The sequence below is a fragment of the Heptranchias perlo genome, chromosome 1, assembly GCF_035084215.1.
Source record: "Heptranchias perlo isolate sHepPer1 chromosome 1, sHepPer1.hap1, whole genome shotgun sequence".
NCBI classification, from domain to species: Eukaryota; Metazoa; Chordata; class Chondrichthyes; order Hexanchiformes; family Hexanchidae; genus Heptranchias; species Heptranchias perlo.
In genome coordinates, this window is record NC_090325.1 from 56,740,521 (window position 1) to 56,976,860 (window position 236,340).

General features: G+C 42.7%; 1 protein-coding gene across 1 annotated transcript; it reads left to right on the forward strand.

Moving 5' to 3' along the window:
- The first annotated feature begins 34,188 nt into the window (after nt 1-34,188).
- On the forward strand, nt 34,189-216,264 carry epg5 (ectopic P-granules autophagy protein 5 homolog (C. elegans)). The gene is made up of 44 exons (XM_067985336.1): nt 34,189-34,270; nt 37,493-38,581; nt 48,300-48,540; nt 51,257-51,393; nt 54,958-55,065; nt 56,752-56,825; nt 58,028-58,142; nt 60,631-60,745; nt 62,001-62,151; nt 68,914-69,075; nt 71,536-71,693; nt 73,100-73,254; nt 76,941-77,081; nt 78,615-78,779; nt 83,790-83,912; nt 89,300-89,559; nt 96,453-96,593; nt 100,943-101,087; nt 102,642-102,839; nt 103,283-103,393; nt 104,506-104,628; nt 110,424-110,590; nt 118,147-118,386; nt 119,175-119,298; nt 119,443-119,587; nt 126,356-126,527; nt 127,196-127,361; nt 131,200-131,342; nt 146,392-146,548; nt 149,653-149,847; nt 154,004-154,217; nt 154,995-155,140; nt 170,430-170,637; nt 173,303-173,378; nt 180,636-180,739; nt 181,143-181,318; nt 191,018-191,203; nt 192,292-192,495; nt 193,220-193,364; nt 194,377-194,619; nt 195,311-195,530; nt 196,806-197,021; nt 198,688-198,802; nt 213,503-216,264. The coding sequence occupies exons 1-44, from the start codon at nt 34,220-34,222 to the stop codon at nt 213,683-213,685; spliced, it is 7,908 nt and encodes a 2,635-aa protein (XP_067841437.1). The 5' UTR covers nt 34,189-34,219; the 3' UTR covers nt 213,686-216,264.
- The last annotated feature ends 20,076 nt before the right edge of the window (nt 216,265-236,340 follow it).

Consider the following 236,340-nt stretch of genomic DNA (forward strand, 5'->3'; position numbering starts at 1 on the left):
ATTGATGAGGGTAGTGCAGTAAATGTTGTCTACATGGATTTTAGTAAGGCATTTGACAAGGTCCCACATGGCAGACTGGTCAGAAAGGTAAAAGCCCATGGGATACAGGGAAATGTGGCAAATTGGATCCAAAATTGGCTCAGTAACAGGAAACAAAGAGTAAAAGTTGATGGATGTCTTTGCGAATGGAAATCTGTTTCCAGTGGTGTGCCACAGGGCTCAGTGTTGGGACCCTTGCCATCTGTGGTATATATTAATGATTTGGACTTGAATGTAGGGGGCATGATTGGCAAATTTGCAGATGACACAAAAATTGGCTGTGTGTAGTTGATAGTGAAGAGGATAGCTGTAGACTCCAAGAAGATATCAATAGGTTGGTGGAGTGGGCAGAAAAGTGGCAAATGGAGTTCAACCCGGAGAAGTGTAAGGTAATGCAATTAGGGAGGGCAAACAGTAAAAGGGAATACGCAGTAAACGGGAATATATTGAGAGGGACAGAGGAAGTGAGAGACCTTGGAGTGCATGTGCACAGGTCCCTGAAGGTGGCAGTACAAGTAGATAAGGTTGTGAAGAAGGCATACGAATGCTCTCCATTATTAGCCAAGGTATAGAATACAAAAGCAGGGATGTAATGATGGAGCTGTATAAAACGCTGGTAAAGCCACAGCTGGAGTATTGTGTGCAGTTCTGGTCACCACATTACAGGAAGGACATAATTGCTCTGGAGAGAGTGCAGAGAAGATTTACAAGAATGTTGCCAGGGCTTGAAAATTGCAGCTATGAGGGGAGATTGGATAGGCTGGGGTTGTTTTCGTTGGAGCCGAGGAGGCTGAGGGGAGACTTGATCGAGGTGTACAGAATTATGAGGGGCCCAGATAGATTAGAGGGAAGTATGTGTTTACCCTAGTGGAGTGTTCAAGAACTAGAGGACATAGATTTAAGCTGATTGGCAGAAGGATTAGAGGGGACATGAGGAAAAACTCTTTTACCCAGAGGGTGGTGGGTGTATGGAATTCGCTGCCCGAATTGTTGGTAGAGGCAGGAACCCTCAACTCTTTTAAAAAGTACCTGGACCTGCACCTAAAGTGCTGTAAGCTGCAGGGCTATGGACTGGTTGCTGGAAGGTGGGATTAGAATGGGCACCTGGTTGTTCTTCGAGCTGGCACAGACACGATGGGCCGAATGGCCCCCTTCTGTGCTGTATCTTTTCTATGGTTCTATAGAGCCGGCACAGGCACGATGCACCGAATGGCCTCACATGCTGTATGATTCTATAACTACTTTCCTCCTACGGCCTTCCAGCCAGTTCTCATCCAGCTCAATATATTCACCTTAGGCCTCGATCTTGTAGAGAAGCCTCTTGTGCGGTACCTCATCGAAAGCTTTTTGGAAGTCTAAGTAGTCAATGTCTACTGGGCTTCCTTCATCCACCAGGTCTCTCTGTTCCTGCACCCCCTTTAAAATTGTACCATTTTGTTTATATTGCCTCTCCTCATTCTTCCTACCAAAATGCATCACTTCACACTTCTCTGCATTAAATTTCATCTGCCATGTGTCTTCCCATTTCACCAGTCTGTCTATGTCCTCCTGAAGTCTGCTACTATCCTCTACATTGTTTTCTACATTTCCGAGTTTCATGTCATCTGCAAACTTTGAAATTACACCCTCTATACCCAAGTACAGGTCATTAATATATATGACCTTACTGCTCACACCCTGGCCATCAGGGGCAAGGGGAGAGTCATGACTGGCAACGCTGGAGAAGACTTTATGCAGGGTTTCTTCACACTTTATCTTCTACTTTCCTTCTTATTTCTATCTCACCCTACAAGCTCTGTATGGCAAACTGCTTTCACCAGTCACATTTCTCTCTGCCTTCCCTCGACACTAAAAGCTAACCCTTGTCCCTCTCTTTCATTTCAGGTGCTGAAGATGTGGATATACCTCTGCCACTTCAGGAAGATGAGTCCAGCCTTCCCAAAGATGCAGCATCACTCAATCTGACCCTCACAAGCACCAGCTCGGAGAATGGCACCACATGTACTTTCAAGGCTAGGCTAGAGGACAGGTCTTCGCACGATGAACCAACAGGCTGGAGCTAGGGCAGGATAGAATGTCATGGTGAAAACAGCTCACTGGAGGGTAAGATCACATACTAGTTCTGCTGCAGTGGACTCAGTTGCTGACTTTGAGGGCCCAAGCTACTGAAGATGACCCATGGGCATCCACCGGGAAATGCTAGATGCGCTGGACAGCCTGCCAGAGAGCTTGCGCGCAATGTCGCAGAGCATGGAGAAGTCTAGCTCCAACTTGTTTCAAGGCTTCGCGCAGATCATGCAAACTATTCTGTCCAAGCAGTCAGCTCCAACAACACGATAGTGGTGCCCACTGTCATAGAGCCTCTCCTGCCTGCTCTCATAGCTGCCGTGCATCTGAGACAGCTGCCATCTTGGCTTTGGGGGCCACTGTTGACAGGGGCTTCCAGAGCGTCACATGACTCCTGCACTCTGTTCTCATGCAGAGCTGTAGGTGTGCTGAGGAGCAGTCCCAGGAGAGCGGCCTTGGCTCCATGGGAGAGATGCCCACTGTCCTTTCTCAGGATGACAGTATGCCTGCTCTCCCGCCACTCACTCCATCAGTCCCCCTGCTAGTGCCACACAGCCAGCTGGGTCAGACTGCCCCAGCCCACGCCGAGATGCTGCAGTCTGCAGCTGGACCTTCAAGGCCCAGAGCTGCTCGAGGTCGCCCACCACGGCCATCTGAAGTGTCCTCAATGGAAGCTCAGCAGCCTTCCATCTCTCAAACTGTAGCCACTGAAGAAACACTTCGTAGGAGCATTAAGATAGATAAAAGAGGGCAGATGACAGGCACTAAGGGTTTGCACAAGGGTGATTCATAATTATTTCTGTTAACTGTTAGATATAGATGGAATTGAGTATTTGATAAATTTGTTTTTTGTTCTGGATTTGGTGTTGGTCTTTATATTTGAAGTGAAGTGGGGTCAAGTCTCATAAGGCTGGACTGAAGGAAGGCAATCAGATGGTGCTAGTAAAGATGGTGGCGATGAGGATTGCGAGACTGTTGGTGTATTGGGGATGGGAGAGGTGGTTCAAGTGAAGCACTCTTCGATAAGTTGCTCTGAGAGCTCTAGCAGCCGGGGCACTGATGGTCAATGCAGCACCTGCTCTTCCTCCTTTTCATGCTGCTCCTCCTCCTGCTCCACTCGTTGCTGCCCAGGCGGTGGTAAGGGCTTGTCCCTCATGATGTCTGCAGCAGGCAAGAACTAATCTGGATAGCCACTCAGGGCTGTACTGCAAAGCTTTTCCTGAGCGGTTCGGACAGCAGAAGCGTTTCTTGAGCTCGCCGACTGTTTGCTCGATCACGTTTCTGGTGACAGCATAGCTCTTGTTGTAGGCCAGCTGTGCCAGTGTTCCTGACGGCAATCATGAGCCATGTCTGGAGGAGATACCCCTTGTCGCCCAGTAGCCAGTCAGTGGCCTGACGGCCTGGCTGGAATAAAGGTGGCATAGGGAGCACGCAAGGCAATGTGGGTGCAGTCTATGGTACCTTGCACCTTGGGGAAGCCTGCCATGCAGGCAAAGCCCAGTGTTCTTTCATCTTGCTTCACTCTGTCCATGGGGAAAGTAATGTAGCTATTCCACTTGGTGTAGATAGCCTCGGTGACCTACATGATACCACAGTGGATTGCAAACTATGAGATATCGCTCATGTCACCTATTGAAGCCTGAAAGAAGCCAGTGGCATAAACGTTAAGGGCCATGATGACTTTGACAGCTGCAGGCAGTGATGTCCATCCTCTGGTGGGAGGCTCAAGTTGTGGTTACAGCAGGTGACTTAGCTCGGTGACAGCCCCCTTGGTGAAGCAAAGGCAACTCATACATTGCTCCTCGGAAAGGTTGAGGTAGGAGAAATGCTTCCTGAATACCCACTGCGTTCTTTGCAGTGCCCTCCTTCTCCCTCTTGTCGCAGCTACTCCTGCTCTCTCCTGTCTTCCTTGCTGCTACCCCTCATCGTCCAGCTCCAAATTCAGCTCTACCACACCACCCATGACTACAGACAATGTTTATGAGGCAGCCAAAAACAGTGCAGCACCAGCAAATTCTTCTTAGCAGTCAAAATTAAGCTTCCAGAAAACAGGCCAAAAACACCCAGAAGTTCACCAGCAGCCTCAAATGACAAACCAGCAACTAACCTACATTTAGTGGATGAGCCATTTAAATAGCGCCGCTGAAGGGTCCTTCCTGCTTGTTGGCGCCATGAGTTGCTGTGCGAGTTTATCACGTGGCGAGACAGACGCTGGGGCAGACCAATATTAAAGAGGTTCTACGCTTATTTAAATATTTTAATTCACTATTGTAATAGTTCCGGCGTGCATCCTACGGAGAAGCCTGATCCAATACGGCGGGCAGCGCACTTCCAGCTTGTAACAAGTGTGTGCACCCTGCCCGCCGTATTGGATGCTTAGGCCCAGGTTTTGCCCCTGAATTTCCAGGCCTGCATTTCATTGTGAAAGGGAAGATATTCAATTATCCCATGATGCCTCAGTTACCATTGAAAAAAAGTAGAAAGACTGCAGTTTCTGTTGATCCACACTGAAGCTTATCTGGGTGCATGGTGATACAGGGCTAAAGTTACTTCTTTAATGGTGCAGTATATGGCAAAGAACTGTTGGTATCTGTAAGGACCCTATGACATAAAATCTGAGGGCAACAATCATCTTCCTGTCACCGGCAATTCAGGCAGCTAGTGGACTATTGATACAGGTCTCCTTCAAACATTGATATACCGATTCTCATGGGTAGTGCCTCTTGCAAGTTATATACGCCTCATGTTCTCTGTGCTCCCTCTTCTCCTGCTGCTACACTTGAAATACTCAGTTAAAGCCACTATACACATGCTTTGGGGCGGAAAACTCCTCTGTACTATTTGCTCTTGTGTTGACATTTCAAAATAGCTTTCATTAAAATCATTAACTCCATGTCTGACTTGGAATTAAATACTCCTTTTTTGATTACATCCTATTCTGTGTAATTCTGCATTAGTTTCTCATAAATAACAAATAAAAATCTGCTTCTATCATTTCTCATTAATTTTTTGTAAATAAGTATTAAACATGGGTCGGTAGTTCTATTGCTCTTTCTACTGGTCATGCACTACTATTTAAGCATGCCTACTTTTTCACTAAAATTAGCAAACAAAAATATGACCCGAAGTTCTTCCACATAACTATGTGTTAACAAATTCTGGCAAGCCCAGCAAATTTCTACACAAATATCGGCTACTTTCAAACATATATCTTAAATGTATGGTATCAGTGTAGCACAAAGTATGTATTAATTGTCATTTAGGAGTCATGCAACTCTCATAGGCATCTTGCAGGCCTTTTAACGGAAGTAACCCAATACTAATGTGCCTACCTGTAACCATTTACAGCTTTCACATCAAAACACACAACCAAGTTCTAAAAATAGGTAAACAAATATAAGAGGAACATAAACAAACCTATTGAATAATGAAACATAAAATTATCCATTTTTTTTTATTTCCTATCTTTTTGTTTTCTTCTTATATTGTGATAGGAACTTTCATGAGCCTCTGGTTAAGAAACACAAACTGGAGACACATCGGGCCCAATATTAGGAGGGAGGCGGGTTGGAAGTGGGGGGTCGACTGGGCGCGTGAGTAACGCGCCCAGTGAATTCGGGTGCTCCGCACGCGATCGCAGCCTAATTGAAGGTACTTACACATGCTTCCGGGTTTCCAGTTCCAGATCTGCGCAGGGGGCGCACTGTGCACCCGCATCACAGGCTGTCAGCAGGAGGAGCCCTATTTAAAGGGGCAGTCCTCTAATGCTCCTCCTGCAGCAAAGAAACAATTTGGAGTATGGAGCAGGCCAGAGGCAAGGCTGCTCCAAGGATCTCTGACTCCTCACTCCAGGTGCTGCTCGATGGGGTGAGGAGGAGGAGGGAAATTTTTTCTTGGCCACCAAGAAGGTCTGGCTGAAGGTGGCAGAGAAGGTCAGCAGCAGCGGCAATGTGTGCAGAACCTGGATCCAGTGCAGGAAGCGATTTAATGACCTAACCAGGGCAGCCAAAGTGAGTATACTTACACATTCTCCCACACTCCGTCTTCCACATCACCTCCACCACCACAGAACTCCTTCTGCACTGCCACCACAACGCTCTTGCATCACTCCTCACATCCACTCAACCATCATCCTCACCTTGCCTGCACTTACTCACCGCCCCAGTTCCCATTCAAACACTACCACGCAAACTAATCCTCATACAATCTCATGGCTATGTCTCACACGCACCCTCCCATGCATCTCCCTCACGCTCACCCCCACCCACACCAATGCATGCAGCGGGTCACCATGCAACCATCACTCAATCACGCCTCTGTGTTTTGCCTTGATAGGAGAAGAGATGCCAGAATGCTCGGGAGAGGGCAAAGTCCGGAGGGGGCCCGCCACACCAGGTGGTCTTAACAGACGCAGAGCAGCAGGCACTAGAAATAAGCCGGACACTGGAGTGCCTGTCCGTGGCGGATGCCGAGACTGGGAGTGCACAAGCGGCTGGTGACAGAAATCTAACACTCAGCACTCATGATAGCGAATGATCTTAGCATCACTTGGCATCTGCAGCACCTCAACATCTGTCCACATGCTTAATATTGCTTTCTGTTCTCTTGCAGGGCCATCTGTGAGCTCCATGACTGCGGAGGGCGATTCCTCAGAGGACCTGCCGGCCTCTGAGGGTGCATTGTCACATCTGAGCCAGCCAGCCATCCATCAGCGCAGATACACACACCTCGGTGGGTCCCCGTCCTCACTTAGTTGGGCTTGCACATGGTGAGTCATCATGCACATGTAAGCACGAGCAGACCCTGGTGACAGGGGCTGCCGTGGAGAGTCCACGTTGGTGGGAGCACTCTTCTCCAGGCTCTGCTCAGCTAGACCAGATGCTGAACCCTGGGGGCCAGTCATGAAAAGGAGAGTCATCGAGGGCCAGCAGCATATTGCCGAGGTACTGGAACAGGTGCAACGTGCATTCCCCACAATCGCGCAGAGGATGGAGAAGTCCAACTTCTGCATGAGTGGAATGATGGCACAGGTACAGGAGGGTATCTCCGCGATACCGTCACAGAGACACGAAGGCATCTCTGAGATAGTGTCGCGGGTAGGTGCAGGAATGTCTGCGATGGAGGAAAGGCTAGCCTCCATCGAGCTTCAAGCACGGCTCAACAACGAGTCCATTCAGGCCCTGACAACGGCCGTTCGGATTCAGGGTGAGCAACATTCTGCCACCTTAAACAGGCTGACAGATACCTTACAACTGGCCTTCCAAGGCTTCACACAAGTCCTCCAAACTGTCGTCCAGCAGGGTGGAAGGAGTGATGTGGGCCTGGGCCAGGAGAGGGATGATGGTGAAAGGGGACATGGAAGTGGGGACGCCACTCAAAGCGCTCCCACGTCTCACCCGTTGCCCCCTCTCAACCAGTACCCGCAATGCTGCCCCCTCTCCAGGTGGCCGAGTCTGCCCCTGCCCCTCACGTGCTCATCAAATTTTGCCATGAAACCTGAAATTTAAAAAAGACTCTTTAATGTTGGTTTACAATTGTTTTCCAATAGGAAAGATCACGAACACTAAAGAAACATATTTTTTCATTTAAAACTAAAATAATAAATTAAAAGTGTAATAATAAAGTAAAAGTGAATTAAATAATCAATAAAATTAACATTAACTACTATCCTTTATACAAAAAAAAATCAACTTCAGTCAAAAAAAATCTAGAAATAATTGGTTTCATTCCAAGTTCACTGACCAGCGTCACTATAAATACACCTTTTCCCAAAAGAAATCCCTAGGGGTGTGGTTAAATGGCACCAGTCAGACAGATGCACAACAAATTAACTGGATCCGTACCTGAATTGCATCTCAGAGGATCCGCAACAAACAACAAAAGATGTCAAACAAAGCAACATCATTTTATCTTCAAGGAGCATGGCAATTCAGAAAGGAATATTGTACTGGGTGCAATCTATTGCCAGCATGGTGATTACGGTTGCAGCACTTTGTACAGGTTTGGACTTAAATGCTTTTGTGTTTGTATTTCTTTTCATTGCTTCAACCTGAAAATGATTTAAAAACAAAACAGAAAGTGTTATGCTCATCAAATCATCAAATAAAAAACTACGTTGATTGTGAACAATCTCTTCTGGAGACGTTTTCTGCCCAAGATCTCACTGTACAGGTGTCAGATCTGTATATAGTATAAATAGCCTAACAAAGCGTTTGAAAAAGTAGCTTTTATCCAGATATAACCCTAAAATAGTGTCGTTCACCAGGGAAATAACCAGATGTCTCATATGTACCATGAGGGAAAATATTGTAGAGACCGTTGACGATATTTTGTCCAATATATGAAGATTGAGTTTCATTTAACTTTATCTCATATGTGTAGTTTGCACATATGGGAGGGTGCGTGTGAGACATAGCCATGAGATTGTATGAGGATTAGTTTGTGCTTAACTGACTACAGACATTTACGCAAAGTAACTGGTCGATTATATGGACTGTTCTTATACCTTTGTACCAGTTTATTTTCATTTATATGTGTGTGGTAGGGTTTGTATTTGATGCAAGACTCATAATAACATCAAATGTAAAGTACAATATTCGAACTTTGCACTGTGTGAATCATTTTAAGGGTGCAGCTAAAATATTACATCTTGTACACTAGTTGCCTCCCTGTTGTTGCTCTCCTCCCCCTCCCTTCTACAGGGGCTACACACACTAATATTATGTGTACCCAACTGGAAAAGTTTAAAGCATATGGAATTAGGGGAAAGGTAGGAAAATGGATGAAAACTGGTTAGAAGGGAGGAAACAAAGAGTAGGAGTTAAGTGTTTCTCAGTGTAGTTGGAGGTGGGTAGCAGAATCCCACAGGGTTCTATTCTGGGACCGTTTCTGTTCACTGTATATCATTGCTTTGTATATAGAGCTAGTGCAAGTGCTGTCTGAATTTGCAGACACTACTAAAATAGGAGGCATAGTGAATAATTCTGAGGGCAACAGGAAGCTGCAAGGGGCTGTTGATAACATGGTGGAATGGGCAATAAAGTGGCAGAAGGATCTGGCAGTTCAAGTTCACAAGACATTAAAAGCAGCCTGAACCTACATCTAAGGCTAGTTTTTCTCCTACCTCCCCTAATGCCCTCTCCAAGCTCCTCTTGTCCATGGGAGCTCGTCCTGCTCCCTTCACTCCATTGCCACTAACCTGCTGACTACCCAATTTCTCTGCTTGGCCCCCACATGATAGCTGACATTGTAACTGGTTCCCTCTCAAGTGCTGTCCTCCTCCCTTTAAAAATATCTGTCATCACCCTCTCCTCAAAAAAACCATCCTTCTGTCCTTATAAACTACTGCCCCATATCTATTTCCTTGATCATGTTGTCTACTCTCGAATCCATCCCCATCTTTCTCGCAACTCCACGTTTAAATCTCGCCAATCAGGTTTCTACCCCTGCCACAGCACCGAGGCAGATCTAACCAGAGTCACAAATGACATCCCCTGTGACTGTGGCTGTGAAGCATTATCCCTCCTCATCCTCCTTGACCTCATTATCCCTCCTCATCCTCCTTGACCTCATTATCCCTCCTCATCCTCCTTGACCTCATTATCCCTCCTCATCCTCCTTGACCTCATTATCCCTCCTCATCCTCCTTGACCTCATTATCCCTCCTCATCCTCCTTGACCTCATTATCCCTCCTCATCCTCCTTGACCTCATTATCCCTCCTCATCCTCCGAGACCTCATTATCCCTCCTCATCCTCCTTGACCTCATTATCCCTCCTCATCCTCCTTGACCTCATTATCCCTCCTCATCCTCCTTGACCTCATTATCCCTCCTCATCCTCCGAGACCTCATTATCCCTCCTCATCCTCCTTGACCTCATTATCCCTCCTCATCCTCCGAGGCCTCTCTGCAGTCTTTGACACGGTCAACCAGTTGGTTGATGAGGAATTTTGGAACCCACACTCAGAATCTTAGAAAATTTACGGCACAGAAAGAGGCCATTCAGCCCATCGTGACCGTGCCGGCTGAGAAACGAGCCACCCACCTAATCCCACTTTACCGCAGGTCACGGCTCTTCAGGTGCCCATCCAAGTATTTTTAAAATGAGTTGAGGGTTTCTGCCTCTACCACCCTCTCAGGCAGTGAGTTCCAGACCCCCACCACCCTCTGGGTGAAAAATCTTTTCCTAGTTTCCGCTCTAATCCTTCTGCCAATCACTTTAAATCTATGCCCCATGGTTATTGACCCCTCCGCTAAGGGAAATAGGTCCTTCCTAGCCACTCTATCTAGGCTCTACATAACTTTGTACACCTCAGTCAAACCACAGCCTCTTCTGTTCCAAGCAAAACAACCCCAGCCTATCTAATCTGTCAGCATAGCTAAAATTCTCCAGTCCTGGCAACGGAACACCACTATAATTCTATATTTTCTCCATCACAAAGATCGACTCCTTTCACCTACGTAACATATTCACCTCCACCCCTACATCAGCTGCTAAAACATTCATCAATGTCTTTTTCGACTCCAAACTCAACTATTCCAATATCTCATGCCCAGCCTCCCATCCTCCACTCTCCATAAACTTCAGCTCATCCAAAACTCTGCTGCCCACATCCTATTCTGCATCATGACCCGCTCACCCATCCCTCGTCCTCAATGACCTGTGTAGGCTCCCAGTTCATCAAAGCCTCAATTTAAAATTCTCATCCTTATGTTCAAGCACTTCATTAATCTCATCCCTCCCTATCTCTGTAACCACCTCTAGCCCTACCACTCCTCCAAACTCTCCAGTCCTATGACTCTCACCTCTTGTGCATTTTCTTCCCTGTGCCCGACCATTGGCAGCCGTGCCTTCAGCCTTCTAGGACTTACGTTCTGGAATTCTATCTCTAAACCTTTCCACTTCTGCACCTCCCTCTCTTCCTTTAAGACACTTGCAGATGACGTTGCCAAGGGGCAGCATATAGACAAAGAAGACAAAGGGCCAAATGATAGATCCATGGGGGCTCTGGAGATAATGGTGCAGGGGGAGGAAGAGAAGCTATTGCTGGAGAGGCTCTGGCCACGATTGGATAAAATCCACCTCTATTCAAATTTAGATCACCCCTCCTAATATCTCCTTTGGCTCGGCATCCATTTTTTCTGATTATAACTGCAAAGTGCCTTGGGACATTTTTTTATGTTAAAGTCGCTGCACAAATGCGAGTTGTTGTTGTAACAGTGTCCTCGCCCTCATTATGCTGAAATACCTCCTCCAACAGCGACTCCATGTGTTGTCCCCACCGCAGAGCCGAGTTATGAAGCATACAGAGAACCACAATCATACAGGACGCTCCTTCTGGGCTGTGTGGTAAAAGTCACCAGACCTGTCCAGGCATCTGAATCATTGTTTGAGGACTCCCAATGGGCTCTAATTGACCCATGGTTCTGATTGTAGAGGAGTTCCATAGCTGAGCATGGGTTCCTAAAAACACCCATATGCCAAGTTTGCAAGGGATAGCCCTTATCTCCAGGCAGCCAGCCAGCTCAGCATTGGAAGTGATTGCAGTACAGGTGGTTGCAAGGGTGGGCGGGTTGGGAACACTGGCTATATCTTCACTCTGTCGTTTTATTTGCAAGAAAACAGAAGAGAATAAAATATTAAAATGCTTTCTCAGTTAACCACTTTTAATCAATACTTTCACTGCTTGATATTCTCTACGCAACCAGCACTCAATTGAACACTGGTAGATGACATGGACATAAAGGCACTTACCATGAGCTTATTGTAAGCATTTAGCTTCACCATCCCTCACTCTCTGAATGGTCTCCCAAACAATTATGTCAAGAATAGCCTCCTCCAATGGCTCTTTTGAACTGTTCGGAATCCCATTAGTACTGTGCTGCTCTTGCTGATTATGGGCCATCTTATTCCGTGGTCCGAAGAATAGTTGAGATATTTCAAGTACATAGAGTATTGACAATGTTATGCGTCTAACTAGCTTCATGACTCTGGATTATTAGTCCAGGCCTCTGGATTACTAGTCCAGTAACATAACCACTATGCAACCGTACCCTGCTGATTACCACCTACACAGTCCTCGTGGAGATGAAGTCCCGTCTTCGCACTGAGGGCACCATCCAACGTGTTGTGTGGAACTACCACCGTGCTAAATGGGATAGATTCAGAACAGATCTAGCAGCTCAAAACTGGGCATCCATGAGGTGGTGTGGGCCATCAGCAGCAGCAGAATTGTATTCCAGCACAATCTGTAACCTCGTGGCCTGGCATATTCCTCACTCTACCATTACTAACAAGCCAGGGGATCAATCCTGGTTCAATGAGGAGCATGCCAGGAGCAGCACCAGGCGTACCTAAAAATGAGGTGCCACCCTGGCGAAGCTACAACACAGGACTACATGCATTCTAAACAGCAGAAGCAACATGCTATAGACAGAGCTAAGCGATTCCACAACCAACGGATCAGATCAAAGCTCTGCAGTCCCGCCACATCCAGTCGTAAATGGTGGTGGACAATTAAACAACTAACGGGAGGAGGAGGCTCTGTAAACATCCCCATCCTCAATGATGGCAGAGTCCAGCACGTAAGTGCAAAAGACAAGGCTGAAGCGTTTGCAACTATCTTCAGCCAGAAGTGCTGAGTGGATGATCCATCTCGACCTCCTCCTGATATCCCCACCATCACAGAAGCCAGTCTTCAGCCAATTCGATTCACTCACGTGATATCAAGAAACGGCTGAGTGCACCGGATACAGCAAAGGCTATGGGCTCCGACAACATCCCGGCTGTAGTGCTGAAGACTTGTGCTCCAGAACTAGCTGCGCCTTTAGCCAAGCTGTTCCAGTACAGCTACAACACTGGCATTTACCCGACAATGTGGAAAATTGCCCAGGTATGTCCTGTCCACAAAAAGCAGGAAAAATCCAACCCGGCCAACTACCGCCCCATCAGCCTACTCTCAATTGTCAGCAAAGTGATGGAAGGTGTCATCGACAGTGCTATCAAGCGGCACTTACTCACCAATAACCTGCTCACTGATGCTCAGTTTGGGTTCCACCAGGACCACTCGGCTCCAGACCTCATTACAGCCTCGATCCAAACATGGACAGAGGTGAGGTAAGAGTGACTGCCCTTGACATCAAGGCAGCATTTGACCGAGTGTGGCACCAAGGAGCCCTAGTAAAATTGAAGTCAATGGGAATCAGGGGGAAAACTCTCCAGTAGCTGGAGTCATACCTAGCACAAAGGAAGATGGTAGTGGTTGTTGGAGGCCAATCTTCTCAGCCCCAGGACATTGCTGCAGGAGTTCCTCAAAGCAGTGTCCTAGGCCCAACCATCTTCAGCTGCTTCATCAATGACCTTCCCTCCATCATAAGGTCAGAAATTGGGATGTTTACTGATGATTGCACAGTGTTCAGTTCCATTCGCAACCCCTCAAATAATGAAGCAGTCTGAGCCCGCATGGACAACATCCAGGCTTGGGCTCATAAGTGGCAAGTAACATTCGCGCCAGACAAGTGCCAGGCAATGACCATCTCCAACAAGAGAGAGTCTAACCACCTCCCTTTGACATTCAACTGCATTACCATTGCTGAACCCCCCACCATCGACATCCTGGGGATCACCATTGACCAGAAACTTAACTGGACCAGCCATATAAATATTGTGGCTGCAAGAGCAGGTCAGAGGCTGGGTATTCTGCAGCGAGTGATTCACCTCCTGACTTCCCAAAGCCTTTCCACCATCTACAAGGCACAAGTCAGGAGTATGATGGAATACTCTCCACTTGCCTGGATGAGTGCAGCTCCAACAACACTCAAAAAGCTCGACACCATCCAGGACAAAACAGCCCGCTTGATTGGCACCCCATCCACCACCCTAAACATTCACTCTCTTCACCACCGGCGCACAGTGGCTGCAGTGTGCACCATCCACAGGATGCACTGCAGAACTCGTCAAGGCTTCTTTGATAGCACCTCCCAAACCTCTACCACTTAGAAGGACAACAGCAGCAGGCACATGGGAACAACACCACCTCCACGTTCCCCTCCAAGTCACACACCATTCCGACTTGGAAATATATCGCCATTCCTTCATCATTGCTGGGTCAAGATCCTGGAACGCCCTTCCTAACAGCATTGTGGGAGAACCTTCATCACACGGACTGCAGCGGTTCAAGAAGGCGTCTCACCACCACCTTCTCAAGGGCAATTAGGGATGGGCAATAAATGCTGGCCTTGCCAGCGATGCCCACATCCCATGAACGAATTTTTAAAAATGTATGCTATAAATTGGTCAGCAACATCCTGTTCGGTTGATTATGCAGATGAAATCTGGAAGGTTTGCTTCTATGAACTCTCTTTAAAATTGTCATATACAGCTGCTTATTATAACTTTCCTATACAGAAGTATCCCCATTCACATTAAGCTCAGTGCGCTAGGAGCACGAATTTTTTGTTCAGAATAATTGATACCACCTCTCAGTGCTTCCAGAACGAACCTTCCCTTTCAGTGCTCCCCATCCCCATCTCCCTCTGAGTGCTTCTTGCTCCTCTCTCAGTGCATCCACAATCCAGTCCTCCTCTGGTCCACCTATCACCAATACATCCACACGCAGTCCACCCCAATCGTCCCAAACCTCAGCTGTCCCCACTGGTCCCACATTCCGTCCATTCCTTCAATGCTCCGAATCCCTCTGACCTCCACATTACTGACCCCCAAGTGCTCCCTAACCCTTCTCTGATTATCCAAAGACACCATAGTATGTACATAGTAGGTACAGTACCGGAGGAGGCCATTCGACCCATCGTGCCGGTGCCGGCTCCTTTGAAAGAGCTATTCATTTAGTTCAACTCCCCTGCTCTTTCTCCGTAGCCCTGTACATTTTTTACCTTCAAGTATTTATCCAATTCCCTTTTGAAAGTTACTAATGAATCTGCTTCCACCACCCTATCAGGCTGTGCATTCCAGATCATTACAACTCACTGCGTAAAAAAATGTTTCCTCATGCCGCCTCTGGCTCTTTTGCCAATCAACTTAAATCTTTGTCCTCTGGTTACCGACCCTTCTATCACTGGAAACAGTTTCTCCTTATTTACTCTGTTAAAACCATTCATGATTTTGAACACCTCTATCAAATCTCCCGATAACCTCCTCTGTTCTAAGGAGAACAACCCCAGCTTCTCCAGTCTCTCCACATAACTGAAGTCCCTCATCCCTGGCACCATTCTAGTAAACCTCTTCTGCACCCTCTCTAAGGCCTTGACATCCTTCCTAAAGTATGATCCCCATAATTGAACATAATACTCCAGCTGAGGCCGAACCAGTGTTTTATAAAGGTTCAGCATAACTTCCTTGCTTTTGTACTGTATGCCTCTATTAATAAAGCCCAGGATCCCATATACTTTTTTTAACAGCCTTCTCAACTTGTCCTGCCACCTTCAAAGATTTGTGTATGTGCACTCCCAGGTCTCTCTGTTCCTGCACCCCCTTTAAAATTGTACCATTTAGTTTATATTGCCTCTCCTCATTCTTCCTACCAAAATGCATCACTTCACACTTCTCTGAGTTACATTTCATCTGCCACATGTCTACCCATTTCACCAGTCTGTCTATGTCCTCCTGAAGTCTATTACCATCCTCCACATTGTTTACTGCATTTCCATGTTTCGTGTCATTTGCAAACTTTGAAATTATACCCTGTATACCCAAGTCCAGGTCATTAATATATACCAAAAAGAGCATTGGTCCTAATACTGACCCCTGGGGAATACTACTGTATACTTCCCTCCAGTTTCCCATTTGTCACTGACCTCAACTTCCCGAGTCCTGCCAGTCTTCAGACATCCTCTTGCATGCTCCACCTCAGGCACTAACCCCTAACCCGAGTCTAGCCAGAGACTAGTCGCCTCTTAAATTCTCAGTCCACCGTGCACGACGGCTGGGAGCAGTATAGGTTGGGGTGGATAATGCAGCACTAGCAGCTCTCTAAAAGGTTGCTAATTATCCTGAAAGCTGTCCTGAAACTGAGGGAAAATGGTTGAAACAGACAAGGGACAGGAAATGTACAAATCAGTGGTTTTGTATCTGTCTTCACAATAGAAGACACTGACAACATGCCAATAATAGTAGATAATCAAGGGGCAAAGGGGAGCGAGGAACTAAAAACAATCACCATCACTAGAGAAAAAGTACTAGGTAAACTAATGGGTCTAAAGGCTGACAAGTCCCCTGGACCTGATGGCTTGCATCCGAGGGTCTTAAAGGAAGTGGCTACAGAGATAGTGGATGCATTGGTTGTAATCTTCCAGAATTCACTAGAATCTGGAAAGGTCCCAGCGGATTGGAAAACCGCAAATGTAACACCCCTATTCAAGAAGGGAGTGAGACAGAAAGCAGGTAAATATAGACCAGTTAGCCTAACATCTGTCATTGGGAAAAAGCTAGATTGCTAGAAAATGAAGCTGGGGCCTCAACTATTTACAATATATATCAATGACTTGGATGAAGGAACAGAGTGTATTGTGGCCAAATTTGCTGATGATACAAAGATAGGTGGAAAAGCAAGTTGCGAGGAGGACACAAAGTGTCTGCAAAGGGATATTGACAGGTTAAGTGAATGGGCAAAAATGTGGCAGATGGAATTTAATGTGTGAAGATGTGAAATCATCCACTTTGGGAGGAAAAATAAAAAGCAAAAAATTATTTGAATGGAGAAATAGTACAAAATGCTGCGGTCCAGAGGGATCTGGGTGTCCTCGTACACGAAACACAAAAAGTCAACATACAGGTGCAGCAGGTAATCCGAAGGCAAATGAAATATTGGCGTTTATTTCTAGGGGGATGGAGTGTAAAAGGGAGGTCATGCTACAATTGTACAGGGTGCTGGTGAGACCACACCTGGAGTACTGCGTACAGTTCTGGTGCCCTTATTTAAGGAAGGATATACTTGCATTGGAGGCAGTTCAGAGAAGGTTCACTAGATTGATTCTGGGTATGGAAGGGTTAGAACCATAGAACCTTAAAAAAGATACAGCACACAAGGGGGCCATTCGGCCCATCATGTCCGCGCCAGCTCGAAGAACAACCAGGTGCCCATTCTAATCCCACCTTCCAGCACCCGGTCCGTAGCCCTGCAGCTTACGGCACTTTAGGTGCAGGTCCAGGTACTTTTTAAAAGAGTTGAGGGTCCCTGCCTCTACCACCAATTCGGGCAGCGAATTCCATACACCCACCACACTCTGGATAAAAAAGCTTTTCCTCATGTCCCCTCTAATCCTTCCGCCAATCAGCTTAAATCTATGTCCTCTAGTTCTTCAACTCTCCGCTAGGGGAAACAGGTACTTCCTGTCTACTCTGTCTGGGCCCCTCATAATTTTGTACACCTCAATCAAGTCACCCCCCAGCCTCCTCTGCCCCAAAGAAAACAACCCCAGCCTATCCAATCTCTCCTCGTAGCTGCAATTTTCAACATTCTTGTAAATCTTCTCTGCACTCTTTCCAGAGCAATTACGTCCTTCCTATAAGGTGGTGACCAGAACTGCGCACAATACTCCAGCTGTGGCCTTACCAGTGTTTTATACAGTTCCATCATTACATCCCTGCTTTGGTATTCTATACCTCGGCTAATAATAGAAAGCATTCCGTATGCCTTCTTCACAACCTTATCTACTTGTACTGTAACCTTCAGGGACCTGTGCACATGCACTCCAAGGTCTCTCACTTCCTCTACCCCTCTCAATATATTCCCGTTTACTGCGTATTCCCTTTTACTGTTTTCCCTCCCTAAGTGCATTACCTCACATTTCTCTGGGTTGAACTCCATTTGCCACTTTTCCGCCCACTCCACCAACCTATTGATATCTTCTTGGAGTCTACAGCTATCCTCTTCACTATCAACTACACGGCCAATTTTTGTGTCGTCTGCAAATTTGCCAATCATGCCCCCTACATTCAAGTCCAAATCATTAATATATACCAAAAACAGCAAGGGACCCAACACTGAGCCCTGTGACACACCACTGGAAATGGATTTCCATTCGCAAAGACATCCATCGACTTTTACCCTTTGTTTCCTGTTACTGAGCCTACTTTGGATCCAATTCGCCACATTTCCCTGTATCCCTTGGGCTTTTACCTTTCTGACCAGTCTGCCATGTGGGACCTTGTTAAATGCCTTACTAAAATCCATGTACACAACATCCACTGCACTACCCTCATCAATCCTCCTAGTCACTTGCTCAAAGAATTTAATCAGATTTGTAAGGCATGATCTTCCCTGAACAAATCCATGCTGACTATCCCTGATTAAACCATGCCTTTCCAAGTGACAGTTTATCCTATTTCTCAGTATTGATTCTAATAGTTTGCCCACCACTGAGGTAACACTGACCGGCCTATAATTGTTCGGCCTTTCCCTCGTACCCTTTTTAAACAATGGTATTACGTTTGCAGTCTTCCAGTCCTCCGGTACCTCCCCTGTATCTAGTGAGGATTGGAAAATGATCCTCAGAGCATCTGCTATTTCCTCCCTGGCTTCCTTCAATAGCCTAGGAAACAATCCATCCGGCCCTGGTGACTTATCAACTTTCAAGGATTCCACTCCCTCTAGTACTTCCTCTCTCATTATGTTTACCTTATCCAATATTTCACAGCTCTCCTCTTTAACTACTATGTCGGGATCATCCCTTTTCTTTGTGAATACGGAGACAAAATATTCATTTAAAACCCTACCCACATCCTCTGCTTCTATACACAAGTTACCCTTATCATCCCTGATAGGCACCACCTTTTCTTTAGATTTGCTCTTGTTCTTAATGTACTGATAGAACATCTTTGGGTCTTCTTTAATCTTACTAGCTGATATTTTTTTCTTATGAGGAAAATTGAACAGGTTGGGTCCAATCTCATTGGAGTTTAGCAGAATGAGAAGAGATCTTATTAAAACATATAAGATTCTGAGGGGACTCGATAAGGTAGATGCTGAGAGGATGTTACCTTTCATGGGGGAATCTAAAATTAGGGGGCATAGTCTCAGAATAAGGGGTTGCCTGTTTAAGACGGAAATGCGGAAGAATTTCTTCTCCCAGAGGTAGCGAATCTTTGGAATTCATTACCCCAAAAAGCTGTGGAGGCTGAGTCATTGAATACATTCAAGGCCGAGTTAGACAAATGTTTGATCAGCAGGGGAGTCAAAGGATATGCGGAAAAGGCGGAAATAGCTGAGCAGGCTCCAAGGGCCAAATGGCCTACTCCTGCTCCTCTCTCTTCTGGTCTTATGGTTCTGCTGCAGGAGATGCTGCAGAGCAGTGCGGCTCTTTTTGAAGTCATGAGTCACCCTGCAATAAAGATGCAGATCAGCTTGAGGAATCCAGAGAGATGCTGAAAAGTTGGGAATTTGACAGCAATCTCCAGTTACTGTTCAGATGGACACAATGCTGTACAAGGTGAAGGTATGATGGCCTAAGGGCAAGATTTAACTGAACGCCTAAAGTCCAAATGAACATATCTGGCATGGCCCTTCTGAAGTCCTCGTGTTCTTCCAAAACCTGCAAATATAGATTAATATTATATGGTATAATCCTCCTGTCATTGCAAAAGATTGGCCAGAAATTTCCTTAGAGCTGCTCCCGCTCTATTGCTGTAATTTTGCCGTAAGTGCAGCAGAAACCCCATTTACACATGTAAAGTTCACTTTGTCTGCACAGAGGGATTTTGTTGCTCTTGCACTATGATAGCTCTTTGCCTCACAAATGGCCTGGCTGCAGACATGGGTGGTCTCATTGGGCTACCTTTGGGGCGGGAGGACAAGTGGGAGCAGCAAAGAAGGCACACAGAAGCTGCCAGAGGGAGGAACAGGAGGGCAATTATCAGGAGGCTATATCCACAGAGGGTCTTCAGGGACCACTTCTCCTATGTCAACTTTACTGAGGAGCAATGTCTCAGGTGCCTTTTCTTCACCAAGGAGCCTGTCACCGAGTTATGTCGCCTGCTGCAGCCACAACTCCAGCATCTAACCAGAGCATGGACAACACTGCCCGTGGCTGTCAGGTTAACCATGCCGCTAAACTTTTATGCCACGGGCTCCTTTCAGGCTATAACAGGTAACATCAACAACATCTCACAGTTTGCAGCACACCGACGCATCAGGGAGGTCTCTGAGACTCTATACCTGGAGAAATACCTACATCTCCTTCCCTATTAACAGAGTGAAGCAGGACGAGAGGGCTCTAGATTTTGCACAACTGGCAGGCTTCTCCAGGGTGCAAGGTGCAACTGACTGCACACACATTGCCTCGCATGCTCCCTATCAGCAACCTGGCATCTTTATTAATTGAAAGGGATTCCACTCCCTCAACATACAGCTGGTCTGTGACCACAGGCAGCGCATCATGCAGGTATGTGCTCTCGATCCTGGCAGCAGTCATGATTCTTCCATCCTACGACAGTCCTCTGTGCTGCCATTGTTACAATCAAGATGCCAAGTTACAGGTTGGCTATTGGGCGACAAGGTTATCCCCTCCAGACATGGCTCATGACTCCAGTCAAGAACCTGCGCACAGCTGCAGAACACGCCAACAATGAGAGCCATGCTGCCTCAAGGATCACCATCGAGCAAACAATCGGCATGCTCAAGTAATGCTTCCGCTGCCTGAATCGTTCTGGAGGAGCTTTGCAATACAGCCCTGAGTGGGTGTCCAGATTTGTCGTTGTCTGCTGCATGCTCCACAACTTTGCCATCATGAGGGACCCTTACCACCACTGGACAGCAACAAGTACAAAAGGAGGACGAGGAGGAGGGGGAGTGGGGGGGACGCAGAGGAGGGGGAGTGGGGGGGACGCAGAGGAGGGGGAGTGGGGGGGACGCAGAGGAGGGGGAGTGGGGGGGACGCAGAGGAGGGGGAGTGGGGGGGGACGCAGAGGAGGGGGAGTGGGGGGGACGCAGAGGAGGGGGAGTGGGGGGGACGCAGAGGAGGGGGAGTGGGGGGGACGCAGAGGAGGGGGAGTGGGGGGGACGCAGAGGAGGGGGAGTGGGGGGGACGCAGAGGAGGGGGAGTGGGGGGGACGCAGAGGAGGGGGAGTGGGGGGGACGCAGAGGAGGGGGAGTGGGGGGGACGCAGAGGAGGGGGAGTGGGGGGGACGCAGAGGAGGGGGAGTGGGGGGGACGCAGAGGAGGGGGAGTGGGGGGGGACGCAGAGGAGGGGGAGTGGGGGGGACGCAGAGGAGGGGGAGTGGGGGGGACGCAGAGGAGGGGGAGTGGGGGGGACGCAGAGGAGGGGGAGTGGGGGGGACGCAGAGGAGGGGGAGTGGGGGGGACGCAGAGGAGGGGGAGTGGGGGGGACGCAGAGGAGGGGGAGTGGGGGGGACGCAGAGGAGGGGGAGTGGGGGGGACGCAGAGGAGGGGGAGTGGGGGGGACGCAGAGGAGGGGGAGTGGGGGGGACGCAGAGGAGGGGGAGTGGGGGGGACGCAGAGGAGGGGGAGTGGGGGGGACGCAGAGGAGGGGGAGTGGGGGGGACGCAGAGGAGGGGGAGTGGGGGGGGACGCAGAGGAGGGGGAGTGGGGGGGGGACGCAGAGGAGGGGGAGTGGGGGGGACGCAGAGGAGGGGGAGTGGGGGGGACGCAGAGGAGGGGGAGTGGGGGGGACGCAGAGGAGGGGGAGTGGGGGGGACGCAGAGGAGGGGGAGTGGGGGGGACGCAGAGGAGGGGGAGTGGGGGGGACGCAGAGGAGGGGGAGTGGGGGGGACGCAGAGGAGGGGGAGTGGGGGGGACGCAGAGGAGGGGGAGTGGGGGGGGACGCAGAGGAGGGGGAGTGGGGGGGGACGCAGAGGAGGGGGAGTGGGGGGGGACGCAGAGGAGGGGGAGTGGGGGGGGACGCAGAGGAGGGGGAGTGGGGGGGGACGCAGAGGAGGGGGAGTGGGGGGGGACGCAGAGGAGGGGGAGTGGGGGGGGACGCAGAGGAGGGGAGTGGGGGGGGACGCAGAGGAGGGGAGTGGGGGGGGACGCAGAGGAGGGGAGTGGGGGGGGACGCAGAGGAGGGGGAGTGGGGGGGGACGCAGAGGAGGGGGAGTGGGGGGGACGCAGAGGAGGGGGAGTGGGGGGGACGCAGAGGAGGGGGAGTGGGGGGGACAAAGAGGAGGGGGAGGGAACAAAGAGGGGGAGGGGACGAAGAGGAGGGGGAGGACGAAGAGGAGGGGGAGGACGAAGAGGAGGGGGAGGACGAAGAGGAGGGGGAGGACGAAGAGGAGGGGGAGGACGAAGAGGAGGGGGAGGACGAAGAGGAGGGGGAGGACGAAGAGGAGGGGGAGGACGAAGAGGAGGGGGAGGACGAAGAGGAGGGGGAGGACGAAGAGGAGGGGGAGGACGAAGAGGAGGGGGAGGACGAAGAGGAGGGGGAGGACGAAGAGGAGGGGGAGGACGAAGAGGAGGGGGAGGACGAAGAGGAGGGGGAGGACGAAGAGGAGGGGGAGGACGAAGAGGAGGGGGAGGACGAAGAGGAGGGGGAGGACGAAGAGGAGGGGGAGGACGAAGAGGAGGGGGAGGACGAAGAGGAGGGGGAGGACGAAGAGGAGGGGGAGGACGAAGAGGAGGAGGAGGTGAACGAGGAGGAGGAGTGGGGAGGACGGAAAGGAGGTGGAGGAGGAATATGAAGAGGAGAAGGACGATGTGGAAGAGCGGAGCGGAGCGGGGCAGCAACTTTTGCTAATTCACATTTAATCGCAGATCTGCTCTTCCCCTGAAGTTGTTGCACCATTTACGAATAAATAACAATGACACAATTGCCTCACCGTTATTTTGACAGCAAATTCTAGCCCATAGAGTCGCCACTATATTACAAATGCAAGGTCGGTGTTTTAAATCAATGAGTTTGCTTTACTTTAGTAGTATATGTGTCTACTGTATACTTCAATGAAGGACTGATTGTGCTAAAGGTCGTAAGTGTTCTAGTCTCAGGCCAGTGTCAGCACTCAAAGGGTCCACAGCATAACACTGCCAATAAATGGTCGCTGTGTGGCATTAAACTGGTAATCTGAATCAATAAAACAAAGCAAAATACTGCGGATGCTGGAAATCTGAAATAAAAACAGAAAATGCTGGAAATACTCAGGTCAGGCAGCATAATTGGAGAGAGAAACAGAGCTAGTTTCTCTCTCCATGGATGCTGCTGTCCTGCTGAGCATTTCCAGCATTTTCTGTTTTTAAATCTGAATCAATAGATGGTGTGGGAAATGGAAAAAGGAAAAAAAATCACATTGGTGCACTAGCAGGTGCTTTTCTGATGTTGACATTAAGGCACTTAGTGAGGAAGAGAAGTGGATTACTCTGCATCTGGCCTATGCTGTATCTAATTTGGAAATGTTCAATGTTTTTGTAAGTTATTTGCAGCTTTTGGGAGAAGCAGTAAATGTTTGTGTTATCAGAGGGATGCTTCTACTCGAATTGGAACACTTGAACTCTTTCGCAAAAAGAGGGAAAGTGTTCCATTTCCAGTACACGCACCCCCCTGCTGATACAAAAATGTACTCCTTCTCCCAAAAACTGTAAAAATAATTTAACCTCAGTTTTATATCCACTTGCTTCTTTCTACTTTTATGACTGAAAGTTTTGCTTTCTCTGGACATTGAAATGGATGTTTATAAAAAGCATGGGTCATACAATGTCATGCTGAACCCACAAGGAATTAATTTTCTTTTATTTAGATCTTTTGATGAAGAATCAATGATATTTTAAACAATGTTCTGTGCATATACAAGATAATTATTATTCTGGATGAACTGTAATAATCAGTTTAAACATTTTTTATTTACGATTTCTACAATGTAACATACTTTTATTAAAGTAAGGTCTTAGCTTGTATGATAATACATTTTTCTCAAAGATAGTACTTCTGTGAATTGACGTACTATCTTTATTAAAAGCTTTTTGTCTGGAATACTATAGATTGTCGAATGCTCCAACATTGCCAATTGGTCCATGCTTACCACATGATCATATCATCCATGTGGTCAGCACAGACCAATCAGGTTGGGGGAAAAAAATTAACTCGTCTTCAGTCACCATTATAGTTTCATTCTCTTCACTCCCCTAACCCCATTAATTCTCCAGTCCAGTCATTTTACTGACACTACTGCTGTTCCCTCCTGGACCCAATCCCAGTACCTTTGTTGCATTCCTGGGAGTGGTCTTAGCCTCTGCTCTGCTCACTCCCAGTCCCACCATAATAACGGGATTATAGTTTTAAGCAGGCGCACAGATTCCCTCAACTTCAAAACTGGCAGATCAGTAGATTTTCTGAGTGCTGTTCCTGCTGCTTCTAGAAATTGAAAATGGAGAAGCAGGATCAGCCCTCTGCATCAGTACTGCCTGTCATGATACCAAGCCTATTCATTCTCTTAAAACATGATTCCCTGGTCAGCAGAAATACCTTATTATGTCCCCAACTCAGATGAGGGAAATACTCCTTAGTCTCCAAATACAAAGAGGCCAGCATCACAACGCCCCCCCACCCCCACTCCACTGCCCTTCCAGCTTTTATCCCTCGGCTGCTGCATTTCTTTCCACATCTGGACTCCACTGAATTCCCTCCACATTCCAGTTTCAGACTCTGCCTCCCTCCCTCAGTCTCGTGCCCCTTCCTCCTAAACCTCTAATCCCAGTCTCCCCACATGAGGTCCAACCCTCTCCAATCCCACCCAAACCAATCTACACCACTTTCTTTCTTACCTGTGCATTCTGTAATGATTCCCTGGCACAGCAGTACCAGTCAAGGCTGCAGCTCTAAATCCATCGTGACATCCGCTTTTGCATTAACAGGAAGACCATTTGGCCTAGCCTTAAGGTTGCAGCTCTAAATTCACCAGACCTTCCCAAAGCAAACCTAGCCTTTCTGCAGACTCTGCACCTTGCTCTCTCCCAGCCCAACGTGCAACAGCCTTTTCCCATTTGGCCCAACCATCACTTCCAACCAAGTAAATGTTGGCTACCATTTTGCAGTCTACCCTATCCTTTAAAAAAGGTAAAAGATACAAGTTTAATGGATCAATATGTATGAGAGATCTGTAGAGAACAGTGGGAGACATATAGACGAGGGGGGTCAAAGGAAAGGACAGACATACAAAAAGAGCAAGACTAAATGAGCAACAAAAAGACTCAGACAGAAATGTGCAGTGACGGCAATGAAAGTGTGAAAGCCAGACAAAGAAGGGGAAATATTGGAAGACAAACAGAAACACAGAGAAGGACTCAAAAAGAATTAGAAAGTGGGAGAGCATTGAGACAGTTATAGGAAGAAACACAATTTTTTTTTGAACACAAGCAATTCCATAGGCTATCAACTGTTTTCCATTAAAATTCTGAAGTGCGTTACATAAGTATTTACCAAAGCAACAAACCTTTCTGCTGTTTACAAGAATGTGTAAAACAAAACTCTTATTCATTAGTTGATCTCCTGTGGTGTTATTCACAGGTAGTCTGGGACCTGCAGTGCATTTGTAATCTGATGGTGCTAACTTGGCCTGTTCCCTGAAGATCAGTGCTCAGCGTTCCCAATGGGGAACTGGGTTCCGAGGCCAATTTGAGGCTAATTATTGTAGTTGGCAGTTTCTCTGGATTGCCAGCTGTTTGACTTCTCTACTTGTTAAACAATCATTGTATCATAGCAGGTACAACACAGTGGAAAGGTCAGAAAGGTAAAAGCCCATGGGATAGAAGGAAATGTGGCGAATTGGATCCAAAATTGGCTCAGTAACAGGAAACAAAGGGTAAAAGTCGATGGATGTCTTTGCGAATGGAAATCCGTTTCCAGTGGTGTGTCACAGGGCTCAGTGTTGGGTCCCTTGCTGTTTTTGGTGTATATTAATGATTTGGACTTGAATGTAGGGGGCATGATTGGGAAATTTGCAGATGACACAAAAATTGGCCGTGTAGTTGATAGTGAAGAGGATAGCTGTAGACTCCAAGAAGATATCAATGGGTTGGTGGAGTGGGCGGAAAAGTGGCAAATGGAGTTCAACCCCGGTGAAATGTGAGGTAATACACTTCAGGAGGGCAAACAGTAAAAGGGAATACGCAGTAAACAGGAATATATTGAGAGGGGCAGAGGAAGTGAGAGACCTTGGAGTGCATGTGCACAGGTCCCTGAAGGTGGCAGTACAGGTAGATAAGGTTGTGAAGAAGGCATATGGAATGCTCTCCGTTATTAGCTGAGGTATAGAATACAAAAGCAGGGATGTAATGATGGAACTGTATAAAACGCTGGTAAGGCCACAGCTGGAGTATTATGCGCAGTTCTGGTCACCACATTACAGGAAGGACGTAATTGCTCTGGAGAGAGTGCAGAGAAAATTTACAAGAATGTTGCCAGGGCTTGAAAATTCCAGCTACGAGAAGAGATTGGATAGGCAGGGATTATTTTCCTTGGAGCAGAGGAGGCTGAGGGGAGACTTGATTGAGGTGTACAAAATTATGAGGGGCCCAGATAGAATAGGCAGGAAATACCTGTTTCCCCTAGCAGAGAGTTGAAGAACTAGAGGACATAGATTTAAGCTGATTGGCAGATGGATTAGAGGGGACATGAGGAAAAGCTTTTTTACCTAGAGGGTGGTGGGTGTATGGAATTCGCTGCCCGAATTGGTGGTAGAGGCAGGGACCCTCAACTCTTTTAAAAAGTATCTGGACCTGCACCTAATGTGCTGTAAGCTGCAGGGCTACGGACCGGGTGCTGGAAGGTGGAATTAGAATGGGTACCTGGTTGTTCTTCGAGCCAGCGCAGACATGATGGGCCGAATGGCCCCCTTGTGTGCTGTATCTTTTCTATGGTTCTATAGTAGGCCATTCGGACCATCATGCCTGTGCCAGCTTTTTGAAAGGGCTATTTTAGTCCCATTCCCCTGCTCTTTCCCCATAGCCCTGTACTTTTTTTCCCTTCAAGTATTTATCCAATTCCCCGTACAAAGTTATTATTGAAGCTGCTTCCACCACCCTATCAGGCAGTGCATTCCACATCATTATAACTCGCTGCGTAAAAAAATGTTTCATGATGTCGCCTCTGGCTCTTATGCTGATCACCTTAAATCTGTTTCACCTGAAGTCTGTTAGAACATAAGAACATAAGAAATAAGACATACGGTCCCTTGAGCCTGCTCCGTCACTCAATCAGATCATGGCTGATCTTCCACCTCAATTCCACTTTCCCTGCCCGATCCCCATATCCCTTGATTCCCCTAGAGTCCAAAAATCTATCCATCTCAGCCTTGAATGTATTCAATGATGCAGCATCCACAGCCCTCTGGGGTAGAGAATTCCAAAAATTCACAACCCTCTGCATTAAGAAATTCCTCCTCATCTCAGTCTTAAATGGCCAACCCCTTATCCTGCAACTATGCCCCCAAGTTCCAGACTCTCTAGCCAGGGGAAACAATCTCTCAGCATCTACCCGGTCAAGCCCCCTCATAATCTTCTTTGTTTCAATGAGATCACCTCTCAGTCTTCTAAACTTCAGAGAGTATAGGCCAATTCTACTCAACCTCTCTTCATAGGACAACCCTCTCATCCCAGGAATTAATCTAGTGAACCTTCCTATGCAGTACTCCATGTGAGGTCTCGGTAAAGCCCTGTACAACTGTAATAAGACTTCCCTACTTTTGTACTCCAACCCCCTTGCAATAAAGGCCAACATGCCATTTGCTTTCCAAATTGCCTGCTGTAACTGCATACTAACTTTTTGTGTTTCTTGTACGAGGACATCGAAGTCTCTGAAAACCAATATTTAATAGTTTCTCACCATTCAATAAATATTCTGTTTTTCTATTCTTCCTACCAAAGTGAGTAAACTCACATTTTCCCGCAATGTACTCCACCTTCTTGCCCACTCATTTTATCTGTCTATATCACTTTGCAGACTGCTCGTGTCCTCCTCACAGCTTACTTTCCCACCTAGCTTTGTATTGTCAGCAAACTTGGATACATCACACTCGATTCCTTCATCTAAGTCATTAATATAGATTGTAAATAGCTGAGGCCCAAGCACCGATCCTTGCGGCACCCCACTAGTTACAGCCTGCCAACCTGAGAATGACCCATTTATCCCTACTCTCTGTTTTCTGTCCTTTAACCAATCCTTTATCCATGCTAATATATTATCCCCAACCCCATGAGCACTTACCTTGTGTAACAACCTTTTATGTGGCACCTTATCAAATGCCTTTTAAAAATCCAAATATACTACATCCATTGATTCCCCTTTATCTACCCTGCTAGTAACATCCTCAAAAAACTCTAATAAATTTGTCAAACACAATTTCTCTTTCATAAAACCATGTTGGCTCTGTCTAATCATATTATGATTTTTTAAGTGCCCTGTTATCACTTCCTTAATAATGGATTCCAGCATTTTCCCAACTACTGACGTCAGGCTAACTGGCCTGTAGTTCCCTGTTTTCTCTCTCCCTCCCTTCTTGAATAGCGGGATAACATTTGCTACCTTCCAGTCCACACTGGGACCATTCCAGAATCTAGAGAATTTTGGAAGATCATAACCAATGCATCCACCATCTCTGCAGCCACCTCTTTTAGAACCCCCAGATCCAGAGTTTTTTCCAGCATTTAGTCCCATTAGTTTGTCCAGTACTTTTTCTCTAATGATATTAATTGTTTTAAGTTCCTCTCTCATTTACCCCTTGGTTCCCCACTACTTTTGGTATGTTTTTTGTGTCATCTACTGTGAAGACAGATACAAAATATTTGTTTAACGCATCTGCCATTTCCTGATTCCCCATTATAATTTATCCTGTCTCAGCCTCTAAGGGACCAATCTTTTCTTTTGCTACTCTCTTCCTTTTTACATACTTGTAGAAGCTCTTACAATCTGTTTTTTTTTGCTAGTTTATTTTCACATTCTATTTTCTCCCTTTTTATCAATGTTTTGGTCGTCCTTTGTTGGTTTCTAAAACTCTCCCAATCCCCAGGCTTATTACTCTTCTTGGCAACATTATAGGCCTCTTCTTTCAATCTAGTACTCTCCTTAACTTCTTTAGTTAGCCACGGGTGGATCATTTTTCCCGTGGAGTTTTTATTTCTCAATGGAATGTATACTTGTTGAGAATATTGAAATATTTCTTTAAATGTTTGCCATTGCTTTTCAACTGTCAAATCCTTTAATCTAATTTCCCAATCTACCCTTGACAACTTGCCCCTCATGCCTATGTAATTGGCTTTATTTAAGGTAAGACTCCAGTTTCTGACTTAAGTACGTTACTTTCAAACTGTGAAATTCTATCATATTATGATCACTTTTCCCCAGAGGTTCTTTTACTGTGAGATTACTAATTAATCCTATCTCATTACATAATACAAGATCTAAAACAGTCTGTTCCCTGGTTGGTACCATGACATATTGCTCTAGGAAACTGTCTCGAATACATTCCATGAACTCGTCCTCCAAACTACTGTTGCCAATTTGATTTGCCCAGTCTATGTTACGATTAAAGTCCCCCATGATGACTGCATTTCCTTTGTTACAAGCTCCTATTATTTCATGATTAATACTCTGTCCAACAGTATTGCTACTATTAGGGGGCCTATAAACTACTCCCACCAGTGTTTTCTGCTCCTTGTTATTTCTAATTTCCACCCACATTGATTCTATCCTCCACATTGTTTACTACATTTCCGAGTTTCGTGTCATCTGCAAACTTTGAAATTGTACCCTGTATACCCATGTCCAGAACATTAATATATCTCAAAAGTTGTCCTAATACTGACCCCTGGGGAACACCACTGTATACTTCCCTCCAGTCTGAAAAACCATTCACCACTACTCTGCTTTATGTCCCCATGCCAATTTTGTATCTATGCTGCCATTGTCCCTCTAACCCCATGGGCTTTAATTTTGCTAAGAAGTCTAATATGTGGTACTTTATCAAATGCCTTTTGAAAGTACATACACACATCAACTGCACTACCCCCATCAACCCTCTTCGTTACTTCATCAAAGAACTCAATCAAGTGTGTCAAACATGATTTTCCTTCAACAAATCCAAGTTATTTCAAAATCTGAAAAAAAGAGAAATAACTAGAGCCGGGAATTTCCTCGGGGCTTCTCCCACTCCACTGCTGTAACTTCACCGGAAATGCGGTTGAAACCCTGTGGATGCTGCAGTCATCCCCCATTTCCTGCAACTCATACTTTCATCGAGCCTCCAACCCCATCAGCATCGCTGACATCATGTATTTCAAAACTTAAGTTTTTAAATGTCGCTATGAGAAAAATGAATTGAAGGGTTTTTTTGTGGCTTATTTGAAGGAATTTCTGACACCAGCTTAGAAGGATCGGACCTGTTGCTGCTGCTGGCCACCCTCCATTCCCACTTCCTCCCTGATCCCGCAATTGGTCTGCGCCTCTCCCATGAACTTTATAAAACTTGTTTTTCATATTTAACTTTCACAAATATAAATTAAATACAGTTTTAGCTTATTCTTAGGAGGAATTTCTCAGTCAAGGATTGGATTGGGCATCCATCATTCTCCCTTCCACTAATGGCACCTCTGGCACCATCAACATTGCTCCCAGCCTCTATCTTGTTCCTCCTTCCCCCATTACTTTTTACCTCTACCTCACCTAATTATGCTCTACCTACCCCCTCTAGATTTTCTAACCTCAAAATCACCACAGCCCTCCCTCAGCCCTACTCCAAATAACCTCACCACCTCTGCACTACACTTCATAGAATCATAGAAGTTACAACATGGAAACAGGCCCTTCGGCCCAACATGTCCATGTCGCCCAGTTTATACTACTAAGCTAGTCCCAATTTCCTGCACTTGGCCCATATCCCTCTATACTCATATTACCCATGTAACTGTCCAAATGCTTTTTAAAAGACAAAATTGTACCCGCCTCTACTACTGCCTCTGGCAGCTCGTTCCAGACACTCACCACCCTTTGAGTGAAAAAATTGCCCCTCTGGACCCTTTTGTATCTCTCCCCTCTCACCTTAAATCTATGCCCCCTCGTTATAGACTCCCCTACCTTTGGGAAAAGATTTTGACTATCTACCTTATCTATGCCCCTCACTATTTTATAGACTTCTATAAGATCACCCCTTAACCTCCTACTCTCCAGGGAAAAAAGTCCCAGTCTGTCTAACCTCTCCCTATAATATCAAACCATCAAGTCCCGGTAGCATCCTAGTAAATCTTTTCTGCACTCTTTCTAGTTTAATAATATCCTTTCTATAATAGGGTGACCAGAACTGTACACAGTATTCCAAGTGTGGCCTCACCAATGCCCTGTACAACTTTGTGTTGGCTCCCCACGTGTAATGCTCTAAGATTGAGCAGTAGTTAAGAAACATTAACCACCAGAACTTTCTGATTTAATAATATAAAAATACACCCAGATACAGTCAAAAACAATCTGGTTTGTGCTGACCACATGATTGCTATTACACCACTTAGCACCGACCAATCAGTAATGCTGGAGCACTCTACAATATTATCAATACTATAACAGATAAAACTTTTGTTATTCAGATTTAACTATATATATGCATAACAATTTACTTTATTCAGCTTTAATAAACGATTTACTCTGTTATTGCTAATTCTATTTACAGAATTAAACAAAAAGGCACGATTAAAAATTAACAGACATAGTTTTTTTATTTTATAACATTAAAAACTTTTGATTATCAATAAACTATTTCAATCTACAATTACTAGCATTGGTTTGGTTAGTTTATATGTTCCAGCGTCAACAGCAGCTGCAGAGCAATATCTGGATTTGCCCTGTGATTTCCCACAAGGTCATTTCCTGATCTCGTTCATGACATTGAGCAAGTGGTCAAGTGGAGGCTAGCCATTCCTTCAAAGGGAGAGAGGGAAAACTGGAAGGCAAAACACCTGGGCCACTGTCATAAAATTTCCAGCAGTAGTTAGAGTACATGCTAAGATCTGGGAGCAGGTAGTTCATCAGTCCTTTTGGTTGGGAATAAATGAAAAGGATTTTTTTCCTATAGATTTATAGTTTCTCTTTTTTATTTCATTTGTAGTCCCATATATATTTCTGATGTAGGGACTCCAGAAACCTCATTATTAAAATGTTCTCTCCAGTGGTCATTTACTGCAAAAATATTTGGAAAACTACACCTTAGCATTCTTAATGTAGTTAGGAACATAGGAATTATTGGATGAAAAAAGACCACGGTCCATCTAGATTGCTTTCTACCATCCTGGTTAGTTACATGATACAACAATATACTTTATTTCATAGCATTTAAAGGTACACACAGTCCAAAGTAAATATCACAATTCCAAACCAGTACATTTCAAACCAAGAACACTACAGATCGTACACAAAGCTTTCTCATTATTACAATTCAAACACTGACTCATGGTGTACACTACAAGGTGGGGTGGCCTTTCCCCATAGAGCCTTTGCATAGGTCACACCTCGCCTCAGTGCGTCCCTCAGCACGTACTCCTGGACCTTGGAGTGTGCTACTCGGCAACACTCTGTCGTGGACAGCTCCTTCAGCTGAAAGACCAGCAAGTTTCAGGTGGACCAAAGGGCCTCCTTCACTGAGTTGATGGTCTTCCAGCCGCAGGTGATATCTGTCTCAGTGTGCATCCCAGGCAACAGTCCATTGAGCACAGCATCCTGTGTTACCGACCTGTTCAGGATGAACCGGGACAAATACCAACGCATCTCTTGCCACACCCTCTGCGCAAAGGGGCAGGCCAGCAGGAGGTGGAAGACGGTCTCCTCCCCGCCACAGCCTCAAGGACAGCTCGCAGTGGCACTGAGGTTCCGTGCATGTTGGAAGGACCTCACTGGATGGGCCTTTCTCACCACCATCCAGGCTACATCCTGACTAGTTAAGATCTTAAGGCTGTGATCCCAGCCCCATCCACCAACTGCAAAAGTACTAAGGAATACAAGTACGTTTTTGCCCCACATACGCAGGATGAAATAGGGAGGTTTATCTATACCTACCTGATTCCACATCTGTAATAGAATATTATTAAAGGCTGTAAATTATGGAAACGCACCATTACAAAAACTTCACTTTTGTGTTGTTTAGTTCCCTCTCCCCACCACCTATAATATAACTGATGGAATATTGGGTATATAGTCACGATAAGATCATGTTCCACTGCATTCCCAATGTAATCAGTCCTTTTTGCATGTTGTAAATGAGGACAATGAATTTCAGCTTTCACAAAAAACAAACTGAATTTCAAAATGTGATCCTAAAACACTAATATAAATTCTGAAATCCAATGTAATAAAAAGGAATGTAACTTATTTAGTGGCCTTCGTCATAGGCTTTTATTTAGGGCCATTTTTCAGTTGGATGTTGTTTTTTGAGTTGTCAGCTTTTCCTAATTTTCTACATTGAAAAAACACCCATACATGTCAATGTACAAAAATAACAACTGTAAAGTCAGCACTAGCTTGAGCTAGACTTAAGGACACTGGACACAGAGCAGAGACCATTGAAGAACTCACTGCTCCACCCAATTCGTTCCCTCTAAAAAAGAACTTGCATCTATTTAGCGCCTTTCACAACCTCAGGACGTCCCAAAGAACTTCACAGCCAATGAAGTCCTTTTGAAGTGTAGTCACTGTTGTAATGCAGGAAATGCATCAGCCAATTCGCACAGCAAGCTCCCACAAACAGCAATGGGACAATGACTTTAACATCTCATCCAACAGACCACAGCTCCATCAGCGCAGCGCTCCCTCAATACAGCCTAGAGTTTGCGCTCAAGTCTCTGTCTGGAGTGGAACTTGAACCCACAACCTTCTGACTCAAAGGAGGTGCTACCACTGAGGCTTTGTTGTTAACAAAAATGTTGCAATCCTACAAAAGGCGACAGTATGATTCAGCTAAACATAAAAATGCTCCATTGAATCCGAAATGGGAAAAGAAATATAAGACCTGGTTGTTCAGGAGGAGGAGGCGGCCGCTCCGCTAGCGCGAGCTAAGACTGAGTTTGAAACCACGCGAGCCACCGTCCGTCACGGAGAACGGTTACGTAACACGTGATCTCTGGTCGCGTGACTTCACAACAACTGGGGCGCTCGAGCTCGAGCTCGGGGCAGAGGCTGAGGATGGCGGAAGTGGCGCGTCCGAAAAAACCTAGGCAGGCAGTAAAACCGCAGGTAAAATAAAGAGAGAACTGCGAGGCCCAGGTCGGCCCCTGCTCTGTGTGTCATGAGCGTCTCTTACAAAAGCCATCATTTGTGGCAGTTATTAAGAACACAACCCTCGCCCCGAGGTAGATGGAAGGCCGCGGAGAGGCTGGAAGGAATCAAGAGAGGAGAGGAGAGAAGGAGGAGGAGGAGGGGGAACCACACCACACCACAGCATACCATGTCTGCATTAGCAGTTTTGTATCTGATAAGGTGTTAGGATTGCATAAATGCGTAGCTGTTATTTTCCTGAAAAAAAATACCGCTCTGTCGCATTTTTTTCCCTAGGAGGCTCATTGATCTCCTTTTAGCTATTAGTATCAGGTGTGATAAAGATGTTTCTAATGTACTCCTCCTGTTACAAAAATCTGTATACTTAGAAAAAAAGCTGCCCAGGGTTTTAAAAAAACTGTTTAATAATACAATGATCTAGTTTTACAATGGGTACCTGTTGCCAACACATCAATTCCATTAACATCTGCAAAGAAATATGAAATTCTCTATTTCTCTTGAAATGCACGGCACCTTTCTCTTAGATGAAGGCATGATGGAAACTTGTGACTACAGAACTTAAACATAAGGGCTCAATGTTATGAGATGTTGAATGAATAAAGATTCATGGGGAAATAATCCTGTCATATTAAACAACTCCAGTGGTACTTTTTATTCATTCAGCATTAACAATACAAATTTATGCATCAACACACTTATTTTCTTCTGCACCAGTAAGTCAGTCCCAATTCTGTGAAAAGCATCCAGTCTGTAAAGACCACTCAAACACTCACCTGAAGCACAATCAAACCATGCAGCCGTAAGGAGAAGCCTGACCACATGCTACAGCTGAAAGGGAAGATCACTCAAATAGGATGGAGTGGGATGATGGAGAAATTTGATGACTAGTAAAAAGACATTGAAATTGATTGGCTGGATTCCAAGGACAGGGACTTTGATGACCAGAAGAGGACATATACTGCAGAGCTCTGGTTAGGTTGAACTTTGTGATGGATAAAGTGAGGTGGGAAGATGAGGGATGTAGGAAGGACATGTGGCAGCTGTTCAGATTGGCCTTGAATTTAAACATGAAGTCTATAGGTTTCTTACATTTAGTGTCAAAAGTGAGGATAAAAGGTGCTACAGAGGAGGCATATGGCAATAAACAAGAGGAGTTTGAAGTTGCTGTCACTTCCAGGATGATCCTGGAATAATTACCTCGGAGGAACAGTGTGGTAGTGATCTGAGAGTGTACTGGATAATGTTATTCTATAATAATTTTTCATCAAGCAGCTTTCAGGAAGTTAAAAGTTTTTTTTGGTTCTACTCAGTTGATCTCACTTTGTCCAAACTTTTAATTGTGATAGATCTAATTAATTCTGTACCTAAGAATAATTGAAACCAATGTTTCTACATAATGTTTTAGCTTTTTAGGTTGTTTATTGCATGAATTCTTTAATGGATTTAGCAATGAAGTAACTTGTCCATCAAATGTACAGTTTAGAATACTTTAACCTGGTATTATAAGAACATTATGGATGATGTTAGCTTCTTGTCTTGTATGTTTTTGTAATATTGCTGTGTATTAATCATCCCCCCCTGCCTCTTTGCCTACCCCTCTTCCAAGATCTTAAAACCCATCTCTTTGACCAAGGTTTGGGTCATCCTTCCTAATATCTCATTCTTTGGCCTGACATTTGTTTTTCCTTACACCTCTTTGAAATGCCATTTGTTTTTGTTAAATGCAAGTTGTGTTGTAATGCCTGTCCTGTGATCACATCATATCAGTGCTGCTTTATATATATAACTTCTGTTTAGTCCTCTTCCCAAATAGTTATGTAAAATAAGTAATATTACATATAAGGTAATGAACTATTATGATATTTTGATATCTGAACCTCATTGAATTTATGCCTTGAAATCTAATCAACGGCATATATTCTTGTATATGTTACTATCCTTTTTGATTTAAGCAATCAACAACAACAATTTGCATTTGTAAGGCGGTCTTGCTGCAATTATATAGGGCCCTAGTGATACCACACCTGGAGTACTGTGTACAGTTTTGGTCTCCTTACCTAAGGAAGGATATATTTGCCTTAGAAGGGGTGCAGTGAAGGTTCACTAGATTGATTCCTGGGTGAGAAGGTTGTCCTATGAGGAGAGATTGAGTAGAATGGGCCTATATTTTCTGGAGTTTAGAAGAATGAGTGGTAATCTCATTGAAACGTATAAAATTCTTAGAGGGCTTGACAGGGTAGATGCTGAGAGGCTGTTTCCCCTGGCTGGAGATTCTAGAACCGAGATCATAGTCGCAAGATAAGGGGTCGGCCATTTAGAACCGAGATGAAGAAAAATTTCTTCACTCAGAGGGCTGTGAATATTTGGAATTATCTACCCCAGAGAGCTGAGGATGCTCAGTCGTTGAGTATATTCAAGACTGAGATCAATAGATTTTTGAACACTAACGGAATCAATGGATATGGGGATAGGACGGGAAAGTGGAGTTGAGGTAGAAGATCAGCCGTGATCTTATTGAATGGCGGAACAGGCTCAATGGGGCCATATAACCTACTCCTGCTCCTATTATGTTCTTATTTTTATAGCGCCTTTAATGTTTTAAAACGTCCCAAGGCGCTTCATAGGAGCGATATCAAGCAAAGTTTGACACCGAGCCATATAAGGAGATATTAGAACAGGTCAAAGAGGTAGAGAGAGAGGTTTAGGGAGGGAATTCCAGAGCTTAGGGTCTCGGCAGCTGAAGGCACAGCTGCCAGTGGTGGAGCGATTAAAATTGGGGATGCGTAAGAGGCAAGAATTGGAGAAGCGCGGCAATCTCGGAGGGTTGTAGGATTTGAGAAGGTTACAGAGCAAGGGAGGAGCAAGGCCATGGAGAGATTTGAAAACAAGGATGAGAATTTCAAATCCATTGTTATTTGCCTCCATTTTATAATAATGGAGTAGATGAAAATTTTAAAAATATATTTCACTGTTCAATAATTCTGTGCTCAGCGAGGAACAGCTGTAGAAAAAAGTGTTGCGATTTGATAGTTTTGAAATACAATATTAATTTTTAAATGAATTATAAGAGCCATATTTACTGTTTTTTTATCATTCTTGGTATGTATCAAACAAAGTGAAACTGATGCATGTGAAACCATATTGAGGGGGGCTAATCTGTAACGTGTTTTGAATTTTCAGGACAAAAAGAAAAAAGCAACCACAGAAGCCAAGATAAAAGAAAGTTCTAAACCTGAATCAGACCAAGAATCAGTTTCTACTACAACAAAAAAAATAGGACTTTCTTCATCTTTTACTACAGTTGATAAGATTCAGAAAGAAGAAATTATTTCAAAACCTAATGAGGACAGGCAAACCGAGGATCACCGATCGCTTCCAGGTTTGCTGGTAGCTGATGTGACTGTGAAAAATATTGAAGAATCTGAATTGTGTGTAGAAGCTGTGTCCATTGCAGTTGTTGAATCTGAAGGTGTTGATTCAAAACAACATGTAGACAGTAAAGATCAACAGATTCAAGTCGATCAGACAAAAAAATTAAACTCACACCACGGCCCTTACCATAATAACGTGCCCCAAGAGGTGCCTGAGAGCATTAATATTCCAGAAGCTAATGAACTGCCTTGCTCCAGTAAGACTGTTATTGATGAAAAACATGAAAACTTGCAAAATGTTAGTGATGTTGAACTTGCTGTTGGTGGTGCTCCATTGGACCAAATTATATTGCACTCTAGAAGTATTTCTTCTCAGAAGTTGACAGTTGATTTGAAGGAAAAGGAGGTAACGAGGAAGAAGGACATTAAAAAAGCTGCTATTTTAATACTGGATGATAGCAAGAGTGAGATGGTTGATGTGGAGCTGCATAACATCACGACAGATCTTCCTGTACAGTTGGCCTTTGAAAGACTGTACCCTGATTTGCCATTGGAGGTCAAGAGAGACCCTGGATCTGCACTCGTAGAGCAGGTTTCACCCCATTCCAGGACACTGTATCCAGAGATTCCACATGAACCAGAAATGGTACCATTTTCAAAAGAAGAGCTGAAAATGTTTGCATCAGGTTCATGGCTGGAAAATGTTGATACATATACTGAAGATTTTCTTTCTGTGGCCAATCAGGATAAAAATGATCTTTTTGAACTCCTTATGAACTATGGGAGATGTAGAAAACAACTACTCCTGGCTGAAGCAGAACTGCAGACAATGATGTGTGATTATAAGAGTATCAATAAAAGGTTGTGGACATTCAAGGAAGAGCAACTGACTATTCAGGTGAGTTTCTGTTTATACTTTTGCTCAGTTGATCCTACTCCAAACTTTTGGTCACAGTAGACATCACTAATTAATGAATTCTGTATCTAAGAATCAAGATCGTTGTTTTTGATTCAGTTTTTTTGGTGTACTACTGCAAAATTGGAGACCAGAACTGGATATTGAGTTCTTTGTTTGGTCTGTCGAACGCATTATAGATACAATTGCCTGTCAGGGTGGTATAATCATTCGTTTCTTGCTGGTATCAATACATGGAAATGTAATAAAGAAATCTGAAGTTTCTTCATTTGCTTGGACTGCAGCTGATGAGACTCAGAAGAAACTTTCAAAACTAATGACAGAGGGCGCACTCAATTAAAGCTACATCCATAGCAACTATTGAATCTGATTTTTTTTAAAGCCACCTGGGTAATCAATAAAGATGAACATCTTAAAGTGTTTTTGTGTGTGTTTTTAATTTTCTGTTATTGATGTTCCATGCCACACTCTTGCTGTTGCCCCTCTTACCAATGATGGAGGCTGGGATTGTTATCCAGTATGTATTTATATCTAATTTCTTGATTCCATTTATTTAGTAATTTTGCTCCTAATTCTTATCTTCAACCATTGTTGTATTCCAGTTTTGTTCTTTTATTTTTTTTCCTTTTCTCAGGTTGCCAAAGCCCCTAGTTAGGTGATGAGTGATTATTTTGGGCCAAATGTCCATGTGCTCTACCACTTTATATGCATTAACTTGTGAATTGTGTTAATAGTACAGTTAGTTCCATGTAGGAACCAACGACATAGGTAGAACTAGGAATGGGGTTCTGCTGAGGGAGTTTGAAGAGCTAGGGTCCAAATTAAAAAGCAGAACCTCAAAGGGAATAATCTCTGGATTACTACCTGAGCCACACGCAAATTGGTATAGGGACAAACAGATTAGATGGTTAAATACGTGGCTGAAAGAATGATGTGGGAAGCGGGTTTCAATTCATGAGGTACTGGAACCAGTACTGGGGAAAGAGGGAGCTGTTCCGTTGGGACGGGCTCCACTTAAACTGGGCTGGAACCAGTGCCCTGGCAAATCAAATAATTAGGGCAGTAGATAGGGCTTTAAACTAAGAAGAAGAGGGGAGGGTAAAGGTAAGGGTAAATTCATAAGTCTAAAGAGAAAAGTCAAGGCTGTACAGCAGAGCAACGATTTGGTTAAAAACAAGCAGATTGTTTCCAGGAAGTGACAGTGTTTAACAAAGGTAATAGGGCATTAGTGACTAAGTTCACATCAATAAAAAAAGTTAAAATTAAAGGCGCTATATCTGAATGCACAAAGCATTCGTAACAAGATAGATGAATTAATGGCACAAATAGAGATAAATGGGTTTGACCTAGTAGCCGTCACTGAGACGTGGTTCCAGGATGACCAAGGTTGGGAACTAAATATTCCAGGGTGCTTGACTTTTAGAAAAGATAGGCAAAATGGAAAAGAGGGGGGGGGTAGCCCTGATAAAGGCAGTAGTGAGAAAGGATCTTACCTCAGAAAATCAGGATGTAGAATCAGTATGGGAGCTAAGAAATAACAAGAGCAGAAAACTCTGGTGGGGGTAGTTTATAGGTCCCATAACAGTAGTTATAGTTTTGGACAGAGTATAAATTAGGAAATTAGAGGAGCATGTAAGAAGGATAATGCAATAATTGTGGGGGACTTTAATCTTCATATACACTGGGCAAACCAAATTGGCAAAAGTAGTTTGGAGGACGAGTGCGTGGAACGCATTCGAGACAGCTTTCTAGAACAATATGTCGAGGAACCAACTAGGGAATAGGCTATTTTAGATCTAGTATTATGTAATGAGACAGGGTTAATTAGTAATCTTATAGTTAAGGATCTTCTGGGGAGAGAGTGATCATAATATGATGGATTACATATTGAGTTTGAGAGTGAAGTAGCTAAGTCTGAAACTAGGGTCTTAAATTTAAACAGAGCCAATTACGTATGTTTGAGGGGAGAGTTGCCAAAGGTAGATTGGGAAATTAGATTAAAAGATATGACGGTAGATAAGCAATGGCAAACATTTAAAGAAATAATTCACAATTCTCAACGAATATGCATTCCCTTGAAGAATAAAAACTCCACGGCAAAAGTGATCCAACCATGGCTAACTAGAGAAGTTAAGGATAGTATTTGATTAAAAGAAGAGGCTTTCAATGTTGCCAAAAAGAGTAGTAAGCCTGAGGATTCGGAGGGTTTTAGAAATCAGCAAAGGATGACCAAGAAATTGATACAGGGAGAAAATTGAATATGAGAGTAAACTAGCAAGAAATATAAAAACAGATTGTAAGGGCTTCTACAAGTATGTAAAAAGCAAGAGATTAGCGAAAGTAAACATGGATTCCTTAGAGGCAGAGACAGGAGGAATTATAATGGAGAATAAGGAAATGGTAGAGACGTTAAACAAATATTTTGTATCTATCTTTACAGTAGAATACATTCCGGAAATAGTGGGGAACCAAGAGTCTTATGAGAGTAAGGAACTTAAAGTAATTAATATTAGTAAAGAAAAATTACTGGAGAAATTAATGGGACTAAAAGCTGACAAATCTCGTAGACCTGATGGCCTACATCCTAGATAGTGGATGCATTGGTTTTGATCTTCCTGAATTCCCTAGATTCTAGAACTAACCTGGGGATTGTAAGGTGTTGTAACAATTTAACAGTTCAAAATTAGAGAAATAGAGTCTGTTTACAGAAGTTAATGTTTAGTTTGTAGAAGCTAGGAGATATGGGAAACAGACGTGTCAAGCCTTCCATCCGATGAACAAACCACATTATAAGATTATCTGATGTAATACAATGGCAAGATAGGCTTGGCAAGCAATTCTTGAGAGGAAGAGTGTATATTCTGATAAAAGATCACATGTGGGGAGACTGGTGGTGCGCCAATGTGGAATGAACCTGTTTTGTGCAAGGCGAGTGAAATACCGAGATATGTCTGACTAATGTGATTACGTGCTTGAAGTTGGGGGGTTGGTGGGGGGCATGGAGTTAGTATCATGCAGCCAGCACGGCACGCGCTGGAACATTCTGGGGTAAAAACACAGCATCTCATGAGAGGACCAGATTGTGAGCTCCTGTAATCAGGAACTGCCCTCGGCATTTAGAGACAGGAAACAAAGATGTATAAATGTTGTAACTTGTTAAGAAGAAGCAGAGTTCTCCCCTTGGGTAACCAAGAGGAACCTCTCCTTGCTTACGCTCGAACAAACGATCGATTTTGCCTTACCGATGTATCTGAGTAGTCGATGATCGAAAATCACAGCTACAGAAGGTAGCAAATGTAATCCCACTATTCAAGAAAGGAGGGAGAGAGAAAACAGAGAACTATAGGCCAGTTAGCCTGACATCAGTAGTAGGGAAAATGCTAGAATCTGTTATTGAGGACGTAGTAACAGGGCACTTAGAAAATCATAATATGATTAGGCAGAGTTGACACTGTTTTACGGAAGGGAAATCGTGTTTGACAAATCCATTAGAATTTTTTGTGTGTGTAACTAGCAGGCTATATAAGAGGGAATCAATGGGTGTGGTATATTTGGATTTTCAAAAAGCATTCAATAAGGTGCCACACATAAGGTTAGAGCTCATGGGATTGGGGGTAATATCTTAGCATGGATTGAGGATTTGTTAACAAACAGAAAACAGAATAGGAATAAACGGGTAATTTTCGGGTTGGCAGGTTGTAACTAGTGGGGTGCCACAAGGATCAGTGTTTGGGCCTCAGCTGGAGTACTGTGTACAGTTTTGGTCTCCTTACCTAAGGAAGGATATACTTGCCTTAGAGGGGGTGCAACAAAGGTTCACTAGATTGATTGCTGGGTGAGAGGGTTGAGAGATTGAGTAGAATGGGCATATGTTCTCTGGAGTTTAGAAGAATGAGAGGTGACCTCATTGAAACGTATAAAATTCTCAGAGGGCTTGTCAGGATAGATGCTAAAGGCTGTTTCCCCTGTCTGGAGAGTGTAGAACTAGGGGTCATATTCTCAAGATAAGGGGGTGGCCATTTAGGACCAAGATGAGGAAAAATTTCTTCACTGAGGGCAGCAGAGTTTTGGATAACCTGAAGTTTATGGATGGTGGAGGATCGGAGACTGGTCAGTAGAGCATTGGAATGGTTGAGCCTGGAGGTGACAAAGGCATTGATGAGGGTTTCAGCAGCATGTGGACTGAGGAAGGGGCAGAGGCAGGCAATAATAGGGAGGTGAAGGTGGATTGGACAAGCAGTCTGACAGCACAGAGGTAGAGCTGGGAGTCATCAGCGTAAATGTGGAAGCCTTCTCCATGTCTGCGGTGCTCTTGGAGGGGCAGAAACCTGATTGGAGAGATTCAACAAAGAGTAGCAGGAGAGATGGAAATGAATCTGAGAGGCAACAATACGTTCAAGGACTTTGAAGAAGAAAGACAAGTTTGAGATGGGGTGGTATTTTGTACTTGTCGGTAAGAGCTAAGGGTGGAGGGGGAGGGGAGAGAGGTTTAAGGAGGCATTTGGGAGTGGCGAAGATAAATCTGTGCACTTAGATGTCACACATGTTCACCCTCCATAAACTTCAGCTTATCCAACACTCTGCTGCCCATTTCCCATCACGTACCAAGTCCCATTTGCCTATTCCCCCTGTCCTCGCTGATTCAACTTGGTTCCCAGCCTCTCAACACAACAAATTTAAAATTCTAATCCACATTTAAATCCCTACATGGCCTTGCCAGTCCCTATCTCTGTGACCTACTTCAGCATTACATCAACCCACCCCCAACCCAAATTCTCCATTCCCTTGATTCCAGCTTCTTGTGTATGTCTTCTTCCCTTTACCCCACCATTGGCAGCCATGCTGTCTAGGCCTTCTGCTCTGGAATTCCCTTCTCCCTCTCCACCTCCCTCTCCTTCTTTAAGATCCTCCTTAAAACCTGCATCTTTGACGAAGCTTGTGGTCACCCCTTCTGATAGCTGTTCCTTTGGCTTGGCATCCATTTTGTTTTGCTTGTGCCTCTGTGAAATGTCTTGGGATGTTTCTTGCATAATGCAAGTTGCTGCTTCAAAATAAGTAAACACACAAGATAGTAGGGCACAGATTAACAATTTAAAATGAGCAGCAGTGGGGGGTGGTGGAGAAGTGATTTTTTTCCCCCCTGGAGGTAGGGCAATGCTGGCAAGGCTGCATTTACTGCCCTTTGCTAGTTGCCCTGAGAAGATGATGGTGGGACTTCTCCTTGAAGTGCTGCAGTCCTTGTGGTGAGTATGCTTCCAGGATGGTGTTAAGTTGGGAATTCCAGGATGTTGACCTTACAACGGTGAAGGAATGGTGACACATATCCAAATCAGGTTAGGATGTGACTTGGAGGTGAGGGCGTTTCCATAACATTGTTGCTCTTGTCCTTCTCAATGATAGAGGTCACGGGGAGGATGATGCTGTCAAAATAACCTTGCTGCAATGCATCCTGTAGATAATACATACCACAGCCACAATGCAATAGTGACTGATGGGATGGATGTTGAGTTCAGTGACAGGAGGGCCGATCAAGCGAGCTGCTCTGTTCTGGATGGTGTTGAGTTTCTTGAGTGTTGCTGCGGCTGCACTCATCCAAATGAGCTGTGAGTACTCCATCGTCCTCCTGACTTGAGCCTTGTAAATGGTGGAAAGGCTTTGACAGATCAGGAGGTGAGCTACTCGTCAGAGTATCCAGCTGCTGCCCTGCTTTTGTAGCCACAGTATTGATATGCTGTTTCAGTTAAGCTTCTGGTCAGTTGTGACCCTCAAGATGGTGATAGTGGTATAGTTGCGGTCAGAGAGATAGCTGGGCTTTCTCTTGTTTGAAATGGTCATTACCTGGCACCGGATGTTGTCCAATTGCTGCTGGCATTGGCTGCTTCGTTATTAGAGTAGTTGTGAATGGAGCTGCACTGTTGGATGGACAGGAATACCCCACTCCTGACTTTATAATAGAAGAAAACTCATTGATGAAGCAGCTGAAGATAGTTGGGCTAAGGATGTTTCCTTGAAGAACTCCAGCAGTGATATCCTGGGGCCGTGATAGTTGTCTTCTGATAACCAAAACCATCTCGTGTCTGGTATGACTCCAGCCACTGGAGAGTTTTCTGTTTGACCCCCATTGAAATCAGTTTTGCTAGAGCTACTTAGTGTTTAACATGGTCGAATGCAGCTTGATATCTAGGGCAGTTGCTCTCACTTTTCCTCTGGAATTCAGCTCTTGCATCCACATCTAGATCACTGCTTTGATGAGGTACAGAGCCAGTGGATCTGCTGGAAATGGATACCTGGCAAGTAGATATCACTTGATGGCATTGCTGATGGCTTTTTCCATACTTCACTTCTGATTGGGAGTAGGCTTATTTATTTAGCATTTGCAGGCTCGGGATATAATTCCAGCCATCATAGAGCATTGTATCAACATATATAGCGTGTAGGCCACCAGCTAGTTAGTGGGAACAGGTTGATGGGGTGTAATTGGCCAGATTAGGTTCATCCTGTTTTTTTGGATGTAAGGCATACCAGAATAATTTTCTTTATTGTTGGGTGGATTCCATTGTCAAAGCTATCTTGGAACAGCTTGGCTAGGGGAGCGGCTAGCTCTGATGCATAGGTCCTGAGCTCCATCTGGCATGTTGTCAGGATCCATAGTCTTTGCTGTGTCCAGAACACTTCGCTGCTTCTTAATGTTATGTGGAAAGGTCCATAGCGTGTTAAATAAAGCTGAGGCATGGAGGGGAGGGGAGGGGTCTGTGTGCAAATCAGTAAGCACTAACTACTGCAAGAAGGACAAAGTACTTGCCCAAGACTTGAGTATTCCATTTACCTATTTGGAATTTTCAGTATTTCTAAAGTTAATTGGATCGACACCCAAATTCTGTTTTTAAGCCACTGGCATAAAGTATTTACTAGTATGTTAAATTTATATTGGAATTTGCAAGCTGGCATTAAGACTGCACAAGGTACTCCTAACCCCAGAATGCCAGTTCTTACACGGAGGTAAATCGATGTAATTGGGATATTGCCTTCTATTTCCAAATCTAATATGCAAGTCTCCACAAAATTGGTTCCAAATTCTTTCACCCTTATCCCGCAAGATATTGTAACATGACCTGAGAAAGTTAGTTGCTCTGTTAATTGGTTGAATTTGAATTAAGCAGCAAATTTCACCAGTTAGGATCCACTGTGTCGCGAATTCGAATTAACTAATATTTCAAGTTAAGAGGTACTTAAGCAACAAATTTTCAAAGGGAGGTTTTTTGCATTATTTCATTTGAATTTACAGGCAATTCAAACAAAGCAACTTTAAATTAGGAGTAGACTGTATTGCATGCAGTTCTGGGTGCGTCATGGAAAGGATCCAGCAAAGATTCACCAGAATGATACCAGGAATAAGAAGTTATAGTTAGATTTGATTTTTTTTTTAACAGTGGAACAGGGAAGATTAAAGAAGGATCTAATAGAGGTTTTCAAAATTGTAAAAGGTTTTGAGGCACTAAATAATAGAAGATTGTTTCCACACTTTAATGAATCAGTACTATCAGCGCTGAAAGAGGCAAGTTAGAAGAATTTTTTCCGCTTAGAACAAAGTGCTTTACTAAAAGTGGCTGTTAAGGCAGAGACTAACATTATTTAAAAAGGGTTTTGGATAAAATTGTACAAAGGACAGGGAACTCCTGTTAGGAAGCTGCCATTGAAGAGCTACTATTGGCACAAGCAAAATGAGCTGAATGGCATGTGATATTATTTCTATGATTATTAAGGTGAAGAACTTTGAACTGAAAGTGTAATTTCCTCCTGGATACCTCTGATGTGGAGTTAGGGATTTACAAGCAACTACAAACTTCTCTCAGCAACATTATGTAGCCACTAATTGACCTCAATTATGTCTGTTAACAGCAATTAGACATTGTGGTCTTAAAGAGATGGGCTGGATTAAACGCAGCTCCATTCTTGCAGAATAATACAGTTGTTTAATCTGCAGTTTAATGCTTCTGTTGTTCTAAAGTGATGTATCATCCAATTCACCATAAAGAATGCCATGGGAGAATACAATAAACAATTTTTAAAACCTAAATTGTTCAGGCATCAAAAGTTTTAGCAATTTTAATTTTGACTAGCTCCTGTAAATGTAATTGCCTTGTCTGCACCTGCAGTTGGTATAGAGCTACCTAGTTGACAGTGAGCAGGTCTTCTGGGATTCAGTTGTCTTCCTTCTCTGAGTGGCTCGCTGATAAACCCGTATCTGATGTCAGCTGAGTGGTCCTTTTTGTGCTTTCAGAGGCAATAGGCCTCTGGGCTCTTAAGATGAAGTTAAATTTAAAATTTCTCCTTTCAGGCAATGTGGTGAGTGCTGCCATGAAGTGTTTAGAGGAAGGCTGAGGCCCAACTAGTCCCAAACACAGCTATGTTGGTATGGGAAACTCCTGATCTTCACTTGGTGCTTTTGTATTGGGAGAGAGTGAAAATCTGAAAGAATTATCACTGTCACTGTCATGTACCTCATCATTTATATTGGAGCAAGTAAACAAAAAGTTGTGCTTTGGAAAATGAAGCACTCTTAGAAGCTTTGATCAGGAAAGAGACTTGGGGGGGTTACATTGGATAAATCTATGAAATTGTAAGACCATTGCACGGTTGCACTAAAAATAGGCACCCGCTGGGGTTGCATCGATAAACCACAAATCAAAAGAGATTGTATTGTTGCTGTGATTAAACAAATGACCATACTGTCCTCGAGATAGTACAGAGGCAGGCAACCAAGATGATTCTGAGACTCTTGAATGTATTGTGAAAGAAAAGTTAAGGAAGTTGTAATCACCTTTGAAACAGAGATTTGAAGATTATGAATAAAATGGACAAAATTGATCTTTGCAATTTTTGTTTTAGAATTTGTTTGAATTCACTCTGCAAAATATTTTAGATACATATGGGATCCAACAGTTAAGCTGTTCTGGTGATTATCTTCTAGAGAGATTATCAGGAATATTTCCTGTTAGTTAGCTATCCCAATAAAATTTATGCTGGCTGATAGGATATTTGTCTCTCACGGGTGATTAATGTAGTTGTTGATTGTAAGGGCAGTATAGCAAAATCAGCAACAGGAAGTGAAGTGATATTTGGCAGTTTAGTCACAGGCAGTTGTTATGCCAGCAATGGTACTTCTGTTTTGTATGAAACTGGGAGCACCATTGTAGATACGTGGGCACCTGAGTCTGTGTATTTCCATTCCCAGCTTAAGACAAAATGGTGTGTATTCAATACAGTTGTTCTGGCCTCTTGCCTATCCGCTTCATTCACAGCACAATCCTATTAGTGCATTGAATAATGGCTGATAAGGTAAGATTGACCAAAATCCATTCAAGTTGGCACAATGTGAATTCATATTCAGATCTCAAGTTGCTGGAGGGTATTCTTAGAAATGGCTTGACATACAAAATAATAAGTGTGAATGTGGCAGTGGTTTGCTGGTATAAAGGAGGAGAGCCCATGGACAGTGCACATGATCTTTGGAATGAATATGCTCAAGGATCAAATGGCATTTTTCCTTACTATTTTTATGTTCAAATGTATTTGATTTAAAAGAAAACACACTTTTGTGCTGGGTATTGTATAATTGCATTGTTTCTGTGTGGAAATCTTCCTCTTTCTTCTGCCTTCCTCCACTGTTAACATTACCATGTATTTTTTTAATTTACAGGGAATTTGTGTTGATCAGTCAAAAGTTACAGGCTATCATCGATTTCAGACTGTGGAGATGAACAAATTGGTTCTTGGAGAGCTGCAGCGGGTGTTGGATATTAAGGCTGATCACTTGCATCAAACACTGGCTTTACATGCCTATACCTCAGTGCTTTCTCGCCTGCAGGTAGAATCTTACATATACAGGTTATTGAACAGCTCACCAGCATTTAGAGCATTGGCAGTTCTGCAAAAACAAGGTTAGTATGCCATGAATAGATAGGTTAGTATTTTCAGTGTAGACCTTTCTTCAGTTCGGACAAAGGCTCTACACCGAAACATTAACCTGTCCTTTCATTCAAAACAGATGCTGGTGGACCTCCTGTGTATTTCCAGTATTTCTTTATTTTTCCAGATTTCCATTTTTTTATTAATATGGCGACAAAATGTACCAATTTATTTTTAAAACAAATAGAAGAATAAAGGCTAAAGTAATAAGCAGGTGCACACTTCTAGTCGATTTTAACCCACTAGGAACTTTTCATTCATCATTAAATCTTAAAAGTGCACCTTCACTAATTGCTACTTGTGTATGCCAGGTATTTTTTGACATTGATTCATTGTGTTGACATCAAGACAACCGTTCTTTGAAGAAGAATAAAATCCTGGAAATGTGAAATAAAACTGACAATGCTGGAAATGTATAGGAGGTGAAGCAACACCTGAAAGAGAAAGACAATTAGATTTGGGGTTGGATCCTTAACCAAAATTAGAATGGTCAGGCTGAAGAAGCACCTTTTATAGGACTAATCGAAGGGAGAACAACAGGTAAGGGTCAGGAATGTAGATCTGTTAACATAGAGGCAGCTAGCTAATGGGTTCAATAGCCTGTGAATCAATTTTAATGTACTGGAAAGAAAGTGCTTTATACTATACTCAGGTCATCACAGCCATAAGAACAGACAGAGGAATGAGTGAGACCTAACTGAAAATAGAGATGAAAACAGTGGAAACATAGGAATCATTCACCCCTCGAACCTGTTCTGCCATTCAATTAGATCATGGCTGATCTGTACCTCACCATTTACCCGCCTTTGTTCCATACCCCTTGATACCCTTGCGTAGACTGCCTGTTTGATATCCAGTTTCAGGTGAGCCATAGTTTCTTCCAGTTAAACATTGGGAAGACCGAAGCCATTGTCTTCGGCCCTCACCACAAACTCCATACCCTTGCTACTGATTCCATTCCTCGCCCTGGCCACAATCTCCGGTTGAACCAGACTGTTCGCAACCACTGCATCGTATTCTGTTCTGAGCTGAGCCCATATCCTCTCCGTCACAAAGACCACCTACTGGTGCCTCCATAACATTGCTCGCCTTCACCCCTGTCACAGACCATGTGATGCTGAAACTCGTATTCATGCCTTTGTTACCTCCATACCCGATTATTCCAGTGCTCTCCCATCCTCATGCTCTGTAAATTTCAGTTCGTCCAAAACGTTGCTGCCTGTATCCTGTCCAACTCACCCATCACCCCTGTTCATGCTGACCTACATTGGCTTTCGGTCCTCCAATGCTGCCAATTTAAAATTCTCACCCTTGTGTTTAAATCCCTTCATGGCCTCACCCCTCCCTATCTCTAAACTCCTCCAGCTCTGTAATCCCTCTATGACTGTTACTGGCCTTTTGTGCATCCCCCCTCCCTTCAACCCACCATTGACAGCCTTTACCTTCAGCCCTCTACCTCTTTTCCTTCCTCTCTTCCTTTAAGACCCTCCTTAAAACCCATTGCTTTGACCTGCTTTAGTCACCCCCCTAATATCCCCCTCTTTGGCTTGGCACCATTTTTGTCTGATTATCCTTCTGTGAAGCACCTTGGAACTTTTTTCCAAGTTAAAAGCACTATATAAATACAAGTTGTTGTTGAAGATAAGTTAGACTCTTGGCAGTTAATATTGGATTTATTTAATGCAATGTTATATGTTCACCTTACTGTGCAATAAAGCAGCTTATTGAATCATATCCAGCTTCATCTCACCAAGTATTTGTTCAGTCCACCTTTTAGAGAGATTGAAACACTTCAAGTGTAAGACATAATTATCCAGCACAGATCACAAGACAATGGTAAAAGCTTATCGAAGCAATTGACTGGACTCAAAAAGGTATCTTCAACAGATCTGAGTTTGTAATATGAAGTTACCAGAGTTTTGTGCAGACTCTTATCTATCTGATGAAACCAAGCCTGAAACTTTCTCCAGGTTAAAGAACAGTTACCTCAACTGGACCTTATTAAATAAAAATAGAAAACGCTGCAAACACTCAGTAGGTCAGGCGGCATCTGTGGACTTTACTAAACATCTACAGCTATTGACCTTATTAAACATCTTTTCAGCATTCAATGATACGTATTATCAGAGTAGTGTAATGGCATGTTTTTAAATTTCATTAAGGTGCCAGAGAAGTAACAGATTTCACAAATCCCATCTGATAACTTTATATAAGGAATCACTGAATCAATTCCATATGCCAATACTGTTGGTATTTTGCACTCAGAATTTAACAAGATGGGTCTGTAGCTACTGCAGTGGGTGGGGTTCTTCCCTTCTTTTGCCAGTAATGACATTAATGCATCATTGATTAGTGGCAGTTTGGTGTCCTGCTTTTAAAGGCTTTTAGCAACACTAGTTCTAATTTGGGCAGGATTTTCTTTTGTAGAATTCTATTGTGTACCCATCTGAGATGGGTTACTTTAATGTTTTGCCTGTCTCTAATTGTACCCATACTCATGGAAACGGTAAATTTAGAGAATACAAAGTAAAACCCATTGCTAGTTTGTATGATGGAATTTCCCTTTTTCTTAATTATCTTGATTTTAAAATTCAAATAATATATTTAACATGGTGAAAATGCAATTTTGTGCTATAGTACTTTTTTTTAAATTATAACTAATAGAGTTTTCTTGTGATTTATATATAGATGATCAAGAAATAGATTGTAGCCATTCAGATCTACAAATTTTAAAAGAAAGCATCAGTGTATTCTTCAGTTTTACCCGAAGAATAATTGAAGATGGTCAGTTCCACAGTGACATTCTTCACTGGCTACAGAAATTGGTATGAGATTATAATATCGCACGCTGTTATAAAGTGTCTGTTAGATAATTATACTGTCTTGATGTGGGTGGATCTAGGTCAGTTTCAGTTTCCTCCTGGCTCCAACCTCATACACCACTGCTAGATATTAGTAATACTAATTATATCCAGTGGTTCAAGTTCCAACATTTAACATCCCAGTCATTGACCTCTGCCTGTCTCACATAATTTAATTGTTAAATACCCTTCACCATTCTGTTCATATTGGTGTCACCAGACTGCAATTTTCTGGACATGTTATGCGGAGGAAAGCCAACCAAAAGCGGAGGAAATAATTTTCCATTGAAACCACATCAGTGGAAAAATTCCTATCTCCACTGCATCAAAGCTTCTGAAGGCAGAGCACGTGTGCAATTATTCTAGTTTTCAGAATGGATGAAGCCCGCAGATCCCAAAAACCTGATGCAATATCTGATCATAATATTACGTAGAATTCCACTGAGTCACAATTCTAAGTAGATTTAACCGCTAATTTAAGTTTTGTGAGCTGTATACTTAATAAGCCATAAAGAGTTGACCAATAATTTTGTTTAATCATTTAATGGCCTTGGCACTGTGACTCAAAACAAGAGGAGAAAGTAAATTAACCCTATTTTTAAACAAGTTAGGAACATAATGTTATAGCATAAATCATCTAAAAAATGATTAACGACCACAGATCAATTTGAAGTATACTCTGTCATTGGAGCGCATGTGGCGGGGTGGGGTGTGGGCTCAGTTATGCATTCCAGAATTAAATCTTCGATCTTAAAATTTAGATACTTAGCCTCATTATAAATTGATTCTTAGAAATCATTCTTAGGGAGAATTTTTTCTTTGCTTTATGTGATCAAGATGATATATATGCACTAGATCTGCTGTGTTGTCATGGACCAAAATTTAAAACACACATTATCTCTTTAACTGTCTCCCATTCTTTGTTTTTGTTTCTCTCTACCTGTCTTACTCGCTCATTCTTTTTCTGTACGTATCTCCTTTCTTATGTCTCCCACTTTCTGTATGCCTCTCACATCCTCTTTCTCTCTCTATGTATGACTTCTTGTTTGTTTTCCTCTCTCTCCCTTAATGTTCTTATAATAAAGCTCAGCACAATGTTAAGGTTTTTTTTACAAATAGTAGTGGATCTCCCATGGCATTGCTCATGGTCAGTCAAAAGCTACATGTTTTAAAATGACAGGAGTGTTTGATAAATTAATCAACAGTGGACTACTATTGGACCCCTAGTCGAGTTGCTGTCAGGAAGTCCGACGAAGTTGTGTTTTATAAGGAAGTGGATAAGGAGTGGTGGTGGTAAAAGGATTAATTAATTATGTGGATAACCTGTTGCCACTGAAATCTGATTGCATGCATGTAGAGCAGATTTATTTCTTTAGTGAATTGGTGGCTGGTTGTTCCCGCTGAAACCACGTTACATTTATTCAGGCCAGATTTATTTATTTGCATACTTCCTAGCTGACCTGCTCCAGGAGCATGTTGATATATTGAATGTGGATATATTTACTTAATTACCAGCTGTTCTGTTACACTTGAAGACTGATAATGCATTTTGACCAAATTTTTCGTGCAACTATTGTATAACTGGCGTTGCACATAGGTAGTCAAGACCAAATGTAGTATTCAGGTCATAGAGGGTGGGAGCTAATTGAATTGGACCAAGAAGGGGGAGGGAGGAAGAAGGCACATGGAAGGACATGGGGAGGGGAGAAAAGTGGGGAGGTAGAGAGAGAGGAAGGGAACTAGGTAAAAGGGAGATAAGGAGGAGGAGGATGGGGAGGTTGCCTCCACTCATATGAACATAGAAACAGGAGTAAAACATTCAGTGCCTCGAGTCTGTTCCACCATTCAGTTAGATTATGGCTGATCTGTACTTCAACTCCATTTAGCCACCTTTGTTTACCCACCTGCACATACAGGTGCATCAGGTAATCCGGAAGGCAAACTGAATATTGGCCTTTATTTCTAGGGGGATGAAGTATAAAAGCAGGGAAGTCATGCTACAACTGTACAGGATGCTGGTGAGACCACACCTGGAGTACTGCGCACAGTTCTGGTGCCCTTATTTAAGGAAGGACATACATGCATTAGAGGCAGTTCAGAGAAGGTTCACTAGATTGATTCCGGGTATGGAAGGGTGGTCTTATGAGGAAAGATTGAACAGGTTGGGTCTATACTCATTGGAGTTTAGAAGAATGAGAGGAGATCTTATTGAAACATACAAGATTTGGAGGGGACTCGATAGGGTAGATGCTGAGAAGATGTTACCCCTCATAGGGGAATCTAAAACTAGGGGGCATAGTCTCAGAATAAGGGGTCGCCCGTTTAAGACGGAAATGAGGAGGAATTTCTTCTCCCAGAGGGTCGTGAATCTTGGGAATTCTTTACCCCAAAAAGCTGTGGAGGCTGAGTCATTGAATACATTCAAGGCTGAGTTAGACAAATTTTTGATCAGCAAGGGAGTCAAAGGATATGGGGAAAGGGCGGGAAAGTGGAGTTGAGGTAAAAATCAGATCAGCCATGATCTCATTAAATGGCGGAGCAGGCTCGAGGGGCCGAATGGCCTACACCTGCTCCTATCTCTTATGGTCTTATGTTCCATATTCCTTGATACCTTTTACCTAACAAAAATCTATCCATCTCAGTCTTGAAAGTTTCAATTGACCCAGCATCCACAGCTTTTTAAGGAAGGGAGTTCTAGATTTCCACTACCCTCTGTGTGGAAAAAGTGCGTCCTGATTTCACCATTAAATGGCCTAGCTCTAATTTTAAGATTATGCCACCTTGATCTGGATTCCACTACCAGAGGAAATAATTTCTCAGTATCTACCCTATCGAATCCCTTTATCATTTTCTAGATTAGATCATCCCCTCATCCTTCTAAATTCAATGGAATACAAGCCAAATTTATGCAACCTGCCCTCATAATTGGACCCTTTAAGCCCTGGTATCAATCTGGTGAATCTTTACTGTACCCCTTCCAAGGCCGTTATATCTTGATGGTGCCCAAAACTGAATGCAGTACTCCTAATGGGGTCTGACCAAAGCCCTGAATATCTTCACTTGCGATAAAGGACAATATTCCGTTAACCTTTTTAATTAATTTTTGTACCTGTGTACTAGCTTTTAATAATCCATGCACACAAACAACTAAATGCCGTTGCTCCTCCACAGCTTATTGAACGCCATAGTTTTGCCCATTCGCTTAGTTTGTCCATATCCCTTTGTAACTTACTCCTCCCACCCATACAACTTACTGTTCCTCCTAACTTAGTGTCATCTGTAAACTTGGATATACAATTCTCAATTCCTTCATCCAAGTCAATAATATATACGGTGGAAAGCTGAGGCCCCAGAACAGATCCTGGAGAACAGTTAGAATCTGTTTCACAGGTGTAAGCAATTATAAAAATTACCTTTTTATGACATATTTGAACCTTAGCATTAAGACAAAGTGATAATTATAGAAACCACCTTACAATGTTTACTATAAATGTGTTCTTCACAGTTATTAACAATGAATCCTTTTAGGTCGCAGTGTTACACGGAGTTGGCTCCGCTGCTGACCACCTCTTTCTTCTGAATCATATCGTTAGATGCCCAGCAGGTGTGAGCAAATGGGCAGCCCCTTTTGTAAAGGTATGTTTTTACTAGCTGCATGAAACTAATGCAACCTTGCTTTGGTTTTTAATTTAATACTATTCATACAGAAAATTATGTATTTTCATGAGTTGTTGTAATGTTCTATTCTGATTTGTGATAAAATAATACAAGAAATATCTGGCAGTGGCTGGTTTTCTTTTTGAAAGCCTAGCAGTGCTGAAGCTTATCGTGGTAGTTCTATTGCAAACACTGCTGAGATCAGCTAATTTAACAGATTAAGAATCAAACCTGAGACTGTCTAGTCTGTATAACTTGATACCATGCACTACCATACTGCTCAATGCATATGTATACTTAAAAAGTTGCATCCATCCTGGGTGTCCAATCGCCAAGCATGAAATGTAGCCTAAAAAGCTTAGAGTCACGGTCCAGTGCACACAGTAATAGAACAGAACCACAACGAAGGTACAGTGTACCTTGTTCCATAGCAGAAGCTGCTGCTGTCAAAAGTGCACTTTTTTTTGTTAACTTGTATACAAACAAAGCTAAGGCTCCCCTGGCATGTAAACTGATTAGTAAATTCTTAAAATTCATAATTCAAATAGCTTCATTTGCAGGCTTTTATTCATTCTACTCCACATACCAACAGTCAGTAAATCTTATGTACGTTTAAGAAAATTTGGTGCAGGTAATATCACCTCACCAAGACGTTTCTATCTCTAACGATACATTTTGATGTAAAAGGGCAAGAAAAATTTCTCAGTACAACCCCACGTCTGGTTTAAATCTTTTGAAAGTATATTCAGTTTTATATTGAGACCTAACTAGAATATTTGTCAGCAATCTAAAGCTTGTGCCTTTTCATAAATGTGAGATGAGAGTGACTGCCCTTAACATCAAGGCAGCATTTGATTGAGTGTGGCACCAAGGAGCCCTGGTAAAACTGAAGTCATTGGGTATCGAGGAAAATTCTCCAGTAGCTGGAGTCATACCTAGCACAAAGGAAGATGGTTGTGGTAGTTTGAGGCCAATTATCTCAGCCCCAGGGCAACACTGCAAGAGTTCCTCAGGGCAGCATCCTCGGACTAACTACCTGCAGCTGCTTCATCAATGACCTTCACTTCATCATAAGGTCAGAAGTAGGGCTGTTCGTTGGTGATTGCATCAGCTCCATTCATAATTCCTCAAATAATGAAGCTGTGTCAAAATCTTGGAACTCTCTACCTAACAGCATTGTGGGAGAACCTTTGCCACATGGAGGGCAGCGGTTCAAGAAGGCGGCCCATCACCTTTGGGCAACAGGATGGGCATAAATGCCTGCATTGCCAGCAAAGCCCACATCCCGAGAATGAATTTTTTTAAAGTAGCTTTAAAAAGTTATAGATCTTGAAATTACTTTGTGGGATTATAAGACTGAAATCTTAATACGTTTGTTTGAAATTCCAGTCTCTAATCTTTGAGTAGAGTTCTTAACACCTCTGCTTAAAAACAAAAGCAGCAAGAGGCATTTCATACGAGAAGTTAAGCGTTCACACCGATTACCCCACAACAATTTCAGGGCCATGGTACTATGTGATGTTTGTCTGAACATGTATTTCAGCATGTAAAAACTGTTACAAAATGGAACTATGATGTGTTGTACCTGGTACTTGCAGACCAATACTTTTTTACCCAGCAATGAAATATGCAAGACAGCTTATTCAGCATTTTTCTTAATTTCAGATTAAAGTGCTCAGTAATCCTTCGGGTGTCTTTCTCTTTATGCAAGCCCTAGCTGTACTTCTGTCGCCGATCAAGTAAGAATTACTGTCTTTGTGAGTGGCTAAGATTGCTCCTGTTTTTTTTTAAAAAAATTTCCTTGCCCCTCCCCATGCACTGATTGCCTGTCTGCCTGTGTCAATACCATTGATGAGCCATTCATTAGACAATCCATGATCTTGGTACAGTCATTGAATTACCTACCCTATGGAGAAGTGTCTAGCTCTGTACTTCCCACCAAATGCAATGCAGAGATTAAGTACTCACTGCTTGGGGAATCATGTTATTGAGTATGTGAACATATAACATGGGTACGGTGGTTAAGGTTCTGGATTAGCAACCCAGAGGTCATGAGTTCAAATCCCACCATTGTGAAATTGAACTCAATAACTCTGGTCATTTGTGGATGAGAGCCACAAAATAACTATGAAGGCTATCAGATTGACGTAAAAACCCTACTGGATCACCCCTGGCCTACATGTGACATCTGTCTAGGCAACTAGGGATGGGCAATAAATACTGCCTTGCCACTGTCACTCACAACAATTTTTTTTTTAAACTGTATTAGGCCTTCTGGAAACTACATACTAGCTTTTAGTATCAGAGCATTGAGTATTCAACTCTCACTCAGTGTTATCCTCATTTGGCAAATTTTACCAGTTCCCACTGAAGCTTCTCCTTGAAACAGGTGCTAATTCTAGCAATTAAATTGAAGAATATGTAATTTTCTTTTGGGGTGGGGTGAGGGAAGCTATGTTTAGCTTCCACAAAGTTTGCCTTTATTGTTGCACATAGCCTTTAGTTGGAAGGAAGACCTAAATTCCATCCTCAATCATGCCCCTCCTTCTTTGCTGATGGGAAGTATGCTCTGCTATTGGGATAGGTACTTTTTATGTCTCCCCACCATCTATTCAAATGTTTTCATTTCTTGAGTATCTCCATTTTGTGGCCAGATCATAAACCTGAGCGATTCTGACTGATAAAATAATTCAGTGTTGGTATTCAGTCTTGTGTCGCAACACTAGTTGGTGCTATTTCCTGTTACCCACGCCAAGCCTTAACTTGTTCGAACACTGAATGTCTTTAACACAAAAAGTTCTTAGAAAGATTTTTTTAGTCTTAATTAACTTCATAATTACCATGTAACATTTGATATCTGCAATTGTATTTAAAACGTAGACTGTAATTAATTGTGTGATCTTTTGCACAGTAATTTAAAATTATGTCCAAACAATCTTAGGCATCGATCCGAGCTTCTGATGAACATAAAACCCAGTGACGTAAAGCCACTGTCAGCTATGCCAGCAGGAAAAGACATACAGAACTGGACCTTGGTAGATGAAGCAGGGGAAGAGGTATTTACCAGTTTTTTAAAAAAACCTGGAAGTCATAAATGTAGATTGTTGCAAAACAAAAAACTTTTCTAATGAGCTCACAATATCAAAAAATACTTTTAAGAAATAGAAAACTTACGCATATACATTACTGAATAAATTTCACTAAAAAATTACTGGGAGTAAATTGTGGGAACTATGACCCCCTTCTGTCATTTATCAAGATAGTGAAAAATTTACTTTGCAGGTATCATAGTAGGTACAGCACAGGAGGAGGCCATTCGGTTCATCGTGCCTGTGTCAACTCTTTGAAAGAGCTATCCAATTAGTCCCATTCCCCTGCTGTTTCTCCATGGCCCTGTACATTTTTTCCCTTCCAGTATTTATTCAATTCCCTTTTGAAAGTTACTATTGAATTTGCTTCTACCACCCTTTCAGGCAGTGCATTCCAGATCATTACAACTCGCTGCGTAAAAAAATGTTTCCTCTTGTCGCCTCTGGCTCTTTTGCCGATCACGTTAAATCTGTGTCCTTTGGTTGCTGACCCTTCTGTCACTGGAAACAATTTCTCCTTATTTACTCTGTTAAAACCGCTCATGATTTTGAACACTTCTATCAAATCTCCCCATAACCTTCTCTGTGCTAAGGAGAACAACCCCAGCTTCTCCAGTCTTTCCACATGACTGAAGTCCCTCATCCCTGGCACCATTCTAGTAAATCTCTTCTGCACCCTCTCTAGGGCCTTGACATCCTTCCTAAAGTGCGATGTCCAGAATGGAACACAGTACTCCAGCTGAGGCCTAACCAGTGTTTTATAAAAGTTCAGCATAACTTCCTTGCTTTTGTACTCTATGCCTCTATTAATAAAGCCCAGGGTCCCATTTGCTTTTTTAACAGCCTTCTCAACTTGTCCTGCCACCTTCAAAGATTTGTGTATGTGCACCCCCAGGTCTCTCTGTTCCTGCACCCCCTTTAAAATTGTACCATTTAGTTTACATTGCTTCTCCTCATTCTTCCTACATTTCCGAGTTTCGTGTCATCTGCAAACTTTGAAATTATAACCTCTATCCACAAGTCCAGGTCATTAATATATATCAAAGAGAGCAGTGGTCCAATTCCAACTCCTGGGGAACACCACTGTATACTTCCCTCCAGACTGAAAAACAACCATTCAAAACCTCTCTGCATTCTGTCCCCTAACCATTTTGTATCCACGCTGCCACTGTCCCTTTTAATCCCATGGGCTTTAATTTTACTAACAAATCTATTATGTAGTACTTTACCAAATGCCTTTTGTAAGTCCGTATACACAACATCAACCACACTACCCTGATCAACCCTCTCCGTTTTGAACTCAAATTACTAGTATTAGAATTTATTCGATTAATGCACATTTCAGCTTAAGTCATGAGCATGACATGTTTTAGCGGTGCAGAATTCCTGTTTATCTGCATAAGGATTAACAGCGACACACCACTTATATTTTAATTTTATGGACCCTAACTATGTAATTACGAGAAAAGTCTGGTAGCAACTGAATAATTTATCTGAACTGGAACCAGTGGCTTGAAATGTTATGATAGATCAGGTAGGATTTTTTAAAATTGTGTTAATCCTTGAAAATTAAATAAACTACATAAAATTAAGCAATAGGATTTAGTCAAAAAATACCTTCTGTACAAAGGAATTAACTATTTTCTATCCATCTAAAGAAAGAAACTATAGTGCTTTATATCACAACCCTTCACATTTGATCATTTTCTAATTGTAGTCATTGTTGAGTAAACGAATGTGCAGCCAATTTTGCACACAGCAGGTTCTCACAAATAGCAAATGAGATGAATGACCAGATAATCGTTTTTTGGTGATTGAGAAAGGAATGAAGTGTCAGTCTAGATTATGTGATCAAATCTCTGGAGTGAGGTTTGAACCCATGTCCTTCTGACTCAAGTGGGTGCTATCAGTGAGCCAAAATTGACACCTAAGAAAAGAAGGGAGTTCTTGTAATCTGGCCAACATTGCTCTCATAACCAACACCACCAAAAGCAGATTAACTGGCCATTCCTTTACTGTTTGTTGGACCATACTGTATGCAAATTGGCTGCCAACATAACCAGCGAGTACAATTCAAAAGTAATCGATTGGCTGTGAAACATTTTTGACATCCTGAGGAAGTGAAAGGTGCTTTTAATGCCAGTTCTTTCTTTGTACACTTTGATTGTCTATTGGCTTATTCTTATGCTTAAAATCTGATATAAAAATAAGATGTTCTAAAACTGCCTTAAACTTCAGTTATCTATAGCTGTGCATGTATTGTGCTGAGCATAGGAGGATAATAGAAGTGAGTTACTGGGCAATTACATAATTTAAGGACTGGGTGATGTATACAACAAGAGTGAAACTTAAGGAATTCAAACACATCAAATGAACATTGAGACATTTGTCTTTTTAAACTAGTGGATTAGTATATAGTTAATTTATGTCAATTTTGCATTAATTCCTAAACTAGGATGAAGATCCTGACACCAGCTGGCTACTGCTGTCAGAAGATGACTTGGTTACCCTTTTGTCACAGTTTCCTTTTGATGAACTGTTTAAGCAATTACTTGGAATAACTGTCAAAGGTAGTACTTTCTTTTCTAGACAGCAGATTTCCTATAACAATGGTTTTATAATTACACGAGCACTGTGCCATGTAAAGCACAATATTTTATTCTGTTACTAAGGGGGAGGTGAAAGTGCGAATGCTGGTAGATAAAGCCATTAAAAAGACCATCAGCATTTTTCGATTAATAAATGGGCATAGAGGAAAAGAGTGAACAGCCAATGATAAATTTATACAAAACATTGGTCAGAGTACTGTGTCGAGTTCTGGGTGCTCCATTATAGAAAGGACATTAAAGCCATATAGCACATACAGCGTAGATTCACAAAGATGAGTCCAGGGATGGGAAACTGTAGTTACGAGGGAAGACTTATGATATGTGGGATATTTCCACTAGAGCAGAGAATGTTAATTTAATAGAGGTTTTTAAAATTATGAAGGGTTTTGATGGTGACTAGCAAAAGATTACTTCCTCTAGTTGGGGAATCAGTGATGAGGCGGTCATCAATTTAAAATTGTCACTAAGGATAAGACAAGGGTAATGAGAAATGTCATTACATGATTGTTGGAGCATGACGTACTTTGACACAGGGTTGAGGCAGGCATTTCATCTTTTACGGGAAAAGTGGATCAATATTTGAAGCAGAGGAAGGAATGGGGAAATGAGGAGAGAATAGGGTAGTGGGATTAGTTTTGGATTGCTCTAGCAAAAAGTCAGTACAGACACAGTGGGCCAAAAGACTTCCTTCTATGTTGTAAGTTTCTGTGACTCTGTTATAAGACAATTTTGGCAGTGTTTTGCATCTGCTTCTATGTTCCTTTTACAGTTCTTTCTCCTCCCTTTAAAAACATTTTGTTACTGGATTCTTAAATAATTCAGCATTTCTTGTAGGAGCCTCTGAGTCACTATTTACATAGGGAAAATCAGTTAGCATGAATGTCACTGGAGGACCATACAATTGTAAAGTTTGTAAATTTACATCAAATGTCATGAGATTTTAATAGACCTATAACTTCAGTGAGTTCATTCAGATAAAAGAAAGTATGATGCACCATCTCATTTTTGGCACTATTGTGTAATAAACTTCATAAAAAGATTTAATCACACCCTAAGTAGTGACTGTAGAATGAGCTTGAAAAGTTTTTCTAAATAACATGTATAATAATTATTACTTCTATATAATGCGAATGTTGAATAAAGTAAAATTTTAAAATTGATTTTTTTATGTTTGGCAGAAACGTTTTCACTTCACTTGCTTTCATATGTTGACTAGGTGAATACAACCCAGAAAAAAACACACATCATCAGATGATGAAGATTATTGGATTTGCATCGTCATTGGTAGAGCTTCTAGCTGTGGGATTGGAAACTTTTAATAGAGCACGTTACAGGCAGTTTGTGAAAAGGATTGGTCAGATGATCAGGTGAGATAAAAGTGAAGCTGTTGTACCCAATCAAACATGATTTTTTGACTTTGCATTCGTAAAATAAAAGCAGTGTGTTTATTTAGTGCCTTTTAACATAGCAAAATATCCTGAGGAGTAAGGAAAAAATGGTCGCCAAACTGAAGGAGAAATTAGGAAGGGTTTGGTCAGAGGTGGGTTTTACAAAGAACATAGGATTTGGAGAGGCAAAGCAATATATGGAGGCAATTGCAGAGCCTGGGATCCAAGCAGCTGAAAGCACAGCTGCTAGTGGAAGGGATGCCCAAGAGACTGGGGTCAGAGGAATGGAAAGTTTGTGGATTGTAGCATGGGAGGAGGTTACAGAGATAGGGAGGAGTGAGGCCATGGAGGCTTTACAACTCGATGAGAATTTTAAATTGGAGGCATTGGGGAACTGGGAACTAATGTAGGTTAGCGAGGACAGGGTGATTGGTTAGTTGAACAGTGCGGGATAGCATACTGGTAGCAGAGTTTTGAATAGTGCAATTCTATGTAATTTCATTCTCCATTTCCAGTTTCCCACTCAAGTTGGGGGCTCATGCAATATTCATGGAAAATAAAATGCAGTATCCAAGGATAATAAAATGCTATTCAGCCCATCAAACCCCCTCATTCCACAGACCATGTACAATTTTCCCTATCCTGATTATACCACTTCAGCTTAATTTTCCACGGTAATGTTTTGCATAAACATTTTCTAATTCCCAAATCTCAAACTGCGAGAGGCTAGTTGAGTGTGGAGTTCAGACACGGCGGGAGTGATTGGGACTTGTATTGAATAAGTATTGAAATTTTCATTTATATATTTTACTGTATTTTGAGTTTGAACTGAAGTTTAATTTAGCCACTCAATATTAGGAAAAGTTTAAACTTGTTCTATTAGCACCTGGACTATGGGCTGATTTAAGCAGTAATAGGTTAATTAATTAGGTAAATAGGGGGTGTTCCCCAGCTGTGTTTTCCTGTGACAGTTGGGCTAGTCTGTGAGTTAAAAAAGTATAAATTTGAGCTACATAACAGGAGATTGATTTCTAACTGTGAGAATTGTAAACAATTTTACAACACCAAGTTATAGTCCAGCAATTTTATTTTAAATTCACAAGCTTTCGGAGGCTTCCTCCTTCCTCAGGTGAACGAAGCTTTCGGAGGCTTCCTCCTTCCTCAGGTGAACGGAGGCTTCCTCCTTCCTCAGGTGAACGGAGGCTTCCTCCTTCCTCGTTCACCTGAGGAAGGAGGAAGCCTCCGAAAGCTTGTGAATTTAAAATAAAATTGCTGGACTATAACTTGGTGTTGTAAAATTGTTTACAATTGTCAACCCCAGTCCATCACCGGCATCTCCACATCATAACTGTGAGAAGCCAGTGGAGAGTGAACGGCCAGAAAAGTTTGAGGTTTCGTCTCAGTACGAGTTCAACATTAAGGTGCAGTTGGACAAGGGATTTTTCTGTACTTGTGTGAAGTTTGTAAGCAGAGTTTGATTCTTGTAAGAGAATGGTGCCAATGGTCTTACACAATCTACATTTTTTAAGTTGGATACAAAGAGATGGTAGTACAGGGCTTTTGTGCTGTGTGTGGAGTGCGATATGTGGATCATCATTGATCCTCAGTTCGCACTAAATGTTGAAAATTGAGTCCTTGGTAGAAAGAGAAAAGTGGATGACTATCCAAAGTGAAAGCAGAGGGAGACAGGACTCACAGGTGTCGGAAGCCTCCAGGTTAATGGAACTAATACGGTTGTACAGTGACAATTACCCAGAGGAGTGCGGTTCAGAGCAAAATTGTGGCACAGAGGAACAAGGGCTACCCAGGGGGGTGAGAGATAGTTGGACTGTAGGAATAGGAGAGTGGTAGCAGTGGAGATTCTGTAGTCAGAAGTATAGACAACTTTTTTGCAGTTGAGACCCCCGTGACCTGAATAGTATGTTGTTTCCCAAGTGTCAGGGACATCCTTTCTCACAGAATGGGTGGAAAAAAACTTCTAGAAAGGGATATATAAAACAGTGGAGGAAGATTTAAACTAAAATGGCAGAGGGATGGGGGAAAATCTAGGTTTGAGACTAGAGAGGGAGAGCAGGTTTGATAAAGTTGTTGGAATAGAAGCAGAAGGCTCAGCTGAAATAAATAGTGAGAAAATATCAGGAAATAAAGAGGGTATGAGGTTGTGAGAGATTAAAAATACTGTTGTAGAAGAGGCAAGGGCTATCAAAATTAAGAGAGAAAACTAGGAAAAAGAATAAGTGCCAACAGTAGAAAAAATTAGAATCAGGATTGAATGGTACAAAACATTCAAAATAATGATATAGCAGCTTTAATGGAGATGTGGCTTAGGTTTGGACAGGACTGAGAACTGGTTATAACATTTCCAGAAGACATAGAGAGGGGGGAAAAGGGATGTGGGGTGGCAGTGTTAGTAAAGAATGTACGCTTGGCCTAGGAGTTGCATTAAGAGAGAATTGATAGTTAAGAAATGAGAAGGCAAATGGTACAATTCTCAGTGTGCATTACAGATCACCAAACAGCAGAGATGAGAGGGGCGATACAGATTAGAATCATGTGCAAAAACAACAGGGTAATAATATTGGGTGATTTTAGCTATCCCAAGATAGACGGAAATAAAGATAATGAGCGTGTTCAAAGTGGGGAATACTTTTCTAGACTGCACCAGGACTGCTTCCTAGATCAGTATCTTTCTAGTCCAACAAGGAAAGAAACATGGCTTGATTTTTTTCTGGGAAATGAAGTCGTGCCAATAACTGATGAGAGTAGGAGAACAATTGGGAAATAGGAACCAAAACATAGTTAAGTTCAATACAAGGCCAGAACAGGATAATGAACAAACATTAGAGTGCTTGACTGGAAAAAGTCAAAGTTCAGCAAGATAAGAAGGGATCTCGCCCAAATTAACTGGGCAGAAAAGTTAACAAACAGTTTGATCAGCGGTGTGAAATCTTCAAATATGAGGTGGATAGAGTACAAAATAAATATATTCCTGTAAGTCAAAAATAGATTAAATCTAAACTAAAACTTAAAAAGGAGGCTTATGATAAAATTAGGGCTAACAATACTGAAGATAATCATGAGAAATATAGAAAGTGTAGTGCGGAGCTGAAAAGAGATATTAGAAGGGAATATGAAAAAAGTCTACCAAATAATATAAAAGGAATTAGTAAGGGCGTTATAAGCACATAATAAGTAAAAGAATTGTTAGAGAGAGAGTAGAATTGCTCAGGGGTGAAGGAGGGGGTCTAATTGTGGAGGATGAAGGTATGACGCAACTCCTAAATACTTTACATTGGTGGAAATGAGAATATAGGACTACTAAGACATGGAACAATTGTTATCAATAACCATAGGAAAGGAATTGGTTCTGAAAAAATTAAGAGCCCAGGGTGGATAAGTCACCTGTCCCTGATTGCATGGACCTTAGACAGTTGAAAGAAGCCAGAGAAAAGATAGCAGAGGCTCCAACCACAATTTTCCAATGCTCCTTAAATATGCAAATTTGGCTGTTGTACTGAAGAGTTGTAGCAGCTTTGTTCAAGAAGGAAGAAAAGGATAAACCAAGTAACTATAAACCAATTATTTAACATCTGTTGTGGGTAAACTCTTAGAATCCAGAATTCAAGATAAAATTAATAGAATATTTAGAAATTCATGGTTTAATTGAGGACATCCAGTGGAGATTCGCTAAAAGCAAATTTAATACAGTTTTTTGAAGTAGTGGCACATAGCATAAATGAAGGGAGTGTAGTTAATGTAGATCAAAAAAAGATAGAACAGGGTACTTTCTAAATGGTCAAAAGTTAAAAACAGTGGATGTCCAAAGGGACTTAGGGGTTCAGGTACATAGATCATTGAAGTGTCATGAACAGGTGCAGAAAATAATCAATAAGGCTAATGGAATGCTGGCCTTTATATCTAGAGGACTAGAGTACAAGGGGGCAGAAGTTATGCTGCTGCTATACAAAACCCTGGTTAGACCGCACCTGGAGTACTGTGAGCAGTTCTGGGCACCGCACCATCGGAAGGACATATTGGCCTTGGAGGGAGTGCAGCGTAGATTTGCTGGAATGATACCCGGACTTCAAGGGTTAAGTTACGAGGAGAGATTACACAAATTGGGGTTGTATTCTCTAGAGTTTCGAAGGTTAAGGGGTGATCTGATCGAAGTTTATAAGATATTAAGGGGAACGGATAGGGTGGATAGAGAGAAACTATTTCTGCTGGTTGGGGATTCTAGGAGTAGGGGGCACAGTCTAAAAATTAGAGCCAGACCTTTCAGGAGTGAAATTTGAAAACATTTCTACACACAAAGGGTGGTAGAAGTTTGGAACTCTCTTCCGCAAACGGCAATTGATACTAGCTCAATTGCTAAATTTAAGTGTGAGATAGATAACCTTTTGGCAACCAAAGGTATTAAGAGATATGGGCCAAAGGCAGGTATATGGAGTTAGATCACAGATCAGCCATGATCTTATCAAATGGCGGAGCAGGCACGAGGGGCTGAATGGCCTACTCATGTTCCTATGTATACAGATTTTCAGAAGGCATTTGATAACATAAGAACATAAGAAATAGGAGCAGGAGTAGGCCAATCGGCCCCTCAAGCCTGCTCCGCCATTCAATAAGATCATGGCTGATCTGATCCTAACCTCAAATCTAAATTCATGTCCAATTTCCTGCCCGCTCCCCGTAACCCCTAATTCCCTTTACTTCTAGGAAACTGTCGATTTCTGTTTTAAATTTATTTAATGATGTAGCTTCCACAGCTTCCTGGGGCAGCAAATTCCACAGACCTCTGAGTGAAGAAGTTTCTCCTCATCTCAGTTTTGAAAGAGCAGCCCCTTATTCTAAGATTATGCCCCCTCGTTCTAGTTTCACCCATCCTTGGGAACATCCTTACCGCATCCACCCATCAAGCCCCTTCACAATCTTATATGTTTCAATAAGATCGCCTCTCATTCTTCTGAACTCCAATGAGTAGAGTCCCAATCTACTCAACCTCTCCTCATATGTCCACCCCCTCATCCCCGGGATTAACCGAGTGAACCTTCTTTGTACTGCCTCGAGAGCAAGTATGTCTTTTCTTAAGTATGGACACCAAAACTGTATGCAGTATTCCAGGTGCGGTCTCACCAATACCTTATATAACTGCAGCAATACCTCCCTGTTTTTATATTCTATCCCCCTAGCAATAAAAGCCAACATTCCGTTAGCCTTCTTGATCACCTGCTGCACCTGCAAACTTGCCTTACGAGAAAATTCAGGCATATGGTATAAGGGTAAGTGTAACACAGATAGAAGGTTTGTTGACTGACAGGAAACCGAGTTCGTGTAAATAGGTGTCGCTTGGATTGGAGAAGGATTATAAGTGATGTAGCTCAGCAGTCAATGTTGAGTTCATGTTTATTCACTGTATGATTTAAACTTGGATACAAGGAACACAATCTCAACATTTGCTGATGACACAAAGTATTTTCACTGGATTCAAGAAGACTAAGAGAAGATTTTAAAGTTTTTAAATTATGAAAGGTTTTGATTGAATAAAGAAATAATATTTTCTTTCGTTGGGATCATGAATTTAAAATCCTCAGAGGTTTGGAGCAATTTTTTAGCAGAGGTTGATGGAGCATGAAATTTTTGCCACAGGATGTAGTTGATGCAGAAACCATTGTAACATTTAAGGGAAATTTGGCTGGAATTGGGACATTGTAATGATTCATCTGGAGGACTGCAGCAGTTACACAGTTGACAGTCAATTCAGAAGCTTTGAACCAGTTTGGAAAATGTGAAATAGACAAACCAGTCACATTCCTTTGAATAGTATCCTTTACAGAACTAACCACACAAAAGCTTGACACACCTCTCAGTAAATTAGTAGCCACCTACTCCCTTCTAGTTACAGTCTTTCTCAGAGTTATGTAGGTGTCCCTGACTGTAATTTGCATCTTATTTTAGTGGCTGTTGCAGTTAGGTCAAAACCATAACTAACTGGTATATTAAAGTGTCCAATCCTTACACACCAAAAACCCTTTGAAATAAGTCTTGTCTTTAAGAAGCCAATCTGCAAGATCGAGGTACTTTCCTTGCACAGTGAGCAGTCAGCTGCACAACATATAGGCATGTCAGTGGTCACCTGGGGTGGGCGGGGTCTATCCTGATCAAATTGTGACATTCTTTAATAGAAATGTATTTTACTTGTTTCTAGCACCTGGACGATTGTTTTTGCTCAGGCATTTACTTCTGTTGATAATCAACAGTTCTAGGTTGACTTTTTTCTTTCTAATACACTTCAAGCAAAGCCAAAAGAATATGAGACAATTTTCCATCGCATAGTTGCAGAAGCCATTTTGAGGGTGGTATCTTTTTTAAACAGACTTGTTTTTAAGCTGAAAAATGCACTATAAAGAGAGGACTTGAAAACTATGAAATCCTCAATTTTTGTCACAAGAATATGCATGGTGTGAAAGAGAGAGCAGGTGTATGTAAATAAGAGAGACTGAGGTGATGCAGCATTATGGTTTATATTGAAACTACAGCACAGAAACAGGCCATTCAGCCCAACTGGTCTATGCCAGTGTTTATGCTCCATGCATGCCTCCTCCCTCCCTACTTCATCTAACCCTATCAGGATGCTCTTTTATTCCTTTCTCCCCCATGTGCTTATCTAGCTTCCCCTTAAATTTATTGAACTTTTCTCACTTTTTGAAAGATTTGTTCTATTTTCAAATTAATTACTAGGAGAGCAATTTGTTACGTAAGTGACCACTGGGCTCAATATGTCACTTTCCACAAAGAACATGGAACCAAGATGCATCACCAGTCGTACACTCTAGAAAAGCTGCAAATGGAGTTTGATGAGCTGTTTCTTAGAGCAGTACTTCATGTCTTGAAAGCCAAAAGGTATGTTGATGCCAAAATGGATGTATATGCAGATAAACAGTTTGAGTTTTACCCTGTTATTGTGTTAGAAGTATCAAGAAATTATTTTTAATGTCTTTTTTAAATGTGTCTTTGGTGTCCCTTTATAAAGGAGATATCTTGGTTAGGTATTCGCTTGTGTTTGTGTGCGCATATATATCATATACACCACCTCTCACTCACTCATACAGAAGAACATACAGAAGTGTCAGACAAGAAAAGACCAATTGGTCCACCCAGCCTGTCCCATGCAGTCTTGGTGCCTTGTGCATCATGATAAAGGCACTCCCTACTCACTAGGAGCCATGTAATCTATTGCAAGCAAGGCTAAAAAACAGATATGTATCATTAAAAATCTTATGTCTGCGCAGACTTCCTATCTTCAAAACAATACTTCCTGTTGTCATTTCTTATCACATTTTGTGAACTTTTCCATCATAAATTTCCATGTCCACATTTATAATGGAAACTGCCTATGTAAACTTCATCACCCTGTAATTGTGCAATTTGGCCATCAGATAACATTATTATTATTTCTCAATAAATTGCTCAAAATTCTTTATGAAATTGTTTTTCATCAGTCACTTTTTTCTCAGTAACTGAAATTTTTAATATCCAAAATAAAGTTTTAAACAAAAATTCAAAATAATTATGTATTTCACAATAACATGATTTACCCTTTGAATTGTCCTGTGTCTTTTAATTCATTATTTAAAGTTTTTACTTGAAGGCCTCAGCCTCTCCCAGAAGTCTAGGCTGGGCCAGAATGTGCTGGCAAAATAATGGCGAGTTAAAGGTGCACACCATTTTTAGTGTGCAAAAAATCTAGCAATTTATGGCGAGGAAGAGGTATGGCCTCAAATCAGCCAGCTGTCCAGTCAGTTCTCATCACATTTTAGGAGCTTATCTTCCTTCTGAAGTATGAGCTGTCTTAGCTAGAGACAAATAGAATATGATATTTTTAGACCATCTGTTTCAGACCATCCTGGCAAAATCTAATTGTCCCTAGTTCACTGTCCTTGAAAGACTAGTATTAGCCCTATGAGGGGATTTATCTGGAAGAACAGCTTGTCATTGAGTACCCTGAAAGATGAGTCATATATGACTGGCGCATTTCTTTGCCAAAGCTGCTCACAAGAGGTTCTAGGTCAAGCAGCTGTTCACCGGTAAGCCTGGATACATAGCTCTAGATTTTGACATCTAGAAAATCAATTTGGCTGGCAAGTTGCCCTACATAGGTCCGTCCCATCATGTTAAAGGCAGATGTTTGTCATATAGCTGTTGAGAAACTCCTTCAGATTAGGGACAACAGCTCTTAGATGCTAGATACGTAAAAATGCTGTCATGCATCCAGACTTTGGTACCTGCCATGATTGGATTGCAGAGTGGCAAACAGATGCAGCTGAAGCTCCAACTCCAACTAGTGGAATTGCCAATTGATAAAGTATAATGTTTGTCCATGCAGTGGTCATGTTTGTCCATGTTGTTGTCAGGATTATGGTACCAATGGACATATACATTTTATGGTGAATTGTGTTGTTCTCCATGCCAGTCATGAAGAGCTCTTCATACCTGCTGTATGCCTATTTGTCGAATGACCAACTATTGATTCTCTTACTTGATGGGAGGGGGAAAGGTAAACAAAGCCTCTTTGTAGTCCAGTTGACTGCAAGATGATAAGCCTCGCGATGGAGGTTCAGAATCAAGTTGACCTTCTGTGGCAGACTCAATAATCCAATACCTGTTAGGTCCACAATATGCCAGGATACTGTTGATGATTGAACCACACTGGAACCTGGAGAGATACACCTGTTGCTGAGGCTGGAATTTTTCTCACTTGGCTTCAGACAACCTTGTAAGCTATTATTGTAACGGGTAGGGTAGGTCTAGCTGGACAAGCAGCAATAAACTTACTAGTGCTCTGTACTGGTAAACTGCGTTGTTTTAGCTGGTATCCCTCCACATAACTATGGTCAATAAGCTTGGACTTATATCCCTACAGGTGGAGAGTGTGCACTTCATATTGGGCAAATGTGGGTGATTTATGGGGGTGATTTTAAACCCCAGGGGCGGGTGGGAGTTGAAAATAGTTTTTTTTTGGGTCGCAACTGCTAAATTTTCGGACTTTGCATTCCCAATGGGAGCCTGTTCTTTTATGCGCCCAAGTTAAAGCCGGAAATAAAACCGGGTTGCGGTCGCAACCCAAAAAACAACTATTTTCAACTCCCACCCGCCCCCAACCCACCTGTTCTTGGGGGTTAAAATCACTTCCTATGTGTCTAGATTTCTAAGTAGCTTGGTTTGTAGAATCTTAAACATGATGATGGAGGTCAGTGCATGTCAGACAGATAGCTGACCCAAAAAAATATATAATAATCAAAATATTGTGAGATATATTTTAATTCTTTTAATAAAAAAATTAATTGTCCTTTGTTGTAACAGGTTGGGAATTTGGCTTTTCATGTCTGAGATGCCGTTTGAAACCTTATCAAACCGTATGATATGGAAACTCTTCTACATTCTGCATTGTGCAGAATGTGAAAATATTGAGGGATTGTGTGCTAGTCTAAGTTCTGATGAGTGCAAGGACAAGCTTAAAGGTACTGGAAAGGCAATTTTCCCCTGCATTTATGCATATGCACATCATTTTTCTAAGCAGTAACATTGGTTTGCGAGAATTAGATATTATTTCTTACAGGATTAAATTTAACATGGGTAGGGAATTGGTTAGGAGGTAGGAGACAGCTTTTCTGGGAAAAGAACTGTTGACATTTCAGGCTCAGCCTTTCATCAGAGCTGTCTCAGTATATTGCTTACACACCTATATTTGATTCCTTTTCATCTTTCCGATGTTCCCACCTATAATTATCAGTGTCTGTTTATACAAAAGCTATTTTTAGAAATCAGCAGTAAATATTTCTCCCACATACACATTGAGATATATCTTTTTATAAGTTTTAGATCAACATGTTGAAGTTAATATAAAAATAAGAGCTTGCGACTTCTACAAAATTTACTCCGGAAGTTCTCAGACCAAATAGATTTTCGTTACTAAATAACAATAATTCAGTCCAAGCTATTTTGTAATCTCAATTACTCAAGAATATCGAAATACTTAAGATATCTACCTGTCATATTTATAGATTGGAAAGTTGACAGTGTGCTGGAAAGCTAAAGCTGTGCTAGCATAAAATCTGTAATACTCTGTGTTTCCCAGTACACAATACTTTTAATTAAATAAGCCAGGTAATGGCTTTGACCTGTCAGTTTTATAGGACAGCCATTAGAGTATTAAAAAACATAATAGGCATGGTAGCCTAGTGGTTATGATATTGGACTAGCAGCCCAGAGGTTTATGAGTTCAAATCCTACCATGACACTTTGTGAAATTAAATTCAATAAATCTGGTCATTTGTAGTCTAGCACAAGAATAAATGAACATGAAAACTGCTGATTTTTGTAAAAACCCAACGTTAACTAATGTCCTTCACGGAAGGGGTCCTGCTATCCCTATCTGATCTGGCCTGCAAATGAATCAAGTCCCAGTCTCCTAATGATCTCAGGCCATATCGATTGACAGTATCACACATATCCCAAGAACAAATAAAAATTATGTAACATTTTGGAATATAGAAGATAAAGCTCTTGAATAGATTTGCGTGAACCTTTCCTGGAGTATTCATTTAAGAAATAAAGAAAGCATAAAGCATCCTAGCCCTTCCAGAAAGACTGGGGTCCTTTGTAGTTTCTTTGTTTCAGGGAAGTAGTATAGATTTAATTTTTATTTAAATTTCTTAGTAGTTTGGTTACAAGAGAAATTGCAATTAAAAACCTGGTGTCTGTGGTCAAAGCCATTAATTTTTCACAACTACAGACACTTTACTATTCCCAGTGCAATTTTAAAGTGCACTGCTCCCATTTTCTGACAGTGCATGAGTTAAAAGCTTTTACTTTCTGAAAATCATTGATACACATTAAATTATTTTGTGTCTCTATTTTAATGCAGACCCAGAACATAAACAAATGTTTGAACAGTGTCTGTCCAACATTACCAACTCAGAAGGGATATGTCTTCTCACTACTTTTGCACACATGACCCAACCAAAACAAGAAAATGTGGATCAAGAGTTTGTGAAGACAGTTGCTTTAGAAATATATGAGGTATGTACATCATCTAGAAATTGAAATAATATAAGTTTTTTAAACCAATAGTCTATGCTCTGAAATGTAAAGGGTAATGACTAGAGCTTACATAAGAGTTCAGCACTGTAGTACTAAAAATAGACTTAATAAACATAAAAATGTAATACTTAATATAGTTCATGCAACTGTTTAATGTTAATTGTGAGTTGAAGGATAATCGGAGTGATTATTGTTAAAAGTATTTAGGTTTATGACCCTAAGTTGGTGCATATCCTGATGTACTGTCTATAAATACATAAAATGCCTGAGTGCATTTCTCACATTCAATTATCTTTATTGAATATGAACAGTCGGTGTCAAAGTGTATGAACTGCCATAGACTGTATTTAATAGTTTAAAAATGCCTTGCTTTCTCTGTTGTTCCAGTGGACAAATGTCCCATGTGCTGTAATACTGTGCCATACAGAGTTAAGATTCCAGGTTTGATTCTGAACCTATGTTGAAACTATCTCAGTCTGGATAGCAGTGGAATGCTATAAGCGGACCTTAGTGTCCTCAAGATAGGGAAGGAGAAAAATCAATCGTGGTCCCCATCCCTCATTGCTGTTCAGTGAACCTGGTGAAGTGTATCTGCTGCGTTAATTGATCCAAAACAAAAAGTCCAGATCGTACGATCTTTAAAAATTACTCATTCATTTTTTAGATATACGATATGGTGTATGGTTCATTTTAAATAAATTAACCAATTTTAGTTGATGTATTAAGATGTAAGAGCTGAAGTTACATTATATTGTGTGGATGGTTTCAAGCAGGATATTGGGAGATTTGTGTTGAGTAAATTTTAGCTAATCCTCTAATACTCATTGCACTTTTTTTTTTAAAAGATCATTGAGATGCATAATTGCTCCCAACATCCCTGATCTGGGTAGTGAAAAACACCAGAGTTCCTGCTTGTTGCCCATTGACTGCTGCTGGAAACTGTACATGTGACAATAGGATCTTGTGTGGCTGTGATAGCCCCTTTAAATTCCTGGTCCTTCTCTATTATTAAACCTCATTAAGCACTGTGTTTCTTTCTTGTTTCCTGTCTTTTTTACAAAACCCCATTGCTCACTTTTTCCTTCCTACTGCCTCTTTTTTTTCCCTGCAAAGAGCTGTTTTTCACCATTCTTTTTTCGGCTCTCCTTGTTTTTTCCCCCCAATACCATGTTTTCCACTGTTCTTTTTTGGAGGCTTCCCCACTTGCATCTTTTTGTTTGAAAATTTTCTTCCCACTATCTTTTTCTCAGTCCTGTTGGCAACTCTTCTTCTGAACACCGTTATCCACAATCTAACTATCTCACTTTGAATATCCGTACTCCTCAGTGCTCCAATCTCCCTAAGTAATCAATACTAGTTCCTCCATACCTCAATTCACTACCCATCTATCATTACAGTACCCTAATTATTAACTACCCTCCAACATCCTCAATTTTTTTAACAATACTTATGACCACGTAGTTCCTCACTTTCCCAACCCACTTAATTACTCCTATACCCCTCCCAAATCCATGCAAATGAAATGCCATCTGCACAAAATGCAGTCTTGTGTACCTCCACAAACGCCACAACACAGCAACTTCCTTAGCGACACCATGTCCTCTGAATTAATATAGACAATGTTTCAGGAGATTTCAGAACTACTTGCATTTGTATAGCACCTTTAATGTATAAAGACATCCCAAGCTGTTTAACAGAAGCATAATCAAAAAAAAGGATGTCAAGGCAAGGTAGGAGATATTGGGAGGGGCAACCAAAAGCTTGGTCAAAGAGATGGGTTATAAGGAGGGTCTTAAAGGAGGAGAAGAACATAGAGAGGTGGAGAGTTTAGGGAGGGAATTCTAGAGCATGGGTCCTAATGGCCATCATTGGTGGGGTGAAGAGAAGGGGGTGCACAAGAGGCCACAGACAGCAAAACAGAGAGTTTGGGGGGAGCGGTTGCAGGGCTGGAAGAAATTACCAAGATAAAGATGTGCAAAGCCATGAAGGATTTTTAAGCACTAAGATTTAAAAAAATTAAATTTGAGGCACTGAGGAACCAGGAGCTAATGTAGGTCAGCCAGGACCAGGGTGATGGGTGAGTGAGACTTTGTGGGATTTGATACAGGCAATAGCATTTTGGATGAGCTGACATTTACAGAGGGTGGAGGATGGAGGATGGGAGGCCAGCCAAGAAAGCTATTGGAAAGTTGAGTATGGAGGTGTCAATGGCATGGATGAGAAAATCAGCATCAGATGGGCTGAGGTAGGCACAGAGGTGGGTGATGTTACGGAGGTGGAAGTAGGCAGCCTTTGTGATAGAGAGAATATGGAGTTAGAAGCTCAGCTCGGAGCAAAATAGAACTCCGAGGTTGCAAACAGTCGGTCAGCCTGAGACAGTGACTGGGGAAGGGGATGGAATTGGTGGCAGAGTTTTGGAGTTTGTGGTGGGGGCCGAAGTCTTCCCAATGTTTAACTGGAGGAATTTGTGACTCATTCATGAGTGGTGTCAGATAAGCAGTCTGACAATACCGAGGTAGTGTGGTGGTCAAGAGTAGCAGTGGACAGGTAGAGAGGGTGCAGAAAAGATTTACTAGAATGGTTCCAGGGATGAAGGGACCTCAGTTACTTGGATAGACTGGAGAAGCTGGAGTTGTTCTCCTTAGAGCAGAGAAGGTTGAGAGGAGATTTGATAGAAGTGTTCAAAATCATGAAGGGTCTAGATAAAGTAAATAAAGAGAAAGTATTCCAATTGGCGGAAGTGTCGAGAACCAGAGGACACAGATTTAAGGTGATCAGCAAAAGAACCAAAGGCGACATGAGGAAAAACTTTTTTACATAGCGAGTAGTTATGATCTGGAATGCACTGCCTGAAATTATGATGTGGAGAAGTGTTACTTGTTCTTTGCTAAAGTAGTCTTAGAACTGATTCGAGTAGATTCAAGTGCAGCTGAATATTTTAAGCATATTTCACCATAAAATGCATTGGAATGGGGCTTGAGGGACATAATGATTATACATTCTGTTTTCATTTCTGAAATTTGGGCTCATATCTGGCTCATACCCGTGAAAGTTTCCTCTGCTAGCAATTAGGGTCCCACATGAAATGACTGAGCAGTCTGATCTCAATTCCCAGTTGCATGAGTTCATAGCTGGAGATTGGCAGATCTCATACAGGCCACATGGCTTTCAAAAATGAATTGGGTAAATACTTGAAGGGAAAAATTTGCAGAGCCATGGGGAAATAGCAGGGGAATAGGACTAACTGGATTGCTCTTACAAAGAGCCGGCATGGGCTCAATGGCCTCCTTCTGTGCTGCAACCATTCTCTGATTCTCTGATACATGTGAAAGCTGACCCTATGTCTGGATGATGACGCCAAGGGGCAGCATGTAGATGAAGATGCATAAGGGGTCAAGGATAGATCCTTGGGGCACTTCAGAGGTAATGGAGTGGGTTTGAGAAGAGAAGCCATTGCTGGAGATTCTCTGGTTACGACTGTACAGGTAAGAATGGAACCAAGTGAGACACATCCACTGAGTTAGACAATGGTGGAGTGGCATTGGAGGAGGATGGTGTGGCCAACTTTGTCAGAGGCTGCAGAGTGGTCGGGAAGGATGAGGGCAGATAATTCACTAGGATAATGTGTGTATATAAAATATGCCATGTGTTTTGTTCCCACATAGGTAGCTTATGTAAGTCTTTGCACCAGAGAAACCTTTTCCAAAGTTGGCCGGGAGCTTTTGGCCACAATTTCAACTGCTTATCCTCATATAATCTCTATACTTCTGAATCGTGTCCAAGAAACCATTGAGAAAGTTGGAATGGTATGTTCTGTTTTAACTTTGAACAAACTGCTAAAGTTTGTTCATAAACTAGTTGATCCATTTTGGTTGAAGAAATTGAACTTATGTCTCATTAATAGTGTGAACTACTAATATCTGGATGAATACAATTTAGATTTTTTTTATTATGATGCGGAAAAGTGTTACCTGTTCTTTGCTAAAGTAGAGCCTTAGAACTGATTCAAATAGATTCAAGTGCAGCTGAATATTTTAAGCATATTTCACCATAAAATGCATTGGAATGGGGCTTAAGTAATGATTATACATTCTGTTTTCATTTCTGAAATTTTGGCTCATATCTGGCTGAGATCAGTGAAAGTCCCCTCTGCTAGCAATTAGGGTCTCACATGAAATGACTGAGTAGTCTAATCTCAATTCCCAGTTGCATGAGTTCATAGCTGGAGATTGGCAGATCTCATACAGGTCACAAGAAAGCCTGATGTGGGAAGTAAACAAAAATTACACTGTCCCCCTTCAGTGCTGCTTGTTTAAGGTACAGTTACAGTACTTTATGGTGTCAGAATTGATGGAGCTTTTATTCTGTATTTCTACTGACCTGATAGTGTATCAAAAACAAAACCCACGAATGTAAGGAATCTGAAATAAAATCAGAAAATTCTGAAAATGCATAGCAGGCCCATCAGCATCTGAAAGCGAAATGACAACACATAAATGCATTTATATTGTTTGTGCTTCATAATGAGATAAATGATGAGCAAAAGATGGAAAATTAGAAGTTCTTTGCCCTTACTTGTCTTCCATATTTTCTACTTTCAATTCTAATATTTAGACTGCAGGTTATCACTAAAATATTTATCAAATGCTTTCCATGAATATCTTTAATATTCTACCAAAATAAATTACCAGCACTTGAAAAAATATGGCTGCTGAAAGTTATTGCTATAGTTACATTTGTGTTTCAAAATATATTGCTATAATTTTTATTTTAAAAAGCTATTTCTTTTCACAAAGACAGAACCCAACTTACAAGTCCTGTAACACTGTTTCTGCTGTTAATGGCATGATATGTGTATTTCTGCTTTGGAAATGTTATTATTGCCACTACTATTGCTGTCGTGAGTCATTTGTATTGGGAACAGGTTGTTACAGCTTTCAGTAGTGAGAGATAAATCCCAAAGTGGAATAAGAAGTCAAAATTCTACAGGGCAGCATGATATTGTCACTTTAAAAAGCCTATAAGATTACAATAGCAATTTAAGACAGTTAAGCAGTGAAACATTCAGAGTGAGATTATGAGTGTAGGACACGTATAACATTAGATTTTATGATTTGCACATCATGAATGGCTTTGTGCAACATGGGCACGAATCGGGCATTCGGACAGGGAAGTGCCCAAATTCCTGATAGGTACTTCCAGTGCACAGAGCTCTGCGCTGGGTGCCTGAATTAATAAAATCTACACTCTTAATACCTAGCTTGTAAAAGCTATTTACATTTTAAAATTGTAATTTTCTTTTGAGGAATAAAAAAAATTAAGAAAAGTTTTTGTTGTAGGTTTCTCTGTACCTATTTAAAGAACTTCCCCTGCACCTATGGAAAATCACCTCAACTGAAATGGGTATAATTCGTGATTGGCTTCTGAACTACAATTTATCTGCTGTGGAGAACAAGCTGGCTTGCATCATACTTGAAGGACTAAACTGGGGGCTTGACGAGCAGGTACGTTACAGGAATTCCAAGAGGGAATTTCATTAAAGGTTTACCAAAGCTTTATCATTAAACTCTGTGAGCCATCAGGGGAACCAATCAATTAGGTGTTGTGCTGTTTTTTAATGATAGGAATATCATACCACGTAATGCAGAATGTATACTGTTGCAAAGGTAGAATTGTGATTAAGCTGGCCTATACCCCTAAAACCAGAAAGTCTAATTGCTATAACTAAACACAGACTGAAGTCACTGGGTTCAATTGTTGTTTGGTCTGGTAATTTTGCATATTAGAACATGCTCGTCAGGTTCAGGTTTTAGCTTGGATATATCCAGCACTTTATAAACACTTTACATGTGTAACAGAGTTTACATTTGAGGTGTCATATTTGGGCACACTACCAATGTTTTTAATATTACTACTGGATTTTCCTGTGGTGTTGTGAATGGTAAGTCAGATGATATACTATTTTATAAGGACAGGAGCATTATAGTATATAATTTGCAATGTATTATTCTGTTGCTGAGGTGAGTCTGTATCCTTTTAAGGGCACAACATCTAGTTGTTAAGTAAAAACTGGGTTAGGTCAGAAATTAACTGCTTTTCAGGATGCAAGTCTGGCTTTTTTTGAAACTGTAATTAGGAACATAAGAACAGGAGTAGGCCATTTAGCCCCTCGAGCCTGTTCCACCATTCATTAAGATCATGGCTTATCTGTGACCTTACTCCATATACCCACCGTAGCCCCATATTCCTTAATACCTTTGGTTAATAAAAATCTATTCATCTCAGATTTAAAATTAACAATTGAGCTAGCATCAGCTGCCATTTGCGGAAGAGAGTTCCAAACTTCTACCACCCTTTGCGTGTAAAAGTGTTTCCTAAGTTCACACCTGAAAGTCCTGGCTCTAATTTTTAGGCTATGTCCCCTAGTCCCAGTCTCCCCAACCAGCAGAAATAGTTTCTCTCTATCTACCCTATCAGTTCCCCTCAAAAGCTTGAAAACTTTGATCAAATCACCCCTAAATCTTCTAAATTCCATGGAGTGCAACCCTAGTATGTAATTTCTCCTCGTAATTTAACCCTTGGAGTCCAGGTATCATTCTAGTAAATCTACGCTGTACTCCCTCCAAGGCCAATATATCCTTCCTGTGGTGCAGTGCCCAGAACTGAACACAGTATTCCAGGTGTGGACCAACCAGGGCTTTTGAAGAGCTGTAACATAACTTCTACTCCCTTGTATTCTAGTCCTCCAGATATAAAGGCCAGCATTCCATTAGTCTTTTTGATTATTTTCTGTACCTGTCCATGACATTTTAATGATCTATGTACATGGATCCCTAAGTCTCCACTGTTTCGAGCTTTTCACCATTCAGAAAGTACTCTGATGTATCCTTTTTAGGTCCAAAGTGGGTGACCTCACACTTGCCTACATTGAAATCCATTTGCCACAGTTTTGCCCATTCATATAATCTATTAATATCCCTCTAATTTTATGCTTCCATCTACACTGCTTATATTGCTGCCTATCTTTGTGTCATCGGCAAACTTGGATATGCGGCTCTCTATCCCGTTATCTAAGTCATTAATAAATACAATGAGTAGTTGAGGCCCCAACACAGATCCCTGTGGGACATCACTAGTCACATCCTGCCAATTTGAATACCTGCCCATTATCCCTACTCTCTGTCTCCTGCAGCTCAGCCAATTTCCTAATCAGGTCAGTAATTTGCCCTCAATTCCATGAGCTTCAACTTTAGCTAACAATCTCTTATGAGGGACTTTATCGAATGGCTTCTGGAAGTCCTTATAAACAACATCCATAGACATTCTCCTGTCCACTACTTTAGTCACCTTTCAAAAAAAATGCAATCAGGTTGGTCAGGCCTTTACAAATCCATGCTGGCTATTTCTGATCAGCTGAAAATATTCAAGGTGTTCAGTCACTCTGGCCTTAATTATAGACTCTAGTAATTTCCCGACAATAAATGTTAGGCTAACTGGCCTATAATTCCCTGGTTTCCCTCTCTCATCTTAGCTAAGGCCAACCAGAGGTTACAGACATTCAGGCTCATGTGTAAATGTACTTTCAATTGCTGGGGGACTTTGTACATTTCAAATGACTGCCCATTTTTTTTGCAAGTGTGGAAAGAAAATGTAGTGTTATTATACTACTAGCAAATCTCTTGTGGCATTGCTCACGGTCAGGTTACACAGCTGCAAGGGAGGGTACTGCATGTGGAAGTGACAGAATGGTGTACATCTCCAGTGAAAGAATGTAGTAAGAAGTTTCTCAGGACTTCTGCCCAGTGACAGTGACACAAGTGTTTCTTGGTGATATTTATAAATATCTCAGAATTCTCAGTATGAACAAAATAAAATGCCACGTTTGTTTGTTTTTTCTTTCTCTCTCGCGCTCTCATTAAAATTTGATTTTCTTGGAAAACCGTACTTGAAAAATAGTTCTAAAATTCAATTCTTATACACAGCTCTTATTTTGAAATTGTAAGAAAATCCAGAGTGTAAAAAGGTCATGCAGCTTATCAAGGCCGTTCCATCTAGAGACGATGTAGAATTACTCTATTGTGGACTTCTCTCCCTCAGCATGTACCGATCCCCCTTTTTTAGGGGACACTGATTTCTTTCTCTGAACTCCACTTGGGTGAAAAAAAATCAGTCAGTACTGTTAAATGGATCCGTAACATTCAGTCATGCTTCTCAATATATATGGGTCGAAATAGGTCTTTTTCTGGAAATTCGTTCCATATATTCACAACTCTGGAGGGTGAAGGTTTTTCTAATCGCTAACCTTGATCAATGCTTGTGAATTTTGTAGTTGAGTCTTCTAGGTCTGTGCTTCTTTCCAAGATTAATAGCTTGTTTACTTTCATTATTTTGAAGATCTATATCACACTTCTGCTCCGTTTTCTCCAGTAAAAGTAAGTTAGAGCCTTTCTTCATAACTTAGTTCTCTAAGGCATAGGGTTATTCTAGTCACTCTCCTTTGACTCCTTTCTATTGCACCTATACATATTTACATAACCATACTCCAGAATTCACTATTCATTTACACATTGTCAATGAGCAATTTCAAAATTTGCAAATGACACCAAACTGGGGAATATAGCTAAAACTGAAAGATCTACAACAAAATATAAGACGACATTAATAAACTTGCAGAATGGGCGTGTAATTGGCAAATAAATTTCAATATAGATAAGTGTGAAGTGGTGCATTTTGGTAGGAGGAATAAGGAAGCCACATACCGCTTGGGAAATAAGCATCTAAATGGGGTAGAGGAGCAAAGGGATCTAGGGGTACAGACCTCCACAAATCATTAAATGTATCAACGTGGGTTAACAAGGCCATAAAAATGCAAACAAAGCACTGGGGTTCATTTCTAGAGGAATAGGATTGAAAAGCAGAGAGGTTATGTTAAATTTGTTGGGAACTTTGGTTAGACCACACTTAGAGTACTGTGTACATTTCTGGTCTCCATATTACAAAAATGATATAGAGGCACTGGAGAAGGTGCAAAAAAAGATCTACAAGGATGATACCAGAACTGAGAGGTTATAACTATCAGGAAAGACTAAACAGGCTTGGGCTCCTTTCTATAGAAAAGAGAGGGCTGAGGGGTGACCTAATAGAGGTCTTCAAAATTATGATGGTGGGTAGATGTAGGGAAGATGTTTTCACTTATGGAAGAGTCCAAAACTAGAACACACAATATAGTCACCAATAAATCCAGTAGGGAACTTAGGAGAAACTTCTTTACCCAGAGAGTGGTTAGAATGTGGAACTCGCTACCACATGGAGCAATTGAGGCGAATAGCATAGATTCATTTAAGGGGAAACTAGATAAGTGCATGAGGGAAAAAGGAATAGAAGGATATGCTGATAGGGTTAGATGAAGCAGGGTGAGAGGAGTCTCGGGTGAAGCATAAATTCCGGCATAGACCATTTGGACCGGATGGCTTGTTTCTGTGCTGTAAATTCTATATAATCAGTTCCAAGTCCTTTCCCTTTTTGACTTCTGTCAGTGGCAACCTATTCATGTCATACTCGTATTTACTCTTTCTACATACATTATCCTGCATGTATCTACATTCAAATCTATCTGCTGTGTTTCAGTATATCTACATAATTGATCCAAGTCTCTCTCGAGATTGGCTCCTTTTTACTTGTCATCTACCTGCAGAACATTTGTCATCAGCAAATTTAATAACACTACTGCAGACGTCCTAGTTCATGTCCTTCACAAATACTGAAAATAGCACGGGTTCCAGAACAGATTCCTGTGGAACTCTACTGGTTATTTTTGCCCAGGTAGAGCATTCTCATTTATCACCACCCTCTGTCTTCTCTTGCCAAATCAGTTCTCTATCTAAACAGGATTGTGCAGAAATTACAATATGGAAGCAGGCCATTTGACTCAACCAGTCCATGTTGGTGTTTATCCTCTGTATCAGCAGTAGTCCCAATCCCATGTACTCGCTCTATTCCCATATCCCTTTATTCCCCTTTCCTTCAACCAGCTATCTAACCTACCCTTAAATATCTTGATAATTTTGTCACCTATTCCATGAGCCTTATGCTTCCTTACCAGCTTCACACGAGGTACTTCATTAAATACCTTGAAAATCCAAACATCTACTGGCTTACTCTTATCTACGTGCATAGTTCTTTGTAGCCAAAAGAAAAAGACAGTTCCAGGTGACACTCCTTTTCAACTGAGAAAAGATAAAAGAAGTTCAAGGTCTACAGTACATTTTTAAAAAGGCAGTTATAGGGGACCTCTTCAGACATATAAAATACTATATTAGTTCAAATGAAACCAAGAAAGTAGCACATGAGGATATACAATCAGATTAGTGAAAAGTAAATTTAATTGGACATGAGGGACTTTAGAGTTTGCTGTAATCTGCTGGGCAGGAAATGAGGTACCTTGTACATATTATAACAGTATCTGTATATATTATAACAGTATCTCCGAGTTAATACTTTTATTTATTTTTCAGCAATCAACTCTCGCTCTTGACCCTTCTCTTCATACCGAAGTAGCATTGATGGTTCTAGAAGCATATCAGAAGTACCTCACTGACAAGCCTTATAGTGGATTCATCTCAGAAAGCATAAAGCAGGTAACATATGTAGAAATCCAGCTAGTTGGATAATCTTATAAAATATATATGTAAATTCTCCATTTTTCCCTTTGCAGATTTTAATTTGCAAAAATATTTAGACAAAATTCCTTGACTTTAGACATTTCCATAAGAAATGACGCCTACACTGCATTTGCTCACTGCAAAGCCTGTCAAATATAAGGAATGTACTTTTATCAATTTTGTAAGTGATTTCAAAATATGTTTATGGATGTCAACATTAAAGATTTGGACAAATTAATGCTTGGGAGTATAGGGGTGTACCATATGAATATTTTACGAGTTTTTATTCTCCTGACTTTTAGCGCTGTGTTAAGGTCAAGTGGGGAAAAAAATCAGTTTCAGTTTTGTTCAAACTGCATTAGACTTCAGACTTTTTTGGGGGGTGGTAGTAAAGTTCATAGTTGACTTTTTATTAAACTTTGTGTTAAAGACATGATGTGCAAAGAAATATCTCTCCATTTGTGAATATTGACTTGGCATAATTTGAATTTTTTTTGCCAATTTATAGTAAACTGTTTCCTCAACTATACTGCCAACTATTCAAACACATAAAACATTGACATAGTAGTTCACACAATGCTAAGTAAGCCTTTAATAAGAATATGTATTTTGCTTAAATTCATTAAGGTGCGGAGAACTGTGCATCAGTCTGCAACTGTAAACACTGATTTATCCCCTCAGAAAGCTTAGAAAATGGAAATTTGAAGTGCAATTTTGTCACATTAGACTCTTAACAATCTTCTATTTTTCAAAAGAAATTAATTACCCCAATAGCTCTGAAAATTGAGAATTTCACCAGGCTTCATATATTTTTAAAAATATATCCCTTTTAGCAACTTTATTATTCAGTTTGATTGTGATACATCTGTTTTATTTAAGCTGTCTTGCTTCTATTCATGGTGTGGCTTTCTGCTATCTATGATTATCTTCTCCTTTTCTCCCAGTACTTTTGATGTCCTTGACTACCCCATCACTGCTTTTGTTATGTTTTTAATTTGTGGAAGGTTCTTCGCTGCTGCCAATCCAATAAAATTATAAAATTAAGTATATAGAATCACAGTATGAGGCTGAGTTATCACTGTTTGCTATGATTTGGCCCCAATGCCGACAGCAAACAAAGAGCGACTTTGATTTTATAGTAATGCGGTAGGTCCGCTCATTGTTCAAACACCATTGTTGAGTGATATCCTGTCTGTCTTGCTGTTGTAGAAAACTGCAATGCAGTTTTCTCCATTATATGTGAGCTTTCTTGTATCTCCAGTATTTTCTTACGCCATGTGTTTTGCCCTTTGAAAAAGGAACTGAAGTTTTATCCCAAAGTTACTGAGATGTTTCTGGTATCTTTGTATATAACAAAGGCTACAACTGGCATTCACGTCACTTCTTTTTGGTGCTTTCCCATCAGCTATTATTTTATCTGTGTGAATTCTGTTACTGATTCAAAATAACAGTGAAATAACAGGCTGTCCATCTAAATCAGATCATTCCAGCTCAGATTGCAAAACTGAAGCAGTAAGATACAAAGCATGGGTGTTAACCTTTCTCCTACAGCCACTTCCCTTTGTGAAATGCTTCAGAAGGGCATGTCATGCTTGACCAACCGTATAAAATTATTTGAAGAAATTAGAGGATAGATAAAGAAAATGCAGTGGATTTCATTCATGCGGATTTTCAAAAATATAATGGCACATTGAATAAGAAGGATTTGATTACACAAGTAAAGAGCTGGTTGGAGGGCAGTAAGCAAGGATAAGGGTAAAAAGAAGTTTATTGGACTGGAGAGATTTAGTGAGTTGGGGCCATTTTATTTTCTGTATGCTTAAATGATCTTGGCTTAGGAATCAAGGGAACAATATCGAAATTTGTTGATACCAAATTGCAGGGCGTGACAAATAGTGACGCGAACTATGAAAGACTGCAGGAGAACAATAGATAGAATAACAGATGGGCAATAGATGGTTGGTGCAGTTCAATGTCAAAGAAATGTCAAATAATACATTGAACATTTTACCATTTAAGGAAATGCATCTGCTCTTTTGTCTGTATAAATCTACTCTTCTGTCCATATAAACAGACAGATGTTGGTGCAAGTACCAACTGGTGTTGGTACTTTTTATTAAACACAAAGTATTGCTGCAAGAAGTACATATGCATAGAAATACATGAGAATTACAACATGGAAACAGCCATTCGACCCACATTCAGTGTTTACCCTCCAAACAAGCAAATAGTCCTAATCCCATTTACACACCCTGTTTCCATATCCTTTTATCCCCTTTTCCTCCATCCACCTATTCAATCTAATGTTGAGCGATGACATAAGTTCTGCCTCAACCACAGATTGCTGAAAGACTAGTGTAATACAATGATGCATGTATATACATGTGTACACATGTGCAAGAATAATTTCTGAATTTGGATGGTACAAACTCAGAAGCAGCTGCAAATTATTCTCTGCTATTTTCACAAAATGTGCAACTTTAATTTTATCTGTGTTGATCTTCATTTGCCACATATGTCTGTTCACTCCCTTAATCTGTCTATATCCTCCTGCAATTTCCTGTACTTGCAGTTAACCATGCCTCCCAATTTAGTATCGTCTGAAAATTTTAATACTGTTCCCTGTATGACCACAACAACGTGCATTTATATAGCGCCTTTAATGTAGTTAAATGTCCCAAGACTACCACACCCATATCATTTTTCAGCCAGTTTTGTGAAAGGGAAATCGTGTTTGACTAATTTATTAGAATTCTTTGAGGAAGTGACAAGCAACGTCGATAAAGGGGATCCTGTGGATGTGGTGTACTTGGATTTCCAGAATGCTTTTGACAAGGTGCCACATCAAAAGCTACTACACAAAATAAGAGCTCATGGTGTAAGGGGTAACATATTAGCATGGATAAAGGATTGGTTAGCTAACAGGAAACAGAGAATAGGCATAAATGGATCATTTTCAGGTTGGCAAGATGTAACGAGTGGAGTGCCACAGGGATCAGTGCCTCAACTATTTACAATCTATATCAATGACTTGGATGAAGGGTCTGAATGTATGGTTGCTAAATTTGCTGATGACACAAAGGTAGGTAGGAAAGTAAGTTGTGAAGAGGACATAAGGCGTCTGTAAAGGAATATAGATAGGTTAAGTGAGTGGGCAAAAATTTGGCAGATGGAGTATAATGTGGGAAAATGTGAACTTGTCCAGTTTAGCAGGAGGAATAGAAAAGCAGTATATTATTTAAATGGAGAGAGATTGCAAAACTCTGAGGTACAGAGGGATCTGGGTGTCCTAGTACACGAATCACAAAAAGTTAGTATGCAGGTACAGCAAGTGATTAGGAAGGCAAATGGAATGTTGTCATTTATTGCAAGGGGAATGGAATATAAAAGTAGAGATGTTTTGCCACAGTTGTACAGGGCATTGGTGAGACCACATTGAGAATACTGTGTACAGTTTTGGTCTCCTTATTTAAGAAAGGACATAATTGCTTTGGAGGCAGATCAGAGAAGATTCACTCGACTGATTCCTGGGATGAGGGGGTTATCTTATGAGGAAAGGTTGGACAAGTTGGGCTGGTATACATTGGGGTTTAGAAGATTGAGAGGTGATCTTATTGAAACATGTAAGATCCTGAGGGGACTTGAAGGGGTAGATGCTGAAAGGATGTTTCCCCTTGTGTTGTGGGAGAGACTAGAAGTAGGGGCCACAGTTTAAAAATAAGGGGTCTCCCATTTAAGACAGAGATGAGGAGAAATGTTTTCTCTGAGGGTTGTGAGTCTGTGGAACTCCCTTCCCCAGAGAGTGGTGGAGGCAGGGTCATTGAATATTTTTAAGGTTAAGTTAGTTAGATTCCTGATTAACAAGGGAGTCAAAGGTTATAGTAGGTAGACGGGAAAGTGGGGTTGAGGTCACAATCAGATCAGCCATGATCTTATCAAATGGCAGAGCAAGCTCGAGGGGCCGAATGGCCTACTCCTGCTCTTAATTCATATACACACACACACACACACACACACACACACACAAACGTGTGTGTGTGTGTGTGTGTGTGACCTGCTCTTGTAGCTACAGTATTTATATGGCTGGTCCAGTTAAGTTTCTGGTCAGTGGTGAGCCCTAGGATATTGACGGTGGGGGATTCGGAGATGTTAATGCCATTGAATGTCAAGGGGAGGTGGTTATTGCCTGGCACTGACCTGGCACGAATGTTACTTGCCACTTATCAGCCCAAGCCTGGATGTTGTCCAGGTCTTGCTGCATGCGGGCACGGACTGCTTCATTACCCACTCCTAGCATCTGTTGTGAACCCTCTAAAGGACACAGTTTAACCATTTTTTTTATATAGCAGCAGATCTTTGAAATAAAAATTCGTACTAATCATACCAGCTTTCTGCCTGAGAAGGAGGATGCATCAAAAACAACAATTTCTGATTGTTAAATGCACTCCAGTTTTTTATATAAATCTGCTGCTTTCAACAAATTGTTTCTTTTGGAAAAGTAGAAACCTAAACTTGAGTGTACAGATTAATTGGAGTTTAAGTTGTAATGCAAAGGTAGTGTTGTACTTTTATCAACTGGACTGGTAGCGGGGACCACACTTCAACTGCTCCTAGTACTCAAGTTTTGATTTTTTGAAATCTTAAAAAGAGCAATTTAACAAATTTGTTAATAGCAGAATTTTTAGTTTATATTCCCATTAGTCATTATTCTAGCTTTCCCCGAAAGCAGAACTGTATTTCAATAGTAATCTGCAATTCTTGCATTCAGCACAATTTCTCAGTATTATCTGCAACTGTTTTATGATTTTATACTAAATTTCTCATGATTAATCACTAGCCTTGATTACAACATCAAACTGCATTTTGAATGTATCTACTATTTTGCCTAGTAGATTATTCCAATTGCTCTCTGCTTCCTTTTTTTTTAATCAACTTTTTATCCAGCCCCACGTTCTACCTTGGAATTGTTACAGCTTTTAGTTTAGTTAGAAATTTTTCATGTGGAACTTTGTTGAAAAGTTTCCTGAAAGTCCACATAAACTATATCATAGAGAAATTCTTCTTTCCACTTAATTTGTAACCGAAAGGCCAGTTCTAACGCATTGCACCATTTAGTCACTCTCAGGTCAAATTTCAAGATGATTCTTCAAAAAAGACCTTGAAGTATATTATTTCTTCCCAGATGTGACAATAACATCTAACCTTTTTTATTTATATTCATATATGTATTACAGCAATTCTATTTAACGCAGTAAACTAAACTTCTATTTGTGTTAAAAGGATTTGTGATTATTAAACTCTCAATGTCTTATGCTAATCAGTATTCATATTAAACTTTTTGATTTTCTTTTGTTTAATTTTAGGTTTCATACTTGGCTAATGTTGTTCGTCTGGGTCAGACTCCTGAGGCCTTATTTAATCACTGGGCATGGGAATTGGTTGTCAGATTGAAGCTACGCAATAATGATCCATGCAATGACCAGGGTTGGTCACCTATTAACAACTCCCTTACTGCACCTGAAATTAATGAGTCACTCGCCCTCCATCCTCTCGCTAAAGCTGTAAAAGCTGGCATTCCTATTGGTTGTTATCTTGCACTGTCAATAACATCAATAGGTCACAGGTATGATGCGCACGGTGTATGTCATATTAGAGTGCATTACTAACCAAACCTCTTAAAATAAAATAGTTACTACAAAGAACTATCATTGTTCTTCATTCATTAATCTTCCAGTCAATAGAGCTGCTATGTAATCCAACATGAGAGGTCAAGAAACGTGATCCCTTTTAATATTTCCATGTGATCTCTCCTCTTCCTCCTCCTCTGAGATGTGTGATACTTCATCACTGAACTGCTCTTCAGTTATTTTCTCCTGTCTGCCAATACTGTCATACTTTTGCACTATGTTTGGGAATTTTTCACTGCAGGATTTCTTGCACTTCTCGTCTTCGTCTTTTCCTGTTCCTTCACCTTGTTCACTTTGTTTGCCTTGCTGCTCCTGCTCCAGAGGCAGTGATCCATGCTAGGGCATGGTTCCATGGGCAGCAGTCCTCTATTCTTCATGTGTAATCATGATAGCTATCAAAACCAAGTCCAATTCTATGCTCCCCTAACATTGACAGTTTATTGAATACTAGATATCAATCAGGAAAGTGTTTTTTTTTCCTTTACAGCCTTTTTAAGACTTCAGAGTAAGTTATTTTCTAAATAGTGAAAGCAACTACACTTAAGATAATGTAGCTGTAACATCCTTTTATATATTGTGAAAGATGGAAATTAATATATACTCAAAAGCAAAATACTGTGGATGCTGGAAATCTGAAATAGAAACGGAAAATGCAGGAGAAGCTCAGCAAGTCGGGCAGCATCTGTGCAGAAAGAAACAGAGTTAACGTTTCAGGTCGAAGACCTTTCGTCAGAACGATGCTTGCAGAGCTTCTCCAGCATTTTCTGCAATTAATATGTACCGTTGCACCAGATTTTGCTGTAGCAGGGCATCTAATGGCATCTGCCATTAGTTAGACTTGCCCATGCACCCTTCAGCACTTAGTATCAACTAAGTTGCTGAAAGTGCGAGCTGATAACGACGAAGCGAGGGAAACGGGGCATCTGGGACCTGAGTGAACAGGACAGCCAACAGTGTATCTCTTCAACTAATCAGATTTAAGGATTGGGAAATAAACAGTGAAAGGACTGAGAAATAGGGTGAATTAAAGGGGGTGACTTCAATGTCAAATCAGATTTGGAAAGAAACAAGGAGAGGGAAAGAAAGATTGGATTAAGAGAGAGAAAAAAAAAAGAGACAAAGGAAAAGTAAGAAAATTACACAGAATTACATAGAATGTGCAGCACAGAAACAGGCTATTCGGCCCAACAGGTCCGTGCCAGTGTTAACATCTAAAACAATTCACAGCTTAAAGGAATGAGACTCCATGCTTATAATAGTTAATTTTTGGTGCCAGAGAGGTTGATTGGCAGTCGTTAACTCTATTCCCTTTCCCAGTTTCTCCATCTCAGTCGCATCTGGTCTGACGATGCCACCTTCCACATCTGGTTCACTAATGTCCTTTAGGGAAGGAAACCCGCTGTCTTTACCCAGCCTGGCCTACATGTGACTCCAGATCCACAGCAATGCGGTTGATTCTTAATCGCCCTGTGAAATGGCCTAGCAAGCCACTCTGTTCATAGAATCATAGAAAATTTACGGCACAGAAGGAGGCTATTCGGCCCACCGTGTCCGCGCCAGCTGAGAAACGAGCCACCCAGCCTAATCCCACTTTCCTGCATTTAGTCCATAGCCCTGCAGGTCACGGTGCTTCAGGTGCACATCCAGGTATTTTTTAAATGAGTTTCTGCCTCTACCACCCTCTCAGGCAGTGAGTTCCAGACCCCCACCACCTTCTGGGTGAAAAAATATTTCCTCATTTCCACTCTAATCCTTCTACCAATCACTTTGAACCTATCCTTCCTGATTATTGATCCCTCCGCTAAGATAAGTAGGTCCTGTCTATCCACTCTAGGCCCCTCATAATTTTGTGCACCTCGATCAAATCACCCCTCAGCCGCCTCTGTTCCAAGGAAAACAACCCCAGCATATCCAATCCATCATCGTAGCTAAAATTCTCCAGTCCTGGCAACATCTTTGTAAATCTCCCGTGCACCCTCTCGAGTGCAATTACATCCTTCCTATAATGTGGTGACCAGAACTGTGCACAGTACTCAAGCTGTGGCCTAACTAGTGTTTTATATAGTTCCAGCATAACATCCCTGCTTTTATATTCTACACCTCGGCTAATAAAGGAAAGCATTCTATATGCCTTCTTAACCACTTTATCTACCTGTCCTGCTACTCTCAGGGATCTGTGGACATGCACTCCAAAGTCCCTCACTTCCTCGATACCTCTCAGTATCCTCCCATTTATTGTGTATTCCCTTGCCTTATTTGCCCTCCCCAAATACATTACCTTACACTTCTCCGGATTGAACTCCATTTGCCACTTTTCTGCCCATCTGACCAGTCCATTGATATCTTCCTGCAGTCTACAGCTTTCCTGCTCACTATCAACCACACTGCCTATCTTTGTGTCATCCGCAAATTTCTTAATCATGCCCCCTACGTTTAAGTCCAAATCGTTAATGTATACCACAAAAAGCAAAGGACCTAGTACCGAGCCCTGTCGCGTCCCACTGGAAACAGCCTTCCAGTCGCAAAAACACCCGTCGACCATTTCCCCTTGCTTCCTGCCACTGAGCCAATTTTGGATCCAATTTGCTGCAGTCCCTTAGATCCCCTGGGCCTTAACTTTTTTGACCAGTCTGCCATGTGGGACCTTGTCAAAAGCCTTGCTAAAATCCATGTGGACTACATCAATTGCGCTACCCTCATCGATCCTCCTTGTCACCACCTCGAAAAATTCAATCAAGTTAGTCAGACACGACCTCCCCTTAACAAATCCGTGCTGACTGCCCTTGATTAGTCTATGCCTTTCTAAGTGACAGTTTATCCTGTCCCTCAGAATTGATTCCAATAATTTGCCCATCACCAAGATGTACAATCTCGCTACAGAAAGTCACAATAAGAATAAAACCGGATGGACCACCCAGCATCGGACCACTAGACACCGGACGCGACAAAGGCAAACCAAGCCCAGTCGACCCTGCAAAGTCCTCCTCACTAATATCTGGGGACTTGTGCCAAAATTGGGACAGCTGTCCCACAGACTAGTCAAGCAATAGCCTGACATAGCCATACTCACAGAATCATACCTTTCAGCTAACGTCCCAGAATCTTGCATCACTATTCCTGGGTATGTCCTGTCCCACTGGCAAGACAGACCCACCAGAGGTGGCGGTACAGTGGTATCAGGAGGGAGTGGCCCTGGGAGTCCTCAACATTGACTCCAGCCCCCATGAAATCTCATGGCATTAGGTCAAACATGGGCAAGGAAACCACCTACCACCCTCCCTCAGCTGATGAATCAGTCCTCCTCCATGTTGAGCACGACTTGGAGGAAGCACCGAGGGTAGCAAGGGGCACAGAATGTGCTCTGGGTGGGGGACTTCAGTGTCCATCACCAAGAGTGGCTCAGTTGCACCGCTACAGACCGAGCTGGCCGAGTCCTGAAGGACATAGCTGCCAGACTGGGCCTGCGGCAGTTAGGCAAGCGAACCAACACGAGGGAAAATTCTACTTGACCTCGTCCTCCACCTGTCGCAGATGCATCTGTCCATGACAGTATTGGTAGGAGTGACCACCGCACAGTTCTTGGGACTTTGTCTCCACGCCTTCCCACTGAGGACACCATCCAACGTGTTGTGTGGCACTACCACCGTGCTAAATGGGATCGATTCCGAACAGATCTAGCAGCTCAAAACTGGACGTCCATGAGACACTGGGCCATCAGCAGCAGCAGAATTGTATTCCGGCACAATCTGTAACCTCATTGCCTGGCATATTCCTCACTCTACCATTACCAACAAGCCAGGGGATCAACCCTGGTTCAACGAGGAGTGCAGAAGAGCATGCCAGGAGCAGCACCAGGCGTACCTAAAAATGAGGTGCCAACCTGGTGAAGCTACAACAAAGGACTCCATGCATGATCTACAGCAGAAGCAACATGCTATAGACAGAGCTAAGCAATTCCACAACCAACGGATCAGATCAAAGCTCTGCAGTCCTGCCACATCCAGTCGTGAATGGTGGTGGACCATTCAACAACTAATGGGAGGAGGAGGCTCCATGAACATCCCCATCCTCAATGATGGCAGAATCCAGCACGAACGCAAAAGACAAGGCTGAAGCATTTGCAACCACTTTCAGCCAGAAGTGCCGAGTGGATGATCCATCTCAGCCTCCTACCGCTATCCCCACCATCACAGAAACCAGTCTTCAGCAAATTCGATTCACTCCACGTGATACCAAGAAACGGCTGAGTGCACTGGATACAGCAAAGACTATGGGCCCCGACAACATCCCAGGTGTAGTGCTGAAGACTTGTGCTCCAGAACTAGCCGTGCCTCTAGTCAAACTGTTGCAGTACAGCTACAACACTGGCATCTACCAGACAATGTGGAAAATTGCCAGGTATGTCCTGTCCACAAAAAGCAGGACAAATCCAATCCAGCCAATTACCGCCCTATCAGTCTACTCTCAATCATCAGCAAAGTGATGGAAGGTGTCGTCGACAGTGCTATCAAGCGGCACATACTCACTAGTAACCTGCTCACCGATGCTCAGTTTGGGTTCCGCCAGGAGCACTCTGCTCCAGACCTCATTACAGCCTTGGTCCAAACATGGACAAAAGAGCTGAATTCCAGAGGTGAGGTGAGAGTGCCCTTGATATCAAGGCAGCATTTGACCGAGTGTGGCACCAAGAAGCCCTAGTAAAATTGAAGTCAATAAGAATCGGGGAAATCTCTCCAGTGGCTGGAGCCATACCTAGCACAAAGGAAGATGTTAGTGGTTGTTGGAGGCCAATCATCTCAGCCCCAGGACATTGCTGCAGGAGTTCCTCAGGGCAGTGTCCTAGGCCCAACCATCTTCAGCTGCTTCATCAATGATCTTCCCTCCATCATAAGGTCAGAAATGGGGATGTTCGCTGATTGCACAGTGTTCAGTTCCATTCGCAACCCCTCAGATAATGAAGCGGTACGTGCCCACATGCAGCAAGACCTGGACAACATCTTGGGCCGATAAGTGGCAAGTAACATTCACGCCAGACAAGTGCCAGGCAATGACCATCTCCAACAAGAGAGAGTCTAACCACTTCCCTTTGACATTCAACGGCATTACCATTGCCGAATCCCCCACCATCAATATCCTGGGGCTCACCATTGACCAGAAACTTAACTGGACCAGCCACATAAATACTGTGATGCAAGAGCAGGTCAGAGGCTGGGTATTCTGTGGCGAGTGACTCACCTCCTGACTCCCCAAAGCCTTTCCACCATCTATAAGGCACAAGTCAGGAGTGTGATGGAATACTCTCCACTTGCCTGGATGAGTGCAGCTCCAACAACACTCAAGAAGCTTGACACCATCCAGGACAAAGCTGCCCGCTTGATTGGCACCCCATCCACCACCCTAAACGTTCACTCCCTTCACCACTGGTGCACCATGGTTGCAGTGTGTACCATCTACAGGCTGCACTGCAGCAACTCACCAAGGCTTCTTCGACAGCACCTCCCAAACCTGCGACCTCTACCACCTAGATGGGCAAGGGCAGCAGGCAACATGGGAACAACACCACCTGCACATTCCCCTCCAAGTCACACATCATCCCGACTTGGAAATATATCGCCGTTCCTTCATCGTCACTGGGTCAAAATCCTGGAACTCCCTATCTAACAGCACAGTGTGACCCTGACCTGCCAGTCGCTTGCCATTTTAATTCCCCGTCCCACTCCGACCTCTCTGGCCTCGGCTTCTTACACTGTTCCAATGAAGCTCAATGGAAGCTCGAGGAACAACACCTCATGTTTACAACCTTCCGGACTCGACATTGATTTCAGTAACTTCAGACCATAATCACTGCTCCCATTTAAAAAAAAAATATATTTTTTTTTGTTTATTGGACTACAGCTGCTGGTAATGGCTGTTGCCATTTACAGCTACCCTAGACTGATCTTTTGTTTCTTAACTTGCCCCATTGCCACTCTCCTTGCCTTACAGCATCATCCCTTTTGTCATTTAATCACTCCTGCCCTCTGCCCTATCACAGACCTTCCTTTTTGTTCTTTCCTCCACCCCCCCCCCTTTCTCTGACTCAGTACTTGCTTAAAAACTTTAATTCTTTAACATCTTCCAGTTCTGACGAAAGGTCTTCGACCTGAAACGTTAGCTCTGTTTCTTTCTCCACAGATGCTGCCTCACTTGCTGAGCTTTTCCAGCATTTTCTGTTTTTATTTCAGATTTCCAGCATCCGCAATATTTTGCTTTTGATTAACATTTATCACGTCATTAAAAGGGTACTTATGCTTGTAATTACTAGCCCTAAATATCTGCGGTGGGTTTAATTCATGTCTGCCGTGCGAATACAGCAACTTTGCTACATTCAATGCATGTCAATGGTGAGACAAACAGTGAAATGCCGTTTTCGCGAAGCTGTCTTTTGGATATTCACATTTAACCATGCATCTGCCCCTTGCCTGAAGTTGCTGTATTATTTATGCAAAAGTAACAGCGAGCGCCATTAGCCTCACTGTTATTTTGACAGCAATACCTGGCCGGTTATTTTCAGTTGTGACACAGTGTACAAATGATAGCAGGTATCTCTATTATCTGTGCATTTCTTAGTCTGACATTTGTTAGGTAACAAAAATTATACAATGGCCTTGGTTTCCAGCACAATATGTTAACACCAATCTGATGCCACTTTTTCCTGAACTTGCTGGTAATTATTGCATGCTGTACCATATGAACAGGTTCTCATGGCAGCTGTATAGACATTTTGATTCAAAGATGTAAAGTCAATATTATGATCTTCTGAATTTGCTATTTTATTTCTTTCTTTTAGCATTGACAAGTTCTGCTCTGAAGGCATACCTCTGCTTTGTGTACTAGTACAGTCAAAGCATCTCAAAGCAGTGGTCCACGTGTTGGATAAGATCTTACCACTCTTCTACCCTTACCAATATTATCTTCTGAAAAATGAACAGTTAAGTAGAAACTATCTTATATTCCACTGAATATAAAAATGTAATAAAAATCTTGCATTGTTTAGAATATATTTCTTTGTTCAGAGTAATGATCTTTAAATCCACAACAGTTTACAGAATGCTTTAAAGCCTTCTTTGCAATGTTGGACGGCAGGATAGCCAATAATTGCTCTATTTGGAAAGTAATCAATATAGTATAATTATTTAAGGGTTTCATTTGCTCAATACACAATTTTTAATGCAATGGTTACCAAGTTTGCATTAAATTCCCATCCGAATCATTTTAATAGAACCATTTAACCAGTTTATTTTAACTACTATTTGGCCATTAAGATCACAGAATTACTTTGACCTTTGTTGACTGATTCTGAAAATGATTTCAAAACAAATCATCCAAATTGTTTTTTTTATTCTGTTTGCATTGTTTTGACGAATTGTGGAAACTAATATCTGTGCTATTCATCTGATTTTTGATTGAGATTCTGAATTGTTGACATCCCAGCAAATCCTTTGTTGGCACAAAACTAATTGATAAAATAATAATTACTTATAAATGATTTAGAGTAATTACTTTTTTTTCCATTTTTAACTCAATTCATTCAAGTAAACCAAGTCATTGACATGACTGACTTCATAGAAATTAGGCAATACTAATTTTTTGTCATTTTATTTTTTTTAAAAGTACATATTTCAGACCTCTGCATCATAATTACTCACAGTGTACTTAATAATAAAGTAGGCCTGCTGCACTTTTTGAGTGACTCATAGGTAGTTATATATGAACATTCGAAAACAAAGGACAAAAAAAGACTAACTGATCCATCGATCCTGTCCTATAATAAGGCAAAGTGCTCCAGATCATCAGTTTTTTTTTATTCGTTCACGGGATGTGGGCTTCGCTGGCAAGGCCGGCATTTATTGCCCATCCCTAATTGCCCTTGAGAAGGTGGTGGTGAGCCGCCTTCTTGAACCGCTGCAGTCCGTGTGGTGACGGTTCTCCCACAGTGCTGTTAGGAAGGGAGTTCCAGGATTTTGACCCAGCGACAATGAAGGAACGGCAATATATTTCCAAGTCGGGATGGTGTGTGACTTGGAGGGGAACGTGCAGGTGGTGTTGTTCCCATGCGCCTGCTGTCCTTGTCCTTCTAGGCGGTAGAGGTCGCAGGTTTGGGAGGTGCTGTCGAAGAAGCCTTGGCGAGTTGCTGCAGTGCATCCTGTGGATGGTGCACACTGCAGCCACAGTGCGCCGGTGGTGAAGGGAGTGAATGTTTAGGGTGGTGGATGGGGTGCCAATCAAGCGGGCTGCTTTATCTTGGATGGTGTCGAGCTTCTTGAGTGTTGTTGGAGCTGCACTCATCCAGGCAAGTGGAGAGTATTCCATCACACTCCTGACTTGTGTCTTGTAGATGGTGGAAAGGCTTTGGGGAGTCAGGAGGTGAGTCACTCGCCGCAGAATACCCAGCCTCTGACCTGCTCTCGTAGCCACAGTATTTATATGGCTGGTCCAGTTAAGTTTCTGGTCAATGGTGACCCCCAGGATGTTGATGGTGGGGGATTTGGCGATGGTAATGCCGTTGAATGTCAAGGGGAGGTGGTTAGACTCTCTCTTGTTGGAGATGGTCATTGCCCGGCACTTATCTGGCGCGAATGTTACTTGCCACTTAACAGCCCAAGCCTGGATGTTGTCCAGGTCTTGCTGCATGCGGGCTCGGACTGCTTCATTATCTGAGGGGTTGCGAATGGAACTGAACACTGTGCAGTCATCAGCGAACATCCCCATTTCTGACCTTATGATAGAGGGAAGGTCATTGATGAAGCAGCTGAAGATGGTTGGGCCTAGGACACTGCCCTGAGGAACTCCTGCAGCAATACCCTGGGGCTGAGATGCTTGGCCTCCAACAACCACTACCATCTTCCTTTGTGCTAGGTATGACTCCAGCCACTGGAGAGTTTTCCCCCTGATTCCCATTGACTTCAATTTTATTAGGGCTCCTTGGTGCCACACTCGGTCAAATGCTGCCTTGATGTCAAGGGCAGTCACTCTCACCTCACCTCTGGAATTCAGCTCTTTTGTCCATGTTTGGACCAAGGCTGTAATGAGGTCTGGAGCCGAGTGGTCCTGGCGGAACCCAAACTGAGCATCGGTGAGCAGGTTATTGGTGAGTAAGTGCCGCTTGATAGCACTGTCGAGGACACCTTCCATCACTTTGCTGATGATTGAGAGTAGACTGATGGGGCGGTAATTGGCCAGATTGGATTTGTCCTGCTTTTTGTGGACAGGACATACCTGGGCAATTTTCCACATTGTCGGGTGGATGCCAGTGTTGTAGCTGTACTGGAACAGCTTGGCTAGAGGCGCAGCTAGTTCTGGAGCACAAGTCTTCAGCACTACACCTGGGATGTTGTCGGGGCCCATAGCCTTTGCTGTATCCAGTGCACTCAGCCGTTTCTTGATATCACGTGGAGTGAATCGAATTGGCCGAAGACTGGCTTCCGTGATGGTGGGGAAATCGGGAGGAGGCTGAGATGGATTATCCACTCGGCACTTCTGGCTGAAGATGGTTGCAAACGCTTCAGCCTTGTCTTTTGCACTCACGTGCTGGACTCCGCCATCATTAAGAATGGGGATGTTTGCAGAGCCTCCTCCTCCCGTTAGTTGTTTAATTGTCCACCACCATTCACGACTGGATGTGGCAGGACTGCAGAGCTTTGATCTGATCCGTTGGTTGTGGAATCGCTTAGCTCTGTCTATAGCATGTTGCTTCCGCTGTTTAGCATGCATGTAGTCCTGAGTTGTAGCTTCACCAGGTTGGCACCTCATTTTTAGGTACGCCTGGTGCTGCTCCTGGCATGCTCTTCTACACTCCTCATTGAACCAGGGTTGATCCCCTGGCTTGTTGGTAATGGTAGAGTGAGGAATATGCCGGGCCATGAGGTTACAGATTGTGCTGGAATACAATTCTGCTGCTGCTGATGGCCCACAGCGCCTCATGGATGCCCAGTTTTGAGCTGCTAGATCTGTTCTGAATCTATCCCATTTAGCACGGTGGTAGTGCCACACAACACGTTGGATGGTGTCCTCAGTGCGAAGACGGGATTTCATCTCCACGAGGACTGTGCGGTGGTCACTCCTACCAATACTGTCATGGACAGATGCATTTGCGACAGGTAGATTGGTGAGGACGAGGTCAAGTAAGTTTTTCCCTCGTGTTGGTTCGCTCACCACCTGCCGCAGGCCCAGTCTTGCAGCTATGTCCTTCAGCTCAGTCAGTAGTGGTGCTACCGAGCCACTCTTGGTGATGGACATTGAAGTCCCCCACCCAGAGTACATTTTGTGCCCTTGCTACCCTCAGTGCTTCCTCCAAGTGGTGTTCAACATGGAGGAGGACTGATTCATCAGCTGAGGGAGGACAGTAGGTGGTAATCAGCAGGAGGTTTCCTTGCCCATGTTTGACCTGATGCCATGAGATTTCATGGGGTCCAGAGTCAATGTTGAGGACTCCCAGGGCCACTCCCTCCTGACTGTATATCACTGTACCGCCACCTCTGGTGGGTCTGTCCTGCCGGTGGGACAGGACATACCCAGGGATGGTGATGGAAGAGTCTGGGACGTTGGCTGAAAGATATGATTCTGTGAGTATGGCTATGTCAGGCTGTTGCTTGACTAGTCTGTGGAACAGCTCTCCCAATTTTGGCACAAGTCCCCAGATGTTAGTAAGGAGGACCTTGCAGGGTCGACTGGGCTTGGTGTTTTGCCGTTGTCGTGTCCGGTGCCTAGTGGTCCGATGCCGGGTGGTCCGTCCGGTTTTTTTATTCTTATTATGACTTTTCGTAGCGAGATTTTACAACTGAGTGGCTTGCTAGGCCATTTCAGAGGGCAATTAAGAATCAACCACATTGCTGTGGGTCTGGAGTCACATATAGGCCAGACCGGGTAAGGGCGGCAGGCTTCCTTCCCGAAAGGACATTCGTGAACCAGATGGGTTTTTACGACAATCCGGTAGTTTCATGGCCATCATTACTGATACTAGTATTTTAATTCCAGATGTTTTTTTAATTAATTGAATTTAATTAATTAATTGAATTTAAATTCGCCAGCTGCCGTGGCGGGATTTGAACTCATGACTCTGGATTTTAGTCCAGGCCTCTGGATTACTAGCCCAGTAACATAACCACTATGCTACCAGTAACATAACCACTATGCTACGTAGTCTTCATGATGCAGACAATTAATCTGCATTAATTATGTTCTGTCCCAGCCCCCAGTGTGATTGTGGATTATGATTTGATAACTTAATATTAAGCAAATTGGAAAACTCACCACATTTTATTTCTTCCTCCACCTCAGGTTTTTAATGTGTCTGCAGCTTTTTCTTCAGACTGACAGTGGTGTGCCTCAGGGAGTGACTCAGCAGGTGACCCAGAAAGTAGCACAACATTTAACTGGCATCAGCTATGGAGAAAACATTAAATTGTTGAACAGTATGGTCCAGGTATAAAGAAACATTAGTTAGAAGATGGTCGTAAGAGCAATACAAGGGTATATGATTGAAAACACAGAATCATAGAAAAATATAATCATAAGAAAGAATAAACTTGCATTTATATAGGGTCTCTGGTGACCTCAGGATGTCCCAAAGCGCTTTACAGTCAACAAAGTATTTTTTGAAGTGTAGTCACTGTTGTAATGTAGGGAAACCTGTGATGAAGTGCTGCCACAGAGATATGTATAAGCACTGCCATTTTTAACCAATGATTACACATGGTTGTATCCCTCTTGCACTTCTTTCTGCCTTTCAAAGCACATACCCCCTCAAACATAGCTTCAATGCATCACAATAACACAGCATTAGCTGGGCTCTAGTTAATACTGCATAGCATTATACTCATTGTCCAAGATTACATAAATCGGCAGGGCTATTTAATGGTTGGATTACTTGTATAGCTGACAGCTTTGGATAATAGGACTATACTTAAAATCTATTCAGCATATTGCTGATAAACTGCTGGCTTTGACAATATTATTCCTTGATCTCTTACAAACTTGTCCTTTAATGCCGGTTATTGTAGAGTTTTGCGGATCTGCCTCCTTCATCACTGGGGATACCTGCATTGTCGATCCATCCATAGTTTTGTGGTGTTCCTTCCCACATAAGTTATCTGCTTCTATTCCTGGTATATCCAATTTTGCAAAAACTTGTATTTTTAAGTATAACTCAATCCTAATTGCTTTCACATAACAGAATGATCCACATTAAACATTTACCTCTATTACGCTAAATATCCTAAACTTTCAAGCTTGGCTTCTTAAGCTCTGTAATCTTTTCTTCCGAATGCATCTTCAGGTTTCTCCAAATTTTCCTTTTTCTGATTTGGGTGCCAAAAGCACAATCTTTTCTATGCTTAATTTTACAAAGTAAGACCCCTTTTCTCATGTCTTTTGTTACGTAACCAATCAAGATGACTTGTTTTTTTTGCAACGATTAACTTTAAGTTTCACCTTAAGAAGACATATATCAAGGACTTATAATGAGAACATTTTAAGTATTTAGCAAAGAAAGGTATTCTCATTAGCTGGTAAATTCCTTTTACTTTCCTGGTCTTAAATAATGGTAAACCAGACAACACAAGATAAAACTGGCTTTTCTTTGAGTCACTCCAGAATTTTCCTTATTTTCCCCAGATGGCACAATCCATCCATTATCAATAGGCTTGTGCCCAGCTCCAGTCATTAATTAGACCTAGCTGCTAGTTGTAAGAGACCTTTGGTTTAAAAATACTGTCTGAACTTCCCAGAGTTATAGGTTTTCCCAGAATTCTCCTGGGTGGTTGAAAACATTTTTAAGGCCACTTTTCCTACAAAAGTTTGGTTCTATATCCTGTTCAAAAAATTGAGTCAAAATTGAGTGTTATGAATATGTGCAGAAAAAATGTTCAGTATGTAACAAGTACTCCTTATGTTAAAGTCTGTGTGCATCTTAACTCAATGACTGATTGTGTTTATGTGTTATACTCTAAAAGAAACTAACTGGTCCTCATTTTTACAGACTCATGTCTCAGAGAGCAATAAACCTGGCAGAGTGGGAGCAGTGGCTGTTCTTGAATTCTGGATTCAGGTCTTGACAAGTCAACATCTGTGGCACAGGGACAAAAGTGCTTTGTTTCTGATAGATAATCTTTGTACAGTTGCATTTCTTCATCAACAGGAAGACTGTTTACAAAAGCCTCTTTACCAGCAACACAAGGTATCTCACAGAAATTAAGTTTTCAGGTGCAAGCTAACCTAAAATGCTGTTGATACAACCAAAAATGAAACATATATACATGGTTTCATGCCAAAGATAAAACAGTAGCCAAAGATATTTAGAACTAAATTCATTGACCATATTTGAGTAAGACTTGAAATTATAAACCAGCTTATGAAGAAGTTTCATTCTGAAACATTTAGCATATATGTTAGTAACATCTGTTTTTATATTGCAAAAATATGCATAAGATTACTGTTAAAATTGAATCACTGATTTGGGAGTGTTAATTTAGTATGTCAGTTTGCGTCCCTCCTGTTTACAATCCATAATTATAGTAGTTAAGCCTGCTTGCACCAGGTTGTACAAATCCAATTATATGATGTATTGCTTGTTATAAATACCTAAAGAGATATTCTTGTTTACTTTGACAAAATGTTTAGAATGCTCTTGGATACCATAGTGATCGTGGATTACTAACTTCATTCATGAGCTGGATGTTAGCTGGCAACGTAACTCCATCATTCATCGAAGGCAATGCCACTTCAACTGAGGTAATACATCTATTTATTTATATATGTATATATATATATATATATATATATATATATATATAAAAAACACCCACCTCTGTTTCTATCATTGCTTTGAATAACTTGCATATTGTTGAAAAGAAAATCCCTCACGATAATAGGGATGCCTGATTGCTTGAGACAAATGTGACCCATTTGACTGCTTGTTGCTTCAGAAACAAAGCATATCTACAAATTAAAATCCCTCTTACTTGCCCTAGTCTGGTTAACAGCCATGAAAGAAGTTGCTGGATGTATCTCAAAAATAATACAGTTCATCTGCAATGAATTAAAATTCTTACATCTCCATATATCATATTTGCATCTGTCAACCTTTTCCATTCTAAACTCTTATGTCCACATTTAAAGAGGAAACACTCTATCTCAAGCTGTGATTGCACCCTTCCGCCGGTGGAGGTGCTACAGGAATTTATAATGGTCATATGTACAATAAGGACAGAATGTATGACTTTAAAATGGGAACTGTATTACAGCTCTGCACCCTGGTCTCTGGCCTTTAACCCGGGTTCATCTAAAGGCTACACTTGGTCTCGATTTCACATGTGCAGTGCCATTGGAGATAGTTTTGAATAAATACAGCAATTGGGGCGGTCAGAATTATCATGAATAGATTGGAAAACTTAAAATTAACAAACATATGCATCCTTGGACAAATAATAAACCTTTCCACTTAATTAACAAATAAATCGATTTGGAGGTGAAGTGAGAATGATAAGAGTCTTTGTGTGTGTGTATGTTTGTGCACAAACAGCAGTAGAGACATGAGAAGAAGAAACAATCTGATAATATAAATGAGATAGTGACTGGAGAGAGTAAAATGAGTATTTAGCAGAGTTCTTCTAAACAGGAATGACCTGCTGGACTAAGATTTTTAGGAGGGGCAAAAAAACAGGTGCTCCTGCATTCATCATTCTTTAAGCACTAAATAGAAGTACAGGCCATTGTGCCAAAAAAAGATATTTGGAAACCTCATTATTTTAAAGCATTGACTGACTCTGGATATCTGCTTAGTACTACAATGTCTAGCACATGCTTACCCAATTTTTCTTCTAAGGAAAATTCTTATTTTATAGGTGTGGTTTTCCTGGATCATATTCAACATGGAGGCAATCTTTGAAGAAGATTCCCAACTCCGTAGATATGTGGAGCTTGAATTAATTAGCAACCCTTCAGTTACTCCTGATCAAGCCCTAAAGGTATTAGAATCTCCATGTAAGCTAACTGTATCGAATTCAGTTTAAATTGCTTCTTCCCCATTCTAAGTGAGCATAATGGCTAATTCATATGAATGCTTGCAAATTATCAAGCATAATTTCATGTCTGTTGGCTAGAAAAGACTTTTCTAGACGACTTAGCTGGTGTAACTATCTTTTACTAGATGCCAAATAGTTAAGTAGGCAACAGTGTTCATCCTGATTCTCATGGCCACAGTTTGCATTTTTTCTGATTAAGCATTCAGCTAGAGTGGCACAATAGTTAAATGTATTTGCATTTACATAATTACATAGAAATTACAATACAGAAACAGGCTATTATGGTGTTTATCCTCCACATGAGCACTAGTCCTAATCCCATGTGCCCACCCTGTTCCCATTTACCTTTGTCCCCCTTACCTTCAACTACTTACCTAACCTATTGAATGTAAACAATTTTACAACACCAAGTTATAGTCCAGCAATTTTATTTGAAATTCACAAGCTTTCGGAGGCTTCCTCCTTCCTCAGGTGAATGTGGAAATGTACTATTGAATGTAGACATGGGGGTCGATTTTAGGATGGCCGAGCGGGTCCGTTCGTGGCGGGGGGGCTCCGAAAATTGGGGATTCCCGGGGCGGGTCCGGAGCCCAGCTCCAGGCCGCCCACTTCCGGGTTTCCCCAATGACGCGCTTAGATGCGCGCAGCCCCCGCATGCGGGACTCCCACCGGCAATTAAAGCCGGCAGGATCCCAATTAAATCAATTATTTTGATACTTCAGGTCGTTAGGAGACCTGATTTGGAGGATATTTTAGGAGGGGTGGGATTTTCATCCAAACTGAGCGTGTTTCCCGTACTGGGGGATACACTCCCAGTTGAAATGGATGTGTTGCTGCAAAGGTCCATTTGACAGGTGAGGCGGGGGGAGACCCTCACTCATTGCAGGAGGCCACTCTGTCACTTTGGACAAAGTTTGGCCTCCACCACCCTCCTCCTAACACACAAAATCACCAACTTACAACCTCAACCCTGGTGTGCAGACACATTTACCTACCTTGCGGACCCCCTCAAACTTCCGGATGGGGGCCACCATAGCTACAGTTACAACCTCCTCGGAGGACGAACAGCATCACCAGCCTCGCCGGCCACACCGTCCACCTCTGACACGTGGAGCTCCACAACACAGTGCTGTGACACATCCACCTGCACAGCAGGAGGGAGGGCAACCGCAGAGAGAGATGCGTCGCAGAAGGCACTAACCTCACCACAGGGTCTACAGACCGAGGCTCAGCTTCCTGGACCTCTCTGAGGAGCAGTGCACACGGAGGCTGAGTCACTCGACATATAGTCATGGACGTCTGCAGCCTCCTTGATGCCGAGCTGCTCCCGGCTGGCCCCAAGCACCATCTTCTTACCTGTCGCTGTCAAAGTCACCACTGCCCTCAACAACTTCTCCGCATCCTTCCAGGGTTCCACCGGGGACATTGCCGGCATTTCTGTCGTCTGCACAAAAGAGCCCTGCAAATACACCTACACCCACTCTGCAGTGGCACAATGGGTGGCATCAGGTGTGGGTCTTCATGGTGATCCTCAGGAAAGGGAATTATTGCACAAACCAGACAAGATTTGCAAAGACATGGCAGTAGTGGTGATAACAAATTTTAATGTTTTTTTGCAAAACAAACGAAAGTAAATCAAAAACATGACATTTTGTCTTACACCCTTGTGCATCCCCTTTGTGCTCACAAAACCTTTGCCTTACGTTTACGGGAACCCCTACGTGGTGCTACCCCTGTGGCTTCAGCAGAGGTAATGGCAGGTTGCTCTTGTCCATGCCCTGACCGATGAGATGCTTTTGCGCGGACGCCCTCTGGGTTTCGGTGCCTGTGAGGGCCCCTCCAAAGACTGCTGCACCTGCACCTGTGCAGGGGCAGACTCTGCCCCCTGGAGAGGAGGCAGCATTGCGGATACTGGTTGAGAGGGGGGCAACGGGTGAGACGTGGAAGCGCTTTGAGTGGCGTCCCCACTTCCGCGTCCCCACTTCCATGTCCCCTTTCGCCATCATCCCTCTCCTGGGCCTTCTGGCATCACTTCTCCTATCAAGGCAAAACACAGAGGCGTGATTGAGTGATGGTTGCATAGTGACCCACTGCATGAATTGACGTGGGCGACCGTGAGGGAGATGCATGGGAGGGTGCGTGTGAGACATAGCCATGAGATTGTATGAGGATTGGGTTGCGTGGTAGTGTTCGAATGGGAACTGGGGCGATGTGCAGGCAAGGTGAGGATGATGGTTGAGTGGATGTGAGGAGTGATGCGAGAGCATTGTGGTGATAATGCAGAAGGAGTTGTGTGGTGGTGGAGGTAATGTGGAAGACGGAGTGTGGGAGAATGCGCAAGTATACTCACTTTGACTGACCTGGTTAGGTCATTAAAGCGCTTCCTGCACTGGACCCAAGTTCGGCAGACGTTGCTGCTGCTGGTGACCGCCTCTGCCACCTCGAGCCAGGCCTTCTTGGTGACAGAGGGAGGCCACCTCTTCCCATTAGATGGGAACAAAATTTCCCTCCTCCTCCTCACCCCATCGAGCAGCACCTGGAGTGAGGAGTCAGAGAACCTTGGAGCAGCCTTGCTTCTGGCCTGCTCCATGCTCCCAAAATGGTTCTTTACTGCAGGAGGTGCATTAGAGGACTGCCCTTTTAAATAGGGCTCCTCCTGCTGACAGCCTGTGATGCGGTTGCGCAGTGCACCCGCTGCGCAGGTCTGGAACTGGAAACCCGGAAGCACGCGTAAGTACCTTCAATTAGGCTGCGATCACGTGCGGAGCACCCCGATTTCACTGGGCACGTTACCCACGCGCCCAGTCGACCCCCGCCCCTGCTGCCAACCCGCCTCCCTCCTAATATCGGGCACAAGGTCTCTGCTCCAATCACCAACTCCTGTAGTGCATTCCGCAGCTTTACAACCCTCTTTTTTTTAAAAAAAGTTTCTCTCTTACCTAAATCTCTTACATTTAATCTTATATCTTTGTTCCCTCATACTGGACCCCTCATTCACTGTAACCAGTCTGATTCTATCTACTCTGTCCCATCCCTTCATAATTTAAAAAAGCCTAATCTGCTCTGTTCTAATGAAAACATCCCCAATTTTTCAAGTCTTTCTTCATATTTGTACTTATACCAGGCAGTGAATCTGCATTGTACCATGTCTATTGTCTCAACATCTTTTCTATGGTCTGGAGCCCAAAACTGCGCTCCGCATTCCAACTGTGGTCTTACTAAGGTTTTATATAGATTCACCATTATATCTCAACTTTTCTATGCTATGAGTTTTGCCAAAAACTCAGTATTCCACTGGAGTTGGCTTCTGGGCATTCAGGTAGATCTTCAGTTAGTGCCACAGCTACTCCTAAGTTTAAAAGAATGGATTGATCATTCCAGCACACTGATCTATTGCTGAGCCTGAATTCTACATTGTGCAGAGAGGGTGGAGCATTTCAGCTGCATGGTTCTTGAAAGTCCATCACAAGCAGCAATGTATGATAGTCTACCCTTCACATTAGCGCCAGATCACACAAAATGTTCAAGCATCCATCAGACATTTTAAGTTCCAGTGATCACCAGAGGAAGAATCAAGTTGCATAGCCTATCATACAGTTGAGTGCAGTATAAATATTCTGCCAGCATATACCATAGTATTTTAAAAATATACATTGTTATTTACACATATGCTGTTGAACACAATTATTGCAAAAATTCTCCACCAGTTGATTGTTTCAAGAAGTAACAAGATGTTCCTGGAGAACAGGGGTTGAGGGTTATGGTAAAATGGTGGGTAGGTGCGATCACAATCAACCAAAAAACGATGGGCGTGATGAGCTTTTTTTTTAAACCGAATATTCATAAGTTCCCCTGTTGTTTTCACTGGAGGAAAGAAGATTGAGGAGAAATATGATCCAGTTTGTTAAAATGCTGAGGCGTAGATGATGTAGGTGTAACCAGGCTTTTGTCTTCTATAGTTCAATGTGCATCGTTGAATACAATTATCAAGCCTCCAAAGAGACTTTTCTCTCTCTTGTAAAGTAATGGATATGTAGAAGAAACCCAAAGCAGATTATCTGATTGAGAATGCAGCCCTTATACAATGGTTCCTTTGCTTCAGGGTTGAAGTGTAGTAGACTGCGGTTGAATTACATTGATCGATAAAGATGCAATGGCCAGGAACTATTTATGCAGAACTTTACATTAGGAGATGAATTAGTGGGGTTGCGTCCATAATCATGGAAATACCTTGCCTTTCCGGAAACACAGGAAAATGCAGAACAAGAGAAGACTCTGCAGTCCATCTGGCCAGTCCTAAAAACTAATAATCTTTAATCGTTCACTCCCTCAAATATCTGTCCAATTCTCCATTAAGTCTACCTCTCTGGGCAGACTGTTCCATATATTAAACACCATGTACATAAACCAAAGCTGTCTAAACACCTTCACTCTTCTCAGCTTCAGCTTGTGTTCTCCTGGTTCTAGAGTTTCTGACAGTTTCAAATATCTTATCCAGGTTCAACTTATCTATTCTCGTAAGGCTCTCAAATGCTTGAATAATATCTCCCCTAAGTATTCTCTTCAAAGTAAACAATCCTGGGCTCTTCAACCTCTTCTTATAGCTCAGATGCCTTTGAACTAGGTATCAGATTGGTTGCCCTTTTGTGTACTTCCTCTGGTGCCTGGGTATCCTTGTTGTAGTATGACGGCCAGAATTATACACAGTGCCCCAGCTGTAGCCATACCAATGCTTTGTACAAACTCCTTACTACCTCCTGGGATTTGTGCTCTCTGGCTATATATGCCAAGATCTAGTTAGCTTTCCTTACTGCTGCTAAACACCACTCATTGTCTCATACTGGCACCTCCCACTGATGGCCTGAATGGAATTTTAAAGAAATGTAGATGTTACAAATTTGGGTCTGCAATAGGATTCAATGATGTCAGTCCCTTAAGTGGTCTGTTTCCTCTCCGACTTCTAAAATAAAGCAGAATAAGCATGAAAAGAAATACCTGCAGATGCTGAAAATCTGAAATAAAAATACACAGGTTCAGAGCAATTGTAAAGAAAAGGTATGTAAACACCATAAAGACCTTTTGTCAGAACTCAGTTTTGACAGAGGGTATCCACTCAAAATGTTAATCCTTTCCTCTTTCCAAATGCTGATGGACCTACCGTGTATTTACAGCATGTACTTAACTAGAGTTCTTGTATTGACAGGTGTATTCTGCTCTGCGATTTCCCTGCCCATTAAAATGAACGGGAGGAAAATAGCCAGCAGGCAATTGCATGGCCATTGAGTCTTGCTCTGTTTATACTCAAGCTCCTTTATGTCAAAGTAAACAGTAAGATTCACCTTATGCACAGGGCATGGGTCGGAAGGCACATGGATGATGTTCCTTAAAGGAAAGTTGTCCCTTATGAATCCCGTCAAATTTCTACACCCCCCCCCCCCCCCCCCAACAAACAGTACAAGGCTGGTCCCACTCTAGCAACACGTGGAGAATGCATTTGAAAAAAGATCCCACTAGTTTGTTGTTTTTCTCAGTGTTATTTTTATGTCGTAGTATTACATTTTATTCTCACCTATTTTTATTTTATTCAGTGATAAAATTGTCTCAGCGGTCAACTACAGATTTTTGCATTAACTATTTTTAGTTTGTTTTGCAACACTTAAACATAACACTTAGTTCTTTATAAGTCTTAGAAATATGTGGGCAATGAATGTATGACTCCTTATCTGTTTTATTTACAGAAGGCCCAAAGCCACTTAAAGTTCCCAGTTGTGCCATCCATCCAGCGGCTCATGATCTATCGCTGGGCCCATCAGGCTTTAGCTACTCCTGCAGATCACCCACTTCTCCCACTCATCTGGCAGAAATTCTTCTTTCTGTACCTTCACCGACCTGGACCAGAGTTTGGGTAATTTTAAGCACTTCTTAAAATTATTTTTCTTGGGTTCCTCTGATTCTTCAGGTATGACATTTTTTAAGGGATATTGACTATCAAATAATACATATTTGGTATGTATTAATTTAAAATCTTGCATAAGGTGCACACCTGTTCACAAATCTTATTTCCTGCTGTCAATTTTTAATTGCTCTTTTTTATCAGTGTTTTGTCAACATGTCAACATTTCTCATTCAATTTTATGGTAGCTGTCGTGATGTAGTTGCAGGCTCTAGTCACCAGGTGAAGTCTCTCTCCAAACTCCATCTGCCTAATCCTTTCTCAATTTTTTGCACATTCAGAGATTGGCTACAGTTTTTAACTTTATTTTAGAATTTTTAAATGTTTTTAAACTTCTTTAAAATATATAAATAGCCTGTTGCCTTCCCCACTTAACCTCTTAGCTACTTTTTCTGTTTTTAAACACTTTCTTTTTTACACTCGCCCAAGGCCTGTTCCTGTGCCTTTTCTCTTTTTTTAAAGCCCCATTCCTATAGCTGCATTCCTGGCTATAAAAAATGCAGTCTGCTGCTGCCTCCTCTTCAGCCTCGGATTGTGCCTCTGCTCCCCATTTTTCAGCTTCAGATTGCCCCTTTCTCAGCTATGAAAAAAGCTGTTACCCATTCTTTGACTTCAGACCAAGAGAAGAACAAACCAAGTGCAAATCCAAGTGCTTTGCGAGGAGCAACAGAGTATATTTTAATTTTTTTTCAATTTCCGTGGCCTTTCCATTTCTGTTTTCTCTACCATTTCTGTCATTCCATCATGGGAGAACCAGTGGATATGGTGTATTTGGATTTTCAGAAGGCTTTTGATAAAGTCCCACACAAAAGGTTAGTGTGCAAAATTAAAGCACATGGGATTGGGGGGAATATACTGGCATGGATTGAGAATTGGTTGACAGACAGGAAACAGAGAGTAGGAATAAACGGGTCTTTTTCCGGGTGGCAGGCAGTGACTAGTGGGGTACCGCAGGGATCAGTGCTTGGGCCCCAGCTATTCACAATATATATCAATGATTTGGATGAGGGAACTAAATGTGACATTTCCAAGTTTGCAGACGACACAAAGCTGGGGTGGAATATGAGCTGTGAGGAGGCTGCAAAGAGGCTCTAATGTGATTTAGACAAGTTGGGTGAGTGGGCAAGAACATTGCAGATGCAGTATAACGTGGATAAATGTGAGGTTATCCACTTGGTTGTAAAAACAGAAAGACAGATTATTATCTGAATGGTGGTAGATTGGGAAAAGGGGAGGTGCAACGAGACCTGGGTGTCCCTGTACACCAGTCGCTGAAAGTGAGCATTCAGGTGCAGCAAGCAGTTAGGAAGGCGAATGGTATGTTGGCCTTCATTGCAAGAGGATTTGAACACAGGAGCAGGGATGTCTTACTGCAGTTATACAGGGCCTTGGTGAGACCATATCCTGGAGTATTGTGTGCAGTTTTGGTCTCCTTATCTGAGGAAGGATGTCCTTGCCATGGAGGGAGTGCAACGAAGGTTTACCAGACTGATTCCTGGGATGGCAGGACTGACGTATGAGGAGAGATTGGGTCGACTAGGCCTATATTCACTAGAGTTTAGAAGAATGAGAGGTGATCTCATCGAAACATATAAAATTCTAACGGGACTAGACAGACTAGATGCAGGGAGGGTGTTCCCGATAGCTGGGGAGTCCAGAACCAGGGGTCACAGTCTCAGGATACGGGGTATGCCATTTAGAACCGAGATGAGGAGAAATTTCTTCAGTCAGAGGGTGGTGAACCTGTGGAATTCTCTACCACAGAAGGCAATGGAGGCCAAGTCATTAGATGTATTCAAGAAGGAGGCAGGTATATTTCTTAATGCTAAAGGGATTAAGGGATATGGGGAAAAAGCGGGAACAGGGTACTGAGTTAGACGATCAGCCATGATCATTTTGAATGGCGGAGCAGGCCCAAAGGGCCGAATGGCCTACTCTTGCTCCTATTTTCTATGTTTCCATGTTACTTCAGAGTAGGGGCAAAAAGGCTGATTGGGATTGCACAACTGTACAAATTCTAGATTTTAAAAAAATTAAGAGGCTGTGAATTGAAGTGGTAAAATATATTTTGGGGTACAGGTATATGTCACCTTTGTAACACAAGCATTTTCTGCAAAAGTGACACTATAATTCTGGAGTGAAATTCCACTCTGACGTGGTGAACCAGCTAGGTTATTATAACAATCCAAAGCTTTGTGGCCATTCTTTCTGGTGGCAGCCCACAAGTTACCAGATTTATTGGGCTCAATTTTCAGACCTCCAAGCCGGCAGGTTCATGGCGGGGGGACTCCGAAAATTGGGGATTCCTGGGGCGGGTCTGGAGCCCGGCTCCAACCCGCCCACTTCCGGGTTCCCCAGTGACGCGCTTACGTGCGCCTGCAGCCCCTGCATGTGGACTCCCGCAGGCTTCCCACTTTAACCAATTAAGTAGGTACTTCAGGTCGTTTGCAGACCTAATTGACATGATATTTTAGGAGGGGTAGGATTTTCATATCAACTGAGACTGTTTCCCGTACTGGGGGAAACACTCCCAGTTGAAATGGACGTGTTGCAGCCACCAGCATGTAGCAGTGCAAAGTCCATTTGACAGGTGGGGGCTGGAATCTGCCACTTTGGACAAAGTTTGGCCTCCACCGCCCTCCTCCTAACAATAAAATTCACAACCTTGCAACCTCAACCCTGGTGTGCAGACACATTTATCTACCGTTCGGGCCCCCTCAAACGTACATCTTGCAGATGGGGGCCGCCATAGCTACAGTCATGGCCTCCTCGGAGGATGAACAGCGTCGGCAGCCACGCCGTCCACCTCTGACACGTGGAGCTCACAACACAGTGCTGTGACACATCCACCTGCACAGCAGGAGGGAGGGCAACCGCAGAGAGAGATGCGTCGCAGAAGGCACTACCCTCGCCACAGGGTCTACAGACCGAGGCTCAGAATCCTGGACCTCTCTGAGCAGCAGTGCACACGGAGACTCAGAGTCACTCGACATGTAGTCGTAGACATCTGCAGCCTCCTTGATGCCGAGCTGCTCCCGGCTGGCCCGAGCACCATCTTCTTACCTGTCGTTGTCAAAGTCACCACTGCCCTCAACAACTTCTCCTCCGCATCCTTCCAGGGTGCCACCAGGGACGTGGCCGGCGTCTCTCAGTCGTCTGCACAAAAGAGCCCTGCAAATACACCTACACCCACTCTGCAGTGACACAATGGGTGGCATCAGGTGTGGGTCTTCATGGTGATCCTCAGGAAAGGGCATTATTGCACAAACCAGACAAGATTTTCAAAGACGTGGCAGTAGTGGTGATAACAATTTTTATGATTTTTTGCCAAACAAAGGAAAATAAATGAAAAACATGACATTTCGTCTTTCAACCCTGTGCATCCCCTTTGTGCTCACAAATCCTTCGCCTTACGTTTACGGGAACCCCTACGTGGTGCTACCCCTGTGGCTGCAGCAGAGGTAGTGGCAGGTTGCTCTTGTCCATGCCCTGACCAATGAGATGCTTTGCGCGGACGCCCTCTGGGTTTCAGTGCCCGTGAGGGCCCCTCCAAAGACTGCTCCACCTGCACCTGTGCAGGGGCAGACTCGGCCACCTGGAGAGGGGCAGCATTGCTGCGGGTACTGGTTGAGAGGGGTGCAACGGGTGAGACGTGGGAGCGATTTGAGTGGCATCCCCACTTCCATGTTCCCTTTCACCATCATCCCTCTCCTGGCCCAGGCTCACATCACTCCTTCCACCCTGCTGGACCGACAGCTTGGAGGTCTTGTGAGAAGCCTTGGCAGGCCAGTTGTAAGGTATCTGTCAGCCTGTTTAAGGCGGCAGAATGTTGCTCACCCTGAATCCGAACGGCCGTTGTCAGGGCTTGAATGGACTCGTTGAGCCGTGCTTGATGCTCGATGGAGGCTAGCCTTTCCTCCATCGCAAACATTCCTGCAACTACCCGCGACACTATCTCAGAGATGCCTTCACGTCCCTGTGACGGTATTCCACGCAGGCAGGAGTTGGACTCCTCCATCCTCTGCGCGATTGTGGAGAGTGCGCGTGGCACCTGTTCCAGTACCTCGGCAATGTGCTGCTGCCCCTCGATGACTCTCCTTTTCACGGTGGCCCCCAGAGTTCAGCATCTGGGTCCAGCTAAGCAGAGCCTGGAGAAGAGTGCTCCCACCGACGCGGACTCTCCACTGCTGCCCCTGCCACCAGGGTCTGCTCGTGCTCACGTGCGTGGTGACTCACCTTGTGCAAGCCCAACTAAATGAGGACGGGGACCCACCGAGGTGTGTATATCTGCACTGGTGGATGGATGGCTCAGGTGTGACGATGGACCCTCAGAGGCCTGCAGGTCCTCTGAGGAATCGCCCTCCACAGTCACGGCGGTCGCAGATGGGCCTGCAAGAGAACAGAAAGCAATATTAAGCATGTGGACAGATGTTGAGGTGCTGCAGATCCCAAGTGATGCTAAGATCATTCGCTATCATGAGTGCTGAGTGTTAGATTTCTGTCACCAGTCACTTGTGCACTCCCAGTCTCGGCATCCGCCACAGACAGGCACTCCAGCGTGCGGCTTATCTCGTGTGCCTGCTGCTCCGCATCTGTTAAGACCACCTGGTGTGGCGGGCCCCCTCCGGTCCTTGCCCTCTCCCGGGCATTCTGGCATCTCTTCTCCTATCAAGGCAAAACACAGAGAGGCATGATTGAGTGATGGTTGCATGGTGACCCGCTGCATAAATTGGTGTGGGTTGAGTTGAGCGTGAAGGAGATGCATGGGAGGGTGCGTGTGAGACATAGCCATGAGATTGTATGAAGATTGGGTTGCGTGGTAGTGTTCGAATGGGAACTGGGGCGGTGAGTACGTGCAGGCAAGGTGAGGATGATAGTTGAGTGGATGTGAGGAGTGATGTGAGAGCGTTGTGATGGCAGTGCAGAAGGGGTTGTGTGGTGGTGGAGGTGATGTGGAAGACGGAGTGTGGGAGAATGTGTAAGTATACTCACTTTGGCTGACCTGGTTAGGTCATTAAATCTCTTCCTGCACTGCACCCAGGTTCTAGACACATTGCCACTGCTGGTGACCTCCTCAGCCACCTTCAGTCAGGCCTTCTTGGTGGTGGAGCGAGGACACCTCCTGCCATCCGATAGGAAAAGAATTTCCCTCCTACTCCTCATCCCATCGAGCAACACTTGGAGTGAGGAGTCAGATAACCTTGGAGCAGCCTTGCCTCTGGCCTGCTCCATGCTCCTAAATTGGTTGTTTGCTGCAGGAGGAGCATTGGAGGACTGCCCCTTTAAATAGGGCTCCTCCTGCTGACAGTCTGTGATGCGGGTGTGTAGTGCGCCCGCTGCGTAGGTCTAAAACGGGAAACCCGGAAGCCAAGGTAAGTGCCTTCGATTAGGCTGCAATTGCGTGCAGAGCACCCCGTATTCACTGGGCGCGTTACCCACGCGTCCAGTCGACCCCCTGCTGCCAACCCGCCTCCCTCCTAATATCGGGCCCATTGAATTAAATGTTGCCATGGTGGCAATTGAACTCACTGGTTCCTAGTCCAGTACCATAAATGCTATTCTATCATATCCTGTGAATAGCTTGTTTGACATTCTTGTTGCAAATCTGTGCTGCAAACCAAAACCTCAGTTCTATGAACTGATTACACATGAATAAATGGTAAATTAGGAACAACTTGCGTTTACATAGGATCTTTAACTTTAAGTGCCTTGAGACATTTGCTAAGGAAAAATAAATAGCATCAACATAAGTTTTAGGGGCAGACAAAGGCATGAATGAAGTGATAGATATTGAGGAGGCTTTTGAAGATAGGAAGTACTGGAAGCAAGCTAGAAATTTTTGGAGAGAGACTTAGAGTGTAGGGCTTTGATGGCTGAAGACTTTGTCACTGAGGGTGAAGCAGAGGGTGTGGGATGCACAGGAGACCAGAGTTGGAAGAACAGAGTTACACTCTGGCACCTGGACCTGGAGGAGGTTGAAATGGAGAGATTTGTAAATGAGAGGATTTTGAATTCAACATATTAAGTAATGGAGAGCCAGTGGAGGTCAACGAGGACAAGGGTGAAAGATGAGGATGCCAGTGGTGGAGTTTTGAATGAGTTGAAATTTATGTGGGTTGGAATTTTGATGGCCAGCATGGAGAACGTTGGAGAAGTCAAGCCAGAAAGTGACAATGCCATGGATGAGGGTTTAATAGTGGGTGGGAGGTAGGCAATGTTGCAGAGGTGAAAATAGGAACATCTTGGTGATGGATGGGATATAGGGTTTGAAGCTCATCACAATCAAATAGGACACTGATGTTCTGCGTGTAGGCTTCAGAGTGAGCGAACAGATGGGGATGGGATTGTAGGATAGAATGCGGAGTTTTGATGCCAATTGAATAAGATGTCTTCAGTCTTGCTACTATTTTTTGTAAAGTTTTAGTTCATCCACAATTTAATGTCTGACAACCCAAGAGTGGTCACGGAGAGAGAGAGCTGGGTACCATCAGCATGCGTATGAAAGCTAACCTGATTCCTACAGATAATGTTACTAAGGGGCAGCTTGTAAATGAGAAAAGGAAAGCGCCAAGGATATTGCCTTGGAGAATGCCCTAGGTGACTTTCGGGAGGTTAGAGCAGAAGTCATTGCAGGTATACCAGCTGAGATAGCACAGATAGGAGTGGAACCAAGTGAGGGCAGTACCAACGGGCAGGATGAAGTGGTTGTCCATGGAAAGATTGAGGAGACAAGGATAAAGTGTTACAGTTGCAATCACAAAGGATGATTGCTATTGGTTAGTTTTCCCATATACCAGGACAGATATTGAAGTCTCATTAGCAGGAGAACCATTCTTTCAGTTTGAATACATACCAAAAAAAATGCATTTTTAATTTGAAGTATTGTACATTTTGGTTTATCATCTTCTTCCACTGAACGACAAACATACACAGAATGGCATCAGTTTATCCTTGTAATTTATTTGTAAATAAAAGTATTTTATGCCATACTGGAATTACATATTTACCTCATGCAAGGAAATCCAAACCACAGCACACAGATTTCTGTGAAATATTCGGGTGGAGATGAGGAGAACATTTTTTATGCAGAGAGTTGTTATGATCTGGAATGCACTACCTGAAAGGGTGGTGGAAGCAGATTCAATAGTAACTTTCGAAAGGGAATTGGATATATACTTGAAAAAGAAAAATTTGCAGGTCTATGAGGAAAGAGCAGGGAAGTGTAACTAATTGGATAGCTTTTTCAAGGAGCTAGTACAGGCATGTTGGTCTGAATGACCTCCTTCTGAGCTGTAAGATTCTATGATTGTCTGTGTCCTAAATTGCTGCTTAGTTGCAATTAAATATTTCTCTTTCAAATATGTAAACATCATAAGAATCAAATGATACTTCTGTGGAAAATTAGGGCCTATGATGTGTATATGAAGTCTCACTGTAACTGTATGAAAACAATTTTAATTGTAATCATTGTACTTGAAAGAAAATGTAATAGTTTTTTTTTGCTTCAGATTGCCTGTAAGTGGCTGTATTGGAAAACGTTATTTCCATAGCACCTCACACTCTAACTTGTTGAAAGAAATGAAAAAGCGTCTTATCGAAATAGCAGATTTTCATCATGCAGCTAGTAAGGCTGTAAAGATCCAGAAGAATGTGGATCGTGTTGAAGATACCTTATCATTGAATGAGAATTTTGGAAGTCGCCTGTCTGAATCCATGACTTCACCAGAACTGCACAAAGAATTGCTCAGGTATAAAATGATTTTACTACTGCAATTTTATTCCTCTATTGTATTCTCACTTGCACCTCTTATCACCACAGAAAATAAAGAGGAAGCATCACAGCCTTTTCCACAGCCAGTGTCACTTATTCATCTGGTAGGAGGTACAGTCCATAAGACAAAACTTATTCTGGGGAGGATAACAGGCCAGGCTTGAATACTGGATATTGGGGAGGAATGGGTATTTCAGAGCTTTGCTTGATTACCTTTTGGAGATGAGGGAATATTTATGCAGAATGTCGAAGATTAAATGGGTGGGTAGGATCCATGACAGTTCGTAGTTTGTTTGGTGTATCTCTGTATTTCCCCCTTATGGCCATGAACCGTCTTTCCATTCTTTCTCAGTTGTGTCCCTCCTGTCCTTTCTTACCATGTTACTGAGATATTGTTGCTCTGGTCTTTTCCATTTCTTCCTTTCTCACTATGGATGCTGAAATCTCATGGCACTAAAGAAATTTAAATTATCCAATAATAGCAACAAAGTAGGAATCTAGTGTTAAAAATGAATTTTCAGATGCTGAATTAAGAGTAGGTTATATTCAAAGAATGTTGATTTCTACCCAAACAACACCACTAAGATTAATTGGTCATTTTATCTCATTGTTGTTTGTGGGATATTGCTGTGCACAAAGATGCTGTCGTTTACCTACTTAATGACATTTACTGCTGTTCAAAAGCAATTCATTGTATGTGAAGCACTTTGTTCTGAGACATGATAAGGTGCTACAAAAATGCACATTTGTTCTTACTTTTTATAGGCTTTTCCATGTTTTTGCCTTTTGGCTGGAGGATATGAATCTACAAAAAACTGATCTTTATTTGCCTTCTCTGCCTGTGCAGTATGATACACACAGATTGGCCAAGCTCATGCAGAACCAACAGGTAATTCTTCATGCTTACCAAATTTGAATCCATTGAAATCACTAAACAGAAAATAGGAAGTAAAATAAAGCTAATTGAATAGAATTGTGTATAAGACTTCAGAATTTAATTATTTTAATCTGACTTTGTTTTCTGTTTATCTAGGATCTTTGGACTGAATATGTTGACAATGAGCGTATTAAGCATGAGCTCCATGAGATGATTAATCTCTGGATCCAGCTCCAGTATGAGCCTTCTGCGACTTATAGAAGAACGTCAAATATTAATAACTTTTGTGATCCATTTTTAGGCAAGTGTTTCAAAGCTCTATGTTGAGATAAATAATAATGACAATGTTGTTAAGAAATGTAACTATGTACAGTGTTAATAAAAAACTGGTAGGAAAAATATGTTGGTTTATGCACAATACAACAAGAAGTTGGATTTCTATATTACTCTTCCCATAAAGGAAATCTTCTGTGTACTTGACAGAGCAGAAGAAAGGTGGGCATCAAGCATGAGCAAAAAAGAACAGGAAATTAAAGTGGGAGCTGTTCAATAGAAGAGTTTTTAATAGGCTGTAGAAAGCAGATAGACAAATGGCAAAGCGGAGAAGTTTAGGGAAAAATCTCTTGAGCAGTCAGAAACGTAGTCGCATCCCTGGAGTTGATGGGTGAGGCAGAGAGTGAAAGCTGGGCGTTGTCATTGTACATGCTGAAGTTCATCCTGTGCTTACAGATGATATTGCCAAAAAGTCACATCTAAATATATGCAATACATCTGAAGTAACCATTCGTGCAGGGGAGGAGGATCTCTTAGAGAAAGTGTAGACCAAGGTTTTCCACTTCTGTGCTTGCCAGCCTGTAATTTTCCTCTCCATTAAAATGAATGGGAGGGAAGTCACAGGCCAGCAAGCACAAAGGTGAAAAACCTGGCCCTAATGTCTGCACCGTGACAGATATGACAGGAACCATGAGAGAGCAGTGCTAGAGTGATGGATTATTGAGAAGAAACATTGGAGAAAGATGGAGTAGTCAAAGGTGGTGAAGAGGCTGACATGGACAAGGAGAAACATTAAGTCACAGTCTCAATCTGTCATTTGTGGCTTTGATCATTGCAGCCTTCGTGCTACGGGTAGGGCAGAATCCATATTGTAGGTTCTGGAACAGGTGGAGGTGGGAACATATTTGGGAAGCAACATTGCATTCCAGGATTTAGGACATGGGTAGTAAGTGTAGAGAATGGAGAGGTTGAATGTTATTACACATCAGGTGTAATTTATGTTTTGTGTTCTATAAACTTCAAAAAGCACATTAAGCCAAAAGAGATTGTCTTTTTCCTTGTGCTAATGTTGAATTTTATTTTAAAAGTTGAATTTTGAAGCCAACAGAAAGCTTCTAATTCATCTCATCTGTTTTGTTGACAATTAGAAAATGTAAATATTGTAATTGCTAACACCTGTAAGACAGAGATTCTTAATTGCTTACACCTGAGAAAAAAAGACAGTATCTTACCTTTTCCTGAAAGCAAACAAAGCCTCCTTAAGGAAAACGAATTAGAGGGTAAGGAAGGGGAGGAGGAAAACAGGTGGTGTGTTAAGGATGAGATGGGTAATAGTTGAGCAAACGGGTGGGGAGAATACAGGGCTGAGCAGGAAGTTCAACAAAGAAAGAGTATGGATAATGGTGGGAATGAGGGGTTAGGGGGAAGGCAAAGGAATTGGGGATACATGGTCAAATGTACAAGGAGGGGAGAGGATGGGAAGGGAGCTTCTGAGAGGCACAATTTCCCTGCAAGACCCACCAAAAAAAGCAGCCTGAAGCCATTAGTGGCGCCTTTCCCCGACATGTGATGTAACCCACCACCTCCCACCTGATAGAAAAGAAAAACACATGAAGACAGAAGAGGACAAAAGGTGAAGCAAAAAGATTTAGGGGGATAGAAGCAGAAAAGAGATAGAAGAGGACAGAAGCAGAAGGGGGGAGAGACCAAGAAAAATATGAAGACAGTTGAGAGAGAGAGACTATATTTTCTGACTTACCATGTGCGACACCATAGGAGATCCACTTGTATAAATAAAAATCCCAGGTGAATGCTGAAGGGATACCATAAGTCAATTTCCTGACAGCAGATAGGTGCTGGTAAACAGGTCTGCAATGCCTATTTCCATTGCCAGAAATGGGTTGGCAAAGGTCTCTGAACTGATGGTAACAGGAAGGAACTGTACCGTTGGAACAGGCTCTACCTGAACCGGGCTGGGACCAGGGTCCTAGCAGAAAGGATAAATAGGGTGGTCACAAGGACTTTAAACTAGTAAATGGGAGGGAGGGAGGGAGGGGGGGCTCAGGTGGAAAAGGTAGTATAAATAATAATTCTAAAACAAATGAAAAAGAGAGTAGAGTGATAGAAATTATGCTTTAGGCACTATAGGTAAAGGGAAAACTAAAAGATGTAAAGTAATTAAATTAGGAAAGAGAAATAAGAAATGTGTGAGAAAAACAACATTAGTGCAGAAGGACATGGTAGGGTATATGGCCCAAACAAGCTTTCTTTATGCAAACGCACGGAGTATAAGGAACAAATTGAATAAATTGCAGGCCCAAATTCATCTTAGAGGGTACATCATGGTAGCCATTACTGAGACATGGCTGCAAGATGGTCAGGACTGGGAACTGAATATAGCAGGTTACAAGGTCTATAGGAAGGCTAGGGAAACTGGTAGAGGGGGAGGAGTAGCCTTAGTGATTAAGGATGAAATTACTTCAATGATAAAAGAGGATATAACGAGAGGTAAGCAGGCAGTGGAGACTTTATGGGTAGAATTAAGAAATAGAAAAGGATTTAAGACTGTAGTGAGAGTTGTGTATAGGACCCCTGGTAGCAGCTGTGAAGTGGCAGATTGTATAAATGCAGAAATTAGACTATCATGTAGCAAAGGCAGAGTGGTTTTAATAGGGGATTTTAACTTTCATATTGACTGGGATAAGCAGATGAGCTCATGTCAGAAAGGTAGCAAATTTCTTGTGATCAGGTCAGCTTTCTGCAAAAATATGTTCTAGAACCAACAAGGGGGCAGGCCATATTAGATTTAATAATGAGTAATGAGCCAGATTTAGTTAACAGCCTAACTGTGCGTGAACATTTATCTAATAACGATCATAATATGATAGAGTTCAACATTGTGTTTGAAAGGGAGAAACCCATATCAGCTACTAAGGTTCTACATTTAGGTAAGGCTGACTTCAATGGGATGAGACAGAGGCTGTCCACAATAAACTGGGCAAATCTGTTAATGGGTAAAACGACAGAAGATCAGTGGGAGGTGTAATTTAACACGATACAGAACCAGTTTATACCCCTAAGGGGCAAGAGCTGTATTTGCCAAAAAAAACAGCCATGGAAGACAAAAGAGGTAAGGGTCAACATAAAATTAAAAGCAAAAGCATACAAAAATGCAAAATGTAGCACAGATCCTTGTGACTGGGCGGGGTACAAAGAACAACAAAGGGTGACAAAACAGATAGAGCTACAAAAAGAGAGTATGAAAAGAAACTTGCAAGGGATATCAAAATCAATACCAAAAATTTTACAGTTATATTAGGAAAAAGAGAGTGGTCAAGAACAATGTGGGCCCTTTAAAAATGGTGATATTGCAAATGAGTATAAGGAAATGGCGAACATGATAAATAATTACTTTGCGTCAGTATTTACACTGGAGGAAGAGGATAGCAGACCAGACACCCCAAGGAAACTAATTTTGAATCAGGGATGGGGACTCACCATAATTAATGTGAGCAAATTAACAGTAATGAAGAAAATAATGACATTAAAGAGTGACAAATCCCCAGGACCAGATGGTTTCCATCCCAGGGTTTTAAAGGAAGTAGGTGAGAACATTGCAGGTGCCCTAACTATAATCTTCCAAAGTTCTCTCAATTCAGAAACCGTTCCCTTAGATTGGAAAATTGCACATGTCACTCCGCTATTTAAGAAAGGCGAGAGAGGCAAACCAGGGAATTATAGACCAGTACCCTTACATCTGTTGTCAGGAAATTACAAGAGTCATAATTAAGGACAGTGACTGAACACCTTGAAAATTTTCAGCTGATCAATGAGAGCCAGCATGGATTTATAAAGGGTAGGTAATGCCTGACGAACCTGATTTAATTTTTTTGAAGAGGTGACTGAAGTAGTAGACAGGGGAATGTCTATGAATGTTGTTTATATGGACTTCCAGAAGGCATTCTATAAAGTCCCTTGTAAGAGACTGTTGGCTAAAGTTGAAGTTCATGGAATTGAGGGCAAGTTACTGACCTGGTTAGGAAATTGGCTGAGCGGCAGGAGACAGAGTAGGGATAATGGGCAGGTATTCAAATTGGCAGGATGTGACTAGTGATGTCCCACAGGGATCTGTGTTGGGGCCTCAACTATTCATTGTATTTATTAATGACTTAGATGGCGGGATAAAAAGCCACACATCCAAGTTCACCGATGACTCAAAGATAGGCAGCATTGTAAGCAGTGTAGATGGAAGCATAAAATTACAGAGATATTAATAGATTAAGTGAATGGGCAAAACTGTTGTAAATGAATTTCGATGTAGGCAAGTGTGAGGTCATCCACTTTGGACCTAAAAAGGATACATCAGTGTACTTTCTGAATGGTGAAAAGCTCAAAACAGTGGAGCCTTAGGGATCCATGTGCATAGATCATTAAAATATCATGGACAGATACAGAAAATAATTTAGAGGATTAGAATACAAGGGGGGGGAGGGGTAGAAGTTATGCTACAGCTATTCGAAGCCCTGGTTATACCACACCAGAGTACTGTGTTCAGTTCTGGGCACCACAACTTAGGAAGGATATATTGGCCTTGGAGGGAGTACAGCGTAGATTTACTAGAATGATACCTGGACTCCAAGGATTAAATTACAAGGCAAGATTACAAACTAGGGTTGTATCCCCTGGAATTTAGAAGATAAAGGGGTGATTTGATTGAAGTTTTCAAGATATTAGGGGGAACTGATAGGGTTGATAAAGAGAAACTATTTCTGCTGGTTGGGGAGTCTAGGACTAGGGGACATAGCCTAAAAATTAGAGCCAGGACTTTCAGGAGTGAAGTTAGGAAACAATTCTACACGCAAAGGGTGGAAGAAATCTGGACGCTCTTCTGCAAACGGCAGTTGATGCTAGCTCAGTTAATTTTAAATCTGAGGTTGACAGATTTTTGTTAACCAAAGGTATTAAGGGATATGGGACTAAGGCGGGTACATAGAGTTAGGTCACAGATCAGCCATGATCTCATTGACTGTCGGAACAGGCTAGAGGGGCTAAATGGCCTATTCCTGTTCCTCCTGTTCCTTTGTATCCTTCCTGTTGTCAAAATGATTAGCTCCAAACTTGCCTGACCATCTCTTCAGTCCTTCCTGCACCAGTCCATTTTTCCTTCTTGAAAATTTGCTGATATTCTTAAATACAAGAAATGTGACTTCTCTTAATGTAACTATTGACCTATTGTTTCTAAAATTACAGAGCTACTGTTAACTTCCCCATTATCTTGTCACTTCGAAAATTCTAGTCAAATCTATGATTGCCAGTACGGTTTTCAGTATAGCCACTCCACTGCTGATCTTGTTACCTGTGTTATTACTTCTGGAATTGTGCCCAATCATAAGTTGTGCAATAGGAAATATGATTTGTCCCATCAAAGTCATTCCCTCCAATCCACTAGGTACATTTGCTTGTCATGGCCTCTTATATAAATTTCATGAGGGAGGCAATTAAACTTAAGTAAAATTTCCAAGAAGACAAAACTGAAGCTCCTCCAGATATTTCCTCATCCTGAATAATGTGCCTCATGGCACTGCATAAATCATTCAATTATCTTTATTTAAATTTATTTAGCCAAATAATCATTCAACTCCACTCATCAGTCACTCCTAGAGGGAAAACAATCTATAAATCTGTCTTACATTCGGCTTGACTATTTTGTAATTATGTCCAGTAATCTGTGATCACCATTGAAGTTAAAAAATCTATTTATATTGATATCCATTCCCTTTATCCTCCAATGGACTATAAAGAGTTAAAGTAACCTGTTTAGATTTGTAATTCAATGCTGTTGAGATGCACCTGAGGTCCTGATTTACTTCATTAACAACAGCCTCACATGGGATTTAGAAACAGGAGCAGATTATCAAGCTTGCTCTGCCATTTTGTTAACAATGGCAGCCTTGTATTTTTAATCTCAATTCCCTGTCTTTTCTCCATATCCCTAATACAATCACTTTCCAAGTAAATATCTCTCTTTTAAATCATTCAATTGATTTTGCATCTACAGTCTTCAGAAGCAGCATGTTTCACATTCTAATAACCCTTTGTGCAAAAAAAGATTGACTTTTAATTGGCTTAGCTTGAATTCCAAAATTGTGTACCATTGTCTGGATACTCTTAGTATATGATCAATCAGTTCCAAATTATTTTCATTTTTCACTGTTGCCAGTGGAAATCCATCTATGTATAGCCCATTTCGTAAAAGGCCCTGTCCATTGTATACAGATTTCCTGTACCAATATGCGTTACCTTAAACAATTTGTTTAATCATATGAGCCTATTAACAGTATTCAAAGAGGGGAGAGCTTCTAAAAGCTCTTGATTTATAGAAAAGTTTGATTCATTAATGTTTGCTGTCCTGCCAGCAATGGTTACAATATTTAGGAAGTTATATGAAGTTCTAGAAGAGGCAGGGATGCCATGAGAATCTGTTATTTTATCTTTAAACTATAGTTCATCAATTCACAATTATTGCATTTAGATTTTATACAAATCAATTTGATTCCAGAATTAGCACCAACTTGAAAACAGTGCCCAGAAAACAGGTTTTAGGAAACTATTGCTGAGACCTGGTTTTCATGCAGGGAGTTACATTTTGGAGAAAGTACCATAATTCACAAAATCGTGGAAAATAATGACACTTGTGATTCTATAGACTTGCTAATAACAAGTATTATAATTGACCATTGTAGTTTGTTTCCCCCAAATACTAATGATAATGATGGTAGTTTTCTTTCCACTTTAGCAAAAGACAGAATCTTTAGCAATCTGAAGACCCACGAGGCCCCGGTACCTACGGTGTCCATACAGCGTGTGAAACCTCCTGTTCCAGATATTGTTGGAACTAGTCTGTCAGACAAAAAAGTGGCAATCAAACTTATCCAGCAAGATCTAAACATCTTGCAACAGCAGGCAAAGTAAGTAACTAGCAGCTTTAGTTAGCCTTTCCTTGCTTGAAAAATAGGACCCTTTTACGGTTAGTATATTTGAATGAAAAATAATACATCCTTGGAGCCCTGTATAACTCAGTTCAAATTAACGTGAAAGAGTTGATTCCGAAAAATTTTTAAAAATTGGGATAAATTTGAGAACTCTGCACCAAAATTGATAGTGAATAGAATACTTTAGTGAAGGTATCAAAAAGGTGCATTATTATGGTACAGATACAGCAGTTGATGAAAAATATCTTGGGACTCTGTCCCCTTAAGAGTTAGTTTATTCTTTCTGTGAGCCATCTTGATCAGGATAGCTTTAGGCGGGTGATTCAAACCAAATTATATCTGGGAACACATTGTGATTTATAAAAATACAACAGACTGGTATATTGCTCACCAGGATGGTATCTGTTTCTGACACTCCACCCTGTTCTCTCCTAGGTATATAGAAATCTATAATTCCATCCCTTGTCATAATACTTTCCAATAGCAGTAACATTTTCTCGTTTGTACTACTATTTTTAATGGTAAATAGAAATATGATTTTTTCTTCTAAGGCAAGACAACATATTGCTAAAAGTGACTTAAGATAATGGAGGACTAATTTCATGGATCGTGGAGAAAAACAGAATAACCTTTTTGTTCTTCAGAATTGCAGCCCAGTGGGAGTCCCAGCAAATAGCGCTAGACATTGTGCTTTTGAACATACTGCCTAAATTGTATAGCAATCGGGAGGAGCAAATCACAATGAAATTGGAATGCCGAGGTAGCTCTGCTAATCATGTGTGCCAAGGAGCAGCAAAAATCTCTCTAAAGGTTGGTAATTATTCCCCCATGTGTATGCTACATAGCTAAAGCAACCAAAATGTAAAATTAAACATAGCCTGAGAACAAATCAACTGCCGTAAAATTTAGAAAAATGCACCTAATCAATAATGGTGTGTCCAGTGAACAAAGTAGCATCCGCCAACTTAGAAATTAGTGCGCTATTCCCTCATCCTCGCTCACTGTCACTTAAAGAACTCCTAAATTGTCTGGAGATTTGAAACCTGATCCAAACACAGTTTAGTGGTGTCAGTTTCAACATAAAAAACTTTGAGCTGAAGTTGATGGGTTAGTAAGAAAGAAAGAACTTGCTGTTATACAGTGCCTTTCTCATCCTCAGGGCACCCCAAAGCACTTCACGGCCAATGAAATACTTTTGAAGTGTATTTCACTGTTGTAAAGAAAGAATAAACTAACTTTTTTCTCGTGCCTTTCACGAACTCAGGCTGTCACAAGGGACACGCCGACAGCGAATTTACACACAGCAGGGTGCCACGTTTAGCAACGAAATAATGACCATAGAATCTTAGAAAATTTACGGCACAGAAGGAGGCCACTTGGCCCATCGTGTCCGCGCTGGCTGAGAAACGAGCCACCCAGCCTAATCCCACTTTCGGGCATTTGGTCCATTGCCCTGCAGGTCACGGCTCTTCAGGTGCACATCCAGGTATTTTTTTAATGAGTTGAGGGTTTCTGCCTCTACCACCCTCTCAGGCAGTGAGTTCCAGACCCCCACCACCTTCTGGGTGAAAAAATATTTCCTCGTTTCTGCTCTAATCTTTCTACCAATCACTTTAAATCTATGCCCCCTGGTTTTTGACCTCCACTAAGAGAAATAGGTCCTTCTTATCCATTCTATCTAGTCGCCTCATAATTTTGTACACCTCAATCAAATCACCCCTCAGCCTCCTCTGTTCCAAGGAAAACAACCCCAGCCTATTCAATCTGTCACCATAGCTAAAATTCTCCATTCCTGGCAACATCCTCGTAAATGTCCTCTGCACCCTTTCTATTGCAATTACATCCTTCCTCTAATGTGGTGACCAGAACTGTGTGCAGTACTGTGGCCTAACTAGTGTTTTATACAGTTCCAGCATAACATCCCTGCTTTTATATTCTATGCCTCGACTAATAAAGGAAAGCATTCCATATGCCGCCTTAACCACCTTATCTACCTGTCCTGCTTCCTTCAGGGATCTGTGGACATGCACTCCAAGGTCCCTCACTTCCTCTACATTTCTCAGTATCCTCCCATTTATTGTGTATTCCCTTGCCTTGTTTGCTCTCCCCAAATGCATTACCTCACAGTTCTCCAGATTGAACTCCATTTGCCACTTTTCTGCCCATCTGACCAGTCCATTGATATCGTCCTGCAGTCTACAGCTTTCCTCCTCACTATCAACCACACGACCTATCGTTGTGTCATCCGCAAATTTCTTAATCATGCCCCCTAAGTTTAAGTCAAAATCATTAATGTATACCACAAAAAGCAAAGGACCTAGTACTAAGCCTTGCGGCACCCCACTGGAAACAGCTTTCCAGTCGCAAAAACACCCGTCGACCATTACCGTTTGATTCCTGCCACTGAGCCAATTTTGGATCTAATTTGCCACATTCGCTTAGATCCCATGGGCCTTTACTGTTTTGACCAATCTGCCGTGTGGGACCTTGTCAAAAGCCTTGCTAAAATCCATGTAGACGACATCAATTGCACTACCCTCATCGATCCTCCTTGTCACCTCCTCGAAAAATTCAATCAAGTTAGTCAGATACGACCTCCCCTTAACAAATCCTTGCTGACTGTCCTTGATTAGTCTATGCCTTTCTAAGTGACAGTTTATCTTGTCCCTCAGAATTGATTTCAATAATTTGCCCACCACAGAGGTTAGGCTGACTGGCCTATAATTATCCTTTGCTCACTTTTTAAACAACGCTACAACGTTAGCAGTCTTCTGGCACTACGCCTGTATCCAGTGAAGTTTGGAAAATGATTGTTAAAGCCTCCGCTATTTCCTCCCTGGCTTCTTTTAACAGCCTGGGATACATTTCATCCGGTCCTGGTGATTTATCCACTTTCAAAAATGTCAATCCCCTTAATACTTCCTCTCTCACTATGTTTATCCCATCCAATATTTCACACTCCTCCTCCTTAACTTCAATCCCTGCATCATCCCTCTCCTTTGTGAAGATAGATGCAAAATATTCATTAAGAACCATACCCATATCTTCCACACATAGTTTACCTTTTTGGTCTCTAATAGGCCCTACTCTTAATGTATTTATAAAACATCTTTGGGTTTTCTTTGATTTTTACCTGCTAATATTTTTCGTGCCCTCTCTTTGCTTAGTCCAGATAATTTTTTTTTGGTGATGTTGATTGAAACCAGGACACTAGGGCGAACTCCCCTGCTCGTCTTTGAATAGTGCCATAGATTCTTTTATGTCCACCTGAGAGGTTGGACGGGACAGCTCATCCGAAACACGGCACCTCTGACAATGTAGTGCTCCCTCAGTACTGCACTGACGTGTCAGCCGAGATTATGTTCTCAAAGTCTCTGGAGTGGGACTTGAACCCACGACCTCCTGACTCAGAGGCGAGAATGGTAGCACTGATGCAAGGCAGGTAACCAAATGTTTTTTTTTAATTCGTTCATGGGATGTGGGCGTCGCTGGCAAAGCCAGCATTTATTGCCCATCCCTAATTGCCCTTGAGACGGTGGTGGTGAGCCACCTTCTTGAACCGCTGCAGTCCATGTGGTAAAGGTTCTCCCACAGTGCTGTTAGGTAGGGAGTTCCAGGGTTTTGACCCAGTGACAATGAAGGAACGGCAATATATTTCCAATCTTCTTTTGGAAGGGAGTGACTATCTTGCTGGATACACCATCATTGATCTCAGTTAGAAGTCAAACACCACCGTCATCTTAATTTCTATTAGTACTCATGGACAATAAAATTAATCAAGTCAGCAACTGCTTTATTATGAACACAGTAAATGATTAAAGGAAAGAGAAGAAAACATTTATTTCCAGTATGATTGCTATTACAGTTCATTAGCCAATTAATGCTTTTTACTGTATATGGTATATGTACACCCTCATGTATGTATATATTTTTTTGTTATCAGTGGCCTGAGTTAGGTTGCCCAATTGCCGGTTTTGTATTAAATTTGTCTGTGGAGCATCATGCACCTTTAATCATAGCCACTATCAAGGAAGCAAATGTAATAATGTTCATAACAAATTCATACATTTGGTTAAATAAACTATCAAAACTGCTTCAGAACTTTCTACTCTTCATTTAACCAGTTATATGTGAAAAAGCATGAATATTACTGAAAAGGCACACTGACCATCATTATGTGGGGGAAATCCAAAACTAGGGGTCATAAAAATAAGATAGTCACTAATAAATCTAATAAGGAATTCAGGAGAAACGTCTTTACCCAGAGAGTGGTTAGAATGTGGAACTTGCTACCATGTGGAGTAGTTGAGGCGACTAGCATCGATGCATTTAAAGGGAAGCTAGATGAGGGAGAAAGGAATAGAAGGATCTGCTGATGGGGTTAGATGAAGTAAGATGGAAGAAGGCTTGTGTGGAGCATAAACACAGGCATAGACCATTTGGGCTGAATAGGCTGTTTTTCTGCTGTAAATTCTGTGTAATAAATAATATTGGGATTCTAATATCAACACAAGTATACTGGTAGTAAGGAATTATCATTAAAAAATATATGAAGTTAGGTCATACATATTTCAATTGTATGTGTTTATGTAAACCATCTTGACAAAATAACTGAAATTGAATCATTGAATTTCTGTTCAAATTTCAGTGTAAGGAATTGTACAAGAATGATGCCATCAAACAACAGCTTGATGCTTTATTTAAAGACATTAAGCAGTTGCAAACCAATGCTGCCAAACCTCCTCCTCAAAACATTGCCGAAGCTGCTGTACATGTGGAAAATTTTATAACGTAAGTTAGTGCCTCCAGTAACAAAAAGAAATATTGATATTCTATGTTCTAGAAAATGCAATTCTGATATTAAAGAAAAAGTTTAAATATGCTCTCATTTAGCCATCTCCAAATCTGATGAAATGTGGAAATATTTCCTGCAGACTCCATTGCAGTCTTCAATCTTTCAAATGATACTTTTGTTCACAATTTAGTCAGTTTATTTTTTTTTAAAGTCTCCCCACACAGGAGTGAGGAGGGGTGAGGGGTTGAAGCTCTAATATGTGGCATAGATTTAAGGTAATTGGCAAAAGAACAAAGGTAACATGAGGAAAAGCTTTTTTACACAGCAAGTGGTTAGGATCAGGAATGCACTGCCTGAGGAGGCAGTGGAGGCAGATTCAATCATGGCCTTCAAAAGGGAACTGGATAAGTACTTGAAAGTAAAAAATTTGCAGGGCTACGGGGAGTGGGACTAGCTGGATTGCTCTTGCATGGAGCCGGCGCGGACTCGATGGGCCGAATGGCCTCCTTCCGTGCTGTAACCTTTCTATATTTCTATGATCACTTGTTTTTTTTTATTCGTTCATGGGATGTGGGCGTCGCTGGTGAGGCCGGCATTTATTGCCCATCCCTAATTGCCCTTGAGAAGGTGGTGAGCCGCCGCCTTGAACCGCTGCAGTCCGTGTGGTGAAGGTTCTCCCACAGTGCTGTTAGGAAGGGAGTTCCAGGATTTTGACCCAGTGACGATGAAGGAACGGCGATATATTTCCAAGCCGGGATGGTGTGTGACTTGGAGGGGGACGTGCAGGTGGTGGTGTTCCCATGTACCTGCTGCACTTGTCCTTCTAGGAGTTAGAGGTCGCGGGTTTGGGAGGTGCTGTCGCAGAAACCTTGGCGAGTTGCTGCAGTGCATCCTGTGGATGGTACACACTGCAGCCACTGTGCGCCGGTGGTGAAGGGAGTGAATGTTTAGGGTTGTGGATGGGGTGCCAATCAAGCGGGCTGCTTTGTCCTGGATGGTGTCGAGCTTCTTGAGTGTTGTTGGAGCTGCACTCATCCAGGCAAGTGGAGAGTATTCCATCACACTCCTGACTTGTGCCTTGTAGATGGTGGAAAGGCTTTGGGGAGTCAGGGGGTGAGTCACTCGCCGCAGAATACCCAGCCTCTGACCTGCTCTTGTAGCCACAGTATTTATATGGCTGGTCCAGTTAAGTTTCTGGTCAATGGTGACCCCCAGGATGTTGATGGTGGGGGATTCGGCAATGGTAATGCCGTTGAATGTCAAGGGGAGGTGGTTAGACTCTCTCTTGTTGGAGATGGTCATTGCCTGGCACGTGTCTGGCGCGAATGTTACTTGCCACTTATGAGCTCAAGCCCGGATGTTGTCCAGGTCTTGCTGCATGCGGGCTTGGACTACTTCATCATCTGAGGGGTTGCGAATGGAACTGAACACTGTGCAATCATCTACAAACATCCCCATTTCTGACCTTATGATGGAGGGAAGGTCATTGATGAAGCAGCTGAAGATGGTTGGGCTTAGGACACTGCCTTGAGGAACTCCTGCAGCAATGTCCTGGGGCTGAGATGATTGGCCTCCAACAACCACTACCATCTTCCTTTGTGCCAGGTATGACTCCAGCCACTGGAGTGTTTTCCCCCTGATTCCCATTGACTTCAATTTGACTAGGGCTCCTTGGTGCCACACTCTGTCAAATGCTGCCTTGATGTCAAGGGCAATCACTCTCACCTCACCTCTGGAATTCAGCTCTTTTGTCCATATTTGGATCAAGGCTGTAATGAGGTCTGAGCAGAGTGGTCCTGGCGGAACCCAAACTGAGCATCGGTGAGCAGGTTATTGGTGAGTAAGTGCCGCTTGATAGCACTGTCGACGACACCTTCCATCACTTTGCTGATGATTGAGAGTAGACTGATGGGGCGGTAATTGTTGGTGGGATATCAGTTTGTGGCCAGAGTCCTCCACACTGTTGAATTGCCAGTAAGATTCATTCATATGGACGAAGTTTTTTTTTAAATGTACCCACAAAAGTTCATTTATTTTAAACTTTTATTACAGCTGCTCTGTTACAGTTTAATGTTGTCTCAACCCTTCTGCATCTACCTTGTTACACAATCCAGTCAACATTGCATGTTTCTATCTATTGTCTTGTCAATGTTATTGATTTCAACTTTCTGTAATTTTTCTGTAGTGTTGCTTTACGTTTACTTATTCGTCCATTTCTATCAGCATCAAATGCAGGTCAGTGTAGCACGGCCTAAAGTTGTCGGAAGGGCACCCTCTCCTCTGCCACAATTTTGAATTTTTTGGGCAATTTTCCCCTTCCAATCCCCAACTCTTCTTAAGATTTGTCTCTTGCTGCTGTATGGTTCCATGGGTATAGGTCATCTTCTGGTACCCCATCCAAGTGAACTTGATAGTAAGTGTTGCTAAGTCATTCCACCATGGGAGTTTTAGAGCCAAGCCCAATCACACTTCCATCAAAAGCAATATGCTGCGGATACAGGAAATCTGAAATACTCAGCAGGTCAGGCAGCATCTGTGGAAAAAGAAAGAGTTAACATTTCGATGACCTATTATCAGAACTGGAAGAAGTAAAGATTTAACAGTTTGTAGGCAAGTACAGAGCCGGGGAGGGGAAGAAAGAGCAAAAGGGAAGTTCTGTGATAGGGTGGAGTGTAGGTGTGATAAAATGAAAAAAGGGATGATGGTGCAAGGCAAAGAGGGTGGTAATGGGACAAGTAAAGAAACAAAAGATGGGTCAAGAGGAGCTGTAAATGGCTACAGCAGAACCATTACCAGCACCTGCTAGTCCAAAGAAATGGGAGCAGTGGTTATGATCTGAAGTTATTGAAATCAATGTTGAGTCCAGAAGGTTGTAAAGCTCCCAATCAAAAGATGAGGTGCTGTTCTGTGAGTTTCCGTTGAGCTTCATTGGTACAGTGTAGGAGGCTGAGGTCAGAGTGGGAGTGAGACGGAGAGTTAAAATGGCAAGCAACCAGAAGCTAAGGGTCATGCTTGCGGACTGAACGGAGGTGTCCAGCAAAGCGATCAGCCAATCTGCGTGTGGTCTCCCCAATGTAGAAAAGACTGCATCGTGAGCAGCGACTACATACCAAATTGAAAGAAGTACAAGTAAATCGCTGTTTCACTTGGAAGGAGTATTTGGGGCCCTGGACTGTGGGAAGGGAGGAGGTGAAAGGGCAGGTGTTGCATCTCCTGTGCTTAAGAACATAAGAACATAAGAAATTGGAGCAGGAGTAGGCCAATCGGCCCCTCGAGCCTGCTCCGCCATTCAATAAGATCATGGCTGATCTGATCCCAACCACAAATCTAAAGAACACAAGAAGTCGGAGCAGGACCCGGCCACATAGCCCCTGGGCCCTCTCCGCCACCCACAGGGCATTGACCGATCCGAACTCAGCTTCATGTCCAATTTCCTGCCCGCTCCCCATAACCCCTAATTCCCTTTACTTCTAGGAAACTGTCTATTTCTGTTTTAAATTTATCTAATGATGTAGCTTCCACAGCTTCCTGGGGCAGCAAATTCCACAGACCTACCACCCTCTGAGTGAAGAAGTTTCTCCTCATCTCAGTTTTGAAAGAGCAGCCCCTTATTCTAAGATTATGCCCCCTAGTTCTAGTTTCACCCATCTTTGGGAACATCCTTACTGCATCCACCCGATCAAGACCCTTCACAATCTTATATGTTTCAATAAGATCGCCTCTCATTCTTCTGAACTCCAATGAGTAGAGTCCCAATCTACTCAACCTCTCCTCATATGTCCGCCCCCTCATCCCCGGGATTAACCGAGTGAACCTTCTTTGTACTGCCTCGAGAGCAAGTATGTCTTTTCTTAAGTATGGAGACCAAAACTGTATGCAGTATTCCAGGTGCGGTCTCACCAATACCTTATATAACTGCAGCAATACCTCCTTGTTTTTATATTCTATCCCCCTAGCAATAAAAGCCAACATTCCGTTGGCTTTCTTGATCACCTGCTGCACCTGCATACCAACTTTTTGATTTTCTTGCACTAGGACCCCCAGATCCCTTTGTACTGCAGTACTTTCCAGTCTCTCGCCATTAAGAAAATAACTTGCTCTCTGATTTTTCCTGCCAAAGTGCATAACCTCACATTTTCCAATATTATATTGCATCTGCCAAATCTCCGCCCACTCACCCAGCCTGTCTATATCCCCTTGCAGGTTTTTTATGTCCTCCTCACTCTCTACTTTCCCTCCCATCTTTGTATCATCTGCAAATTTTGATATGTTGCACTCGGTCCCCTCCTCCAAATCGTTAATATAGATTGTAAAGAGTTGGGGACACGGGAAGGGGAGCGGGTGTTGGGGGTGATGGAAGAGTGGACCAGGGTGTCGCAGAGGGAGCAGTTCCTTTGGAATGCTGAAAGGGGAAGATGTGTTTGCTGGTGGGATCGCGCTGGAGGTGGCGGAAATGGCGGAGGATGATCCGTTGAAAGTGGAGGCTGGTGGGGTGGAAGGTGAGGACAAAGGCAACCCTATCGTGGCTCTGAGAGGAAGGGGTGAGGGCGGGAAATGGGATGGACTTGGTCGAGGGTCCTGTCAACCACAGTGGAGGAGTATCCTCGGTTGAGGGAAAAGACCTATCGCAAGCACTGATGTGGAAAGTGGCATCGTCGTAACAGATGCGATGGAGACGGAGAAACTGAGAGAGTGCAAAAGAGCCCTTACAGGAAGCGGGGTGAGAGGAAGTGTAATCAAGGTAGCTGTGGTAGTCGATGGGCTTACAGTAGTTATTGGTTGACAGCCTATCCCCGGAGATGGAGAAGTCAGGGAAGGGAAGTGTTGGAGAGGGGCCATGTGGGGACGAGGGAGGGGTGGAAATTGGAAGCAAAGTTGATAAATTTTCCAGTTTGGGGCAAGAGCAGAAAGCGGCACTGATACAATCATCAATGTGAGGGGAAAAAGAGGTGAGGAAGGGGACCTGAGTAGGACTGGAACAAAAAATATTCCACGTATTCCACGAAAAGGCAGGCATAGCTAGGACCCATGTGGGTTCCCATAGCAACACCTGTTATTTGGAGGAAGTGAGTAGAGTCAAAGGAGAAGTTCAACATAAGAACAAGTTCAGCCAGGCGGGGTGGTGGATGGGGACTGGTTGGGCCTCTGTTCAAGGAAGAAGCGGAAGGCCCGCAGGCCATCCTGGTGGGAGATGGGGGTGTAGAGGGACTGGAAGAGGCACTCCCACTTGCATTGACAACAGAAAAGCAATCCTCCTTTGTCAGTATCTGGATCACCACCAGATGTGGATGAATCACTCTAAACAATACCATATTTCCCTTTCCACGAGCAAACCATCCCATTACAGCAGGATTATCCTTCAGGGTAAAAACAGTCCCAAGCTTCTCTTTGTGACGATAACCCACCTTTTCCAACCCCCTTTGTCTGTTCCCACTCCAAATCCTTGGCCCCCCTCCTTTTCCTCATATACATGCTGCCCTTCAGCAACATCATCTGTAGGTATGGGATCAGCTTCCACATGCACGTTGAAAAACCCAGCACTACCTCTATGCCAACACAATCTAATGGCCATCGCTGTGCGTGAATGAGCAAGAATGTCTTCCAACTTAACATCAGCAAGACTGAAGCCATCCTATTTGACTCCTGCCAAAAACTACACAACCTAGCCCCCCATCCCCCCACTACCTTCCATCTGCCTCTCCAGCTCCACATTCAGCTGCTTCACCCACTGTTTGACCCAAGGTTGATCGGCACACCCCATATCCAATCTTTAATGGCCTATTTCCACTTCCATAGCATCACCCACCTTCAACCTTACCTCATTCTTGACTGCTGCTAAACCCTCATCCTCACCTTTGTCACCTACAAAATTCTATCCTACATAAATTGCTATTCGTCCAAATCCATTCCCCAACCACATCGCTAACTACCTCCTTGGACTTTGGTTTGGTCTCACGTTTTGTGTGAAGGTGACAACCCTGAACTGAGAGCCTCAGTCAGAGCCAACCTACACTTGGACTTCTCACGTCAAATTGGCCAGCACAGACCAACCTGTACCAAACTGAGAGATAGTCGCCAAAAGGGTGGTTGTGATACTTCTCATAGCATATATCATCCTAAACTCAGCTCAGCATCAACATTTCTAATCCACTCCCTGGGATCGGACTTGATAAAGGAGAGTTTTCATAGAATGATAGAAATGACAGACATGAGGAAACCATTTGTCGGTGCCTGTGCCAGTGCTGGCGCTTTGTCCTATAACCCCTTTTTATATTCCTCCTTTTAAAATACTTGACCCATTCCCTTTGAAATGATGTTCTGGTCTCTGCCTCAATAACCACTTGTAGTGAAGTATCCTAAGATCTAATAACTCTAAATTCAAAAGCCTTCCTTCTCCCTTCCTCTTTGGTTCTTCCAGTGAGAATTATCAGTCCCTGTCCCTTTGTTCTCCATTTGCCCACCAGTGCAAATAATCTTTCACTGTTTACCAATAATAAAGTCGCCAGGTTTCACTCGCCCCTTACTGGCTGCTCCTCTCTCGGTGTCCCTCCCACGCACCATGTTGTTGCTGCTGCTCTCGGCTCTGCAAGAAATATTGGGCCCCATGGCCACCCAATTCCCAAGTCTCCCTGTCTTCCCCCTGTCTGAGCCCCAATCCAACTCTCCCCAGTCTCACTTTCTCTCCTCCCCCCGAACCCCCAGTTTCCCTCTCTCCGCTCAACCCTCCATCGCCCATCCCCCATATTGCTCAGTGTCTCTCTCCTGACTCCCCATCCTATTCCCATCACCCTCTCTCCCTGAGCCCCCATCCTCCAGCCCCCGTTCCCCAGTCTCTCTCCAGTCTCCCTTCTCCTCCTGTACCTCCATCCCTGAAACCCCCCCCACCGCCCATGCTTCAATCCCTCATCTCCCTAGTCCCTGTTGACTCTATCCCCTCCCCTCTCTTCCCCCCCCCCCCCCCCAAGACTCGCGGCAACCAACCGGTCCTGTTTCTGGTTGCCCCTAAGTGAGGGCCAGCTCCCTGCGGTAGCGGGTTGACATCACCGAGCCAGAGGCTTCTCTGCAGTGGCGACCATTGACATTATGGCGGGGGCTCGTTATGGAGGGGGTGGACCGCTGCTGCGGTGGGAAATTTAAAGCACAATGTTCTCCCGGGCTGCTAGCAGCAGTGCTGGGTGATTCACACACCATTCCAAGAGACTCCCTGGCAATCAGGTAGGGTTGGCAATGCTACTTGCACCTCGCTTGGTATCCACAATGCTTTCTGTCATAAATTTACTTAGTTATGCATAGATTACCCAGTTCACATATGTAAACCATAGCCATTTCTTGTCCATTCCGTGCCACTCCAAAGCCAAGTTTTCCTTCATTATTCTTGTTGACTGCCTTCCACTCCTGCTCTGCCTCGCTCTTCTACTCTTGTCCCATCACCAATTTTTTTTGCTTGCTGTTCATTATCACTTCCCACTACCACTGCTCCACTGCCTACCTTTCCTGCTGCTGTTCCTGGATTGAGTCCCTCCAGGCCAGGCCTACAGCTCCCCTTCGCTCTGCTATTAGCATCCTCTGCTGTACGCATTACACCTCCAGCCACACCTTTTTCCAGAGCAGTAATCCATATTGCTTCATTCCCCTATCTCAACACAGCCCATTCAGCTTCTGCTCTGGGAATAAACTTTCAGTCTCCTCCCTGTTCCTTTCTCTTCTGCCTGTGTTACATAAGAACATAAGAAATTGGAGCAGGAGTAGGCCAATCGGCCCCTCGAGCCTGCTCCGCCATTCAATAAGATCATGGCTGATCTGATCCCAACCACAAATCTAAAGAACACAAGAAGTAGGAGCAGGACCCGGCCACACAGCCCCTGGGCCCTCTCCGCCACCACAGGGCATTGACCGATCCGAACTCAGCTTCATGTCCAATTTCCTGCCCGCTCCCAATAACCTCTAATTCCCTTTACTTCTAGAAAACTGTCTATTTCTGTTTTTAATTTATCTAATGATGTAGCTTCCACAGCTTCCTGGGGCAGCAAATTCCACAGACCTACCACCCTCTGAGTGAAGAAGTTTCTCCTCATCTCAGTTTGGAAAGAGCAGCCCCTTATTCTAAGATTATGCCCCCTCGTTCTAGTTTCACCCATCTTTGGGAACATCCTTACTGCATCCACCCGATCAAGCCCCTTCACAATCTTATATGTTTCAATAAGATCGCCTCTCATTCTTCTGAACTCCAATGAGTAGAGTCCCAATCTACTCAACCTCTCCTCATATGTCCACCCCCTCATCCCCGGGATTAACCGAGTGAACCTTCTTTGTACTGCCTCGAGAGCAAGTATGTCTTTTCTTAAGTATGGAGACCAAAACTGTATGCAGTATTCCAGGTGCGGTCTCACCAATACCCTATATAACTGCAGCAATACCTCCTTGTTTTTATATTCTATCCCCCTAGCAATAAAAGCCAACATTCCGTTGGCTTTCTTGATCACCTGCTGCACCTGCATACCAACTTTTTGATTTTCTTGCACTAGGACCCCCAGATCCCTTTGTACTGCAGTACTTTCCAGTCTCTCGCCATTAAGAAAATAACTTGCTCTCTGATTTTTCCTGCCAAAGTGCATAACCTCACATTTTCCAATATTATATTGCATCTGCCAAATCTCCGCCCACTCACCCAGCCTGTCTATATCCCCCTGCAGGTTTTTTATGTCCTCCTCACTCTCTACTTTCCCTCCCATCTTTGTATCATCTGCAAATTTTGATATGTTGCACTCGGTCCCCTCCTCCAAATCGTTAATATAGATTGTAAAGAGTTGGGGACCCAGCACCGACCCCTGTGGAACACCACTGGTTACTGGTTGCCAGTCCGAAAATGAACCATTTATCCCAATTCTCTGCTTCCTGTTCGATAACCAATCCTCCACCCATGCCAGAATGTTACCCCCAATCCCGTGATTTTTTATCTTAAGTAATAATCTTTTATGTGGCACCTTGTCGAATGCCTTCTGGAAGTCTAAATACACAATGTCCACTGGTTCCCCTTTATCCACCCTGTACGTTATATCCTCAAAGAATTCAAGCAAATTTGTCAGACATGACTTCCCCTTCATAAAGCCATGCTGACTTTGTCCTATTAAATTATGCTTATCTAAATGTTCCGTTACTGTCTCCTTAATAATAGACTCCAAAATTTTACCCACCACAGATGTTAAGCTAACTGGCCTATAATTTCCAGCCTTCTGCCTACTACCCTTTTTAAATAAGGGTGTTACATTAGCAGTTTTCCAATCTGCCGGGACCTCTCCTGAGTCCAGGGAATTTTGGAAAACTATCACCAAAGCATCCACAATCCCTACTGCCACTTCCCTCAAGACCCTAGGATGGAAGCCATCAGGTCCAGGGGATTTATCCGCTTTGAGTCCCATTATTTTACTGAGTACCATCTCCTGAGTGATTTTAATCGTATTTAGCTCCTCCCCCCGTAGAGTCCCCTGTTTGTCCAGTGTTGGGATATTCTTAGTGTCCTCTACTGTAAAGACTGAAACAAAATATTTGTTCAGCATTTTTGCCATCTCCATGTTTCCCACCATTAATTTCCCGGTCTCATCCTCTAAGGGACCTATGTTTGCCTTAGCCACCCTTTTTCTTTTTACATAACTATAGAAACTCTTGCTATCTGTTTTTATATTTTTTGCTAATTTCTTTTCATAATCTAACTTCCCTTTCTTAATCAATCCTTTAGTTACTTTTTGTTGTCTTTTGAAGAATTCCCAATCTTCTATCCTCCCACTAAGTTTGGCTACCTTATATGTCCTTGTTTTTAGTCGGATACTATCCTTGATTTCTTTACTTAGCCACGGATGGCTGTCATTTCTTTTACACCCTTTTTTCCTCAGTGGAATATATTTATTTTGAAAGTTGTAAAATAACTCCCTAAATGAACACCACTGCTCATGTACCGTCTTACCCTTTAATCTATTTTCCCAGTCCACTTTAATCAATTCCGCTCTCATACCATCATAGTCTCCTTTATTCAAGCTCAGTACGCTTGTTTGAGAATCAACCTTCTCACCCTCTAATTGGATATGGAATTCAACCATGTTGTGGTCGCTCGTTCCAAGGGGATCCTTAACTAGGACATTATTAATTAATCCTGACTCATTACACAGGACCAGGTCCAAGGTTGCCTGCCCCCTTGTAGGATCCGTTACATACTGCTCAAGAAATCCATCCCTGATGCACTCAATGAACTCGTCCTCAAGGCTGCTCTGCCCAATTTGATTTGTCCAGTTAATATGATAATTAAAATCCCCCATAATTATAGCTGTTCCCTTATTACATGCCCCGACTATTTCCTGATTAATACTTCTTCCAGCAGAGTTGCAACTATTAGGAGGCCTATATACTACGCCCACTAATGTTTTTTTCCCCTTATTATTCCTTATCTCCACCCAAACTGTTTTATTATCTTGATGCTTTGTCCCAATATCATTTATCTGTATTACAGTGATTCCTTCCTTTATTAACATAGCCACCCCACCTCCCCTTCCTTCCTGCCTGTCCTTCCTGATTGTTAAATACCCTGGCATATTTAATTCCCAGTCGTTGTCACCCTGCAGCCATGTTTCTGTAATGGGCACAAGATCATACCCATACGTAGTTATTTGTGCCGTTAACTCGTCCATTTTATTACGAATGCTACGTGCATTCAGATAAAGAACTTTCAAATCTGTTTTGTGACGCTTAGTTCCTGCTTTTTTCTTTTTTAACACTTTACCTATTACTCCATACCTTCTGTCCCTTCCTGTTACGCTTTCCTCTCTCTCCCTGCTCAGGTTCCCAACCCCCTGCCACTTTAGTTTAAACCCTCCCCAACAGCACTAGCAAACACTCCTCCTAGGACAGCGGTCCCGGCCCTGCCCAGGTGCAGACCGTCCGGTTTGTACTGGTCCCACCTCCCCCAGAACCATTTCCAGTGTCCCAGGAATTTGAATCCCTCCCCCTTGCACCATTCCTCTAGCCACGTATTCATTTGAAATATCCTCCTATTTCTACTCTGACTAGCACGTGGCACTGGCAGCAATCCTGAGATTACTACCTTTGAGGTCCTATTTTTTAATTTACCTCCTAACTCCCTATATTCTGCTTTTAGGACCTCATCCCCTTTTTTACCTATATCGTTGGTGCCTATGTGCACCACAACAGCTGGCTGTTCGCCCTCCCCCTCCAAAATGTTCTGTAGCCGCTCCGAGACGTCCTTGATCCTTGCACCAGGGAGGCAACACACCATCCTGGAGTCTCGGTTGCGGCCGCAGAAACGCCTGTCTATTCCCCTTACAATTGAGTCCCCTATCACTATAGCTCTTTCACTCTTTTTCCTCCCAGCCTGTGCAGCAGAGCTACCCGTGGTGCCAGGAAGTTGGCTGCTGCTGCCTTCCCCTGATAAGTCATCCCCCACAACAGCATCCAAAGTGGCATATCTGTTTGAGAGGGGGATGGCCACAGGGGACCCCTGCACTACCTGCCTGCACCTCTTACTCTTCCTGGTGGTCACCCATTCACTTCCTGCCTGTATACCCTTTACCTGCGGTGTGACCAACTCGCTAAACGTGCTATCCACGAGTTTCTCTGCATCGTGGATGCTCCACAGTGAGTCCACCCGCAGCTCCAGCTCCGAGATACGATCGGTCAGTAGCTGCAGGTGGACACACTTCCCGCACACATGGTCGGCAGGGACACTGGTAGTGTCCATGACTTCCCACATCTTGCAGGAGGAGCATATCACGGGTGCGAGGTCTGCTGCCATGACTTGCCTGAGCTGAGTTACCCCTTTTAAATTACGTTGAAATTAGAAAATGTTAACTATACTAGGGACCTAGGTTCACTAAAAAAAACACTACCTGCTATAAAACCTGCAGATCTTCCCTTTCTTATTACTTTACTTACAGTAAAATGGGAGAAATACTCACCTGAACCTACTCACCAATCAGCTGCCTCCCCTGTGCCGCGTCACTTTCTGACTGGTGACGTCACCCCGAACTGCCGCTGGTCTCAGAGTCTCCCTCTCAGAGTAAGCTCTGGTCTCGCTCTCTCCCGCCGCTCACCGACTGAACTCTCGCTCTCTCCGCGCTGTTTATATCCCCGCTCTGGTCTCGATCTTTGCCGCCGCTCACCGACTGAACTCTCGCTCTCTCCGCGCTGTTTTTATCCCCGCTCTGGTCTCGCTCTCTCCCGCCGCTCACCGACTGAACTCTCGCTCTCTCCACGCTGTTTATATCCCCGCTCTGGTCTCGCTCTTTACCGCCGCTCACCGACTGAACTCTCGCTCTCTCCGCACTGTTTATATCCCCGCTCTGGTCTCGCTCTCTCCCGCCGCTCACCGACTGAACTCTCCCTCTCTCCGCGCTGTTTATATCCCCGCTCTGGTCTCGCTCTCTCCCGCCGCTCACCGACTGAACTCTCGCTCTCTCCGCGCTGTTTATATCCCCGCTCTGGTCTCGCTCTCTCCTGCCGCTCACCGACTGAACTCTCGCTCTCTCCGCACTGTTTATATCCCCGCTCTGGTCTCGCTCTTTACCGCCGCTCACCGACTGAACTCTCGCTCTCTCCGCACTGTTTATATCCCCGCTCTGGTCTCACTCTCTCCGCGCTGTTTATATCCCCGTTCTGGTCTCACTCTCTCCGCGCTGTTTATATCCCCGCTCTGGTCTCGCTCTCTCCCGCCGCTCACCGACTGAATTCTCGCTCTCTCCGCACTGTTTATATCCCCGCTCTGGTCTCCCTCTCTCCTCGCTGTTTTTATCCCCGCTCTGGTCTCGCGCTCTCCCGCCGCTCACCGACTGGACTCTCGCTCTCTCCGCGCTGTTTTTATCCCCCGCTCTGGTCTTGCTCTCTCCCGCCGCTCACCGACTGAACTCTCCCTCTCTCCGCACTGTTTATATCCCCGCTCTGGTCTCGCTCTCTCCCGCCGCTCACCGACTGAACTCTCCCTCTCTCCGCGCTCTTTATATCCCCGCTCTGGTCTCGCTCTCTCCCGCCGCTCACTGTCATTCAACCCTGTCTGCTAAGTTTGTTTAAAGACATGGGGTTAGCTTTCACATATATGCTGATGGCAGCCAGCTTTACCACTCTTGACTCCACAATCACCACTATGCTTTTCAGCTGATTAGCTGATATCAAGAACAGACGGAGCAGGAATTTCCTTCATCTCCAAGCCACCTTCACCCCTCCCCTCCTAACCAAAACTCCTCACCTTACCACCCAGCACCCTCCCTCTCTGATAGCTCCTTCAGGCTGAACCCAGTTGTGCTCAATCTTAGTGTCCTGTTTGACTCTGAGCTAAGTTTCAAACCCCACATCCTTGCCATCACCAAGACAGCCTCCACAACGTTGCTCACCTTCACCCCTACATTATCTCCAATACCACTGATATGCTTCATCACCTCCAGATTCATTACCTCCAATGCTCTCCTTGCCGGCATCTACCTTTCACAAATTGCAACTCGGCCAAAACAGCACTACTGGCATCCTATCCCATACTATTTCCCATTCTTCTATTACTCCTGTGCTCATCAACCATTACAAACTCCCTGTTGCATGTACATAAATTTCAAAATCCTTGTCCTCATCTATAAATGCCTCCATGGCCTTGTCACTCCCTGCCTCTACTACCTCATTCAGCTGTATGTTCTTGCCATCCTCCACTCTTCCAGTTCTTGCCTCCTTTGCAACCATCTTTCTACTTCTATTTTCACCTACAGTACCTTCAGCTGTTTCCGCAAACACTCCAACCCCCTCTGCCTTGCTACTTGTCTTTAAAAGCTTTCCACCTTGATCTTGCTTTCAGTCAACACCCCGATCCTTCTGCATCCATTTCTTGGTTCCAGTTATTTTCACCTCTATTAAGTACTTTGAAGCTTTTATTTTATGTTAAAGGTACTATATATGCGCAAGCTGTCGTTGCCATTATTGTTAATTCCTTTGAGTTGTGCTGTGTGAAAAGCTGAATTCTGACTGAGAGGGGATTGCACTACCATCAATGTTTTCATTGTGCCTCGCACCCTCAAAAAGATAATTGTAAACAATTTTACAACACCAAGTTATAGTCCAACGATTTTATTTTTAATCCCACAAGCTTTCGGGGGCTTTCCCCTTCCTCAGGCAGTGTGGAAAATTGAGAGATTGAAAGACCTACAAGCTATTTCCAGACCCCAACAGCTCTGAAGCAACATAAATTCATAGAAATTAGAGCACAAAAGGAATCCATTTGGCCTATGGCACATCTGCTGGTACTAGCTCTTCAAATGTTAACCCATTTTCATGCATTTTTTTTCCTTCATCCCTTTACATTCTTCCTTTTTGAACTACTTGGCCAAATAACCACTTGTGGCAAAGTATTGCATGTTCTATGGCCACCATTAGCGACGGTGCCTTCAGCCGTCTAGGCCCTAAGCTCTGGAATTTCCTCCCTAAACCCCTCTGCGTCTACCTACCTCTCTCTTCCTTTAAGACGCTCCTTAAAACCTACCTCTTTGACCAAGCTTTTGGTCACCTGTCCTAATATCTCCTTATGTCGCTCGGTGTCAAATTTTGTCTGATAATGCTCCTGTGAAGCGCCTTGGGATATTTTACTACATTAAAGGTACTTTATAAATGCAAGTTATTGTTCTAATTAACTCTCTGTGGGGAAAAAAAAATTCCCTTTCCATTTCATTCTTCTATTGATATTCAAGGCTGAGATAGATTGATTTTTGGACTCTTGGGGAATCAAGGGATATGGAGATCAGGCTTGAAAGTGGAGCTGAGGTCGAAGATCAGCCATGATCCGATTGAATGGCGGAGCAGGCTCGAGGGGCCTTACAGCCTACTTCTGCTCCTATTCCTTATATTATTCCTGCGTATGTGCTCCTTGTTAACGATTTGCCAATTATTGGAAACAACTTTTCAGGATATATAGTTGTATATAATCATGAGCATTTTTCTTTGAACTTTTATTACCAATCACATTCTTTACTTGCTGACTTTCCTTATTCGAGTTATGATTATTTCCAGGGCCTTGGTGAATGCCTTCAAGCTCCAGCATACAGAAAGTTATCAGAAAGTGGGCATTGCCTTGTTCTATGAGATTGTGTCCTTTGTCTGTGATGAAACTCAACGTCATCCACCAACAAAGCAGTTCTTTACATCATGCATTGAAATTCTTGGACAGGTATGACTATTGTTTACTTACATGTTGCATATGTCTAAAGCAAGTAAATACACACAAAGTATAAATCTGTTTGGATATCATTTTGGTATCATTTAATAAGCGCAGTACATTTGGGGTTTTATTTTTTCCCTTCTCTCCTGAGGTTACTTACTCATACTGAGCTTTAGTTCCAGAGGCACAGTAAGCCCTCTGGTGCCTCAACCAAGTGTATGTGAACCTAAGCAGTTAATGTTGGCTGACTATTCAACAAGTGACATTACAGCCACATCTGATCTTGCTCTCACCTTAATGAGGGATGAGTAAAATTCCTTTTCTCAAATAATTTTCGCAGTACAAAACAAGAAATCCCATTTTGTGCTCGCACCAATTTATTTGTTAAAATTATTGACTGGAAGAATTTTACTTCTTGATATCCAGGTGTGCAAACTTTTCAACAGGGATTACAAGATGGCAATCAGGAACAGGAACTTTGGCTGATTTTATTTTCCTCCTCAAGACCCTGAAGCAAATTGAAGCGCCCTCCTCTCATCAGGTCCAAATTCGTCTATTTTAACAGTAGCATTATCCCAATTAAAATAAACAGGTTGATCCTTCACTAAAACAACGGAGAAGGGAATTTGCTATGAGAATGAACAGGGATCATAGAAAATAGGAGTAGGCCATTCGGCCCTACGAGCCAGCTCCACCATTCAGTATGATCATGGCTGATCCTCTATCTCAATATCATATTCCCGCTCTCTCCCCATACCCCTTGATGCCTTTTGTGTCTAGAAATCTATCTAGCTCCTTCTTAAACATATTCAGTGTCTTGGCCTCCACAGCCTTCTGTGGTAGAGAATTCCACAGGTTCACCACCCTCTGAGTGAAGAAATTTCTCCTCATCTCAGTCCTAAATGTCTTACCCCATATCCTGAGACTGTGACACCTCGATCATCTAACTCAGCACAACAGGGAACAAATCAAGGATGCTATTATTCTGCTTGGCATAGTAGCACACCATGAGGTGCATTTATTCACTGAGTATTTGCAAGAATGTAACTTTTAGGGCTTAGGAACATAGGAACAGGAGTAGGCCATTCAGCCCCTCGTGCCTGCTCCGCCATTTGATAAGATCATGGCTGATCTGTGATCTAACTCCATATACCTGCCTTTGGCCCATATCCCTTAATACCTTTGGTTGCCAAAAAGCTATCTATCTCACATTTAAATTTAGCAATTGAGCTAGTATCAGTTGCCGTTTGCGGAAGAGAGTTCCAAACTTCTACCACCCTTTGTGTGTGTAGAAATGTTTTCTAATCTCACACCTGAAAGGTCTGGCTCTAATTTTTAGACTGTGCCCCCTACTCCGAGAATCCCCAACCAGCGGAAATAGTTTCTCTCTATCCACCCTATCCGTTCCCCTTAATATCTTATAAACTTCGATCAGATCACCCCTTAACCTTCGAAACTCCAGAGAATACAACCCCAATTTGTGTAATCTCTCCTCGTAACTTAATCCTTGAAGTCCAGGTATCATTCTAGTAAACCTACGCTGCACTCCCTCCAAGGCCAATATGTCCTTCCGAAGGTGCGGTGCCCAGAACTGCTCACAGTACTCCAGGTGCGGTCTAACCAGGGTTTTGTATAGCTGCAGCATAACTTCTGCCCCCTTGTACTCCAGTCCTATAGATATAAAGGCCAGCATTCCGTTAGCCTTCTTGATTATTTTCTGCACCTGTTCATGACACTTCAATGATCTATGTACCTGAACCCCTAAGTCCCTTTGGACATCCACCGTTTTTAACGTTTTACCATTTAGAAAGTACCCTGTTCTATCCTTTTTTGATCCAAAGTGGATGACCTCACATTTGTCTACATTGAATTCCATCTGCCACAGTTTTGCCCATTCACCTAATCTATCAATATCCCTTTGTAATTTTATGTTTTCATCTACACTGCTTACAATGCCACCAATCTTTGTGTCGTCGGCAAACTTAGATCTGAGACTTTCTATGCCTTCATCTAAGTCATTACTATTGTGTTTTGATTTGCTATTATTTGTGAACCAGAACAAGGTAAGATATGTTTTTATTTTCTATTTCTGTGTTATGTTCGCAAGAGCAATGCATTAACATTTCATCTGATGGAAAACCTAAGTGTCAAAGAAAAAATGGAGGCAGTCTATTATAACGGAAATTCCTCTGAAAGTTCTTGCTTGTAATGGCATCACTCGTAGTGCCAGCCATTTTTACTAAATGCACTATAAAAGAAAATATGTTAAAATGAGTGATTCTTTGCAAAAGTTTGAGGGTAAAAATTGCTGATGGCAATGTTATACTTAATACACTTGTACCAAATTACTCTTCCACTATTTTAACAAAGATGTGGAGATGCCGGTGATGGACTGGGGTTGACAATTGTAAACAATTTTACAACACCAAGTTATAGTCCAACAAATTTATTTTAAATTAAATTCCACAAGCTTTCGGAGGCTTCCTCCTTCGTCGGGCGGATGGTGGAAATGATATTTTCGAATCCTTCGCATTTGATCACCAGGCATTGATCTATGTTTTTCAAATGCGAAGGATTCGAAAATATCATTTCCACCATCCGCCCGACGAAGGAGGAAGCCTCCGAAAGCTTGTGGAATTTAATTTAAAATAAATTTGTTGGACTATAACTTGGTGTTGTAAAATTATTTTAACAAAGGTATTAACCCATTAATTTTAAATGAGTTTGTGCCTATGTTCAAATAGCAGAGAGGGAAATTTGATACAAGCTATTAAGTGTTCAGATAATAATATCACTAACAGTAATATCTACCCTTTGAATTTTAGAGGATCCTAATGTAGTCAAGTTCTTCAGAGTTTTGATTTAGTAAATCCCAAGACTATTTGAAGTTTAATATTGAACATAAGAGTTAGGATTTCTACTATTTTTAAAATTAAATCATAAAACAGCTTTTAAATGTTTTAAAATATGTTTACTCCTTAAATCATTGAACCTTTGCTTGGTACAAACTTATCTACAATGTATTTTAATAGAATTTCAGATTTTTACCTTTTGTTTTTCTTTTTCTTTTTATTTTGGTCATTGAATATTTTTCTATCTGTGATTTTGTTTAGGTTTTTCTTAGTTGTGCTAAAACAGAAAGCAAAACGGTATTGAAAACAATTCTTCAGAATAGAAGACTGTGCAACCTTTTGTCACCATACTTCACTCCAAATATATCTCCAGATGAATTTGTCAGTCTTTATGAAGAAGTTGTCAAGGTCCTCCATACGGATAGCGGTGACGTTATCTTCATGTTATTAACAAAGGTAAAATTGTTCTTTCAGAAACTGTAAATTAGACTTGTTTCATTCTAGTTGCCCCTGTTAATTATCCAACCATTTCATATTTGCCCTTTCATTGAATCCAAAGATGAGGAATTCAAAGTCAGGGGTGTTACGTTACAACTTGCAATGTCTTTCAGTTTTCTTTTTTGATTTATCATAACCAAATTTCATAATTTTTTGTTCTCGGGATGTAGGCAACACTGGCAAGAGTGCATTTATTGTCCATCCCTAGTTTCCTTGAGAATGTCATGGTAGGCCTTCTTCAAATATTGCAGTCTTTGCGGCAATGGTCCTCCCACAATGGTGTTAGGTAGAGAATTCCAGGATATTTACCTAGCAACAATGAAGGAACAGTGATATATGTCCAAGTAAGAATGGTCTGTACCTTGGAACGGAACTTGGAGGTGTTGGTGTTCCTATGACATTGCTGCTTTTGTCCTTCTCGGTAATAGAGGTCGCAGGGGAGGGAGGTGCTATCGAAGTAACCTTGATGAGTTGCTGCAGTGCATCTTGTAGATCATAGAATCATAGAAGTTTACAACATGGAAACAGGCCCTTCGGCCCAACATGTCCATGTCGCCCAGTTTATACCACTAAGCTAGTCCCAGTTGCCTGCACTTGGCTAATATCCCTCCATACCCATCTTACCCATGTAACTGTCCAAATGCTTTTTAAAAGACAAAATTGTACCCGCCTCCACTACTGCCTCTGGCAGCTCGTTCCAGACACTCACCACCCTTTGAGTGAAAAAATTGCCCCTCTGGACCCCTTTGTATCTCTCCCCTCTCACCTTAAATCTATGCCCCCTCGTTATAGACTCCCCTACCTTTGGGAAAAGATTTTGACCATCTACCTTATCTATGCCCCTCATTATTTTATAGACTTCTATAAGATCACCCCTAAACCTCCTACTCTCCAGGGAAAAAAGTCTCAGTCTATCCAACCTCTCCCTAGAAGTCAAACCATCAAGTCCCGGTAGCATCCTAGTAAATCTTTTCTGCACTCTTTCTAGTTTAATAATATCCTTTCTATAATAGGGTGACCAGAACTGTACACAGTATTCCAAGTGTGGCCTTACTAATGTCTTGTACAACTTCAACAAGACATCCCAACTCCTGTATTCAATGTTCTGACCAATGAAACCAAGCATGCTGAATGCCTTCTTCACCACCCTATCCACCTGTGACTCCACTTTCAAGGAGCTATGAACCTGTACTCCTAGATCTCTTTGTTCTATAACTCTCCCCAACGCCCTACCATTAACGGAGTAGGTCCTGGCCCGATTCGATCTACCAAAATGCATCACCTCACATTTATCTAAATTAAACTCCATCTGCCATTCATCGGCCCACTGGCCCAATTTATCAAGATCCCGTTGCAATCCTAGATAACCTTCTTCACTGTCCACAATGCCACCAATCTTGGTGTCACCTGCAAACTTACTAACCATTCCTCCTAAATTCTCATCCAAATCATTAATATAAATAACAGCAGACCCAGCATCAATCCCTGAGGCACACCGCTGGTCACAGGCCTCCAGTTTGAAAAACAACCCTCTACAACCACCCTCTGTCTTCTGTCGTCAATCCAATTTTGTATCCAATTGGCTACCTCACCTTGGATCCCGTGAGATTTAACCTTATGTAACAACCTACCATGCGGTACCTTGTCAAAGGCTTTGCTGAAGTCCATGTAGATCACGTCTACTGCACAGCCCCATCTATCTTCTTGGTTACCCCTTCAAAAAACTCAATCAAATTCGTGAGACATGATTTTCCTCTCACAAAACCATGCTGACTGTTCCTAATCAGTCCCTGCCTCTCCAAATGCCCATAGATCCTGTCTCTCAGAATACCCTCTAACAACTTACCCACTACAGATGTCAGGCTCACCGGTCTGTAGTTCCCAGGCTTTTCCCTGCCGCCCTTCCTAAACAAAGGCACAACATTTGCTACCCTCCAATCTTCAGGCACCTCACCTGTAGCGGTGGATGATTCAAATATCTCTGCTAGGGGACCCGCAATTTCCTCCCTAACCTCCCATAACGCCCTGGGATACATTTCATCAGGTCCCGAAGATTTATCTACCTTGATGCGCATTAAGACTTCCAGCACCTCCCTCTCTGTAATATGTACACTCCTCAAGACATCACTATTTATTTCCCCAAGTTCCCTAACATCCATGCCTTTCTCAACCGTAAATACCGATGTGAAATATTCATTCAGGATCTCACCCATCTCTTGTGGTTCTGCACATAGATGACCTTGTTGATCCTTAAGAGGCCCTACTCTCTCCCTAGTTACTCTTTTGCCCTTTATGTATTTGTAGAAGCTCTTTGGATTCTCCTTTGCCTTATCTGCCAAAGCAATCTCATGTCCCCTTTTTGCCCTCCTGATTTCTCTCTTAACTCTACTCCGGCAATCTCTATACTCTTCAAGGGATCCACTTGATCCCAGCTGCCTATGCATGTCATATGCCTCCTTCTTCTTTTTGACTAAGGCCTCAATCTCCCGAGTCATCCAAGGTTCCCTACTTCTACCAGCCTTGCCCTTCACTTTATAAGGAATGTGCTTACCCTGAACTCTGGTTAACACACTTTTGAAAGCCTCCCACTTACCAGACGTCCCTTTGCCTGCCAACAGACTCTCCCAATCAACTTCTGAAAGTTCCTGTCTAATACCATCAAAATTGGCCTTTCCCCAATTTAGAATTTTAACTTTTGGGCCAGACCTATCATTCTCCATAGCTATCTTAAAACTAATGGAATTATGATCACTGGTCCCAAAGTGATCCCTCACTAACACTTCTGTCACCTGCCCTTCCTTATTTCCCAAGAGGAGGTCAAGTTTTGCCCCCTCTCTAGTCGGGCCATCCACATACTGAATGAGAAATTCCTCCTGAATACACTCAACAAATTTCTCCCCATCCAAGCCCCTAATGCTATGGCTGTCCCAGTCAATGTTGGGAAAGTTAAAGTCCCCTACTATTACCACCCTATTTTTCTTGCAGCTGTCTGTAATCTCCTTACATATTTGCTCCTCAATTTCCCGTTGACTATTTCGGGGTCTGTAGTACAATCCTATCAAAGTGATCTCTCCCTTCTTATTTTTCAGTTCTACCCATATCGACTCAGTGGGCGAACCCTCGGATATATCCCCTCTCACTACTGCCGTGACGTTCTCCCTAATCAAGAACACAACTCCCCCTCCTCTCTTACCTCCTGCTCTATCTTTCCTATAGCATCTGTACCCTGGAACATTGAGCTGCCAGTCCTGCCCCTCCCTTCGCCATGTTTCAGTAATAGCTATAACATCCCAGTCCCATGTACCCATCCATGCCCTGAGTTCATCTGCCTTGCCCATCAGACTTCTTGCATTGAAATAAATGCAGTTTAATCTAGACTTCCCTTGGTCTTTGCCCTGCTTTCTCAGACCATCTGTCCGGTCATGTTTTGTACACTCTCCCTTACTGCCTTTTGTTTCTGTCACCACTTTACTTTCCACTGACTTCCTGCATTGGTTCCCATCCCCCTGTCACATTAGTTTAAACCCTCCTCAACAGCACTAGCAAACACTAGGACATTGGTTCCAGTCCTGCCCAGATGCAGACCGTCCAATTTGTACTGGTCCCACCTCCCCCAGAACCGGTTCCAATGGCCCAGGAATTTGAATCCCTCCCTCTTGCACCATCTCTCAAGCCACATGGTACATACTGCAACCACAGTATACCAGTGGTGCAGAGGATAGATATTGAATCCCATGGCTAGGGCAGTGATCAAGCAAACTGTTCTGTCCTGGATGGTGTTGAGCTTCTTGAGTGTTGTTGTGGCTGCACCTATCCAGGTGAGTGATGAGTATTCCATCACGCTCTTGACTTGAGCCTTATACATGATGCAGAGGCTTTGAGGAGTCAGGAGATGAGCCATTCATCATTGTCTCTGCTGTGGCCTTGTAGCTACAGTGTTAATATTGTGGTTTTGTTCACCTTCTGATCAGTGGTGATATCGAAATTGTATTGATGGTGGTGAACTTGGCAGTGGCGGTGCCATTGAAAGTCATGGGGAGATGGCTGGCGCATTCTCTTGTTCAAGATGGTCATTACTTATCAGCCCAAGCGTGACTATTTTTTTATATTGCAGTTTGACCTTATGTTGTGGTTGAATTCCACCAAGCCAGTTATGTCTGAACGGACTCGGCTATTGAAGATTATTCATTTAGCCCTTACTTCGTGTGGTCTTCAACCAGAGAAAGAAATTCAAATGGCTTTTAACATTTTTTGCAAACATTGGATGTATATTCTACAGTATCAGTTCCCTGATCACTACAGTGACTTCCTCAGACTTCTGATGCAGAGTAAGTTGCTTTTTATTAGCAGGAATTTTCATCAAGATGGAAGATAGCATTTTTAAATGGTAAATCTGAATGATTTAGATTTACTTATCCAGTTTACTTGTCAAACCCAAAATTAATTTGTCTGATTGAACTGTTCGAATCTCGTTGGGATTTTGCTGCCCAGATAAACACTCTCAGGATGTAATTAATATTTTGCTCCTGTATTTCAAGTTGTTATTCAAATAGTATGTTACAGAAACATATAGAATATTGCACAGATAATGTTGATTTTGCTTGGAAGTATTTTTATGTTTTGATAGTTAACCATAATATGCCTCGGTCCTATGTCGGTCTTAAATGGGCATTAATTCTTCTAAACTTGTGTTAGTATGAAAAGTAGTATTCCTGTAATCCCTTCCCCTCCTCCCTCATATGCCTGCCTGCAAAAAATAAATCTAGATTCCATGCTGTCCTTTGATAGAAGCTGCTGGAAGAATTGACTTTCCCCACTCATGCACACACTCACATTTTTTTTGGTCCCATTTCTTCCCTTCCTCATCTTATAACTAGGTAAACTTTTGCTATTGGTGAAATCTGAATCCAAATGAAAGTTGAGGCTGCAGTTTCAATTTTAGTCTCCCAGTTGGCAATTGCATTAAGTTTTTTGCATCAATTATATAGTTCATCATATGTTTAGTTAATAGATGTAAGAAATATAATTAATACACAATGGTAATATTAAACTGGAAGAACTTTTGCAGAAATAAATGTAGCACCCTTTTTTTCTTTCTGGTTAAGGCTCTTCAGAACAAAAGTTGAACCCTGATTGCTGGAAGGTTGCTTTGAAAACCTTAAATTGTACCGCTGAAGATGAACATGAACCCAAAATTGTGCGATGTGCAGAAACCCAACGTTCTCAAAAGATCAGCCTGTCATTTGAGCAGGTAATGTAATGTCTACTAACTGTACTCCAAACTGAGAAAAATGGGAGAAATAACCCACCTCCAGAATATCCAAACAGACTTCTGGGATTGTTTCTGGAGTTTCTTGCATTGTTTTTCATTCCAAGTATCCTTATATTATTCTCTCCCTATTTTTCTTTCTTGCTTTCTCTCTCACTTTAATCTCTTTCTTCCCCCACATTTATTCTGTGTCTTTAACCCTTTGAATTCCTTGTCTTTCTGTACCTTTTCTCTATTATCTCCTCTTTTACCCTATCTCTACTACATACTTCATCTTATTGTCTCTATCTTGATCTTTTCCTCTCCCCATGCCACATCCCATTCTTCTTTCATCACTGTTGCTGTAATATTCATCCTATTCAATAAGATATTGTTAAGTTGGAATTTAAAATAGTGCTGGAGCAAAATTAGGAAGATGTTTCACATACATTTAATTCCTTTGCCTGTGTGCGTAACAAGACAATATAGAGGCTTTTGTGAGCAAAGTCTCTAAATGTTCACTAATAAACCAAAATAAAATGAGGTTGAGTTGCTCAGCAATTAGTCAATGGACAGGTAGGACGATGTTCCAACCTACAGTTTCCTTGGCAAATCCCAGATCTCAGCCATCTTCCATCAGGATGGAAGCCAGGTACTTCCCCACATGAAGGAAAAGGCTGAGAAGGTAAATCACTCTGTGCAGTTCTCAAGTACCTCCTGGTGGCCAGCTCGAGTGTAGCATTAGAATCATAGAAAGTTACGGCACAGAAGGAGGCCATTTAGCCCATTGTGTCCATGCTGGCCGAAGAAGAGCTATCAAGCTCAATTCCACTTTCCAGCACTTGGTCCGTAGCCCTGTTGGGTACAGCACTTCAAGTGCACATCCAAGTACTTTTTAATGAGTTGAGCGTTTCCGCCTCTACCACCCTTTCAGGCAGTGAGTTTCAGACCCCACCACCCTCTGGTTGAAAATATTTCTCTTCAGCTCCCCTCTAATCCTTCTACCAATTACTTTAAATCCATGACCCCTGGTCACTGACCCCTCTGCTAAAAGAAACAGGTCCTCCCTATCCACTATCTAGTCCTGTCAAAAATTTTATATACCTCAATTAAATCACCCCTCAGCCTCCTTTTTTTCCAATAGAGAACAACCCCAGCCTATCCAATCTTTTCTCATAGCTAAAATTCTCCAACCTGGCAACATCCTTGTAAATCTCCTCTGTACCCTCTCTAGTGCAATCACATCTTTCCTGTAATGTGACCAGAACTATACGCAGTACTCAAGCTGTGGCCAAACCAATGTTTTATACAGCTCTAGCATAACCTCCCTGCTCTTATATTCTATGCCTCTGCTAATAAAAGGAAAGTATCCTGTATGCATTTTTAACCACCTTATCTACCTGTCCTTCTACCTTCAGGGATCTGTGGATATATACTCCAAGGACCCTTTTTTCCTCTACACCTCTCTGTATCCTCCCATTTATTATGTACTCCCTTGCCTTGTTTGCCCTCCCCAAATGCATTACTTCACACTTCTCTGGATTGAATTCCATTTGCCACTTTTCTGCCCACCTGATCAGTCCATTCCTGCAGTCTACAGCTTTCCTCCTCACTATTAACCACACGGCCAATTTTTGTATCATTGCAAACTTCTTGATCAAGCCCCCACATTCAAGTCCAAATCATTAATATATACCACAAAGAGCAAGGGACCTAGTACTGAACCTTGCGGAACCCCACTGGAAACAGCCTTCCAGTCGCAAAAACACCCGTCAACCATTACCCTTTGCTTCCTGCCACTGGGCCAATTTTGGATCCCGCTGGCCACTTTCCCTTGGATCCCATGGGCTTTTGCTTTTTTGACCAGTCTGCCATGTGGGACCTTGTCAAAAGCTTCGCTAAAATCCACGTACACTACATCAAACACGTTACCCTCATCGACCCTCCTTGTTGCCTCCTCAAAAAATTCAATCAAGTTAGTCAGACACGACCTTCCCTGAACAAATCCAAGCTGACTGTCCTTGATTAACCCGTGTCTTTCTAAATGACGATTTATGCTGTCCCTCAGAATTGATTCCAGTAATTTGCCCACCACCGAGGTTAGACTGACTGGCCTATAATTACTCGGTCTATCCCTTTCTCCCTTTTTAAACAATGGTACAATGTTAGCAGTCCTCCAATCCTCCGGCACCACGCCTGTAGCTAGGGAGGATTGGAAAATTATGGTCAGAGCCTCTGCTATTTCCTCCCTTGCTTCTCTTAACAGCCTGGGATACATTTCATTCGGCCCTGGTGATTTATCTACTTTCAAAGATGCTAGAGCTCTCAATACTTCCTCTCTCACTATGTTTATCCTATCCAATATTTCACACTCCTCCTTAACTACAAGCTCTGCACGTCCCCCTCTTTTGTGAAGACAGACGCAAAGTATTCATTAAGAATCGTACCAACATGTTCCGCCTCCACACACAGGTTACCTTTTCTAATAGGCCCTACTCTTTCCTTAGTTATCCTCTTGCTCTTTATGTATTTATAAAACATTTTTGGGTTTTCCTTAATTTTACTTGCCAGTATTTTTTCATGCCCTCTCTTTGCTTTCCCAATTTCCTTTTTAATCTTAACCCTGCACTTTACCCCAGCATTGGCAGTATCCTAGGATTATAGCTATGAGTGGCTTAGGGAGACCTGAAAAAGCGAAGTAATTGTCCACCCCCCCAAAAAATTCCTTCTGAACGTAAATAAAAATTGTAGGTATATTTTTTGGGGCTGAAAGTGCCAATTGGAAAAGAAACCACCCCCCTCCTTCCAGTAAATCTTCTTTTTGTGAACATAGGGTTAGGCCCTCAAACCTGTTCCGCCATTCAGTTAGATCATGGCTGATCTGCACCTCAACTCCATTTTGCCCACCTTTTCTTCATATCCCTTGATACCCTTACCAAACAAAAATCTTATTGATCTCAGTCTTAAAAATTTCAATTGTCCCAGCATCCACAGCCTTTTAGGGGAGAGAATTCCAGACTTCACTACCCTTTGTGTGAGATAGTGCTTCATGATTTCTCTCCTAAATGGTCTAAGAACATAAGAACATAAGAAATAGGAGCAGGAGTAGGCCAATCGGCCCCTCGAGCCTGCTCCGCCATTCAATAAGATCATGGCTGATCTGATCCTAACCTCAAATCTAAATTCATGTCCAATTTCCTGCCCGCTCCCCGTAACCCCTAATTCCCTTTACTTCTAGAAAACTGTCTATTTCTGTTTTTAATTTATTTAATGATGTAGCTTCCTGGGGCAGCAAATTCCACAGACCTACTACCCTCTGAGCGAAGAAGTTTCTCCTCATCTCAGTTTTGAAAGAGCAGCCCCTTATTCTAAGATTATGCCCCCTCGTTCTAGTTTCACCCATCCTTGGGAACATCCTTACCGCATCCACCCGATCAAGCCCCTTCACAATCTTATATGTTTCAATAAGATCGCCTCTCATTCTTCTGAACTCCAATGAGTAGAGTCCCAATCTACTCAACCTCTCCTCATATGTCCACCCCCTCATCCCCGGGATTAACCGAGTGAACCTTCTTTGTACTGCCTCGAGAGCAAGTATGTCTTTTCTTAAGTATGGACACCAAAACTGTATGCAGTATTCCAGGTGCGGTCTCACCAATACCTTATATAACTGCAGCAATACCTCCCTGTTTTTATATTCTATCCCCCCAGCAATAAAAGCCAACATTCCGTTGGCCTTCTTGATCACCTGCTGCACCTGCATACTAGCTCTAATCTTAAGATTATGCCCTCTTGTTCTGGATTTAAACTATTTGCAAAGGCACTTTTTTTCATTTCAAGTATGAAACAATTTTTGGGGGCGAGCTAATTACTTTGTAGTTTATCTCCTTTGCTTTTTCAGGTTTCCATATATGCATGTATAAGAGGAGTCAAGACCAAGTGTAGTTTTCAGGTGGAGTGGAGTTAGAGAGTGGGGGATAATTGCCTGGGGCTTGCAGACGTAATTCAGTACTCATATTCTCATTTTTATATATTGTTATTATAAATTGCTACGTCCACAGGTGAGAGGGTGTAATTATAGTGTGATAACTTTAGAATGGCAGTTTCCATTATAACTATGGACATAGGAATTTATAGTGGAAAATGTTGACAGGAAGTGCATTCCAATATAGTCCCCCCCATTTACACCATCCCCGCCTGTATCTGGCAAACAGTGTCAACAATTTGCCATTATTGTAGGCGTCAACTATAAAGTCTCCACTTAAACCGTATTAAGCGCGCTACCTGTTTCGGGCAGTTCAAGTAACTGTTCCACACCTCTTTAAAGTGCAATTACCTGTCATGAAGTCCTTTCAGAGAGCCCCGCCACTTTCAGTCACCCCCGTGGAGTCTAGAACACCTGCGATTGCTGCTCACAAACAAGTAACAAAGATGAAAGACGCCTTCCGTCACAGCTTGCTGAAACTCAAGCTATGTTTATCTGCTATAGTGGTGAAACTGACCCGACCGCAGTGTACTTCAGCCCCATTCAACTCTCCATGGCTGAATAAGGGGTAAAGCTTCCACCTTGCATAGCTTGCCTATGGCCAGGAATATTTTCCACAAATATAATTAAAAACAGACTAGAAAATAAGCTCAAAGTGACTGTTACTCCTAATCATAGTATCATAGAGTGTTACAGCACAGACAGAGACCATTCGGCTCATCGTACCTGTGCCGGCTCTTTGAAAGGGCTATCCAATTAGTCCCACTTCCCCGCTCTTTCCCCATAGCCCTGTAAATATTTTCTCTTCAAGTATTTATTCAATTCCCTTTTGAATGTTATTATTGAATCTGCTTCCACCACCCTTTCAGGCACTGCATTCCAGATCATAACAACTCTTTGCATAAAAAAATGTTTCCTCATGTAGCCTCTGGTTCTTTTGCCAATCACCTTAAATCTGTGTCCTCTGGTTACCGACCCTTCTGCCACTGGAAACAGTTTCTCCTTATTTACTCTATTGAACACAATACTCCAGCTCAGGCCTAACCAGTGTTTTATAACGGCTTAGCATAACTTCCTTGTTTTTGTACTCTATGCCTCTATTAATAAATGTAAGGAATCTTACAACACCAGGTTATAGTCCAACAATTTTATTTTAAAATCACAAGCTTTCGGAGACTATCTCCTTCGTCAAATCGCATATCTTATATTAGGCTGGGACACCATCACACCAATCAGAGGTGTCGTTGGTGTTCAGACAGGTTAGCCACGGAAAACAGTAGGTCCCAGTATACTGAATACACATTGTGTCAAATTGCACAGACAGAGAGAAAGAGACCTGAAAGGCAGAGAGAGAGAGAGAGAATTTCCAGTTGTATTAAAAACAGATAACTTTTTTTTCCCTGCTGGTGGGGTTACGTGCAGCGTGACATGAACCCAAGATCCCGGTTGAGGCCGTCCTCATGGGTGTGGAACTTGGCTATCAATTTCTGCTCGACGATTTTGCGTTGTCGTGTGTCTCGAAGGCCGCCTTGGAGAACACTTACCCGAAGATCGGTGGCTGAATGTCCTTGACTGCTAAAGTGTTCCCCGACTGGGAGGGGACCCTCCTGTCTGGCGATTGTTGCGCGGTGTCCGTTCATCCGTTGTCGCAGTGTCTGCATGGTCTCGCCAATGTACCATGTTCCGGGACATCCTTTCCTGCAACGTATGAGGTAGACAACGTTGGCCGAGTCACAGGAGTATGAACCATGTACCTGGTGGGTGGTGTCCACGGCAACCTCTGCATTGGTCCACGCCAACCTCTGCAAGACATGCCAGATCATCGACACAGATACCACCATCACACGAGAGGACACCACCCACCAGGTACATGGTTCATACTCCTGTGACTCGGCCAACGTTGTCTACCTCATACGTTGCAGGAAAGGATGCCCCGGAGCATGGTACATTGGCGAGACCATGCAGACACTGCGACAACGGATGAACGGACACCGCGCAACAGTCGCCAGACAGGAGGGTTCCCTCCCAGTCGGGGAACACTTTTGCAGTCAAGGACATTCAGCCACCGATCTTCGGGTAAGCGTTCTTCAAGGCGGCCTTCGAGACACACGACAACGCAAAATCGTCGAGCAGAAATTGATAGCCAAGTTCCGCACCCATGAGGACGGCCTCAACCGGGATCTTGGGTTCATGTCACGCTGCACGTAACCCCACCAGCAGGGAAAAAAAAGTTATCTGTTTTTAATACAACTGGAAATTCTCTCTCTCTCTCTCTCTCTCTCTCTCTCTCTGCCTTTCGGGTCTCTTTCTCTCTGTCTGTGCAATTTGACACAATGTGTATTCAGTATACTGGGACCTACTGTTTTCCGTGGCTAACCTGTCTGAACACCAACGACACCTTTGATTGGTGTGATGGTGTCCCAGCCTAAGATAAGATATGCGATTTGAGAACCTCTCATTCACTATTCACCTGATGAAGGAGATAGTCTCCGAAAGCTTGTGATTTTAAAATAAAATTGTTGGACTATAACCTGGTGTTGTAAGATTCCTTACATTTGTCCACCCCAGTCCATCACCGGCATCTCCACATCATGTCTATCAATAAAACCCAGGATCCCATATGCTTTTTTAACAGCCTTCTCAACTTGTCCTGCCACCTTCAAAGATTTGTGTATGTGCTCCCCCAGGTCTCTCTGTTCCTGTACCCCCTTTAAAATTGTACCATTTAGTTTATATTGCCTCTCTTCATTCTTCCTACCAAAATGTATCACTTCACACTTCTGTATGTTAAATTTCATCTATCATATGTCTGCCTATTTCACCAGTCTATATATGTCCTCCTGAAGTCTGTTGCTATCCTCCACAATGTTTACCACATTTCCAAGTTTCGTGTCATCTGCAAACTTTGAAATTATACCCTGTAAAACCAAGTCCAGGTCATTAATATGTATCAAAAAGAACAATGTTCCTAATACCAACCCCTAGGTAGCACCATTTTATACTTCCCTCCAGTCCGAAAAGCAACCGTTCACCACTACTCTCTGCTTTCTGCCCCTTAGCCGATTTTGTATCCGTACTGCCTCTGTCCCTTTAATCCCATGGGCTTTAATTTTACTTAAAAGTCTAATTTGGGGTACTTGATTAACCGCACTACCCTTATCAATCCTCTCTGATACTTCTTCAAAGAACTCAATCAAGTTAGTCAAACACGATTTTCCTTCAACAAATCTGTGCTGACTTTCATTTATTAGTCCATACTTTTCCAAGCGCCAATTATTTTTGTCCCGGATTATTGTCTCTAAAAGTTTCCTCACCACCGACATTAGGCTGATTGGCCCGTAATTGTCGGGTTTATCCCTCTCCCCTTTTTTGAACAGGGATGTAACATTTGCAATCCTCCAGTCCTCTGGCACCGCCCCCATATCTAAGGAGGATTGGAAGATTGTGGCCAGAGCCTCTGCAATTTTTACCCTTGCTTCCCTCACTAACCGAGGATAGATGTCCTCGCAGGGGTGTTTGCTAGTGCTGTTGGGGAAGGTTTAAACTAGAGTGGCAGGGGGATGGGAACCTGAGCGGGGAGTCAGAAGGGAATAAAATTGAGAGCAGCAAGAGAGGGGAAGACCCAGGGGAAATCTACAATACAAATAGTACAAACAGTTGTTCAAAAACAAGTGAGAGGGAAAAGCGTAGAGCAGCGGAAAGAACGTGTACTTTAGGCACGACAGATAAAATAAAAACTAGAAAGCGTAAGGCGATTAATTCAGTATCAAAGCTGTGGCAGGGGGTTGGGAACCTGAGCAGGGAGACAGAGGAAAGCGTGTCAGGAAGGGACAGAAGGTATGGAGTAAAAGGTGAAGTGTTAAAAAAGGAAAAAGCAGGAACTAAGTGTCACAAAACATATTTGAAAGTTCTTTATCTGAATGCACGTAGCATTCGTAACAAAATGGACGAGTTAACGGCACAAATAACTACGTATGGGTATGATCTTGTGGCCATTACAGAAACATGGCTGCAGGGTGACAATGACTGGGAATTAAATATGCCAGGGTATTTAACAATCAGGAAGGACAGGCAGGAAGGAAGGGGAGGTGGGGTGGCTATGTTAATAAAGGAAGGAATCACTGTAATACAGATAAATGATATTGGGACAAAGCATCAAGATAATAAAACAGTTTGGGTGGAGATAAGGAATAATAAGGGGAAAAAAACATTAGTGGGCGTAGTAGATAGGCCTCCTAATAGTTGCAACTCTGCTGGAAGAAGTATTAATCAGGAAATAGTCGGGGCATGTAATAAGGGAACAGCTATAATTATGGGGAATTTTAACTATCATATTAACTGGACAAATCAAATTGGGCAGGGCAGCCTTGAGGAAGAGTTTATTGAGTGTATTAGGGATGGATTTCTTGAGCAGTATGTAACTGATCCTACAAGGGGGCAGGCAACCTTGGACCTGGTCCTGTGTAATGAGCCAGGATTAATTAATAATGTCCTAGTTAAGGATCCCCTTGGAATGAGTGACCACAACATGGTTAAATTCCATATCCAATTAGAGGGTGAGAAGGTTGGTTCTCAAACAAGCGTACTGAGCTGAAATAAAGGAGACTATGATGGTATGAGAGCGGAATTGATTAAAGTGGACTGGGAAAATAGATTAAAGAGTAAGACGGTACATGAGCAGTGGTGTTCATTCAAGGAGTTATTTTACAACTTTCAAAAAATATATATTCCACTGAGGAAAAAAGGGTGTAAAAGAAATGACAGCCATCCGTGGCTAAGTAAAGAAATTAAGGATAGTATCCGACTAAAAACAAGGACATATAAGGTAGCCAAACTTAGTGGGAGGATAGAAGATTGGGAAGTCTTCAAAAGACAGCAAAAAGTAACTATAGGATTGATTAAGAAAGGGAAGATAGATTATGAAAATAAATTAGCAAAAAATATAAAAACAGATAGCAAGAGTTTCTATAGTTATATAAAAAGAAAAAGGGTGGCTAAGGCAAACATAGGTCCCTTAGAGGATGAGACCGGGAAATTAACGGTGGGAAACATGGAGATGGCAAAAATGCTGAACAAATATTTTGTTTCAGTCTTTACGGTAGAGGACACTAAGAATATCCCAACACTGGACAAACAGGGGGCTCTGGGGTGGGGGGGAGGAGCTAAATACGATTAAAATCACTAAGGAATTGGTACTCAGTAAATTAATGGGACTCAAGGCGGATAAATCCCCTGGACCTGATGGCTTACATCTGAGGGTCTTGAGGGAAGTGGCAGTAGGGATTGTGGATGGTTTGGTAATAATTTTCCAAAATTCTCTGGACTCGGCAAAGGTCCCGGCAGATTGGAAAACTGCTAATGTAACACCCTTATTTAAAAAGGGTAGTAGGCAGAAGGCTGGAAATTATAGACCAGTTAGCCTAACATCTATGGTGGGTAAAATTTTGGAGTCTATTATTAAGGAGACAGTAGCGGAACATTTGGATAAACATAATTTAATAGGACAAAGTCAGCATGGCTTTGTGAAGGGGAAGTCATGTCTGACAAATTTGCTTGAGTTCTTTGAGGACATAACGTACAGGGTGGATAAAGGGGAACCAGTGGACATCGTGTATTTAGACTTCCAGAAGGCATTCGACAAGGTGCCACATAAAAGATTATTGCTCAAGATAAAGAATCACTGGATTGGGGGTAATATTCTGACATGGATGGAGGATTGGTTATCTAACAGGAAGCAGAGAGTTGGGATAAATGGTTCATTCTCGGACTGGCAACCAGTGGCCAGTGGTGTTCCGCAGGGGTCGGTGCTGGGTCTCCAACTCTTTACAATCTATATTATCGATTTGGAGGAGGGGACCGAGTGTAACATATCAATGTTTGCAGATGATACAAAGATGGGAGGGAAAGTGGAGAGTGAGAAGGACATAAAAAACCTACAAGGGGATATAGACAGGCTGGGTGAGTGGGCGGAGATTTGGCAGATGCAATACAATATTGGAAAATGTGAGGTTATGCACTTTGGCAGGAAAAATCAGAGAGCAAGTTATTATCTTTATGGCGAGAAACTGGAAAGTACTGCAGTACAAAGGGATCTGGGGGTCCTAGTGCAAGGTAGGGGAGTCTATAACGAGGGGGCATAGATTTAAGGTGAGAGGGGAGAGATACAAAAGGGTCCAGAGGGGCAATTTTTTCACTCAAAGGGTGGTGAGTGTCTGGAACGAGCTGCCAGAGGCAGTAGTGGAGGCAGGTACAATTTTGTCTTTTAAAAAGCATTTGGACAGTTACATGAGTAAGATGGGTATAGAGGGATATGGTCCAAGTGCAGGCAATTGGGACTAGCTTAGTGGTATAAACTGGGCGACATGGACATGTTGGGCCGAAGGGCCTGTTTCCATGTTGTAAACTTCTATGATTCTATAAAATCAAAAAGTTAGAATGCAGGTGCAGCAGGTGATCAAGAAGGACAACGGAATGTTGTTCGGGGGATAGAATATAAAAACAGGGAGGTAGTGCTGCAGTTATATAAGGTATTGGTGAGACCGCACCTGGAATACTGCATACAGTTTTGGTGTCCATACTTAAGAAAAGACATACTTGCTCTCGAGGCAGTACAAAGAAGGTTCACTCGGTTAATCCCGGGGATGAGGGGGCGGACATATGAGGAGAGGTTGAGTAGATTGGGACTCTACTCATTGGAGTTCAGAAGAATGAGAGGTAATCTTATATAAGATTGTGAAGGGGCTTGATCGGGTGGATGCGGTAAGGATGTTCCCAAGGATGGGTGAAACTAGAACGAGGGGGCATAATCTTAGAATAAGGGGCTGCTCTTTCAAAACTGAGATGAGGAGAAACTTCTTCACTCAGAGGGTCGTAGGTCTGTGGAATTTGCTGCCCCAGGAAGCTGTGGAAGCCACATCATTAAATAAATTTAAAACAGAAATCGACAGTTTCCTAGAAGTAAAAGGAATTAGGGGTTACGGGGAGCGGGCAGGAAATTGGACATGAATTTAGATTTGAGGTTAGGATCAGATCAGCCATGATCTTATTGAATGGCGAGGGGCCGATTGGCCTACTCCTGCTCCTATTTCTTATGTTCTTAGATTCTTGTAAACAATTTTACAACACCAAGTTATAGTCCAAAGTTTTTTTTTTCCACACCGCCTGAGGAAGGGGAAAGCCCCCGAAAGCTTGTGGGATTAAAAATAAAATCGTTGGACTATAACTTGGTGTTGTAAAATTGTTTACAATTGTTAACCCCAGTCCATCACCGGCATCTCCACATCACGTTCTTAGATTCCATCTGGACCGGGTGACTTTTCTACTTTGAGTACTGCCAACCTTTTAAGTAACTCCTCTTTATCTATTCTTATCCTATATCGTTACTATCTCCCTCCTTTACTGCTGCAATGATAGCATCCTCTTCTCTCGTGAAGACGGATGCGAAGTATTCACTTAGTGCCTCAGCCATCCCCGCCACAAGAAGATTTTTTTTTTGTCCCTAATCAGTCCCATCCTTCCTTTGACTACCCTTTTACTATTTATATGTTTATAAAAGACTTTTGGGTTCCCTTTTATGTTAGCCGCTAATTTATTCTCATTCTCTCTTTGCCTCTCATTCCCTTTTTTAGATCTCTGTGCTTTCTGTATTTAATTTGGTTCCCTACTGTATTATGAACCGTACATTTGTCATAAGCCTCCTTTTTCGGTTTCATTTTAATCTCAATATCTTTCGTCATCCATGGAGCCCTTACTTTCCCCCTCGAGGGAATGTACCTGAATCATATCTTCCTTGAAGGCCTCCCATTGTTCAGTCACTGTTTTGCCTACCAGTTTTTGAATCCAATCCATCAGGGCAAGATCCTTTTTAACTCACCGAAATTAACCCTCCTCCAGTTAAGTATTTTTACGTTTGATAGTTCCTTGTCCTTTTCCATAACTATTCTAAACCTAATACTCTCCCACTGAAACATACCCCACTTGCTTCACTTCATTCCCCAAACTATGGGCTGGAAACACATTGATCAAGAAAGTTCTCTTGTATACATTTCAGGAATTCCTCCCCTTCTTTGCCCTTTACACTGTTACTATCTGAGTCTATATTGGGATAATTGAAGACCCCCATTATCACTACTCTATCGTTCTTGCATCTTTCTGTAATTTGCTCCTCTACCTCCTTCCCACTATTTACTGACCTATAGTATAAACCCAGCAGCATAATAGCTGCTCTATTGTCCCTTAATTCTGACCAAACAGATTCTGTCTTTGACCCTTTGATCAATACTGGTACCCCCTCTTCCTTTTTTTCCTTCCCTTCCCTACCTTTCCTGAATACCTTGTAGCCAGGAATATTAACTACCCAATCCTCCCCAGCTTTGAGCCAGATCTCTGTTATTGCCAAAATATCATAGATCAATGTGGTGACTTGTGCCTGCAGCTCACCAACCTTATTTACCACACTATGTGCATTTACGCAGATGAACTCCCAGCTCATCTTAGTCTGCCTCGCATTTTCCCCCTGTCTGATCTCTCCTATTTCTGAGCTCTTCTTAACTCTAGTGCTAGTTGTCTCTCCCAGTCCTCTGTGCACCTTGTTGCTCCTCTCTAATGTTTCATTCTGGTGCCCATCCTCCTGCCAAATTAATTTAAACCCTCCCCCACAGCATTAGTGTCTTAATGCGCGGAGCATTCGCAACAAGGTAGATGAATTAACAGCGCAGATGGATATTAACGGTTATGATATAGTTGTGATTACGGAGACATGGCTGCAGGGTGACCAAGGATGGGAACTGAACATCCAGGGCTATTCAATATTTAGGAAGGACTGGCAAAAAGGGAAAGGAGATGGGGTAGCGTTGCTAGTAAAGGAGGAAATCAATGCAATAGTGAAGAAGGATATTGGCTCGGAAAATCATGATGTGGAATCTGTATGGGTGGAGCTAAGAAACACCAAGGGGCAGAAAATGTTGGTGGGGGTTGTCTATAGGCCCCCAAACAGTAGTGGAGATGTAGGGGAGGGCATTAAACAGGAAATTAGAGACGCATACAAGAAGGGTACAACTATAATCATGGGTGACTTTAATCTACATATAGATTGGTCAAACCAAATTAGCAATAATACTGTGGGGGAGGAATTCCTGGAGTGTGTATGTGATGGATTTCTAGACCAATATGTTGAGGAACCAACTAGAGAACAGGCGATCCTAGACTGGGTATTGTGCAATGAGAAAGGATTAATTAACAATCTTGTTGTGCGGGGTCCCTTAGGGAAGAGTGACCATAACATGATAGAATTCCTCATTAAGATGGAGAGTGAAGTAGTTGAATCCGAAACTAGGGTCCTGAATCTAAATAAAGGAAATTACGAAAGTACGAGGTGTGAGTTGGCTAGGATAGATCGGGGAACTTTACTAAAAGGGATGACAGTGGATAGGCAATGGCTAATATTTAAAGAACATGTGCAGGAATTACAACAATTATTCACTTCTGTCTGGCGCAAAAATAAAACAGGAAAGGTGGCTCTGTTGAGATGCAGCTCATCCGGCTGGTACAGGTCCCTCCTGCGTCAGAACTGGTCCCAATGCCCCAGGAATCTGAAGCCTTCCCTCCTGAACCATTTCTCCAGCCACACATTAACCTGTCTTATACTATTCCTATACTCATTGGCGTGTGGCACTGGGAGTAATCCAGAGATTACTACCTTTGAGGTCCTTCTTTTTAACTTCCTCCCTAGCTCCTGAAACTCTGACTGCAGGACCTCAACCCTTTTCCTTCCTATGTCATTGGTTCCCATATGGACCATGACCTCTGGCTGTTCCCCTTCCCCCCTTCAAAATGTTGTGCACCCTCTTAGTGCTATTTTTTACCCTGGCACCAGGGAGGCAACACACCATGTGGGACTCATGTCAGCGGTTGCAGAAACGCCTGTCTAATTCCCCTGACTATTGAAGTTCCCTATAAACACTGCATTTCTACACTTTCTTGTGCCCCCTTGTGCAGTCAAGTCTCCCATGGTGCCATAGATTTGCTTCTGACTGCACTCCCCCAAGGTGACATCACCCCCATTGGTTTTCAACACTGAATACTGGTTTGTGAGTGCTACACTCCCAAGGGTTTCCTCCACTGCCTGCCTAGTTCTCCTAGTCTTCCTGGTGGTCACCCACATCCTCTCCCCCTGAACTTTCCATAGCTGCAAAGTGACCACATCCTGAAACATACTATCCATGAAACTCTCAGCTTTCTGTATGCACTGTAATGACGCCAGCTGCCCCTCAAGCTCAAGCTCAAACTCTGAGCCGAGCAGTTGACGGCACTTCCTGTGCATGTGGTTTTCCAGGACACACAAAGTGTTCTGGAGTTCCCACATGGCGCAGGATGTGCATACGACGGGCCCCAGTTGTCCTGCCATGTTAGTTAATTGTTATTTAAGACTGTTTGTTCAGCTTTAATAAAAACAGAAAATGCTGGAAAAGCTCAGTCAGGCAGCATCTGTGGAGAAAGAAACAGAGTTAACGCTTCAGGTCGAAGACCTTTCGTCACTTCAGTAAATATAATGTTATACTGGTAAATCACCCTTCATCATTAGTTACGTCTTTGTAATATGTTCAGTCACTGTATTAAGGATGCTCAACAGCAAGCTGATTGAGCACAATAAATATCTCATAACTGACACTGCACAAGTGAGTTGCGTGGGTACCACTCATGAGTGCAATAAACTGTGTATTTGACTGTTTGCTGTAGATGACCGGACAAATAGAAACATCATGCTCCTACCAAAGTGTTCCTCCATCAAACAATGCTCAACTAAAACATAAGTCATGGGTGATCTGATAACTTCAACGCCAGAGGACTAAACATTTGACACGGTGTTCCTAGGCAGCACCCCAGGCTGAGCTGCCTTTTATTCTTGGCTGCATTTACATTTTGGCTTCTAGAGGGTGGGTTTGTTAGTCTTGAGCACATCAGCCAGCAGAGGTAGAGGAAAATAGTTTGCAAAGGATCCCTTTCTACACAGTTTTAAGTGCAGTCCCAAGAAGTAACATTGGCAACATATATTGAGTTGTCCACGTACTGAATCATCCTGTTTTCTAAGCTAAGGAAAGCAATGTGGGTCTGAAACCAACTTGAAACACAAGTCAGGGACGAGAAAAGGGGATTCAGCTTGTCAAAATTCAAATCACTCTAGCACTTCCCAGAAAATTGACACACACAGATTTTGGTGAGTTTTTTACATACAAATTCCATCTCAAAATATTTAGAAGAAAAATACACATAAACAGAAAGTAGCTTTAATTTTGTTTCATCAAACAGGTGGTGGAGACCATACAATGGCTTTCTGATTTCTTCTTCAAACTGCGTCTTTCAAAACCAGATTTAAGGAGTTTTGGTCTGTTTTCAAAGTGGACTCCATACATGAATGAAATGAAGAAATTATGGATGTTTCTTGCCAGATCTCTTATTGATTCTGAGATCTCCAAACTTGCCCAAGAACCTGCAGCCAGCAACAAAAATGTAACAGGTATTATCTAAAGGAAAGGATTGATACGTTGCCATTTGACACTTCATTACTCAGAAGTAAAAAAAAAACTGCATTGTACTTCCACTTTGAATACAGTGCTAAAATTAATGTTAGTGTCAGTGTTAATAACTGATCATGTAAAATGTGCCTATTACTTTGGAGTGGGAATTGATGGTAATGATTGCTTAATGCGGTAATCATTTTAAAGTGAAACTATTGATCAGAGTGAAAAAACAAGGTCCCAGATTGCATAGGAATTAGGAATTCTAACATATGTCAGTTGTACTAAAAGCGAGCTTTTAAACAAATGCTTTTGAAAGATTTGCAAAACATGACCGCAATAACACTTAAAATATCAATCAGCTCTTTTTTTAAACCACAAAAAATCAACTACAGAACATTCTGTATGGAAATAATTTTCTAATGCATATTGCCCAACTGAAACAACATTTTTTTTAAGTGATTTTTTTTTGTTCACCAGGAAATATACTCTGCATAGTGTCAGCTTGGCTCAGTTGGTAGCTCTCTTGCTTCTAAATAAGAAGGATGTGGGTTCAAGCCCCACTTCAGGGGGTAATTTTAACCCCCAAGGGCGGGTGGGCTGGGTGCGGGTGGACAGATTAAAAATGTAAAACCCGACTCCAACCCGCCCACTTCTGGTTTTAACGGAGGCGGGTCGAGGGGCAGGTGAGCAATCTGCTCTCAGGAGGTGGGTCGGCCAATGAAATCTTTTAAGGAGGCTACAGGCCTCAATTTTAATAGCTGTTTTATTTTTAACTCCTTGGGGACCAGTACTCCCAGACCTTCTGCTTCACTCCACGTAAGAGGAGGCGAGAAAGCCAGGATCAACAGGTAAATATTGCACTGCTTGTGGGCCAGGAAGAGCAGGAGTGTTTCCTCCAAGCCCAACAACCTTACCTGCCGCAATCCGACACACGTGATCAGCCGACCTCCCCCATGTCCAATCCCCCCTGATCTATCCACAGCCTGTCAGCTGGGAAATCTGCTGAAAAAATTTAAAAGACGCCCTGACGTCAAGATCATCAAGATGTTGGGGAAACCCATACTTCCAGGTTTCCTGCCCCCGTCCCCGCCTCCCCCCCACCCCCCGCCCCCCCAGCTCTTCATGGCTCAGAGTAAAAATTCAGGCCCAGGCCTTAGTAGCATATAAATTAAGATGACAATATAGTGCAGTGCTAAGGGAGTGCTGCATTATTGAAGCTGCTGTTTTTAGATGGGATGTTAAATCCAGGTCCCATCTGCAAGTTACATTGATATGAGTGGATGATAAGAATCCCATGGTACTATTTAAAGAAGAGCATTGAGTTCTCATGGTGTCCAGACTAATATTTCTCCTTCCACCAACACCACCAAATCTGAATAACTGGGCATTCATCTGCTTTGCTGTTCTTGGGATCTTGCTACTGTAATTGTGTGCATAACAGTGACTACACTTCATAAGTAATTCAGTGGATGGGAGTACTTTTGTGAAGGCCTGATGCTTGTATTCATGTAGTGAAACAGCTTGTATTCACTACATGAATACAAGCTGTTTCTTTAAATAGTCATATTTTATAATATTGCTTTGAATTACAGTGAGGAAAAGTACACCATTTAATATTATGTATTAATTTGGCATAGAGATCATCTAATGTTGCAGGCAAGTACTTATGTAAAGTTAAATGTTATTTTCTGAATATATTGGGTAAATAAGCAGGTGTGCAGATTTCTGTTGCATGGTTTCTTGGGTCCCAAGACTCTGGAGCAACAATCAGGCCTACCTGAAGTCATGGCCCCTGCTGCTTACTATGGAACCACTACAGGACACACACAGATATTTCTCCCATCAGTGATGTTACCATGGTACCAGACACCCAACTCGAGGGACTCGATGAGGATAATAGAATTGATCTTCCTACAAAAACTTGAAATATACATTTGTCTATTAGTTTCTATGTAGAATTGAGGAATGCCTTGAACTAAAGAACACCTAGACTTCCCTTCCCCCTTTATTGAAATTTATGGTTTATTTCCCTAAAAGTTCCCTATATATTTCTGTTCAAAACTAAAATACTTTACCCCAGAATTTAATGTCACCTGTCTTAGATTCCTAGATTAAGAATAAAATTAACCCAACGCATAGCAGGACTCAGTGGACAAAAACAATTTGTGTTACCTGGTTTCAAGCATTAATTTTCCTGAAGAAATAGTTTTGGTGCTGTAGGATTATAAAAACTATTTAATATTGAAATTCAGCATAATTAACTATTTCTTAAGAATATGCACATTGCTCTTTGTGTTTCCCCAAGTCATTAACATCTAATTTATAAAAAGGAAGATAGATTAGCATTGCTTCCAGGGGGCAAGAAAGTCATATCAGTGATTGAGGCCGCTCCAAATAATGTGCATAATAATTTTTCACTCTGGTTAACTGTTGGATTAATGTACTATACAATTTGATCACTTAGTAGGCACAATATAACTTATTTTATTATGTCATTTATAAATTATATGAAAAGGTAAAACTAGGTACTTCACACTAGTTTCCTTTCATCTATATTATGAACAATAATCCAAAGCTGTCCACTGTTGCTCCAGCTGTATTGTTTAATCTAGTTTCATTTTTACCAATATTTGTTAATGATTTGGGATCATTTCATTGTAGGTTTGCATGTGGTATTTGCACAACTGCTGGATCTTTTCAGGTCATGGCTACTGGTGCTAAATACAGAAGAAGCAAGGTAACTACTTTTGTATGTCTGTGCAAAACGTATGGCTAAACAAAAATTTGATTTTCATATTTTGATTATGCAATACATACATTTGTAAATTTACTGCAAAACTGGAAGCACCTTAATAATTGATTGTAGTTATGGAAACTTTTATTTCAACTGGAATATATTGCTTCCCTGTACATGCAGGTAATGAAGCTCCAAGATTAGGGCATTATTCATAACAATATGCATATAAGGGAATTCTTGAACTTCATTTTTAAGTTTACAATTAATTTGATCATGGTACAATACTACCCCCTAGTGCATGTTTTCAGATAATCCAGTCAAGTCATTTGCTTTTGCAGAACCACCTTTCATCAGACATGCTTTGACATTTGAAGTTTTTCATTGTCTATTTTGACAACTTGAGATTCATGCAACAGTATATTGAAGGTACACAAGCAAAGGGATAAGGGGTCCATTCCTGCTTTATATATATTATGATAATGAAACGGTAACTAAAAGAGAAAGGTGATGATACAGACAAGTACCATCACTAATAGGGAATTCCTTATAGAATTCCTCCCCAGCCTCTTAAAGCTTAATCCTGAACCTCAAGTTCACTGGGACCCTCTAATCTATATTTAGGGCCCCCATTACCACTGAAATCCTCACCCATACCCTTGTCACCTCCAAGCTCGATTTCTCCAATGGTTTCCTCAACAGCTTCCTGAGCTCCGCCCTACACTAACTTCAACTCATCCAGAACTCCACTGCCTGCTTCCTATCTCACACTAAGCCCTGCTAACTTCCACGTGCTCCCCATCCTCCAATATGTTGACAAAATCCTTGCCCTTATCTACAGATCCCTCTGTGGTTGACTCCACTCTATCTCTGGAACCTTCTGCAGTCCTACTTCTCAACTCACACTCTCGGCCCTTCTAAATCGGGATTACTGCGCATCTCACCTCACTGGGATGAGGGGGCAGCGGCCCTACTTTCTGGAACATCTTGCCTGAACACCTGTGTTGCTTAATTTCTCCTCAGCTTTAAAAGGCACCTCCTCCGATTACTCCCAATTCCCAATATCTGCTCTGTGTTGCAGATTTCCCTTCCTAAGGCACCATGGGGCATTTTGCTCCATTAAAAGCACTTTGGAAATTTAAGTGTTTTTTTTATATATCTTGCCTTATCCAATAATGCAATCCTTTTGATTTGCATAATGGACCAATCTTAAAATTCTGTGCCATAGAATCATAAAGTTACGGCACAGAACGAAGCCATTTGGCCCATTGTGTCCGTGCCAGCCGAAAAAGAGCTATCCAGCTTAATCCCACGTTTCAGCACTTGGTCCGTAGCCCTGTAGGTTACAGCACTTCAAGTGCACTTCCAAGTACTTTTTAAATAAGTTGAGGGTTTCTGCCTCTACCACCCTTTCAAGCAGTGAGTTCCAGACCCCCCACCACCCTCTGGGTGAAGAAAATTCTCCTCAGCTATCCTCTAATCATTCTATCAATCACTTTAAATCTATGCCCCCTGGTCACTGACCCCTTTGCTAAGAGAAATAGGTCCTCCCTATAAACTCTATCTAGTCCTGTCATAATTTTATACACCTCAATTAAATCTCCCCTCAGCCTCCTTTGTTCCAAAGAAAACAACCCCAGCCTAACGAATCATTTCTCATAACTAAAATTTCCCAGCCCTGGCAACGTCGTTGTAAATCTCCTCTGTACCCTATCTAGTGCAGTCACATCTTTCCTGAAATGTGACCAGAACTGTACGTGGTACTCAAGCTGTGGCCTAACTAGTGTTATATACAGTTCTAGCATAACCTCCCTGCTCTTATATTCTAAACCTCGGCTAATAAAGGAAAGTATCCCATATGCCCTTTTAACCACCTTATCTACCTGTCCTGCTACCTTCAGGGATCTGTGGACATGCACTCCAAGGACCCTCTGTTCCTCTACACCTCTTAGTATCCTGTAATTTATTATGTATTGCCTTGCCTTGTTTGCCCTCCCCAAATGCATTACCTCACACTTCTCCAGATTGAATTCCATTTGCCACTTTTCTGCCCACCTGACCAATCCATTGATATCTTCCTCCAGTCGACAGCTTTCTTCCTCACTATCAACCACACAGCCAATGTTTGTATCATCTGCAAACATCTTGATCATGTTCCCTTCATTCAAGTCTAAATCATTAAGTACTGAGCCCTGCCGTACCCCATTGGAAACAGCCTTGCAGTCACAAAAACACCCATCGACCATTACCCTTTGCTTCCTGCCACTGAGCCAATTTTGGATCCAACTTGCCACTTTCCCTTGGATCGCGTGGGCTTTTACCTTTTTGACCAGTCTGCCATGTGGGACCTTGTCAAAAGCCCTGCTAAAATCCATGTAGACTACATTAAATGCATTACCCTCATTGACCCTCCTTGTTATCTCCTCAAAAAATTCAATCAAGTTAGTCAGACACAACTTTCCCTTAACAAATCCATGCTGACTGTCCTTGATTAACCCATGCCAACTGTCCTTCATTAACCCATGCCTTTCTAAATGACGATTTATGCTGTCCCTCAGAACTGATTCCAGTAAGTTATCCACCACCGAGGTTAGACTGACTGGCCTATAATTACTCGGTTTATCCCTTTCTCCCTTTTTAAACAACGGTACAAGGTTAGCAGTCCTCCAATCCTCCGGGACCACAACTGTAGCCAGGGAGGATTGGAAAATTATGGTAATAGCCTCTGCTATTCCCTTGCTTCTCTTAACAACCTGGGATATATTTCATGCGGGCCTGGCAATTTATCTACTTTCAAAGATGCTAAACCCATTAATACTTCCTCTCTCACTCTGTTTAACCCATCCAATATTTCACACTCCTCCTGAACTATAACCTCTGCATCGTCCCTCTCTTTTGTGAAGACAGACATAAAGTATTCATTAAGAGCCGTACCCACATCTTCCGCCTCCACACACAGGTTATCTTTTTGGTTTCTAATAGGCCCTACTCTTTCCTTAGTTACCCTCTTGCCCTTTATGTATTTATAAAACATCTTTGGGTTTTTCTTGATTTTACTTGTCAGTATTTTTTCATGCCCTCTTTTTGCTTTCCTAATTTCCTTTTTAATTTCACCCCTGCACTTTCGATACTCCTCTACACTTTCTATACTCCTCTAGGCTTTCTGCAGTATTGAGCTCTTGGTATCTGACGTAGGCTTCCCTTTTTTACCATATCTTACCCTTTATGCTTCTTGTCATCCAGGGAACTCTAGATTTGGCAGTCCCACCATTTTTCTTTGTGGGAACATGTTTGTTCTGAACCCTCACTATCTCTCCCTTGAATGCCTCCCACTGCTCTGACACTAATTTATCTTCAAGTAGCTGTTTCCCCTCCACTTTTGCTAAATCACTTCTCAGCTTAGTAAAATTGGCCTTTCCCCAATTGAGAACTTTTACTCCTGTTCTATCTTTGTCCTTTTCCATAACTATGCTACATCTAACTGAATTATGATCACTACCAGTAAAATGCTCTCCCACTGATATTTCTTCCATCTGCCCAGCTTCATTCCCTAAAACTAAGTCCAGAACTGCCCCCCCGCCCCCACCACTTGCTACGTACTGGCTAAAAAAAGTTCTCCTGAATGTAGTTTAAGAATTGTGCGCCCTCTATACCTTTTACACTGATTGTATCCCAGTAGAAGATGCTAATAACATACCAATAATAGTAGAAAATTAAGGGGCAAAGGGGAGGGAGGAACTAAAAACAATCACTATCAGTAGAGAAAAAGTACTAGCTAAACTAATGGGTCTGAAGGCTGACAAATCCCCTGGACCTGATTGTTTGCATCCGAGGGTCTTAAAGGAAGTGGCTACAGAGATGGTGGATGCATTGGTTGTAATCTTCCAGAATTCCCTAGATTCTGGAAAGGTCCCAGCGGATTGGAAAACTGCAAATGTAACACCCCTATTCAAGAAGGGAGTGAGACAGAAAGCAAGTAACTATAGACCAATTAGCCTAACATCTGTCATTGGGAAAATGCTAGAATCCATTATTAAGGAAGTAGTAGCAGGACATTTGGAGACTCATAATACAATCAAGGAGAGTCAGTATGGTTTTCTGAAGGGGAAATCATGTCTGACAAATTTATTAGAGTTCTTTGAGGAAGTAACAGGCAGGGTGGATAAAGGGGAACCAATAGATGGAGTATATTTGGATTTCCAAAAGGCATTCGATAAGGTGCCACATAAAAGATTACTGCACAAGATAAGAGCTCATGGTGTTGGGGGTAATATACTGGCATGGATAGAGGATTGGCTAACTAACAGAAAACAAAGAGTCAGGATAAAAGGGTAATTTTCAAAATGGCAATCTGTAACTAGTGGGGTCAGTGCTGGGGCCTCAACTATTTACAATATATATCAATGACTTGGATGAAGGAACAGAGTGTCTTGTGGCCAAATTTGCTGATGATACAAAGATAGGTGGAAAAGCAAGTTGTGATGAGGACACAAAGTGTCTGCAAAGGAATATTGACAGGTTAAGCGAATGGGCAAAAATTTGGCAGATGGAATATAATGTGGGAAAATGTGAAGTCATCCACTTTGGGAGGAAAAATAAAAAAGCAAAATATTATTTGAATGGAGAAATACTACAAAATGCTGCGGTACAGAGGGATCTGGGTGTCCTCGTACATGAAACACAAAAAGTCAACATACAGGTGCAGCAGGTAATCTGGAAGGCAAACAGAATATTGGCCTTTATTTCTAGGGGAATGGAGTATAAAAGCAGGGAAGTCATGCTACAACTGTACAGGGTGCTGGTGAGACCACACCTGGAGTACTGCGCACAGTTCTGGTGCCCTAATTTAAGGAAGGACATACTTGCATTGGAGGCAGTTCAGAGGAAGGTTCACTAGGTTGATTCCGGGTATGGAAGGGTTGTCTTATGAGGAAAGATTGAACAGGTTGGGTCTATACTCATTGGAGTTTGGAAGAATGAGAGGAGATCTTATTGAAACATGCAAGATTCTGAGGAGACTCGATAGGGTAAATGCTGAGAGGATGTTACCCCTCATGGGGGAATCTAAAACTAGGGGGCATAGTCTCAGAATAAGGGGTCGCCCGTTTAAGACGGAAATGAGGAGGAATTTCTTCTCCCAGAGGGTCGTGAATCTTGGGAATTCTTTACCCCAAAAAGCTGTGGAGGCTGAGTCATTGAATACATTCAAGGCTGAGTTAGACAAATTTCTGATCAGCAAGGGAGTCAAAGGATATGGGGAAAGGGCAGGAAAGTGGAGTTGAGGTAAAAATCAGATCAGCCATGATCTCATTAAATGACGGAGCAGGCTCGAGGGGCCGAATGGCCTACTCCTGCTCCTATCTCTTATGGTCTTATGGTCTAAGTTGAAATCCCCTACTATTACTGCCCTATTGTTTTTGCACTTCTCAGAAATTTGCCTACATATTTGCTGTTCTATCTCCCTCTCACTAGGGGGTCTATAGCACACTGCCAGCAGTGTGATTGCCCCTTTTTTGTTCTTTAGCTCAATCCATAAAACCTCATTTGATGATCCTTCTAACATATCATCCCTCCTCACAGCTGTAATTGTTTCTTTAGCCAATATGGCCACCGCGCCCCCCCCCCCTGCCACTCTTTTTATCCCCCTCTCCATCTCGTCTGAAAACCCTGTAACCAGGAACGTTGAGCTGCCATTCCTGCCTCTCTAAGCCATGTTTCAGTAATAGCTATGATATAATACTTCCACATGTATATCAGTGCCCTCAGCTCATCTGCCTTATTCACTAGACTCCTTGAATTGAAGTATGTACCATTAAGCACTGCCAAACACTTTTGTTGCCTATTTTCTAATCTTTGTTTCCTCTGCCTTCCAAACTTACTAATTTTTAGTCTTCCATTTCCAGCTCTGCTTCTCTCCCTTCTGAATCTACACTCAGGTTCCCATTCCCCACCAAGCAAGTTTAAACCATCCCCAATAGACTAGCAAACCTCCCCGCGAGGCTTTTGGCCCCAGCCAGTTGAGGTGCAACCTATCCAGCTTGTACAGGTCCCACCTCACCTAGAACCAGTCCCAATGCCCCAGAAATCTAAAGCCCTCCTTCCTGCACCATCTCTCCAGCCACGCATTCATCTGCTCTATCCTCCTATTTCTATACTCACTAGCTTGTGGCACTGGGAGTAATCCGGAGATTACTACCTTTGAGGTCCTGCTTATTAATTTCTTTCCTAGCTCTTTAAAATCTGCCTACAGCACCTCATCCCTCTTTCTACCTATGTCGTTGGTACCACTATGGACCACGACCTCTGGCAGTTCACCCTCCCCCTTCAGAATGTTCTGCAGCCGCTCAGTGACATCCTTGACCCTGGCACCAGGGAGGCGACATACCGTCCTGGAATCACATCTGCGACAACAGAAACGCCTGCCTGTTCCACTAACTATAGAATCCCCTATCACTATTGCTTTCCTGATCTTCCTCCTCCCCCTTTGTACAGTTAAGCCACCCATGGTGCTGTGGACTTGGGTCTGGTTGCACTCCCCAGAGGAACCCACTCCCTCATCAGTATTCAGAACTGAATACTGGTTAGAGAGCGAGATGCACGTGGGGGAGTCCTGAACTACCTACCTGGTCCTCCTTATCTGTCTGGTGGTCATCCTGCAACTCTCTTAAGCTGCAGGATGACCACCTCCTGAAATGTGCGATCCACGTCGCTCTCAGCCTCGCGGATGCACTGCAGTGATGCAAGCTGCTGCTCAAGCTCCAAAACTCGGAGCTCGAGCTCCTCCAGCTGACACTACTTCCTGCACCTGTGGCCGTCCAGGACACGGGAAGCATCCTGGACTTCCCACATGGCACAGGATCTGCACTCGACGGGACTATGTCTCCATTTATTAGACTACTAACTCAACTTAACTTACACTTAAAGACAAAAGTACACTTAAGACTTAGTACCATCTCTTTGCATAATGCTTAAATCAACATTTCTACATTGTCAATATGTTCATTAGCTGCATATGCCTCTAATTTCAACAGTTTATTCCAAGTGCTTTTCCTGTTAGCATTTTGTCCCCCACCTCAGGTCAGTTGTGGCATCCCCACTAACTCACCAGCTAAGATCTTCCTATTTCTACTAATTACGTGATTTTGAATGATCATTTTGATTATCACAAAAGGCTACCATTTTTGATTGCTACCATTTGCAATTCACACTATGTTCATTTGTGTTTTGTTGAGCATCCCAATATTATATTTTGATTTACAGCAATAACCGTTCGTATCCTTGGCTAGAGATCGACACTCCAGTAGCAGCTGAGATGGTGAAGTTATTTACTAAATGTGTTGATTATCTGCATCAAAGTTTTAAAGGTAAGTTCTAATTTAATTAGGCAAATTCTTCAATTCTGGAAAGGAAGGGGGATTTTAAGAAATATGCATTAGGTTTATGTGTAAAATTATGGAGTTATTCATGATTGCTTAAAAATAACTAATATTAATCCCAGGTACCAAGTAATTCACAATACAATAATATTAAATTATATAAATGCAAATTCTTTCTCTTTATCACATTGTCAGACCATCCCAAAGTGCTTCACATCCAGTGAGTTATATTTTGAAATGCATCCTCTGTTGTTTAGATAATTTCAAGGAAAATGCCACATAATGGGCGTAAGCATAAACTGTTTTCTTCACTTTTTTTTTAGCCTCAAGCAGTTGTGGCATTTTTTTCTTCATTGCACACCAATATTATTCTTCCTTTTTTTCCTTACAGATAAACTAATTCCTGACCAGCGAGGAGCTCTGTGGTTCCATTTGATGCATTATTGTGAAACTTGCACTTTACCCAAAATGCCTGAGTATATCTTATATACCTACCATTCTGAATATTCAAAGCTGCCGTGGAGAGAGTTGTCCCCTGACCAAACCTTAATGGAAGAGTTCTTTAAAGTAGGTCACTTAGTGAAAAGTTGTTTTAATGTGACTTTCAATATAATTTTCAATATATGCTTTTAGACTTTCTACAAACAAAGTTAAGTATATTCAACAGTTTTGCTATAACTATTGATTTTACAGGTTCTGAGTACAAGTCAATATTTGTGTCTTGCTGCTTTTATTGTAAGTACAGTCAAGCCCACTTAATGAATGACCTGATAAAAGAATAAAACATTTAAGAGAATAAAATTTCCATGCACAAATTCCCTTTCTGTCTTTTCCAATGATAGCTATCCCTGTTAAATGAATAAAATGTTTAAATGAATTGTAAACATCTGGATTTATTCATTAAGCCTCTCTAAAGCCGATATATTAAGCGTTTTTTGCCAATCATTGTGTAAAGCACTTTTTACAAGCGTTTTTGTCTAGGTGTTTAAATCGCCTAATCTTTTTGAGTCTTTTTCACCTTTTCAGGTGCTAGGGCTCAAGCACTTTTGGCGATCAATGCGACATGTGCTTTTGTTTAAGTGTGAAAACGGCTTCATCAGATGCTATTGCTCAAGCTTCGTGACACTTATAACCTACCCATGGTTTATTAGTTTTACTGTTAAGTACTAGATGGTATTGCTAGATGCCCTACAACCCTCCGAGATAGGAACATAGGAACAGGAGTAGGCCATTCAGCCCCTCGTGCCTGCTCCGCCATTTGATAAGATCATGGCTGACCTGTGATCCAGCTCCATATACCTGCCTTTGGCTCATATCCCTTAATACCTTTGGTTGCCAAAAAGCTATCTGTCTCACATTTAAATTTAGCAATTGAGCTAGTATCAGTTGCCATTTGCGGAAGAGAGTTCCAAACTTCTACCACCCTTTGTGTGTAGAAATGTTTTCTAATCTCACTCCTGAAAGGTCTGGCTCTAATTTTTAGACTGTGCCCCTGATGATCCGGATTCTTTCCCCTCAGTCTGGTTCAGTAATAACTGAAGTCGAATACATTTTAAAGTTCAACACATCTTTAATAGCAGGGTTCTTAGTCTGCAGCATTGATTTGGACTCCTGATAGAGTCCCTCTATGCTGGCAGAGCAAGAACAAAAACATACAGAAATCCACACGTTTTTATACAGATGAATAGGGTTGGAACATACTTAACGAGGGTCAACACCAATCATAAGCCGGGCATAGGTTGCCATGCGAGGTTACATTATTTCCGGCCAATCCTAAATCGTCCATGTGCTGATCATGCTGCTGTTAGACATCAAAGGGGATAACTTCCTCACTTTCCAACTTGGAATGTTCTTCCCTGTTCCTTCTGTTCCTTATCTCCCAACCTGGAATGTCTTTCAACTTTGGCTAAGCTCGTTCCCTATATTGATCTGCCATAAACATGGAGACATTCAGACCAGTCCTTGACTCACATCAAAGACCTATCATTGATAAGACAATGCAGGCCTGCTGACGAAGCAAACATATGGCCCAGCAGGAGGGCCAGGCCACTTGTATCAATCTCAGTTACTAACTAATTAACCCTTTCTAACCATTTTGCATTCTGCTTCTTTGCCACGTAGGCATTTTAATATTTTACTAAAAACTGACCACGTAGGGATTCTCATTCCCCCCTTTTATCATATCATGATAACCAATTATTACGGTGCTCACTGGTTCTGCAGATTCTGCAGTGCAGCAACATTTAAGTAAGCAATAAACTATAAGAATTATAACAATGAATATGACTAGCCCTTGAACTAGAGAAGTCCCAATAGAACACAGACATGTTTCATCAATACGCCTTTGTACTCTTATCTGTTCTCAGGAACAGACTCCTTCTAAACATCTCTCAAGTAAGCTGCGAATGTCCTTGGTCAGCTAAACCTATTCATGTTAGTTTGAAAAGGCTAACATAGTCAAATATCCTATGGTGATTTATATTTTGTTTCCAGCCTAACTAGACTGAATGGTACCTTTCAGACCATTTTACACCTGTGAATTGGTGCCCTCCCCATTATATCCCTTAATCCAAATTCTCCCTACAATATCCCATTAGATGCTGTACCTCATCTTAACCAGGTTCCCTTCGTGTTGGCCACCAGTCCGGGTGGAAGAGAGGCAGAGCATCTGATAATCCTATCAAACTATAATTGTCTTCCCTTTTACATGCACCTTACCCCAGCGGGTGCTACTCCCGGTACCATTAAGATGTGTTCTTAGTTGAAACCACAGAGACAATGGGGACATTCTCACCCAGGCTCTGTTTTACTATCTTTGCCAAACCCTTCATCCTCTGCTTACATTTATTACATGCAATGAAAATCAAGAAGCACATTACAACAAACTGCACTACGACTAATACATATGAAACTAATCTAATCCAAAGATGGATCTGTATATTCAGTCCCAAATTCCAGAGGTCATTTCACCAGGTGGTGACTTTAATTTGGTCAATGTCATGCTTAATGTTACTGTCCTGTTGTAGGTTATAATAAACCTTCTGGGAGAGGCGTATCTCCATTCGCAATGCTTCCAAGTATTTAGGCAACAGGGGTGTCAGATACCCAAATGTGTCCTGATATGCTTTTAAGTCCTTTCTGACATTCTCAGAAACTTGTACGGTGGTGAGGTTATGCCGATGTATCTCTACCAGTTCCTCGGGTCCAATCCGAACCAGGACTTCAGAAATGGAGTAGAATTCTGGACTTAAAATATCACAAGTTAGATTGGCATATTTAAACGTTTTCAAATTAGTTGTAACACAATATTCGCCCTCTCCGGCATATACCACTTGAGTGGGTTTTAGATCCGCCTCTAGGGCCTCCATGGTACAGTTAATATCCCGATTGGTACCGGTATTATTAAACCCACACTGTGCTTCTAGGCTGTGTCCAACACTATGTGGACACACAGTGACAACATGTCTAGTAACACATCCCTTTAATTTTGTTCCAGCCAATCAACTTAAATCTACGTCCTCTAGTTCTTGAACCCTCTGCTAGGGGAAACAGGTACTTCCTGTCTACTTTATCTGGGCCCCTCATAATTTTGTAATTTTGTATCCATCGTGCGGATATCTTCTAAATATTGTTTCTCCCAATTTTATTGTTAACTGATGGGAACCTAACCCCGAATTTTGGAAATCCAAATTACTGTGTCCCTCTTTACTTTAATTTCAGTCCTTTTGATTGATACCAGTGTTTCCTGACTGTTTCATTAATTAGTTGGTTTCTCTATGGACCATGTGTCAGTGCCTTGTTTAAAAGGATTTCTCACTCGCCTGGACCACATTAACCATTTTCCTGTTGTGCTGTTGTCAAGTAACTGAGCCTGTCTGAGACTCATTCTTCAATGTATCTTCTTCATGTATCTCCGCATACTAGCAGCATCTCATAGGAATGAGCTTAGTGTTCTTGGATATTAACTTTCTGCTGGCCAGTCTCTTCTTCCTCATGGTATTTCCGAACATTTTCCATGGCACACATCATATGTCCTGTTGGATTCAGTCCTGTAAAAGCAACTGGTTTGTTTAAAGAGTGGTTGCAATAGCTCACCAGGCCACAGGCCTTTGTAATCATGTTCTTCATCCTGGTCTCCGTTTCAGATGATGGCAACATACATTTGTATCTTTTATGTCCACTGTAGCCATTCTTAGGTTTTCAGGTTATCTTATCAAAAAGATCAGGGGTATCTAGAGTGCTTATCTCCCCCTGCATGGTCCCGATGTCAGGGTAGTGGCCAGGCTATTGAGTGTAGTTTTCTCATTATTCATTATAGGCAAGGACACAAATATCTCCACGAGAAAGCTATCAATTTACTATTCTCAACTACACTTTCCTGACTTCCACTAGATTGTATATTTATGCCAGATTGATTTTTTATCATGCCCAATTCAATGACTTTAGAGAAATTCCCATATCTCCCCACCTCGAGCATTCTGTCTCGGAAGACAACAAATAGGTTAAAACAAAACAAATCAAAATGTTTTCAAAAGAAGAGAATCAGGTTGATATCACCACGCTGCGACATTTGGTATCCGCTGATGTCTGCAGCTAAAGTCTTAAATCTTTAACACCACTGGATCGTTTCCTGCACCAAATTTCTCCAGCAAAGGTTGCACCGTAACTTTGTAACTACTCTTGGTAATCCTGCACCATCAACACTCACGTGGTCCCAAAAAAAAAACCAGGGTCACCTGTTTTAAAAGAAACACAGAAAATCCATTGCGGCTCTTCTTGAGAGCCCAAGTGATTAATTTGTCAAATCTTCATTTATTATTTATTTATCCAAAGGAATAATCCCTATACCCGAAACAAATTTAGAAAACAAAACAGGAGAGAGAATTTGCCTAGTTCCACTCTCTCCCTCTCTCTGAAGCACGCAGCCTGTCTGAAATAAACACTGTCTCTTCCACATGCAGATGCACGCAGGGCTGCAGACTGGAATTTCTAACTCCAAGTCCTGATCTCTGTGTTTTCAAGATGTAACCACATTAAGCAGATATCATTAGCAGCCGCCTGCTAAGATACGTTATATTCCTCTTTTATTAATTTATTAATGGTTTGGGCATGTGTTTCTAGCACTGTAGCTATCCTTTGCAAATATATGGTCAGCATTTGATCCTCAGACAATTCCTTATCTGTATTTTCATTTATCTTTTAATATATCTTTAATGCGAGACCCTAAATCTCTGACCTTTTGATCTAATGTTGTCAAATCAATGGTGTTAACAACTGAGGCAAAGGCACTTATCACAGATCTTTACGTCTCCATATTTGCCTATCTCTTTTTACGATGTCCACCCTCCATTCCATGTCGCTCTTTGTTTTAACACTTGAGTTAGGAGGTGTTGATCTAATTGTTGAGTTTTCTTAGCAGTCTCAATGCGAGTTATATAATTTGTCAGGGAAGGTCTCCCCTCTTTGGTCAGATCTTGTATTCTACTATTAATTTCAAATAAAATTGAATAGCCCCAGAACTTGTCAAAACTTCCTTATCATACTGTGGCAGGGTAAAACTGATAGGCGTTTAGTACCCTGTGTCAGTACATAGCTCAAGTAATGGACTTCCAATTGTCTAACCTATGCTTCCTTTTCATATGATTTGTTTTACATTCCTTTCTTATCAATTTTTCACTGCAGCGTGAAAACTTATATCTCAGTCAATTGTAGCCTTTGGCGTTTCCGAGTGATTGGGACAATTTTACTAATATAACCTATACCAATTGTTACCTCATGTTCACCTGTGTTCTGGGCAAGCCTCAAACAGTTCTCAACCGACTGGGTCATTTCTATCTGTTTGAACTGCTCTTGGCATGACAGTCTGGCTTCTTGGGATGGAAGGGGTTAATATTAACTTGCTCTTGTGGTAGGAGTAACTTGATCCTTCTCCCTTTTGAGATTAAGTTCCCACCTTCAAAATTTCACTTCACACAGGTTTGACTGATTTTTTACTTCTCACATTTGTGGATGGCTTTATACTATATTTTTGCACACTATTTTTTCACATACTTTTAGTGGATGTGATTATAATCAACGCTGCGAGCTGTTCCAGCTTTCCGACTTTTCCTATCACAATGATACTAGATAGTTTTTTAATCTATCCCGTTAATTTTTAACCTCTTTTTAAACCACAGCCAATCACAAAATAAACATTCAAAATGCCAATTTTTTGAAGATCCCATGTCTGGAATTTAACATGCCCACACTTTATAAGAACCAGAATTTAATAGGTCACTTAACCTCAATAACTCCAATTTTAATTCGGCAGTATCAGAATTAAACACACGACAAGACAGATACATTACACAAAGGAAGAAAACACGTAAGACACAGTAAGAAGGGGGCGTGGCCCACAACACCGACAAAAAAAACACTGATCAAGGACAGGCTTTTTAAAGGGACAGTACACTTAAACAACAAAACCTTTCTTTTTTGGGTCTCTGTCTTTTAAACATTTGTCCAGTCATTTAATTCTATCCATATTTTTTACAGTACTGTCTCCATAAAGCAATTAGTTCTTTGGCTGTGGTACCTCTGTTATTTTTCCATATTAATTCCTGAGCCTTTTTGGCGGCATCTAAGTTTTATCAATAGTTCCTGTTTATATCCAATCATCAGGAACTTAAACCCTGACAACCCTCAGTGATATTAACCACTGACCTACCGCTTACAAGTTATTCCCTCAGTGATATTCGACCACTGACCTCTTCCTGCTATTTCTGTGTATTCGCCAGACTGACTTGAATCTTGTAAGGACGCCACGCGAGTGTTAGCGATTGGACGATTCGTCGTCAGACTGACGGATTGGAGGAAAACCGACATAGTAAATTAAGACTACTTACATCGGGGCGCCATTTCCTTCCTCCGTGTCTGAGATAATCCGCCTCTTACTCCGCGAACTCTCGGTGAACGACCGTTAAGATCCCACCGCTGCCACCAAATGACGATCCGGATTCTTTCCCCTCAGTCTGGTTCAGTAATAACTGAAGTCGAATACATTTTAAAGTTCAGCACATCTTTAATAGCAGGGTTCTTGCTCTGCCAGCATAGAGGGACTCTATCAGGAGTCCAAATCAATGCTGCAGACTAAGAACCCTGCTATTAAAGATGTGCTGAACTTTAAAATGTATTCGACTTCAGTTATTACTGAACCAGACTGAGGGGAAAGAATCCGGATCGTCACCCCCTACTCCTAGAATCCCCAACCAGCGGAAATAGTTTCTCTCTATCCACCCTATCCGTTCCCCTTAATATCTTATAAACTTCAATCAGATCACCCCTTAACCTTCGAAACTCTAGAGAATACAACCCCAATTTGTGTAATCTCTCCTCGTAACTTAATCCTTGAAGTCCGGGTATCATCCTAGTAAACCTACGCTGCACTCCCTCCAAGGCCAATATGTCCTTCCGAAGGTGCAGTGCCCAGAACTGCTCACAGTACTCCAGGTGCGGTCTAACCAGGGTTTTGTATAGCTGCAGCATAACTTCTGCCCCCTTGTACTCCAGTCCTCTAGATATAAAGGCCAGCATTCCATTAGCCTTATTAATTATTTTCTGCACCTGTTCATGACACTTCAATGATCTATGTACCTGAACCCCTAAGTCCCTTTGGACATCCACTGTTTTTAACTTTTTACCATTTAGAAAGTACCCTGTTCTATCCTTTTTTGATCCAAAGTGAATGACCTCACTTTTGTCCACATTGAATTCCATGTGCCACAGTTTTGCCCATTCACCTAATCTATTAATATCCCTTTATAATTTTATGTTTCCATCTACACTGCTTACAATGCCACCAATCTTTGTGTCATCGGCAAACTTAGATATGAGACTTTCTGTGCCTTCATCTAAGTCGTTAATAAACATTGTGAATAATTGTGGCCCCAAGACAGATCCCTGCGGGACTCCACTAGTCACATCCTGCCAATGTGAATACTTACCCATTATCCCCACTCTCTGTCGCCTTTCACTCAGCCAACTTCCTAACCAAGTCCGTACTTTTCCCTCGATACCATGGGCTTCTATCTTAGCTAACAGTCTCTTATGTGGGACCTTATCAAATGCCTTCTGAAAGTCCATATAAATAACATCCATTGACAGTCCCCTGGCCACTACTTTAGTCACCTCTTCAAAAAATTCAATCAGGTTTATCAGGCACGACCTACCTTTCACAAGTCCATGCTGGCTCTCTGATTAACTGAAAATTCTCGAGATGTTCCGTCACCCTATCCTTAATTATAGACTCCAGCAATTTCCCCACAACAGATGTTAGGCTAACTGGTCTATAATTCCCTGGTTTCCCTCTCTTTCTTAAAAAGCGGAGTGACGTGCAATTTTCCAATCTAGAGGGACAGTTCCTGAATCTAGAGAACTTTGAAAGATTATAGTTAGGGCATCTGCAATCTGCTCACCTACTTCCTTTAAAACCCTGGGATGGAAACCATCTGGTCCTGGGGATTTGTCACTCTTTCGTGCTATTATTTTCTTCATTACTGTTGCTTTACTTATGTTAATTTTATCGAGTCCCTGTCCCCGATTCAATATTAGCTTTCTTGGCATTTCCGGCATGCTATCCTCTTTTTCTACTGTAAATACTGATCAAAGTAATTATTCAACATGTCCGCCATTTCCCCATTGTCAATGGCAATATCCCCATTTTCAGTTTTTAAGGGGCCAACACTGCTCCTGACCACCCTCTTTTTCCTAATATAACTATAAAAGTTCTTCGTATTGGTTTTGATATTCCTTGCAAGTTTATTTTCATACTCTCTTTTTGTAGCTCTTACTATCTGTTTTGCGACCCTTTGTTGATCTTTGTATCTTTCCCATTCGCCAGGATCTGTGCCTTTTTTGCCTTTTTGTGTGCCCTTTCCTTATGTCTTATACTGTCCCTTACCTCTTTAGTTGTCCATGGCTGTTTTTTTTGGCAAGTAGAGTTCTTGCCTCTCAGGGGTATAAACCGATTCTGTATCACGTTAAATGTTTCTTTAAACATTTCCCACTGATCATCAGTCGTTTTACTCATTAACAGATTTGCCCAGTTTACTGTGGACAGTCTCTGTCTCATCCCATTGAAGTTGGCCTTACCCAAGTCTAGAATCTTAGCAGCTGATTCACTTTTTCCCCTTTCAAACACTACATTGAACTCGATCACTCTGCATTCCTCCAATTCTGGCCTCTTGTGCATCCCCGATTTTAATCGCTCCCCCTTTGGTGGCCATGCCTTCAGCTGCCTCGGTCCAAAGCTGTGGAATTCCCTCCCTAAACCCCTCTGCCTCTCTACCTGTCTCTCCTCCTTTAAGACGCTCCTTAAAACCTATCTCTTTGACCAAGCTTTTGGTCACCTGTCCTAAACTCTCCTTATGTGGCTCAGTGTCAGATTTTGTTTAATAACGCTCCTGTGAAGCGCCTTGGGACGTTTTACTACGTTAAGGCGCTATATAAATGTAAGCTTTTTTTGATGTAATTAATCTGATTTTTAACGGTCCTTTCTTTTTAAAGATTTGTTTTGCTGCACTATAATATGTATATTGTAATGAAGCAAGTGACATAAATACATTTTCAGTTATCTATAACTGTGACTACTTTTACAGTACTGTAATTGCAATCCAGTTTGCATTCCATTGTTAGCTTCTTGCCAAACTTGATACAACAGTTAAAACTGATAAAACAATGGAACGGTTAAGTGAATAAAATTACTCGGCAAAATAATTATTCATTTAACAGTTTTGCACTGTAGTACTATTCAAATATTTTTACACTCAAATGAAGACGAATGGTGCTTTCTGGCACTCCTGGTCAAGCAGTTATAACCGCTTAAAAATCAATAACTCCATCATTGCTAAAGCAATGAAAAAGGACATTGCCAGATGATGTAAATATGGATTGGTCAGCCATTAGATCATTAAGTAGAGCGAAGATGTCCATCCAAATTTAGTCTGAGATGGAGAAATATTTGGGAGTATCAGTGGAGAGTAATGTTGCAGAGGAGGTGTTGTGAGCTAAGGGAATTGGCTCTTTCAGGTCAACACCAGTGTAAGACGCCAGGTTTTTCTTTTTTTTTGTTTGTGGAGATATGATTGTAATTGGCAGTGACTCTCTAATAGTTCAGTGGAATATTCAACTGTTCAGTGTTTATGTTTAGTGTTATTTTAGTTTAGCTCTGCATAAACCGTGATGGTGATTCTCAGTATTTAATACCCAGCTATTGATCTTGTCTTCCAGGTCGAGAGAGGAAGTCCAAAGAGCTGTTTCCTATTTTTAGGAACTTTGTTGTGTGAAGTTAACTGGGTCAGTGTTCTTTCTGATGCTTGGAATCCCCAACCCCTCTTGCAAACACAAACTATGGTTGTCTATTTGTTGTTTATGATGGTTTTTCTATCAAAAGAGGATGAACTTATAAGTAAACCAGTAAGTAGTTTTGTATTTTATTCTCTTGACTAGCTTTCGAGACCTTTAAAAAGTACAGTACCTTATTAAAGCAAAAGATCCTATTTTATTTTTTTGAGTAACTGAACATCATGGTAATTTGTTTGTTGTAATTGATACCATTTTCTCAGCTAAAATGTAATTCAGAAAGCCTACTTTATAACTGATCCAGAAAAGTAATTCTAAAAATGCAAGATTAAAATTTTATTTTAGAATTTTGGAAAGCTAGCAAATTTGCACTTAAGTCCATGTGCACAGAGCCAAATGTCACAGCCAAATGTGAGATATAACTAACTATCTGCGCAACTAAAGCTGATCGCATAATTCAAGGACATTAAACTTACAAAGTCATCCTTACTAGTAGAGGTATCGCAATGTTCACTGTCACGAACTACAAACTTGGAGATTTAAAAAGGAACAGAAACTTATGGTGCCTTGCTCCAGGGAGGGGGTGGTGGGGGTGATAGAATCAGCAGGTGCGGTCAACTGGATGCATCTCCAAGAAATAACATAAATGACTGGAAAATGTCACCAACACTTTTTTGGCCAGGGATAAGTTTGGTGTGGGAAACCTGAGGAAAAAGGAAGAAAGTAAAAAGCACTAAAATGGGCAATGTGTGCTCTTTACATTTCCGAAATGTAGGTTTATAACCAGCATTAGGAATTAAGAGAACATCAATTAGATGGCTTTTGTATTATGAAAAAAATATTTATTTTGATAAGTACAAAAATTCTGATTTGCAGTGGTATTTTTGTCCACTGTCCAAAAGTAGCAGTATAGAAACTTGACATTTCAATAAATTCATGTGTATTTTTGTACCTTTTTAAATTTTTGTTACTGTGATATATTGGTTTTGAAAAGTGATGCAAAATATTGCTTCTAGAAAAATTGAAATCTTCACAAGCATATGGGTGCAGTTACACCTATTTGATTCTTAGATGATTTGGAAGAATTTTACTGTTCCAACGTGGATCCTTTGATGAAAAATGCTAAATAATCATGCTTATTTATTTAAATGTATTCATAAGTTAGGTTTTACTAACCGAACTGTTAATGCTCACCTCTGCAGGAATCTCCATTACAGAGCCTTCTTGGGCAATCGAGTGCACTACCCTGGCATTTTGTGGACATTGTATCATACCAAAATGTCATCAGCTACTTCAGTAGCCACTACTCACCCTCTGTTGTCATTTTAAAAGATCCATCAGCTGAACTGATACTGAAGCTTTTAAAAGTTGCTGCAGGTTTTAGTGAAACCTTGAACATACACATTGTAAGTAGATATAGAAAGAGTTGTATTTGTTTGGTTCAGGATGAAATATGTTGAATTTACATGAATTAGGAAAGTAATCATTGTCTTCCAGTACATGATGCACCACCATTCTTGCCTCTGGACATTATTCACTGATTGACTAAATGTATCTCTGTGCTTATACTACAGATCAGCTCATACATTTATTCAATAATAGTATGTGTGTGACATCAAAGCATCTCTGAGATCAGACACAACCTGCATCCCAATGTGCAGTGCAATCAATGCAAACTCGTTATAAATGTTGGAAAACAAAACCAATGAAGTTGAGGCTAAATAATACCTGCCACTTGTTTTACCCTGAAACCCATGCTGGTATGGATGTTGTGAATTTCTGAATCCACTATTGCAGAATGACCCCAGATTCTATACAACCAGAACTCTACAACGGATGCATGAAAGAGAAGAAAGACACTGAACAACTAGTTCAGCAGTAAGGGCCAAGAGGGGAGAAAAATTCAGATTGATTTAGTCGTAAATGATGAATGTGAAAGCTATGCACCAATTATAGCCTTCCATTCATCTGGTTTGATCATTGCGTAGGAAATTTCTAAATATCCCGTGTTCACATAATAAAAGCACAGTTGTATCTATGAGGAAATTGTTTTTACTTTAATCTCGTATTAGTGAATACAATGAAATGTGAGTACTTTAATTGCTAATTCTGTACCTATGGTTTCTTTAGGATGCTACACATAAATGCAGGGCATATGTCCACCAAGTTGTCCAGTGCCTCATCACTTTGGATCAGAATGCTCAGATAGTCCATGCTCAACTAGAACATGAGATGATAAAGCTATTGGATGATATTGTTATTTTTAACCCACCAGGTCAGTGCAGTCTGAAAACTATCTCGGGTGTAGTTTGTTTTCTTATGTCAGTGGTAATTTGGTTTCCAATTTTGATTAATGCAATTTCTAAATATTAGTGTTGTAGCTTTTATGTGTGTTATTACATTGTGCACTGTGTGGCATGCTTTTCATCTTGCTATAACAGCTTGAAAACAAGTACACTTGATCATATATTTGTGGAAAATGTAGAAGCAATAGGCCATCTGTACTGCCACAGCATCTCTATGTGAATGGAACAGGAACAACATAGAGATGAGATGCCCAACCACTGCTCTGAATCAAACATGAACATACAAAAAAAGATAGGGAAAGACCAACTGATCCATCCAGACATGTTGCAGCCTACATCCACCATCAACCCATTTTGCCTCTACCCCTCATCATCAATTTAGGAAAGAACTGTGAAATTCTTCTAAGATTGCCAAAGACAGTCAAGCAAGCTACATGAGACTGCAGTTGCTTGTACCATTATTTACAGCTAATCTTTCACTTACCTTTAATAACTTCAGGTGTGCTTCACTCACAGTAAGGATTGCCTTAAGTGTAGGAACCACATTGTGGATATGGTGAAAACTTGCCCAGATGCATGCTCACACACTCAAGCACACACACGAAAGTTTATTTTAAATAGGAAGAAACATAGAAACATGAGTAGGCCATTCAGCCTCTCAGGCCTGTTCCGTCATTCACTCAGATCACGATTGATCTGTACCTCAACTTAATTTACCTGCCTTTGATCCAAATCCCTTGATACCCTTACCTAATAAAAAATCTATCAATCTCAGTCTTGAAAATTTCAGTTGACCCAGCATCTACAGACTTTTGGGAGAAAGAGTTCCAGATTTCTGCATTTATAAATATACTTTCAAAAATCATAATCAGGTACATCTGAAGGTAAGTTGGTAATTGCCCTATTGTATTATTTAGTTAAATTTACTGACTAATCATCGGTTTTTCATGAGTAGTATTTTTCTTCGTATCCCTTCCTCAGATGTGGACAATCAAATGCGTCACATGGCAATAAGCAGCCTTTTTATGGAAGTACTGATGATGCTAAATAACACCAGTGTTACATCAGCAGAATCACTGCGAGTGAGTTTAAGGTCTTGGACCGAGACTAAGGTCCACTATAATCTGGTATTACCACTACTGACTGCAACTTGTCAAAGTCTGGCATCTGTCAAACACATGGCAGAAATGACTGAAGGCTGCATCATGGCTTATTTCAAGGATGGTAAGTAGTATGTGTACGTTTGAGGAACTGATTTCATTTTCTTCACACTATAAATATATTTTACCAAGGTAGATGTGCCTGTAACATTTCAGGATTTTTACCTATTTGACCTGGAACATTAAGTTCACAGAGTTAACTTCCAGCAAGAGGCAAGCTGTCTAGGATGTTAAAGGCAAATTAATTGAAACACCAGACGAATCAGCTATCTCAGAATTGTGTATCCTTGCATCTCAGATCAGTATGAGACAATGGGGAATCTTCCAACATATACTATAGATGTTTGCATCTTACATTTTAGAATGGTTTTCATTCAGAGGTGCCCAACATGTGCATGGGGGCTTAGTTAAACAGATAGCACTGTGACTACTGACACCACTTTGTCAGCCAATGAGTTGGAGGCGGGCCAGGACTTACAGCCGGCAGGACTTAAAGCGAACCGCAGTAAACAGGAATCACCCGTAAAATCATATCTCCATTCTGGACGGGAATAGTGGTGTCACTATATGCAACCATTTTATTTTTTTAAACATATGCCAACTTCCAATCTAAAAACTTGTACAAAATAATTCTGCCCAAGCAACTTATTTGTGCACTTATAGCAATGATGGTCTTTAATGAAACGGATTTTTCTAATTTGTTTTTACTTATTTTTATGGTTTTAGTAAGTAAGATGTGTATTATTTTTGTCTAGGAGCATGTCTTGATCAGTATTTTGGATGGGGACCAATTTTAGTATCTCTTCAAGTGCCGGAACTAACTGCGGAAGAATTTCTGAAAGAGTGCTTGGATTTGGGAAGTTACTTGACGCTTTATGTGTACATTCTTCAGCTTTTGAACATGGAGCAGACTTTGTCCAATGAAATGAAAATGCTAGTTCTACTTAACAAATGGATAGAGCAAGTCTTTCCTAGGTAATATTGATTAAATAAGAGTATCTTATGGGAACTATATATTTTAAGTGGATCTGAAAGAATTTTGTTAATTTTCTTTTAAATGGAGATGGAAATGCCAGGCTGACATAAGAGAGTGCTTTGTTTAATCTGCATGGAACCTTCATGTCCAGACCCACAACTGTGTCAGAAAAAAATCCAATTCCATGTTTTAATTTAATGGAACAAGTGTCAAATAATAAAGAAAGAAAGACAATTCAAAATTATACAGGGCATTATCCTGTCTCTGAAAAGTCTTAAAACACTTCTCAGCAATGAATTACTTCAAATTGCTGTGACTTATTACATAAGCAAATATGACAGACAATTTGCGCAGTAATATTGCACAAATAACAATGAGATGATTGATTAGTTTTTTTTGGTGGTATTGGTAAGGGAGGAGCGTTGGCCAGGCTGCCTGGAGAACTCTTTGCTCTTCTTTGAATAGTGCCATGGGACCTGTTAAGAAGTGCATTTGTGACATCAGTGCTACAGTTTAATCGGCTAAGACTTCAAATAGAATTTATAATCAAACCTCCAAAAGTAACATCTTCTGGGGGGAAACACATACTTTTAAACCTTTGAACATCACCAGGTTTATTTGCCCAGGTCCAGTCAGGCTACAGGCGCTATCAAGTATCAGCGGTACTTCTGGTTTTGATGCTGAAATATGCATCAAAGTTTTTAGGGTTGCTTCTATAATATGACTATCAATCTTCCAGTTCTTGTCATTTGAATGGTTTAAAAAATGACCTTTGGAATCTACATACTTGTAAAGTTGTTCCCATCTTCAAATGGATAATGGAGGAAAATGCTAAAAGAGAGATTTTAAAGTCAGAACATGTACAGGAAAAACAGTAAAATTTAAGTTAAAAATAAAAAAGGATAACAAGACGAGCACAAATAAAGTTTGTTAAATAATTGTTATGTAAGTTTATGCTTTATATATTTTAGGCACTTTGGGTAAAAATTACAGCAGTAAAGGCATTTCTGATATTTGTGTAGCTTCATTTCTATAATAGTGGATTTTTTTCACTGTGTAGCAAGTGAACTGAAAACAAACAAGAGTGGTCAACCAGGGCAACTAGGGATTTCCCTGAATCTGAAGATGCTCTTAAGGGTTGATATTCTCAGAATTATGGATTTGATTTTATAAAAATAAAATTTACCTTTTCAGACTTTTAGAATTGTGATTATTAATCTGGTAGAGATTTTGAATTCTGCTGAAAGTTAACACTGCTAATTTGTTTTAAACAGTAATGCAAATGATGAGGTCAAGCTGTTCCTGTGGTGGCACAAAGTATTGCAATTAACATTGATCCAGCTTGAGCAGAACGATGTAACTGCACTGGAATTTTTGATGAGGATACTAAATACATTGCAAATGAAACAGAGTCATCTTGCAGAGGAGAGGCTCTCTTCTGGAATTCTGGGAGCTATTGGTCTTGGAAGGAAGTCTCCCCTCTCAAACAGGTGGGGCATTTTGTGTGAAGTCTAGCAAAAATAAATATTTTTGTGATTTTGCTTTTCTCACTGTTCTCAAAAACTAATTTATAAATTAGTATGATTCCTTCAGACTTTGAAACAGACCACAAATCAGTCTTAGTTTTTCATGTTCACACATGTAATCTTTCATATTTAAGTTATATATAATTCATGTAAACCATAGATATTTTGTCAACTGTATTCAAGATTCAGATTTTTTTATTAAAATGCATCTCTCATCAAGCCACTTTACAAAATCAATATCAAAATATTCAATATCACTAAATTATCTAGTTTGTAATGCTCAGCACACTAAATACTACCAACTTTTTAATGGGTTTCACCTAGAAACAGCAGCATATATTATAAATCTGATTGCTTCTGCATAAAATGTTTTTTTTACTTTGCTTTCCTAAATGAATGAGGTTTGAAAATTGTGTATTTTATATCCCAGGTCTATAGAATTCTTAATATGGCTATAAAATATGTAAATGAGTTATGCATTTATCAGGATTGCAATGTTTTGTTTAAAATTTAAAAAACTTTAGTTGATCAGGATTGTATATTACAATGCAGTTACACAATCACAGGAGTCCAGATGAGTTTGTAAATGCTACACTTTCACAGTTTGATATATCTCAATCCCTCACATCTCTTCTTGGCCTTACTGAAGGTGGCTGGCATACCCCACTCCCTTTGCCCTACCATTGGTGGATGTACCTTCTGCCATCTACGCCCTAAACTCTGGAATTCCCGACCTAAACCTCTCCACGTCTCCTATTTTAACACCCTCCTTAAAACCCACCTCTTTGACTGAGCTGTTAGTCACTGCTCATATTTCCTTTTTTGGCACGGTGTCAGTTTATGTCTGATTATGCTTCTGTGAAGTGCTTTGGGAAGTTTTTCTACATTAAAGCAGCTATACAAATGTACGTTGTTGTTGAGGCTTTTGAATAATACAATATGGAGTTCTCATAATTATAAAGATTGCTCAAACTTTGCCCTTGTGATTTATTAGGTAAGAACCACTCAATTGTGTCAGGGGTTTTGAACATACCTATTGTTCATATGAATTGCAAGCCAGTTACTCTTAATAACTGCTTGGAATGTTTCAGAACTAAAAGGTTTTGAACAATCATCATGCCTTAAATCAATAAAATATCTATCATGAAGTCAAACAATGTAAAATAGATTAAATTATTACTTTATGATTTAGAATAAATGTAATATGTAGCAAAATTATAAATCCTGTGTGATCACATTTTATTTACTGAGAAACCAAGGTGAAGGCTAAAGTCTACAGTGCAAGGCATCAGAAGATTTAAAAGAGAATAAGAGGTAAAACAGGAAGTAATGATTAGGTGTCACAGGCTTGTGTTTTAGAAGCCTAAAAATTGTAGAGAAAGGGTAAGGAGTTGCACAGTTTTGAGATCCTGCAAAACAGTGAGTTAGAATAGGAAAGTTTGCCGTGAGTCTTTGCAGTCCCCACATCATATGTCAAGCAAACACAAATATATTAGTGCCTTCCTTTACACATCCATTTCCTTGAAATTGAGATTTGTAGCCTTTCCTGGGCAACGGCTCTATATTAATTCAATCCCCTTTTCTTTTTATGCTGGTTGTTATTCAGATTTCTGATTGTACGTCTTTATAGGTTTCGAGTGGTGGCACGCAGCATGTCAGCGTTCCTACTGGTTCAGCTTCCTGCAGAGAACCGCATTCGACTGAAGCCTGGCACAGAACTACAGCTGTCTCCCAAAGCACAGCAGGTATTGAGAACTTACACAATTAGTTCAATACTGGATTTTTTCAGAAGATAAGGAAGGCCATTCATTCATCCATTCAGAAGCACTCTACAATATCTTCCACCCCTACCCCCACATTGTAGCATCGAATTGGTAAATGGTTTGAGGATTTTCACCCCGAGTACTCTATTCAGGAGTTCATTCCATGTGTTGATAACTTTGTGTGAAGGAGAATTTCCTGATATCAGTCCTAAATTTGTCTTTTACTAGTTTGAACGTGATTCTTTGCTCTACATCGATTTATCTTTTCATTCTCTTGCCTATCTTGCATAAGATTGCCTCTCAACTGCCTGCTTTCCTCATAACTTGGACCCTTGACACTTAGAGATCAGTCTTGTGGCTTTTCTCTGCACTATCTCCAGCGCTGTAATGTCTCTCCTGTTTGCAGCAACCAGAACTGGACACAGTACTCAAGCTGCAGTTTGACTGTACAATTTTATCAAACTTTCTCTGACTTGTATTCTATTGTTTTGGCTAAGTAATTCAACTTTCATTTGCTTTTGTTAATTGCTGCTGTGCATTGGTTGGACCTGTTGAACATCGATTCTACGAAGACTCCGAGGTCTCTTTTAACTTCATCCTTAGCTAATTCAGCACAACTCATGGAGTATGTGTTTTGCCCATTCTTTCTTCCTACGTGCAGCCTTTACATTGTTTGTATTAAATTTCATCCACCTATAGTCTGCCCACATACTTAGTTTGTCCAATTCATTCTAATTTCTGAGCTGCTTCCTTTGATTCCACTGCCCTTCCTAGTATGCCACCATCAGCAAACTTAACCACTTTGCATTGTGTTTTGAGTTCAGGTTATTATTATGTGGTGGCAGATACAAATCCATGAATGGTTGCCATATGTCAAGTATTTTATCATATAGGTCAGCATTCCTAATGTTATCTGGTAAGCCTCAGAGCTTTTCTTGCACGATATTTTGATCCGATTGGTACTGTCATAAGTATAACCAACTCCAGCATTTCTGTGCTTCTCCGGTTGCCAGCACTAGAAGTTTGAACTTGTGCTTTTTTTTAAAAAATGTTTAACAAAAGATGGAATAGATCCAAACTGGACCAATAAGTGTTTTGTCTGTAGCCCTTCTCCCTATTTATTCATGTTGTAAAGGGATAGTATGATGAATACATAAAAGCAGAAAATAAGACTAGAGGATTTCTTGATGGCTGAAACAAAATGGTCGGGCTTGCACTATTTTGTTCAAGTAGAATTGATAGATGTATACTTTGGTCACTGCCTTAGTAAGTTTAGGGAGTTCCAATCTTTAATTGGTTAGGTATGTGATATAAGCAAAGCTTTCTTCCTGCATAAAATAAGAAACATTTCTATACTGTAGTTTTTATCATAATAGATTGACAAGATGATTTTAAAATTGGCTTCAGACTGGTGTATATTTTTTGAAGCCCCCTTGTCTCTGTCAGGGGGGTGGCCAATGCATAAAACTGACAACATCTGTCCATATCTTTAATGAAAGTTGGCTATCCATGTCCTGTACTCAAAAACTAATTTGGCCAAAGTTTGCTTGGCCAACCGCCAAGCAATATTAATCTCTGTGGGCTGCCAGACTGGGGTAAGTTGACAATTCATCATCTCCAGTGGTTGACTCATATCTGGATATGCTTGAAAGAAAGATAGTTACCTCAACATTAACACCTGTAAAATGAAAGTTACATATTGGCATAAATATGCTGCCTAGATTATACCGAGAGGAGAGCGGGAGGCGATGGCGCCCGAGTGTAGAGCGGGAGCGGGAGGCGATAAAGCCCGAGTGCAGAGCGAGAGCGGGGGGTGATGAAGCCCGAGTGTAGAGCGGGGGGTGATGAAGCCCGAGTGTAGAGCGGGGGGTGATAGAGCCCAAGTGTAGAGAGGGGGATGATAAAGCCCGAGTGTAGAGCGGGAGCGGGGGGTGATAAAGCCCGAGTAGAGAGGGGCATGATAAAGCCCGAGTGTAGAGCAGGGGGTGATGAAGCCCGAGTGTAGAGCGGGGGGTGATGAAGCCCGAGTGTAGAGCGGGTGCGGGAGGCGATAGAGCCCGAGTGTAGAGCGAGAGCGGGAGGCGATAGAGCCCGAGTGTAGAGCGAGAGCGGGGGGCGATAGAGCCCGAGTGTCGAGCGGGAGCGGGGGGCGATAGAGCCCGAGTGTCGAGCGGGAGCGGGGGGCGATAGAGCCCGAGTGTCGAGCGGGAGCGGGGGGCGATAGAGCCCGAGTGTCAAGCGGGAGCGGGGGGCGATAGAGCCCGAGTGTCGAGCGGGAGCGGGGGGCGATAGAGCCCGAGTGTAGAGCGGGAGCGGGGGGCGATAGAGCCCGAGTGTCGAGCGGGAGCGGGGGGCGATAGAGCCCGAGTGTAGAGCGAGAGCGGGAGGCGATAGAGCCCGAGTGTCGAGCGGGAGCGGGGGGCGATAGAGCCCGAGTGTAGAGCGGGAGCGGGGGGCGATAGAGCCCGAGTGTCGAGCGGGAGCGGGGGGCGATAGAGCCCGAGTGTCGAGCGGGAGCGGGGGGCGATAGAGCCCGAGTGTCGAGCGGGAGCGGGGGGCGATAGAGCCCGAGTGTCGAGCGGGAGCGGGGGGCGATAGAGCCCGAGTGTCGAGCGGGAGCGGGGGGCGATAGAGCCCGTGTGTAGAGCGGGAGCGGGGGGCGATAGAGCCCGAGTGCAGAGCGAGAGCGGGGGGCGATAGAGCCCGAGTGTAGAGCGGGAGCGGGGGGCGATAGAGCCCGAGTGTAGAGCGAGAGCGGGGGGCGATAGAGCCCGAGTGTAGAGCGGGAGCGGGGGGCGATAGAGCCCGAGTGTAGAGCGAGAGCGGGGGGCGATAGAGCCCGAGTGTCGAGCGGGAGCGGGGGGCGATAGAGCCCGAGTGTCGAGCGGGAGCGGGGGGCGATAGAGCCCGAGTGTCGAGCGGGAGCGGGGGGCGATAGAGCCCGAGTGTCGAGCGGGAGCGGGGGGCGATAGAGCCCGAGTGTCGAGCGGGAGCGGGGGGCGATAGAGCCCGAGTGTCGAGCGGGAGCGGGGGGCGATAGAGCCCGAGTGTCGAGCGGGAGCGGGGGGCGATAGAGCCCGTGTGTAGAGCGGGAGCGGGGGGCGATAGAGCCCGAGTGCAGAGCGAGAGCGGGGGGCGATAGAGCCCGAGTGTAGAGCGGGAGCGGGGGGCGATAGAGCCCGAGTGTAGAGCGAGAGCGGGGGGCGATAGAGCCCGAGTGTAGAGCGGGAGCGGGGGGCGATAGAGCCCGAGTGTAGAGCGAGAGCGGGGGGCGATAGAGCCCGAGTGTAGAGCGGGAGCGGGGGGCGATGGAGCCCGAGTGTAGAGCGAGAGCGGGGGGCGATAGAGCCCGAGTGTAGAGCGAGAGCGGGGGGCGATGGAGCCCGAGTGTAGAGCGGGAGCGGGGGGCGATAGAGCCCGAGTGTAGAGCGGGAGCGGGGGGCGATAGAGCCCGAGTGTAGAGCGAGAGCGGGGGGCGATGGAGCACGAGTGTAGAGCGAGAGCGGGGGGCGATGGAGCCCGAGTGTAGAGCGGGAGCGGGGGGCGATAGAGCCCGTGTGTGGAGCGAGAGCGGGGGGGTGATAGAGCCCGAGTGTAGAGCGAGAGCGGGGGGCGATAGAGCCCGAGTGTAGAGCGAGAGCGGGGGGCGATAGAGCCCGAGTGCAGAGCGAGAGCGGGGGGCGATAGAGCCCGAGTGTAGAGCGAGAGCGGGGGGCGATGGAGCCCGAGTGTGGAGCGAGAGCGGGGGGGTGATAGAGCCCGAGTGTGGAGCGAGAGCGGGGGGGTGATAGAGCCCGAGTGTGGAGCGAGAGCGGGGGGGGTGATAGAGCCCGAGTGTGGAGCGAGACACAGGGCTCGATTTTCGCGTCGGGTTACCTGCGGGTTTCCAGCGGGGGGGGGCCCCGAAAATCCCGATATCCGGTCACGTGACCAGATCGCACCGAAATCCCGGCCACTTCCGGGTACCGCGCTGACGTGCGGGGCTGCGCGCGCAAGCCCCACTGGTGGGAATCCCGCAGGCAATTAAAGCCAGCGGGGTTCCACTTGAGAGCACTTACCTTGCTTGTTGAGGTCAGTTAATGAGCTGAATCAGCTGTCAAAAGAGGAAGTGTGGGATTTTAGGTTCAAGGCAGTGAGTTTCCCACACTGGGCGAAACAGTCTCTCTCCAACCAGGCGTGTTGCAGCCAGCAGCCTGTGGCAGGTGCCAAGGTGCACTCCACGGGGGAGAGCCCTCACCCACGCAGGAGGCCACCGCGTCACATAGGGCAACCCCTGCCCTCCACCACCCCCCGCCAAGCCAGAGGACAGACCGACACGAAACCGCAGCCCCAGTCCGAGGAACCACCCACCTACCCTGCACAACCCCTCAGACCAACACCTGCCAGTTGGGTGGTGCGTGGACACCCTCGGAGGACGAGCAGCATGACTAGGCCCAGCAGCCTCGCAGTCCACGCCGTCCGCCGCAGAGACGTGGAGCCCCCCAACACGGTGTTGTTGCACGCCCACCTGCACAGCAGGAGGGAGGGCTACTGCAGGGAGAGACGCATCGCAGAGGGCACTACCCTCGCCACAGGGTCCACAGACCGAGGCGCAGCTCCCCGGACCTCTCCGAGCAGCAGTGCACAGGGAGGTGCAGATTCGCTCGACATGTAGTCGTGGAGATCTGCAGGCTCTTTCATGCCGAGCTGCTCCTGGCTGGCCCCAGCACCAACTGCTTACCTGTCGCTGTCAAAGTCACCACTGCCCTCCACAACTTCTCCTCCGCATCCTTCCAGGGTGCAGCCGGCTACACCGCCGATGTCTCTCAGTCGTCTGCGCGGAAGAGCCCTGCAAATACACCTGCACCTACTCTGCAGTAACACGATGGGCGGCATCAGTGGTGGGTCCTCATAGTGATACCCAGGAGCGGGCATTATTGGACACAACGGACAGGATTCGCGGAGACATGGCAGTGGTGGTGTCAATATAATGTGTGCTGTTTGTTGCTCTGAAATTCAATATAGGTAACACCCAGGACAAACCCTCAGACACCCTTGTGCACCCCCTTCATGCTCACGACACGTTTGCCTTACGCTGCCTACTGCACATATGTGATGCATGCCCTGTGGATGCAGCACAGGTGGTGGCAGGTTGAGTGAGGCTGGCCGTGAGGGAGATGCACGAGAGGGTGAGTATGGGATGGAGCAATGAGATTGTATGAGGATTGGGTCGCGTGTTAGTGGCAGGATGAGTACTGGCGAGGTGAGTAGGTGGAGGTAAGATGAGGATGGGGTTTGAGTGGGTATGAAGGGTGATGTGACAGAGTAGTGTTGGCGGTGCCGAAGGAGATGTGGGGTGGGGGCAGTGTTGTGGCAGACGGAGTGTAGGGGAAAGACTTCGTGTTCTCACTGTGGCTGACCTACTGCGGTCATTGCAGCGCCTCCTGCACTGTATGCAGGTGGGCCATATGTTGGTGGCGCAGGTGACCCCCTCTGCCACCTCGAGCCAGGCCTTCTTGGTGGCAGAGGCAGGCCGCTTCCTCCCGCCCGCCGGGGGGAAGATCTGTGTCCTCCCCCTCCTCCTCACCCCATCTGATGATACCTGGGGTGAGGCATCATTAAACTGGGAGCAACCTTCCCCCTGGGCTGCTCCATGCTGCAATTTGTTCCGTTGGTTGCAGCATCTGTCAGTGGAGGACTGCCCCTTTAACTAGAGAGCCTCCAGCTGACAGATCGTACTGCGCATGCGCAGCCCACCCGACGCGCAGACCAGCAGCGCGGACCCCGGAGGAGCAGGTAATTGATTCCTATTAGTGTGTTGCCTGCTACGATCGCGCGGGCAACCCACTAATTTCGCCGAGCGTGTTGACCACGCTCCCGGAGGACCACCCGCTGGGAACCCGCAGGCCTGGTAAATTCGAGCCCACAGTAGGAGTCAACTTACCACAGGCAGAAATTGAAAGTGATGTCACAGGACAGTAGGTAGATGATTGGTTGGTGAGTATTACTGTTTTCTTTTCTCTCTAATTAGGGCAGGGGTTTAACTGAGAACTTAAATCAATAACTTTAACTAGATAAATTAATTAGTTAATAAAACTAAGAATAGCAAGAGATTATAGGGTTTTTAAAGTATCTAAATAAATTCTGGTTCGACAAGCAGTGGAAGGGCAGGTGGTGTGTCGTAACTGCAGCATGTGGGAGTTTGTGGAGAGCAGTGTGATCTCAGGCAACCACATCTGCAGTAAGTTTCTGCAGCTCAAGGAGCTTCGGCTCAGATTCGTTGAGCTGGAGTCTGAGCTGCAGACATTGTGATGCATCAGGGAGACGGACCTGGAAACTTTGATCCAGGAGGCAGTCACACCCCTTAGATTAGGTAGTAGTTTAGATTCGTTCAGTGTTCAGGGAGAGGAGCGTGTGACTGCGAGTCAGGCAAGTAAGAGGACACAAGATCTAGTGATGGAGGAGCCTCAGCCCTTGACCTTGTCCAACTGGTATGAGGTACTTGCTACCTGTAAGGATGAGAGCAAGGACTGCAGGGAGGATGGGCAAACTGACCATGGCACTGTGGTGGAGGAGGCCATTCAAGTGGGGGGAGTAAAAAGGAATTTGGTAGTTGTCGGGGATAGTATAGTTAGGAGAACAGACAGTGTTCTCTGTTGCCGCAATCGGGTACCTTGAAAGCTGTGTTGCCTGCCCGGTGCCAGGGTTAAGGACATCTCCTCACGGCTGGAAAAGAACTTGGAGCATGAGAGGGAGGATCCAGTTGTTGTGGTCCACGTAGGAACCAGCAACATGGGTGGAACTAAGAATGAGGTTCTGCTGAGACAATTTGAGGAGCTAGGGTCTAAATTAACAAGCACAACCTCAAAGGTAATAATCTCTGGATTACTACCTGAGCCACGTGCAAATTGGCATAGGGACAAACAGATCAGAGAATTAAATGCGTGGCTAAAAGAGTGGTGTGGGAGGAAGAGGTTTCAATTCATGGGACACTGGCACCAGTACTGAGGAAAGAGAGAGCTGTTCTGTTGGGACAGGCTCCACTTAAACCGGGCTGGGACCAGCGTCCTGGCGAATCGAATAGCTAGGGCTCTAGATAGGACTTTAAACTAAAAAGTTGGGGGGAGGGATCAGGTGAGGGGAAATTTACAAATCTAAGGAGAAAAGTTAAGATAATAGAACAGTGTAGTGACTTGGGTAAAGATCAGCAGAGTGTGGCAGGAAGGGACAGAGAGTTTACCAATAATAGTGCAACAACAAGTAAGGTCAAAGCAGAAAAAAATGGTAAAAAGTCAAAACTAAAGGCTCTTTATCTGAATGCTCGGAGCATTCGTAACAAGATAGATGAACCAATTGCACAAATAGAGATAAATGGGTTTGACCTAATAGCCATTACAGAGACACGGTTGCAAAATGACCAAGGTTGGGAACTAAATATTCCACGGTACATGACATTTAGAAAAGACAGCCAGAATGGAAAAGGAGTGGGAGTAGCCCTAATAATAAAGCATGACATAAGCACAGTGGTGAGAATGGATCTTGGCTCAGAAGATCAGGAAGTAGAATCAATATGGGTAGAAATTAGGAATAACAAGGGGCAGAAAACACTGGTGGGAGTAGTTTATAGGTCCCCTAATAGTAGCAATAACGTTGGACAGAGTATTAATCATGTAATGATGGGAGCTTGTAACAAAGGAAATGCAGTCATCATGGGGGACTTTAATCTGCATATAAACTGAGCAAATCAAATTGGCAAAGGTAGTATGGAAGATGAGTTGTATTAGAGACGGTTTCCTCGAGCAATACATCATGAAACCAACCAGGGAACAGCCTATTTTAGATTTGTATTATGTAATGAGATAGGGTAGTAAGATAGTAATCTCACAATAAAAGAACCTCTGGGGAAGAGTGATCATAATATGAAAGAATTTCACATTCAGTTTGAAAGTAACGTACTTAAGTCAGAAACTAGAGTCTTAAATTTAAATAAAGCCAATTACATAGGTATGGGGGCAAGTTGTCAAAAGTAGATTGGGAAATTAAATTAAAGGGTTTGACAGTTGAAAAGCAATGGCAAACATTTAAAGAAATATTTCAATATTCCCAACAAGTATACATTCCATTGAGAAATAAAAACTCCACAGGAAAAGTGATCCACCTGTGGCTAACTAAAGAAGTTAAGGAGAGTATTAGATTGAAAGAATAGGCCTATAATGTTGCCAAGAAGAATAATAATCCTGGGGATTGGGAGAGTTTTAGAAACCAACAAAGGACGACCAAAAAATTGATAAAAAGGGAGAAAATAGAATATGAAAGTAAACTAGCAAGAAATATAAAAATGGATTGTAAGAGCTTCTACAAGTATGTAAAAAGGAAGAGAGTAGCAAAAGTAAACATTAGTCCCTTAGAGGCTGAGATAGGAGAAATTATAATAGGGAATCAGGAAATGGCAGATGCGTTAAACAAATATTTTATATCTGTCTTCACAGTAGAAGATACAAAAAGCATATCAAAAATAGTGGGGAACCAAGGGGTAAATCAGAGTGAGGAACTTAATTAATATCACTAGAGGAAAAAATACTGCACAAACTAATGGGACTAAAAGCTGACAAATCCCCTAGACCAGTTGGCCTACATCCTAGGGTTCTAAAAGAAGTGGCTGCAGAGATAGTGGATGCATTGGTTATGATCTTCCAAAATTCTCTAGATTCTGGAACGGTCCAAGTGGACTGGAAGGTAGCAAATGTTACCCTGCTATTCAAGAAGGGAGGGAAAGAGAAAACAGGGAACTACAGGCCAGTTAGCCTGACATTGGTCATCAGGAAAATGCTGGAATCCATTATTAAGGAAGTGGTAACAGGGCACTTAGAAAATCATAATAAGATTAGGCAGAGTCAACATTGTTTTATGAAAGGGAAATCAGGTTTCACAAATTTATTAGAGTTTTTTGAGGATGTAACTAGCAGGGTAGATAAAGGGGAACCAGTGGATGTTGTATATTTGGATTTTCAAAAGGCATTCGATAAGGTGCCACATAAAAGGTTGTTACACAAGGTAAGCGATCATGGGGTTGGGGGTAATATATTCGCATGGATAGAGGATTGGTTAAAGGACAGAGAGTAGGGATAAATGGGTCATTTTCAGGTTGGCAGGCTGTAATTAGTGGGGTGCCGCAAGGATCGGTGCTTGGGCCTCAGCCATTTCTAATCTATATTAATGACTTAGATGAGGGGACCAAGTGTAATGTATCCAAGTTTGATGACAATACAAAGCTAGATGGGAAACTAAGCTGTGAGAAGGACACAAAGGGCTCAATTTCAAATGTAAGTCTGGGGCCGGGGGGGACAACGAAAATTGGGAAAATCCGGAGCGGGTAAGGAAGCCGGCTGCAACCCGCCGACTCCCACGTTTCACAAAGACGCATCTGCGTGTGCGCGCTTCAGGAATCCAGATGTCCTGCCGGCGGGCTGATATTTAAAGCAGTCATTAAGATAGTTAAAGTTGTTAAAGTACTTAATTTTATGGTGATTGAGGCAGGGAAAGGATTTTAATTCTGCCTCAGCGAGTTTCCCATCCTGTGTGAAACACAAAATGGGGAACGAGTCGTGTTTCAGCCGGCAGTCATTTGGACATTTAAATCCCTGTTTGACAGATGGGGATAAAAGGTGAATTATTGCAGCAGGGCACTCTGTTCTCTCAGACAAACTTTTGGCTAGGAGATCTTTGTGTTTAGACTTGGTTTCCACTCGGAACTGTTCTGTTTACACACATTGATCAACTTTCCAGACCCCCTCAAACTGACACCATCAGGATGGGGGCTGCGATGGCTCCTGTACCTGTGCCATTCCACTCATGCAGGAGCTGGACTCCTCCATCATGTGTGATATTGTGGAGAGTGTGCGTGGAACCTGTTCCAGTGCCTCGCAAATGTGCTGCTGTCCCTCAATCATTCTCCTTTTAATGGATGGCCTCTGAGGTTCAGCATCTGCATCCAGCTGGGCAGAGCATGGAGAGGAGTGCACCCACCGAAGCGGACTCTCCGCAGCTGCCCCTGCCACCTATGTCTGCTCATGCTCACGTGTGTGATGACTCACCAGGTGCCAACCCAGCTAACTGACTACTAGGACTCACCGAGGTGTGAGTATCTGCGCTGGTGGATGGCATGCTAAGATGTGACGGTGCGCCCTCAGAGGCCTGGAGCTTCTCTGAGGAATCGCCCTCTGCCATCACTGCAGTCGTTTAATGGCCTGTAAGAGAACAGAAGGCAATATTAAGCATCATCACAGATGTGTCATGTTTTGATGAGCATACTGAGGTGTTCAATATGCCAATAATTCTTAACATCAATTCATGTTGTGTGTGATGAATGTTAAAGTTGCGTGACCAGATGCTTGTGGGGGCCAGTCTCGGCGTCCCCGACGGACAGGCACTCAAGTGTGCAGCAGATCTTCAGGGCCTCCTCCTCCGCATCTGTGAGGACCACTATTTGTGGAGGCTCCCCTCCAGCCCTTGCCCTCTCGCTTGCATTCTGAGCTCTCTTCTGGAAGGGGAGAAAGTACAGATGGGTGAGAGAGTGATGGTGAAGTACCAACCGATGAATGCATTGCTTTGGGTGAGGCTGACCGTGAAAGAGATGCATCAGAGAGCGAGTATGAGAGAGACATCACATTGAGTCAGGATTGGGATGAGTGATAGTGGTAGGGTGACAAATGGGGAGGTGAGAAGGTGCTCAGGGGTGAAGGTAAGTTGAGGGTGAGCCTTAAGTGGGTGTGAGGAGTGATGTGATGGTAGTGCAGAACGAGTTGCGGGGGGTGATGTGCACCACGGAATGCAGGAGAATCGTAAGTGTACTCACTTTTGCTGACCTAGTTAGGTCATTGAAACACTTCCTGCACTGGACTCAGGTGCAGGATATGTTGCTCCTGCTGGTGACCTCCTCTGCCACCTCGAGCGAGGCCTTCTTGGTGGCAGAAGCAGGGCACTTCCTCCTGTCAGCCAGGTAAAACAGTTCCTCCCTCCTCCTCCTCACACCAACCAGTAGCTCCTGGAGTGAGGCATCATTAAATCTTGGAGCAGCCTTGTCCCTGTGCTGCTCCACTGTGTCTTTTTGGTCTTTGCTCCAGCAAAAGCCATTGGAGCAATGGCCCTTTAAATACAGACGCTCCTGCTGACAGCCTGTCATGTGGGTGTGCAGTCTGCCCACTGCGCAACTTTCGGACAGCAAACCCAGAAGCCACATTAAGGGCCACCAATTAACTTGCGATCATGTGGGGAACGGTAAGTTTTTATTATCCGGGTTTGCCGCACACCCATTGACTCCCCTGCTGCGCTTTGAAAATTGAGCCCAAAAAGTCTGCAAAGGGATATAGACAGATTAAGTGAATGGACAAGAAGGTGGTAGATGGAATATAATGTGGGGAAATGTGAGGTTATTCACTTTGGTAGGTAGAATATAAAAGCAGAATATGTTTTAAATGGTGAGAAACTATTAAATCTTGATGTTCAGAGAGACTTGAGTGTCCTCATACAAGAAACACAAAAAGTTAGTATGCAGGCACAATAAGCAATTAGGAAAGTAAATGGCATGTTGGCCTTTATTGCAAGGGGGTTGGAGTACAAGAGTAAGGAAGTCTTACTACAGTGTACAGGGCCTTAGTGAGACCTCACCTGGAGTACTGCGTACAGTTTTGGTTTCCTTATCTAAGGATAGATATACTGGCCTTGAAGGCTGTGCAACAAAGTTTCACTAGATTAATTCCTGGGATGAGAGGGTTGTCCTATGAAGAGAGGTTGAGTAAAATGGGCCCATACCCTCTGGAGAATGAGAGGTGACCTCATTGAAACATAGAAGATTATGAGGGGGCTTGACAGGGTAGATGCTGAGAGATTGTTTCCCCTGGCTGGAGAGTCTAGAACAAGGGGGCATAGTCGAAGGATAAGGGGATGGCCACTCAAGATTGAGATGAGGAATTTCTTCATGCAGAGGGTTGTGAATCTTTGGAATTCTCTACCCCAGAGGGCTGTGAATGCTGAGTCATTGAATATATTCAAGTTGAGATGGATAGATTTTTGGACTCTAGGGGAATCAAGGGATGTGGGGATCGGGCAGGAAAGTGGAGTTGAGGTTGAAGATCAGCCATGATCTGATTGAATGGCAAAGCAGGCTGGAGGGGCCATATGGCCTACTCCTGCTCCTATTTCTTACGTTCTTAGATGTTGAAATCACTTGTGAAGTTGAATTTAATGAGTTCAATTTAGGAATTGTCACCCATGTATGTCATTGCACTGAGGCATCTTTAAAAGTTTATTTTATACACAAATCTAAGAGATTATCAGCCTATGTAAGATATATGTTCTAAAAGGATATTTTAATCCCTTGAGGACTGAGTCAGAATTGGAGTTTGTCTGACTTTATTACTTCAGTCCGCTAACCAACAGGAAAGATAGTTTTGCCATGTTAGTGCTGTGCATCAGCTGGAGTGTAACAAGAAGCCATGTGAGATTGCAATGAAATTGACTCACAGTGGAACAAATAATGAACGTTATCATCGCAGACATGTGTTGGTGCAAGTGATGAAGCGCGTATTTGTTGGACTCCTCGAATTGTAATCTACGAAAACCCCTCTCCACAAGTGGTACAAGTAGACATAGTTCCCCGATGCCATTTTAAAAATAGTGCCATTATTGCGCAACTAACAATATAACTTCATCCACTGAGGAATGACTGAACGATGTTAGATTGTGTTTCGACATGTAAGGCAAAGGTTGTAAGATAGGGTTAAGCGAAGAAAACTTATTAATCAGAAAACAAATTTTAAATACCTCAAGAAGTAACCTACCTGTGTTGAAATAAATAACCCAACCCATAAATGGTATTGTCCCCACTGCTTACAGCAGGTATGTTGGTGTTAACGTGATTTTCCCGATACAAGTGATGGGTGGTAAAACCAATCTGACGACACCCAATTCTATCTCACCATCACCCCTCTCTCCCCCACTGCCTCTGATTTGTCATGCTGCTTGTCTGACAACCAGTGCTGGATGAGCAGAAATTTCCTCCTACTAAATATTGGGAAGACTGAAGCCATTGTCTTCGGTCCCCGCCACAAACTCCGTTCCCTAGCCACCGACTCCATCCCTCTCCCTGGCCAGACCGTATGCAATTTTAGCTTCCTATTTGACCCTGAAATGAGTTAAATGCAGGGGATTAAAGAGGTGCGAAGAATTTATTGAACTGCCCAAAATAGCAGACATGCTTAATACATTTTAAGTGGTGCCTTTATAATTGATTCCTATGGTATTGGCAAATGGTTAGCGCTATTTGTCCGATTTAGGTGACTGCCTGTGATACGAGTAGATGGTGTAAGTAGTGGGGACTGTACAGTGAAACCTGTAGATTAGGGACACCTAAGGAACTTGCATCAGGTTTCCTTTTCAAAATGGTTATTGTATCTGCAGTAAACTGGATAAACCAAATATCCCAGGATTGGCTGTATCTCCTGCCCTCACCTGGGTTCATGCCTAATTCTGGAGCCCTGCCAGCAGGACGTGACTTCAATTCATTTTCTCTTTGTTGGGTTTCCCAGTTTATTGCCATCCTATGGTCCTTTTCCATTGAGGTAGGGATGTCCAGATCCTGGGATCTGCTACTTTGGCAGCCTGTACAGGGCAAGGTGGCTGCTGTAGGGTCGGAGTGCCTGGGAGATCCCAGCCAAATTGGGGGGGATTAATGTCCTGCAGACCCCTGTCCAGGGCCCTCTCCCTCCGTGTGCTGCAGCTGCTGTTTGAAGTGCAGCCAGGTTGGGGTGGGGGGGGTTGTTGGACAGGGGGCTATGAGCAGCTCGTCAGTACCTGACGTATTGGTGGAATAGGGTTGCCAACTCTGGTTGGAGGCATTCCTGGAGGTTTGATCACGTGGTGTTCTGACCACATGGCCTCTGACCACGTGACATCGGATCACGTGACTTCTACAAATGTTATTGAATTTACCTTACCTGCAGTTGAGAATCTTTATTTGTGGTTTCACACCAGCAGCTGTTGCGTGAGAGTTCCAAGAACCAGGAGGCCATCCGTGAGCGGGCAGGGAAAAAGGGAAACCATTCTCTCTATCACTCCCCACCCCCCCACCCAGTCTCCCGAGCCCCCTGCGATTTCAGCCCCCCCCCCTCCCCCGTGATGCCAGAGCCCCCCCCACCCCCCACCCCCCCCCCCACCAACTGGCGATTTCAGGGTCCCTGATTCCCAACTTCCCCCGACTGGCAGTTTCCGGCTTTTGTGGAATAGGGTGTTCTTTACCCAGCATCCATAGCGGCAGAGAATACCTCTATCCCTGGGTTGGAGCTGTGCAAGCATTCAATCCTGGAGGTAGAGCGGCTTCTCTGCCACTATGGATACTGGATAAAGAGATCTCCATTCCACAAAAGCCGCCTCGCACTTACCTGCGTGTCAGGTGATTTAAGTAGTAAACGGACTTGGTGCGTTGAAGGCTGTCCATCTACCATTGAAGTCAGTTTTTATTTTTCACATACCCTAATCACTAGTTCAGCTTTTTTGACACCAAATATATTCAGTGACTCACCTGAAATCACTGGTATCCACTTTTACTCCACCTATTCATAATCACCATGCAGTGATTAATAATTCCTAATTGTGAAAAACATTATTCGTACTAAACAAAATAACAATTTTCCTTTTGTATTTCAGGCCCTGCATGGACTTGAATCAATGTCAGTGAGCAAGCAGTATGCAGACTATCAAGAAGAGATTTCACGGGCTACAGCGTTCATCAAGAACACAAACTATTGCCTTTTGGATGGCAACAAGTTATTAGCTGTTCTTATTAGTTTCCTTTACCCCGATACACATTATCTAGACATTATCCGCTAAATATTTTGCCATAGCAGAATCTCAGCATAGGAAGTCTAAAGTTTTCATTAATACTGCAAGACAATTTGAGAAAGTATCTCCAGTGAAAGAATTTTAACAATTACTTTACTAAATCCATTAATGAATCGGTTATCAGGTAACAATTAGTTTATTTTAGATTATGACAAAATGCGAGCTGTTTACAAAAAATGCTTTAAAAAAATGAACAGAAAAGGACTTTGTTTTAGGACATCAGTCTACTGTTTGCTCGCACACAATTCTGTATTTTTGTACAATAATCTGTCTTATGTAATATCAGTTTGAGCAGCAAAAATATGTAACAAATGCATTGTTGATAAAGCACATTCTACATCCTAGGCTTTCATCAGTCTTGAGAATGATCAAATAAATAAATAGCCATATTAAACTATCCTTTTTGAAAGTATTTGGCAAACTTGTGCAATTGAGACTACAGACACTGCCTAATATGATTTTCATCGCAAATATTTAAACTCCCTCTCTATTGCTATTAATGCATCAAACAAATACAACATTATCACCCTTAAAACAAGTAAGCATTTACATAGAAATTGCAACACGGAAACACTCGTTGCTGGTGTTTATCCTGCACACGAGTCCTAACCCCATGTGCCTGCCCTGTTCCCTTCTGCCTTTATCCCACTTTCCTTCAACCACCTATCTAACCTATTCTTAAATGCTTCATGATATCTGCTTCACTCACTAATGCTGGTCATGCATTCCACAGCCTTGCAAAAAAATTTTTCCTGTTCTCTGTCCTAAATCTCTTACAATTAATGTTACTTTCTCATTCTAGACCCCTAAAACACTGGAAACAATATGTTTCTATCTAGTCAGTCCCATCCCTTCATAATTTTAAATGCTTTTATCAAATTGTCCTGTGTGATTTGTTAAAGAACATGGGTATTTTATTTTTTGCAGAGAACAAACAATAATATACATTTTCTTAAGTTGTATCTTTATAATTCAGCAAATAAACTGCAGAGAAGGATCTTGCTGCTGTTGGCAGTTAGTAGTCTTAGTTTAGCTAGTGACCTGTTTCTAGCACTTATTCTTTCTTCCCTACTGATGCATCTGGATCTGAAGTATTGAAACAGGTCAACCTGTCAATTTTTGTTGTCCTCAACAATTATACTCCATGCAGTTATTTCAGTTACTTGAAGTGGAAATTTAATTCTGTGGTTAAGTTCCATTAGTCTTGAAATTATGCTGTGGAAATATTAGCATCTGAATATTTAATGCATTCACATGAAATTCTTGTGTCTACTATTTTAAACAGACCTCCTTTAGAATAGCACCCTGAAATCAACAAAACGTATCAATAGCCATGGAAGGCCTTTGTGTAAGTGCCTTTGCCTTTCATATATAAACACATGATGCAAATTCCTTAACAGTGTAATATATGTTTTAATTTTCATAGGGGTTTCATTTTTTGTTACATTAGCCAACTGGTGCTGCCAAGATTATTTTTTTAAAAGTTGTGACATCGTAGGTGCCATATAATCTCCAAGTTCACAACAGTGCCATCTATGTTACACTAGTAAAATTAAAGACTGCCCTTGCTACATAAATAAAGAATCTGCAGTGGCAAACAGTGGACTTACCATGTTTATTCAGCAGGTAAGCAAGATCTATGGCTCATAATTATACTTAAGCTCTCACTTAGAAGTAGAATAAATTTAACCACTGTTACAGGAACTGGATGCTAGTACAGCTCCAGTCCCTACAACATTCCCCACTTTTGATGTCAAACCAATAAATCTAAGCAAGTAATTTCATAGTTCTATGTCACCAACATATGTTTAAAAATACTTAATTCTAGCTAAATAACACTGTTAAAAGGATATACTGATAGGGTTAGATGAAGGAGGCAGGGAGGAGGCTGCTCGGGTTAGATGAAGGAGGGAGGAGGCTTGTGTGTAGCATAAATACCAGCATGGACCTGTTGGGCTGAATGGCCAAATACTGTGCTGTACATGTTGCTTTTTTTGTTTAAATGACAAAACCGTTCTCAAGTTATTTAATGTATGATTCAAGTTATTGAAAGCACATCTTGGATGCTGCTATTAGTGATGTAATGCTGTGCACTTTATAGAAGTGAATAAAATTGAAGTTCGAGTGAAATCAGTGGTACCTTCCATAATGTGAAGGATTTCTCATACTCTTTCATCAGACATTCATCTTCATAGTCAAGTTTTTGACATTGGTATTAATTTAATGGAAGTGTACCACTGGCATTTGAAGTGTGTCAAATAAGATTCCAATAATACTTGAAACATGCAATATAGTGGATCTAAATTGGCTCTTGCTGTAAAATATTAATGAGCAGTTCTGGTTCTTATGAAATTGTGATATATATATATATATATATATAAAGCTCTACAATGACAGTAATCAGTTTATCAAGAGCAATTTTATCTTTGAGCAGTGTTCTCCTGAGGTTTTGCTGTATATAAACTGCATTATGGTCTTTTTCTCCTCTGTGTCCTTAAAATCTGAATCATAATTATTGTCAATTTACAGTGAAGGTAAAGGCAAAATAAAGATATTTCCTATCTAAATGTATTGATGTATTTCAATTTTCTTTCAAAGTGTTCAGTGTGTTTCAAAGTGCATTTGACAATAAGTATAAATAATTAAGTTTGGTAAAATCATTTTATAAGGTACAGTTGCATAAAATGTGTTTGGACCGAGAGATTCAACTTCATTGTTTCTGCATAGGGTAGCTATTGCTTCAATGGTATCCAATTGATTGTATAATTTTGAAAAGCGACTACCAGATTCCAAGCCTCAGGTTGTGGCTTATCCACTCCCCAGCTATCTGATTTCCTTTCGAAGACAGTAGTGGGCAAGCCTCAACAAGCCCAGTGCTTGGGCCTACTCATCCAACCTGTTTGCAACTACCTGATTGATGTTTTGTTTCTTTTCCTCCCTAGAACCTACCAAAAAAGTGAATCAATTAAATCACGCAATATTTTCAACAAAAAAATCTATATGCCATATTTTATCAGTAACTGAAATTTCTAATATCCAAACAAAATAAAATTCAAAACATACATATTTTACAGTAATTAAATTTATCTTTGAAATTGTCTTTTGTGTTCATTAATATCATTATTAAAGTCTTTCCTCGAAGTTCTCAGTGTCTCCCAAAACCTTGCTTGATATTTTTGCCCAGAGCTGTGATTGTGTTAACTGAATGCAAATCCTACAATCTGAGTAGGTGCAATGTTTACAATTACCCCTGATGTATCAACAACATTTAATTAGCCTAACTGATGCAATGCTTCAAGTTTCTAACAATATATTTTGGTTATTTTTGAAAATTGTTTGAAGAAAAACTACAGTACAAATTTCAAAAGCTTTATTCAGTTAAAATTCAGAGACCAGGAAAAGTGTACGAGAAAAAATCCATTTCTGATTGTACACCTGTTGTAGTTTTTATGTTCAAACTATATAAACATTCTTTAAACTTCAGAAACATTTCAAGCTGAGAGCAACAGAAAAGGAGACAGTGTCTTTTCTCCTAATTTTCAACAAAAAAAAATTGAAATAAATTTTGCACGCTTTTCAGGCACCCAGAAAGATTTGGTTTGGAATCAACAGTGTTTTGTTGCTGACTTAAAAACGTAAACCTATTTAATGACAATTTTGAGAGAAAGACAGCCACACCTCAAGGAACCAATTACAAAACAATGAATTCAAGTTTGCAGGGATCATTTAGAAACTCCTAAACCAGTGCTGTCAGCTGCATCTCCCCATTGCTGTCAGGCCTGTGCTCTCCCTCCCCACTTCTGACAGACCACTAATCCATCACTGAGCCGAGCCCCACATTCCAATCCCTAGTTCTACCAAACCTCAGTGATGCAAGATTAAAGGACCCTCCCACGCTGCCAAATTCCAAGACCCCTACCCCAGTTCTTGGACTTGTTGCTAAGTGTGAAAACAGAGGGATTGCTTTGTATGTTTCTAGGTGGACTTTCATGCAGGTTAGTAACACTACAATTTTAGTGTAAAATTCTGAGTTTCTACATTAGATACCCTTCAGTTTTGTTTCTCTAGCAAATAGATTCTTCAACAAATTCTTATAAATTATAAATATACTACAAGTAGAACAATACTTGTTCCAAAAAAAAGACTTGGCTAACTCTGGAGCCTGCTAAATTTGGCCTGAGCAAAAAAAATGGAATGGAACCACTACAAATGTAATAAATAATTGGACTCATATTAAGATTTCTTTCAGCTAGGAATACTCATCTCTTTGACTGATCTCAACCCAACTTATTTACTTTCTCAATATATCCTTAAATCCTTTCTCTAATCAGAAAATCATCTACATTTCAGTTATATGAACAACTTGTACCTAAAGGCTTAAAATATATTCGGGACTTTTTTGAAGTTTAAACATTGTGATCTGAAGTATGTGCAACATTGATTTCTAATGCCCTCTGGAATGTCTCAGTCATCAGACCAGTGATTCATGCTCCTTCAAATATTTTTCAGGTTACTGTTAAGGTAACTGAAGTAATCACTCTGCTAGACCAGTAGAGAGCAGCAGCAAGGTATGACCATTATAAAATGTATTGTAAATAATTAGATGTTTCCAGACTGATAGAGACCTCGTTGCTCCAAGAGAGCAGCAACTAAATGGGTGTTTAGAGCTGTGAATGTGCATCAGTTTGATAAGCACAACGTATCCAGGTACTGGACAAAAAAGGCTTTTGGGGTGAAAAAAGTTTACAATTATTATTTGTGTAGCTCCTCTTAGCTTGTTATTTGGAGGTCTTGTAGGGATGCATTTTCAATCTAAAGTATTCCCCACAGATACACAAAAAGAAATTATGTATAATTTTTCTTGCCTTCCTCGTGTAGCAAATCACCAGCCTCCTGGAGACCTGTAGGTCGAGGCTCCTGCCAGAAAAGACCCGATGTGCAGATCCATCTTTGTCCGGCTTTCATTATATCCAGCAGGTCTTAGTCTCCTTATAATTATGAAGGCTAGAAAAATAGGGACTTTTCACAGGAAAGGGTTAAAAGGTCTTCAAAAAGAGAGGTTTTGAAAATTCTGAATGTGAGGGGGAAACGAGTGGAAAATTGTTTCCACTGGTTGGTGAATTAGTAACAAGCAGACATAGATTCTGGATTTAGAAGGGGGTGGGTGGAGGAAATGTTTTTATTGAGGGTTATTAAAACATAGGTTTTACCACAAGTAGCTATTGAGGCAGAGACTATAATATCATTTAAACTGGAATTGGAAAAGTATTTGAAAAGGAGTAATAAAGGATATGAAGAAAGACTAGAAAAAAGAAAAAAAGGACTTGCATTTATAAAGCGCCTTTCATAACCTCAGGACATCCCAAAGCATTTTACAGCCAATGAAGTACTTATTAAAGTATAGGAAACTCAGCAGCCAATTTGTGCACAGCAATGACAAGATAATTTTTTTTTTAATGATGTTGGTTGAGGAATAAATATTGGCCATGATACCGGGGAGAACTGCCCTGCTGTTCTTCGAAATAGTGTCATGGAATCTTTTACATCAACCTGAGAAACTGAGGCCCCGTTTCTTCTAATATCTCATCCAAAAGATGGCACCTCAGACAGTGCAGCATTCTCTCAGTACTGCACTGGAGTGTCAACCTAAATTTTGTGCTCAAGGCTCTGGAGCAGGAGTTGAAACCATAGCCTTCTGACTCAGAGGTGTGAAGTGCTACCACTGAGCCACAACTGACTCCTGAAAAATGAGATTAGAGAACTCCATTTGATGAGGCAATATGGTCTCCTGCTGTGTTGTAAATTCTTTGACTTTATGGTCCTTCCTGGTTACAGATGCCAATACTAGCACTCCAACACAATTTAAGAAGTTCATACGAAGTAGGAGTTAAATCCCCACAGATGTATGACTAATTGATAGAGATTGATTGCCATGATTAGCAATAACTCCATTATCATTGTATCATGTGACTATCAAGATGGTAGAAGGCGAACTAGCTGGACCTTGGTCTTTTATCGTCTAGCAATTCCTATGTTAGGTCAAGGTCTTGTCTAAGAGAGCCTGAGATACACTTTAAGAGCCTGCATAGGTAATCAACAGCAGGATCTTTTAATTCCTCCTGTTCTTCTTGGTTATCTCTTTGCTATGATTGGTTGATCTTCTCCAGATACCTCGTTGGATAGCAGTTGTGCAGCATACAGTAAACTGTGATGCTCCTGAAGACTCTGTTCAGGCTGTATAGTAAGGTGCACCCCTAGATCTGTCAAGGTGTCTGGACCGCTGCTTCATCATGCCAGTGGTGTGTTCTATATGTCATAAGAACATAAGAACATAAGAAATTGGAGCAGGAGTAGGCCAATCGGCCCCTCGAGCCTGCTCCGCCATTCAATAAGATCATGGCTGATCTGATCCCAACCACAAATCTAAAGAACACAAGAAGTCGGAGCAGGACCCGGCCACATAGCCCCTGGGCCCTCTCCGCCACCCACAGGGCATTGACCGATCCGAACTCAGCTTCATGTCCAATTTCCTGCCCGCTCCCCATAACCCCTAATTCCCTTTACTTCTAGGAAACTGTCTATTTCTGTTTTAAATTTATCTAATGATGTAGCTTCCACAGCTTCCTGGGGCAGCAAATTCCACAGACCGACCACCCTCTGAGTGAAGAAGTTTCTCCTCATCTCAGTTTTGAAAGAGCAGCCCCTTATTCTAAGATTATGCCCCCTAGTTCTAGTTTCACCCATCTTTGGGAACATCCTTACTGCATCCACCCGATCAAGACCCTTCACAATCTTATATGTTTCAATAAGATCGCCTCTCATTCTTCTGAACTCCAATGAGTAGAGTCCCAATCTACTCAACCTCTCCTCATATGTCCGCCCCCTCATCCCCGGGATTAACCGAGTGAACCTTCTTTGTACTGCCTCGAGAGCAAGTATGTCTTTTCTTAAGTATGGAGACCAAAACTGTATGCAGTATTCCAGGTGCGGTCTCACCAATACCTTATATAACTGCAGCAATACCTCCTTGTTTTTATATTCTATCCCCCTAGCAATAAAAGCCAACATTCCGTTGGCTTTCTTGATCACCTGCTGCACCTGCATACCAACTTTTTGATTTTCTTGCACTAGGACCCCCAGATCCCTTTGTACTGCAGTACTTTCCAGTCTCTCGCCATTAAGAAAATAACTTGCTCTCTGATTTTTCCTGCCAAAGTGCATAACCTCACATGTCGGTATGCTTGTGGCTGTTGCAGAGGTGTCATGAGCTAGGGCTCAAAAGGATAACCTTGGTCTCCTAGGAGCCAACCTTACATTTTTCTTTATATGTCAAATAATGAAGAAATGGTGGACTGCTTTAAAGTGAACAGTCACACTGCTGGCTGGGAAATGGGCTTTGACATGCACAATCTTGTTCTAATGGTTACAGGCAAATTGCATACTGATGGAGTACTAACCCTTAGGATTCATAGACATACAGCTATCATCTGCAGGAGCACATAGGACCATATGGGTGCCATCAATGACAATCTGGACTTTGAGGAATCTTGCCATTTGGAAAAGGTGTTGCCCCATGGCAATGTGAGAAAGTTGCATGCTCTGGCAAACAAGGCATCAATCACTTGCTTGACATCTGTGCACTGCAGATTCACAGATGTTGCACATGTCCCCTGTGACATCTTAGAAAGTGTTTGCAACAAAAAGTTCAGAGTCAAAGTGACCTTGATAACCAATTGACTGGCAATGCTGTGCCTGTGGATCAGTTGGTTCCAGTACACTGCACAACTCTGTTGCAGACTATCTGATGAATCACAGCTTCTGAAGACAGAGAAATTTGATAGCGCCCGAAAACAGGCATGTATCTGTTCAAGCTATTGCCGGGACTATGTGAAATTGGTGCTACCAGCTCATTATAGTGAGTCAGGCGTGTAGCCAGCACTACCCTGCGCTATTCATTGGCTGTACGCCTGTTTGGGGGTGATGGGAAATCAGGATTCATTGACGCCACTTAAAGGCGGCAAGCACCTCTTTAAGGGGGAGGTGCACTTTGACTGCAGACAGGAAGGAAGGCGTCTGAAGAAGCAAATAGTGGCATGACCCGCAGATCGGGCCCCCAGGTTCTCTAATGCTATGTTGAAGGCCCTGGTCTAGGTGGTGGACAGGAGGAGGGAAATCACGTTCTTCCCCCTCCTCCCCAGGTGCAGAAAGACCTCCAGGCAACACCTCCACCACCAGTGGGAAGAGGTCACAGAACAGGTCAATGCCAGGAGCTTAGCTCCTAGGACATGGCTGCAATGCCGGTAGAAGTTCAATAATCTCACCAGAGTTGTCAAGGTGAGACTACTGCTCCCTTACTCTCTGCTCACAATAATCCACTTCCCACTTCCCTTTACTCTCCCACAATCACTGCATTACACTTCATTTCACCTCCTTCTTGTCATACTTAGTCACCACAATTGCAACCCTCACATCTTACACACTGCATACTAACTATTCTACTCTGACAGGCACATTCTCTAAACACCTCACAAGGATGTTACTAAAACACTCCTTTCTTGCAGGAGAAGGTCACGCATAACTTGCGGGAGGATGTCACGACTGGAGGAGACCAAACCCACCTCTCCCCTGTAGAAGAAAACATGCTCTTGAGAATTGATTAAACCTGGCTCCAAATTACTTAATAGCCTGGATTCATTAGCATCCATTGATTTTTCCCAAGTTCATTGATGCCAGATGCTATAATTCACAGGTGAATAACAAACAAATACAAGGTAAGAAACAGCATGATGTACAAACAAAGCTTTCTGAACCTCCAAAATCACAGACAGTTGCAAGCTGCTTTGTGGCAAATGCCATCGAATAATCCTGTGCCTGTAGTGATACAACAGAGGTGCCCGCCCCGCTAGGGAAGCCGAAGTCGGAGTGGCACCCTTCTGCTCCAAAAAGGGGTACCTGAGGCTAAGAAATGGCCTAAGAGAAAGGGGAGAAATTTTGTTTAACATGCCCCTGTGGGAGCAGAGGATCATCTTTTGTTCCTCTCGTGCTTGGGGCCTTCAGGAGCTCCAGAACGGACCCCACGCCTGCACTCATTAGAGGTAGATTTTGCTGGACCTATACAGGCCAAACTGGGCAGAATTGCTGGGGTAGCCTGGGATCGCTCCCCAGACATGCCCCCAAAGTTCCATTTTGACATAACATTGTGAGTCTAAGAAATGTCATTTAGCCCCACCCCCAGCAAATCACACCACCATTTGGTGAAATCACACCACAGTTCCACCCATCCCCATTTTAACGCATCGGAAAGAGTACCACTGAGGGTGGCAAGCTGGCACAGCACATTGATAGAAGTAGTAGAATGCAAGATTGCATCCTATATTTCTCACAGCAGGGGCAATTTTCAACAGCTGGCTGCCCATTTCTCATCTGAAAGAAAGTGCGGCCAGCAGTGAAGTAACGGCAGGGCATCTCAGCTGCCGATTGACTCCCAAGGCCCGCCTACGCCAGTTGTAGGACCCATATTGCAATTTTCAGGTACAAATAGGCGGAGTATGTGCTGCGCATGGTCCTCCCATTTGTTCTAGGTGTCGAACAACCTAACTAGTGGTCCTTAAAGGACATCATCAGAGAAAAGGCTTGGAGCAGCTAATCAGCCTGACAACTGAAGCAGCTAAAGTAGCACATGGGTGTGAGCCAAGAATGCTTCAGACCATGTTATTTCAAATGTGCATGTTAACTCAGTTCCTCAATGTCTGGTTAAGTAATTATACCTAGTCAGTTCTCTAAGTAAGTTACCAGCAGTGACTAAACATTTTTTTGAATCAATACAAATCAGCAGAAAAAAGTATGTTGAGGTTAACTATAATATAGAACATTTTTAAGAAAGTCTCCTGATGGTGGTGCACCCTCATTATATTGAATTGTTTCAATTAGGTCTAGCATTCTTTGATAGAATCACTAAGATGGTGGACAAAGGAAGATCAATGGATGTCATATAAATGGATTTTCAGAAGGCAGAAGGTTTCCAGCTACAAGTGAGATACATGGAATTGGAGGTAATCTTGAAAGGTGGATAGAAAATTGTTGGAGGTGAGTACAGAGAGTTGGTATGAAAAGCACATTCTCTGACAAGTGGTATTCCCCAAGGATTGGTGTTGAGGTCCCATCTTTTCACTCTACCTCTAAAGCGCCTTGATTTGGGAAAATAGGATTACCCAAATATCCAGGGATACTAAGCTAGGTGAATTGTGAAGAGAGCAAAAAATTGCAAAAGAATGTAGATAAAGCAAGTGAGCAGAATAGTAGATACAGTTTAATATAACAAAGTGTGAGGTAGTACACCATGGACATAAGAGTAGAGATTTTCCTCTTCATTGATCCCGGGGAATATCTGTTGCATCAGATCTAACACTGCCCCTGGATTTCCTGGGGTTCTCCAAACTTACGTCACTGGGCCTGCACCTACTCCAAGCACTGGCTCATAGGGTTCTATCTGTGTCAAGTTTATGTTGATTTCCAGATGTGTACGATGATGTTTAGGCAAATATTGAAACACTTCAACAGCCATAATGAGGTGCACAGCTGTGTTTTAGTAATTAGTCTCTACAATAAGATAAATATTGTAATTAAATGACAAAGTGTATGTGTTACAATGGTTTTCCATCCCTCAAGCAGTGAAACTTTTTTTAAATGCTGAATTTTGAAATTTCTATCAAAATCATACAACTCTTCACTCCAGCAGTACAATATATTCTCCATTACCATCCCCTCCCACTCCATCAGTACAAAAATTCTCTATTACTAACCACCACCACCCTCACCAACCCCCCCCCCCCAGTTCAATATATTCTCCATTACTAACCCACCCACTCCATCAGTATACTCCCCGCCCCCCACACAAATCATTCCACTGATAAGGAAAATTATTTATAACAAATGCATTTTCTGCAGCATTCTTCATAGCGATTAGGATGGGCTGTGGATCTGGTAAAACGGGTTGTAGAGAAAGCAGATCTGACTGTCAATCCTACAAAAGCCTTCAATCAGGTGTTTGTTTTAGACATTAGCATTGTCCCAGAACTCTTTCCAGTGTTCACTGCTGGCCGCACTTTCTTTCAGGTGAGAAATGAGCAGCCAGCTGTTGAAAATTGCCCCTGCTGTGAGAAATATAGGATGCAATCTTGCATTCTACTACTTCTATCAATGTGCTGTGCCAGCTTGCCACCCTCAGTCTTAATTAAATGAGGACGTTTTAAGACCATTAGCTGGATCCCAAAAAGGCTTGAGATTTCAGGAGTGAGGGTCTTCGGAAGATTCCAGAGGTCCTCATGAGTTGCTAAGTTCAGGTTCTTTCTGGTTCAATTGTGCTCATGAACTCTGTGTGTGTCTCTAGATTTTAGGTGGAGGAATATGTGCTACTGTGGGCAACCAATGAACGGGTGCTGGTGTTCCAGTTATGATTATCATCATGGCATTAAGCTGCACATCCAGAGAGTTGATATGTGAGCTGCCCACGCAGACTGGTGCACGTCACTTTTCGAAGTGCGTGCATATTGGCGCCCCACATTGTGCCCACGAGTTTTCGAACATTGTTCCTTGCCTTTACCTTTTTATAAGTTTTTTCCAGATGAGCTTTAAAAGTCAAGCTTCTGTCTAAGGTTTCACCCAAGTATTTTGGATAAGGCTCGTTATGGACCCATCGGCCACAAAGGGTGACATTAAGTGATTCCTTGACGGCTTTGTTGTTTAGGCGAAAAGCTGTTACCACCGTTTTGAAGGCATTGGGAGGAACGTGCCAGTATTGAAAGTATTCTGTCATTAAAGACTGTTTCACCTATGGTGGTGAGGTCTTTACCTTGTATTGCAAGTGTAATGTCGTCAGGTAAGTCACTAATATAGATGTTGACTAGTGAAAGAGCCAGCACATTGAAAGTACGTGCTCTACTGATCTGCTCATTCAAAAGCATTGGGTAGCTACAGTCGCTCAACATTGCGGCCAGGAATCACACGTTGCTATAGCATTGGATATCTTGAGCAATAGCCCGTATCTTTAATACCTTGTCGCAGGCAGCGGATAAGTCTGTCAGGGTTGTTCCTGTTTTCAGATTGTGCTCGAAACCAGCTTCACTGTGTCACGTAATGGTGTGAACTTGGTTGCAGCAACTTCAGCGGGTCTGAAACCAGCCTGTGCCATTGGTACGGTAACTTCAAAGATAGGTGTGAGACGGGCCAGTAAACCCTCTCCATTAATTTGCGAATGTAAGGAATCTTACAACACCAGGTTATAGTCCAACAGTTTTATTTGAAAATCACAAGCTTTCGGAGATTATCTCCTTCGTCAGGTGAGTGAGTGAATGAGAGGTTCTCAAATCGCATATCTTATATGAGGCTGGGACACCATCACACCAATCAAAGGTGTCGTTGGTGTTCAGACAGGTTAGCCACGGAAAACAGCAGGTCCCAGTATACTGAATACACAATGGGTCAAATTATACAGACAGAGAGAGAGAGAGAATGTCCAGTTGTATTAAAAACAGATAACTATTTTTTCTGCTGATGGGGTTACGTGTAGCGTGACATGAACCCAAGATCCCAGTTGAGGCCGTCCTCATGGGTGCGGAACTTGGCTATCAATTTCTGCTCGACGATTTTGCGTTGCCGTGTGTCTTGAAGGCCACCTTGGAGAACGCTTACCCGAAGATCGGTGGCTGAATGTCCTTGACTGCTAAAGTGTTCCTCGACTGGGAGGGAACCCTCCTGTCTGGCGATTGTTGCGCGGTGTCCGTTCATCCGTTGTCGCAGTGTCTGCATGGTCTCGCCAATGTACCATGCTCCGGGGCATCCTTTCCTGCAACGTATGAGGTAGACAACGTTGGCCGAGTCACAGGAGTATGAACCATGCACCTGGTGGGTAGTGTCCTCTCGTGTGATGGTGGTATCTGTGTCGATGATCTGGCATGTCTTGCAGAGGTTGCCGTGGCAGGGTTGTGTGGTGTCGTGGACGCTGTTCTCCTGAAAGCTGGGTAATTTGCTGCGAACGATGGTCTGTTTGAGGTTGGGTGGCTGTTTGAAGGAGAGTAGTGGAGGCATGGGCTTGGCCTTAGCGAGGTGTTTGTCGTCATCGATGACATGTTGAAGGCTGCGGAGAACATGGCGTATTTTCTCCGCTCCGGGGAAATACTGGACGATGAAGGGTACTCTGTTGGTTGCGTCCCGTGTTTGTCTTCTGAGGAGGTCTATGCGATTCTTCGAGCGTCATATCCTGTTCTTACGAGGGCGTCTTCCAGCGTCTGTAGGTGTCCATCGCGTTCCTCCTCGTCTGAGCAGATCCTGTGTATTCGCAGGGCCTGTCCATAGGGGATGGCCTCTTTGACGTGGTTAGGGTGGAAGCTGGAAAAGTGGAGCATCGTGTGGTTGTCCGTGGGCTTGCGGTAGAGTGAGGTGCTGAGGTGCCCGTCTTTGATGGAGATTTGTGTGTCCAAGAAAGAAACCGATTCTGAGGAGTAGTCCATGGTGAGCTTGATGGTGGGATGGAACTTGTTGATGTTATCGTGTAGTCTCTTTAGTGATTCTTCGCCGTGGGTCCATAGGAAGAAAATGTCGTCGATGTATCTGGTGTATAGCGTTGGTTGGAGGTCCTGTGCAGTGCAGAAGTTATGCTCGAACTTGTGCGTGAAAATGTTGGCGTATTGGGGTGCGAATTTGGTCCCCATGGCTGTTCCATGTGTTTGGGTAAAGAACTGGTTGTCGAAGGTGAAGACATTGTGATCCAGGATGAAGCGGATGAGTTGTAGGATGGCGTCTGGAGATTGGCTGTTGTTGGTGTTGAGTACTGAGGCTGTTGCAGCGATGCCATCATCGTGGGGGATACTGGTGTAGAGTGCCGAGACGTCCATCGTGGTGAGAAGTGTTCCTGGTCCATGGGTGCTGAGTTTTTGTAGGAAGTATGTAGTGTCGCGACAGAAGCTGGGGGTTCCCTGTACGATGGGTTTCAGGATGCCCTCGACGTATCCAAAGAGGTTCTCACACAGGGTTCCGTTGCCTGATACGATAGGACGTCCGGGTGTGTTGGCTTTGTGTATCTTTGGGAGGCAGTAGAAGTCTCCCACGCGGGGAGTACGTGAGATGAGAGTACGTGGGATGAGAGCACGTAGGATGCTTTGAAGGTCTGGATCGAAGGTCTTGATCAGTTTGTTGAGCTGGTGGGTGTGTTCTTTGGTCGGATCTGCGGGTAACCGTCTGTAGTGTTCCTGGTTGTCCGGTTGTCCAGTTGTCGGTATGCTTCTTTGCAATAGTCCGTTCTGTTCTGTATGACGATGGCTCCTCCTTTGTCCGCTGGTTTGATGACGATGTTGCGGTTGGTCTTGAGAGCGTCGATGGCGTTGCGTTGTGCTCGGGTGACATTCTGGACTGTCTTGTGAGTGCGGCTGATGAATCTGGCATTGACGCATCTCCTGACAGCTTGAGCATACATGTCAAGCTTAGGGCAGCGATACTCCGGAGGAGTCCAGTTTGACTCTTTCTTCTTCAGTTGCTGTACCGTGGATCCCTCTGTCTGCTGTTCCGGATCGTTGATTGTCTCGTTGGGTTCGCTGCTGAAATCTTGGGATTAGTGGAAGAATTCCCGGAGTCTCATTCTCTTGATGAATTCCTCTGTGTCCGCCGCAAGACCAATGGGGTCCATTTTGGTGGTGGGGCAGAAATTGAGCCCTCGGCTGAGAACTTCGATTTCATCTGGTTGAAGGGTGTGGTCGGACAAATTGACGATAGACTTCCCTGTGGTTGCAACCGTGGTACCGGGGGAGGCTTGGTTGATGCTGGTGGTGATGCCGAGTTTCTCAAGCTTCCTGCTCTTGGTTTTCATGTAGGCAGCATAGTTCCGTTGCCTCGTCTGTTTGGCGGTGTCTCGAAGCCGGTCTGCTGTGTCCTGAGTACAGGTTGAGAGTATGGACTCTATCTTGGTTTCGAGGTTGCGGCTTCTGCTGTAGAGTTGGTGTACGAGATGGTTGCGGAGTGTGCGAGAGGTACGAAGGCAGAGTCTCTCAGCGTAATCTGAGTTGTATGTCGACTTGAGTGGGTTCGTGATCTGTAGTCCTTTCGGGATCTTGTCTGCTTTCTTGCAGCTCTGTAAAAACTTGATGTCTGTGTCGATATGCGCGATCTTCTTTGAGATCCTCTCCACTGTGAGCCGGCAGTTTGTGGTGTCGATAGTAGCCATGATGTGGAGATGCCGGTGATGGACTGGGGTGGACAAATGTAAGGAATCTTACAACACCAGGTTATAGTCCAACAGTTTTATTTGAAAATCACAAGCTTTCGGAGATTATCTCCTTCGTCAGGTGAGTGAGTGAGTTCTTGCGAGTTCTGGAGGGGTGATATTGGGCGATAGCTGGAAGTGTCATTTCCCAGGTTTAAGAGGCCCCACGCCAGCTTTCTGGAATCTTCCCGTTGAATGTATGGCAGTGAATAATAGATCTGCCGACCGCTGATTGAAGCAATAACGAAACCGCGCTAGAATCTCCGCAAAATGAACTCTGTTTCATATACTGCCAAAGTTCAACATGAGGCACTGACTATTATTACGAGTGTGTCAACGCACACTGGGAGGTACTAGTAGATTGTAAACCAGTAATTATGGTGTCTATATTCATAAACGGTGACAAAATAGACAGATAAATATTGTCCAATTAGTCTTAATTCCATTTCAAGTAAAACAGTGGAATCTATTATCAGGAGTAAACCTGAAAATCTTCTGTACAACAATCATCTGGTTAACAGCCCTCAACATGGATTCAGAAGGGGAAGACTCTGCCTGATCAAATTCCTCCACTTCTTTGAGGATGACCCTTTGAGGTCTAACCACCTCCCCTTGACATTCAATGGCATTACCATCGCAAGATCCCCCACCATCAACATCCTGGGGGTCACCATTGACCAGAAACTTAACTGGACCAGCCACATAAATACTGTGGCTACAAGAGCAGGTCAGAGGCTGGGTATTCTGCGGCAAGTGACTCACCTCCTGACTCCCCAAAACCTTTCCACCATCTTCAAGGCACAAGTCGGGAGCATGATGGAATACTCCCCACTTGCCTGTAGCTCCAACAACACTCAAGAAGCTTGATACCATCCAGGACAATGCAGCCCGCTTGATTAGCACCCCATCCACCATCCTAAACATTCACTCCCTTCACTGGTGCACCGTGGCTGCAGTGTGTACTATCCACAGGATGCACTGCAGCAATTCGCCAAGGCTTCTTCGACAGCACCTCTACCACTTAGAAGGACAAGGGCAGTAGGCGCATGGGAACAACATCATCTGCACGTTCCCCTCCAAGTCACACACCATCCCGATTTGGAAATATATCGCCGTTCCTTCATCATCGCTGAGTCAGAATCCTGGAACTCCCCACCACACAGACTGCAGCAGTTCAAGAAGGCGGCTCACCACCACCTTCTCAAGTGCAATTAGGGATGGGCAATAAACGCTGGCTTTGCCAACAACACCCACATACTATGAATGAATAAAAGAAAACAAGTGAACTGTGGTGTACCTCAACTTCCAAAAGGCTTTTAATAAAGTTTCACATGAATGGTTATTATTTGAACTCAAAGCTGTAGGGATTTAGCACAAACCCTGGCAATGGATAAGAAACTGGCTGAATGGTAGGAAAGGAGTACTCCTTAGAGGAGTTAAGTGGGGGGAGTACTGTGTGGGGTACCTCAGGGCTTAGTGCTGGAACCACAACTATTTCTAATTTACATAAAAGACCTAGATTCAGAAACTCAATGCAAAGTGATCAAATATGCAGATGATACCAAACTGGGAGGGGCAGTGGAACTGGAAGAGGCAGCTCAGAAATTACAGAATAAGTTGGACAAGATATGCAAGTGGACTGCTGAAATTCAATGCAGTAAAGTGTAAAATACTACACATTGGAAAGAAAAACAGACAAGCATACTCCATGAATGGTGTTGAAATAGCTAAGAATCCCAAAGGAGACCCTAATAGGATGTTAAACTGCATAAGTAAAATAGCAGAATATAAGTCAGAGGAGGTAATTATCAAACTGTATAATGCTCTGATCAGAGCACACTTTGAATATAGTGTCCATTTCTGGTCGCCAAGAAACAAGAGACATACAAGCACTAGAGGCAGTGCCAAGAAGAGCCATAAGACTGATCCCCAGTGTTAAGGATCTGATTTAAGAGGAAAGATTAGATAGCCCTGGGCTTTTCTACCTGGAGAAGAAGCATCTCAGAGGCGATCTTATAGAGGTATATAAGATAGTTAAGGGCATAGAAAAAGTTACACAAGAATATTTTTTAAAATTTAACTGCATGAGTAGAACTGGAGGACACAGGTTCAAACTAGTAAATGTTCAGGTGTGCCCAGAAAAAATGGTTCCAGACTAATTTCTACCCTATAGTCTTTTGGGTTTGCTTTCAACGATAACCCATTGGTTGATTTCTATCCAGTCACTGGAATTTGTTCTTTTTTTGTGGAATGTGATTAATTGCTTGGTCATCAGAAAATTCAGAAAGGAGAAAATAATCAATTAGAAAGTAGAAAAACACAAACATTGCAGACACTGAACCAATCAGTAAAAAGACAATTCGAGAGAAATATAGACACAAAAATATTATAAAGATTGAGAAGACAATTTCCTCAGATGCAAGTCATAATCAGCTGATTTTTTTTCTCTAGGTCACATTCACATATGTTTAACGATTTGGTTATTGAGCCAAGAGATTTACCAATTGTCATGATTGACAGATGAAACATATTTTATTTCCCAAAATATGGTACATGTAAGTAATTTTTTTTTTTTAAAATACAAATTCCAGAAATGTCCTAAATTATATGTATAGAAATATACTAGCTGATCTCCAATGGTGATGCTCACAATATTAGTCTGTCTTTGTGTTACTGGTGGCATTCTCCCCTGGTCCTCTGTTTTCTGGTTGTCTGTGCAGTTTTATTTCTGTCTCTTTTTTGTTCTTTCTCTGTTTAGTTTTCTAGCTCTCTCTTTGCTTCTTTTGTGGTTCTCAAGTGGGGGAAGGTATTCAGCCAAGGTACAAGACGGCAACTTGAAAGGAGTGATGCTCAAATTGCTTTCCCACGTGTGGTCCCCCGGTCCCACACCTTGTTTGCATTTATCATTAGCCTCCCCTGGTACCCACATGTGCTCCTGTCCCATCTCTCTGCACTGTCTGATCTCTATTGGGTAGTACTCCCTCACCAGATCTGCTCAACCATCCCATCTGTTGTCCCTGTTTGTCCTTGTGCTCCGTCTTGGCTCATGACTTTTCCGTTTTGACGCTCCCTCCTCCCACTCCCCTTCTTTCTCTGTCACTACTCTTTATTTCTCCATTTTTCATTCCAACTCGGCTTCCCCTACCCTCTCTAGCTCCCTCCTCGTCCCCTCTCTGTCTCCTTTTGCTTCCCCTTTCACGTTTGTCTCCTTTTCTCTCCTCTTCGCTTTGCAATTCCCCCATGTCCTTCCTTTCTCTCTAACCATTCACCTCTCCCCCTACTCCTGCAAGTCTTCCCTTTCTCCCTTCACCTCTTTTCCACCCTATTCCCTTTGTCTCTTCTTGCTTTTCTCTTAAAGTTAATAAAATTTAATGAAACAACTAAATGAAAAGTAAAACTTACCTACACGGAACGCAGTGGCTCAGTGAAGTTAAACATGCATATAAATTTAAATAATACTTACCTGCAGCGCCAGCTAGAAAAACAGACCTAAAGACTTTGAGGAGCAGCAGCACCACCTTGCCTTGGGAGGATTGAGGAGTAAGTATAACAGTAAGAATACATACCTTATAGTCTATTATGGGTTAAAAATAATACCCAGGCATCACAGAAGTCATGTTAGACCAAGATCGTGACACATAGAATCATAGAAAATTTACGGCACAGAAGGAGGCCATTTGGCCCATCATGTCCACGCCGGCCAAAAATGAGCCACCCAGCCTAATCCCACTTTCCAGCACTTGGTCCGTAGCCTTATAGGTTATGGCACTGCAAGTGCATATCCAAGTACTTTTTAAATGTGATGAGGGTTTCTGCTTCCACCACCCTTTCAGGCAGTGAGTTCCACACCCCTACCACAATCTGGGTGAAAAATTTTTTCCTCAGCTCCCATCTAATCCTTCTACCAATCACTTTAAATCTATGTCCCCTGGTTAGTGACCTTTCTGCTAAGGGAAATAGGTCCTTTCTATCCACTCTATCTACGCCCTTTATAATTTTGTACACCTCAATTAAATCACCCCCCAGCCTCCTCTGTTCCAAAGAAAACAACCCCAACCTATCCAATCTTTCCTCATAGCTATTACAGAGCCCTGCAGAACCCCACTGGAAGCAGCCTTCCAGTCACAAAAACACCCGTCGACCATTTCCCCTTGCTTCCTGCCACTGAGCCAATTTTAGATCCAACTAGCCACTTTCCTTTGGATCCCATGGGCCTGTACTTTTTTGACCAGTCTGCCATGTGGGACCTTGTCAAAAGCCTTGCTAAAATCCCTTTAGACTACATCAAATGTACTACCCTCATCGACCCTCCTTGTTACCTCCTCAAAAAATTCAATCAAGTTAGTCAGACACGATCTTCCCTTAACAAATCCATGCTGACTGTCCTTGATTAATCTGAGCCTTTCTAAGTGATGGTTTATACTGTCCCTCAGAATTGTTTCCAATAATTTGCCCAACACCGAGGTTAGACTGACTGACCTGTAATTCCTCGGTTTATCCCTCTCTCCCTTTTTAAACAACGGTACAACGTTAGCAGTCCTCCAATCCTTCGGCACAATGCCTGTATCCAGGGAGGATTGGAAAACGACGGTCAGAGCCTCTACTATTTCCTCCCTTGCTTCTTTTAACAGCCTGGGATTCATTTCATCCGGGCCTGGTGATTTACCTACTTTCAAAGATGCTAATCCCCTTAATACTTCCTCTCTCACTATGTTTATCTCATCAATATTTCACACTCCTCCTCCTTAACTACAATGTCTGCATCATCCCTCTCTTTTGTGAAGACAGACACAAAGTATTCATTAAGAATCGTACCAACATCTTCTGCCTCCACACATAGGTTACTCTTTTGGTCTCTAATAGGCCCTACTCTTTTCTTGGTTATCCTCTTGCTCTTAATGTATTTATAAAACATCTTTGGATTTTCCTTGCCAATATTTTTTCCTGCGCTCTCTTTGCTTTCCTAATTTCCTTTTTAATTTCACCCCTGCACTTTCTATACTCCTCTAGGCTTACTCTATGTGCAGTTCTATTTCTTTCTCTTTCTCTTCTTTTGTTCTATCCTTTTGGATGAGAGGTAGTGGGTGGTGTGGCAGGGAAGGATGTTGCCAAGAGTGCAGGTCACAATTTCCAGAGGCGGGTGCAGCAAAAATGTAACTTTCAGGCCTCAGCATCTCCCTTTCCACCTCCTCTCTTCATCTGTTTTCTTCCTCCCCAACTCCAACCCCTTCCCCATACCACCTCCACTATGATCTCCCCTTCTCACCACCCCTTGCTCAAATCCCTTCCCCTCTGCACAACCCCTCACAACCTGTATTATCTCCAACCCGTCACATCTGTCATCTCAACTTCAATTAACTTCTTTATCCCTTCCTCCCTCACATGCCATTCTTTCAACTCCCCCCTTAGTCCACTCTTCTGACCCCCATCCCCTTCAATCGCCGCCTTTGTACCCCTTTAACTCTACCTTTTATATCCTGTATACTTCAATAAGGTCCACAATTGATGCATTCGTTCTAGACTGTAGAGCTTAAACTTTTTGATTTTTCTTCATTGCTCATCCCCTTTACATTCTTAGTCAATTTTGTTATAGTTTGCCGTACCATTTTAGAATATCTTCAGGCATGATGACCAATCTGAAAGAGTATTCCAGGTGTGATCTGACTAATAAATGTAAAGTCTATAGAATTACATTCAACTATTCTTGCTTTATGGCAGAACCTCACAGGTTGACCATCCACTAGATTGGCCATTTTTTAAATGTCCCATTTTAAAATGATTATACATATACAATTTTTGTCCCATTAACTCAACTATCCCACTACTGAGGATGTCAACCACTTATTTTAGTCCAAATCCACGTTTTAATCCTTTAAGTCAACTGCAAGCCAATGTGCAGAATAGACTTGTATCAAAAACAGTCAACGTTATTACTACTCTCTTTAAAAATTGAGTATCTGATAAACAGGACTGAAGATCATAAGGATAAATGTGACACAGGTGATCAAATACTTTAAGGAACAGTCTGATTCCAGTCCTGGGAGTATTATTTTTGCATTTTTTTTTAATAACCCTATGATTTTTCTTCTGGGTTGCTCGCAGCAGTCAGTGTCCAGGACATTAATCTTTAATTCCTGGAGATTCCAGGACATTAATCTTTCTACGTGGTGCTTATGCTCACAGGAGCTTCCTCCCTCTCTACTTCATCTAACCCTATCAACATACCATGTGGGGTTCCGCAGGGCTCAGTACTCGGTCCCTTGCTTTTTGTGATTAATGATTTGAACTTAAATGTAGGGGGCATAATTAACAAGTTTGCAGATAATACAAAAATTGGCCGTGTGTTTGATAGTGAGGAGGAAAGCTGTAGACTGCAGGAAGATATCAATGGACTGGTCAGGTGGCAGATAAGTGCCAAATGGAATTCAATCCAGAGAAGTGTGAGGTAATGCATTTGGGGAGGGCAAACAAGGCAAGGGAATACACAATAAATGGGAGGATACTGAGAGTTGTAGAGGAAGTGAGGGACCTTGAAGTGCATGTCCACAAATCCCTGAAGGTAGCAGGACAGGTAGATATGGTGGTTAAGAAGGCATATGGAATACTTTCCTTTATTAGCCCAGGCATAGGATATAAGAGCAGGGAGGTTATGCTGGAACTGTATAAAGTGCTGGTTGGGCCACAGCTTGAGTGCTGCCTACAGTTCTGGTCACCACATTACAGGAAGGATGTAATTCCACTAGAGAGGGTTAAGAGGAGATTTACGAGGATGTTGGCAGGGCTGGAGAATTTTAGCTATGAGGAAAGATTGGATAGGCTGAGGGGTGATTTAATTGAGGTGTACATAATTATGAGGAGCCTAGATAGATTAGATAGGAAGGACCTATTTCCCTTAACAGAGAGGTCAATAACCAGGGGACATAGATTTAAAGTGATTGGTAGAAGGATTAGAGGGGAGCTGAGGAAAAAAAATTCACCCAGCTTGTGGTAGGGGTGTGGAACTCACTGCATGAAAGGGTGGTAGAAGCAGAAACCCTCAATTCACTTAAAAAGTACCTGGATGTGCACTTGAAGTGCAAAAACCTACAGGGCTACGGACCAAGTGCTGGAAAGTAGGATTAGGCTGAGTGGCTTATTTTTGACCAGCACGGACACGATGGGCCGAATGGCCGCCTTCTGTGCCGTAAATTTTCTATGGCATTACTTTTTCCCTCGTGCTTATCTAGCTTCCCCTTAAATACATCTATGCTATTTGCCTCAACTACTCTTTGTGGTAGCGCGTTCCACACTCTTACCACACTTTGGGTAAAGAAGTTTCCTCAATGAGTATAGAAATTAGAGACAATCAACAATATGGTGATATCAAAATAAACCACAAGGGGTCGGGATG

What these genes read in the sequence shown, in the direction of transcription:
- epg5 (XM_067985336.1), top strand. Translation starts at nt 34,220, where the DNA reads ATGGCGGAAGTGGCGCGTCCGAAAAAACCTAGGCAGGCAGTAAAACCG. An exon ending in GTACTTCTGTCGCCGATCAA is followed by an intron (nt 56,826 to 58,027) that starts GTAAGAATTACT and finishes AAACAATCTTAG; the next exon opens with GCATCGATCCGAGCTTCTGA. An exon ending in ATAGAGCAAGTCTTTCCTAG is followed by an intron (nt 195,531 to 196,805) that starts GTAATATTGATT and finishes TGTTTTAAACAG; the next exon opens with TAATGCAAATGATGAGGTCA.